At 42.7% G+C, this 288358-nt stretch overlaps 2 protein-coding genes across 2 annotated transcripts; both read left to right on the top strand.

Annotated features, from left to right (window-relative positions):
• Positions 1–200822: 200822 nt before the first annotated feature.
• On the top strand, positions 200823–209389 carry NT5C1B (5'-nucleotidase, cytosolic IB). Its single transcript, XM_063125194.1, has 6 exons — positions 200823–201047; positions 201476–201643; positions 203543–203672; positions 205422–205544; positions 206552–206736; positions 208139–209389. The coding sequence occupies exons 1-6, from the start codon at positions 200859–200861 to the stop codon at positions 208499–208501; spliced, it is 1158 nt and encodes a 385-aa protein (XP_062981264.1). The 5' UTR covers positions 200823–200858; the 3' UTR covers positions 208502–209389.
• A 1855-nt stretch (positions 209390–211244) lies between these two features.
• On the top strand, positions 211245–217276 carry RDH14 (retinol dehydrogenase 14). The gene is made up of 3 exons (XM_063125195.1): positions 211245–211631; positions 214529–216762; positions 216896–217276. The coding sequence occupies exons 1-2, from the start codon at positions 211245–211247 to the stop codon at positions 215144–215146; spliced, it is 1005 nt and encodes a 334-aa protein (XP_062981265.1). The 3' UTR covers positions 215147–216762; positions 216896–217276.
• Positions 217277–288358: the final 71082 nt, after the last annotated feature.

Raw genomic sequence — 288358 nt, 5'->3', positions numbered from 1 at the left:
TAGTAGTTCTTGGCTCAAAAACTGTGTTGACAACTGTGCAGATTAGGGAAATATGCATATAAACATTTTGCACAAAAATGTGTATATTAGGGGAAATTAGGCACAGGGCATCTGCTAGAGGAAATTGCATATGAAAATAAATGCATATTTGTGTGTGTGTGTGTGTGTGTGTGTGTGTGTGTGTGTGTGTGTGTTTAATTGCATACTGATGTTGAAATTGGATCAAATGGATTTACAACTGAATACATGTAGAACTGGCACAGACAGAAAGAGAGAGAGAGAGAGAGAGAGAATTGGCCATCCTTCACAGAGTTTTAGGCTACATCCTGTTTGTGAGTATTTTACCGCCTAATTATGTATCTTTTATTTGTTAATGTAAATGAGTAATTGCCTAGAAGCAGTCATCTCTTGCCCACTTGAAAGATGATTTAGGGGCACAATCCTATGGTTCCTAGAGACCCACAATCCTAGGAACCATAGGTTCTTTTTTTTTGGGGGGGGGGTTCCCCTCTTGAAGACATAGACACTGCTACAACTTTAGGAGGAAGACTCCAAGATCTGATCTCTCCCTGCCCCATACCCTTTGCAGCTATCATAGAAAGAACCATGGCACCTGTTTTCCAAGTTTGCAATAGTGGCTTCAGACGACCATGTAAATATCAAAAGGGGGTGTTCCAGTGGGCAGGGAGGAGAGAGGCTGGGATATGAAAAATCCTATGATCTCCCCAGCCCAGCAGCGCGACTCCTGTAGATGGGCTCAGAGGCCTGTCCATAGGGGGATGGAGAGGGGGAAACTCTCACCCATTATGTCTCCTGCCCTGGTAGCAGCAGAGCATTTGGAGACCTGGAAGCCTCTGAGATCAGAGGCTTCCTTCTAAGAGGTGGCAACCTGATGGTGTTGCACCTTAAGTCAAAAGGGTGGACGCAAATATGCCCTCAAGAAAGTGAAGAGAGTTTTATGTCCACCTTTGAATAAAACAACATGTAATCATTCTAATAACATTTCATTTTACTCTTCATAAAGCTCTGTAACTTGACTCTTCAACTCACACATTGGATATTTTGATTTGCAGCAAGACACTGCTCAACTGTACAGAAGGAAGGAAAAGAAAGAGAGAAGAAAAGAACACGTCCACTTATTTAATTTTTAGGGATCATAGGAATCCACCTTAAATTGAATGGGGCGATTAATCCATCTAGCACAGTATTGTCTACACCAGCCTTTCCCCACCTGGAGCCCTCTGGACATTTTGGACTGCAACTCCCACCATGCTTGAGACCCTTGGCCACACCGGCTGATGTTGAGTGGAGTTGGTCCAATATCTCTGGAGAGCACCAAGTTATGGAAGGCTGGTCTACAATGACTGAAGGCTCTCCAGGGTTTTTGATCAGGGCTTTTCTCAGTCCTACCTGGAGATGCTGACGATTGAACCTGGACCCTTCTTTATGGATGTGCTCTCTCAGATGGTAGTGACTTCAAAACATCCAGCAACTACAAAGAGGCTATGTAGATTACTGTCTGAGAGAAGGACAAATGGTCTCTTTCCCCTCCCCTGGATTAAATATCCAGAACTTGTAAAGCTTAGCGAAGAAATTAAATCAACAACTCTTGCACATGTCTTTTAATTCTCTCACTGTTTACCAATTGAGCAATCCAGCTGCACTGAATTGTGGCTATTCCACTGGAGTCTCAACGTTCATTATGTTGTATATCATGGTCTTCAGGGCTTTGGTTGGGAACAGCTGTACTTCTGAAATAAAGGCTATTTGCTTAGGGATGATGATGAGCTATTTCCCCCACTCCGCGATCTTCTTCTTCCCTTTGTTCACTCTTCCCTGTAGATTACTCCTTCTGGATTAACTATGAAAGCTTCTAAAATTAATTCTGGAATTGGAGCATGCACAGTTTGCTACAGTGCTCAGTTCCTTCAGTTTACTGGCATCACCACCACCACCTCTTATTACAAGATGCAACAAACACAGATGCATTCACAGGCTTGGTTCCAGAATTCTCATTCTGCCAGCAGAAGGATACCGCTTGCAGGATGGGACATCCGTGTATTTTCCTCCCCACATGTGCCCTGCAAATCTAGTCCCTGGGTGGGTGGGAGGAACCCTGTGGAGATTTGGAGGTTGTGCAGGAGGCTACAGGAGGGACACAGACATCCCATTCCACAACCAGTCTTCCTCTACTGACAGAATGAGGATTCCAGGTCCAACCCTTCAACATGTACTAACAGGGATATGTATTTGCACCCTGAACAGACATCTGAGAACAGCACAACTTTTGCCTCAAGTTTGACATTTGTTTAATTTTATTCATAGTTTACCCACTGGACAAGGGTTCTGCCTGCTTCATAAAGTGAATCACATTATGCACACTTACCTGGGGAAAATCCTACAGTGGACTTGCTTCTGAGAAAAGGTGCCTAGGATTATACCTGAGTATGTGTCCCCTGGGACCCCACAGGTAAATAAATACCATGCAGTCCAAGGAGAATGAGGGTGTAGTTTACTTTATTTTCTTGAGGAGCGGGACCTTTTCATTTAACTAATCCAGTTTCCCTGGTCATTGATCTGCTTTGTAGCCAACGGGATATGCAGCCCAGAAAACCACAGCACTGGGCCGGATCTACACTAGTCTTATAACGTTGCTAGTGTCCCTTTCTAACGTGGTTCTCTGTATCACGGGGCACACTAGTGTTACTTACGTTTAGCTGCAACGGTACTTCAGGGCACATTGTTCAATCCTTTCCGTTCTTCCTCTTCTCTGAGAGTAAGCAGAGCTGCTCGGTTTGCTCCGCCCATTTCCTGCCTCGTTCCTAGCCAGCAATAGTCATAAGCACACACAAACTCCCTCCCAAAACTTCTTAATACAAGTGCTAGGAAATAGCCTGAATGCATAGGAACCAGCCACTTTGCTGAAGCTAAGATGGGCTGGGTCTGGCCAGGGTTTGGATGGGTGACCAAATTGAAAAGTTTTAGCAGCAGCCCCAGCTGTTGAGATTATTTCAAACACACCATTTAAGCCCCACTGGTCATGAGTTTTGGACTGGGAGCAGAGACCCTTGTTAATTTTCCTGCACAGAGCTACAGCGCTCCTTTGAGCGCTCCTCAGCTCCTTTGCAAAGAAGGGGGAAATATTAAAAAAAATCATAAAAAATCAACCGATGACCCAATTCGATTCAAATTTGGTATTTGAATTACTGTGCCAATTTTGGTGTCTTTATCTATAAAGCTTACGCAGATGTAAGCATTTGTTTTAAATCCTGCTCCTGTGCCCACAGCAGCAGCTGGGGCGAATCTTTTGCAAAAGGAGCACAATTAAGGCAGGATGCATGGGAGTACTTCACAATAAAAGCAGATTCTAAGGTGGAAAACTTCTGAGTCCTTTGCATGCAATTGTCAGTGATTGCACAGTATAATGCTAGTGTGATTTATCTGCTGTATCAGATAAGATAGCAAACGGGGCGAAGGAAGGAGAACAGGAAGCGGGCGGAGCAAACCCAGCAGCTCTGAGAAAGGGAGAGGAAAATTACCGGTAGAACGAGGCACATAAATCTGTAGCTGCGGTGGATCTAAGAAATAGAACCAGTAAGTACAACTTATTTACAACGTTGGAGACCCAGGGTCACGTGACGCTGTGCGTCACAGTAACCCATTCAAAACGTTAGAATAACATCAGTGTAGATTCCCACCATGTGGCATGGGATATGCAGCCCGGAAAACCACAGCACTGGTGGCCATTCAGCTCATCAAGGCCACCCCCTGCCCTCTGTTCCTGCACTATTTGGATCTGCCCACTGCAGTGCCCACTGCTCAACCCGAATTGCCACCGCTGCCAGATGGAGAAACAATATGCTGACCTCAGAAGAACTAAAACAAATCATGGTAAACCACACCATGAAAAAGCGCCATTTCAGGGGCAAAAGCCCGATGTGGCTGCGAGTTAGTGACTTTGTCATATAAACAATGCAGTGTCACTGCACAGCCATGACAGGATAACTGAGCCATATAGACATCCCCCTGGATTATGAGTATTATTTGAAATTGGAGTGAGGTTTGGACATTTCGAAGGTCAAATTCCAATGTGATGGGGTCCACTTTGTCAAGTCAAGGAGACCAGCCCTGTTCCTGACAATGTTATGCCTGCTTATTCACTGTGGTGTGAGCTGGCAAGATAGCTTGAGGATTGGCGTGAAGGAAATGTTAGTAAATCAAATCTTCAAAGTTATGCGATGACACATTCTTCCAACCTGGATTTCCACACTTTTCTTTCCCTATTTCCTTGCTACTGAGAATCAGATGTTACCTTGCTCCCTTCCTAAATGGGAAAATAAGTCTTCCTGGTCCACATTAGATATCAGCCCACTGGCTGCAACATAGGGGAGGTTTTCGATGTGAAACCCATCTCTAAGCTTCTTTCTTTCAGTTCATATTTATGACTCAACAGGTACAGCAAAGGGACTAGAGTGTCAGTTTCGAAAGTAATACACTCTAAATACTTATTTTTTCCAGGAGTTTTCTCCAATGACTTATTATCCCCATGAATCACAGGCTTGGTAAAGCTGGAACGGTAGCTACTGGTCAGGCATCTAGTCTATGGCTCTGCATCGTGGCAGGATAGATTACATCTGATTACTAAATCATTCCTATTCCTAAACAGTTGGGTGGCCTAGCCTTGAACGTCACGAGCAGTGGAAATTCTCAGGCTCTTTTGGCAACCTGTTCCTCAGCCTGGCTCGCCGTCTGTCTATCAAGTCCTTATATAATATGTAATCTGTGTTTCCCCAGCTGCACTTCAAACTTATCGCTGTGTTTTTCCATTTCCATTGGCCTGATGGGAATAATCGGCCTTCATCCGTCGTGTCAAGCATCCTTTCACATACTTGCGATGTTTTCTTTATGAAATGTTTGCAGGTTCATTCTTAGAAGGTTCACTAAAGTTCAGTTCTTGCAGAAAGGTCCAGCCTGGATGGTGTTGTGAAGCCAAGTGATAGTATCAAACTGTACTGGGTATTCCTGATGTTGCATTTTATAGTCCATGGTCCACCAGTGTGCTCCTGTTTGAGCGGGTTCCATCAAACAGCATGCAAGCAGACTTCTGTTCCAATGACATTACTTCCTAGGGTGACCATGTGCCCTCTTTTACAGAGGGCAGTTCTCTATTTGAAGGGTTGCCAGAGGACTGTTCCCTATTTTGAAGGCCCTGTCCTATTTGATAGGCTATTTGGTCCAAGTCCAGTTTAAAGATAAAGAACCGTCAAAAGGAAGAGCTGGGCCTTGAAGTTGCCCATCAACAGCACCTGGACAGCAGACTGAACAAGGGACACTTGGGTCACCTAGTCACAGTCTTCCACACCATGGTGAGATGTACTCTATTTCTATTTAAATTACTATAATGATTTCTAAATTTGCATCTATACATATGAATTAGCATATGCACATTTTATGCATATCAGTATCCTCATTTGGCCTCTGTTTTGGTGATGTCCATCCTCTCTTTTTTACAATTCACAATGGTCCACCCTATTATTTCCCCTTCCCCAACTTCCTCCTGCATCTCTGTATGCCCCCACAATCTGCTTGGGGGGGGGGTAACCTTACAGAGCAGGTCTGGAAGCATGTGTGGGAGGATTCAGGGGACAGAGTAATTTATTCCACCGGCGTGTTACGGACATCATTCAATACCATCACCCAATACTGCAACTGAAATAACAGAGGAGCTCTCCTTCTCCTTCTTCTTCTTCTTCTTCTTCTTCTTCTTCTTCTTCTTCTTCTTCTTCTTCTGAATTAAATCTTGACTTACATCTCAATTCCTTCCACATTCCAGTGCAGCTGTACAGAATGCGTATGATGAAAGGAAAGGGGGAGTGTTTTGCTCTGAATAGTCTCCAATATGTGGAGCAATGCTAGCGAAATACTATGGCCTTGTTCATATATTAAGTTTAGGAATGTGGTGAAATATAACCATGAGGGAGTAGCATGAGCACTATCCCTCCACCATGTAGATTCACCCTTGCTGGGAGTGGGTGGCTTTTTTCTCCCCAAAGCATTTGGTTTGGGGGGGCTGCAGCTTTTCTTTCCCTGCACGCAAGTCAGCTCAGACAAAATCTCTACTAATTTACATAATTTACATGTTTTCCAAACTGCTGAATCAGGGTCCAAGTGAGGGTTGTCACTGCATGCCTCCAATGTATATACATTCATGTATGTATCTGAGAGCATATATATACATATGATACTTTCAGTTCCTTCTAGTAGGCTGACCATAGGAAAAGGAGGACAGGGCTCCTGTATCTTTAAAAGTTGTATTGAAAAGGGAATTTCAGCAGGTGTCATTCCTGCAGCTTTAACAACAGTTAAAGCTGCAGGAACCCTGCCCTCTTTTCTAAAGTGACCAGATACAAAAGAGGGTAGGGCTCATGCAGCTTTAACTGTTGTAAAGAGGGAATTTTACCAGGTGTTGCATGCATACAAATGGCACCTGCTGAAATTCCCTTTTCTAGACAACTGTTAAAGATACAGGAGCCCTGTCCTCCTTTTCATATGGTCACCCTACTCTCACTGAAATTTGGGGGCAGGGGGAGAAGAGTACAAATGAAGCACATGGAAGTACCATCTGTCTTAAAATAGTTCTGAGAATAACTCTAAAAACAGAAAAACATGCAGCTCCTTCATCTTAAACTGTTCTACCAACCTGTCCTGCCAGTCTGATAAAAAAAGTTACCCAAGCCTGAAAGAGCTTTCTAACCCCTGTAGCAATATTTCAAAGTAACAGTTTATTCAATTAGAGATAGAACAGTTCAAAACAGACAATATTTTCAAAGTATCATAGCAACAGGTGATTGAAACATTGCCCGGAACTTGGAGAAAAGGATTTGCCAAATAGGCTGAATTTCTAGCGATATCTTTCGTATAGCAAATGAATAAATCTAATATTGCTTTGGACACACTACACTGGCTTACATCATGACATGAAATTCTTTATGCATTTTTTAACCATAGGTGATGCACACGCAGGAGAAATAAATATAATCAGTCTTTTCCAGTTGTAGTCTGCTAGGAAGTTGAGATTTCTAGCTCAATATACATAGATGCTGTACATCTCTGAAGGAAAGAGATCTGCAAAGAGCTGCTGGGTTTCATCCTGCAGTAAACACTGATTCTGTGCTAAGTACTCCCAATGCAGATCAACGGAGTAAAATCAAGGAAGTGCTACTGGAGGCCTAGTTATACTGAAAAGGACTGAGCAAGGCTAAAGGATCTAAGGAGAATATGCCTGGGGAACATCTAGACCAGTGGTTCTCAACCTTCCTAATGCCGCGACCCTTTAATACAGTTCCTCATGTTGTGGTGACCCCCAACCATAAAATTATTTTCGTTCTTCTCTACACGATCCATTGTCATGGGATGGTTTTCTAATGAAAATAATACATAACAATAGCTTTAATAATACAAAAGATGATACATGACATAGTTCAGTCAATACAGTTTCCTAAACCATCGGAAATATGTGTTTTCCAATGGTCTTAGGCGACCCCTGTGAAAGGGTCATTCGACCCCCAAAGGGGTCCCGACCCACAGGTTGAGAACCACTGATCTAGACAAAGGGATAAACTTCACCTGCATAGGGTGACTAGCTGTCAGGATTTCCCTGGATTTGTCCTGTTTTTGTTCTATTCTGGTTGTCAGGGGGATTCTCTGTAATTTTCTATAATGTCCTAGAATGACACACTTTCCCCTTTAAGAATGCCATTAGAGTGCCGGGGGGGGGGGATGATGCGCTTTCCGGAAGCCCCTATTGGAACAGGGGGGGTGGCAGAATGGCATGCTTTCCCCTCCTCCTCTCCAATTGGGTCCCTTAAGGCCCTGATTGGAGTGAGAGGGGAAAGCGCACTTTCTGGTGTTTCTGGAACGCATGACATTTACAATTGCCACACTGATGGCAGCTTCCAATAGCGTGGCAGGGGGGAATGACGCGTTTTCTGGAAGCCCTGGAAAGTGTGCTTTCCTGCCCCACCCCTCCAAACACACACACACACACACACTGGGTGTCCTCTTTTTCGGTTTCCCAAATATGGTCAACCTATTTAATCCTCCTGCCTCCCATACATACACAATGCTCCTTTCCTTTTTTGAAGGGTTTGGTCCATACTGCTATAAAGTTGAAAGCTTCAAACACTTCATTTAATTAGTTTGGGCAGGTGTAAGTTTTTAATGTACAATTTTGAAATCTTTCAAAGTGCCTCTGGGCCTACAACATTGGTTTCGGCCTAGTCACACTGTTTTTTCTCATATGTTTTAGAAACAGTTAAACTGTAGTGTATTTTGCTTAGCGTACACATGTATTTTCTTTCTAATCAGGCAAAACCTTTTTTTTTTCCAGCAGGCCTTTGGCAAATAATCTGGACCCTTACCTTAGACTTTAAATTGTTATATATTTTAAAAGTTTTAAATGTTTTAATATTGAAATGTATTTAATTATGCTTTAAACTTTTGTATATTTCTATTTATAGGCTTTAGCTGTATATGTTTTCATTTTGTAAGGCCTATTGAGGCCCAGCAGAAGGCAAAAGGCAGAATATAATAATAATAATAATAATAATAATAATAATAATAATAATAATATTGTTTCACATTTCACTTCTGTATCTGATGTTCTTTTGCATTTACTTTTCTGTATAAACCATTCATATCTTAACACTTCTTGTGTGGCAAGTTTTCATTGGTTTAAAAAGTCAAAAGGGGTATTCACTGTTTTCCTGCTTATGTTATAAACTCTATTTTCAACAGGCCTAGTAACTTCCCCTGGGTTTAATTTACTAGCCTCCCATGGCTGGGCCTTGCAGGAAACTATAGGGACAGCAAGAGCAGGCATTCATAGCTCACATAGAGCACTGAGACTGGCAAATCTAAAAGCAAGTATGTTGCTTTTCAAGAACTAAGGAAATTCAATGGGTTTTACTTTGAGTAAATATTTAGGGATGGAAATGCAGCCTGTGCAAGAATTGAGCGATGCTGTGTTGGAAACAGATCAGTTCATGCCTTGATTTTTAGGATTTGCTTTTTCAGTTTGACTCTGCTAGCGGCTCGTCTGCTAGTGGTTCATCTGCTAGCATCTGCTAGTGTCTGCTAGCAGCTCGTTAGAGGACACCAGGTTGGGGAAGGGCTGCTCTAAACAAAAAAAGAGAAGTAGGTGCTCTACTGCTCTTAGCAAAAAAAGAGCTACTAGCAGATGAGCTAGCTGCTAGCAGACGATGATGGAAGTTGTAGTCCAACACCTTTGGAGGGCATGAGGTTGGAAAAGGGCTGCTCTAAACAAAAACAGAGAAGTATGTGGCCCTAAGTTGTTCATCATCGGTTTTCCACAACCCCACAGTCACATCTGCATATCATATTCTCCATCCTGTCCTGATGGTTCATCTGCTTTGGGAGAATGAGAATTTCACTTGCACTTTCTGCCTCCTTAGGGAAGATGTGGCATTAAGGCTTGTGAAGTCTTAACTCCCAATTTCCCTACTTTTTGGTGCTTTGTTGAAAACTGTAGAGCCTTAACGTTGTTTTGTAAACCATAGGTTTTTTGTTTAATGAATGGATGACGATGACCATACTTGGAATATTGTATACACTTCTGGTCACCATGCCTATAAAAAAATATTGTAGAGCTTGAAAAAAATGCAGAAAAGAGAAGGTTACATCAGCTGGGATTGTTTAGCTTGGAAAAAAGAAGGTGAAGTCCTGACAGAGGTGTACAAAATTATGCACAGTGTAGAGAATGTGGATAAGGATCCCTCTCTCATAATCCTAGAACCTGGGGTCAACCCATGAAGCTATGTGGTGGGAGATTAAGGACAAATAAAAGAAAAATCTTTTTTACACAGTGCATAGTTAAAATATGAAATTTGCTACCACAAGATGTAGTGATGGACACCAATTTGGATGGCTTAAAAAAGGGGTTTAGATAAATTCCTGCAGGAGAAGGCTGTCAACGGTTATTGGCTATGAGTTACATCCATTATCAGAGGCAGTAAGCCTGTGTACAACAGTTGCTGGGGAACATGGGCAAGAGGGTGGTGTTGCACTCATACCCTGCTTGTGGGTTCCTGGTCAACAGCTGGTTGACCACTGTGTGTACAGAATGCTAGATTAGATGGACCCTCAGTCTGATTCAGCAGGGCTCTTCTTATGTCCTTAGTTTCTTATCTGTTTCCTCTTTTTTGGTGATACATAACAACTGGCCACTCTATTTCTGCTTCTTACTATCCCCTCACACTTCAGCACCTATCTCTGTGTGCATCTCTGATCCCAGACAATGCTGCAACTTAATCACAATTCATGAATTTAAGGATGATGACTGTTTTACGATTTCTGCACCAGAAGAAGTACATTTTCCTCCAGAGAGTGTACTGACTTTTCATTGGCTAAGACAGCCTAAATCTTTGTTCCACTATCAGACATTAGTCCAATATGTAAGGTATCAACTTACTTCCTGATGTTCTTCAATCATAATAAGAACACTTTGTCTGCACGGATCCAAAGGTCATTATTTTGTCTCTCCAAGCCACCCCCAAATGTATCTCAATTATGATGATAGACACAGACCCAAAAAATAATGTTTTCTGTTCTGATGCCTGATACTGGGCTGACGTCTAGGCACAAGTTCCTGGTGATTTCATTTTCTATTGACGTCAAGAGGCTTTATGTCAGGTCTTCAGTGACCGCCTTCCTTTTCTAAAATCAGACTGGTAATTGTATTAATGCATCTCCTGTGAGTTACTTGCCTTATTTCCATCTCATGCAATCAGTTTGTGTTACTCAGGGAAATCAAGACAGCTATATGGAGAATAGGTCACAGGGATTTTTCAGTGCCAAAGAATTCCTGTAATGTCATTTATATTTCATGCTGGTTGGTGGTTGTGTGTGTGTGTGTGTTTGTGTGTGTGTGTGTGTGTGTGTGTGTGTGTTAATGCTTGTTAGAACAAGTTCATGTCCGGAACAACAACAAAAAGAAATTATATATCCTTTACAATTAAAACAACGGCATATGGCAGTTGACTGCCAGATTTTTGTCATCCTTTTTTAATTCTGCCTTTTAGTTACATGATATCTCTAAAGGGATATATTCAACTTCTGATGTTGAAAAGGAACTTATAAATGATATTCGTACCATCTGTACTATTCAAGGCACAGCTCAATGTTGGAGCAAATGCCTTTTCTCCAGAAGAAAACAACAAAGGATTTTTGTGGCACCTTAAAGAGTAACAGATTGATTGTGGCATAAGCTTTTTTACCAACTGCATTGGATGCATTGATAAACTGGATGCTAGTAAACACCACCACTAGAGATAACTTTTCAAAATGAACAAAAAACAAGATGTTCATTAACAACAGCAACAACAACAAAATATTTTCAAAAGTGTCACTCTTCAAATAATAGGTTGAGATTGATTGAAGGTTCTTAAATTAAATGTAGTTGCTTACCAATCTTAAAACAGGTCTTTCCCAACTAAATACAATCTTAATAGCTTTTCCTTCAAACCAGATTTCCCTAAACTTCATCCCACAGATAAGAACTGGTTTAGGAATTTGCCTAAATTTCCTTACAAACAGGAACAGATGATTTACACCAGTCTTCCTCTGTCTCCAGTTCTTCCTGCTTCTTCTAGCTTTAGGGATGATTCAGCAGTTTCAGGGACTACTTACCAAAGTTCCCTGTGGTCAGATTTAAAACAAGAACCTGAACTGTGTTGTGTATAACTTGCTTTGCTCATACAATCATTGTATTTGGTAAATTAAATTTAAAAGTATAGTTTATTCATATAAGAATTACAAATTTACTAAGAGCGCAATCCTGTGCCCCCCCTGCAGACAGTGGGGGGGGACATCCTCTTCCTCATCTGTAGGCAGAACTATGAGCAGGCAGGAGGAGTAAATCTGATTGTGGATCCTCCGTCCTCTTAGAAGGCTTCTGTTACAAGGATACAACCGTGACCTTGTAAGAGAATTCAGAGAGGGGTCTTGTCTAGTATCGAGATTGTCCCTACTATGCCACATGACATTCACCTACTCCTGCAGTGATCTAGGGACCACCCCTCAGATATTCAGGAATATCACTGAGTGCTTTTGTCGCTACAGCTCTCTCACTACAATCCCAAAGTCCACAGCAGGTGTGCCCCCCTTCCTGAACCTGTTGCTGTTTAGTATGAGCTCCCAGCTCATCCAACCCACTGTCAGGGGCTTGTCCAGTGTTTTCAGACGTGTGCAGAAGTGGGCGTCTGCCATTTTCAGCATAGCTTTTGATTGGTTATCATGTATTTTGGCGCCAACTGTGTCTATATGTTTTAACATAAACATATCAATGCACAGGAGCTCATCTTCAACACAGTACCTACCCCACCCTGCATTTGTGTGTATTTACGCAGGTACGCATCTCGGAGGAGTTATTAAAAAAAATCCATGCCCCATACTCATCTGTCCACTCCCACCCGCTTCTGCTGATGCATTGGGCAGTGCCAACATGGGATGTCCTCCGCAACAGCTCTCCTTTACTTGCAGGAAACTTCCCCTGCCTGTGGCCCATGAGGGATGATCGTGGAAGCGGGAAACCTCACAATTTTCCCTCCTCCATTGCAAAAGGGCAGTAGGTGTAGATTAGGCCAGGGAGAAAAGGAGGCATGCTGTGGGGGAGGGACAGGCTACTAGTCCTGATGGCAATGTGCTACCTCCCGTATCAGAGTCAGTAAGCCTATATACACCAGTTGCTGGGGAACATGGGTGGGAGGGTTCCTGTTGCACTCATATTCTGCTTGTGGGTTCCTGGTCAGCAGCTGGTTGGCCACTGTGGGAACAGAGTGCTGGACTAGATAGACCCTTGGTCTGATCCAGCAGGGCTCTTCTTAGGTTCTTGTGAAGAAGAGGAGAGGCCTGGTTGGGCAGCATCCTATGGTCTCTCTACTTCCCTCCCTGCTCACTGAAAAGTAAATCAGTTAGATAGCCTCAGAGGCCTGTCTAGCTGCTTTTTGCAGTTTAAGCAAGGGAATGAGACAAAATCACCACTGTCCTCTCACCTTTCATAGCTCTTGCTGGCAGGATGCTGGTGGAGGGCTCCAAATTTAGAGCCTTCTATCAATCAGGGCTGGAATCTGTAGTGATGCATATTAACTGAGTTTCCTTTTTTTCCATTTGAATGATAATTTTATGAGCAAACCAAGTTCTGCATTGTTTTGGACTACAATGCCCAGTATTCCTTACCATTGGCCATGCCACCTGGGGCTGTTGGGAACTGAAGTCCAAAATATCTGGAGGGCACCAGGTTGGGGAAGGCTGTTCTAAAGCAACAAAGTGACTTTAGATCTATAAAGAGCTCTAAAAAGATAAGCAAATGTCAATTGTTTTCTGGGTGAAAAAACTAACAGGGGGGGAAAGGTTTTCCATGGCTTCAAAATTTCTGGAAATTTTACATCTCTAGAATGGACAGCACTTCAAATAGAGGACTGCCCTCCACAAAGTAGGACATATGGCCACCCTATCAGGGCAGTGAGAACAGAGTTGTGTGTGGCAGACAGCCTGCCCTGCATCCCCTATGCTATCCTGCTTCACTCAAATGTGGTGGAGGATGTTGTCCCATCATCCGTATGGAAATCAGATTCATCTTCCTTTGGGGGGCATTTCTTTACATGGAATGGAGGTGAGGGGTGGCCACCATCTTGATCCCTTGTTTCAAGTAATTAAATCTCTTAGACTGGCCCTGGCTCTAGTTCGCAAAAACTTATACCACAATCAGTGTGTTAGTCTTTAAGATGCTACCCTTATACAATTGATATCCCCCCCAAAGCCCCCAAAGCCTTGATTATCTGAATTGATTCATGGATATGGACCTAATCCCCTTCTCCATGATTAACCACACTCAGTGACATCATAGTCAAAAGTGAACCAAGAAATATTGGAGGAGAATCAATGAACTGTTCTCAGTGCTGACATCAGTGTATTGTCCCTAAGGTCACTCTGTCACAGGGAAAGGTGGAATCGCTCCCCCCCACCTCGATGATTGTGTGTGTGATGTTCTGTGTTTCCAAGTGTACACAGAAAAACGGGGTTTCCCAGGATCAAGCTACACTTTCTTGAAACACCTCACAGGGTTTGTATGAGCCACAATCCATGGCAGATGCACATGGAGAAGAGAGGCAGAATAAAGGAGAAGGTGACAGTGAGCAAAAGCAGATGTTGGCTGAAATGTTTCAAGAACCAAGAAAATAAGACTGTTTTGTTCTTTGAAGCCCTTTGGCCAGGGATGAGCCCCAATTTTATTTTATTTTTTTGATGAAAATATGGCTATAAATCAGAGATATACCAAATAGACAATAACGGCGTTGTTTATCAGGCAAGCCTTTTGTGGGTGAAGGATGGAGAAATTACATGGACCTCTATAATTTATTAAATGGGAAAGTAGCATGAGAGAGAGAGAAAGAGAGGAGGAGGAGGAGGAGGAGAAGAAGAAGAAGAAGAAGAAGAAGAAGAAGAAGAAGAAGAAGAAGAAGAAGAAGAAGAAGAAGAAGATGTAAAGATCTGCCTTGTGCTGAATCAGAGTGCTGTGAGCTGCTCAGCTGGGTGTCTATGACAACTGTGCAGTCGGATGGGACCTACCAGATGCTGAGAAAGCCAGGGCAAAGTGGTGCAATGTCACAGGGGCTGGGATGTGGATATCACCCGAACACCATCCTAGGAAGGATAGAAATTGGATGGACATTTGTCCTCTTTTAGAGAGGACAGTCCTCTGTTCCAAGGGCTTTCCAGTCTAATTCTGGCTTAAAGATAAAGAGCCAGACAGTTGTCCATCAACAGTTTGTACCTGAACATCAGATCCAACAGGCAATCTTCTGTATTATGACAAGATGTCCTGGAATTCTATTTAAATTATATATATTTCTAAACTTGCATCAATATGCTTAAATCACCATATGAAGTTTTATGCAATTCACTGTCCCCTTTTGTCCTCTTCTTTCATGACCCATTTCCTCAGAAGTGGCCTCTCTAGATGGGTGGGTGGGAGTAGCAGACTCCAAAAGCAACTAGAGGGTATAATTCTGTGCAATCAATGCCCAGAGAGGCAGTTAAAAATGGCCAGTAATTGAAGCAGGGCTTGCTGAAACCAAGGCAGACAGCCTACTACTCCCATGAATACAAGAAGCATTGAGTGCTGGTAGACAAGCCTGGAGTAGAACCTGAACAGACATGTAGCCAAGGCCCCTTCCTTATTGTTTCTGTGTGAAGGATTGGAGGATGGGTTGACTGAGGAAAGCCCTAAGCATGGCTTCAACTGATGTCTCCAGTTCATGTCACAGCCCAATATTGATTGCTTTGATGTAGTGAGTTGCAGAATACTTTGTGGCAGTTTTCCATGAGAAATTAGAAATGAACTGGGTAATGAATGCTCCTGTTCTCCACAGCGGACGTCTTTTCCAGTCTGGCTCACAGACTTCTTCAAGTGAAACTGTATGAATCAAACCCGGGATCTAGGAGAGCAAAACATAAGCTTTTAAAAATGCGCTATGTGTGTCCCATGATTTCCACTTTTACTCTTCTCAAGTATGTGGTGAACTGACCATTACACCTGTGGCAGCACATCAAACTGCATGCACTGCTATTAGGGATGTGTATAAGATTTGGGTGAAGTCTGAAGCCTAAGCAGAATCCACCCACTTTGGACCATTTGTGGTGCTTCATGAGGCAAAGGTGGTTTCCTTCTGGAGCCTCCTCTTCAAATATCATATATTTTGGTTCCATTTCTCCAAAACGCTGGTGAGCAGAGGAGCGAGGGAATGCAGTGGAGCGACTGAAAGCCCCACCATCTAATGCTAGGGTGAACCAGAAGGCCAAACTGAACAGTTGAAGAAACTGAAAATGCCAAGTGAGAAGGCAACATTTTAAACAGTAATCGTGTCAGGTTTGTTAATGTATGCCCAAAATGGGGATTTGGAGCTTTGGGAGGGGGTGGGAGGGAATACTGTTTTTAAGAAGCATGGACTCTTTTTCAACTAGATGACAATGGAATATTCTGTTGGATGTTTTACTTTATTACGGTAATGTTTCTCTTCCAATAGAATGTTAGAATAGCCAGCCAATCATACAGGCCAGTTGGCTGTACATTTCAGTTGTTTAAAAAGAAAGGGGGAAATGGGCATTTCGCTATATTCACCTCTAAAAAAAAGTATTGTCTAATAAAACAAATATTTGAAATGAGTTGTGCTCGATGTTACCCGAATGATCATTTTTCCTAGGCCGACAAAGATTCACCTCTATTCTATTCCTTGCCATGAATGCCAAGAAAAAAATATGTCCATATATTTTAGGAGGGTGAAAAACAGCTCTTTTCCAAAGAGTCTGGTAAAAACTGAAAACCGAATCAGATTTAACATGGCCGAAGCCTTCATGGATATCATCAAATACATGAAGTTTTACACTAAATTGGTAGGTGACCATGAGCATAGAGAAGACTTCCCCAACCTGGTGCTCTTGAGATGCTTTGGACTTCAACTCCCATCCACTCCTGCCACCATAGGGATTTGTAGTCCAAAAACTTCTGGAGGGCACCAGGTTGGGGAAGACAGTCATAGAGGGAGGATGTTGTGAATACTAGGGGCCAAACGGCCATGAAGTGAAAGAAGTACCTTCTGGCCAGATCTCCCCCTTGTGTCAAAACATTGCGATCCCATTTTGGGATTTACACTTTGTAGGGCACACAATGACATTTAATGAGGTATTTTGGATAATGTGGAATAAAAAGCAGGAAAGAACACTATGAAAGCAGTATATGGAAGGTGCAATGTGCCCCAACGGTTATCAGGAAATTTCAATACCACCATAAAGCAGTAGTGTTGATCTAGCTTCTGTGACAATTTCAGCTAAAGCTTATTTTTTAACGGATTAAGGCATTCCTCGGATGCTTAAGTGTGCACAAGATAAGCACAGCGATGGTCCACAATTACTGCTCTTGTGACTGTGCTTATTCTACATGCGCTAGTGTAAAGCCCATGTTGCCATGGGCATTGGTAGTCTGCTTCTTTCCCGCTCAGTCCCCTCACCACAGAGGGGCACATGAATAATGGAAATGTAGTTTATGCATAGTGAATCCCCACTCAGCAATTCGTAGGCAGCACAGCCCTGCCCCCTCCCTCACGCATCCTGATTGGCCTCCTCCTTCACTTTTACCCTCCCCATTGGCGGCAATAGCCTAACCACATGGCTGTGCCTGGGGGTTTACCTTCGTGCCACACTGATTGGCTGAGCAGGGCTGTCCGTCATCCTGGTGGTGGAGGGGCTGCCCTGCCTTTTTGATGTGGATGAAATTAATTGCTATTAAAGCTTGAGCTTTGAACATTTTAGGAATTTCAAAATTTTCTACACATCTGCACAGGTCAATCTTCAGTATAAAACAAAAATGAGCATAATTGTTCTAGTAAATTTGTAGTCATAAGCCTTACACTATTGTATTCCTATGTAAGATTAATGATTGATGAAGCTTTACATATAATTTCCACAGGCTGGATTTCTCACATTTCATGGCCATTTAGCATCTTCCAGTTCATGTCCTTATCACATTGTGTGTGTTTTTGTTGTTGCTGTTTGCACAAATATACATGCATATTATTATTTTTTTGAAATGTATGCATCAGCTATGCACATTTCTGAATGGCACACATTTCTCTCCCATTAATTACATCACATTTATGCACAAAAGCATATATCATAGTAAATGATAAGGCTTTAAGTTTCGTTTTTGTTGAAATGGACTAACATAGCTGTCCCCCTGGAAGCTCCTTTGCAGCATTCCAGAAAGTGGATTGCCTGTCAAAGCCAAGCAAACAGAGACACAGCCCATGCCATTAAATAATGGATATCAACAGCTAGGGATGTATGAGACATTTGTTTCAGTTTATTTTTTGATGAGGATTTACCCAGTTTACACCTTTCAATCTAAGCACAGATTCAGATGCAATCTGCAGTCAAAGTCCATACATTTCTGTGCAGGGTGAGTGAGCTGGGCAATCATCCAGGGCGCTGAGCATGGTGGCTGTATTTATTTATTTATTTTAGTGTACTGACTACAGTGAGCTAAGGTGGCAAAAAAAAAGTATCTAACTTTTTTCACAGTCCTACAAGTTGTCTGGGTGACCAAATGGCTGGTTTCCCCCAAAATCTCTGGGTTTTCATGCCCTCAGGGTGGCTCCGGGGGGAATTTTGAATTTAAAAAAACCTCTGGGAAAGCTGGGTGCAGGACACGTGTTTCCAGGCCTCAGGAAAGTGAACAGGTCGCCTTCGCCATTAGCCTGTCCAGGGAATATTTGCACAAGCGCAGATATCCTCCCAGCCAAGCAAATGGCGTGGGTGGTCTATGCATTTTCCAGAGGCCAGAAAATGCACGACCTCCACCCCCCCTTGCATTTCTGGACTGGGCTTGGGGAATTTGCGCTTCCCCCACCCAGGCCAGGCTACCAGGCTGTCTCCCTGCCCAATGCACCATCAGCTGCTGCCACACCCGGCTGGCTGGCTGCTGGCTCACCTGTCCCAGAATTCTAGCGAGACTTCTGGAATGATGCCCCAGAAGTTCACGCTGCCCCCGCCCATGCAGCCATGCCTCTGCTACCGCCGCCCATGTGGCCACTGCCACCTCACCTGTCCCAAAATTCTCTAGCCTTGCAAGACTTCAGAGAAGTTCCCGGAAGTCTCGCGAGACTAGAGAATTTGGGGACAGAGGCCCGGCCGGCCAGCTGTGGTGGTGGTGCAAGCAGTGGTAGCCGTGGCCATGAAAGCAGCTGCAGTGGTGACCACACAGGAGGCAGATGCAACACTTGGTATCAGCTGGCTGGGCAGATGGAGGTGGGCAGCCTGGCCTGGCCTGGCCCTGGCTGAATCCATGGCCCGGTGCTTTGGGTGGGCAAGTTGGCCATCAGGCAGGCAGGCCGGGTAGCAGCGGGCATCCTGGCCTGGAGCCCTGGCCTGCCTGGCCTTAGAACCACAGTGCCCTGGCTACGTGGAGCCCCAACCCGGCATGCTCCAGAGATGCAGCAGCAGAGCCCTGTGGACCCCTGTCTGTTCGTGGAGCGGTGGCCACACTGGCAGCAGCAATGGCTCAGACAGCTGCAGAGGGTAAGTCATCTTTCCTCTTCTTCTTTACCTGCTCTTTGCATGGGAGTAAAAAGCCTGCATCCCCTGGGAGTAAGTTCCATTTAACGTAATAGAACTTACATCTGAGTAGACATATAGGGCTGCACTGAAAGTGTTGCTAAAACTAATTGACTGTGTTTACACTTGTTCTGTGCCTGGTGGCTCAAATAAAAATGTATACACTTTTTTTTTTAAAAAAAATGCTTGATAATAAACTGAAGGCTTTTTTTAGTTGAGTGAAACATTCTGCCTTTTTACTGGTTATATATATTTGTACATTGTCGAAACCTCACTGTAAGCGATTTTTTGAGATATTGAAAGAAGCATGAAAAAATGTTAAAAAGCAACCATCTGTTGGACAGAAAGGCCATTTCTTGTTTATTACAACAACACACACCAGAAGCAAGAGATTTTTTTTTTTAAAGCTATCCCTTAATTACACTGATTAAAATTTGTTACCAGGTGGGAATCTACAATGGTGTTATTCTAACATTTTGAATGGGTTACTGTGACGCACAGCATCACGTGAACCTGGGTCTCCAACGTTGCAAATGAGTTGTAATTACAGGTTCTATTTCTTAGTTCCAGCGTGGCTACAGATTCATGTGCCTCGTCCTACTGGTAATTTTCGTCTCCCTTTCTCAGAGCTGCTGGGTTTGCTCCGCCCACTTCCTGTTCTCCTTCCTTCGCCCCGTTTGCTATCTTATCTGCTACAGCAGATAAATCACACCAGTGTTATACTGTGCAATCACTGACAATTGCATGCAAAGGACTCAGAAGTTTTCCACCTTAGAATCTCCTTTGATTGTGAAGTAGTCCCATGCATCCAGCGTTAATTGTGCTCCTTTTGCAAAAGATTAGCCCCAGCCGCTGCTGTGGGTGCAGGAGCAGGATTTTAAACAAATGCTTACATCTGCGTAAGCTTTATAGATAAAGACACCAAAATTGGCACAGTAATTCAAATACCAAATTTGAATCAAATTGGGTCATCGGTTGATTTTTTATGATTTTTTTTTAACATTTTCCCCCTCTTTGCAAAGGAGCTGAGGAGCGCTCAAAGGATCGCTGTAGCAGCAGTTTCTGCAGCTGAAACTCTCCCCACGGCCTGAGTTCGATCCCAGCGGAAGCTGGTTTCAGGCAGCCGGCTCGGGTCGACTCAGCCTTCCATCCTCCCGAGGTCGGTAAAATGAGTACCCAGTTAGCTGGGGGAAAGGTAATAAGGGCTGGGAAAGGCAATGGCAAACCACCCCACTCTAAGGCCTGCCAAGAAAACGTCAGCGAAAGCTGGCGTCCCTCCAAGAGTCAGTAATGACTCAGTGCTTGCACGAGAGGTTCCTTTCCTTTCCTTCCAAAGTCCAAAACTCATGACCAGCAGGGCTTAAATGGGGCTGCTGCACAAAACTTTTCAATTTGGTCTCCCGTCCAAACTCTAACCAGACCCAGCCCTGCTTAGCTTCAGCAAAGTGGCTAGCTCCTATGCATTCAGGCAATTCCCTGGGACTTGTGTTAAGATGTTTTGGGAGGAGGTTTGTGTGTGCTTATGACTATTGCCCTGCTCTGCCCTGCTCTGCTCTGCTCTGCTGGCTAGGAATGAGGCAGGCAGTGGGCGGAGCAAACCCAGCAGCTCTCACAGAAGAGGGAGAACAACGGAAGGATTGAACCATGTGCCCTGAAGTTCCGTTGCAGCGAAACGTAAGTCACGCTAGTGTGTCCCGTGATACAGAGAACCAATACAGAGAACCATGTTAGAAAGGGACACTAGCAACATTATAAGACTAGTGTAGATCCGGCCCAGGATTAATCAATTACATTAGTTGATTAGTTGATTTACTGATTAAGACTACAATCCAGTGGTTGCTCAGTAACCATGAGTAGATTAGCTCTTGCAGTGTAACTCGCAGACACACACACACACACCCAAAAATGCATACAACAGCAAAATGCCCATGAAAAATGAGCACTTCTGGAAAACGTGCACAAATGCACTTTATTCAATGGGAGAAGAATGCATACATGTCAAAGATGCACAGAACTGATGTGTACAATTGGGGAAATATGCATAAAAATTCAGGTGGGTTTTCATTTAAAAAGAAGAAAAACAAAGCTTACAATCTCACACGGACTCACGTTGGAGCATGCTTCAAGATGGTATCTGGAGAGCTGTGGTGAGCTTGGCCTTTGCTGATTTGCACATCCATATCAACAGTGCCGGTTCATGAAGCAGTAAAGGCCCTCTGCATTTGGTAGGAATTACTTCCCACCACGTGTGCATATAATTGCATCTCAGGTCAGCTTAATCCTTATCATGTATTTGTTTTTTTTTAAGCCAGGACAAATATAAGAGCATTATGCAAGAGGAAAAGACTGCTATTAACAGACAGTCTGTTCAATCTTCCAGTGCAAGTAAACATTTACATTGTGCAATGCGTGTTTAGGGCACACATTCAAATACTAATTCTTTTGAATGTTATAATTTACAATCATTTGTACTTCCAATCCAGATAAGGGAGACCGTGCAGGCAGCACTTGATATGGTGATAGATAATCATTATCTGTACCAAAGGGAGGCTCAGAACGCATTTCTCACATCAGGTGGTGGGAGTTTTCCATGCACAATGGAGCTCACTGCAATAAGACAGAACCAGAAATCATAACGGGTTAAAATCAAAAGTGGGGAACCGTTTTTCTCTTGAGGATCACATTCCTATGGGGGTAAACTGTTAGGGGGTGCAGTGGTGGGCTGGGCCAGATCAAAAGTGGGTGGGGGCATCCTTTTCTCTTTCTGCCACCCCTGCTCTCTCTCCACCCCAATCAGGCTTTCAGAAGAGAGACAGAAGTCTGAACTGATTGTTGCTAGAAGTTTAAACTGGTTGGCCTAGTTCAGACAACACGCTAAACCATGCTGCTTAACCACAAAATGGCTAATAGAATGCATTAAGGTCAATGCATTCTGTTAACCATTTTGTGGTTAAGCAGCATGGTTTAGTGTGTTGTCTGAATCAGGCCATTGTTTGTAGTAGACTTTTAACATTTGGCTGTGGGTCACAAGTAAGGATGGGGGACACATTTGTTCAGTTCTCATTTTAAGGTAAACTTCTCTATTTTTGCACCAATGTGCAAACCAACATTCCAGTTATTCTTTGGAATTCACACTTCTCCGAATTTTGCAATCAAAGCATGCACACACAAAACATGTTGATCAGTGAAAATGACATTAAAATGCATAGTATTAGGAAAGCTGCTGACAAAAAACTGTACAATGGACAACATTGCATGAAAAATGTATGTATTTGAAAAATGCACACAAAGTTCCATAATTTTCATGCAAACTATATATATTAACACCTGTAGCATTCTGTATATTGGCAGGGTATAATTTGAATGAATAAATAAATAAACTAATTATATAAACACACAGACACACAAAGTTCAGGATGAACCGAACTTGAGATTAGAATAATGAGAAAGTGAGAGAAACCAAAACCGACAGATTCCTCCCTCCCTAGCTGCATGTGGCATGAGTTTGCCCACCCCTGGGTTAAATTTGCATCCAAAACTGACCTAACAAAAATATATTTTATGTTTCTCCTCAAATTATTATCTTAGAAGATTTCCCATTTAAAACATAAAAACGAAGAATGATAGATGAATTAACAATGCATTAAATTGCTATTTGACCCCAAAACAAAAAGGAATAGTCATAGGGTGACCCTATGGAAAGAAGGACAGGGCTCCTGTATCTTTAATAGTTGCATTGAAAGGGGAATTTAAGCAGGTGTCATTTGTATGCATGCAGCACCTGCTGAAATTTCCCCTTCATCACAGCAGTTAAAGCTGCAGGAGCTATACTACAGTGACCAGATATAGACGAGGACAGGGCTCCTGAAGCTTTAACTGTGGTGATGAAGAGGGATTTTCACCAGGTGCTGCATGCACACAAATGATACCTGCTGAAATTCCCTTTTCTATACAACTGTTAAAGATACAGAAGCCCTGCCCTCCTTTTCATATGTTCACCCTAAATAGTCATGTATAATTAACAGAAGAAATTCAGTACTCAGCCATTGGTTATTTATTTATTTATTTATTTATTTATTTATTACACTTATATACCGCCCCCATAGCCAGGGCTCTCTGGGCAGTTTACAGAAATTCTAAAATTAAGATAAAAACGAGTATACAAAATTTAAAATTCTAAAACACACAACATACACACATAAAGCACTAAAAACCGTTAAAAAACTATGGGTTTTTTATGATCCACGGTTATGATCCATTCCCCGGCGTGTGGCTGTTTCACTGGCAGACTCTTCAGATTTTTGCCACATCCCCTTGTATTTTAGCAATACCTGGATTTTGTGTCATGTGAAACATATTATCTTTCAAATGAAATCCTTTTGAGATGGCAGGAGGATACATCAAGATAACTACTCTTCAAACATTGTTCAAGCAACCCAGCTACAGACATAGTTTAATCTGAGACCTTCTAATTAACTGTGAGGGTAGAGAAAATACTCTGACTTTTTTACAAAACAAAAGCAAAACAAAAAACATATTAGAGCTAAAATGCCCAGAACAAAATGTTTTCCCCTGTACAAAACTGTCTGTTGCAATTGTCCAAGGATATGTCTGCAAATATTGCAAACACATTTTAAGTAGGGAGAGAAAAAATCAAGTTGGGGGAGTTGAAATGTGACTTTTCTATACTAAAACCTGGGCTCCTGAGCTCTGGAAGCATAATAGGCTATCACAATTTATTCAAACACAAACTTTCTTTTGTTTGGAAATATATAATTGTTGGTTTTCATCATTGGAGAAATATTTTACAGGATTCATTTTCATAACAGCCATTTGCACTTCAAAATCTAGATGAGATGAACAGTACAGGTGTCACCTGATTCAGTGATATTGAGAATTGCCATCTGTACAAGCAATATCCTAAACAAAACAAAACCAAAATCCAAGGGAGGCTTCAGAATCCATTGATCACATCACAGTCTGTGTAGCTTTGCAAGCGTGGTTGGGATCACCACACTGGCAAAAAGAAAAGAAAACACAGACTGTCCCTAATGAGTTAAATGCACATCATTCATCCTGTTTGACGATATCTAATTTAACTGGTTTTCTTGCATTCACATCAATTTTAATTAGGAGATGATCACAAAATGAGCCTGAAGAAATGAAATTACGTCCGTGGCCAAGCACGGTGGCTCCCAACCCTATAATGCAGTACATGTCACCAATACCTACTTTGTTCTTCTCACTTTGGACCTCACAGACCGATAAGAAAGGAGTAGTGTTCTAACCCAGAAGTGAAACTGTTGCATGATTATAACCCTGACAACCTCCCCCTAATGAGCTGCCCTGCAGATAGAGGGGAAGAAAGCGCTTTGATCTGTCAGAGCGAGGAAGCCGAATCAACCACAGTTTTATGGAAAGGCATCTGATTAGGGCTGCTCTCACAAGCTACCATTTGAACCATTTGCGAAATTCAGATAAGATTAGGCACTTGTCTGATAAGCCATTTCATTCAGTGGAAGCTAATTTTATCTGGAAACTAGGAAGAGTGACACAGCAATTAAAAAAGGGCCATTTTTGTCGTGCATTGAGAGCTTAAAACCAATTTTTAAATGCAAGATGCTGAATGAAGCCAGCCAACTTAAATGCTAAAGCTGGGTCTTTTTGCATAGTAGTGCTTTTTGGGTAGGGTGACCATATGAAAAGGAGGACAGGGCTCCTGTATCTTTAACAGTTGTATTGAAAAGGGAATTTCAGCAGGTGTCATTTGTATATATGAAGAACCTGGTGAAATTTCCTCTTCATCACAACAGTTAAAGCTGCAAGTGCCCTGCCCTCTTTTAAATCTGGTCACAGTATAGCTACAGTATAGCTCCTGCAGCTTTAACTGTTGGGATGAAGAGGAAATTTCACCAGGTGCAACATGCATACAAATGACACCTGCTGAAATTCCCTTTTCTATGCAACTGTTAAAGATACAGAAGCCCTGACCTCCTTTTCATATGGTCACCCTATTTTGGGGCTCTAATCACCAGTAGCGCATCTCTGCTGAGATTATCAATATCAAGCACAGAAGGAAGGATATTCACAACACAATCCTATACACAGTTACTCAGAATTATGTCCTACTCTGATTATTCAGCTTCCTCTCAAGTAAGTTAGTTTAGGATTTGCAGCCCCATTCTCTCTGCTAAGATGCACCCTGAAAAGCCTAGATGTTTCACCTCAGAAGACAGTTGTCAGTCAGTATGTCAACGAAGCTTCTGCCTGCTGAACGTCATAGCCCCCAATTTCACATATTCAGCCACATTCTGCCATGGAGAACGAGAAGCATACTGACGGTTTCGTAGGGATGTAGAAGCATTTCCTTAGATCTGAGTTTTTGTACAAACTCCAGCAGATCCTCACAATATGCCAACACAATATTGGTACTGTGCTATTGGTAACCAAATATACTTTAGCTAGGGATGCATGGATTTTTTTAAAATCCATGCCATCTATGTCTAACAGATTGTCAGGTGTTTTTTCATTCTTTGAATTAGATTACACACACACACAGACAGAATTTTGTTCTACTTGCGCTAATTCTAATCAGCATTAATGAGCACTGATGCAAATGTGTTACTGGCCTGGTTCAGACAACTCGCTAAACCATGCTGCTTAACCACACAATGGTTAAGGGAATGCATTAACCTTAATGCAATGCATTCTCTTAACCATTTTCTGGTTAAGCAGCAAGGTTTAGCATGTTGTCTGAACCAGGCCACTGTGACTTAGCACTAATTCACATAACGAATGTGCAAATATGCATTTGCAGAAATCCTCCCCAAAAGTGAAAAGTGGTCCTCAAGTCCGTGGAATCTGCACAACTTGGAAAAACCCGGTCCACTGCGGACTCTGCTGGTCAGATTCATAGAAATCTGAACTTGCTTGAATCCATCCAGATTTCTCTGACATCCCTAACATTAACACTACCCACAATAGTACTTTTTGAGTTAACTCCAGGGACATTTTCCATACGGGACAGCAAATTGTGTGGTGCCACATGTACCCTAATTAGGGATGGACGGATCTCCAGTTTTCCATTCGGTCTGGGTTTTGCCATTTCCAAGTTAAATTCCGTTCCTTTTCTATAATGTAGATGGTTATGCGCTCTCCATCTATGCATTCATGAAATGCCTTATAATAAGACATAGTTATACATACGACATTTATTAAACCTTGTCCTATAATTAACACTCGGGAGGGCAAATCTGTCAAGCTTGATTTAATTCAGATTCGACTTTTTCCAGTGGATTTACATTCCATCCTGATTCCACATCAGATTGCTATTTGTTTTTAGTACGTACAAAAAAATTGTACCCATTTTCACACCATTTTTAAAAATAAAGATTTTAACTTTTTTTTTCAAATGTTTGCATTTTTGTGTGCACCTTCTCATATTTCAAGTGTCCCCCCCCACGAACGATGCATTTTGTATGCATCATTTTCCAAATATGTGCATTTTGTATGCATTAGTAAGTTTGCTGTTTATTTTGTTGTCTTGTTTTGTGTTTTTTGGTGTTGCTGAGAATTGCATCACAAACTTTGTGAATGGATTTTGAAGGCAAAATGTTCCAGTTCGTGGTTAAGTTCATGAAGTATGAATTTGATAAATTCACATTAAAGTGTGATCCTAACGAATTTCTTTATAAGTACATATGTTCATGTTTTCTGCACCCTGGTTTCTTCTCCTAACAAAATATGACATCCTCTTTGCCTAACTTACTTCTGCCTTTCTACTTACTGCTTTGGCATCAGCTTTAACTTCCATGAATAATGTTTTGCCTCCTTCACTTCTCTTCCTTCCTGTCTGGCAAGCCAGAGCACCTGCTTTCTCTATGGTTGTAACCCATGTGTTGCCTGTCTGACTTAAGTGATGTAAATATACCTTCACTGCATATCCATGAACACATAACGTGCACAAATAATTACAGTTATTATTGTTATGCTGTTATGTGTATCTTCAGTTTGATCACTGATATTAGGAAATTGTATCTTCTGATTTGTAGCAGTGAATGGGGCAGTGGGGGGACCATTTGATCATTCTATATAGTGCAGGATAATAATATCTGAAAGGAATGTTGTGCTGTGAAGATTCCTCAAGCATCCCTAATCCTAAATAACCATTAGTGGCATGCTATAACAACACTGTTGAATATCCTTAACAGGTAATCATTTTCCTAGACCTGTTGGTATGTAAACAAACACATTCTTCCCTGGAAATTGCTTTACTTAACATTAAAATCGAGGAGCTGAATTTTACCTCAGTAGACCCATATGTCGAAGCCAGATTATGCCACATTCCGCTATAGAGAGAACCTGCATAAAGCTAGTTTCAGTGGCATGTAAGCGTGCTTATCTTCTGCACATTTGCTCTCCAGTTGTTCAGATAGCTTTAGCTATTGGTGGGTATAGAAATGTAAGAAATACATAAATAATGTATATATACAGAGAGAGAGATGTTGAGGGACAAAACTATCCTGCTCCATTTGTTTCTTGAAAGCATCTTACCTCCTTTACAACAATAGGCCAGTCAAGAATGAGTAGAGAAATGAGTCTCGTCCTGTTAGGTAGTCGAGTTAGCCTCACTTAAAAATATGTGTTTTCATTAAGAGAGTGCAAGGATTCTGTGAAAAGAACTGCATATCAGAAGCTATCATCCCTAGAAGTAAGCTGTCTCCCAACATTCCCTCCCATTCATATTCAGTCAAACTCTGGTGTGACCAAGAAACAGAAGAACCTCATAGAAGGACCTATAAGGGTGGACTAAATGATAGAGCATGTGTTTTACATGCCAAAAGATTCAGGTTCAATCCTTGGCATCTTCAAATAGATTTTGGAAAGACTCCTGACTGGAAACCTGGAGTGATGTTGCCACAGTGCAGACAATACTCAACTACACAGGCCAATGGTCTGACTTGGTATAAGCCAGCATCAGACATTCCATATAATCCAAAATGGGGCCATACAGATTGCTTACTTGATTATAAATGGCTAATACAATTAGGGGCAGACAACAGGTGTAACACCCATCCTGGTGAAGTCCCGAAGTGACTTCTTCTTATAAAAGTGAGTAGTGGAGTTCATTTGGGGGGAGTAAATTGTTACACTTGGGGGAAAGTGTAAACCCTGCCGTTCATCCCTAGACTGACAGGGATTTAGTACAGGAGTTCAATCTTCCTCTTTGTAGGAAGTGCACAGAAATATATTATGCCTCCTGAGAGCTTGGCAACACACACTCATGAGGATGGATATCAGTAATAATAGGGAGTTGTATGTGTCACAAATTCTGGCCAAAATCAGAACTGCCCAAGGTTTTAATGGAGACAAATATGTATTGTGGAAGAATGGTGAATAGGTGAAGAAGTTTGTGTTACAAAAAGCAAGGAAGAACCTGACCGACCAACCACTGCAGTTCACATCTTGTTAAATCCTTGAGTGAAGCTCTAAAGAAAGCCAACATTCATGGCTCACTCCCCATCCCGCCCTTGCAGCATCCATCTCCAACTTGGTGCCATCAAGACTTTGGGGATTTCAACTTCCATCAACCCCAGCCAGCAAGGCCAGGAATGTTGGGGTTGTAGTCAAAAACCTTCAAGGAGAACCAGACTGGAGGAAGTTGCTTTGAAACATCAACTATCTCCTATCACTCCTTCTCCCCAATTTCTCTTGATCCCTGTTTTGGACTCTTCCATGCAAGAATTACCTGCTAGATTTCACCCCTCCTGGATAACATCTGGTAAGCAAGTCAAGGCTGATTCTGCAGCTGAGCAGCTCGACAAGGGAGGGGAAGAACAGCCTCCAGGTGTTTGGCTGAACTCCTGAAATCCATTCCACCTCCCGTGTCTTCTCAAGGCCTTTTCTCATGGTAAACTTACCAGTTAGCAAATATATCATCACCTTAATATAGGGGTGGGCTGAAAGAGATCTCGAGATGTTTTAGACTTCAACCCCCAGCATTCCTGACCATTGGCCATGCTGGCAGGGTCTTCTGAGAACTGAAATCCAAAACATATGGAGAACTAGCTTCTGCCCATCCCTCCGTAACAGATAAACCATAAAAACCAGGTGTGCATAGAAGGCATTTTTGGTTTTCCTGAATATTAGACAGAATTTCCAAAAAATATAGGGTGGCAAATTAATGTACTTCAGGCTTTTCGGATGTGCTCTCCAGGTGTGTTGCTCTACTACGCCCATCATGCTGGCTGTGGATTTTGGGAGTTGTTGTTCTACACCTCTGGAAGGCACCAGGGGGAAGGCTAGCAGACTCACTTTCAAAACAAAGGCTGGAGAGGTCTATTATCATCAATGCAAAAAAAAAAAAAGCCCACCCAATTCTTCTCTGCCTAGTAAGTTCACTCATTTGTGATATCGGCTGGGGAAGCCAGGAGACAAAACAATGAGATTCCATTTATAATGAAGATGCACAAAAAAGTAGTAAAGCATCTTTCCCCCACCGCACCCACCTCCCCATCCCTTGACATTTTCATAAAACACATGAAACAGATTTGTCGAGGTGGGGAGATCAAATGGCTTATTTTAAAGCTGTCACTAATATTTGCACTCAACTGGAAGCAACTGATAAGAGTATTAGCCACTAACAAAAAGGAAAGCAGGAAGGGGAGAGACTGAGAAGATACAGTTTTGCTTGTTATAAATGAGTTGCCTCCTGCAAAATGTAACCTTGAGAATTTAATTAAACAGCAGACTAAATGACGGCATTTAAGAGTGTTAGCCACCTTGATGATAGTCTATTAAACAAATGGTATTATGCAATTGTAGATTGTTTTGCTTGATTGAACACTGTGCTGGATTTATTTTCCCCCTAGCATGGATCTTCAAAACATCTGAATATGTTCTTTTAGAATGTGGGATAGTACCAAACACAGACTCTTATCTTCTGATAAGCTGTTCAGCTTGAAACATTTGCAACCAAAAAACAGAAACAAAATATTTCACACCACATAAAATGCTCAGGCTCCACTGGGAATTATTTATCTGTTGTTTGCAATGTGTCTGTATGCGTGTCTGTGTGTACATGCATAGGTTATTCATATATACATACAATCAGTAGTTTGTTAATTGAAGAAGTGTATAATGGCCAAAAGCTCTAATAAATTTGACTTCTGCCCTTCATTACGCATGCTTGGTTTCTGAAGGAGACTGAGCATGAGTGACAGTGAGGTTTGCATTGGGCAACAGTAGAAGAAGAATGAACAGAAATTGATAGGTGAACATCCTTGAGAGCTATATGTGGCGTTACACCCCACAAGTCAGTTCCCAAATGTATGTCTGCAGTTTGTAAGTCTGTGGTTTTTAGAATGTTGGCCTGAGTGGGCGGAGTTAGAATGTCTGAGGTGGGGGGAGGAGTGATATATAAGGGAATGACTGAAGGGATTGTGGGGGGACTTTTTAGGTACTCTTAGAGTCTTTATTGCTCTCTGTGTTTAGAGTACTTAAGTTCTGGGAAATTTGAGGGTCAGTGTAAAGAGTAGTGTCTTTAGAGTGTGGTGTGCATGTAGTTGATGTATATTAATCAATACTGATAATAAAGAAAGTTCAAGATTGATTGTGTGAGAAAAAGGAAAGCGCGAATGTGAGTGAGTGAAAGGATTGTATGATAGGTTTCAAAAAGATTTTTAAATGGTTTATTTGAAACAAAGCTTGTGTACTTTTGAAAATAAATTTTGATTGTTTTGTTTTTAAACTACCACAAAAATCCCACGTGTCTGTTTGGCATTTATCATTTGAAGTTTACACATTTAGCACCCACTCTGACAACCATTCACCTCAGCACATATAACTCACAGTGTTTTATTTTATATATTAAAATCCTTCTCCATTTTAACCCCTTTCTCCACATAGTTTAGAGGAAGGTGGTTTTTATCCCTTCCTTCAGGCGTATCAAGCGGTGGTGCTTGGCTTGAGCAGGGAGTAGCTGCGGCCAGGTCTGGTGTTCAGATCCTGTGTCGTGGCACTATCCCATAATAATTGGAACATAATAAAGTGAAAATTGAAAGGGCTAATCTAACAGCAAAGTGATCCCTTCCACATGTTTTGGACAACACCTCCCATTAGCTCCATCCAGCATGCCCAATGGTCAGGGCTTATGGGAGTTGTAGTCCAAATCATCTAGAAGGCACTGGGGTTGCCCACCCATGGTATAGATTAAACCTTGTAACTTGGTACCGCAGAAGGACAAAGTAATTGCCTTGTATTAACCATCACTGGTTAACAATCATCATTTGAACATATTCATTGTATGGAAAATAACATGTTTATAAAGAGAATTACTACTGAAAGGTCATGGATTTGATGAGTAGGCCCTACAATATGAAATGTTCTCCCCATCCTCCTAAATCAAGCATTCACAACCTGTGAATCATCAAGTTGAATGTAGTCCAGTGGTTATGTATTCTGGTCTTCCAGGTGTTTAGTAGGGATGTCCATCATCTGAAAATCTAGCCCTTTGGGGGCCTGTCCAGCTTGGCTTGAATTCATGAGCAGAGCCACAGGCTTTCCCCAAAATCTGGGAACCTTTTTCACTGTATTCCACCCACCCACCCATTAAAAGAAAGTTGTGCAAATTGCAGCTGCAAATTGCATAATTGATGCAAATTTTGGTCATAATTAGCCAAATTGCAGCTGCAACTTGTGCAACTTCTTATTGATAAGAAAAACAGCTACCGGAACATCTGTGAGTTGCCATGACTCAGTGCAGATCAAGTTGAGCCAGATTGTGGGGAAATGAGCCTTAGCCTGAGCGGGGCGAGGAGCTGAGGTGCTGAAAGCTCAGCAAACTCCCCTGCCAGGACAGATTCCTCGAATACCCCTACTGTTAGTCAACCCCTTTGTTTTGCAGTCCCAGTAAAGCACCAAATACTGAGGTGTGTCAACTGTCTATGAGCTGACATCTCCAGCTGGTGGGCTGTGTTCAGCTTTCTGGTTGCAAGATGCGAAGACCTGCCCTAAGTTAAATGTGCTCTGTTCACTAGAGATGGACAAGGATTTTGTTTAGATTCATTCTTGATCAGGATTTGCCCCACTGGCACCCCAAATGTGAAGTCTTCCACATTTTTAAACAAAGCTTATATATTCTTGAGCTTGCCGTTGCATTTGCAAAATGCATTCAACATAAAATGTAACTTTAAACTGCTCTTTTTTAAAAAAACAAAAAAAAAAACATTTTTACACTTTAGTCAAGGGGAGGCTGCACTTTTAGAAAATGCACACCTGAATGCTCACCTTTCCTGTTCATCAGGGGGCAGGAGGAACCAAGCCTGGTCGCATTCAGAACCGGAATGAGATGTACTAAACTTCAAAGTGGAAAGCAGAGAAGCTTCACAAGCTTGAACCTCACTGATGCTTCCATCCCTGCTGTTCACTGTTGTCCCCTTGTAACCATTTATTCTACAGTCTCATGAGTAAATTGAGATTGAAGAGACTGAAACCCATCAAGTTGGAGCAATACCATCTCCAGGATTGGGGGCCCTCAGGTAAGGCATTCTCTGTGGGCTCCTGTAACCGGGAAAGGGCATGACATACAAACCAAGAACCCCTTGACCTTTTGGGGTGCTCCCCACAAAGTAAGAATGGCTGCACTTTGGGGGCAGTGGACCCCAGCAAAAGGGGTATTTTTGACAATAACATGCACTTTTATTTGTCTAGAGATACTTCCAAAAGATCCAGATAGTACAAATGGACAATTAGAAATGAAATCAGAAAATCAAACAATAAAATCTAAAGACATATTCTAATTCTAATTTGAGAGTCATCACCAAAGACCTTTTATGGTTGTGTTTGCCATTTTGGTTTGTTTTTACTTTTAGAGAACTTGAATTATTCACTTGTGTTCTTGGCCAGTAATATATGATTTTTTTTTGAGTTATGTAAAAAGAAATGGGCATTGTCTCCTACAAGTTAGGATATGTACAGCCTGATCCTAAAACAATCGACTCAGAAGTTAATTCCTACAGATCTTAACAGCATTTACTACATGGTAAATATATTTTAAACCCCATGTTCTTTTAATTCTTTCATATTCCTGATGATTCCTGTTGAAGTCAAATGCTCCTTCTTGGTGTTTTTTTAATCAATATGGATTGAAACCAAAATTAATAGCATTTAACAACGCTAACTTTGTTTTTAACGGACCCCAGAACTGTTGTTTTTAAATGGATAATGTTGTTTTTATATTGCTGTCTATATGTTTCTGATGGGTTTTTTAAAAAAAATTGTATACTTTTTTAATCTTTACTGTTTTTAACTGTTGTAAACCGCCCAGAGAGCTTCGGCTGTGAGGCGGTATATTAATGAAATAAATAAATAGAGTTGAATTCTGTCAATCAAATTAGAGCTGGGTCCCTGCCAGAGCAATTTAACTAAATCAGCAAAAAATTGCTTGACAACATTACATGGGCCTTTATCATATTAACTGGACGGGTGGGACCCAAAAGTAAAGGTGGATATATATTCTCAAGAGTAAATACATGCAGAAACTAATGAATGCCATTCATTTTATCCTCATGATTTATTAAAATTTGTTATCTTGAACCATAGTGCAGTTCTCTCAGAATACAAAACCAGTGCAAGAAAGAACTGATTTCTATTTAACAAAACATGGATTATCTAAGCCTCTGCATATTGCCCGATTTCCCCCTTTGCCAGAGCATGCCACCATTGGGCACGTTCACACAAGTATTCTTTTACCACTTGTGTGGTAAAATCTGAAGGGTCAAGATAGTATTTGGCCAGTGGCAGCCTCTTAGTCATTTAAACAGAAAATGTCAGGGTGACTTCAAAAGCAAGAAGCCTTTCCTTAAGGCTGATATATACGGGGTAGGGAATTTTCCCTCAGGAAAACTCAGTTGAGGGCCACATACTAGTGGTGGATGAGGCCAGAGCTGAAGTGTAGCCAGTAATATTCTTTCTGCCTCTCCCTTCTCTCCGTCTCTCTCTGTCTGTCTGTCTGTCTCTGTCCGTGTCTCTTGTCTCTCTCTGCCACCCCTTCTCTTTCTCCTTCCCCTTTTCTCTCCCTGCCCAGCAGCCAGAGGAAAGACAGAGGTCTGAACAGATGATTTGCACAGGGTTTCCCCCCTTTCCTCCATCATTACATCCATTTTGGCTTTCACTCCTCATTATTTCCCCTCATATCCTCCTCGTCTCCTTCTGGGCTCTCCCACAAATACGTGCATGAAATTTGGCCACAGGTTGCTGAATCATTTATTTTATTATTTATTTAAAATATTTATATCCCGCCCTATATCACTAAGATCTCAGGGCGGCGTACAGATAAAAACATACAGTATAAAACAATAAATATACACAGTTATATGGTATATTGGTATAGATACTTTTCTGGGAATAAGTCCTGTTTAGTTTAGTGACAGTTACAGTGTAGGATAGCTATGGACCAAACTCTGAAGCATCTTAGCAGTTATTACCATTCCAAAGGTGAAAAGGCTGAGTATGTTGTCATTGCAACATCCTTTGCTCAAGCAGCAAAACGTGAGCTTGAATTAGTAGATTGAGTTGCTTCACCTCGAGAAGTCATGTTTTGCTGAGGCAGAGAAGAATGTTGAGGTGAAAAGGTTATCAGCAGCAGCAGCAGAAATCCTGATATCACCCATCTTCCACAATCAGGAGTTTGATGGAAATATAGGCTGAAAAGAGACATCTTACATCTTTCCAAAGCTAATGAAGCTATTTTAAAACAATACCATACCATGTAATTTCTCCCAATTTCCACGAAACTGCTGGGAAAAAGCCATTCTTATCTTACCATTTTTAATCACACATTTTACCTCCCTTACTCAAATCATCCTAGCTATGAAAGAGGTGGGTCCCTACCCGAACCCACTAAGAACTACTGACACTCTTGGCTTGAATGTTTGTGAAATTAATAGAGGTGTGCTCCGCTCCGATTAGAATCGAAGAATCAGAAGCGAATTGGCCTGCTCCGCCTTGCCCAGAGGCGGAGTAGAAGCAGACCGCGGACCCTTAGAAGCACGGCGAAGAGAAGCGGCCATAGGCGGAGTGCTTCTCTTTTCGCGGAGCGCTCCGATCGCCATTTTGGAAAATTTTGCCCATAGGATTGCATTGCAGAAAAGAATAGGGGATAACTGTGTTGTTTTTTAAGCTATCTTTCTGAAACTTCTTGTGCTTAGAGAGTCGTGGCTGGGGGTCATTTTGAGCCTACTCTCAGCTCTCTGCGTGGTGCGGATCGCTTGCTATATTTTTTGGAAAAATTGGATAAAAAAAGCGGGAGAGGTACCTTTTTGAAGTGCTGAGAGGCAGAGTCATGATCACATGATCCCAAAGTTGGAGGAGGGGATAGGCAGAGATGCGGCAGCAGAGCCCTGTGGAGCCCTGTCTGTTCCTGGAGCGGTGGCCACACTGGCAGCAGCAATGGCTCAGACAGCTGCAGAGGGTAAGTCATCTTTCCTCTTCTTCTTTACCTGCTCTTTGCATGGGAGTAAAAAGTAGAGATGTGCTCCCCTCCGATTAGAATCAGAGAATCAGAAGCGAATTGGCCTGCTCCACCTTGCCCAGAGGTGGAATAGAAGCGGACCACAGACCCTTAGAAGCAAGGCGAAGAGAAGTGCCCATAGACGGAGCGCTTCTCTTTTCACGGAGCGCTCCGATCGCCATTTTGACAAATTTCGCCCATAGGATTGCATTGCGGAAAAGAATAGAGGATAACTGTTGTTTTTTAAGCTATCTTTCTGAAATTTCTTGTGCTTAGAGAGTCGTGGGTGGGGGTCATTTTGAGCCTACTCTCAGCACTCTGCGTGGTGGTTTGCTTGCTATAATTTTTTAAAAAATCGGGTAAAAAAAAGCGGGAGAGGTGCCTTTTTGAAGTGCTGAGAGGCAGATTCATGATCACATGATCCCAAAGTTGGAGGAGGGGATAGGCAAAACGGGACTTGGGATACTGGGAAACTTCTCTTTCTTAGTCTGTGAACGGACTTTTCCAAGCATTTTTTAAAACAGTAGCCGCACCAAATGCAAAAACACAACCTGAAATTATATACTCAGCAAATAAATAACAGATAGGAAACACAGCACTGCTACCCACCCTAACTTTGGTGAACAACTGAATAGATGTGGTGCAAGGGGATGAGGTCACCTTGGGCATGTGGACGTGCCCAGTGCACACACACTCCCACCCTGGAGGGTCATCAGAGTCCTCCAAAGGTTAACCAGTGGAGACTAATGCCTATCATGAGTTGAAGTGTTAGTTTGCTTCTTAAAGACTGGTCCCTAGACAGGGCCAGTCAAAATTGGCATAATTCCCCCTTCCCCTGGGCACGTTCACTTCCCTCTTACTGGTAAAAGACAGATATAGCCTTTTTTAAAAAAAATTCTTCCTGTTGTTTATTTAGCAACACTGCTGCTTTTAATTCTACCCCTCCTTTGTTTGTTTATTTATTTATTTATTTATTTATTCCATTTTATATTTACACCCCATAGCCCAAGCTCTCCTGGCTTTTCCTCTTCAGTGAAGTCAGGCAGGCTTTCATTGTGGTTCAACTCCTTATTGTTGTTGTTGTTGTTGCTCTTAATATTAATTAGTACTGCTATTAACATTATTATTTTGTTGTTTAGTGATGGCTGTGATCACAGTGCAGTCAATCAACTCTGAAGCAAGGATCACAAAGCTTTACTCTTATCCTCCTAGTTATGGGATGCAAAAGAAAAGGCATCTCTCTGTGCTGCTCCCACCTCACAGGGATGGTTTGCATTACTGGCTTTGAAACTATCCTTGGCTCACTTCCTTGTGCCCCCAGAAATGTCTGCTGCCTGCCTGCCTTCCCTCCCTCCTCCCCTGCCCACCTCACAGGGATGGTTTGTGTGTGTCTTGCTTTGACTCAGGGGATAAGTCCTTTCTGCTCTCACTTAGACTTTTGGAAGTTCCAAATCAATTTTTCAAGTGTGGAAGAAGGTTTATCTCTACTCCCCAATTCATGGCATGTTGGGATTTCCTTTGAAATGGCCCCATTGAGCTGTCTGCAGCTTTAAATCCCTGAGATACTAGGGTGTCTGATTTTCAAAAATTCACCAAAAATCAGGGGATGATGGGATTGGCTTGAGTCTGGGCAGGCATGTGTATACATACATGAGGTGTCATGGTGCCGAGTTTGAGGTTTCTAATATGAAAATTGACGTAGTTCTAGCATGGGACTTGATTTGGGTGAGTTAAAAGGTTAAAGCCCCGCCAAAAATCAGGGGATGATGGGATTTGCTTGAAACTTGGCATGAATGTGGCATCTGTGGGGGTGCCCACTTCAATATTTTTTATCTGTCAAAATGTCAGAGAACAGTCCATGTCTTAAAATGGGGTGTCCGATATTAATAAATTCCCCAAAAATCAAGGGATGATGGGATTGGCTTGAGTCTTGGCATGCATGTGTATCCATGGATAAGCTATCATGGTTCTGAGTTTGAAGTTTCTAACATGAAAATTGACAGAGATATCAAAAGGGGTGTGAATTGGGGTTATGGGTGGTGCGTTAGAGGTTAAAACCCCGCCAAAAATCAGAGGATGATGGGATTTGCTTGAAACCTGGCATGAATGTGGATCTAGATGGCATCTGTGAGGGTGTCCACTTCAAAAAAAATTATCTGTCAAAATGTCGGAGAACAGTCCATGTCTGAAAATGGGGTGTCCAGTTTTCAAAAATTCCTCAAAAATCAGGGGACGCTTGGATTGGCTTGAGGCTTGGCAAGCATGTGTATATGTCCATGAGGTGTCATGGTGCCAAACTTGAGGTTTCTAACTTTAACAGAAAAAAGTTGTAGACTTTTTTGGATTTCAATGCAAGCCTATAGCGGGAAAAAGCGGAGCTCCGATCCGGATCCGGAGCTCCGCAGCGGAGCGGAGCAGACTATAGGCGGAGCGGGGTGGAGCGAAGCGCCCCGATCCACAAATTGCAGATCTGGAAGAGAAGCGGATCGGGGGGTCCATGCACACCCCTAGAAATTAACAGTCTGGTACTTGTAAATCCTGCAGTAGTATACTTCCTAGCCAGTATTTCTTCCCTCTTTCATGCTCTCTCTCATTTTCTCCATCCATAGGTATAGGACAGTCTTCCTTATCCTAGACTATATTTCCCATCAGCCCCAGCCAATGGCCAGGGATTATGGGAGTTGTAGTCCAAAACATCTAGAATGCCCCATGATGGAGAAGGTTGGTGTATACTATGATTGTTCACTGAAATAGTTACCCTGATTTCCTCAGGTCTGCTGCTCTTCAAGTGCCCTAGGCACAATCTGTCAGGGTCAGGTCAAATACTGTGACCTGCTCCTTTCTAAACAGTAGTAGATCTCAACTTTATGAGGGAGTGTCTTAAGAAGTCATTTTCTCCCCTCCATTGTTGCACCTTATATTAAGTATATCACTATATTCTGCCACTGCTAAGATCCTTTCCTTCTGTGAGCATAGCAAGGAAAAACTCTGGGATATTGCAACGAGAAGGCTATGTGGCTTCTGAGAATTCCAGTATGATCCTAGGCAAATCTTCTAATCTCTGTGAGTGCAATATAGAGATATCTAAATTTGTAGAGAGGGAGTATGAAAGGGTAAAATCCATGACTGAAACCTGGACCATTTCACCATTACACATTTCTGGCAGTATGACACAAAACATTTACCGGCACTGTCCATTTTTTTTGTTTTGTTTTTGTTTTTCAAGGGCATCACATTTTGAATGTGCAGGAACAATTCTGTGAATTTCATGCCAGTTTTCTCCAGACTAAGAGATTTACATATCCAGCCATCATTAAAAATGGGACTGGGAGGACAGCTTGTTGTATCCATCATTTGTCATATGAGCACCCAAGCGCATGTGTGGGTGGAAGAGTAAATTTATTTATTTATTTGGAACTGGAGTGTTGTGCCTCAGGGCTGCAAGCCAAATCTGCCCCCTTTAGGTTTAAATTACATATGTTTGGTCTTTGGATATTTCGCCCGTGACTCTTGTGCCTTCCTCCCTGCCCATCACTGAGAGCTTTTTGGAAATTGAACTTGGCCCTTGAGCTGAACAAAACATTCTCAATGTGGTTCACCTAGCAAAAAGGTGGCTTGCCAACATGTTTCATTAAAGTCATTTACATTCTCAGCAGGATTAAAGTCATTAAAGTCATTTACATTCTCAGATCCCCCACCCCCGTTGATAATAAAGAAAGACTCCAGTGCATCATCAGACAATATCGCTGGCTTTCAGGCTCAGCCTCTGGCTGTCTCAGTATGTAATCCATCAGTTGGGGAATTAGGGCTACAGCTGGGTGGGGACCACCCAGAAAGCAGCAGGTGATGGAGGAGTGACAAACAGGCTCCAATGGGCCAAGGTGTCAGCACCTTGGCTCATTGGGGTGATGGGTCTCCCCACAGCACCTCTTTTTTCTTCTTAATTTTAAATTATCAGGGAATGACGAGCCAGGTGTGTACATAAGAGCATATGAAGAGCCATGCTGCATCAGACCAAGGGCCAATCTAGTCCAGTCTTCTGTTCACACAGTGGCCAACCATCTGCCCACAGGAAACCCACAAGCAGGATATAATTCCAACAGTACCTCCCCCACCTGCCCATGTTCCCCAGCAACTGGTGTACTTCTAGCCCTGATATTGGAGCCATCAGGGCTAAAAGCCATTGATAGCCTACATGGTCACAGCTACTCATTTCATTGTTTTTTCCTGTTTAAAAAAATATGATCCTTTTCTGCCACAAAATCATGCTAATTCACAAGTAAATACATTTAGCATCAGGACAGCAGACACAAATGCCATTTTGTTCCTGTGATTATGATGGCGTCATGACTTAAGTAACTTTAAAATGTGAAACTGCACATGCTTAAGAGTATTTTTGTAAAGCAGGTGTTTGGTTTTTGCTCTAACGTATCCGGAACGTAGAAGCAGTTGTAAAGCATAGAATGGCAGGGGAGGGAGAAACAGAGAGAAATGTTAGTTGTATGCTTCACAACTTAAGTAATACACATGGCTGTCTAAAGGGAGGCCCCCATAAAACCGATAAAGTCCAGGGTCTAAAATTACAAAGTTGCACTACTGAGTCAGAAGCTTCATCTTCCCATTAGACATACTGCTGCATCACTGTTGCCACCCCTGTGTTCTTCTGGAGAAGAGTGGAGCAAATTCACCCTGATGAAGCTAAATTAAACAAGTGCCAAAATTAGCACACATCAAATGATTTTGAGCTTTTCTACATGAGGCTCTCTGCTATATTCACTTCTAGTTTCATCACAGAATTGGAATTCGAGCTTTACACACAGAGTTCTCCCTTTCCTCCTTTCCTGCTACATAACCTCTAGGTGGTGCTGTGCTATAGTGAAATAATGAAACTGCACAAGTAGAAAAAACTGCTTTCTTTCGCAAATAACACTCCATTTTCCCTTGCTCTAAAAAGAAGTGAAAGTGCTCTTTAAAAGCAGAAGTAAAACTAGAAGGTCATGATGTCATCTCAAGAACCAGTAAACAACAGTGAGTCAGGGATGATGAACACAGAATAGATGCCTCATGTAGAAAAGCTGTTTGATAAACAGCTGAGAGATCTTGAATGATACTAATTGTTCTACAGTTGTTTATATTGTTGTCTATGTGTGCAGTCAAAGAGTTGGATCCAGGATCTGTCTTCTGCAAGAAGGGCTCTGCTTGTGGGATCTTCTTCCAGAAGACCCCCCCTGTCCAATTTTGGGGGATCCTCCCATTCATCAGGGTATTCTGATTGTGTGTAGCATTTTCCGGGGTCTGGAAATGGTACAACAGACTATGGAGAAGGTGTATCAGCCTCCCCCACTCCTCTCTCCCACCCTGCCTAGCTCTTGTTGGCCAGGCTTTGGATAAATGCCTGGTTTTAAGAGCCCAATCCCAAAGGTCTGATGCTGAATAGACAGAGAGCTCAGAGCCCTCTGTCTATTCAGCATAAGATCTTTGGGATTGGGCTCTTAAAACCATCAATGGCCTGGGATCAGAGTCTTTTCAGAATCATTTCTCCCCATATAAACCTTCCCAAGAACTTCCTTGTACTTTCGAGGCCTTTTCTCTCGATCTCCAGGACATGGGAGACATTTGGAATAGCCTCTTCTGAGAGAAATGTCTGCCCCCACTATTTCCTACTTTTAAATGTGCTGCAAAGACAGCAGGCTTTTTCAGCAGGCTTTCACACAAACCTTTTGAACTTTGGAGAGATTATTGGTTTTAGTGTTAATCCATTTTAATTTCAGTGTCGTTTATTTGTAAACTGCATAGATATATATTTTTCTCAGAAAGGCAAAATAGCAGGATAAGATTAGGCTGCAAATTAGTTTGTTTTTCTTTTAAAAAATACAATAAAGTATTTAGAGAATAAGAGAAAAGTTTTAAATTGCTTTTTGTATTAAACATGGTATATGAATGATGTCTATGGATTAATTGTTATCATCATAACTGAACAGTATTTTATAACTTGAGCAGAAGTCAGATTCAGATGTTGGGGGATGGAGTGTTGTTTAATTTTCAACATCTGGCATGTAAATAAATGTGTGCGCGTTTGGCTACTTAGAATAGCAGACACTCGTGGCCTTCCCCTGAATGTGTTAGCAACCTAACCCACGTAAGAGCTGTGAAAAACTGTTGTCATACATCAGGGAGAAGAGGGCGGGGAAGTGCTGCATAGCCAATACACTGTTGTTGTTTTTCCTTACTCCCTAATGCATGTCAACAGCTCATCAAACCTATGGCTTGGATTGTGTTGTTCTTATATTGAGGGGATGTCTGTGTGAACAGCAGATCAGCATCTGTTTCCGAAACGATGCATAAAACCACAACTCTGTTTATTTGACACGAGGCTGCATAATGTTGGATGGATTCATAGGTGAGTTTAATGCACAAACGTGAACACTGGTTGCATGCATGCATGTCTTATGTCACATCTGAAGGGAAGTAGTCAGTAATAGAGAGCCAATGCGGTGTAGTGGCTAAAGTGTTGGACTGGGAGTCGGGAGATCCAGGTTCTAGTCCCCGCTCAGCTATGGAAACCCACTCGGCGACTTTGGGCCAGTCACACACTCTCAGCCCAACCTACCTCACAGGGATATTGTTGTGAGGATAAAATGGAGCAGAGGGGGAGGATAATGAATGCCACCTTGGGTTCCTTAGAGGAAAAAAGGCGGGATATAAATGCAATAAAATAAATAAATAAAATGCCTTGGTGTAGCAGGCACACCATGGGATCCCTGTGCATCAAAAGCATTATTATTATTATTATTATTATTATTATTATTATTACATTGATTCATTATTATATTTATATTCAGCTCTATTTTTTCTCTTGCAAGAAACACAAGGCAGCTCATACAATCCTCATCCTCTCCATGTTGTCCTCACAACAACCCCTGTGAGGTAGGTTACGTGTGAATGATTGACTGGCCCAAAGTCACCCAGTGAGCTTCCTGACTAGAGACTAGAACCTCAATTTCCTGAGTCCTAGCCCAACACTCTAGCTACTACACCACATTGGCTCTCTATGAACAAAAGGAACATACATGCAAAGGCACGGACTTCAGTTTCTTGAAGGTCTGGGTGAATAATCCGCTCTGTCTCTTTGGAAAGATGGCCTCTCTTTGAATCTCCCGAGGGTGGAACAGCTTTCAAAGTTATCTGTGGAGTAACCACAGCTCTTAAAACACAAGACAGCTAGGAAGTTCAGGTCTGCAAAATGTATACATTAAACAGCTAACTATACATGATGGTAAACATGTCACTTGGCCTTGTATGAATCTTTTAAGATCTGTAAATAGCAGCCAGCTGGGAGGGGGGCAGAGGAGGGGGCAGGATCATGTTGTGGTCTTGATGAAAATCTGTCCCCCACACATACACACATGCACACGTGCACACACACACACACACACACACAGACAGACACACTTCCTTTTTGATATGGATTGTAGGTTTAAAATGGAGCCAATGGGAGGTTCCTTCCTAGTGAAGGTTGGTGACTCCAATGACAGTGAGGCCATATATCCACTTCAGGTTTCAGTCAGAAACAGTCAGAACTCCAAAGGAGCTATCCAATGTGCAAAGCATGCCAAATAAGTCACTTCATGGGTAGTGGTGGAAAGGGATATATTAGAATTAGGGATGGGGATAAATGTGTTTCATTTCCATCTTAATGTGAACATACCTAATTCACAAGCTGAACCTATGCACAAACTGAAATTCAGGTATGGTTCGAAATTTATTTATTTATTTATTTATTACATTTTTATACCGCCCAATAGCCGAAGCTCTCTGGGCGGTTCACATTTCTCCAAACTTTGTGATGGAGTTCTCCATTATGCGTTTGTGTGTGTGTCTGAGTGTGCAAAAACACATATATTAGGTCAAGGTCCACATATTTATTAGTGAAAACAACATTCAAAACTGTAGAGAATACTGCATGCAAAAATGTGTATTATGTTTGTGTTTTTGTGGATTTTTTTGGTGGGGGGGGAATCATCTCAAACTGGTATGGAAATAGGGCAGAATGTATTTAGGACTGGAAAAATAAGAAACCAAGAGAAACCAAAATTGACAGGTTTGTCCATTGCTGGATTGTATGCAATATGTAATACCATCCTTTACATCAGGACAAATAAAAGGAAGTACTTCTTCACACAGCGCAAAGTTAAATTATGGAAATCACTACCACAAGAAGTAGTGATGGCCACCAATTTGGATGGCTTTAAAAGGGGGTTTAATTGTTTATTTATTTAATTACATTTATATACTGCCCCACAGCCGAAGCGCTCTGGGTGGTTCACAAAAGCTAAAAACAGTAAACATTAAAAGTATACAAAATTTAAAAACCATCAGAGACATAAAAACAACAGTATAAAAACAGCAGCATCCATTTAAATTGGATATATTCCTGAAGGAGATGGCTATCAATGGCTACTAGCCCTGATGGTTATGTGCTACCTCCAGAATCCAAGGTAGTAAGCCTGTGTGCATCAGTTGCTGGGGAACGTGGGTGGGAGGGTGCTGTTGCACCATGTCCTGCTTTGTTGGTCCCTGACCAACAGCTGGTTGGCCACTGTGTGAACAGAGTGCTGGACTAGATGGGCCCTTGGTCTGATCCAGCATGGAACTTATGTTCTTAGCGATGACATGACAAATCACCGTTGTAATTTTCATGATATCCAAGAGCAAATTATTAAATAAAGTATAGCCTTCCCAATTCACAGGATGTTATGTGATCAGTGTTTTATCTAATGTATATCTGAAGCATCATACACTAATAATGAGCATACTTTTCTGAGCCTGCAGATAAGACAGGATACCAAATATATGAAATATGTTCACAGAAATGTTTGTCTGGGGTTTATCTGTGACCTAATGGGGTGGTTTCTTCGTTTTACACTCCATTTATACTGCAACCCCATGCCCATTTACACCAGAGTAAATCCCATTGAACACAGTGGAACTTACTTCTGGCCCTTTGTGAACCGCCCAGAGAGCTCCGGCTATTGGGAGGTATAGAAATGTAATAAATAAATAAATAAGGTGGGCATTTATGCATAATCAAAAATGAGAAAATTCATCATCGAAAAACAGAGAGAGAAGAAGAGAACACAGAGTTGCATAGAATGCATATGTTTGGAAGCAATTTAGAAATACAATAATTTTAATTGAAAAACAATACATTCCCCATGGTTTGAAAGACCAGTTGACCCATGTGCCTGCTGTTCAGTCTGCTGTCCTCGTGATGTTGATGGACAACTTCAAGGCACCTTCCTGCTCTCATTTCTGATTATTCTTTATCTTTAAACTGGACCTGGACTGGACAGCCCTTCAAATAGAGGACTGTAAAAATAGGACACATGGCCACTCTACTGAATAAACATGTATAGGATTTACATTTATATCCCACCCTTCCTCCAAAGAGCTCAAGCTCTGGTTTCTCCCTGGCTTCTCATTTCATCCTCACAACAGGTAGGTGAAGCTGGGAGTCTCTAGCCCAAGTGAGTTTCATGGCTGAGTGGAGATTTGAGCTCATATTTCCACAGTCCCAACACTCTGTACCATACTGGCTCTCATAAATATTCCCTACTGCCCTTGGCTATACAAGACAGGGGGGAACGATGGGGATGTCAGAGAAAACCACAATCAAATGAATTTGAATTTCTATGAATCCAACCTGCAGTTTCCGCAGTTCAGGTTTTTCTGAGTCTTATGGATTCTGCAGACTTGTGGACCATTTTCCCCCCAGGATTTTACACAAGTTTAATCATAGACAAATATCCAAAATAAAAAACACTAGCCAAAAATGTCTATTTCCCCCATAGGCTAATGTGTACCTTTTTTTCCACTGGACATCAAGAACTCATCATGTCTCTCTGATGTGTACCTTCACCCCCATGATTCTATAAATCTAATGTAACCTGACAGACAAAGCAGTCACCTGATACAGGGCCAACTCAAGACATTTTGCTGCCTGAGATGGAGCAGCAAAGGGCACCCCTGCCCCTCCCAAGTCAAGGCCCATAGTACCCAAAGCCATACAAGTTTTTTTGTCGCTTGAAGCAGAACAATCTCCCAAGTACCTCTCCCCATTCCTAATGGGTGAAAATAACAACAAATTTATTTATTTATTTATTTATTTATTACATGTCTATACCGCCCAATAGCTGAAGCTGTCTGGGCGGTTCACAAAAATTAAAACCATGAAGAGCATAAAAACAACCAACAAATTTAAAACACACATACAAAACACAATATAAATAGCACAACCAGAATAAAACTATCTGCTTCCCTTTCATGACACCCAAAATCTGCTGCCCGAGACCGCTGCTCCATTCTACCTAATAATAGAGCTGGCCCTATCACAATAGCAAAATGCTATGACTGGATGCTTTAAAAATGGACCACTATTTAACTGAGCAACATCAATTAAAGAGCACAAAACCTGGTGCTATGTTGTGAACAAATGACAGCAAAAGGCATGCCAAAAGGACAGACTCAAATGAGGTGGAAATGTGTTCAGAGCGCTTGCCATGGAGTACGTTCTACTGCCAATAAAGTTTCCATGCTGATTTCCAGCGCAGTCAGAGAGAAGCAAAAGCTCTCCCACAGTTATTTCTCTCTAACATAGGGTGGCTCTCAGACACTGCCCCCGAAAAGGAGGAAATTCGTCACCAAAAAGGAAGGCAAAAAAGGACACAGGTTTGTAAGAAATGTGCATAGGCTAAATTGTATGTATAGATGCAAAATTGAAAACAATTGCTATAATTGAAATAGAAATACAATACATTTCACCATCGTGGGGAAGACAGTGACCTTGCTAAGCCTGCTGTCCAGGTGCTAACTCTTGATGGGCAACTTCAAGGGTGCAGCTTTCTAGTCTTTTTAATTCCAAACTTCAACTGGTGAGCCCTTTCAATACAGGTTTCTTCCAAATAGATGACTATCCTTTGACGGTCTTTCCAACAGAGGGCTGTTATTTTCAAAGTAACACACATGGCCATGCTACAAGACCTTGAAAGGAGTTTTGCACCTGTTACGAATTTCATAGATGGGATAACCAAACCATGTACGCCTCTAGTATTCCCACTTATCCAATTTATCTCTCTTTTCCATCAGGTGCAGCGGAGGTACTGGATGTCCTGAATCAGTGCCTGGGTGCAGTAACAGATTGGCTGAGGGCCAATAAAGGTTAGCTCAATCCAGTACGGGGTATCTCTATTTTTACAGCATCTAAACAAAGCGCAATGTTTTAACCACACCTTGAATGTGGGGAGAAGATAAGAGAACTAAGATAAAAATAAATTATTTCTTCATCAGCCTGAAAAAAAAAAGCTAAGGGAAAATGCTAGTAGGAGTTAAGTAAAATAATGGGGGGGAATTCCTGAGTCAGAAGCAAAGTATCTACTTCAGATTTGCCAATAATAATAATAATAATAATAATAATAATAATAATAATAATAATAATAATATTGCTAGAAAGGCTTATTCCTGCAAAGGAGAACAGTTGTGCATGGAACAGGGTTTGTTGAGGAAACATCTCTTGTATGCATGTTATTGGCAAACTACATTTAACACATATCTAGGTTCTCATGTTCAAAATTTTAGGCTTTTGACACTGGTTTGTGATGAATCAGGAAGGTATGGTTTATATCTAATGTTAGTCTAACTTAAGTCCCCATTCATTACAATGGATCTGCTCTAAGCAGGACTAACATTGGATACAACCTTATGTCTTTCTACCAGTAACATTTGTGCACTGATATGTAATTATCTGAAATACAAGGCTGTTAGGAAAGATTATTACTCACTAAAATATTTAATTAAAGCAGGATTCAAGGGGAAAACAACAGCTGGAATGCACAATAGTCAATCCCACAGCCTCTGACAGTATGGTATGGATCTCTCAGAATATTTCAGTTCTATGAGAAATTTAAACCAGTTAGTTTTTCAGTTATGTTCCAATTGGGTTAAGTTATGACTTTTTAAAAGTTTAATTTAGAATGATTTTATTAATGAAAAGGATAACACAGGTAAGCACTGTAAAAAAAACAGAGAAGAAAGATAATTACAGCAAAAGTCTTTCTACATTTATAAGTCATCAGTGTTGCTTGTGTCCAGTTGTGAAAAGAGAAAAAAATGTATTCTCAGATATAAAATGGGTTTGGCTAGAGTGACCCTACGGAAAGGAGGACAGGACTCCTGTATCTTTAACAGTTGTATAGAAAAGAGAATTTCAGCAGGTGCCTTTTGTATGCATACAGCACCTGGTAAAATTCCCTCCATCACAACAGTTAAAGCTGCAGGAGCCCTACCCTTTTGACCAGATGCAGAAGACTGCAGGTTTCCTGCAGCTTTAACCGTTGTGATGAAGAGGGAATACAGTAGGTTGTTTGAATTACCACTTACCCAGTATAGTTTGCCACCTGCCATGGATTAGTGTGAGGTGTGAACCCAGCCACAGATAATCTAAGGCAGACTGGAAAGTCTGTCCTTACTGGTAATCATTGGGTAATGACAATGAAGGCCTCTAAAGTCAGTTTGCTGTTGCTATCTGGCAGCTCCCAGCATGGGCATTCAACTGCATCAGGGACTGTTAACCAATTTTCTTTATTTATTTATTTATTTATTTTATATACCATCCCTTCCTCCCCAGGGAAGCCAGGGTACACAACATACACAACATAATAGAAAAGAAACACCTCACTTAGACATAATTAAAAACATCAACCATAAAGCTAAACTAAGATCATAACATAACACACACATTTAAATCAGGATGGGCCCAGATCCAAGTTATATATCAAAAGCCCAGGTGAACAAATATGTTTTTTGCTGTTGTCTAAAACTGAATAATTTGAGGGCCAAACCCACCTCTCCCAGGGAGTGAATTCCATAATCAGGGTGCTGCCACTGAGAAGGCCCTATCTCAAATTACCACACTATGGGCCATGCCCACTGGTGGGATTATGAGCAGGGTCTCGCTGGCCAATCTTTAAGCATTGGGTTGGTCAGTGGGGCGGGGAGACACTCTTTTAAGTCACTAGATCGTTAGGGCCCTGTAAACAAGTAGCAACGATTTGAATTGGGCCTTGTAGCTAACCGGGAGCAAGAACAGTGCTTTATGGGTTGATGTCACTTGATCCCACTTAGTTGCCTCCACTTAATAATCTGGCAGCCATATTCTGCACCAATTTCAGCTTCCAGACCATCTTCAAAGACCACCATGTGTATGTACAATGCTGATAGAGATTGCCCTGCATCAGCTGTCATTGCCAGTCAGGACAGGCTTACATCACTCCGTTGATTATCCTTCCAGCAAACCACCTTATCACTACTACCTTTAAGACTCCATTTCATGATGTTTCTGCTCCCTTTGGAGTGAAAGAAAAAATGTGTGCATTGACCAGCATCTACATCATTATTATTCCTTGGCAAATCTTTCAACTCGGTGGGGTGGTCTGTTGAAGTCACTCATCTTCATGTAGATCTGTTGATGATGATCCTGGCAGCTTCTACAGCTGGTGCTCATAGCGACTGCTTGTTTCAGCATATGCCTATGGCTTATTAAACCTTTGGAACCAGTAAGTGAACATACTGTAAATTGTTCTACACAGGAATTACAGAATGGATCACAAAGAGAACAAACAGCATGTTTCATACCTCTGAAATTAATAAGAGCCCACATGAGGTTCTCAGCTGTGCTGTTGAGAAGCTGCTCTATGTTCCATGCTGCTCTCAGCCTTTTTCTTCTCCAGGGAACGTTGTTTGACACCAAGGAAGCCATTTAAATGACGAACCACTCAGTTTCAATCCGGAAATCAGACTTAAATCAGAAATATGTATTCCGGCTGATGTTCTTTTCAGAGCACAAGTTGTGCTGAACAGAATGTGACTTACAACCATTAACTAAAGGTTGAACCAAACTCTTGAAACCTTGTGTTCTTTTGAAGCATGGTGTGCATCTAAAACAGCATTTTCAGATTTCTGCCCAACAAGGGTTAGCAACATTTCGTTCCAATAAATCACATATCATTATCCTTCCCATTATCATCTTACTGGAAATTGGATTTTGTGCCTGATTAGATAAGTTTTTTCTGAGAGATACTGTAAAACATTTTCAACAGCACATTAAATGGAAGCCTAGTTATATTCCATTATTCATCTTGAAGAAGGGGGGAGAGAAATTCTCAACATTAGTTTCCAGTGCATTTGTTTCCAGCGTTGAATAATACTTTGGTATTTTATTATTATTATTTTTGAAAAAAAGAAATAAACAAGAATACAACTAAATGAATACCAGTTTTCCAGGGACCATCGGGCAGAGCACCAGTTGAATAAAATGGCTACATTCCAGATTGGAAATTATGCCCTTGAAGAAAATTCCATGGTGGAGAAAAGTAACTCTGACAGCAGACTGTTGCCAACTTTGGAATTTAACATTCCACTTTGCACTTAACCATAAAAAAGAAGAGATCCATGTTCAATGTAGTAAAACATTAGATTAATTTTATAGCCTATGCACTACAGGTCATGCGTGTCTAAAGTTTCCCTTCACAGAGAGAAACTCCAGCAAAATCAATGGAAACTTTTAGGCAAAAGTAGAATAAATACACCTCCTCCTCAACACATATTTATATTTATATGTCTGCATGCATCTACAAATATAGTCATAAACCTATTTTCCAAAATGCCTTGCTACTGGTCTTGCTAATCCCCTATGGCATTCCTATGTACCAGAGGGGAATTTCATAAGAGTATTTGCAGCTGGTTGCAAATATTTTCCATCATATGGAGCAGAAACTTGTGCACTTTCTCCTTACCCATGAGTGTGTCAACACTATGAGCTAGTTTGCACATGATGCTAAAATCTTTCTAGGACCACACCTAAACACACTACAAATGCCTGAACAAATAGAAGTATCTTCAACCTTTGTTTGAACAATTGTGGAACCATGGGAAGGAGTTCCATAAACTGGGCACAACCACAAGAAATACCCTATCTCATGTAATCAGTCCATCCTAGCCTCTGCTATTGCTGGGAATGATCAAAGCATCTCCTTCCAGTCGTAAGGCACAGGTCAGTTGCATACTCTCTTCCCTCCCCTTCTCCAGCACATCTGCTTTAGATTAACCAATTTCAGCACCTTGTCTGAATCCTAAACTGTGATTAATCTTAGCTATGTTTAGCGGATGGAAGCAAACCAGCTTTGTAAATCATGGTTTGAAGACGGCTTGTTTCTACTAAGCATAGTTAAGATCAACTACAGTTTGTTGAGTTTGAATGATGTAACAAGCAACATGATTGATCAAAAAAGAAAGTGAAAGCTTCCAAATGCCTCCTTACACTACCCCCACCCCAAGGAGGAAGGGACTTAGGCTCATTTAGAGCTGTTTTACACAAGGCTGTTATATCTACTTTAATTTTTGATCAGAGCACTATACAAAGAGTGTTCCCTTTCCTGTTTTTCAGCTACATAAACTCTAGGTCACACTGTGATGTAGCAAAATGGTATAATAACAGAAATGGAAGAAGTGTTTTCTTTTGCTTTCATGAATAATATTGAATTTCCCTCCTCGAAAAAAAGTCTTGCTGAAAGGGCTGTTTAAAAACAGAAGCAAAACAGAGTTCTGTGCCTAGAATAAGTTGTACTAAAGATTTAAACAAAAATGTGTGTGAAGATTTGTTCAAAACTGGAAAGGTAGAAGAGAATGAAAGAAGAAAAGGAATGATGCTGAGGCAGGAAGCTATAACTCTGAGTGTTTTTTTAATGTTTTTTTAATTACGAGTTTCAACAAAACAAAACAAAACACAAGTGTAACTCCATATTTTAAAGGCCTCCATTTCAAATATTACAACAATCTTTTAAAAAGGGGGGGAGGAGTAAATTAAACTTAAATTTCAGTAAAGACAGACCAAATATCAAAATATAAGTCCATTTGTGAATGGTGCCTATATACCACTCTTTAAAAGCAGCACATCTTAATCACCCACATGTTTAGGGTTTTTTTTTACGGTTTTTAATGCTTTATGTGTGTGTATTCTGTGTTTTAGAATTTTAAATTTTGTATACTCGTTTTTATCTTAATTTTAGAATTTCTGTAAACCGCCCAGAGAGCGGCTATGGGAGCAGTATATAAGTGCAATAAATAAATAAATAAAATGTTGTCTTCAATCCATTGCATTATAGGTGGTGAACTTCTGTCTTTCCAATATTGTAGTATCAGTCTTTTAGCAGTCAAGAGGGCATGAAAAATCCATTTATGCTGACTATGTGTTATATTCCAAGAAGCAGATACATAATTTAAGAGAACATGTACATCAGAAAATATTAAAGAGCTTTCCAATACAAAGTTTATCTATCTGATGACTTCCTCCCAAAAAGAAGCAACTATTGGGAATTTCCAAAACACATGAATAAAAGAAGCATTAACTGTATGATACCTCCAACAATTAGCTGAGTTACACAAACCTTTGTTAAAGAGACATTGTGGCATCCAGTAGACCCGAAACAAAAGTTTTTGCTGAATAAGACGTAACCGGAGGTCCATAGACATATCTGATACTGATGCCAAAACAGCAGTCCATTGATTAGACAAAATAGGACATTCCAATTCTCTGTTGCATTCCTGCAGAAGACCCCGTGTATCATAATTATTCACTGATAATAAATATGTATAAACATTAATCGTCAGTCAATATACAAGGTCAGCTTTAATAAGTGTTTCCAATAGCAAAGGACACTATTGCGATTGAGGCAGTAAAAGCCACGGGGTTAAATCTAGATTCTAACAGATGTTGCAATTGCAAGTACTACCATTCATCTGTAGCAAGCAATTCAAATTTATCTCACAAAGCTGAAAATAATAATTCATAATAAACACCTAATAATTGATCCAGTGTAAACATTATTCTAATTGTCCAGATCCACCATCGTGGTCTCCATGACAACCATGGGACTGTCCCAGTATTCCATCGGACCGACGCATGTAGCAGGGCATACTCTAGACTTGGTTTTTGCAACTGGACAGGGAGATGGCGATCTGAAAGTGGGGGACTTTACATCAGTCCCCGTGTCATGGTCAGATCACAGCTTGCTGAGGTTTAGACTTACAGTGGCTTTTCCCCTCTGCAAGGGTGGGGGACCCATTAAGATAGTCCACCACCGGAGACTAATGGATCCGATTGGTTTCCAAAGGGCTCTGGGGAGTTTTCCGGCTGATAGGGCTGGCTCTCCTGTCGAAACCCTGGTTGACCTGTGGAATGCAGAAATGACCCTGGCGGTTGACAGGATTGCTCCCGAGCGCCCTCTCCTGAGTAGAGCTCGTACGGCTCCGTGGTATACCTCAGAGCTGAGAGAGATGAAACAAAATAGGAGACAGCTAGAGGACAGATGGAGGCGAGCTCCAGATGGATGTAATCAACTCCTGGTAAGTGCATATAATACAACATATTCAAAGGCAGTAAGGGCAGCAAAAAACCAGTATTTTGCGGCCACTATTACTTCATCAATCTGCCGCCCAGTGGAACTTTTCAGAGTTGTTCGGGGCTATTAGATGCTGGCCCCAAGGACATTGGAGAACTCTCTGAGGACCGCTGTAATAAATTTGCCAGGCACTTCCAGGACAAAATCTCTGACATCCGTCAGGTCTTAGACTCCAGTGTTATAGCAGTTGAATCTAGTGAGGTGTCCAGAGCGCAGGCTTGTCCTGTTATCTTGGATGAGTTTCAGTTGGTACAGCTCGAGGATGTGGACAAGGTGCTTGGACAGGTCCGCGCGACCACCTCTGTACTGGATCCTTGCCTCTCTTGGCTAATAAAAGCTAGTAGGGATGGAACAGCCGGCTGGGCCAAGGAGGTGATTAATGCCTCTCTACGAGAGGGAGTGGTCCCAGACCGTCTGAAAGAGGCGGTAGTGAGACCACTCCTGAAGAAATCTTCCTTGGACCCAGAAAATCTTAGTAACTACAGGCCGGTAGCAAATGTTCCATTCCTGGGCAAGGTCCTTGAGCGGGTAGTTGCGGGCCAGCTCCAGACACTCTTGGATGAGACTGATTATCTGGATCCATTTCAGTCGGGCTTCAGGCCTGGTTTTGGCACAGAAACAGCCTTGGTCGCCCTGTATGATGACCTATGTCGGGAGAAAGACAGGAGAGGGAGTGTGACTCTGTTGATTCTCCTCGACCTCTCAGCGGCTTTCGATACCAATGACCATGGTATCCTTCTGGGACGACTCGCTGAGCTGGGAGTGGGAGGTACTGCTCTGCAGTGGTCGGGTCGATTACAGAAGGTGGTGCTTGGGGAACATTACTCGGCCCCGTGGACTCTCAAGTATGGGGTCCCACAGGGGTCAGTTTTGTCCCCCATGTTGTTTAACATTTACATGAAGCCGCTGGGTGCGGTCATCCGGAGCTTTGGAGTGTGCTGTCATCAGTATGCTGACGACACGCAGCTCTATTTCTCCTTTTCATCTTCAGCAGGAGAGGCTGTGGATGTGTTGAACCGGTGCCTGGCTGCGACAATGGACTGGATGAGGGCTAATAAACTGAGACTCAATCCAGACAAGACTGAGATGCTGCTAGTAGGTGATTCCACTGACAGGATGGGGGGTGTTCTACTGGTTCTGGATGGGATTGCACTCACCCTGAAGGAGCAGGTTCGTAGCTTGGGGGTTCTTTTAGATCCATCATTGTCACTTGAGGCTCAGGTGACCTCAGTGGCACGGAGTGCCTTCTACAAACTCCAGTTGGTGGCCCAGCTACGCCCCTATCAAGACAGGGATAACCTGGCTTCAGTTGTCCATGCTCTAGTAACCTCCAAGTTAGATTACTGCAATGCGCTCTATGTAGGGCTGCCTTTGAAGACGGTTCGGAAGCTGCAGCTCGTGCAAAATGCAGCGGCCAGATTGATTTCGGGAACCAGAATGTTCGACCATATAACACCTGCTCTGGTCCGCTTGCACTGGCTGCCTGTATGTTTCTGAGCCCAATTCAAGGTGCTGGTTTTGACCTATAAAGCCTTACATGGCTTGAGACCACAATACCTGACGGAACGCCTCTCCTGACGTGAATATACCCGGTCACTACATTCAACATCTAAGGTCCTCCTCCGGGTGCCTACTCCGAGAGAGGCTCGGAGTGTGGCAACAAAGGATAGGGCCTTTTCGGTGGTGGCCCCCAGACTGTGGAATGATCTCCCTGATGAGGCTCGCCTGGCGCCAACACTGCTATCCTTTCGGCACCAGGTTAAGACTTTCCTCTTTGCCCAGGCATACGGCGGCACATCCTAATCACCCACATGTTTAGTTTTTAATCGGTTTTTTAATGCTTTATGTGTGTATGTTCTGTGTTTTAGAGTTTTAAATATTGTATACTTGTTTTTACCTCAATTTTAGAATTTTTGTAAACCGCCCAGAGAGCCCTGGCTATGGGAGCGGTATATAAGTTTAATAAATAAATAAATAAATAAATAAAAGCATTTCCTTTCAATCTTTTAAATCTGAATTTCCCCATAAAGTAAATTATGTATGGGAAAAATGGGTCAAACTGCAATTGGTGTAACATTATACACCACACATCTTTGACTGCCAAGATTGTGGGAGGAGTTCTGTCCACCTTAATAGGCTGAGAACCTAATGCCTAATGTCTGAACCTAATGTCTGGAGCCTCCATTTAGAGAGAGGCTCCAGACAGGAAGATTCCAAAACTGATCAAAGTGGAAAATCAAATATAAGTGGAAAAGATCAAAATTTGGTGCAGGTCACAGATAAGCCCAATGATGAATAGCAAGATCCAGAAAGCCAAACCCACCTTCTTTCATTGGAAGTTGCATCCTTTTCAGAGATATTCTTGGTGGAGAGGAACCCCCTCCCAAAATTTGCAAAACAAAGCATGACTTTTTGAATTTTTTTGGCTAGGTGTAAGTAAGGGGATCCCACATATGACATAACATTTCAAGGTCTAATATTCATCTTGAGTGTATTAACCTTACCCATAAAATCAACTTTAAAAATGCCCTTTTGGTTAAAAGGAAATTGTGACTCCTTAACCATAGCTCTGCTTCCTGCTTCTCTTCCACATTTGAAACAAGCTGATTTACATGGGAAGAGAGCAGCAGCCACGTGGCTTATGATTTAAAACCTCCCAGCTCATAGAGTTCAATGGGACACCACCATCTAGTGGGCATTTTGGTTGCAGTGGAGTTGCCTTTCTTAGGAGAGGCACTGTGAGCTGCTGTGTCTGAGCCAGAGTGGAAGAAGGAGCAGCAACACTCCTGAGGCAATCCAAGTTAACACTGGAGAAGCTCAAGGAGGACCTTGAATCCAGCATTGAGACCTTGAGACAGCAGCTCGAAGAGGTCATTAAGGCAATCCTAAACAACCTGGAAATCTCCCAAATATATCTGATGCAGCTTCTGGGGTCTCAGTGCAATGAGCTAAGAGCCTGCTGGAAGGAGTCAGGGCTGAGCCAGCAGCCCAGCTGCAGAGACAGTTGTGAAGGTGGACGTGCAGCTCAGAGGTCCTGGACCATGAGGGTCGGTCTTCTTCAGGAACAGAGAGGCAGGAGAGTGTGTCTGCCCAGGAGCCTGCCAGCAGTGGTGAGAGCTGGAGGAAAAGCCCCAAGAATCTCAAAGTGGCTGGGAAAAGGATGTGCAGAAGTTGAAGCAGGAGAAAGTGAGTGCCAAGGAGAAAGCCCACCAATGGTCTGGCAGTGAGGAACTGCTGATAGATTTTTCCACCCCATTGGAGAAGGAGTGCAGAAGGAGAAGCTAGCAGTATGTGTGCCTAAAAACCAAGCCACTGCTTGGAGACTTGGGTGAGATTTTTAATATATATTTTTAAACTTACTGGTTTTCCCCAATCACAGGTACCCTACGAAGGCACTAATAAGTAGTATCAGAGCCAGACAGTTGGCACACCCCAGAGGCAAGCAAGAAAGTTGTGAAGTTGGGGGAGCAAAAAACAGCTGAGAAAGTTACCTGCTGTCTGTTTGGGCACATGATTTATCAGTTAGATTGTGGTGGTATAGTGGAACAAGGGTTCACAGCGTTGAAACACCCGGACTTTCTGATTAACAGGGACTTCTGCCACCCCACTCAGGATTTCTTGTTCCCTCTGAGTTTAGCTGCAATCCTCAGCTAAAGGATTGCAGCTAAACTCGGTGGAATTATTCCAGCCGCAATATATCCCGTAATGTAAGACAAAGTATTTGGGGTGGCATGTTCTTGAATGGGCAATGAAGATCTATTAGCTTTACAAAAGACTTAACAAAGACATATCATACACAGAGGGAGGGACGGACGGAGAGAGAGAGGGAGGGAGAAAGAAAGAAAGAGAAAGAGAGAAATGGATCAACACAACTGCCTATATTTTTGGACTTTCCTGGGGAATAAGTAGCTATGGGGACAGTCACAAGCATGTGCACTTTAGAATTTACCACTACACCACTGGTGGGCAGAGTGTGGCATTTCTTCTTGCCAGCATGAGGGTCACCTGATCCAAAAGGAAGTTTCCCCAGATAAAAGTGGTGCCTGGATTTAGATACGCAGTTTAGATCAGGTTGTGGATTGGACCGGCTGGAGAACCTGTTTCAGAACAGCAAGAGGGACAAAGAGGGATCTCATCTCCTACTTGCCATAGAGAGACAAAATGGGTTGGATCCAGACATTTGAGTAGATATACTGAAATCCATGGGGTTTAACTTTAGTCCCATTGATTTCAATGAGTCTACCCTTATGCTTAAGGGATGGGTAGATATGTCAGTCGTGGTCGCAGCAATCGTGTTTTTTGAGGTTAATTTTGTTCTGTCTTGTTTCTGCATTTTTTTTAATCCATATGTACATTGTACTTTTTAATGTGCACATTTTTTGAAAACTATGCATTTTTGCCTATAAAGCTCTCAAAAGTTCTGATTTTGGTATGCAAACCAGTCTCTGTGCTGAAAGACTGTGGAGGCGCATATTCAGTAAATCCATTTTTTAAAAAAAATAATAATCAACAGAGCAAATTTAATTTCTCCACCATCTCTAGTATGACTATGTCTGTAGGATCCAACCCAAAGACTGGACATTTCATTTGATCTTGAGTTGTGTCTTGAAACTCTCTGCCAAGCCTCAGAAGTCACTGTGGGCCTTGAAGCCAAGGGCAACAAGCCTAATAACGGAGTCATTCCCACCCCCTAATCAAAATAGCTCTGCTCAACAACCTGAGAAGAGTCATCGAAGAAACAGGAGTGCACCACAAAGGCTAGTTCTCTGTTTCAACTAGAAAACATTGGCGTTTGGAATGTTTGTATTTCTGTTATTTGTTTCTTTTCTCTAATGGTAGCGGGAACTAGTTTTTTAAGATTTAAAATTTAGGATACCCAGGGGGGATTCCACACGTCGTACTGAGGGCGCTTCCATGCGGCCCCAGTGCGCCCCCCCAAGCGATCGTGTAGCTTGCCTGGAGAAGAGACGAGGAAGAGGCGTCCTTGCTGCCGCCGCCGCCGCCACCCACCTACCTTCTTGCCGGCCGGGTCGGAGAGCGAGCTCTCCGACCCGGCCGGCGAGGAGGTAGGTGGGTGGCGGCGGGTGGCGGCAGCAAGGACGCCTCTTCCTCGTCTCTTCTCCAGGCAAGCTACATGATCGCTTGGGGGGCGCATGGAAGCGCCCTCAGTACGACGTGTGGAACCCCCCCCAGTCAAATTTATAGATGTCCAGTCAACCCCTAAGAACTTCTCAAAAGGCCATCCCATAGCCAAATGGAATGCCAGCAGGGAGCAGACTTATCAGTGATGGTACCCATCCTTTGGAACACTCTTTCACGTTTGGTTCAAGAGGCAGAAATGGTGGCAAGTTTTAAATGCCTCTTGGAAATACAGCTGTTCATACAGGCTTTTCCCTGACCTATGGGGGACTCTGTTCCCACACTGTTTTTTTATTATTATTATGATTATAGTGTGTTAATGTTTCTTTGTTTTAAAATATATATTTTAACTATTTATTATTTTAACTTGTTTCTATAGTGTGATATTGTATTCAAATATGAATTGACAATGGTATTATATAAAACCTGAAAGAGCTCAGAGAAATAAACTGTGCAACTGGAAAGCAAAAGACAAACAAACCCAAATTTACCTCTTCCCCGCCACCCAAAGAAGGTGTTACTGAATAGAAGCCTTTCTACAAATTCTGGGCTTCAACAAAAATAATTACACGATTCTTCCTTGTAGTAAAGGCTTGGCCAGGAGCAGCCTAAGCTAAACAAACTATTAGCCATGGGCTTAAGAATGGCAGCTCTGGTCGAGGTCATTTATCTGCAGGTCTGCTTATAGACGTAAGGTGAAAAGTGCAGCCGGGACTCTTCGCCAAACAGATTGTCGAAACAGGCATGAAAAGGGGATTGTTGGATCTCATTGTTGAAACTTATTTGCGCTCTTGAAAAACCAATAATGTGGTTTGCACCACAATGAGCAGCCTGTGCAAACACTCGGACAAAAGCAGCCGGCGTGGAGCCCGTAGTCAGGCAACCCCGTTGCAGAGACACCGATTATTCATTCAGTAGTCTATATAACTTCACCCGTCTAGGAAGAGGTGTTGATGTAGAAGAGGTAAATAAAAGCAGCAGCCCGCTTCTGTAATCAATCCCCCTTTAATCCTCCTCGGCTGATGACAGAAAGCCATTGGAGGACTCTTTGTGTGAAGTTGAGCCCTTCAAATAGACCAAAAAAAAACCCCACCAAGGCAGGACTTTAAACAAAGTGCTACATTCCAACTAAGCAAACATGCTGAACAAAAAAGAGTGACAAGCCGTAGTTAATGTCATTCAAGCCTCTTTCTTTTGAGCCATGTTCATTTGAGACTCATAGGCAGCACATCCCATTAGGGTGTGCACCAGGGATTTCTTTTTTAAGATGAAGATTGATTGGCAATCATAACGGCATTGTTTTTATTCATTTATTTATTAAACACTGTAGACACTGATGCTCTACTCCATGTTCGGCTTGCCTGACCATGGGAACTGCAGTTGCGGGGAGGGGATGAGGAGACCCTCCCCAAGCCCCAGCATTGGTGGGGCTTTGTGGTGACACTGGCTGGAAGAGGGACTCAGGAGGTGATATTAGCCTTCAGGACTCTCCTCCTGGCCTCTTTGAAGCGAGGATCCCAGCAGAACGATTCCTTTTCGTTCCTGCTGCAGGCAGCAATGGCGCTCTCTCGAAGGCAGCGGTTCTTCAACGCGGTGGCAGTACAGCCAGAGGGCACCCAGAGGACCGTTCCACTGGATCTGGATTCCCCTCTGGATCCCTACTCAAAGCTCTCCTCAGTCCGGCACTTATTGCTTGAGACATTAGGGTATGCCTGGGCACACCCCTTGTGCACGCCTATGATGAGACTACAGGTTTCTACCCAGCCGATGCAACCGAGACAATTTGGACTGAATGGGAGTTTTGCTCCTGGGTGCTTCTGAACTTCCCTACACCCCAATCTCCAGAAATATCCTGGCAGCACAATCCTATACATGTCTGCTCAGTAAGTCCCATTGAGTTGAATGGGCAAGATCCAACGAGGCACAATCACTAACACAAATGTAAATCGGCACACCACCGTGCTGCGCTGGAGTAATTTACGCTCACACAATGTAATTTATGCAGTGGTTGCACCCCATTGGAGACACTGCTGGCAGCAGTTCCCAGTGTTCAGATCGTAGACTTTCCCTGCCCTACCTGGAGATGAAGCTGTGAACAGTACACACTCTATGACTGAGCTACAGCCCTTCTCCTAAATTTATATTTAAAAACCATTTTATAAATAAATTATCAAACATCAAATAACCATCATTCGTATTTAAATATTTTCTAAATATCTGACTATTAGAAGCAGGTAAGAAAAAAAAAAGTTAAACTCCTCTATGCCCCACCCCACTGTCAGTTTTTTTGCAATGTGGTTGTATTTCTTTCAAGTTATCCCCCCCTCCCCAGTGAATTATTTCAGCTATTCCGAGGCCAACAGTCAATCTTGTACTGTGGTATGGCTCTTGTGTTGCAAACCCAGCAGGGGAATATTTTACTTGTTAAAAAACAAGTCCCATTGGGAGTTTAATAAACATCATGAAACCATTTGAGGCTCAAGATTGCAAATGCTCCCCCCCCCCAGCCGCCCCATTTTTCCCCCTTCTTCTTTCAGTAAGAGAAAATGTGGAGCCTAATTTGACCTGACAGTGCCCCTTTCAAGTCTGGAAGTGATGTACAGTAACTAAGTTTGACATCATGTTTGGCAATAAGTTTCATTCTTTTCGGTGTGTCCTTCACATTGGTGTTAATGCTAACTACCACACACATCCCATTTTCCCCCGGCCATTTGCAGAGTGTCATGCTGATATACTAATCTAATTTGGAAACACCGCAAGCAACCATTCTTCTGTGTTGTTCGATACTTGGCCTTGGCATGCTAATCTGAAAAACAACTGGGGGGAAACATTTTGAAGTGGGGGAGGGAATTCTATACAAATATCTCTTCACACTTTCTGCCTTGAACCAGTGCCCCTTCTGTGCACAGATGTATGGCTTCCTGGTGCGTTGCTTTCTACAATGGGGGTGTCAGCTCTGCACAAACAAAGCACGGTGTGCTTAAAACTGCCCCTTCCACTGAAATGAACTGTGAAAATCTTGAATCCATGGAAATGAATGGGGCTGCTCCCCTATACCAACTTGTAGGCTGCCAGCCCCGCAAAATGATTACTTGACTACACCATCATCCCTCCTTGATGGGCTTTCGGAAGCAGGCAAAAACTTTTTTGTTCCAGCAGGCCTTTGGAGAATAATCTGGCCCTCCATCTATGTTAATGTCTTATAATTTTGTTGTGTATTTTAAACGTTAATGGTTTTGTTCCCCCTCCTCCAATGTATGTTTTAAACTTTGTAAGGCTGCCTTGAGGCCCAGCATTGGGCAAAAGGCGGGATACAAATAAATATAATAATAATAATAATATTAATAATAATAAGTATGCATCGCCAACAAAGGAAAAATGCATCACCAGAAAGAAAAAGAGGGCACTGATGTGCACAAACGTTCCATACACTCAAGTGTATGTATAGATGCAAATGTAGAAATAATTAGTATAATATAAATAGAAATATAATACATCCCACCGCAATGGGGAAGACTGGGACCAGGGGGCTGTCTATACACTCTGGAATTCCCAGGGTGGTTTTGAATCCACACTGCATCAGTTATATAACACAGCCACTGATTCAGGGCCTTGCTGCTAGACCAGGCGTTAGCGAAAAGAAACTAAAGAGTTGATATCGAGTTTGCTGACTGCAGCACGATTGATGGTAGCTAGGAACTGGAAGATTCAAGGGGAATACTCTATTGAAGAATGGTATAAAGAAGTATGGGATATAGCTATTAATGATAAACTGACTTGTAATATTAAGTGGAGAAAAGGTATAACTAAAATAAATGAGTTTGAAGGAATCTGGAAACAGTTCCTAATATTTGTGTTTATTAAGGGAAGTGGGAAACCGCCAGCAGAAGAAACGATAAGATTTTGGAATCAGGAATAGATCCCGAGGTGGGGGGAGCACTATTATGTCAAGAATGATTATGTTATGGTATAATATTTTATAGTTAATATCTATTCAATACATATGTACTCAACATTTACTCAACATGTATGTAGTATGTAATAGTTGTTTTGATGTTTTCTTTATTGTAATGTTGTATGTTTAATTAATGTGGAAAAGCAATAAAAAAAAAATTAAAAAAGACCAGGCGTTAGTGCGGTGTGAGGCCCGGTTTCCCTCCTGTGCATCCAGATGACGCACAGGGGAATCCGGGGTCAGGCTTTTCCACAGCCTCGGCCTGAGGCCAGGGCTGCGGAACGTCTAGCAGGGTCCGTGGCTTTTTGCGGCTGCTCGCTTACTCGCGAGTAGCCGGGAAAAGCCACGGACTGGGCACAGCACTCATACGAAAAAAAAGCAACTATATTTGATGTGGCTTTTAATCCCATAAGCAATCCCATAAGTAACCTACATTGCCATTAATTAGTATCATAGTTTAATAACTGTTTAAGCAAAGGAATTTCTTGGCAATGAGCTCTTCTCTTCTGAAAAAGAAAAGAGGCACCAGTAAAGCAAACTTATGTTGCCTTCTCTTGATATATTAAGCAGGCATGAGGGTGCCATGGGGAAGTTTCACTTATTTCTATAGGAGAAATTTATGACCCTGTTCAGATGATACACTAAGTCACAGTATTTAAGCATTTTGAGCTGAACATTATGACTTAGTACGTCATGTGAACCATTCCTACCCATGGTGGCTACATAACCATGGTTTAAACATGCCCTCTAACTATTCTCTCAAAAGGGTTAGCAGCCTAACCATAGCTTAGTGTGTTGTTTGAACAGGCCCTGTGTCTAAGAGGCACGAATGCCTATTTTGCATTTTCCTGCTATAAATTTTCTATGGTCTTACGTATTTTTTGTATTTTATTAACGATAAATGATGAAAAATTACAGATACTTTTTTTTCAGCTAGAGTTCTAATTGCTGGCATCATATGACGATATGAATATCTAAGCAAAATCTAGAAAACAAAGGATTCAGACCAAGAAACAGAACTCAAGAAATGAACCCATGGTGAGAAAAACCAATAGTGGAGCAATCTTAAGTTGAGCTGGGGTAGACACCCCATTTCCAGAGCCCTACCAGCTCACCCTGCTGAGGGCAGGGTAGAGGGAGGGGCAGTTTTTTTTAATTATTATTATTAATAATAATAATAATAATAATAATAATAATAATTTATTTATTTATTTATATAGCACCATCAATGTACATGGTGCTGTACAGAGTAGAACAGTAAATAGCAAGACCCTGCCGCATAGGCTTACATTCTAATAAAATCATAATAAAACAATAAGGAGGGGAAGAGAATGCAAACAGGCACAGGGTAGGGTAAACAGGCACTGGGTAGGGTAAAACTAACAGTATAAAGTCAGAACAAAATCAAGTTTTAAAAGCTTTAGGAAAAAGAAAAGTTTTTAGCTGAGCTTTAAAAGCTGTGGTTGAACTTGTAGTTCTCAAATGTTCTGGAAGAGCGTTCCAGGCATAAGGGGCAGCAGAAGAAAATGGACGAAGCCGAGCAAGGGAAGTAGAGACCCTTGGGCAGGTGAGAAACATGGCATCAGAGGAGTGAAGCGCACGAGCGGGGCAATAGTGTGAGATGAGAGAGGAGAGATAGGAAGGAGCTAGACAGTGAAAAGCTTTGTAGGTCAACAGGAGAAGTTTATATTGGATTCTGAAGTGAATTGGAAGCCAATGAAGAGATTTCAGCAGTGGAGTAACATGGTCAGAGCGGCGAGCCAAGAAGATGATCTTTGCGGCAGAGTGGTGAACAGAAACCAACGGACTGATGTGAGAAGAAGGAAGGCCAGAGAGAAGAAGGTTGCAGTAGTCCAACCGTGAAATAACCAGTGCATGAACAAGCGTCTTGGCAGAAGAGACAGACAAAAATGATCGAATCCTGGCAATATTATACAGGAAAAAACGACAGGATTTAGCTACTGCCTCAATATGAGGAATAAAGGAGAGCGAGGAATCAAATATAAAGCCAAGACTACGAGCTTCCTTGACTGGAGTAAGTGTAACATCATTGACAGTAAGAGAGAATGAGAGATGAGGAGAAGGTTTAGGAGGAAAAACAAGCAATTCAGTCTTTGCCATATTAAGTTTCAAACGACGATGAAGCAACCAAGCTGAGATATCTGAAAGACATGCCGAGATACGATCGTGAACATCAGGAGAAAGATCCCCACACCTTTTTCTGGAAAGTATCCACAAAAAGTCTGTAGCTGGCATAGGTGGTTGAGTGTCTGATCTTAGAGTGTGTGGCTGGTTTGGCGGGGTGAGGGGTCAAGGAAGCTTTGAATCCAGTGGATCCAAGCCACACTGAACATGCTCATGGGATGAGACCACCACAGACATTTCCTTGGTTGTACCGGGGGGCTCCGGGGGGCCTGCTAGTGGGTTCCTCTCCACAGCGCTTCTACTACTCCATCCTAACCCGCCTCTGGGCCAATCTAAATGTTCTGTTTGGCACACATGGTAGAGCTGCATGTGCCAGTTTTATTTACCTCCTTGTAAGCACATGTTGCCTCCATTCAGATCCCTCTGGGAGAGGGAGTTAAAACTTTCCCCCACCCATTTTTTCCACAAAACTCTGCATCAGCAGAATTATATAATGACGATGAAGTATGAGCTTTGATTACTTGAATTTGAGTTTATATGTTTTACGTTTTTTTAAAAAAAAATGTACGAATGGTCATGTCATCAATATTTCAAATTTGCAGGACACTTAGGGTGGCCACTTGTGAATTGCCAAAAAAGAGGGAATGCATCATGAAAAAAGTGCAAAAGTGGACAGCAATTTGCATAAAATGTGCATACGTCCATTTATATGTATAGATACAAATTTATACAAATTTATTTGTATAGATACAAATAAATTAAATTTATTTTAATTTAAATAAAATGTACAGTATATCTCACCATAGTGTGGATGACCGTGACCAAGTAACCTGCGTGTTCCGTCAGCTGTATAGATGCTAACTATTGATGGACAACGGTTCTTACGGTTCTTTAAACTAGAATTAGAGAGGATAGAGGATGGTCTTCTGACATTCCTTCATCAGAGGACACATGTGCGCCCTTTTTTCTTCTTCTTTTAAAGAAAAGACAAAAAGAAACAGAATCAGGATAGGGACAGATGAAAAGGTGGAAAGACATAATTCCTATCCTATCCTGTTAGGAGTGGGCCTAAATATTAACTGGCAACCTTAGGCTCAGGAAGCAGGTGAAACATCCATCCCAGTCTGGACTCCAGCAAGAGAAAAGAAAAGGGGAAGGGGGAGACCTGCAATGCCCCCCAGGAACCTCCTGCTAAGGAGGGTTCATTCAGCAGCACCTTTTTCAGAATGCTTGCTAAAACAATTCCTATCTGCCTTTGCTTATTTTAGGGTGTCGAACCCCCTTTTTTCAAGCCATTCTTTAAGTAAACATGTTATGTGTGTATCTTGTGTCACTTTAAAACAGAGCTGCAGCACAATCCTATGTACGTCTACTCAGAAGTAAGCCCCACTGAGATCAATCAAGCTTAGTCTGAGGTAAATGTGCATAGGATGCAGCCTGAAAACAAAGAGAGGATGAAAAAAAGACAGGAGAAAAAGAACTGTAGAAACAGAATAGCAAGGTAACTGTGGGATATTTAACCATATTTAAAGACAATAAGTACAGTAAAATTAGTGCTCCTCTACTTCAGTCCCAATCAAATAATTACAACAGTGCAGTACAGATTATTTGTTAATTTAAAAAAAAAATACAGTTTACTTCTGTTTTTGTATATTTCGTTTGTTTGATGAATGAAAAAAAAGTCCTTTATTACTGTATATTATTCAATCAATGTTTACCTTTAAAAAAAATCCCTGGCCGAACCACCTAATGAAATGTGCTGCGCACGCCTATGGGTGAGGAGGAATCAGGACTTTCCCTATAGCACTGCAACTTGCGCTAGCCTGATCTATTGACCGCAACTGGATACCCTCCCCTCACAGGAAAGAGGTGTGTGAGTGAGTGGCCAGATCTACACCAAGCAGAATATGACACTTTGAAAACAGTTTGAAAACTGTCTATGGAGTATGTCCTGGGCCCCAACAGTTTTCACTTCTGTTATGAACCATTTTAAAGCAGTAGTGTAGATCCCAGTGTGTGGAGGGGTAGTATTGTGAGGGTGGGATAGACTAGCTGCATGTGAATAGTGGTGCCAACCATCTCTCATTGCAAGTAAACAAGCTAGGAGCATGTTTCGACTTATACAAGGATGTGGATTGGAATGCACATTTGGATGCACATCAGAATGTGCCTTCCATTCAAAGCAATGCAGTGTGCATAGGCTGCATTATCACTTGGATGAGCTTTTCAGATATGTTCATGGTTGCCAATCTAACAAATCAAGTAGAGAGCATGTTGAAAAAGAAATCAGAGGAGACGTACACTCCAGTACTGCACACACATCCATCAAAGTACTGTCTAAAAAACTCAGGTGAGTGTAGCTGAGGACTTACTGGTATTCCCTCCTTGTTCCAAGGGCTAGAAGCAGACAAGCACTTCTGCATCTGGATGACACAACTGGAGCATAGTCAGTTTCTAAGGAGAAATTTACTAACAACCATTAAACTCACAAAACCATACAGGCTTGGCAGGAGGGGACATCGCTGGGGTCAAAGTGGTTTTCTGTACAACTACATTCCACACATGGCAACTGAAAAAGCAGTAGGCGGGCTAGCTGCGGAAACAATTACATCTTCTAACTAACAAGGTAGCAGCTGGATTCTCAGCAACTAATTAGTAATAACTGTGCATCTAAATAAGTCATCTTGCACACACATACTCAAAACCATCACCAGGAAGTGTCCTTATGGCTGCTTCTGTAAATGGAAAATACAACCAGTTCTGAGAAGGCGCTTTACAGCTGCGATGAATATGGCACATGTTCTGAACTCCCATGGAGTCCTTTTAGGAGGGATGGAATTCAGTTCCATAGAGTTCTATGGGGTTTGGTAGCCGACATATTAATGTTGTGCTGTATTTTCAGCTGCAAACATTTCAGGGCAAAAAGCACATACCCATATTTAGAGGGTACAAACTGTTCTCCCCCAAATTATCAGTGCTCCCCAACCACAAATTACCATGGCAGCTTGTTACGGTTTACCGATCTGATTGGTAATTCCTTTGGTGCTATATTTCATTTCAAATTGGCCTTCTTCCGGGAAATAGTAATGTCATCATGTAGTTGATCCAATTTGATTACATGACCATGTCAGTGTGGAAAGGAACAAGAAAGCCAAATAGGTATTTTTAAATCCTGCTATTAAATATTGGTAGTAATCCAAAGGATTGAGGCTGCAAGCAAGTTCATCCAGGTCTGGAGTATCATCATAATGCTATGTACCAGGGAGGGCAGCATTGAAGACAGGCCCATCATCACCACCTGGCATCGCCATGGGTATACATTTCTCCTAATACATGTTTTTTTTTTGGTACAAATATTTGCGTAACACGTACATTTTTGAATAGATTTATTTGATTGGAGAACTCCATCACAAAATGCAGAGAAGTGCAAATTTTGAAGGGATGACTGAGTTTTGGTTCAGGCATTGGTGCAAAAGTGTGAAATTAGGGCAGTCCGCATTAAAATGCAAACCAAATTAATTTCTCCCCCATTCTTAACTTTGCCCTCTATCTGGGAAACAGAGTATTAGGGCCTTATATAACACCCACATAGTGGCTTCCAAGGAGATCTGTTGGACTCTACTTCTCTACATGCCTTTCAGAATTCACACCCATCACAGAGTTTATGCATGATACAAAGGAAGACTTGGCTAGAAAATCTGCTTTTCTCCCACAGCTCAACAGAGACAGCCTGGCTTAGGTTTCACAAATGCTTCTTCCATTCTGAACATGCTACCCGGTAATTACATGCTACCCGGTAATTACAAATGTTGATTACATTTCCAGTGCATGCCAAGTCTTGTCATTTCCATTGTAATTAATTTAAAGAAAATATTTGTGTCTGAAAACAAGACACAGTGTGGCTCTTGTCCTTATTACACACACACACACATAACAACACACATACATTTTATTACAATTAACTGAGAAAACATGACCTAAGCAAAGTTATCAAAGGAGACCAATTATGGGAGCATGTGGCATATTATTTCAATTAGGTAAGTGCTCACAGTGGTTTTGCTCAGGAACAGCACAAAACTACTGTTCAGCCTACGATTCCCACTGTTAACATTGATAAATTATTCCAACATTGCCTTTTCATTCGGCAGGTTTATTTCTGGACAAGGGCCAGACACAACAGACTCAAAAGATTTATAAGCACCACAGTGGAAAGGCAAAGAAGAGCTGGAGGCCTGACCCGTCATTTGTTTAAATTGGGAATAGAACAGAGGAGGGGAAAATACAATCCTAGCAGGCCAGATCCAAGAGTCTTAAGAAATTTAAAGCTTTGCTCAAGCCGTATCTTTTTGGAATCAATGAAACTATTTTCGAGGCAGGGTTACCAAGCACAATTATTTCAATCCTACTGAAATCAAGGGAACTTATTTCCAAGTAAATAGGTTTAGAATTGGGGTTCAACACTAGAGTGCAAGGGAAACAAGTAAGAAAGCAATAGCCGTAGCCATTCCTTGACTAAGGCTAATGACAATCACAAGGTTGTTGCAAGGGTGGCTGAGGTAAGGATTTGCAGGGATGTTTTGCAGGATTACAACACTGCTTGAATAAATAGATGCTCCGGCTGGTTAGCCAGAGCCACTACTGCAGGTTATTTATCCAATTGGGGGTAGGAAAGTAATGTCAGTATGTGTGTAGAAACTGGTGGCAAAGCTCAAAGATTTGAGGAATATCTTTGAGACTTAGGCCACAGCTAGACCTAAGGTTTATCCTGGGATCATCCCTGCCTGAGCACTGGATCCCCTGTGTGTCACCTAGGTCATAGCTAGACCTAAGGTTTATCCCTGGATCGTCCAAGGGTCAAAGCTGTTCATCTAGGTGACACACAGGGGATCCAGTGCTCAGGCAGGGGCGAACCCTGGATGATCCCAGGATAAACCTTAGGTCTAGCTGTGGCCCTAGATGAACAGGTTTGACCCCTGGACGATCCAGGGATAAACCTTAGGTCTAGCTATGGCCTAAACTGCCAGAAAGCAGGGTATTTTAAGAACCAGTATTTTTAAGGTTGGGATACTGAGCATACTTACTTTGGTCCGGCGCCTTATTTCCAAGTAAAACTGTTTAGAATTGGGGTACAATACTAGAGTCCAAAGAATATTTATTTATTTATTTATTTATTTTAATGCATTTCTATACCACCCAATAGCCGAAGCTCTCTGGGCAGTTCACAAAATTAAGACAATTCAAATCAAAACAACAGTATAAAACCATAATATAAAATACAATATAAAAGAAAGCAACTAATAGAGCAATCCTGTGCATGTCTACTCTGAAGTAAGCCTCATTCAGTTCAATGAGACTTACTCCCAAGATACAGAATTGCAACCTTAGGTTAGAAATAAGTTTTACTGACCACACAATCCTACAAATGTCTACTCAAAAGTAAGTCCTATTGAATTCAATGGTGCTTACTCCCAAGTACATTAGCCTAGGATTGTGGCCTTGAACAACAAGGATTTACATGCAAGGAAATGTTTGATCGGGGAGGAGGGCAGAGAAGAATGTGCATGTGTGTATAATTTAGTTTCAACATTTCTATCCCACATTTTTATAAAAAAAAATATTTCAGGTGGCAAGAAGGTGACAAGAAATTCTAGCAATATATCAAACTTTATAAGATCGATAAATTACGCAATAAAAATCTGGATTTAGAAACAGCAGCAGTCAGAAAAATTATTTTAGAAAGCAGCACCTGAAAAAGCTCACTGGATGACGCACATATTAACTACTTCTTGAATGGCAAGCAGCGATACATCCAGGTGGACTTCCTCTGGAAGGGTGTTTATTTATGTTGGCACTACCATTGAAATGGCTCACCTGTGGAACTTGGGGGCAGCTCTTCACGACCTCAGTGGTTAGGCAAATTCATATGGGTGGAAGCAATTTTAAAAGTTCTCTATATTTGGAACAAAAAGTCCTTGAGATTTATTTATTTTTTAAATGAATGTGGGAAGAAACAAAACTCAGGGACTCATCCATTCAAGCTCAGGGCTTTCGGTGCTCCGAATCCCTGCGAATTCTGCCATGTTATTGCGGAATTACAGTTGCCACCTATTTTTCCCCCTCACAGGTTTCTTTATCCTTAACAGCTGTATGGCAAGCAAGTACATCATGGTCTACATGGGATATAGCTGTACCTACTGAATTTGAATGGTGCAGATGGTTGAAGATTTCATTTCAGTTCATTTTTTATAAGAATTTACAAAAATGTACGATGTTCTTCATATTCTGGAGAGGAATTACTTGAGATTTTTAAAATTCAAAAACAGTAAGAAGCAAAACTGACAGGTTCACCTGTCCCTACATCTAACTAGCAGGTTTTTGAAATGAAAATTATATCAGCAGGGAGGGGTAGGCTGATAATTTCAGAGCAGGAATGGAGAGAAGATGTAACCCTTTCCTAACCTGGTACAGTCTTGAGGAAAATCTCTCTTCTGAAGCTGATATGGGCTTGTACACTCATAAGAGGAATATTTCCTCTGGACTAGAACAAGGGAGGAAATATTGTTATTCTCTCTTCATGCCTGCTCTGGACCTGTTAATTGTTGTCAGCAGCCTCCAACTGAAGCAATCTGTTGTTGTTGTTATTATTCAAATACCACACTCGCACATTAAATGCAAAGATGTGTTTAGCATCCTGTCTAGTTTCACCCTTACAGTGAGCTTTCATTTCAAATGGGGATGAAGAAGAAAGGCTGGGGATGAAGAAGAAAGGCACAGGCTTTTCAAAAAAAGTCAGGCTTTCCCATTGAGAAGCATTGGAACAGAAAAGCTGGAACAAATGAGAAATGGTAACTGGCTGTGTATGTCGTCTAGTTTAGACAGTATGCTTCCTATGCAGGGTTTAATTCACATCTAAAGCTTGTAGAGGGGCTGGTACACTATTGGTCCAAATCATATGTTCAATAGCAATAGTTGCTGTGCAGCAACCTGCATACAGATACACACCCTGTTCAGATGACACACTCAGCCACGGTGGTTAAGCATTTTGAGATAAATATTATGGCTTTGCATATCATTAGAACTGTGACTTAGTATGTCGTATGAACCATTCCCAGCTTCATTATCATGGTTTAAACATGCTCACTAACCATTTGCTGCAAAAGGGTTAGCAACCTACTAGGGAGGTTCACATGAAATCCCAGATGCATTGAAAAAATGTCTGTATGTTGGGTGGGGGTTTCACAAGGCTGTCTTGGCACTGATGCCTGTTTCGAAAACACTTCCCCCCTATCAATACGTTGAGACTGCATGAGAAAGGGTTCTATGCATATACTGATCTTCATGAGCAGAGCTCCTTTCTTGGATGAGGGACTAGTTTGACCAGGAGCCTCCTCACATGGAAGAGCTCTGTGTGCGTAGAACTCTTTTCCACAACAGCCAAATGTATGGGCAGTGGGGAAGCACGTCTGCCGTGAGTGGCATAGCCATGGCGTGCTTCAACAGAGGAGGGTGGAATGGCCTCTTCCCATGTTATTTCAACAAGTGGGGGAAGGGTCATGTAGACCTCCCTCTTGCTTTTGTTAATGAGTACCCATATGATGCACTGATGTAAGGGAAGTATTCTGACCCAACAGACATGGTCCTAAGTAAACGGTAAGAAGTAATGTTAGGGGGGGGTGTATGCAGAAATTTGTGTCAAAGTTGAAAGATTTATGGGATATCTGAGATTAAATTGTCAGAAAGCAGGGCATTTTAAGAACATTGTTGGGGAAACTTTTTGTTACTTTATAATAATCAACAGAGGTGTAGATGCTCCTGAGACAGTAGTGAGGGCTAGTTTGAAAAATAAACTTTATTTTCCTTACTTATTTATTTATTTATTTATTTATTTATTTATTACATTTTTATACCGCCCAATAGCCGAAGCTCTCTGGGCGGTATAAGTCTACATCCTAAGACTTATTCTCTCTTTTCCATTGGGTTCTCTAGTTTGCTCTGACCCCACCCTCTTCAGTGAGTCTACCTGTTCATCACAATTGTCATCAAAAACAGACTGTACATGCTCAGAATATCACAATCGGTTCCAGACTCAATAGCAACTTCATAAAACGCCGGTCTAGGCTTGTTAAAAAGGTGAACATTACAAATGGGTGAAATTTGACCAGTGAGTCATCTAATGTGATTCAGTACTCATCACTGCTAACACTTGCTTGTTTGACAGGCAGAGAGCCAGTGAGCAAGTAGGTCTCATCACCACCATTGTCTGGGCCAGATTGAGAGGCAGGTGAACACGAACGCTGCAATGGTGAAATCCAGGGGTTCTCATCATTGAGCAGGTGCCCAACCATGCCCACGCTTGTCCTGAGGAATAATCACATGTGATCTGAAACGTAGGGGGGGGGGGGGGAGAGAGACAGAGGCAGAAAGAGAAGATTCCATGCCTTCTCTAAATGGTGCCCTGAGGTGGTGGTGAGCCACAACAAAAGCCTAATGGCAGCAGGCGGTTAATACCTTTCTAGAATTTTCTTTATGGTAAATTGATATTTTCACCACTGGGGGGGGGGAGTCTGGATTGCTCCCCTTAAAATCCAAATTTCTGTTTAGAAAGAGTTCCTGAAGTGGTGAACTGAGCAATTTTTTACCATAAAGAAGATTCCAGAATGGTATTACCTGCCTGCTCCCGCTAGATGTAATAACATAACATCATGACTTCAGCTGCTGATATCTTTGGAAGAATGCAGTCTGGGGGGAAGAAGTAAAGGGAATCGGATAGGAAATCGGTCCTATAATGGAGACATGATCTTACAATTAAAGATATTTACCAGAGAAATGTGAACCCCATTATATTCTGGCTTAGGCTGTGCAAGGAAGAACTGTTTTACATCATCCAAGACAAAAAACAGGTCTATAGGTAAGCTTTAAGAATAATAAACATCCTGCATTCAAGAAAAAAGCCTGTCAAGTGAAGGAATATTGATTTTGGAACAAGGAATATTATGTCAAACAACATTAGTTTAATTGAACTGAATTTAGTTTAAGTATTAAAAGCATTTATATACAAACAGCAAATGAAAATTAACTACAGCTGAGTCCCTGGGTTCTCTGCTATACAGTCTACGCAAGTTCTTACAAGTTCTCATAGGATTCCTAATACAGCAGTCTGGGTTCTATTCCCATAGCATGACTCAATAGAAAAGCAATATGCTTTCTCTCAGAGAATAAGAAATTTTAAAGCGATGTTTTGACTTTTCAAAATACACAAAAGTTTTACTTTCTGCAGAAGAATTTATAACCAAGGGGAGGAAATGGAGGTAATGCTAGAACCAGCGGCTCAGCACACAGCCTTTGTTAAGATCGCTGCTGCGGCTGAAAGGGCCATCCAGGAGCAGTGTGCAATTTCAAATTAAAGTTAAAATCTATTTGCCTTTCAGCTCCTGTTTACAATACTTCACAGGCCTCCCCATTCCAGGGTATGAACTCATGTGAAAAACAAGACAGCAAAGTAGACTAATTTAGCTTATGCAAAGCCTTCTACATTCTGGTTTTAAGTGAGGCCTAGTCCTCACTGAGATAGGAAACCAGTGTCTGGGCTGTACCACTTCAGACCCAAAAGTAGCGGGCTGGGGAGAGTTCACAAGACTTCTTCATACAAAACTAAAATAATAATCACTGCATAGAGAAAACTAGTATATCAGAGAGAAGAGGTCTAGGCTAGTGTTGTCCCTGATGTGCTAGTATTTCTATTTACTGGAATTTTAATTGAACTCGTTTTATATAGAGGCTCCCACATCAGCAGTCTGATGTCGTACAGCCCAGGCAATGGTTATTCCTCAGTGTCAACTAGGCCACATAGAATAGAGCTGGTTGTGACACATGTAAACATCACTTGGTTTCTCATCACCTGATTACTAAGTACCTGATGATTCACAGCTTCCCAGTGTTGAGTGAAACTAAGCCTGCATCCAACCCATTGTGTCTGAGGTGATGGAAAATTCTGTCTTTGATGAGTGTGCCCAATCCGCTGTTATGCTCCAATAATTGATTTGTGACAAGGAAACAAAGGGGAGTGAAATAATAAAGCCTTCTAGCAAATGCACCCAAGTAGCTGGTTGGCGAAAACAGCTTCTCCTTACCAAGGAGAGGGAGCAGGGCCTGAAGAGGAAGCTGCTGAGTGATTCAGTCCTTCTTACTTCTGAGGCTTGCCTTGCTTACTTGTGAGGAGACATGCAAAGACTATGGCAGGATCTACACTACTGCTTTATAACAGTTTTTATAAGTGTTCAGGCCCAGAACACATTACATATTCCATTTTCAATCCATTTGGAAAGTGTTATATCTTGATTTTTGTAGATCTGGCCTTGGTATTTGCAATGCTATTGTAAAGTGCCAGTGAATGATCCATTCTTGCTTACTTCTGAGTAGGCTTACAATCCATCAGAATCACATTTTGGCCCTACCCACTCTACCTTTGGCGCCACTCATAGATGGTATGTGGGCCCCAAGACCATTCACGGATTAGAATTTCTCCATGGTCTAGAACTGTGATTTCACCTACTTTGTGCAATGTTTTGCCAACAGAGTTTGTTCAGGCCCTGACTGTATGTTAAAATTTGGCTCTTTAAGAATGCATTGTGTTAAATTTTAATAACGTTGGGCGTTGGGGGTTGGTACTTATGGTTACCTGCTATTCTGCCATTGTTTTTGTTTACTAATCACAGTTTTTAAAGTTGTTGTATGAGTAAAGGGTTGAAAGGAATTATTTTAAGTATTGCTCATTTTGTCTTTTCACCACCTTGAGGCCCTTCTCTGGGAATTATTATTATTATTATTATTATTATTATTTGCATTTTTATACCACCCAATAGCTGAAGCTCCCTGTGCAGTTCACAAAAATACCCAGGATATTGGCTTTAAAACAAACAAGGTATCATAAGCATTTTCAAACTTGGCTGAGAAAGAAAAGCATGTTTATTTAGCTATCCAGCCCATGCCTTGATACAACTTAGCAATAAATACTTAGGTTTTTGTTAACTTTTAATGAAAGCCAATTACATGCTTTTGTAAGACACTAATGAGTCATCCTGTCAATTCCTTGAACCGTTCTTCATTGGGGCAGTTAACCATTTTCTCTAATCGCTCCCACTTGGTATCCTTCTTAATTCAAATGGCTTTCTTTATGAACTTAGCCGGCACTGGTTAAACCACAGGCTGAAGGATTATAGATTAGTCATAAGGGAACTCTGGAATGGTTGTGCAGAGCAGGATGGCCTAAAGATCATAGAGGTCAGAAGGGGCAAGAAATGCAGGCAAAACCCACAATGGGCTGTGGTAAGGGTCAATAGGCCCAACAAGCAACGAGAGGAAAGACATTTGGAAGCCCTACTTCTTGCCACGTGAATCCCCAAGGCACTCTATAAAACAGGGGGGGAAACAAGTTTACATGGATGGGGCAGGGAGGGAATTGAAGGACTGAGTGGGAAGAAAATAGTAGCAATTCCAGGAAGAATCTGCATAGTATAACTATCCCAAATAGAGCTGACACATGCCTAATATGAGGAGGCAGAGAAGGAGGAGATGATTTTGGTGTAGAAAAGTAGGATTAAAATAATTTAAATAAAGACAGTAATACATACACTAGAGAGACAGAGAGAGCAGGGGAGGCATTACAGTGTTCACAATTTTATTAATGGTTTCATATTGCAGATACGAGGCAGAGATTGGGAATAATTAAATGAGATAATATTTTATCACAAAGCCAGCCCACAATTTCAGCAGAATTTTCAGCCTATGGTGAAACTGTAAGGCCACAATCCTATGGCCATTAGACACTGCCTAGGCAGCAATAGCATTGTTCAGTTCCCAGAAACCACGCTCCCTGCCTCATCCCTCACTCCCTCATAACCTGAATGGTTTTCGCTGCACTGGTTATGTCTCCACACTTGGGACCGGAGTGCAGAGAAGGCAAAAGGGGGTTCCTGGGGCAGGGCAGAGCGGTGAGGGGAGGAGACCGCGAAAGCCTCTTCACACAGCTTCCTGATAGGTCTGCAGGGCCCTTCTCTTGCCTTTCCTGAAGCCACGCCTGGACAGGTGAAATCGCACATCTAGGCAAAAATGTAGGGCAACAGGAGCACGGAGAAGATCTCCTCTGTGCACCAGCTGCCCTGAATAGGATATTCAGCAACCTCTGATTTTGGAGGCTGGTGACTATCTGGATGGGATTGTGCCTTAAATGGATTATATTACATCACTAAATCATTAGCTCTGGCTTCCTTCAAAAATAAAAATAGTTTGCCACATCCTGTCTTAACACCAAACTCAAGGCACTTTCAGTAAAGTTAAATACAAAAGATTTTTAAGAAGTATAAAACAATGTAAAAGCAGCAAATAAAAAAAAAAACAGCAGTTAAGTCCAGATCAAATAGGCAGCAAAAAGAGAGTGTAAAAAGTTCTGAGAAATTTTAAAAGTCACTAAAGGCATAAGAGAACAGGGCTCAATAGCACAAACCAAAACTAGTCCAATCGAGTGCTTCTGGAGCAAGACCAGTTGGTGGAGCGTGTGGAAGGGACATTGTTCTTTGTGGTAATTTTAAACTTACCCACATGGATACTACTTAGCAGATGGAACTAGTAATTGTCCCCATGCTGCTGCAAACTGCAAGGAAGTGTAAGTCCTAAACAGAAATGGCGTACAGCTGGATTTAATGCAGCCACAATTCAGTTGCCACAACCGTTCCATGAAACATGTTTATTGCATGGTGACTAGAACAATGTGGGTAATTTGCATGTGTGAATGAGCCATCACACATGCGCTTGAGGCACTCCTGCATGACATCAACTAAGATCAAGAGTACAGACTCTGCTCTTGGCCCCACCGCTACATGAGATTAGACAGCTACGCATGCAAAACACGGTCTTTTCAGTGGTGATACCAAGACCTTAGAATTGTAGAGGTCTGTAGAGATCTGCCAGGCCCATTCTCTTCAACTCTTCAGATGATTACTGAGGACACTTTTATTTCAGCATGCTTTTAGCGTCAGATCTTAGTTTCTGGTTTGTTGTATCTGCTTTTTAATCTGGCTGCTGTTTTTAAACATCCTGTGTTTATTATTGCTTTATGAATATTTTGCTCTGTATATGTGTTTTGTTTCATTGCATAGTTTAAACTTTGTAAGCTGCTTTACATATTTTTCAGTAGAAAATGATCCTGTTCAGATGACACACTAAGCCACAGGAGTTTAAGCATTTTGAGCTAAATATCATGGCTTAGCGTGTCATGTGAACCATGACTTAGTGTGTCATGTGAACCATTCCTAACCATGGTGGCTACATAATCACAGTTTAAACACACTCAATAGCCATTTTCTGCAAAAAGGTTAGTGGCCTAACCATGGGTCTGAACAGGCCCAGTGCGGGATAATATAAAAAACATCATCATTGAGTTAATAATTCTAACATTCACGGGACCAGCCCTACTATTGGGCAGACTGAAGTAGAAACCTCAGGCGACATACAGTATGCTGGGAGGAAAAGCAAAGTTTTGTGTGCCATGCAGCCTGCTCTCTACTGCCTAGATTCACCTGTTACCTTCAGGTGCAGGGGAGGATGCTGTCCAATTATCAATTTGGAAGACAGATGTAGCTACCAGTCTAGTCAGTTTTCATACATGGAATGGGAAGAGGTGCCATCTTGTTCTTTGCTTAAGGCAGCAAAATTTCTTGGGCCAGCCCTGTTAATTCCACTGCCAATCAAGAGCAGAATAATTAACTCATATGTGGCACAGTCCTGTTTTGAAAGAAGAAGAAAAAAGCCCTTGGTAATCCAAACCACAATCCACGGTGGTTCCTTTTTCACCCTTAGAAAGATTCATTTCATAGCGCTACTCATTTAAGCTGTTCAAATACAGGCTTTACGTTCTGAAATCTCAACTCATGGACACGAACACAGATAATCTGACAGTCTTAAGAAGGCAAAGCAGTGTAGTGTCTGGGGTTTCTCTGTCTTTCCTAAGTTTCCTCCAACAATACTTGGCCAGAGTTCAGCTAGCTACAAAGCTCCTAAACCTCCTCCTCATAAATATCTGTCTTGTCTCTCAGGGTAAGAGAAGCTTATTTCTGGCTCTCTGTCAAGCTCCCTACAACATCCTTTTACCACACAACAATATTGAAGAAAGGAATGCATACTTTTGCTTTGATTTCCACAGAGAGTAATAACTCTTCCCATATTTTCCCCCTATTAGGTGACAGACGATTCACAAGAAGTCACCCATCGATATATTTTGACCTCCTTTTCACCCTCTCTTTCCCCATTCCTCCTGCTAATATTCTATCCTGTTCCAGTATGGGTAATTATTGTCTCTACATCATCATCATCATCATCATCATCATCATCATTATTATTATTATTATTATTATTATTATTATATTCCACCTTGTTTCCTCTTACAAGGAACCAAAGGCAGCTTACATGGTCCTGGTCCTCCTCCTCCTCCTCACAACAACCCTGTGAGGTAGGTTAGGCTGAGAGTCAGTGACTGGTTCAGTTGGAACTAGAACCTGGATCAACCACGTCCCAGTCCAACACTCTAACCTCTGTACCACATTGGCTCGCTTACAATTGGTAAAATTCACCTTGTTGTTCAAACATAATACAGTTCTTTTCACCTGTCATCCTAAAAGTTGGTTTGGTGCTAGTTAAGGGAACATGGGGAGCTGCCGAGTCAGACTATTGGCCTGTCAATGTCTACATCAGGGATGGGCAGAAGGAAGATCTCCAGATGTTTGGGACCAGCTTCCAGAAGCTCCTACTAGCTCCATCCATAGTCAGGAATGCTAGGATGTCCCAAACATCTGGATATCTACTTTCTGCCCACCCCTAGTCTATAACTGACTGGCAAAGACCCTCCAGGGTTTCAAACCATAGTCTTTCCCATCCAAACCTTAAGTTGGTGGTAACTGAATCTGAGCTGAACTGAAGTTTCTTAGATGTTCTTCTGAGAAAATGCCTTGACAGTTTTCTTTTTCTCACTCCCACTCCACTCCACCCCCAAAAGGCCACTTTGTAGAATTGTCTCTAAATATTCTCCACTAGTTTTTAGTGGTAGCCACCATTCCCCACCTCTCATAAACAATGCCTTTTGCAGGAACAGTAGGGATTGCGGGAAGCCAGGCTGCCGACAGAGTAGCTGCCATTGTAACCACTTGATGCAACGAAAGAAGATGACACCGGGGGAGGGGCGATGGCGGTGGTGGGAGGAGCTGTGCTACTGCTTATGGTGATTCCCACACTTGAAAAACTGTTGTGGAATTTCTCCTTCCCCTGGAGAAATTCAGTGAAATATCTCCTCAGCCCCATTCCTGTGCCTACAAATAGGGTGAAGAATTTCAAGAGGCCATTTTGCACAGCATTCTAAATTTAACATGGGGCCTTTTCCATGGAAAGCACGTGCTTTACCTTTGAGGGTCTAACTTCACATTAAAATGTATCAATGCGCCACTTGCAGTGAAATCAAGATGTTAAAAAATAAATTAAATAAGACTAAGCATGGGGAGAAGAATTGCCCATTAAAATCCAGGTGACAATCCTGTGCCCTAGCGCAACAAACCATGATTGGGGTGGGGGGTTGAGGGATGCTTTCATTGTATTTTCTACACAATACTGTCTGCATTTTGCACACCAGAAACACCATTATTTGAATCTTATTTATCCAAATTCCTTTTTTACAAGGTGACTGCACATTATCTATGGAAAAAGTCATATAATGTAAATGAAGTCTTGTGTGTTTGGGCTTTTCGCCTGTTCCACACATCATTTGCTCACTTTGTGGTGAGAGATAAATATTTCCACTGGACTGGATTAGGAAACAGTTATTTTGGCAAAGAGATTTTCAAATTCTAGAGCAATTAATTAGTTTGGGTGCTAAAGTCAAATCTTAGGTGAGATGTAGCTTTTGGATAGGGATATCAAGGCTGAAAGCTAATAAAGGGATTCTCACTTTCTCTTACACCAGAGCGGTGATCCAGGGGCTCATTACTGCACACCCTGCTGGGGCTTTCACATTAGTTGTTTTAAGTGACCCACTGCATGCCGAGAATATGAAGGGGGTTCTGGGTTGCACCCCCTGCACCAATCTCTGTGTGTTCACAAGAAGTTCTGAATGCAGTGTGCATATTCTGTACCATGCCATATGTCACAAATCATGATGTATATATCATGTTGAGTCTATTTTGTTTAAAATAGACCCCTTTTGCCTCAGCTCCGTTGCCAATTTTCAGCAGCAAACCGCCACATCTTACTTTTAAAGGGGGCTATTGTTTTTCCTGCTACCATACCACTGAATTTCAATGGTGGGGCTGCAAAGAAGGCCAGGAGGAGCACATGTGGCCTCCATGTTGCCCTCACCTGATATAGACAAAGCCTATATATGTAGCTTATTTGTGGGTGGGCCAGTTATGAGCTCTTTCTACACCTAAGGATTATCCAAGGAAAATGGAGGGATCATCCCTGCCTGCTCTCGGGATTCCCTGTGTGTCATTTGGATGCATAGGGATGATCCCAGGACAATCCCGGGGAAAAAGGCAGGTGTAGAAACGACAATGGTGAACATGCAGAAGCTGGTGCTATGGGCACGATCCTGAGCTCCTTCCATGTGTTTGTTCTATGAAAAATAAGGTCTGAATAGGGCTAGTGTTGGTTATGGAACCGCTCATGGGTCCATGGCTTCCCCAGCCAAGAATGCCATCAGGGTGTGTGCTGGAGTGTTTGCTTTATTCAGAGGGAAGAAAAAATACCCTTCTTTAAATATATATATAGGAGGCATGCACTTCCCGGGAGAAGACAAACACAGAAATCTAGAATTTTGAAAAGCTTTTCAGGAGATCCTGGACTAGTTGGAAACATTATCAATCCATTTTGTGGGTAAGAGATCAGGCAAGGAGAATTTAATCATGTTAATTATTGAGAATTTAATCATGTTAATTATTGAGAATTTAATCATGTTCATTTGTTTTGGAATGGGGTGCTTGTAACAACACTTTTTCAGTGTGTTTCTTCTGTGGTCCCCAGACTGTGGAATGGCATGCCGGAGATTCGTCGACTAAATACTCTTTCCAAGTTTAAGATAGAGACTAGTCTCTTCCGGCAGGCCTACCCAGATGAATTTTAAACCTAGGAATTTCAAGATGCCCTGATTGTTATTTTATTGGTTTTATATGCTCTTTTAATTAGTTTTATGCATTTGATTTATATTGTATTGCTGTATTAATGTTCCCCTCCTCGATCCAAAGGGAGAGGTGAGTAATTAATAATAATAATAATAATAATAATAATAATAATAATAATAATAATGCTTAGTACAAAGGTGTTCTGGTGCATGGTTCAGCTACTGACTGTTCTTTAGTTACCTCCTACGGCATGCCAGCCAAGTGATGTACACAACATAGCACAGCACCTGTTGAGTGAGATTGCAGTTTAACACTCATAGCACACATTGCATTATCTAGCACATTACATTGTTACTTCTCCAGATGGGCTGCAGGCCCTTGCATTTAACAGTTACATGAATGACTTTGTAAGGAGAATTTCAGGAAATGTGGCTGTTAAAATATCCTGGTTTTGCTCAGAAGAATGACTACACATTGTTATTCATTTATTTGAAGAGGGGTGGGCAACTTGTGGTGTCCTCCAGGTGTTTTGGCCTACAACTCCCATCAACCTTAGCCAGCATAGCCAATTGTTGAGGGAACATGGGAACTGTAAGCTAAAACATTTGAGCAGCTACAAGTTGCCCACCTCTTCTGATTTAACTAGTTTTATCCCACTCTTTAGCCAAAAGGGCTCCCAGTATAGCTTTCAAATATCACTCAAAAGAAAGTTTCTGCCCTCAGGCTTGCAATCTAAAAAAATGACACACAAGGACAAAGGAATGAAGTGGGAGAAGGGAAAAAAACACAAGCTCAGATACCAGACGTTAAAGTTACAGTTCTTATCGCTAAGAAGATAAGAGAGCTTCGGCTATTGGGTGGTATAGAAATGCAATAAATAAATAAAATAAATAAATTATCGCAACCAACTGGAAAGCAAGCAGCTCAGGTAACTTGACGAAATGGCTGCCAGTCCGTGACAATTGAGGGAGGTCCAGGACAGCTGATCTCCCAGCTGAGGTGATGGAATACCCTTGCTCCTCTTTTCCTCCTCTGCTTTTCAAGCTGATGGGAATAGTAATTTGATGATAAGCCCTAATATTCGGTGTTCAGAATAATTCCTTTGGACCCAGGGCAAACATTTAACACAGGCCCCTTCCACCCCCACCTCAATAAAAAGACGTGATTGGTGTCTTTTCAGTTCTTTTTAGTTCCCTTGTTTTAAGTTGCTTCTGTTTCTAGCTGCCAGTCCTGTATCCATAGGCAAACATGACAGTATAGTATGTATGTAATTGTGCACTGACAAAATCTCCCTAGACACTGTCCCTTATCCTTGGAACCCACTATCGGTAGGTTCCTACTATCTACATCTTCTGGAGAGCAGGGAAGGGTGAATCTGGCTATTTCTGGTCCAGGTCACTTTCGCATGTTTTCAACCATAATTCTGTTCCATTCCATTTCTGTGCTCATTTGCAAATTCTTTTGCTGTTTCAAGGGACTATTTGAATGTATTATGCCTACTGAAACTAGGTGCCAATTCACCCTTCAGAAAACTAGCAAAGATACTATTTAACAACATCAAAGAAGCAGTTTCCAGTCCTCCTCCTCAAACTCCTTAGTGGAAGGAATTAGTTAAGATCAGTTCAAAGAACAATCAAAGGGATGATGGAACTTGCACCAGGTGCGATTTACAACATGTGGTAATCGGAAATCCAGCAGTAGGCATATCCTGGTTTAAAAAGACAAGAAGCAAAGCTGATTCAAAGCTTCAGCGTAATCTGAAGTGAAGGTGGATAAAGATATGTTGTTAAAGAATGTGGAGGAGATGCCTACACGGAAAAAGAGTTGACTTAATTCATCTTGACTCAGGGTAACACAGACTGGACACTGTGGCTATACTTGAAATGCAAACTAACTCCCTAATCTACAACATGAAGTGCTCTGAAAACAAATCCTAAGAAATGGTTTTTGCTGCAGTATAGAAGTTCTATTGGAAGCATGTCTGCCTATTGCTAAAGGTAGATTTTAGTACAAAACTATGAGCAGGATACATTAAACAAAACAGGAGATAAAATTCTTAACCAGCACCCAACACTAATATCTATCACTGACAAACAATTCAAGGGCTTCCACCTATACTCTGAAATCTGATTCAGAATGCAATTTGCATGAATTTACTGGTGTCCACATTCATTCATTCATGGAGCAAGCCTGTGGCCCCTTGACATTGTCTGACGGGCCATAGGATACTGGGGACCCCCCTCTCTGATTTTCCAGTGTTCCTGATCACATGGAGAACCTCCATAGATACAGGAGGCTCTCCTTTTCAGAACATCAGCCTCCACATGTGGTGAGTGACAGAAACGCATGAGCAGGGAGGCTGGCGTAGCATACTCCCCTTCCTTATGACTTTAGTCTACCCCAGGGATGGGCAGTTTGTGGTCCTCCATGTTTTGGCCTACAACTCCCATCATCCCTCTCCATTGGCTATGCTGGCTAGGGCTGGTAGGAGTTGCAGGCCAAAACATCTAGAAGGCCACAAGTTGCCCATCCATGGCCTATCTGGATAAGGAATGCCTGAATAGGGCTTTAAAAGAAGCCCACATGATGGTATATGATGCAAACCAGGATGAATAAGATCTATCATACAAGTAGGTTTGGATGTTGGAAATATCCGATAAGGTGGTTCAGTTTTGTTTTGGGTTGTTGTTGTTGTTTTCTCCTGTACTGGGTGTGTTAGACTAAGGGCCTTGCTAGACCAGGCCTTAGCGCGCCTTCCAACCCGGTTTCCCTGCTGTGCGTCCAGATGACGCACAGGGGAATCCGGCGGCAGGCCGCAGTGAGGCCTGGTCTAGCACGCCATAAGCTAAGACTCGCAAGGAGCCGTGAAAAGCCGCGGACCTGGCACAGCGCTCATAGGAGCGCTGTGCCCATCGGCGGGGGGGAAGAGAGGGGAGGGCGAAGGATGGGAGGGTGGGTGGCACGGGGGGAGGGCGGGTGCGATCGCACCGCTCGCCGCCCGAGCAAGCAGCCGAGCGGTGCTTGCCCGGGCAATGCCGCCCCATCCCAGGCATTGCCCGGGCAAGCGCCGCTCGGCTGTTTGCTTGGGCGGCGGTGGCGCGATTGCACCTGCCTTCCCCCCGTGCCACCCACCCTCCCATCCTTCCCCCCCCCATTTTAAAAAACAAAATAAAACAGCCACTTACCTTCCCGGAGTCTTTGGGCCACCCGCGGCCCCTTTAAAAAAAAAAAAAAAAATGGTGGACGCCGCACGGCTTGCGTCCTCCCTGCGGCTCCGCCGTCTGGAAGTGTGGGGGAGGCGCGCTAACGTTACTGCGCCTCGGCCCCGCATCCCTGCCGGCGTAAGCCGGCAGGTCTAGGAAGGCCCTATATCACTGGAATTGTTACAAATCTGAAACCTTGCAAGTCTTGTTAAACAATTTAGCTAAACAACTTCACCTCTCCCATTGCCTCATTTTGAATGTGTTAGCACCTGCAAATATCATATATGCTACACACTTTAAGAAGCTTTCTGCACCACTGGTAAAGGAATGGCTTATTAAAACATTAGGGATTACTGAGATGGATAAATTAACGGCTTATGTTCAAAGGAGTACTGAAAATATCCTCCAATTCTTTTAATTTGAAAAAAAATTGAAGCTTTTCATGATACTTTTTGGAATACACATTGTCATTATATCTTGTGAGATATTTTTTTTCTGTAATATGTTCTTTTTCTTGAATCTTTCTGTATCTGTTTTCCATTAAAAAAAACTAATAACTTTGTAGAAGACAGGATCCAGAAAAGCAGCTATGTTATTATTGATATTTATTTATTTATTGTATTTTATACCGCCCAATAGCCAAAGCTCTCTCTTTCACACACTTTTAATTCTGGAGGTGGAACTGAACTGGAAATAGCATGTGCAAAATGAGACAGGACTATCCATGTGCTGCCATCTGTAAGATATAATGTGAGATAAATATAATGTCTTATATCACACTAAACTGCATGAGCTGGATCCAGAGATGCCCTTTCATGAGTGGAAGGTCTGTTCTGCAAAGAGAGGTTATTTTTCTGAGTTAGTACAAGGGCCCTTGAGCCAAAAGAGAGAGATGAAATCCAGAAGTTGCTTCCATTTGTCTAAGGCATTACACAATCTCTTGCACACCTCAAGATGTGTGAAAGCTCTTGTAGAACAAAGACACAAAAGGCTTCCACTAGCTCTTACACAACAGCTGCTGGAACAAGCGCCATAATTTCTTCCAAAAGCCCATCCATGGAACCAACACCATTTGCCGCGGCACACAGGCCCAATATCCTATCATGCACATGATATATCCAGAATTGAAAACATTGCTAGTCATTAGTGTCTAAAGAATGGCTGCTAATGACTAACTGGCACATTGAATTATGAGGTTTTCTAACCCACAGCCTATTTATGTGATGCATTACATGGAGAAGGCAATGGCATATACGCACAGGCACAATGGCATATATACAGTTGAGAACTAAACATATTAATGCTAATTCAAAAAATATTGCTGAAGTATTAAACATAGATACGATACAAGACATAACATGCTAGCATGAGATGAGTGTCTACATACACAAAGGAAATTTATATTCATGGTTGAAAAATACATATTAATTATACTAACATTGAGTGGTCATTTCTCCTAGCAGAAAGAAAACCAGTATATAGATAAAGTACTCTATAGACATTTATATCAAGTTTATACTATATTTTCACTGTCATCAGAAGCTGGGTGCAGGGAGGAATTGTAAATATTAGTTTCCATTGACTCTCTGTTGAAATTTTGAAACAATAAACTCTTATATCTTAATATTTATGATTTTAATAAACTACCACAATATTAAAATGTAAGATAAAAACCTGAAAGTCAAAAGCTACAATTTGTTGTCAAGACAAAACAATTTTGAATAATAACCCACGATTGAAATCTAAGATCACTTCTTTTATTTAATAAGTTATCCCCTTGGTGATATATCCCGGATATTAAAGTCAGTTTAACTCACTTGGACCAGCTGTTTTAAATTGATACACAGCAACCTGCCAAATGATAGCAGAAAATATGCATGAAATAACTGTTTGTGTTCTGATTTTCAGCTTTAGTTGACTGTCTCAAACTGATCCCATTTTGGATAATATGGAATTAATGAATAGGTGGAGCAATTTCTCCTAACTGCAAATGACAAAAATACAGGTAATAGTGCATTTACTGCAGCGTCTCAGAAACGATGTGGAACACTATGATTTATACAAGAATTAGGTAGCCTTCTTTCAAGCCCTTCATGTTTCAGTCTTTTTCCAGTCCTGGATAGCAGGACTGGAAAAAGCCTGAAACATGATACACTTCCATTATGTTGCATAGCCTACAAATTAAATGTTTCAAACCATAAACGGTGTTGAACACACAACAAAGAGTCCTGCGGAACCTTAAAGATCAAGAAATGTATTATGGCATAAGCTTTCATGGGCAAAAATCCACCATCAGATGCAAAACCTCAGTTGAACACATTAGTTTTGTGTGTGCGTGTGTCTGTGTGTTTTAATCAATAAAACTTAGGCATGGAATGACATTTTGGTAAAAGCAACAATGGGACTTTTATCAAGCCCAACCGTAGATGGCAGGCCCATAGCAATAGCTAAAAGTAGGACAAATGGCCTTTAGAGTGGGGCTGTCCTAAAAGACCATTTTCTTCCATTACAAAAGAGGCATGTCCCATCTCCTAACAACATAAGCCAACAAAAATATTCCTCAACAATATCTCTGGTCCCCACCTTCTTTGTGCACCTAACATAGTTCTTTCTCCCTTTGCCCTTTCGATCCCTTCACCATTTTACAATTAAGGCTTGCAATCCTATGCACATTTACCTGGGACTAATACATCTAATGGAACTCAGTGGGATTTACTTCTGAGTAGTTATTTATAGGATTGTGCTGTTAAGGTGCGTTAACAGTCACGTCAAAAGCATCGGGCAGAAGGAGCTAGGGATGTGAGAATCGGCAAAACTTGAGCTTGTCAAAGTTCTCCAAATGCGAGTCCATCTCCAAACTCCATCTTGAAACACAAGTTGAATTGTCAAATTGTTTATGCCGATTGCCTGGAAGAAGGGGGGGAGGAGGAGGACACATTTTTCCCCAATGAAAGACTTGTTGCGCCTTCAGTGCTCTCACCATCACAGTTCCCATAGATATCAGTGGAGAGTTGCCCAAGCAAGGACTATCTTGTTGAATTCCCATACTTCCTTTCCTTACAACCCCCGCCACCCCATCCTTTAAGAGGCTTCAGGGAATCACCATTTTTAGCTGACATCAGCTATTTCATTTTGACATCGTTTTTCCTGTTCTAGCCCCCTATTCTTTAAAGAAGTCATTATCGCTTGGTTGCTCACCAACTTAAATTGAAAGGAAAAATAGCAATCGAAAAATGTTTCGGTGGTGATTTAAAAGCATCTAATGCACACAGTGCTGGGAGAAAACTTTCTCATTAAACACTTGTTAGGGATTTTTAAATTTATTTTTGTTATGGAGCTTTGGAAAGGGGGGGGAATAAAAAAGGGGGTAACCCAACCTTAAAAACATTTATAGCACAGTATACTATTTTAGACATTTAATTCACTTGTTTGGTCAAATAATTAGATAAATGGTAGTGACCCAGGCAACTGGGTGGTTAATCACAATGGAGAATTCTCATAAAGAACACAAAATTTTAAAAGGCAGCTTCCTTTAAAGAGGGGGTAAAAACAGACTTGTCTAAGACACTTTTGACAAATTGTCAGAAGTGAATGCTTACTGCTTTTTTCCCCCTGCAGGTGAAGTCCTGATTAGAAAAACGTCTTTCCCAATAGAACATGTTATCTAGAAAAAGAATTACATTTTAATCACTTTTTTAAAAAATGTCATCTGAAAATAAATTATAGGCACTTAATAACATATTTCTTCTCAGGCAAAAATTTAAAGACTTATAGGAAGGTTGTTGCATTGGGGGGGGGGGTCCTTAAAGAAAATAACCAATTACCTTGTTGGATCAACATAAAGGCCCATCTAGACCTGCATTCTGTCTTTTAACAGTGGCTGGTCAGATGCCTGTGCAACCTCACAAACAGGGCATTAATGAGACATTCATTCCCTGCTGTTTCTTCCCAGCATCTGGTACTGAGGTACGCTGTTTCTAAACCTGGAGGTTCCACTGTTAGCTACCAAAATTGAGAGGAGTTGATACATTCTTTGTCAAATCTTGTCTAATCTGGGCCGGTGGCATCACCAAATCCTGTTGCAATGCATTGCAGAAGTCGCATGAAGAAATACTTCCTTTTCTTTGTCATGTGCTGGAAGACAGAGAGAATACTAGCATTCTCTAATGTAAGAGTAGGCAGTGTGGTACCCACAGACACTAATGAACCCCCAGGTGCCTTTTGAGGTACCCACCAAGGTTCCTTATCCCTCCCGCTTTTGAAAAATAAAGTAATATTTTCTTTCCAACAGCTGGGATTGCTTTAAAGCAAAGTGAGGGCTTCCAGCCGCTGCCATCTTCATTTCCCATGAATGTTCCTAGTCTATATAAATAAAAGAAAGTGTTTGTTCGTGTGTCCTCAGTGGACTCTAAAAAACCATACATCTGATTGTTATGAAATTTTTAGGCTTTTGTTCTACCTCTATCTGCGATGGATTTAGGCACAGTGAAAATTTCAACTGCCATCTTGAACCAAAGGCAACAAATCAAAATACTGCTTCAGTACCATTTGATCAATTTCAACCACACTTCACACCATGATTCAGCACTGCAGAGAGCAGATTTTAACCATACAACATTCATGTTTTTTAGACATTAAAAAAAACAAGACCCTAATATTGGGTGGCTGGGGGAAACCATGTTAAAGTTTGAATAAAAGAGAAAACACAGCTTGAAGCCCGGGAAGATTAGCAGGCTGAGTTATAGGCCTACCCCCTCCCCTCTGTCTAATGGTAGGGTCGGTCCTGGGAGAATGAATTGGCTTGCAGAGTGAAAGGGGAGAAGAAAAGTTTGCATTCTGGGAAGTAGGTTTCTGTTGGCACAGAAATACTTCCTTTTCTTTGTCATGTGCTGTAAGAGGGAGAGATTCAAAGGAGCCATTTTGGACAGATTACTTGTCCTTTCCAACTACCCACATGTCCCATAGCAGCCATTTTGTGATGGTCCCCCAGGACAGTTTAACAAAATGGCCAAATGTGTCCATGCCCCCCCCCCCCAAAGTTGAAGACCTCACGCAATTTAGAAGCTATTCTTCCCTTAATATATCCCAAAATAGCATTTGCTTTTTTGGGAGCCACATTTCTGTTGTTTGGTTTTGTTTTGTTTTTCTCCCTTCTTTTTTCTTTCTTTCTATTTTCCCCTTTTTTTGTGAGGGAAGGCACAGGGAGCTGCAGTGTGAGGAAGGGGATGGGAAATCCCCATTGCGCAAGCTTAGATCCAAGCCATAAATTAAGAAGCCAAGAAATAAACAAACATTTACTTCCGCTTTCCATTAGCCATAGTTTGATGGAGTGACCTGAAGGAAGGTATTTTAATGGCCAGACTTAGGAGGACATTTAAACTATGTTTTGGGGTGGGGGTGGGGACAACAACAGCAACAGCAAATAAATGGTTTCCACTGGAAACAGAAAAAGAACAGTTCCTTCGAAAGAAAAAGAAAAGCTCTTGTCAAAAGCCAGTCCAGATATGAAAACCAGGGCTTCTTGTTCTATTTCATCACAGCTGTATTGCCCCAATCTCCATCTACCCAACTGCAAATAAAGCATAGAATCATAGAATAGTAGAGTTGGAAGTGGCTTATAAAGCCATTGGGTCTTAAAATTAAAAACTCTGGATGAACATGCATTATTCTTCTGTGTGCACGAAAGCTGCTTCACTGGATTTCAGTGCAGAGATATTAGGCTGGAATTTATTGTCAAAGTACATGTCATATACCTGTCACTAAAACTTGAATCTGAATGCTCTTTGATTCCAGGAAAATTCAACTCAGGTAAGGATGGGTTAAAGTGGTGGGACAGATGCTTGACTTCATTCCCCACCACATCTTCAGTCCAAATGGTGTCATTTTGTAGTTTATTTATTTATTTATCACATTTTTATACCGCCCAATAGCTGAAGTTCTCTGGGCGGTTCTCAAAAGTTGATTCACAACTAACACAAGGATGATTCCCAGGGCAGGCATGGGCAGGCACCTGTTGTGATGACAAGAGCCTCCTAAAGTTGCTCTTCCTCTTCACCATTGCAAGCTGCTTGTTCACCTGCTTCTTGCTATGGCCCAGACAACCGTGGTGGTAAGAAGGAGGCACAGGAGATGCCCCACTGCCTCCTTGCTCCCTGGCACTCCGCCTGACAAGCAAGCAAGTGGTATCAATGATGGGGGGAAAGGAGAAGGAGCAATAGCTGCTGATGACACTGGCAGTGAGAAAGCAGAGTCACTAAGGGGAGAGTATTATGGTTTTTTTGCTCAAGAGCACTCAAAAACTAGAACCTGCACTGCCCTCAGGGCTCTAACCACTACTATATTAGAGCAGTTTTCTCCAACCCAGTTCCCTCTAGATGTTTTGGGCTTTAACTCCCATCAGCCCCAGTCAATATGGCCAATGGTCTGGGATTATGGGAATTGTAGGCCAAAATATCTTTATGCACTGGATTTGCCTACCCCATTTTTTTAGATATTACAGGGATAAAGGGAAGTATTCACCTCAGAATCCAATATAAGCTTCTCTTGTTGACTTTCAAAGCTTGTCACAGTCTAGCTCCTTCCCCTCTTCCTTCTCTCATCTCACATTATTGCCCCACTCGTGCTCTTCGCTCATCGAACGCCATGTTTCTTACCCACCCAAGGGTCTCTACTTCTCTTCCTCTGTTTCGTCCATTTTCTCTCGCTGCCCCCTATGCCTAGAATTCTCTTCCAGAGCATTTGCGGATCACGAGCTCAGTTACTGTTTTTAAAGCTCAATTGAAAACTTTCCTTTTTTTTCTACAGCTTTTAGAACTTGACTTTGTTCTTACTTTCACACTGTTAGTTTTATTGTCCCCAGTGCCTATTTTGTGCATTCTCTTCCCTTATTGTTTTATTATGATTTTATTAGAATGTAAGCCTATGTGGCAGGGTGTTGCTGTTTTATTCTTTTACTATGTGCAGCACCATGTACATTGATGGTGCTATATATTAGGGGTGTGCATGGACCCCCCCTGATCCACTTCTCTTCCAGATCTGCAACTTCTGGATTGGGTCCGCTCTGCTCCGCTCCGCCTATAGTCCCCTCTGGTTCGCTGTGAAGCTCCGGATCCGGATCGGAGCTCCGCTTTCCCCACCCTCCATAGGCTTGCATTGAAATCCAAAAAAGCCTACAACTTTTTTCTGTTAAGGTTAGAAACCTCAAATTTGGCACCATGACACCTCATGGACGTATACACACGCATGCCAAGACTCAAGCCAATCCAAGCCTCCCCTGATTTGGGGGGAATTTTTGAAAATCGGACACCCCATTTTCAGACTTGGACTGTTCTCTGACATTTTGAAAGATAAAAACTTGGAAGCAGGCACATCCGCATTCATGGCAAGTTTTAAGCAAATTCCATCATCCCCTGATTTTGTGGGGGGGGGGCTTTAACCTCTAACGCAGCACCCCTAACCCCAATTCACATACCCCTTTCTATATCTCTGTCAATTTTCATGTTAGAAACCTCAAGTTCAGCACCATGACACCTCATGGACGTATACACATGCATGCCAAGACTCAAGCCAATCCAAGCCTCCCCTGATTTTGGGGGAATTTTTGAAAATCAGACACCCCAGTATCTCAGGGATTTAAAGCTGCAGACAGCTCAATGGGCCATTTCAAAGGAAATCCAAACATGCCATGAATTGGGGAGTAGATAACCCTAAATATGAATCTTCTTCCACACTTGAAAAATTGATTTGGAACTTCAAAAAGTCTAAGTGAGCGCAGGAAGGACTTGTCCCCTGAGACAAAGCAAGACACACACAAACCATCCCTGCGAGGCGGTCACAGAGGAGGAGGACAGGCGGGCAGAGAGCCAGGCAGAGATACACCATAGATCTAGTATGGGGGAGTCAGTCCCGGCTGATGCCCCACCACAGCAGCACCATGGGGGGAAGGCAGGCAGGCAGAAGGCATTTCTGGGGGCATAAGGAAGTGAGGCAAGGATGGTTTGTTTCAAAGCCAGCAGTAAGTCATGCATTGCAAACCATCCCTGCGAGGCGGTCACAGAGGAGGAGGACAGGGGGGCAGAGAGCCAGGCAGAGATAAATCTAGTATGGGGGAGTCAGTCCCAGCAGATGCCCCACCACGGACTTGCCCATTTGATTTTCACAGCAGGAGAGGCGGCCTGCTTACTGGTGCCAGCCTGAGCCTTCCCTTGACCACCACTGCTTTCAGCACGCATAGCCACAGACGTGCACCTGCTCCCTCTTCTCATGATGATAATAATATAATACTACTACTAATACTACTAATAATATATATTGGGGAAAATGGGACAAGTGTTTATGCTTTGCCCAAACTGGATTTGAAATGCTCAAACTGTATTGGCTTTTTTTGCACTTCACAAGCAGTGCACACAGCACACTCACACAATAACACACAGTCACACACACAATCCAAGTAACACAGAGAGAGAGAGAGAGAGAGAGAGAGAGAGAGAGAGAGAGAGAGAGAGAGAAGAAATAGAGAATAATAATTATTTTTTTGGGTTTTTTTTATATAGAAGAAAGAAGGAAGATGAAACACAGTCAGGCTTTAAGAGGGGGAAGGGGGGGGAACCAAACAAACAAACAAACAAACACTCCAAAAATTAAAAATAAAGTTTATATAAAATCAAAGTAAGGGAAAAACACAGAGCAAACTAAGCAAACAGTCAAACAAACACACACACAACCCAAGCTAAATCCTAATCTAATCTCCTCCAACTCTAAACACAGCAGCAGCACCTATAACTAACTCCTCTCTCCACGAATGCCAACCCACAAAGAGACACAAAGCAGAAAGCTCTCAGGGTGGCTCTGCCTTAGTCCCCCCTCCAACGCTGCGATTGGAGGATGCTTCATGAGGTCATCACTTCTCATCAGGATTGGGAGTTGAATCTGCCTCTCAGCACTTCAAAAAGGTACCTCTCCCACTTTTTTTACCCTATTTTTAAAAAAATTATAGCAAGAGAACCGCACCATGCAGAGTGCTGAGAGTAGGTTCAAAATGACCCCCAGCCATGACTCTCTAAGCACACAAAATTTCAGAAAGATAGCTTTAAAAACAACACAGTTATCCCCATATCTTTTCCGCAATGCAATCCTATGGGCAAAATTATCCAAAATGGTGGGCGGATCGCTCCGCGAAAAGAGAAGCGCTTCTCCTATGGCCGCTTCTCTTCGCCATGCTTCTCCAGGACCCCAGTTTGCTTCTACTCCACCTCTGGGCAAGGCGGATCAGGCCAATTCGCTTCTGATTCTCCGATTCTAAGTGGAGCGGAGTACATCCCTTCTCTCTCTCTCTCTCTCTCTCTCTCTCTCTCTCTCTCTCTCTCTCTCTCTCTATATATATATATATATATATAAATAGGAGGAGAGAATTGTGTTGTGTTTCAAATGCAGTGCACGGTGACTGAACAAGAGCAGCGACATCACATGTTGAGACATGGCCCATGCCATTCCCCCATACATGTCTCACAACACAAAACAACCAAGTCTTTGATCAGGAACTCATACTTCTGTTGTTGTTCTATGCCATTTCCAGAGATGAGCTAAAGGCTCGCTGAAATTTGCCAGGCCATCTCTTCTACAATTATAGCATTTGTTTTTTTCTGTCCTTTATCCCATTTGGTCACTGCGAAAGCAAAGCTCCGTGTTGCTTTTTTCCAATGCAGCCGTGTGGTCCACTTGCTTTCAAGTACAATGTTTACATAGATGAAATTTTTTAAGGCAAACAATCTGGACTGTAGCAAGCTAATTTCTCTTTTAATATATACAGATGAAACACAATGGAAGGCAATGGAGCGGTGCCAATTTACACCAGTAGGGATTTTGGCCTACAAAATCGCAAAAGAAAATGAGATCCTTCATTTTATTACACAGTATAACCTTGGTTTATATCTAAGTGACACCTCATTTCCTTTTGGCAGCTTATTTAATTTGGCAATTGTTTACTCAGTTTCATATATATGTTTTGCAGGCCTCACTTCAAGCCTGTTCATCCCTTCACAAAGCAGAAGGGACAATGCACAGCACTCCCCTTAGGTTCCTAGTGAAGCTGCATTTGAGGGTTTTTTAACCACTGGAAAGAAACACCTTAGGATATAATCGTTTGAAGCTCCCCTCCATTTGGCTAAGTTTACTGCAGTTATGTATACTTCCTTTTTACAGCCAGAATTCAGCCTCTGGAGGAACTGACAATTCAGCTACACTTTAATAATGTTTATGGCCACTGTTTATTGGTGTTTAAATAGACAACTCTGTTTGTCATCAGGGTGGGTGGTGCAATTCAGCAGACAACAAAAAAGAAACTACCTTAAATTCAATTATGTTTTCTGTGTCATTTTTCCATTGTGTTTCAAAGCCCAGTAATATGTTTCATTGCAATTCTGGAAATGGTGAGTGAAAGTGATACTTTAGCAGTATTTTAGCTGGACATCACTGGATCCAATTTATGTTTCTGGTATGAAACAGAAGGGTATGAAACAGCCAAATATCAGCCTTGCAGGAGAATTCCCTACAGTCTCTCAGAGGTCATTGTCAAACCACCTCCTCTTATGAGTAGTTGGTTTTCCCAGAAATCTTTCCCTGGAAAACAAATTGAAATCTTTACTTATCGCATTTTGATTACGACTGGTCCTCAGAGATTATGTTTGGATAGCATTTTTTGAAATATGATTTGAGCTGCACTGAATGTTCACCTAGGAAAATTGCGAGGGTGGGGGAGGGCAGGGTTTGAAAGAAGGACAAAAAGTCCCCCCCCCCCAAAAAAAGTCCTCATACATCTTTTGAATGCTAGTCACTGCCTGTTCAGAACTGCTTCTTTCCCCCCAAACTGCAGTTTCAACAGTAAAAAGAAAGAAGGGGGGAAGTATTCTTGAGGTAATGCCAGGTAAATAAAGGATTGTGTAGGCAAGTTGATGAGCAACTTTGCCCACTATGGAGTTTCTTCACCAAACAGATGGATGTGCGACAGATGAAACCCCTGTTTGGCTAAATAACTAAAGCCCTGTTCCGGCATTAACCTGAATGCATCAGGCCTTAAAATGGGTAGAGGTGTCTTGCCCACTATGAGCGTCATCACTCAGGGGAAAATCACGTTTGCTTACCGTCGCATCTCCACCTGCGCGTTTGTCCCTCATTACTTCCTCTTTTGAAAGAGGAAGTAAACAACTTGCACGTGGCCGATTCAGTGGGCTGTTTTCATAGAGCTGCTTCTCCTACACACAGCAGGAGATAGCAGCAACTTCCGTCTCAAAAAATAAGTCGGACTTACTGGGGTGGTTTTTGTCACGTGAAGAAGGGGCAGGAGGTGCGCAGGAGGCAGACAATGTCGTGAGAGGGACCCGTCAAAATCCGTGAGAGCCCAGTAACGAACATGCAATAAAACACCGGTCTGATGGAGCTCTATGTCTCTGGGCCTACTGACCCTGCCCCCTCAGTTCAGACCTTGCCATACTCGTGTTCGCTTGAAGGCAAGTAGTACTCTGTGCATGGTCAGTTAGGAACCCTAATAAGGCTTTCTATGCAGAGCCAGGGCCAGTGTGAATAGCCCCAATTCTCTACACACTTCAATCTCTCACACATTCTGGCAAATGCTGAACATGGCTTAAATCAAATTTAGCTCACAAATAATTAAGTCAAATCTGAGTAAAGTGCTGAATCTGGAGGTGCTCCTTGATCCAACAGTTGCCACTAAAGATCCAAGAGGCCTTGGTGGCTCCGTGCCTTTTACCAGCCTAAGCTGGTTCACCAGCAGCAGTCTTTCCTGAGGGAGATAGCCTAGCCAAAGTAATCTCTTGACTGTATTATTCTAATACACTCTGCATTAGGCTGCCCTTTAAAACAGGTTGTGAGCTTCAGCTGGTTCAGACTTCAGCTGCGAAGATTCTGACTAGTTTACCTAGAGGAAGGCCCATATTTCACCCACTCTAAAAGATTTGCAAGCCAAATATTTCCCTTTCTCCCTGTAATGGCTAAAACAAGGGTAAGCAATCCCTATTCACCAGGGGAAGTGCGTAAAATACAACACAAGGCCTACTTAGAGTAGACCCATTGAAATGAATGGGATTTAAATTAATCACATCAAATTTCAGTCACATTGATTTCAATTGGATTGCTCTAAGTAGGGCTTATGTTGGGTATTACCCTATACATCTACAAGAAAGAGGGGCTTCTCTGTGGTGGTGCCCCAACTTTGGAATACCCACCTGAGGAAGATACAACAACAATAACAATAACAATAATTTATTTGTTACCCGCCTCTCTACTTAGATCGAGGTGGGGAACAACATGTGGCCATGCAAGGTTGGATGCATTCAAGGTTGTGATGCATGACTAGCTGATACCTCACACAAAATGAAAACTCGTTGCCCTAGAAACATTCAAGGGTTTCAAGGCAGATGCATAAGTTCATTGGTAGACAAAACCATTCTTTTATGGTGAGGTGGTTTGGAAATCACTGGCTTACACCATTATCTTTACCTTTTCTTCTCATATCACCTCACACTTTCCTCATGTGGTATAAGTAACGGCAGGTGCCAACATTTGTTGCTGCTTTTGACAAAATCAAGTCCATTAGAAGTTGACGGACTGCCATTCTGCTCTGATTAGGTTATGATGAAAGGCTTTTATTAACACTTTTCTGTTCTGGTGACAGAGTTTTATAGGGAAGCTTTAAAGAAAGCCTCCTGGGATGACAGGTTTGGCAAAGGCCAGCCGCTATTATACAGAAAAGGCTGAGCAGGATGCACAAAGAAAACACCAATTTAATTATTTATAATTTTTGCCATTGGCTCCCATAGAGGTTAAAAAAAGAATACTTAATACTTATGCATTTTTGTCAACCGAAAGCCGAAGCAGAATATAATACATGAGATCAAACAAACAAACAAAAAGGCATGATTAGAGGAGAGCTAAATACGAGAGGGCATAGCCACATATTGCACAAATATTTTGTCAAGACTTCAGTGAATTTTGCAAAGCTTGGCAAGTGTCAAACACTGTTTGAAGTGATTCAGTTTTTCACATCGGGTCACGAATGGCAAGAGAAAGAAGCTTCTCTTGGCCTAATATAAAATTGTCATTACAAATTCAATCTCTGTGGCCAATAAAAAGGGACAAATAGGAAAAACATGTGAGTACTTACTGCTTCTGCATCCTATTGAGCTCTTAAATTAAAAAATGCTGAAGGACTCCAGACCAGTCTGCTGGAATCCATTCATTTTTAAAACAACGACCAACAAAAAACCCTAGTGTAAAGCTCTACTAAAATTGCCTCTTGTCTGCTTAAGTCTCACTTTCATATTTTGTCAATAAGATTAGTCAAAATTCCCTTCCCCTCCCCGACAATGGGCCTTTGCAAACAAAATGGCTGCCATTGGGAGACCACTTCCAATTCATGCTCATAACCATGGTATTCACATTGGCAAGCTGTGTGCAATGGTTCACCATGTGGAACAAGAGCTTTCTCCACATGATAACAAACTTGAGACAGACTCCATAAAGAAGAGTAAAAAACAGTCTTCAAACTAACTGAGCTAATGCATTTTCTCTCCCCCCCACCTAAAATTTTAACAGTTCAGTTCTATACTTTGTACACATGGTGTCTGTCAAGCAACCAAGTGGTACAATGACGAGGAAGAAAATGAGGTGCAATAGCAGCTGGTGACAATGGTGGTGAGATGGTATACTCAGTGAGGGAAGCCCTCCCCCATTGAGGGCATCTTGCCCTAGATCTGGCATTACTTAGAGCAAGAAATCTAAAACATCAGCAGGCACAGTTTTATACATTAAAGCACCTGGAAAACAGAAACATTTTAAACTGGCATCTAAAAATATACAAAGAGGCAGTTTGTGGGGGGCCTATTTTGCGAAGGGCATGACCATGACACCACCACAAAGGTGCTTTCTCTTCTTCCTTGTCTCTCATTCCTTGTTCTCTTAATCCTTCTGCTCTTCGCATGCTGATGTACTATTTTCATATCTATGCTACCCACCATGCTGTTCTCTAGGCTTGGAATAGTTATCTATTCTGGTGTTTATGAAGTAAGACTGAGCTGAGCATGCACACTTTACATTTTCAGAGTGAAGTAGTGCTTGGTGAGGATATTTTCCTCATTATTTATATAAATGTTTACTTGTTTGGTGTTCTTATTTCTTTTCTATTTCTGTTCTTGAAATTATTAGATCCTCATCTTCCTCATTTACTCAGATTGGTGATTCCAATCAATTGGAAGTCATGTATAGAGTGGGATAATGTTTTTATGCTATTCAACCAATCAGATTTGGTTGGAGGACAATGCCACTGAGAGCCAACAAATCCAGCTGAGAGTGAGGGCAACTTTCAGCACCCGTAAGAAGGATTACCCTAGTTCATTGGAAATTGTATAGTGAATTTGATGATGTACTCCTAATACATAGGCAATCAGGTTTCTTTATGTGCTTTCATTACTTATGAGAAATTAAGCAAATTCCAAAAGGATTGCTTTCATTCCCAATGGAAAAACTTTTTACCCTTTTCAAAGCACCCCAAATTATACAAAAGAGTGATTTTAATAAAGCTTTAGTAAACTTTTTTTTTAACAGTCCTAATCTCATCCTAATCTTTCTCCTCAAATATTATTCATTGTCAGTCTGTGACCTTTCCCCACATCCCTAGTCCCAAAAATGTAAATTTTAAGCTCTCTTCACAGGCAAGATATCACTTCTACTATTCCTCATCACATGATCGACACTAATAATTGACACTAATGAACTGTGGTTCCACTACCAGTACTAAATGTTTGTGATCTTCCCCTCAACAAAGCAAGACTATATTCAGGCATTTGGAGGTTCACTAGACAACTTTCTGAATTGTACCTGTAATTTATTATCCTTTATTCATCCAGATGGGCAACACAAAAGATAGCCCCTCTCCCCTGACCCTTCCAAGCCTATTTATCCTGGCTATCAAGTTGACAATTCAAACACTTTTCAACTACAAGTTAATATCTATGAGTCAACTCTGTTGAACCTTAACGTACGTACGTGTGTGTGAGAGAGAGAGAGGGAGAGAGAGAGAGAGAGAGAGAATGATTTCTTGTTTTATTGATTTAATGGAATCACTAGCACTTTTAAAGTGCATGGGCGATAATATGCATACAATATCCAAAAAGTCTTAAACACAAACAGTCCATTACTCTAGCATCTAATGTGTTTCAATGTGTTTTCTCCCAAGTAAGCAACTTTCAGCTCATCGTATGGCACTTAACCACATTTACTGGGTCCATGTGTGCAAATCAATGGAAATTACAAAGATTCAAAGTTTAGTTTAGAGAAGTGTTCTGTGCAGAAAGGCTGGTGCATTGCCTGCAAGTTTAAGAGATGGAGGCTGTGAAATCCCAGGTCATTTGTAAACTGATCATTCCCCAACCACTCCTCCCTGTGCTTTTAAGTGTTCTCAGTCTGGTAAATTGAAACCTGAAGAAACACAGAACTATGATCTCTAGGACCTTTGTAGCAAACCTGGACTTTGGCTGATTTGTGCTAGGAAGTAACTGCTTACTTACCCCATAATTAACACCACAAAGCTGATTCTCAGAAGATAAAGTATGGGAGGTCAGACATGGGATCAAGAAGAGAAGCATTTCATTCAAATAGCCACATTTAAGACTCCACATGCTCAAATCAGATGTTTTGTCAATGGCACCCTTCTTATGTAAAACGTCTGCCATTAAAAAATGCTTTCTCCTTTTTTAGATACTATGTCATACTTTTCAATTTATATATATACACACACCCTACAACTCACAATATGCCGTAGGCGTTGTGGGGTGGGTATGAAGCCACCCCTACTATGCACCGCTGGGTTCAGATGACACAGCAACCCCCGCTGCAGCATGGGTAATTATGTAAACAACAGGCATGTGCATGGGGCCACAATAGCTTCTTTTACCCCACCATTTATTTTTTTATTTATTTATTGCATTTCTATACCACCCAAAAGCCGAAGCTCTCCGGGCGGTTCACAAAATTAAGACAATTCAAGTATAAAACAACAGTATTATACAACATCATTGTGCAAACTCTCTCACAGGGTTCTAGCTCTCACCACATTCTGCAAACCCAATTTTGTAAACAGTTTCGAAAAGGGAATCAGATCTAAAATAGGCATCAGCCAAAGGCATGTCTTCATTAAAGTCATGTGTACCAAACCTCAATGGGCATCTTTTTAGTGCTTTAGAGCAAAGGCATTTTAGAAAGGACACTGAAAGAGCTGGGCCTGGAGAATCCATCTCTAGCACTCATGAACTGAAATCCCACTGAAATCAAGATTGAACTCCACTGAAATATATGTACACTTAACTTTGCCTTTGGTGGACTGGTGGTGTCAATGAGATTACATGTTTTAAACTAATCCATTCCTCCATGAGAACCTGGGACTTGAAATCTGAAGAAAATTTAGGGAAAGTTTTTCTCTTTCAGTTAAGAAAAGCAAATGAATATGGGGAATACCTTTAGCTGTACCTATTTCTAATTATCATCATGATTTACATTTACGTCTGGGAGGTGTGGATCTGGAAGGAACAACTCAGTTTAACAATAAGATTGACAGCACACTCCTATGTTTATTCAGAAGTAAGCCCCACTGAGTACAATGGGGGTCTCTTCCAGGTAAGTGAGTATAGAATTGCATTGTTTTCTATTAGAACTGACAGATACTCCTTATTTTATACCATATATTTATTTGAAGCCATGTCATTTCTCAGACCCTGACACTTTTATAAAATAGAATTCCCAATATTTGAATTTTCTATTGATAATACTATCCCACCTTTCTTCCATCATGGAACTCAAGTTGGCTACATGGGGTTCCAGGTGGTCTCGCCTCCAAGCATTGACCAGCCCCAAACCTGCTTAGCTTCAGCAAGGTGAGCTGCCTCATGTGCCTTTAGAATATGATATAGCTTTATTAGTGAGCATCTTCTACATTGTCAATGAGGGACAATAGAAATAGTTGAACTAAAGCAGAAATGGTTGAACTAAAGCAGGATAGTACCCCAGTTGTTGTTGACTACAACTCCCATCATTCCTGACTACTGGCCACACTAGCTGAGGCTGATGGGAGTTGGATTCCAATAACAGCTAGAGGGCCATAGATTCCCCACCCCTGATCTAAAGTAATATTTCTGCAACGTTCTCCTGAAATTCTATACTATCCAATTTTCAATTGAGTTGTAATAAAAATGGCATCCACACAAGCAGCCTGCATAGTCTGCATGAATCTTTTGTTGTATCACACTTTTTTTTAGCCAGGGGGAAGGAATCATAGCTCCAAAATTGTGGTAAGAGCCCCCAAATTGAGCTCTCTCTCTAGGATCGTGTCTAGCCACCGGAACCAAATAACAAATAGACACGGGGTAAGATCAAAGCCTTGGCTTTATTTCCGCAGCGAAAAGACTGTTTCAAATACAGAAGCAGCAGTCCTGAATGCTTCTCATCCAGGACTATTATACTGTGTGGCAAACAAGTTACATATTTGGTCCTACAGTGTCATGCTTGGGTATATTTCCACAAGAAGCTCATAGACAACATTGCAACTACTACCCTTAGCAGAAACTCATTGTATATTGTCTGTTGACTAAGCAAGCTGGGCCTTTCCAGATAACGCGCTTACCTCTTGACCCCAACTGTGTACGTGGTCTCTTCGCTTAGGCTGCATGTTTGCCTTACCGCTTGTCTTGTGATAGAGAACAGCTAACTGTTAGTTAACTATTATTTATATCAAAAGAGAGGAAAGAAAATATTAAGAACTGCAATCAAAGGATGATAGTGAAACATACCTTAAGTATCTTGCCAAGAATATTCTTTGGATTTTTGTCACAAACCTTGTTTTTTGAGGGCCATGCTGCCTGATGGTTCAGATCAAAGCCACTTTCAATTATATAGTGAGGTGACTTCAGGATTAAGTTCTGATTCTTACCTTATCTTTGCAACATGGATGCCATTTCCATTTGGTCAGGGCTAAGTTACACTTGTTGTAATGTTTGAAACAGAAACTCATGTGGGAGAGGGGTAGATGTGATATTTCCCATTCCAGTGCCACAACTTCCTGGGGGCGCTGAGCCACCAAAATCACCAAGGGGCGATAGACAAGTCATTAGTGAACTGCCCAGTGAATCTTTGTGAACTGCCCAGAGAGCTTTGGCTATGGGGCGGTATAGAAATGTAATAAATGAATAATAGTGCTCAGCCCTGCATATCTTACGGAGTTGTCACAAGAATAAAATAGAATAACCCAATTTACAGTGCTTGGAACTCCTCTATGGAAAGGTGAGATGCAAAAATGTTCAACAACACTGATAAAATACTCCCTATTTACAATGTTTCCTTATTACACAAGAGAACAAATTAGATGGAAGTGTTACCCATACTAAAAGGTAATGTAACAATTGTCTCTGGTGGTTAATGGGTTGAAGGGCCCATCTGCTGGCTGAAGTGGTGTTCTAAAACTTAAAAGAAAACCCAAAAAACACAGATATCAATTCCCATTAAAAGGAGAGTTGTAGAAACAGCATTGCAGGGAAGGGTGTGTGATTCAAATACTTTTTAAATGTTTGAAGTGTTAATACCTAGAATGGTGAGACCTTGCTAGTTTGGCCTGTTGGGATATTAAAAGAGTAAAGAGAGGAAATTAAAAAATGGAAAACTTAATCTGAGTATTACCATGCAGAGCATTTGCTCACTCAAAATCAATTTGGACAAAGCTCTGGCACCCCACCATGCCTTCAGGCATAAATCCTGTATTGAAGGGATAAACAGTTAAGGTGGGTTGTGGGGAAGGGCTTTCATCTCAAGCATTGTATCCTGTAGAAAATCCATGGCAGAAGCAAGCTTTTGGAACTGACGAAGCGATCTTTTGGATTTTTCAAGGCGATTCTGTACCTGCATTTCTAGCATATGCTAAAAACTCTTCAGTGCAAAAATAGTTGTGACTTTTCTGTCTTGAAAAGTTGCTATCCAAAGGACATTTTATTTTATTTTTTGTTTTCCTAAGGTAGCTTGCACTAAAGAGGATAAATGCAAACTGAAGCCAACATTGTCTGTGTGACATAGGTATACCTCTGTTTTGAATACTGGGCAAAGGAGTTTCCTTCACTATGCAGACAATAGGGTATAAGAATGGGGAGAGGAAACCCAGGGCCCTCCAGATATTTTGGACTATTGGCTCCATAAACCCAAGCTAGCATGGTCAATTCTCAAGTAGTATAGAAGCTGTAGTCCAAAACATCTGGAGGGCATCAGGTTGGGGAAGGCTGTACTACAGCTGTATCCCCAGCACAGTTATTCTACTTGGATCAAGACAACTGCATGGGGTCAGGATATTGTGGATTGGAATGAACACAAAAACAGAGGAGGAGGATGCTTTTCCATCAGAAGATGGAAAAGGAAGGCCAATTCAATAACACAATAGCAGCGAGATCAGTATGTTTATTACAATAGGGTGATGAACATACAAGCCTAGCAAAATGTAGTACAGCTATTTTTAAGCCCAAAGAACTTCTTCTTGTGTTCGATATCCTTGCATTCACCTTTTCATGACTGTCATCGTTTTACAATATAGCCCAGTTCTATAGAGACTCTTACATTTAATTCAGTGGGGTTTACTCCCAGGTAAGTTGGTATACCTAGGAGTAAACCCCATTGAACTCCATAGCACTTACCTCTGAATAGACAAGTATAGGATTGCACTATAAATCTTCTATTCCAGCCAATATTTTTCTAGAGAAGCAAAATGACTCTTTTATAGCTATATTCATGAATGATTCCAGTCCTTGCTGACTAAGAAAACAACTTTTCTGCTTTTCCTTGGCCTCTAGACCCTTGACTAGGACGGTCGCATTACCTTCCAAATACTTTTGTTAAGATGCTTCTTAACTAGGGTGACCATATGGAAAGGAGGACAGAGCTCCTGTATCTTTAACAATTGTAGAGAAAAGGGAATTTCAGCAGGTGTCATTTGTATGCATGCAGCACCTGCTGAAATTTCCCCTTCATCACAGCAGTTAAAGCTGCAGGAGCTATACTACAGTGACCAGACACAGAAGAGGACAGGGCTCCTGCAGCTTTAATTGTAGTGATGAAGAGGGATTTACACCAGGTGTTACATGCACACAAATGATACCTGCTGAAATTCCCTTTTCTATACAACTGTTAAAGATACAGAAGCCCTGCCCTCCCTTTCATATGGTCACCCTAACTGCTTAACATTGCTGGGTATAAAGACAATTATAAAAGGGCCACTTCCCAGAATCTTTATGCATTCTATGGGCCTTGCTAGACGAGGCCTTAGCGCGCTTTGAGACCCGGTTTCCCTGCTGTGCGTCCAGATGACGCACAGGGGAATCCGGGCACAGGCCGCACTGAAGCCTCCTCTAACGCGCCATAAGCGAAGTCGCTTATGGCGCGCCTTTTCTGCAGCCCCGGCCTGAGGCCGGGGCTGCAGAACGTCTAGCAAGGGCCGTGTTTTTTGCGGCTACTCACTTGCGAGTAGCCGCAAAAAGTCATGGACTGGGCACAGCGCTCAGCGCTGTGCCCATCAGGCCGGGGGTATCCCGGGGGGGAGAGGGAGGATGGGCAACACGGGACACACGGAGGGAGAGGGAGGACGGGCGACACGGGACACACGGAGGGAGAGGGAGGGAGGGGAAAGAGTGGGCAGGAGGCATGGGAAGGGATCAGGACCGGGGGGGGGGTTAAGTAAAAAAACCGGCTTACCTTCTCCGGAGTCTTCGGGCCACACGTGGCCCCTTTAACAACCAAAAAAAATGGCCGACGCTGCAGGGCTTCCGCAGTCCCTGCGCGTCGGCCGTCTAGGAGGCGGGGCGGCGCGCACAAAGCTGACCATGAACTTAGTGCAGCAAGAGCTATAGGATGGCTGATTGCAGTCTGGTGTTACACATATTTTTACTCAGAAGTAAGTCCCAATCATTTTAATAGGACTCCCAAATAAATGTGCAAAGGATTGCAACCTAAAATCTCTTACCTGGGAGTAAGTTCCATTGCCCCACCCACCCCCACTTTTAAATGTTTTATTATTTTCTAAAACACAAACAAAACAAACAAATAACCATTAGAAAAAACAAAATCAAACATCAACATAAAAACATACAAAACATTATTTATTTATTATTATTTATTTTTTAATTACATTTCTATACCGCCCAATAGCCAGAGCTCTCTGGGCGGTTCACAAAAATTAAAAACATTCAAAGTATAAAACAACAGTATAAAACCATAATATAAAATACAATATAAAAGCTCAACCAGATAAAAACAGCAGCAATGCAAAATTACAAATTTAAAACACCAAGTTAAAATTTATTTATAAACTGTTAAAATGCTGGGAGAATAAAAAGGTCTTCACCTAGCGTCTAACAGCATATAATGTACACATGTACACAATAGTGTACACATACACAATAGTGTACACATACACAATTAAGATGGCTTTCTGATTCCCTTCCCAGCAAAAAATATGTAACAATAGTTTCTCTTACTCTATAATTTTAAAGAAGTGTGTTTCCCTCTGTCTTTCATTTTAACAAATTCTTCTCATTCATTGAATCCACAGATAAACACATTGTTTTTTTCTAGTCCCTGCAAAAAGTCTATGAAAGATTTACATTCAGTTATAAATCTAGATGTTGACTTCTCTCTGATTATTGACGTAAGTTTTGCCATCTCCAGCACCTTCAGCAGCCATTCATCTGTAGTAGGTAATATTGAGCATTTCCATTTTTGTGCATTATATAAGTCTCGCTGTCCTAGTCATATACAGAAACAAAGTCACCTGGGAGTAAGTTCCATTGAAAGTAATGGGACTTACTTCTGAGTAGACATGCAAGAAATTGTACTGCAAAACTATGACTACCAACTGTTTCTTTTTTATCAGAATAATAGATTTCTTACTGATAGTTAACAAAGGATGATGGCTTATTAGATTTCAGTTGGCATACACACATGACCTCGAAAACTATTGCTCATCCAAATAGACACGTTTTGTTATCAGAAAGCTCCCTAGTTCAATAACTCTGTTAACTTGAACTAGAGTTGACCTTGTCTAAAGAAGAAGTATGTAATCTCACAGGTGCCATTGGAACTATGTTGCAATCAGTGCTTTGAGTACTTGAAAACCCGATGTGCTTAAGAACTTCACATTATGCATATAAGATCCTCCTTAAAATGGACTTAAATCAAGCAGAAGTATATTTAGACAATCAGGAATTTTCCAAAACTGAAAAACGAAGGGGGAAAAGATCAGAGAATGTAAGCCAGATCAACTATGAAGGAAGAAGCAATTGGTGTGAGATTTTTTAGAACAAGATGGAGCACAAACCCAGAAAAGATCAGATCAGTAGTAAATCTGTTTTGGAAATACACCGAGTTAGATAACATGTCAGATCAAATCAGTCTTAAAACTCCACATTTCTGCACTTACAGGAGAACACAGAGGGCAGCATCTTTTTAAGGACAGCTAAAATAGGAGTGCAGATTGGATCTGTTACTTGATTTGAACCTTTCTGTTAACAAAACTCTCCACTGTCAAAAAGCTGTCAAGGGAGTTCCTGTATTCAAACAGACAGCAATTTAAACATATCAGTAACCAGGGAACTTAGAAATATTAAAACAAGGAATATTTTAAAGTCTATTTAGCTACTTGGGGGTGGTAAGTGTCTGCTCTTATTAAAATCTTACCACTGTTTCTCCAAACTGTCAAAATTGGAAATCTGTTGACTGATGCAGCCGAGATAACCATGGCAAACAAAATGCCTATGCTAGAGGTGAGAGGCATCTTACAGTTGACACTCTTGGTGGCCTTTCCCTGCTTTAAAGAAAAAGTTCTAAATATATTATATTGTATTATATATTATATTGTATTAGCATTAGCAATATTAACATGACATAGAATCATAGAATAGCAGAGTTGGAAGGAGCCTACAAGGCCATCGAGTCCAACCCCCTGCTCAATGCAGGAATCCACCCTAAAGCATCCCTGACAGAGGCAGCTGGACAACCATCTGTCAGGGATGCTTTAGGGTGGATTCCTGCATTGAGCAGGGGGTTGGACTCGATGGCCTTGTAGGCCCCTTCCAACTCTGCTATTCTATGATTCTATGATTCTACGTCATGTTAATATTGTGGTCTTTATGGAGTCCTTGGTAGAAAATTAGTTAATGTGCATAGGATATGTTTACTTGGAAGTAAGTCCCATTGAGCTCAATGGGCTTACTAAAAGGAAAGTGTACAGAGGATCTCAGTGCTAGCCAGGTTGTTACAATCTATTGCAATATTTTAATATCTAGCCAATATAATGAGGAAGCAGATTTCTTCAGATGTGTTAAACTGCAATTTCCATCATTTCCAGCCAGCATGGCCAATGGTCAGGGATTATGGGAGTTGTATTCCAAAACATCAAGAGGGCAACACCCAAGAGGGCTCATATCACAGGGTGGTCAGATGGAGCCAAAATTCCATAAAAATCCCAAAGCTTTTGAACTCTCTAGAACTCTTTATCGGGCTAGATGGGGGAAAAGGGAAGAATCTACCACCAAATCATAGATTTTCTATGACCTGAAGAAAGACTTTGCCCTGAGGGTTCCATTTCTTCCAACTACTAGGTAATACTCATAATACCCTGGTCAACAGCTGTTTGGCCACTGTGTAATCAGACTGCTGGACTTGATGGACCCTTGGTGTGATCTAGCTTGGCTCTTCTTATCTTCATATAATTTACCTTCAATCAACTTGCTTTACCTAGTGCACCACTTAAAACTAATCTCTTGCTTTGTTAATATAAAAGTCTCATGTTTGCCTGTCATTCTGATCTTTGCTAACTCAAAAGGCAGATCTGAGTTATAGCTGGCTCAGAAATGGAGAGCCGCCATTGCTTCTCTTTCCCAGAATGCATTGCTTGGTATAATCTGATAGCTGTGATAACTATCCAGGAATAATTAATTCAGTCTGCAGAGCTCCATTTTGACACTGGGTCTGAAACTGCAGACCTCATGGCCACCATACCTGCCCATGCTTTTGGACTTTACTATAACTTTCCCCCGTCCCCACCATTCCATACGTTTTGAATTACGTAGGCTGATGACAAGTTCTGGAGAATTTAAAACCTTGCACACTTTTGTGAAATTTTGGTCAGTCCTAATAAATGTATTGACAATCTATGGATTTTGTAGCTCCCCCCCCCCCCCCATGGACTAGCATGGCTCTCTAGATTTTTCTGATTTTTCTTTGTATTCCTTCATGAGAATGTGTCCTAAGGAGCCGTGCTAGACTTCAGTATTTGAAGGGAACACACTTAAACTACATCTAGTTGTTATTTAAGGCGATTTCCATCAAATTTATGCAAGCCCCCTGAAGATTTTATTGGCAAAGCACCCTTAACTGCTGCACATTTCATTTAAGTAGGCAACCCTTTGAAACAACAGTGTCTCACGACACTACACATGCAAAGGCAAGTTGACCCTGGAGACACATTAAACCGTTTCCATTTACCTCACGGCTGTCTTTCTACACATTTGTTCTATCAGGCAGTGCTTCGGCAGTGCTTTATTTGTTTGTGTTTACAGTACACGGGGCAGCAGATAAACAAAGAAAGATTGGACTCCCTCGCTGTCTCAGCTAAACCTTAGTTAAACATCAGAGAACAGAAGTGTGGTACGTTCTTTTATTTATTTGTGGTTCTTTTAAGTGATGTCCAGAGACCTACATTTCATGGTTGTTTGAAAGTTTATATAACAGTGGGAAGCTGTTAAACAGCAGTTTACCTTCACTTAAAAAAAACATGTAAAAGGTTTAGAGTTAGCACTTATTTTGCCTTATTATTTCAGGTACTACTTAACATTTCACAGTTTTAATTGTTGCTTTTTTCCTCCACACATGCAGATATTATGTTTCATATGAGTAGGTAGAAAGAACCAACATTTAACTACATTTAATGCTGTTCTTAACCATTCCAGTTCAATTTAGCTCTACCCAAAATTAAATAAATAAAAACTAGTGGAGAGGGGGAGATCAGTGATTTAGGCTGCAACCCGAAACACACTTTTGGGAGAGTAAATCGCATTGAACTCTGTGGGACTTACCTTTGAGTAAATATGCTGAAGATTAAGTTAGTCTTCTCACAGCATTTAAAGTATACACTTCTGCCCCCTACTCTTATACATTTACCAAACATTTTTTGTCATAATTCTAAGATGTCATGCCTTACATGAATAACTCATGCTGGATGACTTTGTTTTTAGAAAGTGTTTTCAATTATAAACCAAAACAATTTTCAAATCTTTGCTATTTATTAGCACACAAAAACGTTCCCGCTCATATCTTAAAAGTTTTGCAATTCCAAAGCACCTCTGGCTGCTCTCCAATGATAGTATGCTTTATCCCCACTCTGTGCAACTAACGAAGACAGGAGCATTAAACTTTTTTAAAGAAGGAATCGGTCCAATAAAAGGTTTTCATGTCACCCCTCTCATGGTTTCATAATCGAGATCTCACATTTTATAGGGTTTCATGTTAAGTCTTCTATATTATTTTGACAATAATAGAATCAACACTTTCTTTTTTGCTATAGACTTCTATATATTATTTTCAGAATGGAATGTCTCTCTGAGATTAAACTCTTAAAAGCCAAATATCTCTTCCTAGCAGGATTTAAAGTTCATCAGGTCAGTTTTTATTCTGTAATGGTTTGATAAGGGGATTTGGTTCAGCATTTCCTATAGGCCTCTGGCTAATAAAGAAATATGAACAAAGATTAAGCACTGGCCTGAATGTAAGATTCTTTTTCAATATATAAGTTAGTGCCCAAATCTTACCTTCTCATTCAAGTTATGAATGCCTTTAGTCCATGTTATCAAACATAAAACAGTATTTTATAGTCATAAAAATATGACAGTTTTTCCAACTAAAAATCAAAACTGATAGGTAAAACAAGTGATTTTGTTCAATGAGGAATAAGAGATAATGTTAACATATATCTTTAGTTTTTGCTAATTAAGAGTGCAAACCTATATCCCCTTACCTAGGAGTAAGTCCCATTGAACATAATGTGACTTACTTCTGAGTAGACATGCATAGGATTGCCCATAAGACTGTAATCCTAGGCTGTTTCTACACCTGCCTTTTCCCCCCAGGATCATCCCTGGATCGTTCCTGTGCATCCAAATGCCACACAGAGGTTCCCGTGAGCAGGCAGGGATGATCCCTCCATTTTCCTGGGATGACCCTTAGGTAGGGTGATCATATGAAAAGGAGGACAGAGCTCCTTTATCTTTAACAGTTGTATTGAAAAGGAAATTCAGCAGGTGTCATTCGTATATATGGGGAACCTGATGAAGTTCCCTCTTCATCACAACAGTTAAAGCTGCAGGTGCCCTGCCCTCTTTTAAATCTGGCCACTCTAGTATAGCTCCTGCAACTTTAATTGTTGTGATGAAGAGGGAATTTCACCATTTATACAGATGACACCTGCTGAAATTTCCTTTTCTATGCAACTGTTAAAGATACAGGAGCCCTGTCCTCCTTTTCATATGGTCACCCTGCCCTTAGGTGTAGAAAGGGCCCTATACTCACTTATCGGGGAGTAAGCATCTTTGAACTCAATGGAATTTACTTTGAGTAGACATTCATAAGATTGCACTGTAAAACAAAGATTAACAATTGGTAAGACAAAAAAGCAAACAAATCCTGGTGGTTCACAATTTGTATCTCATTATACACATTCAGGAGTTGAAGACTCACTGAAAGTGAGGTTTTATTTCAATCTTTAAAATAAAACTAAAAATGATTCAGGGCAGGGTGTAACTTCGACAACATCAAGAATTTGTCTTTTAATTTGTCTAAAAAGTGACCTGAATGAATGTGACAGCCATTACTTCATAGTACAGTATTTTCTTTAGTACAACTTGTCAAAGCAATGCCATGATAAATGTGTAACTCTGAAATAATTTTCCTCATTTTAAGTTCACTGTTATATTTTTCTTCAATACTGGTTGGTACTAGAAATCTTGGGCCCCTTTTTCTCTATGCTTAAAATGGCTGGTAGAAATGTCACATTTAAAAATATGGAATACATACACACAAGGTTAGTAATTGCTAGTCAGAATTTCCAACTAACCTTAATCCACTTTTAAAAAAATTTCACTAGCCTTTAAACAACAACAGCAATGCCTCCTGGTGAATTATCTCTGTTTAAATCTCATGAAACACTCTTGATGAAATTCAAACTCAGAGAGCATTTCAGTACTTTTCTGAATGAACAGATACTATCCAGTGTTGCAACCTCTGCGTCTAGGCTTCATAAGGAAACAACTGAATTGGTTCAAAAGGGATCTTGTTGAATGTTCTTGTCATTTTGGGTGAGCAGCATCTCTGATAATATTCTCCTCTTTAACCACAAATGAACAATGAGAAGAATTTCATTCAATGGGCACATCCTGCAAAACCAGAAATGTGCTAGTGTCAAACTGTTTCTTTCTTTTTGTTAGGACTGCTGTCATAAAAAGAGCAGGCGAATGTTAATGAGAAGGGTAGCCACATCGATGGGTTGAAGTCAACCATTTATCAAGCAGAGACAGTAAATATTTCCTTCCATGTTCCCGGATTCCATTGTAGTGTTACGAATCTACTATGTGTATTACTATGAGGTCTAATCCTGTTTGAATAAGTCATGCAAAAATAATGTAACTTTTCCAATCTGATTAGTTGATATGGAATATGTTTGAAATGTGAATCTTAAAGTTAAAGGTATTACGGAATTGCTTTCAGTTGAGAATCCCAGCTGACCCAAAGTATACACTTTAAGCAAAGGGGATATTATTCTTTCTCTCATGGAGAGAAGGAATTCCAATACCTTCATTGCCTATCATTTCTTTTGGGAACTGTCTGATTAGTTAAAAATAAAAAACCCTGACAATTCAATTTACTTTTTTGATTCCTGTTTGACCATTAAATTCTAAGATATATTGCAATGGCCTGGAGCTCCCCCTTTAGATCATTTGAAAACTTGGTGGGGGTGTATTACATTGTATTAAAAAAATTCCTACTAATTTGACATCTAAAACTAATACTATAGGTGCTAAACAGTCACAAGAGTTCTTATATGGTTAAGCTTCCAAAAAAGAGCTTGAATATATATACAAACACTTAATATTATTTCCATGACAGTTGTAAGTTAATTTATCTTCATAGCACTAAATATGCAGCTAACACAAAATGCTGTGTATAAAAAAATAACTACTGTTCTGTGAAATTCAAGGCAAGCTCCTATAAGGTTTATCAGTTCTTATGTATGACAAAACAAGTGACACAACAATGAGTGAACAGAATTGGTTTTCTGGTGTTTCTAAGAAAATCTCATTTTAATCATACTTGGGGGTATTTCAGTGTACTCTCTAGATCACAACATAGTAATTAAAATATTCCCTTAATGCAGTGAACCCCAAAGAATAAGATGTGTGATGGGCTCATGTGTGATGCCATGAGAAAGTGAGCCAAAACCTTGGACGCATCCACCATTTTACATGCCTTGGAGCAATACAGGAATGTCCCATCTCTCTTGCCAAGCCAAAACTGGTCTGGAAGTCTCTCAAACCTACCTGCTTTTTCCCAGTCTGCAATCCTACATCCCTATTCCCAAACTCATACTAAACTTTTCATCTTTTTGCAGGTTATAAGAGTGAAGTGTAACACACACGCACATGCACACACACACACATACACACACTGCATCTTGCATGTCAGAAGGTTAGGGAATGCTGCAATAATGTTTTGCTTACTCACTAACAATGCAATCCTATACATGTGTTTACTCAAAAATAAGTTCCATTATGGGTCTTACTTTCTAGTAAGTATGTTTAGGATTTCAGGCTTAGCTACATAGTTAAAGAAAGTATCAGTTTCCATAACTATAAGTCACACCTATCTTGAAGTGTAAGATTTGTTTTGTTTTTTTGTTGAATCTTGTGAAAAGCCTCAGGGGACAGAGAGGAGATAGATTAACATTCAAAAATAAGGAAACAAATAATGACAAAGGTCCCGTTTTTCTCAGAAATTAACAGTAAGATCAAAGTATTTATTTATTTATTTATTACATTTCTATACCGCCCAATAGCCGGAGCTCTCTGGGCGGTTCACAAAATTTCATGCATTTCAGCATCTTCTTTACATTTCTGCAATGGATACATAAATATCTTCTAATTCATCTATGAGCTTTATCACACCAGCGTTTTACTGCATATCACTGCATATTGGATGCAAAGTTTTCCAGCTTATAATCTGCTTTTATTGTGAAGTACTCCCATGCATCCTGCTTTAATTGTGCTATAAAAGCAAAAGACTCACCGTATTTTGATACTAGTTTTCGAGCGTATCATCCGAGCGGCCACTGGGGCGCAGGAGCAGGATTTGAAGAAAAATTTGAAGAAAAGATGTAAATGCTTACATCTGCGTAAGCTTTACGATAGACATCAAAACTGGTACAGTAATAGTCATTAAGGAGAGCTTTAAGCATACCAAATTTGAATCGGATTGGGTCATCCGTTGATTTTTTAATGTTTTTTTTTTACATTTTCCCCTTTAAACCCACTTCCTGGTATGCAAAGGATCTTGCCACCCAGTAGCAACAATAACAACAATGCCAACAGCTTAGCGCTGTAGGGATAATTCAAGGGAAACAGGTATGTGGGATGAAGCTATATATGTCCAGGGGGGCATCTTCACAGGAAGAAAATACTCTTCTCCTGGGCAAGGCAGCGTGGGGCGTTCCCATTCTGCTCACCAGCTCACCCCCTCCCTCTGCCTGGGTGGAAGGTGACCAATTACGGGTCACCATCTGCCGGGAATGCCTCTGGAGCAGCGAAAGAGCTGGGCTGCCCTTGCTCTGGCTGGAAAAGTCGGGGTAAGTCCCTGAGTTCTTTGCCCCGGAGTGGCTTCGAATCTGTGGCTGCGTCATCGAACCGATGCCGTGCAGATTTGGAGCCACCTTGGGGCAAAGCAGACGTCAAGACAGCCACCAGAATAACTGGGTACATTTCCTTCTGCCTTTAAAACATCAGCAGATGAGCCATTGAAACACAGACCATTAATTTCATTGTCATTTATCTTTTGGAGTTTATCCTAAAAGAGATTCTACATCCACATTTTAACATTTGATGCTGCAGAATTTGTCACAGTTAAAAAAGTTTTCCGAGGAGGGTGGGAATGCTCTCCGACTCTTCTCTCTAGTAGGGTGTGCTTGTTTACTTCACGTGCTATCAAATGGCGCCTCCTACCTGCCCAATGGGAAAAGCAAAGTTAAAATGATCCAGAATTCCTGCAGTTATCACAGACAAAAGTTCCTTATGTTCAACATACTACTTTACTACCAATTTTGTGCTTGGGGTTGTAGTACACTCAGAATAACCTTTCCTTTTCATTGAGGTAAGAATAATCAGGTGACCTATTTCTACCAATTTCATTGGAGAACATTGCAAGTGTACACGTGCCACCTTTTCCTCAGTCCAGAGCCTTGCACAAAGAAAGGTACATATGGATCTTCAGCTGATGATGATGTGGAGCTTCCCTTTCATGTGAACAGTGAAGGGAGATGAGCTGCATATACAAAAAAGGACACATGTTGGATCTTCAGTCTCCGGTGATATGAGGCTCCCCTTCAGCATGGGAGCTCCATACACTTATCTGGACACCAGCATTTGTCAGAATTGCTGAAATGGGGAATAGAGCTGGTTGAAATTGCAGGGGAAATGTTTTCTAATTTTTATAGTGAGAATTTATTCATTGATTTAATTTATCTACTGGGTTTCCTGGTTTCATTTTTATGTGGTGAGGTGTAAGAAATAGATTAAAATCTAAATCAAATTACTTTTACCTTTGTATATATGTATTTGTTACATTTTGGTCCTCTCTTCCCCTCCAGAAGTTCAAAGCAGCACAAGTGGTTCTCTGCCCCTGACTATATCCTCACAACAACCCTGTGAGGTAGATTAGGCTGAGAGATGCTAAGTGGCCCAAAGTCACCCTGTGAGCTTCATGGCTGAATGGGGATTTGAACCTGGATCTCTACAGTTCTAGTCCAACTCTCTAACTGCCCCAGAATTGCACCCATGCTGCCCTGAGAATACATAATATCTTCTACCAACATGAGTGTCTCTGACACTTTAGGGTTGTATCCAATGTTAGTCCTGCTTAAAGCAGACACATGACTAACTTAAGTCCCATTCATTTCAGTGGGTCTACTCCAAGTAGGATTAACATTGGATGCTGTCCTTAGTTACCAACTACACAAGTGCTGTGTTGCTTGTCTGGTTGCTGACCAGGACATCGGTTTCAACACCGGGACGGGGACGGCAAGGCTTTACACATTCCTCGGTCCATGCAGGAGCGGCTGTGGAGTCAGCAAGTGCCACATCAGCAAAAGAATATGTAAATGTGTCTGACAGACAAGAATTCTACTGAGATCTAAATGGAGGGGGCAACTGGACAGTTCCTCGCTGTGGATCTGTCAGTTTCGCTTTCTCCCACATTTGTTTGTTTTTTTAAAAAAAATCCCACATTCTTCCTCTCCTGAATATGAAGAAATGTGTGCATTTTGGTAAATACTTATCAAAAACAAACTGAAATAAAAATTCTCACCCATCTGCACCAGTCAAATTCAATAGATAAAGCTATTATTATCTCTCTCTTTTCTTGTGCGTGGCGCTTTTTCTAGATGAACGTGACGGGCTTTGCCAAGTCATGCTGTCTTTTACTGATTCAGAAATTTCCTGGCTATTGAACATGTATTATTCTTATTATTATCTATACCAAAGCTCTATGAGCGGCTCACAAAAATTGCAACTAAAAAAATGCAACAGAACCAAAACTTTATTTATTTATTTATTTATTGCATTTATATTCCGCCTTTTTTCCACCAAGGAACCCAAGGCGGCGCACATAATCCTCCTCCTCTGCTCCATTTTATCTTCACAACAACCACCCTGTGAGGTAGGTTGGACTGAGAGTCTGTGACTGGCCCAAAGTCACCCAGTGAGCTTTCATGGCCGAGCGGGGACTAGAACCTGGACCTCCCGACTTGCAGTCCGACACTTTTGCCACTACACTACACTGGCTTAAATGTAAAAACTTTAATGTAAAAACTTAAAAACAATGTAAAATAGCTATGAACAGAGAGACAGCTGGCAGCAGCAAGAAGCGAAAGTTGGGCCGTGGCCGTAGCAATAAAACCTCCTTCCAGGTTTTCCAGCTGCTATGGCTGGTCTTACAGCAGCAACATGCTCCAACCACCAGGAGGCTGATTTCAGTGGCAGCTGTTCTAACTGGATTGTGGAATACGTGAAAGTTCAGGGGATCAACTGGATTACCAACCCCAAAATCCGACACTGATCGGAGCAGCGGTGGCATGTCTCACATGAGAACTATGACTCCTCCCAGTTTTGTGTCTTGTTTTCATTGCTAGCTCCATCAGCTGGCCCACAACTATTTTTGTCCAAATCTTCTACTATTTAGTTGTTAGTGATTATTCATGCCCTAATTACATGTGGGGCTGCTGTTAAAGATAGCCTGAAAAGTTAAAAACACAGCTTCTGAGATTTTAATTGTAGAGCTCATCTTATACCATCTTTCCAGGGTAAATATAAGGGGCTGATATTAATTTTTAAAACTATTAGCAGCCCACGTTACCTTTATGCTTTATGATCTGCACAGGGTACCTGTCCATTATGGGGCCAATGGAAAGCGCTGGTATTAACCAACCACACCCTAAACAACTTGGGGTCTATTTACCTGAAGGATCATCTCTTTACGTATATACCTGCCTGGACCCTAAGATCATTCTAAGAGCCATTCCCTGGGTACCCCCCAATAAATGATGATGACTAAGGAGAGGGCATTTTTAATGGTGGCACTCTGGTTGTGGAATGAGCTTCCCCGAGAGACTTGCCTGGCACCCGATGAAGATCTTTTTATTTTCCCAGGTTTGCACCGCAGCTGGCTTTTACCCTGTTTTTTCACTTTGTTGTTATACTTTTTAAAATAATGTGTGTGTGTGTGTGTGTGTAATGTATTACTACGTTGTGGTATTTTATTATTTTAAGTTTTGTTTTGTGAACCATTCAGAGAGCTCCAGCTATTGCTTGGCATAGCAATATAACAAACAAATCAATTAAAATAAAATACCTTAAAGCCCACCTTCTCCCACGGAAGGTGGCCCAAACTTTAAGATCTGACTGAGAAAATGAAGGGAGGATGCAGGGGGGCACAACTCCAGGACTCTTTTCAGAGTACAAACCTGATGGAGTGCCAGGGCAATTGACAAATCCTCCTTGTTCTGGCAAGCGAATGAGGTGATAACAAGGCTTTTGAATTGTTCTAGTGTTTTTGTGGCAGATTAGCATAGAAGAATAAGGAACATAATCAAGGAGAAGCAGCATATTACTGTCCTCTCCTGTTCCTGCTAGCAGTTAAAACGGTAGTGCTTCTTTGCAAGATGGACTGCATTTTTTAATTAAAAGTTAATGGTTGAGTTTCCATTGGCCAAACATCTCAGTGGGTTTTACAAGTTGCAGTCAGAAGTAAGCACCACTGAGTTCAATGGAGTTTCAATAATTACGCCCAAGTAATGATTCATGCAATTGTACTCATGCCCCATAAACTTAACGTTGAGATTTTATTAGTGGTTTGTTGGTTTGTTTGTTTTGGATGCTTTATTTTATTACAGAGTTTTTAACCAGACCATTACCATCTTCAGTAGAAATAACAGAAAAGCAAGTGACCAATCTATCTCCCTAAGAGCAGGACTATGGATCCTCCTAGGGGGTCATACCTTTGGGGCTGTTATGATGAGCTCCTGCACTTTAACATTTATGACTGAAAACACTGCCTAAGAGGTATTACTCCCTGTTCTATCAACAGTGGAAGTTCATTGGGTGGACAACCTTCTTGGTGATGGCATGTTCAATGTGGAATTCCCTCTCATAGAATAGTAGAGTTGGAAGGGGCCTATAAGGCCAACAAGGCCAAACCCCTGCTCAATGCAGGAATCCACCTTAAAGCATATCTGACAGATGGATGTCCAGCTGCCTCTTTAATGCCTCTAGTGTGGGAGAGCCCTCAACCTCCCTAGGTAACTGGTTCCATTGCCATACAGCTCTAACAGTGAGGAAGTTTTTCCTGATGTCCAGCCGGAATCTGGCTTCCTGTAACTTTAGCCCATTATTCCATGTCCTGCACTCTAGGATGATCGAGAGGAGATCCTGGCCCTCTCCTGGGTGGCTTGCCAGACTCTTCCTCTATTTGCTTTTATTCATTCAGTCATCGGCATGTGCAGCACATTTCATTAGGGTGTGCACCCAGGGAATCTTTTTTTAAAGGTGAACATTTATTGAATACTCAGTCTTAAAGGACTTTTTTAAATTCATTTATTTATTAAACACTGTAGACACTGATGCCTTACTACGCATTCAGCTTGTCTGACTGTGGGAGGGCCATTGCAGGTGAGGGAAGGATTGAGGAGATGCTTATGCTTGAGACATTAGGGTGTACTCAGCACACTCCTTGAGCACAGCTATGCATGCAACTTAAGCTTATTTGTTCAATCAAGACTTTTCATTTAGGGACCAACCAAACTCTAAAACTGTCTAGCAGTTACATCTTTTTTCATCTTTACTCTTTAGTAGGCACAGAAGGGTCGATCTGGATCTTAAAAGACCCTACTCCAGAGTAAAAAAATAAAATAAAAAATAAAAAAGTCGCAGCTGCTAGAAACAGTTAAAGTAATGTCTGTTTTGGCCCTTACACTACTAATCTGCAATCTCACTGCTGTCTATTCTTGAATCAGATCGTGACATTTTATGATTTTTCTCAATTACATTTAAATTTAGAAGGATATAATTGATAGCCATATCAGTACAGCTGATCAATGAATAAAAATAACTTCAGATGACAAGCTTGCCATATATGTACATAGTGCTTCTGCTGTGCATTTCTTTCACATCAGATGGCTGGCGATTTTAATGTTTTTTACTGTCTTTTTCACTTCACATAATCATATACTTCATGGATAGTGTGGGGCAAAATGGAGAGGGCCTACTTGGTTCTGGTATGTAGGCTTGGGAATGCAGTCCACACAGAACTGCCTTTAAAAACAGCTTGGAAATGTCAACTGGAGCACAATGCTTTTCTTTGGCAGTAGCACCCAGTAAATAGAGTATATTATGTTTGTCTTTGCCATTTTAAACCCTAAATAGTTCAGGGCTGACTTACCTCAAGGTCAGTATGGTCCCATATTTTATTTATTTGTTATTTATTATTGCATTTATATCCCACCTTTTTTCCTCCAAGGAACCCAAGGCGGCATACATAATCCTCCTCCTCCTCCTCCTCCTCTCCATTTTATCCTCACAACAATCACCCTGTGAGGTGGGTTGGGCTGAGAATGTGTGACTGGCCCAAAGTCACCCAGTGGGTTTCCATGGCTGAGTGGGGATTAGAACCCGGATCTCCCGACTCCCAGTCCAACACTTTAGCCAGTACACCACACTTGCTCACATATCGTGGCTCAGCTCACATATCAACCCATATCAATGTGCTCAGAGTTTAAGAATCACCCCATAGGCTCTGCTTTCTGTGCCATCATCACAAGTGCTCAAGTGACTGAGCATGAGACACAGGGCCTCCTTGATGGTGGCACAGAGACTTTGAATGCCTTCCCTGTAGAGATTCACCTGACTCCTGTTCTGTTGCCTTTCAGACAGAAATTGAAACATTTTTATTCCAACCAGCTTTTAATAACTGCTTTAAATTATTTTAACTGGTATGGCTTCATTCAGGGTTAGGCAACTCGTGGCCCTCCAGGTGTTTGGCCCCATCATCCCTCATCCTTGTTGGGGGGGCTGTTAGGAGTTAAAACATCTGGAGGGCCACAAGTTGCCCATCCCTGTTTATTCCTTTGTTGGGTCCTTTTTCCTTCCCACTAAGCCAGTCTGGTTACTTATTGCTAGAAAAAAGGGATAATAGCAACAACATTAACAGCGGCAACATCTATCTGGTGTCAACTAGGGTGACCATATGGAAAGGAGGACCGGGCTCCTGTATCTTTAACACTTGTAGAAAAAAGTTAGAGCTGCAGGAGCTAGGCAGGGCTCCTGCAGCTTTAACTGTTGTGATAAAGAGGGAATTTCAGCAGGTGCTGCATGCATACAAATGATACCTGCTGAAATTCCCTTTTCTCTACAATTGTTAAAGATACAGGAGCCCCGTCCTCCTTTCCATATGGTCACTCTATCTAAGAGTACCTTTTGATAGGTACTCCTATTAATTTAGTTTGGGAGGGTAACTTAGCCAAAAAAAAAAAAAGCCTTCTCCTGTGCTGCATGGCCCTCTGTCTCTACTAGTAGCTAATGCGGTTGTTGCCTGTAGTATACTACTGATTGTAAGGATGAATGGAAAGAGAGCATTTTGTTCACATCTATGCTCAGAATTCAACTGTGCTCACATTCCCTAAACGTGTGTCAAAACCTCTTTGTTTTATAGATGGAAAAAAACAAAGATCCGGAAAGGTTCAGTACAAAAATCTTGCCTTTTCTTTTTGTAGCTATATTGAAGAACTCTGGATTATTACAGACATCTGAAGTTGCACATATCACAGAGTCAGGCAAGGCTCTGTCTATTTCATTTAAGTGCCTGATAAATATTGTCAGTGCCTGATAGATATCGGTATTAGCAATAATCATGTTGATATTTTTCTTTATTTTGAAACTAGACGAAGAACACAGTTGCTGTTTTTAATCATGAAGGAATTGGGATCACATTTAGGTAGGTAGTCTAACTGGAGTTTTAGATCCTCTTCCTCTAAAGGTGTGGGGGGCGGGTTTGGTTATGATGGTAATGAAAGGGAGCAGGCTCAATGGCTGTCTCCGTTTCATTCTCAGCTGCACTCTCCACATGTTCCCTTTTATTCATTTCTGGACCAGCTCTCTTGTCACCTGCTGGAAGAAACCAATCAGGCTGTCTCAGTACTGACAAGTAATTTTCTTTGAAGCTGTTTGAATTGCAGCTTCTTACCTCAGGACTGCGCCAGCTACACATTCAAACCAGTCGGGCAGGCATCAGTAGCTGGCTTTTCTAGACTCCAAAGCTTCAAATTAAATTGCTGTTGAGGCTCCATGACATAAATTAAGAACAGAAAAACCAGTTTTATGCTCACAGCTCTGAAGGAATCAGCAAACGGGTTCTGTCTTTTGGCAGCCTCCTGTTTGCAACCTAGGAGGAAGGGGTGGGGAAGACGGAGCAATACAAACCACACATCCACCTTGTGTTTTATAGACCCCATGCAGACTCAGCCATCTTGTAGGCACATGCTTGATTGTTGTTATTATTTTTAGTGGCTCAGCTCCCACAACTGTGGCAGAGCCCTCGAACACCAGCTGTCCCAAGGGGCTGCTTGAGAAGTAGCAAGAGATGTCAGCTAATGGAATTTTGACTGAAGCTAATAATACCTGGACTTCACGTTTGCCGGCAGACCTGCCAAGGTGCAAATGAAGTCAGCTCTGGCAACATGATGGCTCCGCGATTACCGTCTTTGGGGCTCAGGGAGAGCGGCATGCATTTTCATCTCCACTCCTCCGGCATTATCTGAAAGGCAGAGCAGCTGCTGACTGGCGTGACAGAGTTTTGCAACGTGTCCATGTGGGAGACAAAATTTTCTTGTCTCGTTCCAAGCAGGCACTGGGACGTATCCAGAGAACCTATAACTGACATGCCCCATTAGTCAAAGAACATCCCACTAAAATTAGCAGCAGCTTTTATCCGCCTAGGCCTTGTGGCTTGATCCATGTGCACAACACACACATGCAAAATACCCCCCTCCTCCTCCTTCTTCTTCTTCTTGGCATCTAACCTCCTTTTTCCGGTGCTTTGGTTCCAAACCATCATGAGCCCTGCAGGTGGCTTTTGTTGCTCTGCAGCTCATATTCTTGACAGTTACTGCATTTACACTAGATTCAAACATTCACCAAAACGTTGCCAGCATTAGTTAATAAATAGAATAGCATTTAATAACAATTTGGCTTCTTGAAGGAACACTGTGTTGCTCAGTTTGTACTATATCAGCAGGGCCTCAAAAAGCCAGCTACTAGGCTGTTTATGTATATCATCTTTCCCCTACCTCTCCCCCCGCCCGGTTTTGAACTGTATTTGATTTAGCTTATTTGGGTGGTGTAAGATGTGGGAATTTGAACTTCCTCAGGAAGAGACAGTCAAAGCAAAAAGCAAGCTAAATGGGAGGAAGAATAGTTGCTTGGAACAACTGTTTACAAAAGTAGGCAGTGCCCAGTAGAGCTATGGAAGAAGAAGAAGAAGAAGAAGAAGAAGAAGAAGAAGAAGAAGAAGAAGAAGAAGAAGAAGAAGAAGAAGAAGAAGAAGAAGAAGAAGAAGAAGAGATGATGGAGGAGGAGGAGGAGGAGGAGGAAATCAGTTTAGATTCAGTACTGTTGCTTTATGGACATCTGTTGCTTGATTTCATGTCTACGTCATAAGCCCACTTCTGGGGTGGCCACACATACATCAACAAAAAAGAGGACAAAAGTGCCAATTTGCATAACGGTTGTATATGCTAATTTATATGTGTGGATGAAAATTTAGAAATACTTATTCTAACTTAAACAGAGATACAGTACATCTCACCAGACTGTGGAAGAGCTGTGACCAGGCTACTTGTGTGTCTTGCTGTCCAAGTTCTGTTGGTGGACAACTTCAAGGCCCAGGTCTCCCTTTTCATTTTCTTATGTATGTCGCCCTGAGTGCTTTTGCTATAAGGGGACTCAGAACTTGAATAAATTAATACAATATTCAGCCAGACTTGGACTCGACAGCCTTTCAAATAAAGGACTGTCCTCTGTAAAGTAAGCCACATGGCCACCATAAATCCACCGAATTTCATAAATAAATCTTTGTTTGTGATTCCCGCTGTTAGAAATAATCACAATAGGCCTAAAATTTTTACCTTTTTAAATTTGCAGGGATGGTGGCCACATTTGAGGGGACAAGATTTGTCAAATTTCAGAGAAATAGGTCTAGAACTGTTTGTGCCAGGCACATTTAAAATTGGAGCTTGTTGTTGTTGTTTTAAAGCTATATATTGCATGAAACTCACTGGGAATGAAGAGGTTCCCTTTGCTAAAATCCCCCCCCCCAAAATTACTTGGATATGTGCAGAGATTCAGGAGTTATCCAATATCCATCAAAAACAGTGTTTGAGGTTTCATTTAATATATTTATGCTCAGTTGGCATAAAGTCACAGAAGATACAGAACTGAGGCTAGGCGAATGCCTTGCAAAATCGCTGCAGGGGCTCCTAGGAAATTTAGCCCTTATGGAAACCTACACTGTCAGTTCTACTGCTGGCTTGATCTCAGCCACTCCTTCACCACCAGTCTCCTGGTATCATTCTTATAAGAAAGAACAGTTTGGTTGGAAATCACTAAAAAAATTAGACAAAAAAAAATCCAAAAAACAAAAAACACCAAACCCACCCAGCTTCTAAAACATAAAGGAAGCTTAGTTTTCCAAGCACTTTTGTTCCAGCCATTTAATCTCTGCGTTGTGCCTCCCATTTCATTGTAAAGCATGGATGAAACATCCCTGATTCACTTCAGATCCAGAAACTATACACTTCATTAAATGAGTAGCAGTAGCTCACTCTATTTTGTTTTTTAACTTTAGTGTAAACCCCCAAACTATGTCAGGACTAACATATATGGGTAAAAGATGTTAAAACTTCCCACCTACTCACTTGAACTTCTAAATTTGCCACCCTGCAAAGAAAACACACACACACACACTTCAATTGGCACCAAAGGAGTTTCCCCACCTCTTTAGCTTCCACACACATGGAGAGTGATGTAATATGGGGGGAAGCAGCTAGGTAGGAAGGTTTAGCCTGGCCCCCTACACATGGTAGCCCCAATCTGTATCGGGGGTGCATTTACCCTAAACTAAATCACGTTAAGATCAGCTACATACTATGCATTTAAAGTAGTATGTAGTTTAGCCCTAATTCAATACACAAAGACATTTTTAATTCTTAAGCTCCAACCCTGAGACTCTCATTTGAGGTTTGCATGTTGCTCTTTATTGTTTGCTTGCTTAGTTTATATCTCCAAGGAGCCCAAGGTGGCATACGTGATGGTCCTCTCCATTTTATCCTCACAATAACACTGTGAGATAGGTTAGACTGAGAATAAAGTGACTTTGACTGGGTGACTTTGGGCTCACTGGGTGGCCCAAAGTCACCCAGTGAGCATCATAGCTAAGTGGGGACTAGAATCCAGATCTCCTAACATTATAATCCCTACACCACACTGACTCTCCCGTGAAGGAGCTCAAGCAGCCATATCCAGAATGCTGCAGCCAGACTGTTGACTGACGCCAATTACAGGGAGCATGTGACTCTCTCTTGTTACAACACCTTCACTGGCTACTGGTCTGTTTCTGGGCAGAATTCAAAGTGCTCATAATAATAATAATAATTTCTTACCCGCCTCTCCATCCTAATCGAGGCGGAGAACAACAGTAAGTATAAAATACATAAAATACTGATTAAAAACATAGTATACGGCCTGCTGGAAGAGATCAGTCTTTATAGCTTTCTTAAATGCTTAAAGACTGTTAAGTTGACGAATCTCCTCCAGCAGGCCATTCCACAGTCTGGGAGCAGCAGAAGAGAAGGTCCTCTGGGTAATACTTGTCAGCCTAACTTTGCCTGACTGAAGTAGATTCTTCCCAGAGGACCTGTGGGGGGGGCAGATTGTACAGGAGAACGCGATCCCGTAGGTAGCCTGGACCCAAACCATGTAGGGCTTTAAAGGTGATAACCAACACTTTATACTTTGCCCGGAAACTAATTGGCAGCCAGTGAAGAGATTTTAAAACTGGTGTAATGTGGTCACCCCTAGGTGTACCGGTGACCAGCCTGGCTACCGTATTTTGAACTAGTTGAAGTTTCTGGACTAGGCACAAAGGTAGCCCTATGTAGAGCATATTGGAGAAGTTGAGCCTCAAAGTTTCCAGCACGTGCACTACCGTCTTTAGGTATTCTGACTCTAGGAAGGGGCGCAGCTGGTGTATAAGCTGAAGCTGATAGTAGACACTCCTGGCCGTCACATCTATCTGGGCTGTCATTTGGAGCCCAGATCCAGAAGCACTCCCAAGCTGCGAACACAGTCTTTCAGGGGGAGTGTAACCCCATCCATGACCTATAAAGCCCTCTATGGCTTGTGACCAGGCTACCCAAAAGACCACCTTCTCCCATATGAGCCTGCCCGGGTCTTAATATCCTCAGGAGAGACTCTTCTTCCATGACCACCACCTTCAGAGGAGTGTTTGGTCCTGCTGTGAGAAAGGGCCTTCTCAGTGACTTCTTCCTGGCTATGGAACTCCCTGCCAAGGGAGGCTATCTTAACTTCCCCTTTGTTTTCAATCAGCCAGCAGACAAAACCTGCTTTATTCAAGCAGGCCTTTGGCGTGTAAGCAGTTCTGTTGGGTTCTTTTTCTTCTGTTATTATTGTGTTTTTGTGTTTTAATGCATTTGTTTTATTATTGTTTTCATCAAATTTTATTTATGATTGTAACCTGCCTTGAGTGCCATTTTTCTTGGTAGAAAGGTAAAAATCAAACAAATAAACAAACAAATTGTGGGTTTGCTATGTTGCTGTCCAGATATTAACTGCTGAATGGCAACTTCATGACTTTCCATTCACTCTTCCTTCTTTTTATGGTTATTCAGTTTTAAACCAGGCTTGGACTGGACAGCACTTCAAACAGAGGACTGTCCTCCGTAAAGCTGAACATATGGCCACCCTAGCCATTTTGTGTAGGAGCATATGCATGAAATGCTGCCTATATGTTTTCATAAACTTTAGCCATGTGAACTAATCAAGGGATTTGCTATGCTGGTTACAATCAGCTGAGCCGTTGCCTTTATTTCAAACTAAGTGTTGAACATGTAATCATATGCTGCTTAAACATCAGAATTATTATCAGGGTCTCCTAAACTAGCTCCTGAACCAATCTTGCTCTGACATTCCTGTATGATACTGGCTCCACAAGCTGAAGATAGCAGATGTTTACAAGCATATTGTAGGTTTAAAGTAACGCAATATCTAGAAAATTCATAGGAATCAGTTCATCGTTATCTGATATGTACAGAGGGCTTCTGGGCTTCTCTAAATGAGCTATTTATAGCATGCTCATTTCTAGCCACTCACGGAAGTTTCCGGGTCAATTAAATGACACTGTAAACAAATAGGACATCTCCTGTGATTTCCACCCCTTATTCCATTCTAAAACAGATCAGAGAAAAGCTGGAATAAATCCTTAATGGCGCGAAATCGGTAGCATGTAAAGCTGGCATAGTGCTATGAAGTTGCTGCGGAAGGGAGGAAGGACTGTAAACAGAAGGAGAATAGGGTAAAATACCTCCCTCCAACAAAGGGAGGCAGATCCAATCCCCATGTAAGTGTGCTGGGGGTTGCAGACTTACAGCACAATCTTACTTCTACTCCGAAGTAAGTCCTGGCTTTCCTGGGGGCTGTGAGAAAACAGACAAAAACAAGACTCCCACACCCTCAGTCCCTTTGCACACATGCCAGGGAGGGAAACGCTCCCTTGATTCACCGTGTCTGCCATTTAAAGGGGGAAGCACCCCTCTCCTCCCATGTAATCCAACTCATATCAATTGTGCTAAAGACCAGGAAGCACAACAGTGCCAGGTAAACAATGGGATTTCCCTTAATGTAGAGATGCACTCAGTGTAAGTTTTGCAGATATCATACTATCAAAGTGATATTTATTTATTTTATTACATTTTTATACCACGCAATAGCAGAAGCGCTCTGGGAAGTTCACAAAAATTAAAACCACAAGGTACAGCAGCATAAAATATATAACATGGAAGCTTAAAACCACAATATAAAAGTACAATCAGAATGAAACCGAGCAGCAATGCAGGGATTTTAAATACAGATTTAAAGTACAGATTTAAAACAGCAGAGCTAAAAGACTAGGATATGGGGGTTAATAGGGGTTTTGGTAGTAAAGCAACCATCATTTGCAATCAAGGTCAGTCAAGGCTAAGCTGATTTTAACCATTACAAACCATGAGTATCATCAGACAAGTGTTTAACGCACACTTGTTACTGGCCACTCAACAGTATTTGTGGGTCCTTTCGATGGCAATGTCCACTGCCTGTGCATCTCCCACTCCATCTGGTCTTTTTTCCATGACAAAATAAGCCCCTGGTAAATCCATGGGTGGTTTTTTTTTTGGGGGGGGGGGTTGGAAAGGAAACGTGCCACCATTTCCTGCTGTGTGCATGAAAAGCAGTGTGAAACACCCACTGAATGAGCCATGTGGTCATTGTTTACTTCCTCTTTCTTCCCTTAGGAAGAAAGAGGCAGTATTGTGGGACAGAAGCAGAGGGGGAAAGCGTCAGTAGGGAAACACGATTTCCCCCCTGTCTGATACTGCTTTATGTGTAGGTGGCAAAGAATTTCCATCACCCTGGAAACACGCACTTCAAACAGCATCTGTCTTTGGAACTACCTACTGCCATGAGCAGATCTTCTCAAACCCAAGAATCACCTTTGTGACAGATTAACAGATAGAATAGAAAGATAGTTGTGAGTATCAGTGGATATTCCAAAGCTTGCCAAAGAAAAGAGACCATAACTGGAAGACACATCAAAACTGGAGGACAGGGGTCACTCAAAGGGGAGGAGAAGGCCACATCCAGCAGAGGACTACTGTGTACTTAAAACTAGTAAGAATCTCACTTTGGCACTGTCCAATTTGCCTATCACTGGAAGGCAAGCCCCCGAGAACATTTGGTTTAAGAATCACAAAGATGGCGCTGAAAGGAGACATCCCAAACGCAGTGTTGTGTTTTAGTCAGTGTCTAAGGGCAACTTCTCTTATGTATATTTTAAAAATGAAGAAAGTGCTTGCCAGCCATGTGATATTAAACTTTGGCTTCAGCACACTGTTATCTATTGGACACATGAATTCTACCCAACGTTTAAAGTTGTCGGGCCATTTGAAATTCAAAGGGAAAACGTCCACTGTTAATCATGGGCAGAAACAATTCCCATATTAATTTGTTGTAATCTTGGCTTTGGGATATGATAATTTACAGTCGTGTGTCTGGCAGGGACAAAGTATATATTCATACACACATTAGGGAGGGCCAGCAGGAAGGAGAAGAAAGACATGTGAAGAGCAGTCCCCAAAATAAACACATTCCAGTGTTTGAATCCGGCTCTGTCAAATTGGCCATCCAATGATGAGTACGCAGAGACAGAGCACTCTGGATCCATCCTACAGCTGTCTGAAGTCAAGTCCCATGAATAACTTATGCTTTCATAGTGCTGGCTCAGTGCGAAATGAATTGATTTCCCCCCTTTCAGATCAGCATTTAAAAGGGCATGGCTTTTTAGAAGATAGTGGCAAAGTATGATATACTTAGCAAAATTCTGATGACCATGCAGTAACCCTTCTTCAAGCCTATCTCTGGATATCAAAAGCCATTTCCTGATTTCTTTATTGTGGTCTCCTTGTGGATATTCTTTGTGTTCTTTGTAAGGGAGAGTACAGCAATTAAGGCTGCGATCCTATACTCACTTACCTGGGAGTAAGCCTCATTGAACTCAATGAGACTTATTTCTGAGTAGGCATGGGTAAGACCACACTCTAAGTGTGTGAAACTGTGAGCAGGGAAGACTCCAGGTTTGAATCAAAGTGAAAGTGGGTCAAGGGGGGAAATGTGACACTCATATAATACTAGAAGTCAGTGTCACCCATATGAAGTTGATTGACGAACGTTCCGGACAGTGAAAAGGAGCTACTTCTTCACACAACAGACAATGAACTAATGGAACTTGCCATTACTTAGTTGAAGACTACATGCTTTAGGTCAATTAGGGAGGGGCAAACCCTCCAACGACCAGTCTTGTGGGGGTCCCCTGTGGGGAAATCTGGGCCACTTGGGATGCTGTGCATTTCCCCCAGAGCCCTGATGCATTCGCCGGAGTTCACAGTGTGGCTCTTCAGCTTTCAAAAAGACACAACAGGCTATCTTCCAGTGGTCCATTTCAGAAAACTTACAGCCATAAATGGCATATTTTATGCCATTTGTGTCCATAAAGCACTTACTTTTGCATAAATTGCAGCCATTTACGGCTGTAATTTCCACACAACATGCTAGTGGCAGCTGCCATTAGCTTTCTGCGTCTTTTCAAGAGTTGGAGAGATGCCCCACAGGAACTCTTGTGAATGCGGAGGTGAGTGTTGCGATTCCAGAGATTCTGTTGCGATTCCAGAGATAATGTTCTTTGAAATCAGGTCTCATTTGAGTCTGCAGTGAATTTCTCCAGCATCCCTGGGTTCGACACCAGGATCTCCAAGTAGGGTTGGGAAAGACTCCTGTTTGAAACTCTGAAGAGCCACTGCCAGTCAATGTAGAGAATACTGGGTGAGATGGACCAGTACTATGACTCAGTGTAGGGCAGCTTCCTAACATACATCAGAAAATAAAGACGGCCACTAGCTTTGATAGCAAAAACAAGAAGAAAATTTGCTGAAATTCATGGAGATTCCTCCATGTTCCAAAACTGTATATCTCTGTGTACCATATCCATGAATCGAGCAGTATCCAACTGTCTCATTCTGTTAGCGCAAATGATGTTACTTCACTGGAAACTAGATTCTAAACTCTGTGCAAGAGAAGAATCCAACTATAGTTATATTTGCAAAAAGACTGTTGCCAGTGGTTGTGCATGATGCTTACCCAACCTGTGTGCAACCAGTTATGCATAACTCCTGCGTAACCGCTTGTGCAACTGCGTAACCAGTTGCACAAACATAATGGGCGAGCGCTTGCACAACAGAAAGATTCAGTGGTGCTCCACTAGTGCTATTTGAGTTTGCAGAATGACACTGTTGGATACTACCCTTTGTGAGCTTTCCAAAAGCATTTGTTGGAAATAGAAAGTTGGAGCACTGGGGTTCTTTTGCCTGAGCTCAAGTCAGTTCTTTCCCTTTTAATCTTGCCTCCACCACCATCTCTTGGCAGTTCTCCCACAGATGCAGAATGGGATAGTAATACCAGCACACACAACAGCAAGGGCGTGCAGAGGTTTTCAGATTCCAGCCTCCTTACCCTCAGTAAGGCAACGTGATTTCCATTTATAGCTTCATCCCAAGTACCCTTTTACCTTGAATTATCTCCATAGCATAAAGCTGTCGTTGTTGTTGTTAGCTAAATCACACCCTGGGCGGTGGCACTCCTAAGATCCTTTGCATACCAGGAAAAGGGTTTAAGTGGGAGAAATGTAAAAAAATCATTAAAAAATCAACAGATGACCCAATCCGATTCAAATTTGGTATGCTCAAAGCCCTCCTCAATATCTATTACTGTGCCAATTTTGATGTCTTTATCTTTAAAACTTACGCAGATGTAAGCATTTGTTCAATTTTTGTGAACCACCCAGAGAGCTTCGGCTATTGGGCAGTATAAAAATGAAAAAATAAATAAATAAATAAATTTAGTTTAAACGTATCAAATCATCCTCCTGGCCGCTCGGAGAACAACAAAAGATTTGCACTTAACGGGGTAATAAAATAGGACGGTTCTTTTAGCTAAGAAGCACAATTAAAGCAGGATGTGTGCGAGTACTTCACAGTCAAAGCAAATTATAAGCTGGAAAACTTCGGAGTCCTTTGCATGCAATTCGCAGTTATTGCGCAGTATAACGCTGGTGTGATGAAGCTATTAATCTAAAGAAGCGCTACAGCTCCCAGGACTCCTGACCATTGGCCAAGCTGACCAGGACTGATTGGAGTTCAAGTCCAAAACATCTGAAAAGCACCAGGTAGTGGAAGGTTGTTCTAAAGCAACACATTCACGCTAAACATGTTATTCTTTCTATACAACTCCCAGAAGCAAGAATCCAATGGTTGAACAAGCGTTCAGGAAAATGTACTGCTCTGAACATCCGCCAGAAAAACATGGCTTGGGTGTCCTCCTCCAATAACAGCAAGTAAAAGTGTCCAGCTTTTCTGTCTGAGACAGTCTCCATTACTGACAGGCTCACCTGGCACAATTTCCTCCTTTTATTCTCAAACGATTAGTACTTAGTTCAGCCACCTCACTCAAATTAATCTCATTCAGCCGGATATCTCATCGGTATTTCACTCCATTTTCGGCTCTAAAATAATCCAGGACATTTTTGTTTTGTTTTTGCTGGACAAGCACCATTTTTCACATGATTCATTATCAGCCTGAAGCTCTAATTAATGTTCCTCTCAAAGATATTAAGTTGTCCTTCTGAGGAATTTCTCTCAGTTTCTGAATTATCTTTATTACCTCGCATTTGTGTGGGTCGCTCCTCCAAACCCCTCACCCTGCAGCCCCCACCACCAGTACAGCCCCCCAGGGAATCAAGGCTGTTTCGATGTTTCTAGCACCTTCTTCTGGGAATTGAAAGAATTCCACTGATTTCAGTAGACTTCGGATCAGAGACTACGAGCAATCGCACTTCATATAAACATATCCCATGCTGCCATATTTCAGTCATGGGATTACTCATGCTCAGACTTTCCAGTCCTCATCCAGAAACTCCCAGACAGCTCCCACTGGTTGAGTTTCCAGCCAAGGCTTTGAGAGTAAGTGCTGGCATTTAAAAATAGGATAATGACATATGGTCTTAAGGAGAGCCAAAGCTGCACACTGATTGTTTGTTTGTTAGTTTAACTTGCCCGCTGTACTACATCCCATATCAGGTGTCATGTTTCTCAGAGTTGCATGAGACCAGGGGTCCAGAACCTGAGGCCTGGTGGCTAAATGCAGCCCTCCTGGAGTTTCAAAATGGCCCACCAGGGTTACCAAGATGGCCATGTACCCTTTCCCTGGCCCCCACCTTCTTTCCTCCAACCACCTATAAGTGTTTTTTTTTCCCATCCCTACTTGGAGATGGCTGGGATTGAACCTGGCATGTTCTGCATGCCAAGCAGGTGCTTTATTATTATTATTATTATTATTATTATTATTATTATTATTATTTATATAGCACCATCAATGTACATGGTGCTGTACAGATAACACAGTAAATAGCAAGACCCTGCCGCATAGGCTTACAATCTAATAAGTTGTAGTAAACAATAAAGAGGGAAAGGAGAATGCAAACAGGCACAGGGAAGTGTAAACAGGCACCGGGTAGGGAGAAGCTAACAGTATAGAGTCAGAGCAAACTCAATATTTGAAGGCTATAGGGAAAAGAAAAGTTTTTAGCTGAGTTTTAAAAGCAGTGATTGAGTTTGTAGTTCTCAAGTGTTCTGGAAGAGCGTTCCAGGCGTAAGGGGCAGCAGAAGAAAAAGGACGAAGCCAAGTAAGGGAAGTGGAGGTCCTAGGGCAGGCGAGAAGCATGGCATCAGAGGAGCGGAGAGCATGAGCGGGGCGATAGTGTGAGATGAGAGAGGAGAGATAGGCTCTACCACTGAGTCCTTCCGAGAACGGAACCTCCTTTTGCTTGTGCAGCAAAAATGCTAGAATACAACCCAGGCGTTCATCAAGCCCATAATGGACCACCATGCATAGCTGATAAGCCAGGTTTGGCCTGAAGAGGAGCAATTTCTGCAGGCTGTAATTTCAACATGTAATTTCAAGCACCTGTGGGTGTATTCTGAGGGAACAGAATAATTTACCTGCTTAGAAGTTTCATTATTATGTTGACCCTGTTCAGATGACATGCTAAGCCACCGTGATTACGCATTTTGAGCTCAACTTCATGGCTTAGCATGCCGTGTGAACCATGACTTAGCTACATAAGCATGGCTACATAACCATGCTTTAAACATACTAACCATTTGCTGCAAAAGGGTTAGCGGGCTAACCATGACTTACCATGTCATCTGAACAGGCCTGTTATTTTTAAATTACTGGCTTATAAGGTTAAGGAGAAACATTGGCTGAAATGGAGGAAGAAGACAACTTGTTATAAAGAAGATTTTGAATGAAATTCCTGAGTAGTAATAGACGGCTTTGACCTCTGTAGTCAGATTTCACTCTGTGGGGTCCCTGGCATATTTGGCTCTTCCAAAGGGAGTCTCCCTTGGAAGCGTTGCCCAGAAAGTATTTGCCTTTGAACTTTCCTTTTGATCTCTTGCAGATTACTTTTCTTATGCATCCAGCCAATTTAAAACACACACACACACACCAGCAAAAGTCCCATATGTTTGATATGTATTCAAATCAGATTGAAAGCTGACAAAACAGTACCAACTACTGATACAAGCAGAAGGAATGGAGGAGTCTGATTGAAACCCAGCTGTCCCAGATTAAAAATTGGTTACTGACCTGGCTGTTTTCAAGGGCTACAGTGCCATCTGTGCATTTTTCTGCTTCCTTTCAGCAACTGCAGTATCACAACATCACCCCACGAACTGCAAGATGCTCTCATCAGCACAGGGCTGGGCTCTGTCATAATGACCCCTTTCACGTGTGTTTGTGGCATCGCCACTGTACCAGTGAAATCTCCTTTCATTTGTTTGCTCTCCCTCTCCACTCCGCCCCTTCTCCTTCCCCCTCCAGTTCATTGGTTCTTGTCATTGACGGACATTGTGATGGACGGGTGTCTCCCCCCGCCCCTCGCTCTGGCTTTGTTGTCTAGTGTTTTACCGTTTTAACGTTTCATCGGCTGGGTGCAGGCAATGAGAGTGGGGTTGGAGCAACAAAAGTCCATTTGACTGAGTCAGCACAAGCCCATTCATTTGATACGGTGTGCTGGAGGAGGAGAACTGCCCCACCCTCCTCCTTCATCAGCAAGACCTTCCTTCAAAGCACATGCCCCCCAACAACATAGCAATACATGGAAGGGCACTTTCCCACATGGAGGAAATAAACTGGACTTTCCCTGCTCTAGGAAATGGAGGGGAAGAGGCGGGGTAACTGCAGGACACGCACAACGTCATGTGAGTACCGCACTGCAAAACGGCAAACCAGGCATGACGAGAGTGCGATAAAACGCTGGTGTGATGGAGCCCATAGTGGAATGACGAACAGCACAAATGTGATAACAGACAAGCTTCCTATATTTGATATTGGTAGACAATGGTCTGGATTTAGCCATTTGCAAGGGAAACGTGGATTCTTGGATGTCAAAGTGCAGATTTCTCATGGAGGAAAAGACTGCATCCTCTCATATGGGCCTGCCCAGGTTTTAAGATCTTCCAGCGAGTTCCTTCTCTCAATCCCACCACCGTTGGAGGCACATTTGGTGGGACATGAAAGAAGGCCTTCTTGGTGGTTGCTCCTAGGCCCTGGAACTCCTTGCTGAGGGAAGCTAGGGTGGCTCCCACTTTGTTGTCCCTTCTGAAGGCAGGCAAATTTGTTTTGATTCAGATAGGCCTTTTGCATATAAGATGGACTATTGCTGAAGGGGGTTGTATTGGATGGCTGCTATTTATTTCTTTTAATGAACTTTCAATGCATTTGGGGTTTTTAAATGATGGTTTCAGTTATGTTTTTGTGTTAATCTTGGTTGTATCATTGTTAGCTGCCATTTGGTGGAAAGGTAGGATATAAATAAAAAATACCTCCCCCTCATCCAGATTTTTTTGGGTAAATAAAATTAGAGAAATAAAATTAATCTGGGGTGAAACTTGAGCTTTAATGGGCTTTGGGGGAATCAACCCTATCTATCATATCATATCATTTCTTAATGTTATGTTTAAACATTTGGGTTTGCAATTTTAGAATAAAATGTTGTGTATGGGCTGTGCATGGACCCCCCACACCGCTCCGCACCCCATCTGCAAATTGCGGATCAGGCCCGCTCCGCCCCACTTCGATCCACCTATGGTCTGCTCTGCTCTGCTGAGGGGCTCCGGATCCGAATCGGAGCTCCGCAGCGGCAGGGGCGGAGACGGCAGATAATGCCCCCTCCCTCCTTACCTGCATCCGTCACGTTCCAGCAGTGGCTTCACGTGAAGCCAAGGCTCAAAGAGGAAGGGCAGGCTGCGATTGCGGCTTAGTCTTCCGGTTTGAGCCTCAGTTGAAGGCGCCACCAGACCGCGAGAGAGACAGGTAAGCCCCCCTCCCCTCTGCCCCCTTACCTGGCTCTGCTGCTGTTGCCACACGGACTGCAACTGTGCCAGGTAAGCCGCCAAGTGCGGCTGCACTTACCTTTATTTCAGAGCTCCGGATCAAGGCGAAGGATCCACCTTCATCTCTATCCGCTTCATGACGCTCCACTGCCCCGATCCTCTTCGCCTCCGCCTTAAGGGGAGGCAAAGCACCCCGATCCGCTTCTGCTTCTCCGATCTGAAGCAAAGCAGAGCACAGCGCTAGTGTGTATATATATATATTCACACTAAAGTATCAATGGGACAGGAAGCTGTATCTCAATGGCAGAGTACACACTGCATGTAGAAGGTTCTAGGTTCATTTGCTGGTATCTCCAGGGCCATCAACCTTCTTTCTGATAGAGCCCATAGCTCAATAGTAGAGCATGCAGAATACCCCAAGTAACCTGTTTCTCATCACTGCTACCTGTTGTTTGCTTGACCGGCAGATGGCCATTGAGCGAGTAGAGAGTGGCCTCTGATGATGCTCCTTCTTTCCCCCAGTGCTGTCTGCACCAGAATGAGAGGCAGGTGAACAAAGAGGTTGTAATGGTGACAAGGAGGAGCATACGTGGCGCTTGTGAGTGGACCCTTCACAGATGCCCAAACATACCTACCCTTGATGCTGACCCTGTCTGGGGAGCAGCAGCTTGGCAAAAGCTGAATTACACAATACCGGCCTAGATGGATCAATAGTCTGATTCAGTATAAGGCAGCTTATGAGTACAACCCTCCACATGTCTATTCGGAATAAAGCCACATTAAATTCAATGGAACTTCGTCCCAAGCCAGTGTGGATAGGATTACAGCCTCAATAGATGTATACATGTGCTGCATCCTTCAGGTCACTGTTCTGCCTTGTAACGAGTCTCTTTTGCTTCTTTCCTATCCAACTTCACAGAGTGCACACAACAATCCTCAAATCACTATGCTCCCAACTTCATGTCCTTCAGATGTGTTTGTTGATGCATGAAAGACTGAAACTGCTACCAATCGAGCCTCTTCTAGAGCCTAAACATTTGAGCTTGGCAGCTCATAAAAATATGGAAACCAACACTCAATATTCCCCACTCGCACTCGGTTTGTTGCTCAGGGACAGGCTTTTTGTATCGAGCACAAACTTACAGATTGTGGCAAGTTATCAAAACCATAATGAAATCTCATCTACGTGGTGTAATGAGAGAGGGCTATTTGTCAAGGACAGATTGTACCGAAAAATGAGAGTCCCACTGTGGAAACAGGAGTCCTTGGTCTGGCTAAAAGTATAGCAAAATTGAAATCAGGCTTTTTTAAAGAATAAATAAATAAATTACAAATCACACACATACACACCAACAACTCTAATCAAGCTTCTCATTACGAAAACCAAAACTTTGCCTAATCATTAATGCCAAAGAGAAAAACTGTTGGTTCGTGAAAGAGGATTTGTGATTTATATAGAAATAAAATTTAAAGCAAAGTGTTGTTCCAATACACTTTGTTAGGATGTCAGTGAAATTTTCAGATCATAGCAAGGGTCATATTTCTACTCTTACTAGTTTAATGCTGACTTTGCTCTTGTAAGAGGCTGAAATTTTTGTGAAAGCATTGTGGGAAATTGGGAATATGCAGGCCAGACATTATTTAGAGAACACATGTAATCATTTTAGTCCATCCGCCCAGCCTTTGGTAGGGCTGTGCCCTGGAGCTGGGTTCAGGTTTGGGTCGGTGGGAGATGGATGTCCACTGTCGCCCCCTGCCTCCAATTACTGCTGTTGTTGCCATTTTGAATCTGAAGCATATGCATATTAAGTATAAAATGCATATTAAGTATAAAATTAAGTATAAAACAGCAGTGAATACCCTTGGTAGCTTCTGCAACAGACAACGTGGATTCCTCCTCCTCCAACATACACACACTTATGCGTGAGCATGGTTTTTTAAACCTCATATGGTAGGTATACGGACATACCAGTTACCATACAAAATATATATGGTCTTATATCATGCCAGACCATTGGTCTGTGTAGCATGGTATTGCCTTTTCTGACTGGCACTGGCTTGTCAGGATCTCAGGTAGAGGACTTTCCACATTCAGTTCCTCTTAACTTTAAGTAGAGATGCCAAGGACTGAAGCTGAGACCTTCAGTATGCATTCAGCTACTGAACTTATGCCCTTTCCTACTTTGGTAGGGCTGTCAGGGATCTGGCAAAGTAGCTGGCCCATAGTCAATGGGCCAGCCCTAGTTTAGCTAGGGTGGTATAAGTGTTGGACTGGGATTCCGGAGTTCCGGGTTCTAGTCCCTACTTAACCATGAAGCTCACTGGGTGATATTGGATCAGTCACTGATATTCAGCCTAACCTACTTCACAGGGTTGTTATGAGGATAACATGGAGAGGAGGAGAACAATGTAAGTCACTTTGTGTTCCTTGCAAGAGGGGAAAGGTGGGGAATAAATATAATAATAATAATAATAATAATAATAATAATAATAATAATAATAATAAATTAATAGACTAGCTACAGTCCTACCAGGGTAGCAATTTTATTTATTTATTTACAATATTTTATATACTGCTCCCCATTCAAGAATTTTGGAAAGGTGAACAAATAGAATAAAAGAATAAAAGCACATTAAATACATTTTTAAACTTAGGCATTGCTATAAGGAGAAGAGAGGACACAGCTCTTTAAAATAGAGGTCTGTAAAATAGGATATCTGACCACCGTGAAGCATGGCCATCACTGGGGCACAAGCTCAGAAGGATGAGAATGACTGGATGGGGTGGTTGCTGCCACCCTCTGCATCTTCCGCCTGAGGTGGCCACCTCACTCTTCCTGATGATAGGGCTGTCCCTCATAGGAGAACTCAAACCCACTGACTACCACACAGTGACATAGGTCACACATTCCCAAGAGCCTTGACTTCTGTTGTGTGACTACTAAACATGAAGAAGAAGAAGAAGGAGGAGGAGGAGGAGGAGGAGGAGGAGGAGGAGGAGGTATATGATAGTAGTTGCCATATATGTTTTCTCAATTTACAGTTCAATCATATATATATATATATATATATATATATATATATATATATACACACACACACACACACACACACAAATAAGCTGCATTGAGTTCAATGAGGCTTACTCCCAGGCAAGTGGCTTTAGGATTGCAGCCTTAATTTCATTTTAAGATGTTTTTTAGCTGCCTGCTCTATCCCAGGGGTCCCAGGATAAAAGCCACCAACTGGGTTCGGGCAACCCAATAACCAATGGTGTTTTAAATAGTCGACGGTTGGTTATTTAACACACTATCAGTTATCATGTTGTGTGGAAGGAGTTTTTTAACCAACGGTTTGGCTATTTGGCCAAAATAACCAATGCAAAAAACCAACACTGTGCAGAGTTGGCTATTTGAACCACCATTGGTTATCGTGTTGTGTGGAGGCTACCACTGGTTATTCCCTCAGCCACCATTGGTTATTTTGTCAATTGCAGAGTCGCAAGGCAAAAGCGGTCAAAGCAGTGGCTGCCACTCTACTCCAGCTAGCAGAATAGATTTTCAGCAGCAATGGCTGATGGGATCCTAGCAGGAGCACCACATACATATGCTACATATACTAAATCATCATCATCATTTTGTATACAATAGAAGTTGCTAACAATTTTCAGTTCAATTATATAATGGAATTTCAGGATGAAAATAGGAGAGGGGGAGTTTAAATCCCACCCTTCCTGGAGTGCCACAGTCCTGATCCAAATTGGGGCCATGTGCACTTACACTAAAATAATTGGATGAAAGTTTCGTTTGACTAGAGGGTTTGACTCGCTGGGCTGATTTCTAACTCCCTGCATGGACCGCTCTGGGCCTCTGCCTACTCAGTCTCTCCTTTCCTTAACTTTGTTATTAAAACCACAGGTCTAGTTTTATGCATAGCACATGGTTCAGTTCAGCACACAGTGGCCAGAAGGGACATGTTTTGTTTTAGCCACTCTCAGAGGGTGTCAAGCAATTGTGTGCACCTGCCACCAATCCACTGGACTGGAAGGCCACAGTTTCCCCACCTCTGAACTAGGCCAAGAGTTTAAGATTTTAATGCAGAGCTTTGAGTTGTGTTTCGAAGCAGACTGGGAAGCAGTGCAACTGTTTCACCAGAGGTGTAATGTGCTCCCAACAGCTTGGCATCAGAGGCATTGCATTTTGAACCAATTTACGTTTCTGGATGGTCTTCAAAGGCAGCCCAAAGAAAGCATTTTACAGTAATTTATCCTAGAGGCTTCCAAGGTATGTAGCACAGAGGCAACATCCAGGAGCAACTGCAGATGTCATACCCACAGAAAGGGATAAAAAATACTCCTTTCTGCATGTGCCACCTAAGATTCCAGGAGAAACACCCAAGAATCTGAGATAATGCAATTGCAAGAACTGGTATTTGTATTTCCTTCCTTTCTTCTTCCCTCATCACTTTGCGGGGAGGGATGTATCACGTCTATTTGATTGAAAGGCTGTGAATAGGTCTTCTGTACAGCACTCAAAACATTTTAGGCATGTGATGAAGATGATGATGATGATGATGATGATGATGATGATGATGATGATACCCACTCTGCATTCCTCCTGCTGCTACTTCCTCTTCCTCCCCAAGGAAAAGAAAACTCACTTTAGGAAGGAAGAATGGTGACACCCAGAAGGTAGCTCCAGTAATAATGGAAGAGGCTTATTGGGGCCATGGCTAGACCAGGCCTATATCCCGGGATCATCCCAGTTAGGGTGACCAACTGTCAGGATTTCCCCGGATTTGTCCTGGTTTTTGTTCTTTCCATGGTGTCAGGGGGGATTTTCTATAATTTTCAATAATGTCCTGGAATGACACACCATCCCCTTTAAGGCTGCCATTAGCATGGCAGGAGGGAATGACATGCTTTCTTGAGGCACATCATTCTCCCACCCCGAGCTCCAATTGAGGTCTTAAAGGGGAAAGTGGGTCATTCGTGGACATTATAGAAAAGGCCCCAATTGGAGTGGATGGTGGTGGTGCAGAATGAAATCCTTTCCCCTCCTCCACTCCAATCGGGTTCTTTAAGGTGGCGGGGGAATAAAGTACTTTCTGCAGGACTCAGAAAGCTGCTTCCCCCCACACACACACACTAGGTGTCCTCTTTTTTGGTTTCCCAAATATGGTCACCCTAATCCCAGTACACCCCTCCATTTGCCTGGGATAATCCTTAGGTCTAGCTAAGGCCTGGGTCTCTAAATGGCGGGAAATGATGCTCTGAGTAAAGAGGTTCACATGCTCCCCATGGCAGTCCCCAGCCCACCCCACTGCCTTCTCCCTCGGCCTAATTCTCAGAAGTAGCAGATAGGGAGGAACTGCTTCCTCCACTCTACTCACGGCTGCTTTTCCTGGCTGGATTGGGTGCTCCTCTCCAGCCACAAGAGTCATCAGAATCAATCTTGTGAGGAAGAGCAGCAGGACTATCTGCTCTGGTGTATATCTGGCTCCTTGAGTCCTTACCTACATTGGTAGAAGTGACAACAAGCTGCTGGCAGATGCCAACTAGGCCCCCAAAGGCTGAGGCCTACCCCCACATTGTAAAACCAATAACTTCCTGTTGCGCTACAGCCATTTCAAGGAAGTTCAATTCACCAGGTTATTTCTTGAAGGCCCCCTGCGTCCTGTTTTTGAACAGTGAGCAGCCCATTTCTATCACAGCACAGCGGGTCATGTAAAGAACCGTATAACATTACAAAATGATGCCTGCATTTTCATTTATTCCTTTCCCCTCCCCAACTGGCTTTCCTTTCGTGCCAAGTCTTTTGCAGAGTCTGTCTTGTTTGCAAGCCACTCTGGGAACCTTTCTGGCTGAAGAGCAGGGGATAAACACTTTAAATACATACATATATACATACTATATGTAGGGTGACCATATTTTGGAAACCAAAAAGGAGGACAATATGGTCGCCATGTTAAAATTATTTTTAAAAAATAATTTTAAAACCTCAAACTTTTTTAAAAATCCTAAAACTCAATTGATGGACAGATCTGTTTCAAACTTGGCATAGCTAAAGTCCTTGTTAAGAGCAATCATGGTGCCAAGTTTCATCTCTTTATCTTTAAAAATAACATATATATTTTTTAAAAAAATTAAATCCTCAAATTTTAAAAAATTCCTAAAAATCAATGGATGAACAGAACTGTTTCAAATTTGGTATGGCTAAAGCTCTACCTAAAAGCTATCATGGTGCCAACTTTCATCTCTTTATCTTTAAAAATGACAATTTTAAAAATAATAATTTTAAAACCTCAATTTTTAAAAAATTCCTAAAAATCAATGGATGAACGGATCTGATTCAAATTTGGTATGACTAAAGCCCTTCCTAAGAGCTACCACCGTGCCAAGTTTCATGTCTTTATCTTAAAAAATGACAGAGTTATTTTAGTTAATTCCCATTAGAGCTGCTCTTTGGGGGGGAATCCGGATTTCCCCTCCCCCCTCCCGGATTTGTCTCCAAAAACCCCGGGCAAATCTGGGCAAATCCGGTCATATGGTCACCCTAACTATATGAGAACACCCAGTTGGGCACAGCAAGGGTGTTCAGAATCAAGAACCACGTGTTTGCTGCTTTATTACTAGCAACTGACTTGGCATTGCACAGCAACAGCCCTCTAGTTCGATTTCCAATATTCCCAGGCGGAAAGCAAGTCTAGAAGGAAAGAAGCTAGTCTTATGCTTTTCCCCCTTTCTTGGCCCATCACCCACCCAAAGCCACACCACCACCTCCTCCAGACACTAGCCTGCTCGGCCCCTCCTCATGGAGAATATACTCTATATAACTCATGTCACTAGCTGCTCATAAAGAGCTACCAGTTTAAAAAACAAACAAACACAGTGCCATAAATCATCACCTGAAATGTAACAGACAAGCTGCTATAAACACCCAGCTGATAATATACTGCACTGAAAGACACACTACACTAATCCCTAAGAAACTAGTGCTCCCCAATAGAAAAATAATATATTCCCTGCATGTAGAAAACTAAAGGGCATTCCTGTACATGAGTACTCAGAAGTAAGGACTGCAGCCCAACTGTCAGGAAGAAGTATAGCAGCTGAACTTTTCCCCAGCGTTTCCGCCCGCATTGGTCACCATTACATCTAGTGGTGAGCATACTACCCCAACGTTAAAATCACTCCACTGGCTGCCAATTAGTTTCCGGGCGAAGTACAAAGTGTTGGTCATTACCTTTAAAGCCCTGCATGGTTTGGGTCCAGGTTACCTGCGGGATCGCCTTCTCCCATACAGTCCGCCCCGCACACTCAGGTCCTCTGGGAAGAATTTATGTCAGTCAGCCAAAACTAGGCTGACAACCATTACCCAGAGGACCTTCTCTTCTGCCGCTCTCAGACTGTGGAATGGCCTGCCAGGAGAGATTCGGCAACTTAACAGTCTTTCTGAATTTAAAAAAGCTATAAAGACTTATCTCTTCTGGCAGGCCTACCCAGACGAATTTTAAGAAGTCTGCCGGTTATTTTAATAATGTATTAGTTTTATATGTTTTTAATCAGTTTTATGTATTTTATAGTATTTTTGTATTCAATGTTGTTCCCCGCCTCGATCCAGAGGGAGAGGCGGGTAAGAAATTATTATTATTATTATTATTATTATTATTATTATTATTATTATTATTATTAATTACCCATTGGTACAGTCCAGACATAGGGTTACCACCAGATTTGATCTTTGTGCCACCAAATTGTCTTCTCGGCCACCACTACTGACCCCTTTTTGATTTCTGGACTGGCAACTGGGGCACCACTTTGTTGTTCTTATTGGGCCAGATTGGGCCCCAATGTCTCCAGGAAAATTGCTCATCTAAAGAAATTGTGTTTTTTATATGGCACTTTTCAATATATATATTTCCAGGACAGCGTATAGATTAGGGTTATTTTAAAAATACAAAAGACATCACCAATTTTAATCTGAGCAGCAGGCAAACATAAAGCAGAACAATAAAAGTTGTTGTTGTTGTTTTAAAAAACCTGGGGAACTAAAAGGGTCTTTGCTAAGCACTGCAAAGAAAACAGAGTAGGGGCCAGGTGAGCCCACCCTGGTGAAGACATTCTACATGTGTGTTGCCACCACCAAGAAGTCTGCTCCCAAGTTGATACCTGCCTCACATCAAATTGTAGAGGCATCCAGAAGATTTTCAATGATAACTTCTATATGGGTAGATTCATGTTAGAGAAGGGGATCTTTGAGGTACAAAGTCATTTAGAGTTTTAAAGGCCAGCACCAGCACTTTGAATTGTGCCCTGAAATAGCAATGGAAACAGCACAGTTGTTTAAGCACTGGGGAAATACATTCTCAATAGCCTGGCTCAGACAACACGCTAAACCATGCTGCTTAACCACAAAATGGTTAATGGAATGCATTAAGGCAGTGGTTCTCAACCTTTTTTGCTCCATTCCCCCCTTTCACCATTGTTCAGAATATAATTCCCCCATTCCCAAGACAGTCTAACTCAAAAGGTGCATTCCAAATAATATGCCTATAATATTGAAAATCTTTAATTTTTATTAGTCCCATTTAAAGGGGCAACGCAAAGCATGGCCCCTTTTACATTCTCAGCTCAAACTTCTAGGATTGCGAGGGAGGGAGGGAAAAGAGAGCAAAGGCCTGGCTTTTGCAGATGACATGACACTTTTCTGGGACATTTTTAAACCATGTGTAGGAAGACATAATCTACAGGACATCGTACTTTGCTGAATAGTGGTCCCAATTCCCCCCCGGAACCCTAAAATCCCCCCCCCCCCGTTGAGAACCCATGCATTAAGGTCAATGCATTCCGTTAACCATTTTGTGGTTACGCAACATGGTTTAGCTTGTTTTCTGAACCAGGCCAGTGCCTGATCCCATCCCAGTTATATAAAGTTAGTGTCTGTGGACTGAACTGCAATTTCCGAACAGTCTTCAAAGCAGCTCCACATACAATGCTGTATAGTAGTCTAATTTCAGAACATAGATAACAGTGGCCAAGCTACCCCTGTCCAGGAGGGATTGCAGTTGTCACATCAGACTCAGCTATGGAAGGTGCCCCATGCCACAGACACTATTTGGGCCAACAAAGACAATGCTGGATCTAGGAGGACCTTCAAACTGCAAACCTGCTCCCTCAGGAGGAATGTAGCCCTATCCAGAACAGGTTGAACCACAGCTCCATAGGCATACTGTATATATTTTTCAGAGTACTCCAGAGTGTAGTTTAATGGATCCAAAGCATGATCAAGACATGCAGGTTCTAACTACAGTGAATTTAATTCTCATGCAAACCCCCATGTGCCTCTTATCGTCCTGTGCATCTCTACCAAAAAGTACACTGATAAAAATGTATCCTAACCAAAAGTTCCCCTGAAAAAGATACAAATTTTCTCTCCACAAATAATTGAATTATCTCCCCCATGAGTGTCATGTTCTGCATAATATGACACATCAATCTGGAATTATTATTTCCTTTAATAATTCCCCCCTCTTAGCGTTTCATTGATCTCTTTCTTGTGCCTGCATCACTCTGAAACATCTGTGTTTTCCTTCAACTCACCATCAACTCTTGTTTGAAAAGTCTGTAAATTTTGTGCTTCTTCAAAATATATAGATAATTGATTCCAGGAGTGAGCGCCCACAACAAATCATATAGCTGTAGTTCCTCTTGATTTAATGATGTACAGTGCTTTCTTAGGCAGAGATCAAAGACTATTGTATTATTAACATTTATATGCCAGGTTTTTTAGGGGGGGAGGGGGGAAGATAGAATGATTTGTAGTTTGGATGGGGGGATGTTTCTTTTGGAATGTAAAATGAAATGGGATGAAAACTAAAAATCTTCAGGTGGATAAATATACTGAAATGTTTCCAAACCAGCATTTTCACTGAACGATATATTCAGACACCTCCCCTGTTCAGAAGGACAGAAAATGAAGAACTTGCTATGGATGTAATGGAATGCTTGTTCATACATGATGGGGAGGTTATTTTACTAGTAGCTAACTTCATCTGCTAAATTGTAAAGACTAGAGCATTTGGACTTAAAATAGAATCATAGAATCATTGAATAGTAGAGTTGGAAGGGCCCTATAAGGCCATCGAGTCCAACCCCCTGCTTAATGCAGGAATCCACCCTAAAGCATATAGGCTTAGTAATTACAAGTAAACAAGTGCGGCACCACAATCAGGAATAGATTAACTTGCAAATCAGTCTCTTTGATTTCAATTTCAAAGAGTTTGGAGTTCATGACTATGTTAGTAGTTTCATTTTATGCCTTCCTAATGAGTATGTGGCTCAGTATCTCATAAATTCTAAAAATTGGTTAGGCTTAGAGACAATGAGCTACATACAAACATAGTAATAATCACAGTAGATCCATTAAAATCAATAAGGATTAAATTAGTAGAAACACCTAACTTTTATGTCATTGTATGATTACAATGGGTCTACTCTAAGTATGACTATGCCTGGATCGAACCCAATGCTCAAGGTCAACTTCATGGCTGAGTGGGGATATGAACCTGAGCCTCCCCAGTCACAGTCCAACACTAACCACTATGCCATGCAGATTTTCTATATTAGCAAGGACCCTTTGGATGGTGCAGTAACTCTATGCATGATACAGTACACACACACACACACACACACACCACCACCACCAATGTCCCTTCAATGGGTAGATGGGCCACCCTATGTTAGGGATGGAAGACGGATGTCGAACTCACCACAACAGTGTTTCTAAGACCTGCGCTTTACTTCTGTATAGGAATGATTGTCATCAGCCAATCACTTATATGGGAGAAAGTGGAAAAAATACACTAGGGAACCCCCTGCCAGCATGATCAATAATTAGGAATGCTGGATGTCCAAAACATCTGGAGATCTACTTTCTGCTTACCCCTGCATTAGAGGACATAATGGTATTGAGAGCTACAACTACTTCCAGCCTCTACTGTCCTCAACTCTTGTGAACCAAGCCTACTGATAGCCCTGCCCAGAATACTCTTTTCGGTTACTCTACATCAGGAGTAAGCAACTTATGGTCCTCCAGATGTTTACAATTTCCATCATCCCTCATTGTTAGCAACGCTACGCTGGCTAGAACTGTACGGAGTTGCAGGAGGACCACAAGTTGCCCACTCCTGCTCTAAAGTGTGATAGGGTATTGAGAGAATGAGACCAAATGTTGGGAACTGGCATATATAGATGATGCAGATCCATTCAGCCCTCATCACTGAAATGTAATATGCCTTCCAAAGCTCCATTAAAATGGTTCTTCAACTGGCAGAATTGTATGCCTGTCTATTCCCAAGTAATCAAGTATAGGAGTCCAGGCTTAATCTATGCAAATTTCAAACACAGCTCCAAGGAAGTCAAGTAGTAACTTGATGACATTTATTCTGCCTCTTGTAATCTTATGCTTCTGTGACTGGCTCCTAACAGCCCATGTAAGCAACTGCAATGGCTAAAGGTCATTTTGCAATTCGTGAATCTCTATCAGTTGGCTGGAAAATGACACTTGATCAATCTGTGGACAAACATAAATGTTTCAAAACTCCGAGTACACAACTACGTAACATAAGGTATCCCCCTCCCTTTCCACTGCCCCCTGGGCGCACTTTGAAAGTACTATCTACTGTACATGGAAACATGTACTATTGTCCACAGAATAACTTTGGCAACAGGGTACTCATGATTCTTGGAGTTTTGCCTAGAATAAATATTTCTAACTCTACTTCACATAGGCATTTTTGGCTTAGATATAAAGGCTCTCGGAGAGCAATATATCCAGCTTCAATTTTGCTTATACATCCTGCAGACATCAATCTTTTATTTGAACTCTGTATCTAAAAACCTCATGTAGCAATTTGATGTTTTGCGAATATGTTCCTCCCCATATTTTACTCTCGTTATAAGAATTCACCACTAGAATTCTTAATTTTTTTTTTAAAAAAAAAACCCTGTCATACAAAGTGCTGTCATATAAAGTAGTTCTTTCCTGTTAAGAAAAGTATGTGCATAATTTTAAATATGCGCACATTCCTCAGAGTATTTAGTATCTGACACTTCAAGGTATTTGGCATCTGATGCCTTTGTAAAAATATTGCTAATCTTCACAAAAACTTTCTATAACAGGAATAGGGAACCTTTTTGGGCCCGGGGCCACATTTGGCAATTTGAGACCATGTCCTGGGCACCACCACAAAATGGCTGCCAAGGGAGGCATGACAAATGGCAAGTAAGCTGCCCAAAAGACTGAATACAAGGCAAAGGTGGAGTCTGAGTCCCAACACACTAAACAACTCATTTGAACCCACCACTTTCAGCACCAAAAGAAACCAATTTCAAAATGATCCAAGCTACCAGTAAGAAAAGGGGCTTCTCTATATTAAGAAAAAATCCTGCAGCTTTACCGGGGTTTCATCTTCCAGAATCTTTGCAGTTTTACGATAGGCACACTTCTCCCCCAGCCCTCTTGTTTTTTCCAGTTCCTTTGTGGGCACATTCAATGTGTTTCATTTATACAGCCAGTAGATGGCACTGCAGGATTTCTAAAACAAGGCACAATTCTGGAATTACACACCTCTTTGATGGCAGCTTTTGTCAGTTTTTATTTGTTACTGCATTTTCAGCCATTTTTAAAATGGTAGAATAAAGCTTAAAAATGACAAGAGAGGCACTGGAGGTTGATGATGTCATGAAAAGGACTCACAAACTTCTGTGAATGAACAATCACGAGCGCACGATAAATGCTTGTTTGCTAAGTGGGAGAGGTAGGCTACCTTGCAGAGTGTACCATATGCCTGTTGTTGTAATGTACGGTAGATGCTGTTAAGTGTAACATAGGTAAGATAGGGTTAATAAGTATGCTATGCTAGAGAGCGAGTGAAAGGTGGGAGGGGCTTGTGTGTGAGAGGATTATAAGGTTTTATAAAGGGACAGTTAGTCAGAGGGACAGGGCTCGGGGATTGAAGAACCAACATCTGGCTAGTGGGGGTTTTGTATAGGATTTTAGAAGTTGGTAGGGAATTTAGGACTAAGCATTAATTAATATTAATTATATATAGCTCTTCAAATTTTAAATAAATCATTGAGTTTGTTTGTTTTTTAAAAAAATACAAACTCCCACATGTTGACTGACGTATGGTACCATTATTAATCTGTTTCCTTGTTACTTCTCCTGTAATGGGTTGAAGGAACCAATAAGGCATATTGAATGTCTCTGGAACCCAGAAAGAGACAGAAAGGATGAAGTTTGGGTGTCATTGGGGTCAACTGACCCAAGGAAAGCAGGTATTCCTGAGGGCTCTACTTCTTGGTTTCTGAGGTAGAAACTGGAGAAGGGTGGAACCTGAGCAGGAACATCACACCGAGCACCAAGAAAAGTGTCTGGACTGCATTGGTGTCCACGGACACCTCGTTGCCTCCCTTTGTTCTATAGCATTATTATACCCATCCCATGGAACAACAAACTGATTTACCTAAGCTACACGACCACTCGTCCCAAAAGCGATTACAGGCAGCTTTGTTTCCAGACTCCTTCCCCCTTCCATTCTGGGCCTCACCCCATGCTTTAGGCATGGAGAAAGTGAACATTGATGGATCAAGACCTTGGAGTTTTCTCCATTTTTCTAATCATAAAAAAAAAAAAAAAAATCCATGAAAATTCATAAGCATTGTTGGGCACATTTCTCTAGTATCTGCATTTTTAATGTAATTTTTGCCTAATATGCATGTTTTGTTTGGAGAAGTCCCTTGCAAAATGCAGAAAAGTGCACATTTCGGAGGCTAACTGAGTTTTGATTTGCATAGTGGTTTGAAAGTGCGAAACTAGGTAAGTTTGGATCAGCATGTGAACTGAAAAGAATTCTTCCCCATCCCTACCGCTGTCACATTCTCATAGCAATATACAGTGACTCTCTGTTTCCTTGTAAGAGGAGGAACAAGGAAATTAAGCTAGGGCAGGAGATGACGAGGAGGTATAGGAAGACAGATTCTGACAAAGAGTAATCTGTAGCTGATTTGGGTCTCATGACCACTGCCGCAGCCGGGAAGTTGTTGTTTTATGTGATGCCTTCTTAAGAGGCAAATGTGTGAACCAGAGCTAACAGTAAACCTCAGAATGACCAAATGCCCCCACACCATCTCTTCAAGGACAGGACAAAATGCATAAAGGCAGAGTGGCAGACCTCCTAACCCTAGTTTAGTCTTTTTTTCCCCCCCTTCTGCCGTTTTAACAGTTTGCCTATCGGCATCATTGTTTGCTTTTGTTCTGCTCAGTTGCCTTAAAAGTGCTCCAGATGGTTTATCTCAACTGTGTTTGGGATACCTCCCAACTGCTTTGACTAAATTAGGCTTCACGGGAAATTGTTGGGGGTGGGTAGATGGGGTCCCAGGGTTCTTCCCAGCCCAACGTTTCCCCTCTTATCTTTTACAGACTTTGGATGTGAGCCAGAGAAAGGCCAAGTCATTTGGCCAAAGCCATGTGGGAAGTCTGTGGTAGAGAACGAAATTGAACCCAGGTTTCTGGCAACCTAACTAGCAAACTTGTGGCTTCCCTCCTTTTCTTGGGTGGCTAAAGTTTGCCAGAAGTATGTAAAATACGTGACGGGTCCCATCACTCTGCCAGGTTAACTGTTAACATTCTGGAAGTGAATCTTTAGCCATTTGAGGCTTCTTCATAAGCATGCGTTGACCTGAAAGGTCCCTCATATGGTGAAGAAGATTTTCTGCCCTCCTCAGTGGACTCCTTTTCAATTTGTTGCTCCTCCAAACAAAATTACTGTTACCTATTGATTAGGTTATTGTCTTGGTGTGTATCCTTTCTTGCCAGCCCCTATGACAATGATGAGAAACTTTGGGAGTCCAGGAACCATTTTCACTCCCAGCCCCTCCCCCCACCAGCCCTACTCTGCAGGACTCCACACATTCCCCAGAGTGTGTGTGTCCCCCCAAAAAAAAAGAAGAAGAAAGGGAGCAACTTTCAGTATCACCACTCCATAGCACTGCAAAGCTCTACAACAGTTAAATGTAGTTTGCTTCTAAGCTAAATTTAACCTTCTTGGCGCTCCACAGCACCTACAGAGAGCCAAAAGGGCCAAATTTACAACCTCAGCGGGAGTCAAAGGGTTATAGCCCCCTATCTCCAACACCAATACCAGAAGGTTAAATAAAACCTTTCCCTAGCTATGAGGGAAACAGGTTTAATATAGGATCTCTCAAATTATACTGTGGGAATACTCTGGTGTGGGTGTTTAATACCTGTAAGGCAGATAATTAATGCCAAGCTGACACGTGGTATTTGGTAGCTAACAAAATAATAATAAGTTTATTGTTATTTAAAAGCTTTACATCAATATATAATACTTTCAGTCCTGCCTAATCGAAACTCTCCACGCACCAACCATCTCACTGTCTTCGCACCAATCCTAAATCCCTAGAATCCAAACACCTCAGTAAACAACTCTCTCTCACTCACTCCTCAAACTCACACACCCCTCACAAACTCCCAACACACTCCTTTTATACTCCTTTCCCCCCACCTTTTACATCATAAACCACACCCACTCAGTTCTAACATTCCTTACCTTCCAGACGTACTAATCTAGAGATATATAAAATACTAAATTGTGGGGTAACGCCACAGCGCCCCACCAAGGGACGGCATGATCAGCGGCTCCCCAGCTGCACTTCCTGGGACAGGATTATTTCCCCTGCCTATAGAGTCCTGCTGGGCAAGAGCAACAGGGGTTTCTGCCATTCTTGCCTTGCGACTCTGTAGGCATGGGAAATAATCAGCAGAGCCCGCCACACAACACAATAATCAACAGTTGTGCAGATAATCAACTCTGCACACTGTTGATTATTTGTGTTGTTTTTTCAGGGAAATAACCAAGCGTGGCGTGTTTTTCCCCCAAAAGACAACACAATAGTCAACAGTCTACTGTGGACTAATTATTCAACTGTTGACTATTGTGTTGTCCGAGCCCAATCAATATGGTACCCAAGTCCCCTCACTCCCTTTTCTCTGCTGTTTTCTGTTCAACTTTATGAAGCAACAGTGTTCCTGTGTATATGCCTGTGGCCCAAATCCATCTTCTTCCCCCTTTAAATTTGCAAGCTATGTCTCAGTCCTGCCAATCCAACCCTGTCCTGCCATCATCTTCGTTAATCTGGCAAAGGCTCAAAATCAGTACGAATACATTTACTCTAAAAACTTAGATCCCTTGGAAAATAGGATTATTTATGAATGTATTTATTTATCTTTAAACTTTTAGCTCATCACATCTCTCAGCAGACTTCTTTGAGTGACTTTCAAAATAACATGAAAAACATAGCATAAAACAATATAATGGAGCCAATTAAAAGGGAGACAAATAAAATGGTGTCCGAGGGCTCTTCCAAACCCAACACTTCCCCTCTTATCTTTTACTGACTTTGGATGTGAGCCACAAAAAGACTCAATAACTTGGCTCTAAAGCCATGTGGGAAATTGATGGTAGAGAATGAAATTCAACCCAGGTTTCTGGCAAACTAACTACCAAATGACTGCCTTCTCCATGTGTGATATGTGATGTTCGGATGTATGGAGAATCACCCTGAGAATTTTTTGCTAGTCCTATCAAAACTTCTTTTGCTCCTCTCAAAACACGTTGGATGTTTTTTCCTGAGAAAGAATCCCCCAAACCGACTTTGATTTTTGCTGCAGATTTATGTGGCAACCTGACTGGAAAACCAATTCACCTTGGCTTGTTCTAATCTCAGCTGCTCCATCTGATAAGGTATGAGTTTCCAGACATAGATTGAGCTTATTCCCTATCCACATTTTATCTGCACTTTCAGAGATTTGCTCTCTTAGGCCTTTGCTAGACCTAACTGAAAATCCAGGGGAGAGGAGGGGAGACCTCGCGTTGTGAATAATGCAAGATATCGCCCTCATTTACACGTAAGGCGCGACGACCTCAAGAAGAGAGGTGTCGCGCCCGCCATTTTTTAATTTTTTAAAGGGCCGGCTGCGCACAAGCATTCGAGTGACTAAAGGTAGGGTTTTTTTAAAAAAAAATCATTTCCCCGCTCCCCCCCCCCAGCCCTGATGGGTGCAGCTCTCCTGAGGAGTGCTGCGCCCCGTGCGCAGCTCCCGGCTCCACACAAGTAATCGTGCAGAGCCGGGAAAAGCCACAGAAACGGGCCACACACTCACAGTCTCGGGCTCAGCCTGAGACTGTGGGAAAAACCGGGCCCAAAGTGTAGGGCTGCATCCCGGGACCAGGGAGAGATGATTCCTCCCTGATCCCGGGATCCCCTGTATGTCATCTGGACGCACAGGGGCGATCCCAGGTATCAGCCCGGGATAACCGCTGGTGTAGCTAAGGCCTTAGAGAGGAAAGTTCACCCTAGTTGATTAATGTTCATCATTTTAAGACAAAATAAATTGAAACTGCTCACAGATGAACCAGGACACAGTGGACACATGTTAATGAATACAGCGCAAGATCTGCTGCATTTGTAATGTGTTCAAGTCTCACACACCAGTGCATAGAGTTTTAAATTGTGGTAGGAATTTGAAAGGTCACATGAGTGGAGTTGTGTCATTTTTTTTAATGGAAATATGTGCCACTTGTCACTTTGTAGTGCTTGCATTGCACTAGATGTGGGAGGGGCAGTTGTAACATGGACCCTGATGCCTCAGGGCTTTTGTTTGTTTGTTTGTTTTTATGTTGTGTAAGCCCTCCTTACCCAGGAGTAAACACCACTGGAGTCAATGTGACTCACTTCTGAGTAGACATTGGGTTGTTGGCTAGTAGTGTTGTGCACCAAAGAAAAGAAAAGAGGGGGTAATTGGAAAGGCTTGGAAAGACGTTCCAAACTTCTTCTTTTTTTAAAGGGGGGGTGATTGCAGAGAAGTAGCATTGATATCACTCTCTAGCAAAGCAGAGAAAGAGAGACAGTAAAAGAGAAAGGAGGAGTAGGGAATCCTTTCATGGGAAGAGAGAATGGAAAACTTCTCCTTCTCCAAGCGATATATAATGGCTGACGCTGCACCTTTACAGTATTTTTCAATGTGCACCCACCAAGCTCCATATCTATGCAGGACCATTTTAATGGGGGGAAATATGTTATTTGCAGATGCAAAGCTCTGTAGGTATGCATTGGCAAATACTGCACACAAAAACATTAAATGGCTGATGATGCTCTGCCATCAACAACAGTCAGCAAAAAGACAGGACCCTATTTCCTCCCTGTAGATCGTCTCCCACACACACACACACCTCCCCTCTGCCCCTCATTGAAGGTGGAAGGTGAAAAGAAAGTTTGCTGAACTGGTTCTCTATAGGGTGACCATATGAAAAGGAGGACAGGGCTTCTGTATCTTTAACAGTTGTATAGAAAAAGGAATTTCAGCAGGTGTCACTCTAGCTATACTAGGGTGACCAGATACAAAAGAGGGCAGAGCTCCTGCAGCTTTAACTGTTGTGTTGAAGAGGGAATTTCACCAGGGGGTGCGTGCATACAAATGACACCTGCTGAAATTCTCTTTTCTATACAACTGTTAAAGATACAGGAGTCCAGTCCTCCTTCCCATGTGGTCACCCTAGTTCTGTAGGCTGAAGGCACTCCTACTAGGATAACTTACACTGCCGTGAGGTTAGCATACACCAAAATTTATAAATGCATGGAAATAGCAAGGCAGGGGGAAAGCATGATAAAAGCAATCTGAAGAAATCCAGGATGCAATTTCTTACAGGAGAACAGTTTGGGTGGTGTTGTGTGCCGCACAAGTGAGCCAGCATTACAATGGTTGGGGACGGGGTGTAGGAGACCCTCATGCAGTTTAGCTTCTAGGAGCAGGACAACAATGGCAAATGCTATTCAGGCAAAATTAAGTCTTTAGAAAAACACACAGCTAATGCCACAGACCAAACTAGATAAATAAAAGAGAAATGTTGCATAAAAGAAAATGCATCTAATATGAAAATATAGTAGCAGAATGGAAAAAAATCAATTGTTCCTTTTTTCTTTTTAAATCTGGCATTTGGCTACACATATTACTCCATGGGTTGTAAAATGTCAAATCAATGGTCCGGACCTGTCACACCTGCTTCAAAGAGCAAATTGCCCATGTGCGCACACCGTACAGACTAATCTATGTCTAGGAGGTGATCTTATTTATTTTTATCTCATTGTAATATTTTATTGCTTGCCTTTTTAATGGAGGGAGCAAAATCTATTTTGTCCACTTTTAATATCACCCCTATAAAACAGTGTGGAAATTGCAGCGCCAGAGAAAAGACGTTCAAATCCTCCATTTCCACAGTTGTAACAACAGTCAGGTTGAGATACGTAAGATAGCAGAATAGATTTGTATCAGTTGGTGTGTGTGGATTTTATTTTATTTTTTTAAAAAAAACCTATAATATTAAGTTCTCCATTGGAAAGCAATTAAAAATGCTCCATTCAAGATTGTAAAACTACCCACTTCTGATTTCAGTCTGACATTTTTATTGGGGATCTGAGTTATACCATGTTCAGGTTCATTCCTCAGTGATTGGCTGCTGAGCCTGCTTGCCAGCGCTTTATAGCTTTATGGGAAAGTACAGTGTTTAAAACGCCTTTAAATCTACAGGCTACTCTGGCTTCTGAATTAAAATAAAATAAAATAAAGGTTCCTCTTGACTTCTCAAAAATGCATAACAAGAGCCCATGTTTACTTAAAAACATCTGCTCCAACCTTTTTGGTCTGACATAAAAAAGAGGGCTGATGTTTTCCATACTTTCCCTCTGCTCTTGTGTCAAACAATAAGAGAGTATAATTACTTTGGGTGAAACTCTGGCCGTTGGCCAAGAATCACCGGTGCAGTTCAGTCCCACGGCTGGAAGAAAGGCCTGGAGGGGCCTGGTCAGACTGCCCTCCATTCTGAGGCAGAGGGAGGGCTTTGCACAAGTTTCCAACAATGCAGCATCTGGAAGACCTATTATTGTGCACTTTTGTGCACTCATTAACAACAATGGGATGGGAAAGGGATAGAAAAGGCAACTTATCCGTCATCTGTAGAAGACAAGGATAGGGCTTACTTTTTAGCCCTAGGAGTGATTTATTTATGCAATAGATTTATATACCGCTTGCTGTATTCGAACAAAATATCTGCAAGTGGATTACAAAGAAGTATGAAATACATTAAAATACATCATGATAAATACCATTCAAACCAAGTACTCACAACCACATGCTTAACAAATGATCTGTGCAGTATAACCAATCAGGAAAGGCCTGGGTAAAGTGATGGGGCTTTAACTGCCAAGTCAGAGTTGACACCTCCCAGACACCAGGGGGGCAGGGCCGGAGCCAGACTATATTGCACCCTAGACAGGCGCGTTTTGAAGCCGCCGCCCCCGCTCGCTCACTCACCGCCCCCTCACTTGCCTGCCCACCCGCTCGCTCACTCACTGCTCCCACCCGCCCGCTTGCCCGCCCTCCCGCCCGCCACCCCCGCCCGCCGCTCCAGCTCCCCCCTCGCTCACACGCTCTGGCTCCCCCCATCGCTCGCCCGCCACCCCCGCTCGCTCACTCACCACTACGGCTCCCCCCTTGTTCGCCCACTCACCGCCCGCTCCCTCCCACTCCCAGCTTTGAAGCCAGGATGCTGGGGTTGGGGGCGGGGCAGAGGCTTTGAAGGGGCGCGCCTGGAAGTGGCTTCCTGGCGCGCCGTACTGAAGCCTCCGCCTCCAACCCCAGCATCCTGGCTTCGAAGGAGCCAGGACGCTGGGGTTGGGCGGAGGCTGGGGTGGCAGCTTTGGAACAGCACACCCGGAAGCCGCTTTAGGAGAGCAGCTTCCGGGTACGCTGTTCGGCGCCCTTGTTTGCTTGGCGCTCTAGGCGGCCACCTGAGTTGCCTCTATGGCAGCACCGGGCCTGCAGGGGTGACGGCATTCTGTATGGTGGGTGCCACCACAGAGAAGGTGTGGACGAGGTTGCTGCAAAATGGCAATCTGCAGGTCATGGTATGACCAGCAAAGCCTCCTCCAATTATCTTAATGATCACACAGGTTAATATCAGGCAAGACAATCTACCAGGTAACCTGGTCCCAAGTAATTCAGGGCTTCATATGCCAACAGCAAGAGCTTGAACATGGCTCGGTAGCTAATAAGTAGCCAATACAGATATATTTTTAATCTATAATTACACACACACATACCATCACCTACTCCAATATGAGTTTGCCCCTACTACTTTTCCGATAATCTCCAGATCCCTTCCTCCAGGAATCTCTGGCATTTGAAATCAGGTGAAGGGGAATTGGGGAGAGAGGGTCTTCTCAGTTGTGTCCCCCTATTAGTGGATTTTTCCCCCCAGAGAGACTCACCCGGCACCTTCACTGTTGTGGTGTTGATGCCATGTAAATACCCTTTCTTTTCTCCCAGGCTTTTAATCTGTGATAGATGTGGATTTTATTTATTGCTACCATTTCATTTTGGCCTCTTTATTATTGTTTTATTATTCTTGGATTTTTGTTTTGTTTGTTTTAGATTTACCTTGTACGCACCCTAGGGATGTTTTTACATTGGAGGGTGGCATATAAACTGTTTACACAAACAAACAAATAAATAAATTACTATGGGAGATGCCAATCCACCTGTGTAAGCACACAGATGAAACCCAAATACAGAGAAGCTATGATATCCACCTAGAAAGAAAATGACCAGGGGCATCTTTTTTCTTTAGAGTAACACACCAACAATGCTGCAGTATGTCACATTTCTAAAGGCACAAAAAATACTAACATTTGTAAATGTCCTCATGGACAGGGTCATGGTGGAACAACTGCAGGCACTCTTGGACTAGACCCATTTCAATCTGGGTTTCAACCTGGATATGGGACTGGATCACCCTTGGTCACCCTGATGACCTTGAGAGAGAGAGAGAGGAGTGCAACCCTGTTAATTCCACTTGATCTCTCATCAGCTTTTGATATCGTTGACCATGGTATCCTCCTTGACTGACTCTGTGGGATGGGCATTGGAGGCACTGGTAGTTGTGGTCCTACTTGCAGGGTCAATTTCAGAGAGTAACATTGGGTGATCATTTCTCGCCCCCATGGCAATTCAGCTATGGGGTACCACAGGGCACCACCTTGTTCCCAATGTTGTTTAACATCTATATGAAGCCTTTGAGGTCGTCATTAGGGGATCTGGAGCAAAATGCCATCAGCTCACTGATGACACACAGCTCTATCTCCCTGTGACATCTGAATTAAGAGAGGCTCTGCAAAACCTAGATCAGTGCCTAAACTCAGTGATTTCTTCCCACTGATCTGTTTCCTTCAATTTTCCCTTGTATAATAAATTGGACTATGGTGAAGTTTTCTCCTCAGATAATATGACCAATTGTAATCTTCTTTTGATGGCATTTATTAATTTTGTTCGCTTGCTTATCCTATGTAATACATCCTCATTTGTTACTCGGTCAGTCCACGGTATCTTCAGCATAGGTCGGTGTATCCACATTTCTAAAGATTCGATTTTCATCAAATTGTTCTTCTTAAGTGTCCAAGCCCCCACTACACTTCTTCTATTGACTCTGCCAACAATGGTGGTGTCCCTCACAGCAGGAAGCAGCACAAAACAGCCTAGGGCAGGGCCTGAGAGATGGTAAGTGGAGCTCACCTGCGTGTATGATGTTCTGGAATCATTGTCCAGAATAGGCTAGAGATCCTTGATATACATTGCAGTTGTTTTATCTGGGAGCTATACCTGGCAACAACTGGTTGTCATTTTCTCTCCTAGCTCTGTTCTGTAGTAGATTATTATCTGACCTTGTTGGTCCGTTTTTTCACACCATTGGATGGGTATTATAGTCTCATTTAAATGTCTTATGTAAATCCTTAAAATGTGAGTTTCTGAGTGCTTCGAGGTAAGGCTTTTATGATGTCATTGCCCTGCCTCATCCACAGAATTTTATGAGGGCGGGGGTTTAAATGTGTTATCTTCCACTCATCATCTTCCTCCCATGTTTTCCCATCACTTCTTCCATCTTTTTCTTTTACCCAGGAAATCCATTAAGGAAGAAAAAATACAGCAACTGCATAATGCCTTCTGGTTATTAGAGCTAGGAGCTCTCTGCCTGGAAGTATCTTCTGTCTGGCAAAACAGAACAGATGCAGTTGTATCAAGGGCCTGCTGTAGATCTGTGATCAAGACGTTTATCAACACTACTTTGGGAATGGTCATTATAATTATTTTACCTACATACATACGTACATCTAAGCTTTAGCATAAGTATTTCAGTCCCCTCTGAACTCATTCCTATTTATTTCTCCTGGGATGGCCAAACTTCCTGCCCCCATCGGCCACATGCTGACATTAGGTGTGGCCAGAGCCAGTGGTGGTAAGGCCTGGATTCCCCACCCCCTGCTCCCTCCCTTTCTCTCACACATACATACTGCCCCTTACCTCCCCCTATGGCAGGTTCGACATGAGGCACTTGGAAGGGGGAAGTAAGAGTAAATTCCCTCACACCGTTATGCTCCTTCTCCCTAGGTGAGAGAGGAGAGATGGCTACTCTAGCCTATCTTACTCTATGGTTTCTCTCAAGAATAATATTCTTGAGAGAGAAACTACAAGGGGCTACATCATATTTCATTGCTCTAGTGGGCTGTAGACCATGGTTTCTCTCTCAAGCATGTTATGGGGAGAGAATCCACAGCATATGGCATGATAGAACAATAATTTTAGGCCTCAGTGGGCCAGATGTATAGGTATAAAGGTGCAGCAGCAACAGAAGTGGGGGGTGAGGACACACACAGAATTTGGGGAACAGTTAGGACACTGACAGGCCACAAGAGAGACTCCCGAGGGACACACGTGGCTCTCTGGTTGCCCACCTGTGCCCTATCCTGATGTGTATATATATTCACCAGTTTAGGGTGGCATTCTTTGCATCTGATGTAGTAGTTTCTGGTCCATGAAAACATATGTCATACTAAATATATGTTAGCCTTTAAGGTGCCAGAAGACTCTGTTGTTTCTGCAGAGCAGATTTAACAGGGCTACCCCTCTGGAATATATAGTCAGGCTGAGAAAGGGGGACATTGGTGCCATAATGCTTCCAACATGGTTTTCACTGTTGAAGAGTGGTGGCATAGTGTCACAAGAATCCATCACATGTGGCTCGGCCCCTTCAGACCATTCAGTTCCGTATACCTCCAACCACATGTTAAGAAAAAGAAATCAGGTGGAAAAGGAAGGACTCAATATAACCCACCTTCAGTTTTGGGATCTGACATGATTTTGTCTCTGGACTTCAATAAATACAATCCCATCAGCCAAATCAGTGTGACCACACCAGCCTTCCACAACGTGGTGCCCTTCAGTTATTTTGGACTACAATTCCCTTTTTTCTTGACCATTGGCCATACTGGTTGGGGTTGATGGGAATTGAACTCCCAAACATCTGGATGGCACCTGGTTGGAGAGGACTGGCCAGCACAATTACATCATCAAGGGCAACTGGATAATTTTTTTTTTAAAAAAAAAGCAAACATTTTTGCAGGGAGGGCTGAAAAACTGCTGAACAGAGACAGGAAGTTTTGGCATTGCAAAAACGTTCTCCCCCCAAAAAGGAGGAAGTAGTTTTATCTCTGCCATGAGATTGCTATCCATGGTTCTCTCTGTAAAGTCATGGAGCTTTCCCTGTTAGCTGTGGCAGATGGAGCTCTTCACACACATACGCACACACTGGGTTCCTTTATCACCACTAAAAGTGGAAAAACCTACCTCATGGGATGGCAGCCTAAGTATTATTTTGTTTCTCTAATCCTTATTCACAGACCTGACTAATTTTTGCGGTACTTGTGCTTAGATATAAACCCTTTAAGCAGCTGCTATACGAGACAAGCTTCCATTCATGCACCCACGTCAATATTAAACCTAACCTCCAAAGCTGTTCCTCTGCCACATAAATATGAGTTTGGTTTTATGGCACTTGCTAAGAAAGCAAAGAGTTTCACATTCAATCAACCTTTCCCAGACTTCACACTACACTTACTGCAGGATCAATGCAAAGTTATATGAAAGTACAACAGTATGAAGCTGTTTATACCCTTTAATATTATAAGTCAGCTTTTGTCATAAATCTTCTGTCCGGATCGCACATAGCTGTAGCGTGAGCTCATGCCCCCCCCCTTTCCTGATTTCCCTCTTTCTTATTATGCTTTGCAAACTGAGTGATGTGTGAGTTCCTGTCATAGTGCTGACTCTATTACAAAGTGCAAAGGTAATTTACATCCCTGTATTGGCCAAACCGCTTATAGTAGCATTCTATTGAGTCAGTGTTCTTAAAGATTTTTTTTAAAGGAAGAAAACTCTAAACTAAATGTCATTACTATTGTCATTGCCACATTCTTAAGGGAGGCATGAGAATTTACCTCCCCTGTGATACTGGATCCATAGTAAAACAACTCAATGCCTGATAGTCCCGATTCCCGCTGTCATCCCCTTTCACATACTTAATTTTCAGACAATGAGGAGCAATTGATTGCTGGGTAATGATATGAAAATGTTGCTCAAACCTGAAGCTTTGTGGGCCTTTCTGCATAGACTTCAGTATTGTACCACATGACATCCTGATCAGCAAACTAGTTAAAAGTGGGCTGGATGGAACAACTATTAGATGGATCCACAGTTGGCTACAGAATCAGACTCAAAGAGTGCTAATCAAGGGTACCTTCTCAAACTGGGGGGAGGTAATGAGTGGGGTACCGCAGGGCTCAGTGCTGGGCCCAGTGTTCTTCAACATTTTTATTAATGAATTGGATGAGGAGGTTCAGGGAACGCTTATCAAATTTACAGATGACACAAAATTGGGTGGGATAGCTAATACCCTGGAAGACAGAAGCAAACTCCAAAGTGATCTTGATAGGCTGGAGTGCTGGGCTGAAAACAACAAAATGAAATTTAATAGAGCTAAATTTAATAGAGCTAAAACTGTTAAAGCTGCAGGTGTCCTGCCCTCTTTTAAATCTGGTCACAGTATAGCTCCAACTGTTAACTGTTGTGATGAAGAGGGAATTTCACCAGGTGCGACATGCATACAAATGACACCTGCCGAAATTCCCTTTTCTATGCAACTGTTAAAGATACAGGAGCCCTGTCCTCCTTTTCATATGGTCACCCGAAGTTAGAGGAAGCCAGGTTCCAGCGGGATATCAGGAAAAATTTTCTGACTGTAAGAGCAGTACAACAATGGAACCAATTACCTAGGGAGGTCATGGGCTCTCCCACGCTAGAGGCCTTCAAGAGGCAACTGGACAGCTGTCTGTCAGGAATGCCTTAAGGTTCCTGACAGACAGGCATTGAGCAGGAGGTTGGACTCAATGGCCTTATAGGCCCCTTCCAATATGCATTGCACGACATGATCTCTAATCCTGGGGAACTTCTTTTATCTCTCATACTCTCTGTGGACATTTGGTCTCTTTGCCACTGCGAGTTGTGGTCTGTATCTAAACCACAGGCCTTACCAGGCCTTTATGCCAGCCATGCCTCAGTCATGCAGGGCTGGCCCTACCACCAGGCTGAGTGAGGCAGTTACCTCAGGCAGTTAATTTTGTGTGTCATGAGAGAGCAGCAAAGTGTTAGCTATTTATTATTGTATTTTTACTCCAACGGAGGAAGAGTGGCTATTGTGGTGGCTGCCATAATGACTTTGCTGGCCTTGGAGGCTCTGCAACTTGACTTGGGGAGCAGCCACCATTCACCGTTCCACCTCAGGCAGCGAAATGTCTTTCCGAGGGAGCTGCCAGTTGGGTACAGTCAGCCCTGCTTTGGTTGGAAAGTTCATTTTTGTAATGGGGCTTAGAGAAGGAGGGATGAAAAGACTGTTAATTTTCCAGGTTGTAATCTGTTCTATTTAGCAAAGAAAAGCCAGTCAGACAGGTAGGCAGGCTGAGTCCAGCTAACGGTTTGGATGAGCAGAATTGGTATAATCACGTCTCTTCCTTTTACATGCACCAGAGCAACTCCAAACAGTAAGCTGTTGTGGCTGTCAGCATTTCTAACACCTACTGTATAAAAGAAAATACAGACTTTTTACCCTGCTCTCATATACATATATATATATATATATATATATATATATATATATATATATGTATATATATTAGATAGTAAAGTGATTTATTTATTTTGGTAGCATGCCAGACAGAAATATTTAAATCCTACTTTTGGAAGCAAGAATTATCTAATCACTCACTAGCTTTTATAGTAAAACATTTATCATGGAACATTAATCCATTAGTGCTTATTTTCCATCCCTTCCTTTCACTAGCACCTAGCTTTGAACATGGCCAAATTTGGCTGCAATTCCCCTCCCCCTTATCATATATCATAGTCACCCGATAGGTCGCACCGACATTGAATCCAAAGAGGGGGGGGATAATAATAATAATAATAATAATGACACTGCACTTTGCTTGAACTTGGCACCTAGATGTACCGCTTGTGCTTCCACCACTAGGGAAAATAGTGCACGTGTGAGTTCTGAAATTTGTCTTTCATCATTAGGCCTGTGGAAATAGCACAGAATAATTATCCATAAAAGAAAGGAAAAGGTGTGTGCTCGGGTGGGTGGGAGAGAAAAACTCAGGCAGCTTTAATTTGCATAGCATGTCAAACCTTTCAGCTATATTTTTAATTCACATACCACATCACCAAACTGCCAGTGGGGGAGCGTTTCTTGGCATTCAAGGCAAAAGGAACACAAGAGAGGAGAGGAAGGAAGGCTCTCTTGTGCTTTGCCAAATCGGAGATTCAAAAGGTGGCACTGAAAAAGAATTATGATACGAACTTCATGCTGAGTGCAGCCCAGAATTTCAAAGGCTTGATCTCATCTCACCATGTGTTCCCTGGTTCTTATTTTCAGCGACTTCTTGAAAGCTAGGTATAGGTGAGTCAAGGACAAGCAAAAATAAATAAATAAATAAATAAATAAATAGGGGGGAAGCATCATGTTCCTGTAAGCCTTCAGGCTTCACCATTTTTTGAGTGGTGATAACATTGTTGATGGGGGTGCGGTTATGTCATTATTAAATCCTATCACATACATTTCCAGAATGGATATATTGTGCTCCCTTATGCTGCTCAAACCATTGACCCAAGGTTGTCTGCTCCAGCCTTCCCCAATCTGATGCTCTACAGATGTTTTAGGGTGTCATCACCCAGCATTCCTGATCATTGACCCTGATGGCTGGGACTAGTGGAAGCTGAACTCCGAAACATCTGGATGGCACTGAGTTGGGGAAGCTGCCTCACCAGGATATCAGGCAGCAAAGCCTTTCCCAATCTGAAATCCTTTTCTTGAGGTTGCTATGGATTGGATGTTTGCATGGCAGCTGAGCCCATCTGCATGCAATGAATGTGCTCCACCAGTGAATTATGCCTCCTGCCCTAATCAGGCATTGGCCTGGTTCAGACAACACGCTAAACCATGCTGCTTAACCAAAAAATGGTTAAGGGAATGCAATAACTGAAGCAGTTATTGGTATTGAAAATGGCTGCTATGGTACACATAAGAATTTTTTTTCATGGGTAATGATACTCCCACATCACACTACTGGGCTACATGTACAGCACCCACATTAAACATGTGTAACTGAGCAGTGCACAAGCACCATGCTGCTCCCTATATACAAAAATGGCCCATGTTCTTAGAGGTTCATAATAATGATGTTAAATTTAAAGGGACTGCCAAATACTGCAATGCAGATAGCGTCTCACTATTGCCATTACTGGAGGTTGGCAGTGGGGCAAGCCACCAGGAAGAACTAAATGTGGTCAAGGTATTTAACATCACAGAAATCAGTATTTCACCTGTCGTGCCAACAGTACTGAAGCAAGAGAAAGGCAAAGTTCTCAGGCTAACAGAAGTATACAACAAAACTACTTTGAAGGGCTGGGGGGAAAATATGCAGTAGAAAGTATGGAAACCATTTTTCCACCACAGAAATAAAGTCACAGTTGTCCCGAGGCTGCCAAAATTATGCAATAATTCCAAAAATTATACCGACCAAAATTCTAGAAGCACCGCATGTGGGTTATATTGGCACAGTCAGAATGAGGCCAGAGGCCAGGAGATATGTATGGTGGCCAGGAATCAATGGGAATAGATTGAACAATTAATCCAAAATGTTTCGGTCTGTTAGTGAAGAGAAAACATGGGTGGTTTTTGCTCAGCTTTGACTAGGGAACTGGCCAACAGTTCCTAGTTTCAACAGGCCCATTCTTAGGTATAACTTTCATAGGGTGGCTATGTGTCCTTGTTTACAGAAGACAGTCCTCTATTTGAAAGGATACCAGGGGGTTGTTCTCTCTTTTGAGGGCATCCTCTATTTGAAGGGCTGCCAAGTTGAGGTCTGGTTTGGAGATAAAGAACCCACACACCTGGCAGCAGACTGAACAAGGCACAAAGGTCACCTGGTCACTGTCTTCCACACTCTGATTAGATGTACTATATATTTAAATTATAAGTATTGTTTCTAAATTTACATCCATATGCACAAATTAGCATATGCATTTTTATGCAAATATGTGTTCTTTGGTGGGGTGATGCGTTTTCTCTTTTTTAGAAAATTCTGGCATGAAGTATTCAGTACATTTACAGTTAATACAAGGTGGTCAAGGGCTCAATTCCCCCCCCCTTTTTTTTAAAAAAAAAAAAAGTTTGTTAAATGTAAGATCTATCACATTGCTGGGGGTGGGAGTGAAGAATATGGCTGAAGCCGTACATATCCTCCTCCCCACAGAATGCACTGAGAACAGTGCTGCATCATCAGCTATCCATTTGGAGCGGCTCTTATCTTTAATGTTTTGTTTTGCTTTAAAGGAAGAAATTGGAAAAAAATTCATGGATCACTTCATACAAACTACATATATTAAGGATTGCTGTTTTATTGCTGTTTTATTTGTATATTCTGTACAGCACCAAGTACATTGTTGGTGCTATATAAATAATAATAATAATAATAATAATAATAATAATAATAATAATGATAAGGAGGAGGAGGAGGCGCGCGCACACACACACACGCACACACGCACACACTGTCCCCAAATTTCTCAACTCAACCTTCAATTGGAAAAAGAATTCAGTGGGGAGTGGGGGAACACTTCGTTGAACCCTAAAATATTCTGTATATCTTCTGCAACTGCAGTGAGCACCATACAAGCTCTTTGAAGCCCTTTTTCTTGAACAGGTTGGCCTGTATAAACTATAATGGAAAATGATCCTCGGTTTGTATTAGCAGAATTCCAAATCTTCATGGTTTCCAACATATGACATCTGCACCACATCAGCCAGTCACAAATGGTTTGGCAGAATGCATTATCCAAACCATGGAACATGCCTTGAGAGCTGTAGAGAAGCAGCCAGGATCCTTATCTGTTAAGCTTGCAAATGTTCCATTGGCATATAAGAATATGATATGTACATGTGTCAACCAAAGGAATGCCAGCTAGTTTGGGGTTTGTTGCCTGAGTGTGGTCTGGTCTCAAAATTTAATTGGATTTGCTAAAACCTAGCCTGTGGAGGGATGCGATTTACAGACGAGTCAAGAAAAGATGCATGTTGGTACGAGGACAGAGGGTTGCAGCCCTACTTAGAGTAGACCCCTTGAAATGAATGAGGCTTGTTAGGCCAGCATTCCCAACCTTTTGGGGATCAATGGGCAGATCTGGAAGTTTGAGAGAGTGTATTTATTTTATTTTATTTCTTTATTTATTAATTACATTTCTATACCGCCCAATAGCTGGAGCTCTCTGGACGGCTCACAAAAATTAAAAACATTCAAAGTGTAAAACAACAGTATAAAACCATAATATAAAATACAATATAAAAGCTCAACCAGATAAAAACAGCAGCAATGCAAAATTACAAATTTAAAACACCAAGTTAAAATTTATTTATAGACTGTTAAAATGCTGGGAGAATAAAAAGGTCTTCACCTGGCATCTAAAGGCATATAATGTAGGTGCCAAGCGAACCTCCTTAGGGAGCTCATTCCACAGCAGAGAAGGCCCTCCTCCTGGTAGCCACCTGCCTCACTTCCTTTGGCAGGGGCTCGCGGAGAAGGACCCCTGAGGATGACCTTACGGTCCGGGCAGGTTGTACTTACTGCTGTTCCCCACCTCGATCAAAATGGAGAGGCAGGTAAGAAATACTGTAAAATTATTATTATTATTATTATTATTATTATTATTATTATTATTATTATTATTATTGGCATTATCGCACTGCCCTCTTTTAAATCTGGTCACTCTAGTATAGCTCCTGCACCTTTAACTGTTGTGATGAAGAGGGAATTTCACCAGGTTCTCCATATATACAAATGACACCTGCTGAATTTTCCTTTTCTGTGCAACTGTTAAAGATACAGGAGCCCTGTCCTCCTTTTCATATGGTCACCCTACCTGACAGGCCTTCGAATAGAAAACACCTTCAAAAGAGAGGACAGTCCTCTGGCAGCCCTTCAAACAGAGGATTGGCTTCTTTAAAAGAGGACACCTGGCCACTCTATCCTCCTTTGTTTACGTGCATGGATGCTAGCATTGCCGATCCGTTTGCCGCAGTGGAGTTGAGATCCCTGGTGGGTATTTGAGATTAGGGCTCTGATGAATCTGAGAAGGCAAATGTTATTCCTCCATCTTCCAGACTAAGCTCCACTTCTCCCCAGCCTCTTCCCCTAGCTCTGCCTAGATTTTCTCCTTGCACAAGTCAGTTCCCAAAGGCAGAAGGGTTCTACCAATGGTAGGTATCATCACTGCAATGGTGTGGCTACCCCAATATAGATTCCCTGTGCTGTTGTATCTTTGAGCTCTTCCTGTGCAGGCTTTTTAAATGAATGTCTGTATCCCTGCAGCAAGTCTAAGACAATTAATCTATTAAGGGAACTAATTAAAGCTTGAAGCCCTACTAAAAAGCACTTGTGCTCTTCCTTCGGGACCAAAAAAGGAGTGTGCACTCAGGTTTTGGAAAATTAAAATCATTTCAATGCAATTGATTCATTAAATTATCACACAGTTCTACACATGTATATTTGCATCATGCCTTAAGGTTTTTCCAAGTATGTCTTTTGTAATAAAAAAATGAGGAAGTAAGGTCTATGATCTAACTAGGATCCCTCTTAGAAAGGAACTTGTCTAACAAGATGATGTAATACCTCAGCAAATATGTTTATCCCTGCATTTTTTGATATATCTCGAAATAAACATCTACACAGGAGTAAATTCCACTGAATTAAATGGGGCTTACTTCCAGGCAATTGGGTACAGGATCCCTGCTACAATTAGTTATGAAACGTTAAAAGCAGCAAGCCTCACATGGGCAGTGCCACGGTATGTGGACACCAACTAACACAAGGGCAAGGACCTCTGGGTCAGGACCTACACGTGCAATCGGGCTGAATATATGTCCATCCGTAGTAATATGGCCTTTTCTTTTCTTTCCTTGGTTAAAGTTGTATTTACCTTGCACTTGGTTTTGTTATTATTTTATTTTAGCTCAGCATTTGTAACTCATACTCTAAGATTTGCCACATTGTTTGACATAAGGGGACGTTTCCAGATAGTGAAATTTCAGTTGCCAGGTGCCAGAGGCAATTCATCAGACGCTCATAAAATAAAGATCAAAAAGCCTATCGTCTCCTGCTGCATCTGGGTTCCAGGAAGGAACACTTAGGGACTCCTATCCTTTAAACAGCTCTCACTTAAAGGGCTCACTGTTTATAATAACAAGAGAAGTGGAAAGGGGTCAGGTCAAAAGCAGCAGAACAGCAGGTGGTGTTGTAAAGTTTTTGCTTTTTCTTACCGCAGTTAAAAGCGAGGTGAAATACTAGATGAAATGGCTTCATCATAGAACGCGCCTCTGCTTCTTGCCCTGTTATTGGTGGGACCTTGTGTTGTTTGTTTGTTTCCATGTATATCAAAAACTGTAGGTGATAAATATATTTGCTGGGGTATTACACCAAGTTGTTAAATAACAACAACCAGAATGAAGGATTTCCTTTCCAAGAGAACACTATTTCGATCGTAGATCTTGCTTCCTCATCTTATATTACAAAAGACATGCTGGGGAAAATCATAAATTATGATACAAATATACAGTGTTCAAGTCAGCTCAGCTCAGTGTTGGTTGGTTTGCATTTCTGTACTGCCCAGTTTTGTTAGTGGTTCCCAAAACAAAGTTATAAAGATAAAATTGATTAAAAATGATAAAATAATGTAAATTTTAATTAAAAGCACCCATATTATAAAATCAAAGTAAAACCAAAAGCAGAGAGCAGCAGCAGTGCTAGGATCTAGAAAGCACACCAACACTTTAAAAAAAATCTGTTAATGGTCTTGCTGCCATCTTTTGAAATCCTTATCATGCATGTGCAACAAACAGGCCTCTTCAGGTAATGGCGTCCTCTAAAGGACCTTTCCTGCAAATCTCAATACTCAGGCAGGTTCATAATGAGGCTGTTCACACAACGTACTAACCCACACTCAGTGGTTGAGTGTGGGTTGTTTTGCACTGTGGGTTGTTCGTTGAACCATGGGTTAGCATGTCGTCTGAATGCAGCCAGAGTGGCTTGTTAACTATGCAGTGTGGCTTACTTTTTCTCAACAAGCCACCTTGAGAATCCATGGTTTGTTGCTGGGATGTTCAGGGTGGTTAACAAGCCACCCTGCACAGTGAACAAGCCACCCTGGTTCTGTCCAGACAACACGAAAACCACCCTGCAGAAAATGTGCTGCATTCAGACCACTGTTCAACAAACAAGCCATGCTTCAAAATAACCCACACTCAGCCACTGAGTGTGGGTTAGCGTGTTGTGTGAACAGCCCCAGTCTCTCTGCACCCAAGCGAATGGCTATGGAGGGCTCATTTCTATCAAACCAATACAGCGCTCTCCTAGCCAAGAGCTACAGAGGAAGTATCAAGGCCTGCAGGCCGCCTTTAGTTTGATGTTTTCTTTTGTATGGTTTCTTTTTGCGGGAAACTGGCAAATGCACTGTTTTCCTCCAAATCGCTGCACTCAGTGCTTTCATTTGATACCTCATTCATCTCTCTGCACTGTTAGCAAGTGTCCTAAAATATTATCCCAAGTCAGTTTTGACTCTGCAAATAGATTTTGCTTTATTTATTGCGCTTTAATCCTGCCCCTTAGCCCTCAGTGACGTCTGCCTATTGACATACAGATAACGGAAAGCAAACTTGGAGTGCTGCTGGAATCAGGGCATGAAGAAACGGACCCTTTGAATTGTGGTGAACAATAAGGGATAAACATTGCTCGTACGTATATAACGATACATACACATTATTTGGGGTTAGTGATGATACCGTGGTGTTATCCTTTTCTTGACACGTCATTTGTTTGGTGAACACTGAATAGCCATGATAACGTTCTCCAGTTTTGTTTTGTTTCAAATGAACTATAGCCAAGAGCTATGATCATCATTTACAGCTAAAGCAGTACTTGTCAGCAGTTCCCACACTATGGTGTGGCCAGTGTAAAGGAATTAACTGTGGTTATCTTCAAAACCGTAATGGTTGGCGAGAGTCTGCTCTTTCGTGGTGACCACAGTGTTTTTATGAGGCGCACAAGGCTGGGTGGGCGTTTCATAAATGCTTTGAATGTGCCATCTGTCTCCCCAGAGCCGTCTGACCCAAAGGCTCTGCTTTCACCTTCCAGAATGACCTGGACCCTCCTAGCCACTTCCCCAACACTGGGGGGGGGGGGGAGGGAATATTCTGTGGGACATCAAGTACAGCTGCAGCCTGCAGATTGTTTTGAAATGCAGCGATATGGATGGCGTTATCTCAACATTATAACTTTTGACCCCGTTGAGTTCTCTCTTTGTTGCATTTCTTCCAGCGTTCATTTCTCAGGCCTAGCCCCCTGCCGCCCCCGATCCCTGCAAGCTTTTCAAATGTAACAAAGTGCCATGATTTAAGTTCTATTCACTTCCACAGGCCTGTTGCCTGATGAGAACAGGACTGTGTTTTCTTTAAGAGCGAGGCCAGATTGCAATCAAGTGGGTTGTCTCGTGAGTATCCTCACAAATTTATCACCCTCCTTCTTAGCCTGAGATAATGCTAAGATCTGGCAAAAAACAAACAACCCCCTCCCCCCAAAACCCAACCCTCTCACTTTTTCCAAGCTTTCGGAAAAGCTTATTTATTATTTTCGCACAACATTGGCAATAAGAAGGCCATTGGAGCGCTCTGCTCTCCTTATTTGCTAGACATATTAAAAGTTGTAGGACTGATATGTATTTGGATTACTTTATGGGGTCATGCTATGCTTCAGCATTTAATTAAACTGCACAGACAATTCTCTGTGTTGTGGTACACACAGGAGGTCGAAATGCTCCAGACCACACAACTGACAAATCTAGACATCCAGGTCCATGGGGAAAAAGAAGAGCTGGGATTGCATTTCAGAACCCCACCTGCCAGCTGACCCCAAATATAAACTCTCCTAGACACAACAGCAGCAATGTCTTCCCACCCCTCCCATGTCTCCCAAGATCAGGGCAGCTTTCCCGAGACCCTAAAGGGTAAGAACTGTGATAGGCATAAGAAGCATCCAACACACAAGAAAGTGAATAAGGCACTAGGAATGAGGGGTGTGGGAAAAATTGGCCCTTTGGGGGCTTGGTGGATTTCCCCCAAGCCCCTGGCTCAGCTTGCGCTAGCGAAGAATTATAAAGAAAACTTCTAAAAAGCTTACTGACTCCACATATATTTCGGTCTATAAAGCAAAGCGAAAAATTTGAATAGAGGTTAATTAATTATACCACTCTCTGTCAATAATTTGATTTACATTCAATGTACTTCTTTTTATTTACTTTTTTATTTTTCGTTCTTTTGGTTGGGTTTTTTTTGGGGGGGGGGAATTAATAAAATTATTTTAAAAAGGGAAAGAAAACCTGCTCTTTTGGGGGTCAATGGACTTTTCCTGAGCTGCCGGATTGGCTTGTGCTAGCAAGCTGATTTCTGGGCTCCACACCGAAACTCACAGGCACTGGGTGCAAATGGCTCCTTTTCCATGCTGGGATCTGAGAGAGAAAAGGAGCTGTTTAGGGACCCCACCACCGCTGCGCAGGCACTGTGACCAAGTGTCTCCTTCACCCTTCTGGGGAGGCAGAAGGAGACACTTGCTGACAGCACAGCAATGGCGGAAGTCTACCGACCTCCACCCCCCAAATGGATTCCTCCAACAGTCCTTCTAAGAATGTATGAGAATTTTGTTTCAGTTCACAAATCATCCATATTTGCCCAGTTCGCAACCCAAAACATGAATGCAAACGGGAGAGCGTTTTTTGAAAATGTTTGCACATTCCCAAACTTGTGATCTTTTTTTTTAAAAGGAAAATGCACATTTTCCCAAAGGGGAGAAAGTGAGAATGTTTGAAAAAGCAAACAGAAATGCCCAATCCTTCCATTTGAACAAACTGAAGAACATGTCACAAGCAAAAACAGAAGTCAGCCGAATGGAGTGTGGAAGTGAAGTTTGGAGAATTTCAGTGAGCTCAAATATTCGAGGTTCTCCTTTTCCTCTCATGCAGCTGTGGTTAAAAAAAAAGAATACGAAAAAAGTCCCAACACAGTTGTAAGCTCTATTATCAGAAACATCATTTCCATGTCTTAGAAATCTATAGTGGTACAAGTGAAACACTAAAGTTCACTTGTACATGATACTGGTAAGATGCCCTCTGGTGTACACTCTGAGCTTTGGACTTCATATTTTAGAAAAATGAAAAGGACTAGAAAGTTCAGCGAATAGGACAATGGAGAGAAGCTTCACATTTGATTTGAATAAAGGCTAAAAGTGTTGTGGTAAGCCTAGAGAGATTAGGGAATAAGCTTGTGATGCCAGGGAACAGGAGCAATTAACTTATTTCGATGAAAGAACCACTGTTGCTCCATTTAGGGAACCACTTAATATTTTTTTAACCACATATTTGCATGGTGGTTCTACTGTTGCCGCAACTCACCTTGGGTCAGGGTGTGACTCAGCAGTGGCTCCCAACCCACCAGTTGGAGACCGATGCATTAGAGGACATAAATGTCCATAAAGCATATCCCAACTCAGCCACAAAGCTCACTGGGTGACCATAGAACAATCGTTCATTTTCAACCAACCTTCCTTATGGGGATGTTGTATGGATAAATTAGGGGTGCAAAGCTCATGAGTGTTCCTGAATATTTGGGGAGAAGTGCAGGATCCAACTGGCATCTAGAACTTGCACTTTTTTGTGGGTAGAGTACAAAATAATGTTGTCACCTCCCACACTGTTCCAAAGAGTTCCTCTAACCTCTTGTAGGGATGAACAAGAATGTAGTTTTGTGTTTTTGTTATTTTTAATCAGATTTGCATCATTCACACCCCTGAACGCAAACACAAACACAGGTGAATATTTTGGGTGAAAGTTTGTATGTTCCCAAAGTTGCATTCATGTTCAGAAAATGCACACTTCTTTAAAAAATGCACATTTTTAAAATGCACATTTAAATGCTTTGGTCTATGGGAGGAAGTGTACATGTGGCTGCACACTTTCAAAAATGCATACTTCTCCTGCTTGAAATATGCACTTTTCCTGTTCGAACAAAAAGAAAAACAGATCACAATTGAACACAGGAGCAGAATGATCTGAGCTTCAAAGTGGAGTCTGGGAGAATCTCAGCAATCTTCTTTCTCTATCCAATTTGGAGGTGTGGGGAGCTGCAGAGGGAAGTGGGAAATTGGCTAAATATGTCTCTTCCCCCCACCACCTTTCCATTCATGGAAACCTGCTGGTTTACTGAAACTTTTATCAGCTGAAGGGAGAAAAAACTGGATACAATCCTAATTGTATTACAATTGTGAAAAAAGAGCACCTTTTTTAAAAAAAACCAAAAACATTATTTTCAATCCAGTTCAAGAACAGTCTTGGTTTGGAAAGCAAGAGGTACGATTTCAGTTTCAGCAAACAATCTTTACTGTTATATGCTTCACAAAGTGTTCTCATAAATCTGAACAAGTTTCAGCCCCTATTATTCACTATTCTTTTACTGTTCAATTCAAATCCAACTTATGAAGACTGCCAATAATGGATTCTTCGTGCAATAGTGTATTTCTGGTTTTTTTAAACATTAATAAATCCATCAGTCGATTTGTGGTTCAGGTCCTACCCACCCGCAATTATTTGTCGAACATATTGGACTCCTGAGAAATATTAGCAGACTGACTCTCACGCAACACATCTTCTAGAACGTTTACATTTCTCCTGGGATATCCTAATTGTAATGTTTAGGAGTTCCCAAAATGTGCATAGTTCAGGAACAACATTTTCTTAAATTGAATTGGAATTCATCCTAAACACTTTTGGCACTGAGATTTCCATATGATAGGTTACTTGACAAGTATTGCTCATAAACTAGGCACCAACAAAACACTGGATTTTGAAGATGTTTATGCTACTGACAGTGATTAGATGACATTTCTGTTAGGGATGATCCAAATGCCCGAGCCAGCTGAATTTCCCAACCTTCGGGTGGGTCGTAAGGGGGCTGAAAACCCAGGCCAAGATCGGGAGAGGAAGTCAGATGTTTGGTTCATGTGGGAGACAGTTCAAGATGGGTGGGCTAATGAGGAATACAGGATGCTGTTTTATACAGTCAGATGATTGCTCCATCTAGCCCAGTACTGTCGACACTGTCTGGCAGCAGCTCCCCAGGGTTTCAGGCACAATTCTTTCCTACCTGTACCTGGAGTTGCTGGTGACTGAATCTGGGACCTTCTGCATGCAAAACATGTGCTCTACCACTGAGCCACAATTACACACACACCTTGACTATACCAACTGGGTGGCCTCTCTCTCTCTCTCTCTCTCTCTCTCTCTCTCTTACTGTTAAATAAAGATAAGCCATTGCATTCAGCAGCTGGCTGCCAGACACAGACACACACACACACACACACACAGACACACACACACACACACACACACACATATATATATATATATATATAAAAGAGTGGCAATGGAAATGCCATTACACAGCAATATTTCCTGAGCCATTCTCAATAAGCAACCAGCAGCCAGCTGCTAAGGGCTCTCCTTTGCATAATACTTTTTTAAATGGAAAAATCACTTGCCTGCCTCATGAGATTGTAAACAGCAGTCAGCGTAAGTAGAAATGGTATGCTGCAATTTTCATAGGAATCCTATAGGGATGTATGGATTTGGTTCCCTCCATTTCATCCATGTCTTGTGGATTGCCGGACAATTTTCATTCCATTCTCCACTCATTAATGGAATCGGCGTTTGTTTGTTTTTTTAGGTATGAATGAGAATTTTGTTCTACTTGCGCTAATGTGCAGTAGTGCAAGTGTGAATTTACACAAATCCCCCCAAATAGTAAAAACAAAAAAAATTGTCCTCATATCCGCGGAATCCCTGTGACTTGGGAAAAGCCAGTCTGCCGTGGAACCTGCAGGTTGGTTTCATAGAAATCTGAACTCATATTAATCTGTTGTGAATTTCTCTGACATACCTAGAATCCTACAAAGTCCGCAAAAGTTTTTTTGCACCTTTGCTGAATGGTGAAGGTGGGAAGGCCTTAATTCCTATTTCACATATATTTTAGAATCAAACCCTAACCAGTAGTGTAACGGAGCCAGGCCTTGCAAGATTGAAGCACTGCAATTTTGGGGTTAGCAGGAAGGATGCCATCCTCTGTCACCCCCTCAGGTCTTTCTCTGTTCCCTCTGAACTTAGCTGCAAGTCTCACAGTGGCTTTGAGGGTGAAATGGAATTTCTCAGCAACAATATATAGTTGTAAACTATCTAGAGATGTGCGATAATTTTGTTTCTATTCACAAATCATGCAAACATGTCCTTTTCTTAATGCTGAATGCAAGCAGGAGCACATTTTTTTCAGGAAATGTTCCCAAATTCCCAATCATGTTGAAAAACGTATATTTAAATACACATTTTGAAATGTGCATTTTCACACTTTGGTCAATGGGGGAAAGTGTGTACTTTTAGAAAAATACACACAGAAATGTACACTTTACGGGTTCAAAATGTAAAATTCTCCCATTTGAACATATATATATATAATGAAAATGAATGTATGGCCAAATGAGCTTTTTGGAGGATTTAGGTGAGCTCAAAATTCACTGGCTTTGCCATACCAAAACCTATCCCTGCTGTAATGCAAAATATTTTGGGGTGGCCTAGTGTTGAACAAGCAATTAAGACTGCTAGAACTGGTTTGTTGATACCTACACACACACACACACACACACTCAGTGGGTGTTTTTATAGCACCACTTCTCCTGCACACAGCAGGAGATTGCGACAAGTTCCATCTCTAAAAATAATTCCAACTTACCTGGGTCTTTTTTTACCATGGGAAGAAGGCTAGAAGAGGTGGGAGAAGCACAGCACACAGACGATGTTGTGAATAGGACCCTTGAAAATCCATGAGTGCCCACTAACGAGCATGCAATAAAATGCTTGTCTGATGACGCTCTTTGTGTGCAACCAGTCAAAGAGCCAAACCACATGTTACACTACTTGTGCAGCATGTAGCTGAAGGTTAGCTTTTTATTTAGTATGTGCTAACAATTATACATGTGACTTTTTTTTCCCTTGGAGTCAACTTTGGGGGGGAATTTTTCTTTTTTAAGTGGGGGGAAATTAAAAAAAACATTAAATTTCATTTAAATTTTTGTTTGTTTGCTGTATGCATATATTATTGATTCCTCTATGTCAAAAAAAAAAAAAGAGCAAACAAAAATGGATATTAAGATAGGAATGTATGAGAAATTCCTTTCAGTTCATTTTTTATCAGGATTTACCAAATTGGCACCTTCTGGACCAAACACGAACTGGGACACAATCTAGAGCCAAATTCCATACCTTTCCAAGCTTGCAATGTGATTCACGGACCTAAAATAGTGCATTTGACAGCATACGTACATTTGAAAAATGTGCATTAAAAAATGCATATTTTTGAGAAATGCAAATGAATGCGCTTTAATCAATGGGAGAAGAATGTGCATTTCAAGGATGTTCACAATTGATATGTACATTTGGAAAAATACACCTGAAAGTACACCCGGATTTTAATGTGAAAACAAACAAAGCTTGCAATCTTATTCAGAGTCAAGACAGAGTGAGCTTTGAGATGGAGCCTGGAGAACTTTGGTGGCGTCAGGTTTTGCTGATTTGCACATCCCTACAGTAAGAAACAAAAGGTAAAGATTCCTGCATTTAGGCCAAGCTAATCTTCACTTTGAGCAAACTGCTAGATTGCCCCGTTTTCATCTAACGCAGCTTTCTTATACCCCTGTGGCTAATAAGGATTGCAGGATAATAAATCACATCATCACTTCAGAATATATGTACATTTTAATGTGTGTGTGGGCGTTTTAAAGTGACATGAGTGCTATTGGTGACCTGCCAAGGTTGAAAGAAGTCACAGAGGTTGTGTCCAGTATCAAAGAACAACAAGTATGCAGGAAAGTGGCATTTTGTAGGAATGAACAGGAAAAGGGGAACCAAAATTAATGAATAAGCAGGCACTAGGAGGCCCTTTTTTGTCCAGTGATATTTAACAGGCTGACCATGTCTTCTGCATGATTAATTAGCTGACTCCCACATTATGACCCTCATTATGTTTCTGACATGGTGGATGATTAAATCCTATTTTCTTTCTTTGGGTGTGTTAACAACTTTGCGCATACACAAAAATTAAAATTGCTGTTGTCAAATTATACATGTATATTTTAGTTGGCTATTAATGCATTTGGGGCAAGGTTCTGTGGAAAGCAATCGGGGTAGTGGGATTGACTAGGCTTTTCGGCTTGGCTGCAGCATACTAGGAGATGAGGAAGAGAGAGTCACAAAGGATGTACAGTGTTGATCCACTTGGTAATACATTGGCAAGGCTTAAAAGATGAAGCAGTTATTGGTGATTTGTTCTCAGCGTGTATTTCATCCCTTCAACCTTCTGTATGCATAGGTGGGTGGAAGCAAGGCAGTGCAGCGCAAGCTGGAACATAGGAAGCTGCCTTATATTGAGTCAGACCATTGGTCCATCTAGCCCAGTATTGGTGACACTGACTGGCAGCATCTCTCCTGGGTTTCAGGCAGGATATTTTCCTCACCCTATCTGGGTTCTTTTATTTTGTGACTGCATTAAGGTCCTCCTATGGATCAGTAACTGGTTAATGAACAAGAAGCAGATTAGGAACAAATTTAGTTTTCCCAATGTAGGGATGAAAGAAATGGAATCTCTCAAGAATCTGTATTGGATTGATACTTTTTCACTTGTTCATAAATGAACAGGAATTAGCAATGGACAATGAGGTGTCCAAGTTTGTTGAAGACCCTGAATTATTCAGGTTGGTAAAAACAAAAAGGGTTTTTACTACCACAAAGAATTTACTACCACAAAGAGCTCCGAAAAGATCTCTCCAAACCTGGTAAATAGGACTTAAAATAGCTAAATCACTTCAATGTAAGTAAGAGCAAAGTGATACACAGTGAGACAACAAAAATTCCTAACTTCACATTCACTCATACATGCTAATGGGGCCTGAGCGGAAACTGACTGACCAGGAAAGGGGTTTTGAGGTTAGGTTGGATAGCTGAATGGAAATGTCAAACCAATGTGTGGCAACTGCATTCCATGTTAGGGGTCATTAGAAAGGGGAACCGGAATAAAACTGCCAATATAATAATGCCTTGATACAAATCTATGGTACAACTACCATTGGAATACTATGTACACTTATTTATTTATTTATTTATTTAGAGTATTTTTATCCCGCACCTCAGCCAAAAGGCTCTCGGAGCGGCTTACAATGTATCAGTAAAGAAGACAGTCCCTACCCTCAGGCTTACATTCTAAAAAATGACACTTCTGGTCACCGTATCTCAACAAGGATACTGTAGAACTGGAAAAGGTGTTGAAAAGCTCGACCAAAATGATATGGGGGCTGGGAAAATTCAACTATGAAGAAACGTTATAACATCTGGGCTATTTAGCTTTTGCTGTTGTTTTAAAAGGCGAATAAAAGGGGACATGACAGAGATGTATAAAATTATACATGGTGTAGATAAATTGGATAGAGAGGTTTTTTCTCTCTCCGTCTCTCATACTACTAGAATCTGGGGTCATCTAATGAAGATGAATGGTGGGAGATTCAGGACAGTGAAAAGGAAATATTTTTCCCCAAGGCATATCAGCTATAGAATTTACTACCACAAGCTGTGGGGGTGGCCACCAATTTACATCATTTTAAAAGGGGATTAGACAATTCATAGAGATGAAGGTTAATGGCTACTACTCATGCCACCTCCAGGATTAGAGGCAAAGTGCCACTGGATACTAGCTGCTGGGGAACAACAGCAGGAGAGGATTCCCAAGTGGCCTCGTGGGTTCCCAAGCGACATCTGGTTGGCCACTGTGGGAAACAGGATGCTAGATTAGATAGTGCTCTGGTCTGATCAAGCCGGGCTCTACTTATGTTAAACTAAGTATGTGCGAACCAGGATTAAGAGCTATAGAATGGTTAAAAAGCTGTGTACACACGCACGCACGCACGCACGCACACACACACACCATGCTAAGGCTGCGATCCTGTGTCCATTTTACCTGACGGTATTGAATACAGTGAGGTTTAACTCTGAGATTATAAAGAATTAAATAAGTTGTTTGTAACACATCTCATATCACCATTTAACCATAGACTTGAAATAGACGCTCTAGAAAATGTGCAGAGTGGTGGGGCAGGGAAGGAGGAGCAACCCTAGATGGAATTCCTAACATTAGGAAAAGTAAAGCATCGACTGGCACATCTGTCATCCACATCTGTTTCCTCCCCTATGGGGATGAGGCGCAAAAACTCATAGGTCTTAGCTGTACTACGGAATGAGCTCCCCACAGAGGCCCGCCTGGTGTTGACACTGTCATCTTTTTGGCGCCAGGTATAGATCACCCTCTACTCCCAAACATTTAATGATATATGAGGTCATTAGAGGGCATGCTCTTGGTGGTTCCACATGGACCTAGTGCCCAATTGGAGTCTACCAGGATCCTTATCTTTGGAACTCCCTGCCCTTGGAGGTCAGGCAGGCGCCAGCACTACGCTGCTTCTGGTGCCTCCTGAAAACAATTCTTTTCCAGGCAGCAAACCTCAAGACCAGCCACTGTTTTTATTGATATTCTGTTTTAAATGAATGTTCAAACTATCAGACGGTGGCACTTATTTCACATGCCAGCAAGGTAATGCTCAAGATCCTGCAAGGTAGACTCCAGCAATTCATGGAGCGAGAATTGCCAGATGTACAAGCTGGGTTTAGAAAAGGCAGAGGAACTAGAGACCAAATTGCCAATATCCGCTGGATAATGGAGAAAGCCAGGGAGTTCCAGAAAAACATCTATTTCTGTTTTATCGACTATTCTAAAGCCTTTGACTGTGTGGATCATAACAAACTGTGGCAAGTTCTTGGTGGTATGGGGATACCAAGTCATCTTGTCGGCCTCCTGAGGAACCTGTATAACGAACAAGTAGCAACGGTAAGAACAGACCACGGAACAACGGACTCGTTTAAGATTGGGAAAGGAGTACGGCAGGGTTGTATACTCTCACCTTACCTATTCAACTTGTATGCAGAACACATCATGCGACGTGCTGGGCTTGACGAATCCAAGGCTGGAGTTAAAATTGCAAGAAGAAACATTAACAATCTCAGATATGCAGATGACACCACTTTGATGGCTGAAAGCGAGGAGGAGCTGAGGAGCCTTATGACGAAGGTGAAAAAAGAAAGTGCAAAAGCTGGGTTGCAGTTAAACCTCAAAAAAACCAAGATTATGGCAACCAGCTTGATTGATAACTGGCAAATAGAGGGAGAAAACGTGGAGGCAGTGACAGACTTTGTATTTCTGGGCGCAAAGATTACTGCAGACGCTGACTGCAGCCAGGAAATCAGAAGACGTTTACTTCTTGGGAGGAGAGCAATGACAAATCTTGATAAAATAGTTAAGAGCAGAGACACCACACTGACAACAAAGGTCCGCATAGTTAAAGCAATGGTATTCCCCGTAGTAACCTATGGCTGCGAGAGCTGGACCATAAGGAAAGCTGAGTGAAGGAAGATAGATGCTTTTGAACTGTGGTGTTGGAGGAAAATGCTCAGAGTGCCTTGGACTGCAAGAAGATCAAACCAGTCCATACTCCAGGAAATAAAGCCAGACTGCTCACTTGAGGGAATGGTATTAAAGGCAAAACTGAAGTACTTTGGCCACATAATGAGAAGACAGGATACCCTGGAGAAGAGGCTGATGCTAGGGAAAGTGGAAGGCAAAAGGAAGGGGGGCCGACCAAGGGCAAGATGGAGGGATGATATTCTGGAGGTGACAGACTTGACCTTGGGGGAGCTGGGGGTGGCGACAGCCGACAGAAAGCTCTGGCGTGGGCTGATCCATGAAGTCACGAAGAGTCAGAAACGACTGAACGAATAAACAACAACAAAAGATAATGGAGAAGTGGCAAGGGCTATCAAAATGAGGAAATACTTCCAACCCCTTCTCTGATCCTGAGGTGATGGAAGTTTGCTATATCTTTATTATTATTAATCTCACTCACAAACTGCTTCTGTATTTGTACAAATGGGCTTCCAAAATAACTAGAGAGCATTATGGAAGCTCCATAGATTTCACTGCTGCTAGGTTGATGCAGGGTAAACCCAATGGCTTGGATACGGAGTAAATTAGCTACAGTTAGATCCCATTAAAATGAATGTGAAAAGTTAGTCATGACTAAGAGAGCAGTCTGAGCCCCTAGATCTGTTGGCTGGAAGGGAGTGGGGAATGGGGCAGAAGTGCCCCTCTGACAGCAGAGAGGAGCCCCAGCAATTTTGTGAACTACCCAGAGAGCTTCGGCTATTGGGCGGTATAGAAATGCAATGAATGAATGAATGAATGAATGACTACATAAATAAATGGTGGGGGCACATCCACCCTGGAGGGACCCAGTACACTCATGAACAGCTCTGCAGCTATTGCCAGCATTGTTTGTTCGTGACATTTTGGGAAGGGTTCCAGGTTTAAGAACATAAGAAGAGCCATGCTGGATCAAACCAACGGTCCATCTAGTCCATCATTCTGTTCATGCAGTGGCCAATCAGCTGTCAACCAGGAACACACAAGCAGGATATGAGTGGAACAGCACCCATCCACCCATGTTCTTTAGCAACTGATGTATATAGGCTTACTGCCTCTGATATTGGACTAGAGGCACTCTTGGATCTGTTGGACCCATAGCCCATCTATTCTCCCATGAGGTCCCAGGATGGAGCTCATTACACATACCCACCTGGAGTTGGCATAGGTAATTTCTATCCTATTGGAACCAATGCGGGGGGAGAACTTGGTGGGGAGTATCACCAGAGAACTCTCTGGCAAAACCCGCTATGCCTCACCATGGGTGGCATTAGCCAAGGGGCTTTAGAAGTGATTATCTTCTTCCTCTTCGCTCCCCCCTCATGCCACATTGGATTGCTCTGTAACTGAAGTCTCATCGATTTCAGCTAATCATACCTGGATGCAACCCCTTGTCTGAAAAATGGTTACATTCACTTGACTTAGTTTCTTCTTCATTTGTCAGCAATGACATCTGAGTCACCATAAATGACCGAGAAAAGCATCAGAACATCTTTTAAAATGAATTCTAACCTTGTTTCATTCATACTGCCACCGCTTACTCTGGGTGATGCGTTACCCTCACTTACTGAGAGGATTTTTTTTTTTTTTTGGTAAACTTCGGAGAAAGCTCCCCATTTTGTTCGTGCAAAGCACTTGATAATTTGCAATGCATTTAGCCATTAATCATTCTAAAGAGCTTTTAAATGAGCACAGAGTCCTTTGAGCCCTTTTTGTATGTCCAGGCATTGGATCAGGGACCTTATTACAAATTGCTTTTGTCTGGCCTTCTAATGCAAAATCAACTTGAGAATGGGAGAAATATATCACTGCTGAGTTTTATTACGAGACAGAACTATTACAAACACATCATGGGAAATATTTTTGAGCTGTTCTATTAATAACAGCGGGGCTTGATTCCTTGGTTTAAACTCCCCCCCTTTTCACATTTTCTGTGATATTTTCCAGATATAAACTGTTATGATGAAGAGTCACTCAAAAGAGGGGGAAAGCTGCAATTACGCTCTCTTCCCCCACCCCACCCCCCAAACTCCAAAAGAGGGGAGAACGAAAGATTGTTTTACATTCATCAGTGAAGGACGTACTAATAAAGATTGGTCTGGAACATTTCTTTTTATGACGATTGACTTATCAGCAATAGCCATTGTAGCAAATCTGGAAATTACATAATTGCCAGAAACTGTAGATATTTAACTTGGCAAAGTCTCGAGGTGTCTCTGATTTATTATTGTAAGAATTTGGCTTTCCAGAGATGAAAACATGTTTAATGAAAGAGCAGTAGAATACATATGATACAAGCAGAGGCCCTGGTTTCAAAGGTGCTCTTTCATGACATTGTCACTATCGTAGTAATACAAATAAACTAACATTAAATTGTTTAAGACAGCAAAGCAGGGTCAAAAAAAAAATCTCCATCAGATGAAAACAGTGACATCAACAACTATACAGATTTTCTTCCACTAATTGTTTTTTTTAAAAAAAAAAAACACTGAGTAGACTGGCCTTGAAATGGTGTGTGCATTATGCTATGTTTGTTGACTATTTTTTCTTTTTTTAAAAAAATAGCTGATTAATCATCTGCCTTTTAACAGACTATATTAAAATAAACTTGCCAAAGATGTGGAAATCTCATCATAGATGCCTTTTTGACAGTGCAAAGGGAAGCAAATTATAACTAATGCTGTAATAAAGAAAAGTCAATATCCATTATTAGAAGGTAAACTCCCTTTCATATTTTTTTTTCATTCCCTATTGGAATAACACACTAGAATACTCCAAATACTCCCCCCAAAAATGCATGCGTGACTAAGGCCACCATCCAATACTGCCACTGTGCTCCCATTGTTTCTGCTGCTCCAGTGAGAGCTGCCGCTTGCACAATAGGAACTAGCAGCTCCAACAAGAAGTCCGGAAACAAGTGGAAATGCTCATTTCCAGAACAGGAAAGCCCAGTACAGATTTCTTCTTCAAACTCTGCTGACCTGCCCAGTTCCGGGAACAAGCATTTCACTCGTTCCTGTTGCCGCAGGATCTGCTAGCTTCTTGTTGCACTGGCCTGCATCCCCATCAATTGAAAAATTCAATTCAGTGAGTTCCACTGACTTCTTCCAGTGGAGGCTGGTGTCTCTGATTTCGATGGGGCTGCGATTGCATTATGGGTTTCAGTCAGAGCCAGGCAAGACTCTAAAGATGTTTTGGGGTTAGAGTTCAGCACCTTGGACAGTTTCTTTAGAGTTGTAGCTGCTTCTGGCTAAAACCCAGAATGGAGACACAGCACCACCAAAATCAGAGCCATCAGCCTTCACTGCTTCCTTCCCATTAATCATCTAAAGCAGTGGTTCCCAAACTTTTTCAGGTCACCACCCCCTTGGTTCCACAAACTCATGCCCAGCGCCCCCTACCCTACACTATAAAAATCATTATTCAGAATAGCGGCTTTCAATGACCCACTAAGGAAGATAATAACAATAAAATTCAAAAAAGTAGCAACTAATTGAATATTTCTTCAAAATCCAATTACATTTTTTTAGTTTATTCAATTAAACATAATTGATGAACTTGATCCAGTGATATCATCTTGTCAAAGTCTGATAGTCATTTAGCAAGAATGTTAGATATCCCATTTAGTAACTAGGGTAGAGGACCTCACTATTCTGTAAATTCTTAATGTGATGAAGGGATACCAGTTTCCCAATGTCTGGTTTAAAGTCGCTTCACATGAGTCTTAAATCACCACGTTTAGTGATCTGGAGTCGATTTCTTTGCTTGGAGAGAAGTAGGCAGACCACACTAAAACCACATTCCACCAAATATGACGTTGGAAATGCAACCAGGAGCTTCTGAACCACTCTCCATAGCGCAGGATAGCGATCAGAAATTTGCTTCTGTAACCCAAACTCCTGGTACGGAAAAGACCACCATGAGCGCCCCCCCCTGCCGCCCCTTTGCCTCTTAACGCCCCCTATGCAATCCCACCACCCTCAAGGGGGCAGAACCGCCCACTTTGGGAACCACTGATGTAAAGCATTATTGAATTAGTAAAAGCCATTAGGACTGTAATCCTGTGGACAATTCCCTGACAGTAACAGTGAAATTTCTCAAGCATAAATCCCACTTGTGTTCAATGGGACTTTCTCCAAAGTAAGGAGGATTGCAGCTCAGTGATCTCCCCAACAAGGCCCACCTGGCTCCAACATTGTTCACTTTTCAGCACCAGGTCAATACTTTTCTCTTCTCTCAGGCATTTAACAGCATATGTTGAGTTTTTAATTGACTCCAGATCTATCTTTAGGTCTGGCTGAGAGTTCAAAGTTGTTTTTAAATGGATATTGTCTTTGTACGTTGTTTTGTATGTCGATTTCTAATGTCTAATGTTTTAATCTTTTGTGAACCACCCAAGGACCTTCAGCTATGGGGCGGTATAGAAATGTAAATAACAACAACAACGTAAGCCTATATATTTCTATTCAGAGGTAAATAACATTGATGTTGATGAAGCTCACATCCATGTAAGTGGGTACAGGGTTGCCGCCTTAATCTCATTGAATTCTATGGTATTTACTTCTGAGTAAACATGCATATATGATTGGACTTTAAGCAGGCGTGAGCAACTTGTGGCTCTCTAGGTGTTTTGGCCTTCAACTCGCATCAGTCTTAGCCAGCACAGCCAATGGTGAGAGATGATGGGGCTTGTAGGCCAGAAGATCTGGAGGTCCACCAGTTGCCCACCCCTGCTCTGCAGCTTGCAGTCCTTGTTGCCACACCATAAAACAATAAAGTAGAAGCTGGGACGTTATTAACAGCCGAACAAATTGGGGCTAGAATTCCTTTCGTAGAAGAACAGCAATTTGCCGGTGGTTTCTGTGTGTTCTTTGTGAGGCAAAGCATTCTCTCAAAGTGGCAAAAAGAAAGCAGAGGGGGTTAAAAGGTTACAATTCAGAACTATTTAGATGACTTAACATGTGAGCATGACAGCATCAGCAGACTGGGAATATTATATAGACTCATGTTTGACATGGGCCATATGAAACCCATAGAATCTTATAAAGATGCCTGGAGTATTATATGAGCTGAACTGTTGGTTTTGACATATTTAAAGTGCCAGGTTGTCAAAGAACAAATTGAAGGGAATGCCTGTGTGATTCATTTTCATCAAAGACATTTACTTTGGCAAATTGTTCAGGAGAAGGTTTTCCCTCCTGATAAAGTGTTCTCTTTGGCTCTCGTCTGGATAGAATTTCCTGAAAATATAGGTATTATCTTCTTGTTAATACCTCCTTACATTTCCCATGCTTATCAGTTTAGGAGGTCAACTGGACTCAGCAGTTAGAATCAATGCAGCTGCTACCTCCCACGGAAGCTGCCAGTAGCCAATGAAGAGGGAAGATGCAAAGACGGGAGAATCAAATGGGACTAGAATTTGTTGGCACACGCCACGGTCACTGGGTCAGAAATAGGAACGTAAGAAGAGCCATGCTGGATCTGACAAGGGTCCATCTAATCCAGCACTCTGTTCACACAATGGCCAACCAGATGTCAACCATCAACCCACAAGCAGGACATGGTGCAATGGCACTGTCCCACCCATGTTCCTCAGCAACTGGTGTATACAGGCTTACTGCCTCTGGTATTGGATAACCTAACACAGTGACAGGTTAGGGCATCCTTCCCCATGGGTGCCCTCCAAATGTTTTGGACTCCAACACACATCAGTCTCAGCCAACAAAGCCAATGGTCATGGATGATGGGAGTCATATTCCAAAACATCTGGAGGGCACCAGGTTGAGGAAGGCTGGATTAGGGGCCCTCTGATATCTCAATAGAAACATCTCAATACACCAGAGCCCTAATCAACTTTTACATTAAGCAAGAAGCAGAACAAAATCACCAGATCAAAACACTGCACAAGAAGCAGGCTTCAAAGAGCAAGCCTATGCATGCTTTCTTGGAAGTAAGTCCCACTATGCTTAATAGGACTTACTTCGTTTAGGATTGCAGCCTCAATAGGGTTTCAGTAGGTATTCATTTATTTATTTAAAGCATTTTTATAGCGCCGCCTCACCATTTCTGGCATCGAGGCGCTTTACAATAACATATAAAAAAATTCCATTAAAACCCTCAACCTGCATTAAGACAATTCCATTAAAACCAGTGGTGGCTGGTATTACCAGAGTGGTGATGCTCAATGCTCCACTCCAAGCCAGAACCCACTCCAACTTCTCTCGCTGTCCCCCACACTTATAGCTTAACCAGCCCCACATGCTGCAACATCCCTCCATCAACACCCCCTCTGCCAAGAATCCCTCCCTGTATGGAAACTATATTTAAAGGGGGGAAACTTGCCTTTCATATTGTATAGGATTTTCAATTAAGAGGAGGCTTGCAAATTGGTACACAAAATCTACCAGACTGCATAACATTTTACTAGGCTCCATCTAAACATATCTAAAAGTGCAATCCTAAATATGTCTACTCAAATGTAAGCCTTATTGGGTTCAATGGGAATTACTCCAAAGTAAGTGGGCACAGGACTGCAGCCTCGATGACTTAAGCAGGAAGGGAGACAAGGCTGCCAAACAACTCACTTATAAGGAATTGTGTACTCCCAAAGAGACCCAGTGAGTGGTTATCTAAAAGAGTTGTTCAAAGTGTGACAAGAGGTAACTAATCTATATTAAGTGATCTTGAGTAGTAAGTGACTTTCAGAATATTAATGTCCCACACGCATTAGAAAAGAATTTCAGCATAGATTAAATGCAGTTAGAACAGTAATAAATTCACATTTTTGTACTTACTGAAAGCAATCCCTGTTTTTTCAGTAAAGCACTGAAAATGGCCACACATTTTTATATTTATTAGCATAACATCTTCCCTCTTCTATTTCATAAAGTGTAGATATTATTCTGGCTGTCAACTATTTACTCCTCAAAACAAATTGTCACAGGCACACGATCCTAATCATTTTATTTGGCTGATGTCACTTACTAACAATTATCTATGTTTATATTGGACAGTAAATGTCACATCTGTACGTGCTATAATTTCATACAGGATATTTAGGTATGTGGTGCAATCCAGCATCAGTGGCGAGTTGGGATATGCAGTTCACAGTACTCACTTGAAACCACCATGTTGAAAGTTAGTAAATGTTGAGAATACACACTAGGAATTAAAAAGAGTAGGGTGACCATATAGAAAAGAGGACAGGGCTCCCTCTTGACCAGATACAAAAGAGGGCACGGCTCCTGCAATTTTAACTGTTGTGATGAAGAGGGAATTTCACCAGGTGTTGCACGCACACAAATCACACCTGCTGAAATTCCCTTTTCTATGCAACTGTTAAAGATACAGGAGCCCGGTCCTCCTTTCTAAATGGTCACCCTAAAAAAGAGTAACAATTAAATTAGAACAGACACAAGCTTCCACTCTCTCCCCCTTCCCTCCCCCTTTTCGCATGTGGCAAGAGGATATTTGGAAGCCTCCATATGGAATGGCATTAAAGCAAAATTGGGAGAAGAGGACTTGAACACCATGGCCCACAGACACCATCAAGGGCTCATCATGGTAGTGACAGGCAAATATGGTAAGGGATAAGCCAAAGAGAAGAACAGAGCTGCCTGATAACAACTCGGGCACATTGTTCAAGTGCAACGAACTACAAAGCAGGCAACACCCGTGGTGGAGAGGGATGTGTGAGAATTTAGGTTCAATTCGCAAATCATTCAAACTCCCCCCGAACAATCAAGCAGGAGCATTTAAAAAATAAAATAAAAATTAAAAAATAAAATAAAAATAAAATTCTGGAAGTTGCATTGCTGATGGAAAAATGCATATTCTAAAAAAAAACTTAAAATTTGTGAGTTTTGCACTTCTTCCACTCGAATGGAAAGAAAAACAGGTCACTGGTGAGAATGGGAGCAAGACAAACTGAGCTACAAAGTGGAGATCTGAGGATGTCTGCAAACCTCAGCATGCCTGCTTCTCCCTTCCCTAGTGCTGGACCATGCCAAAAAATTGAGAACCAAACTCATGAAAGAATGTGGCCTGCAAGAGAGATAGAAAGAAAGTTTCCCCATCCTTGCATTAAAGAACAAGAAATTGTTGATTATTTAGTTTGTTATATTTTTAAAAAATCACTAACGGACGCCATTTGGATTTTCTGATTCAGGTACACAAAGATCTTGAGCCATCTGTAGTGATAAGGCATGACAATAGGGTGACCATATGAAAAGGAGGACAGGGCTCCTGTATCTTTAACAGTTGTATTGAAAAGGGAATTTCAGCAGGTGTCATTGGTATGCATGCAGAACCTGGTGAAATTCCCTCTTCATCACAATGGTTGAAGCTGCAGGAGCCCTGCCCTCTTTTGTATCTGTTTAAGAGGGCAGAGCTCCTGAAGCTTTAACTGCTGTGTTGAAAAGGGAATCTCACCAGGTGCTGCATGCATACCAATGACACCTGCTGAAATTCCCTTTTCTATATAACTGTTAAAGATATAGGAGCCCTGTCTTCCTTTCCATATGGTCACCCTACATGTGAAGGGAAATCCAAATCTCGCCACCCTGTTTAGACCATTAATATTCTCAGCCAAGGAAAGCAAATAAACCTCATATCTATGTCAGTGACACTCACTGGGTCCTAAATGCCCTGTGAGAAGTACTGCTTAGGAAACACACCAGAAATATTTGTCTTAGATATTAAAAATAAATATTTTCATACTCTTTCACAAATGGGAATTTTCATAGGAACTGGCATGCATCACTGTGTTAGCTGGATTTGCCAAAAATGTTGAATTCAGTGATAATATGAGAAACTTGATACGGTGTCGAAGGTTGTAAATAAAATTTCTCCATTTCAGTGTGGGATTGGTTCCAACATAAAAGCACAACCTTCTGCGTGTTTACTTGGATGTAAGTCCCACGGTGTTCAATGGGGGCTTTTCAGTTCACTCTTTGGTCAAATACCAATTCATTGCTCCTCCAAACCTAGATCTGCATTTGAAAGAAGTTTCGCCACATATTAAAGGATCACAACATCACCTGAAACGTGATATAAATTTTTCAGAAGCTAAGATTATGGTATATTAATGTTTTTTTTTAAAAAAAATCCCTTTTTCTAGGGTTACCCTGGAAGAAGACAGGAGTGAGTCAGAAATTAATGAGCAGGACACACAGGTAGATAAATGAGAAGATACAAGTTAGGTTTTAGATTATTTGACAAAAGAAGCTGGTTTTAAACAAATCTCTTACAGGCAATTGGCCATTTTGGTTTGCCTTAGGAGTTCATCATTAGTCTAGCATAATCTTTTGTAAACTGCCCAGAGGTCTTTGGCTATGGGGCAGTATAGAAATATTAATAATGATAACAATAACAACAACAACTCTCTGAACCTTTGGAACATGAGATACATTAGCTTTGCTGAGGCCAACTGCCGCCTGGCTCCTCCCCTCACAGAACTGCCTCCATTGGACGCCATTCTAACCCGGGAACTCTGTACCTTCATTATGTAACAGTTTGAAAGGGTCAGTATCTTAATTTGCTTTCCTCCCCCTTATGCCTCTTAGATTGCAGGTTGTTATTATAGACGGCAAACTGCTTGGAATAAATGTATACTGGCTAGTGAAAAATCACCAGTCAGTATTGTTTCAAAGATAGGTTTGTTGCAAATGAGGAATGCAGTATTATATAAAAATAAAACTTTTATTGCCTCAAACAAACATAGCTTCTAACTGACTTCTCTCCAGCCCTGACTGACTCCTGAGAGTGCTGAGTCACTGCCTGCTGTGTCACCTCCTGACTGGGCGAGTATTCCTTCAATCAAAGTCTGTGCCCCTGACTTCCTCTTCCATCTAACTTCCTGTGTGTCTCACTTAGTTCTACCTATTGATACAAGTATGATCTATGGCCTGTTCTTAAGATTAGTTCCTGTTCTTCGTAGGTAGGGTGGCCTTCTTTACAACCTGTTAAACCTGTTCTGGATGGGGTTGCACTCCCCCTGAAGGAGCAGGTTCGTAGCTTAGGGGTTCTCCTAGAACCATCTCTGTCACTTGAGGCCCAGGTGGCCTCAGTGGCACGGAGTGCTTTCTACCAACTCCATTTGGTGGCCCAGCTACGCCCCTATCTGGACAGGGATAACCTAGCTTCAGTCGTCCATGCGCTGGTAACCTCCAAATTAGATTACTGCAATGCCCTCTACGTGGGGCAGCCTTTGAAGATGGTTCGGAAGCTGCAGCTTGTGCAAAATGCAGTGGCCAGATTGATAACTGGAACCAGAAGGTTCAAACATATAACATCGATTCTGGCCCATTTGCATTGGCTGCCTATACATTTCCGAGCCCAATTCAAGGTGCTGGTTTTAACCTATAAAGCCGCCTTACACGGCTTGGGACCACAATACCTGACGCAACGCCTCTCCCGACATGAACCTACCCGTACACTGCGCTCAACATCTAAGATCCTCCTCCGAGTGCCTACTCCGAGGGAAGCTTGGAGGATGGCACCAAGGGAGAGGGCCTTTTCAGTGGTGGCCCCCCAATTATGGAATGATCTCCCCGATGAGGCTCACCTGGTGCCAACATTGTTATCTTTTTGGCGCCAGATCAAGACTTTTCTCTTCTCCCAGACATTTAACAGCATTTAACATATGCTAAAGTTTTTTTTTTTTTAATGGACCCCAGAACTATTGTTGTTTAAATGGATACTGTTGTTTTATACTGTTGTTTTTATATTTTTGGTGGTTTTAAATTTTGTAAACTTTTTTAATGTTCACTGTTTTTAACTTTTGTAAACTGCCCAGAGAGCTTCAACTATGGGGCGGTATATAAATTTAATAAATAAATAAATAAGGCAGTCCTCTATTTGAAGGGCTGTCAGAGGACACCCTATTCAAAGACATCCTCTACTTTAAGAGCTGCCCAATCCAAGCCCAGTTTAAAAGGAAAGAACCATAATAAGGGAAAGTAAGGAAGGGCCCTTGAAGGTGCACATCTGGACAACAGACCGAGCAGGCAGGCACACAGATCACCTGGTCACAGCCTTCCCCACTATGGGAAGATGCATTATATTGCTATTTAAATTATAGTAATCACTTCTGGATCTATACATACAAATTAGCATGTGCAGTTTTTATGCAAACGTGCCCTGTTTTGTCCCATTTGTGTATGATGTATTTCTTTTTTGATGACGCATGAGTGGGCCACCCCATTTCTGACCCTTCTGCTAATTTTATTTTTCTAGCAGAGAAAGTTCTACATTCTTCTGTTTTGAATCCTCTAAATGGTTTGGCTGGTGCAGCTGTAGTCAGTTCCTTTCACTGGGTCAGAGAAATTAGATTCTACGAGGTTGTTGTAATCATAAAATGAAATTACCCTATTTCTTCGATTCTAAGACACACTTTTTTTTCATATAAACATCTCTAAAAATGGGGTGCGTCTTAGAATCGCGGGTGTGTCTTGGGGGGGGGTTCTGTTGACGGTACTGAAATTAGTGTGCGTCTTACAATCGAAGAAATATGGTATTATGTCTTGACACCTAACCTGAATCCTTAGAATATAGAAGTAAAATATCAAAGTAAATAGAAAAATAACAACTCACCCCTAAGTTTTCTCCTTCAACTATGAGCTTCTTCAGACTGGGGAAAATCACGTTTCCCTACTGTCTAGTACTGTTGCTCTGCTCCCTGCTTCACTTTATTATTATTATTATTATTATTTATTTATATAGCACCATCAATGTACATGGTGCTGTACAGATAACACAGTACATAGCAAGACCCTGCCGCATAGGCTTACAATCTAATAAGTTGTAGTTAACAATAAAGAGGGAAGGAGAATGCAAACAGGCACAGGGAAGTGTAAACAGGCACCGGGTAGGGTAAAGCTAATAGTATAGAGTCAGAACAAACTCAATATTTGAAGGCTATAGGGAAAAGAAAAGTTTTTAGCTGAGTTTTAAAAGCAGTGATTGAGTTTGTAGTTCTCAAGTGTTCTGGAAGAGCGTTCCAGGCGTAAGGGGCAGCAGAAGAAAAAGGACGAAGCCGAGTAAGGGAAGTGGAGGTCCTTGGGCAGGCGAGAAGCATGGCATCAGAGGAGCGGAGAGCCCGGGCGGGGCGATAGTGTGAGATGAGAGAGGAGAGATAGGGAGGAGCTAGACCGTGAAGAGCCTTGAAGGTCAGCAGGAGAAGTTTATATTGGATTCTGGAGTGAATCGGAAGCCAATGAAGAGATTTCAGAAGTGGGGTGACATGGTCAGAGCGGCGGGCCAGGAAGATGATCTTAGCGGCAGAGTGGTGGACAGAGACCAGCGGACTGATGTGAGACGAAGGAAGGCCAGAGAGAATGAGCTCCAATTACACGGGGTAGTGTGCAGAGACCATGTGGCCCCTACAGAACAATGGGAACAGAGCCCTTTACAGCGCAAATCCCGACTTATTTTTTAAAGTCAGGTTTTCTGAGGCTTATTTCAAAACGGGAAAACTGGCCAATGGAGCAGGAGACACACAGCAGGATCGTTGCGTCGTCAAAATGTCCCATGAAGAACCGTGGGTGGCCAGTCGCGGGCCTGCGATAAAACGCTTATCTGATGACACTGTATGTGAACTTGGAAGCTGTTCTGGAACGAACCTGGGGAGACATAAGTCACAATGCAACATAGAGGGAAGCATGCTTGAGCCCATCAATTGGCGGAGGGAGGAATCTATGGCCACTACAGTATGGTCTAGAGGTCCATAGGATTCTTTGGTTTCTGGGAACCAAGGTCAGAATCAGGGTCCCGATCTTGGAGCCCAGAACCCACTCTCCCTGCCTCAGCCCCTGCCTCCTCATAGCCGGTGTGGTTCTTGTCGCACCAGCTATGTCTTCCCACTTGGAGTGTGGAAAGGGCGATCCCGGAGGTTGGGAGGGGAGGAGACCCATGGAAGCTGTTTTACACAGCTTCTTATCGGCTTTCCAGGCCATTTCCCTCCCCAACTCCGAAGCCACGCCTAGGCAGATGGAATCAAAAAATCCAGAGCAGTTGTGCACAGAGGAGAGGGTCCCCTCCGTGCTCCAAGCGCTCTGCATAGGAGTCGGCAGCCTTTAATTTCAGAAGCTGGCGACTATCTGGATAGGATTACACCCTTAATCAAATGGTATTCTGTCATTGGTTGTAACTATGGACTAACAGTACTTGTGGTATTTACCATCTATATATAATATTTCTAGGATGCTATTTTTTTTAGTTCTTTCATTTAATAGTTTCATGTTAGTTCAAAGTATCTTCAGTAATTCATTTCTGCAAATGTAGAACATGTTATTGTGGAATCTGAAATAAATGTTACAAAAAGTCTAAACTTTAAAATAATAATAATTAAAAAACAAACACCCAAACCTATTGAGCTAACACAAATGTAGCATGATAAAACATCATTGAAAACTTGGAGCTTGGATACACATACCAATGAAATTGCAGAATTGCTTCACTGCATGGCCCAACATGGCTAATTTTGCTTTCTTTTTGTCCAAGAGACATTTCAGATTACTTTCCAGATTGTATGCATCAGTCCATACCTGGAAGCATATTCAGCCGAAATGATTAGGATTCCAGGCCAATTCATATGACCATATTTGGCAGAGTAAGTGTGTGGACTGCATGGATCCAGAGAAATGTCACCACATGGTAAGTGGTCACTTAATTATTTCACCACATTCCCCGCTTGCAACTCAATCCATATTTACTTCCCAATCTTTGTGGATTGAGTGATACACTAGTCATTTAGTGAAGATATTCTATGGCTGCTGGACCACATACAACATTCAGTCCAGATTTGCTGAATCCATTGGTTCACCTCTCCTATCTGACTATGTGAACAGGACTTCCAAATAAAGGGATGTAAGATTGTGGTGACAATGCACCTTCAGATGATCACACCGTTTTTCTGTGACATATCCTTACCATGTTCATTTCCAGAGACACTTCCAAACCACTTAGGTCTTCTAGACTTGTGTTTAGCCTTTCCCAAACTTGGGTCCCCAGATGTTGTTCGCCTACAAGTTCCATTACCCTGATAATTTGCTATGCTGGGGATGATAGAATTTGTAGTTCAACACCATTTGGGGACCCGAGGCTGAGAATGGCTGGTTTAGCACAGATGGGCATATTCCCTGGTATTAATTTATTCAAATAAATATTGGATAAGACATCACCAATTATATTAGCTTAGAACCAGCCAAAAGCTTTTCTCCAAGGAAAAAGACAGAATATGACTTGGTTCTGTTTGGCTTTGGGCCACCTTACAACTGCAGTAATTGCAGTAATAGTACTTGCCTCTAATATCTTCTACGTAATTATTTCCAGCGCGGTTTAACTGTCACTCATGAAACAAAATAAAAACCATAGTAATCAATAAATCAGTTGAAACAGTAGAAGGCAGTACTAAAAACATCACAGGAGAAATAAAAATACATCAGATTTTAAAAGCCTGGGAAAATTAAAAGGGGCCTAACTGTGCAATCCTATACATATTGCCTCATAAGTAAATCTCACTGAGTTCAATGGGGCTTTCTCTCAGGTAAGTGTATATGTTTTAAACTTTGTAATACCGCCTTGAGGCCTATTATTGGGCAAAAGGCGGGATACAAATAAATATAATAAACAAATAATAATAATAATAATATTGGATTGCAGTGTAAAAGACATGAACAGAGGGGCCTTACAAGCCTCCCTGGGAGTTCCGAAAACGGGGTGCCACAACTGAAAAGGCCCTGTCCTCCATTGCCACCCACCTCACTTCAGATGGTGGCTGCATCTGGAGGAGAGCCTCTGAGTTAGATTGTATGGTGAAATTATGCTAGGGTGACCAACAGTCAGGATTTCCCCGGATTTGTCCTGGTTTTTGTTCTTTCCATGGTGTCAGGGGGGATTTTCTATAATTTTCAATAATGTCCTGGAATGATACACCTTCCTCTTTAAGGCTGCCACTAGCATGGCAGGAGGAATGACATGCTTTCTTGAGGCACATCATTCCCCCACCCCGAGCTCCAATTGAGGTCTTAAAGGGGAAAGTGGGTCATTCGTGGACATTATAGAAAAGGCCCCAATTGGAGTGGATGGTGGTGGTGCAGAATGAAATCCTTTCCCCTCCTCCACTCCAATCGGGTTCTTTAAGGTGGCGGGGGAATAACGTACTTTCTGCAGGACTCAGAAAACTGCTTCCACACACACACACTAGGTGTCCTCTTTTTTGGTTTCCCAAATATGGTCACCCTAAATTATGCATGACATTAGTCATGCAGCACTGCCCTTAATTGCAGGGTTGTTGTTTGATTAATAGCCAGTGTGGAGGCAAGTAATCTGAATCAGTACTCTAGCATGCAGGTTAGAGGTCTTTAACCCTTTGCTCCCTTCTGTGGGTCCACTCTAGATCAGGTCCCCACATCAGCAATTCACTTTGTAATAATAATAATAATAATAATAATAATAATAATAATAATAATGTCCAATTTATGCCAATGGTACCTTTTTTGAAATGCAAATTGAAGGCATAAAGAGCTCAAGCTGGATTGGGACCTCAGTGGAGGACAAAGTGTTAAAGGCCACTTATCGCCCACACTACGGGTCTGACCTGAATTTACAAGGATTCTGATACAAATGTTTACGTTATAAAACATTTACATCACATTAAGTGTGCTTTAATTTCGCCCCTCAAAAATTTCAGGTAAAATAACTGTGATGTATTGGGACAAAAAAACTCGGGATACGCTTTTTTAACTTTGTTATTTACTAATAGGGTGACCATATGACAGGAAAAACCTGGCTTTGTCAAGATTTTTGGCAACAAATCTGGGAAGGGGGGGGAATTATGAAATTTGAAGAAAAATCTGGATTTTTTCCATCCTCCCCAGACAAAGGGCTCTACTTTAATGGGAATTAACGAAAATGCTTATATCTCCATCATTTTTAAAGATAAAACTTCGCATGATATAGCTTTTAGGTAGTTCTTTAGCCATACCAAATTTGAAACAGATCTGTTCATCCATTGATCTCTAGGAATTTTTTAAAATTTGAGATTTTAAAATTATTATTTTTAAAATCATCACTTTTAAAGATAAAGAGATGAAACTTGGCACCATGATTGCTCTTAAGGAGGATTTTAGCCATGCCAAGTTTGAATCAGATCCGTTCATCTGTTGATTTTTAGGATTATTTTTTTAAAGTTCAAGGTTTTAAAATTATTGTTTTTAAAAACCGCTGGAGCCATATCTTTCAAACTCAAGTTGTCAAACTTCCTCTTTGGGGACTTGCACCTTGAGCAGTTTCAACAGGGAGCTACTGTTTCTCAGGATTTCATGGCAGGCATTCATCACAAAAGCCAATGTGTTTACAATAAGTGGCACTTGCTTCCCATGCATAAGATTGTACTAGAAATGTCTTTTACTACATGTACGTAGCAGGCACACTTTTACACAGCAAGCATGTAAAGCCTACTTGTAAAAGTGTGAATCAATTTTTAGCACCAGTCACCCTCAGGGGTGACTGGTTCTGTGAGCACTAATTGTTCTGTGAGCACTAATAGCTCAATTCATAAATGCATTAAGCCAGCTTATATTGATTCACAGCACAGTCCTATGCATGTCTATTCAAATGTAAGCCCCATTGAGTTCAATGGGACTTACTCCAAAGTAAGTCCCATAGGAGTCCAGCCTTGGAACATTATGCCCCATGATTTTTTTTGTTTCCTTTCAGTTTCTGTTGTTTTCAATCTGTTACAGTAGTTTAAATCTTTGCACTGTTGCTTGGTTTTATTTTAATTTTTACTTCTATTTTATACTTTCAAATGTTTAAATGGTCTCTTATGTTGTATTTTATGGTTTTAATTGTTGTGAACTGTCCAGAGAGCTTTAGTGATTGGGTGATATAGAAATGTAATAAACAAATTAATGAATCACTTAAACAATACTTAACCATAACATAATCCAAGCACCCATCCTAATTGGATTGCAGTTTGGCTGACCTGTCTTTACTGAACACTAGAACATTTTCCATAATTATGATAGATGGCATACGTGTAGGGGGTGGACGGACCTAAATTTTGCAAGGACTGTTGGGAGATGTAATGTGGCATATGGAAGTGGGAGGGAGGACCAAAATACAGTCTTAGGAGTAGAGGGCCAGATGTGTGTGGTGGCTAGAGTGTTGAATTCAGGAGATCTGGATTCTAGTCCTTTCATGGCCATGAAACTCACTGGGTGATTATGGGCCAGTCATTGACTCTCAGCCTAACCTACCTCTCATGGTTGTTGTAAGATAAAATGGACAGGCGGAGGAGGACCATTTAAGCCATGCTGGGTTTCTATGAAAAAGGAGGGATATAACTGTAATAATAAATAATTCTCCTATACTGGAAATCCTAAACATTTTAAACTCAATGAGACATATTTCTGACGAAGCCCGCATATGATTGCATTGTCAAACCTCAAGGGTAGCATTTTCATTTAAACTGGTATAAAATTAAGGGTTGCCCTCAGGGACACCACTGCCCTTGTGCCTAATTAAGCTTCCTTGTTGCTACCAACAATTTTCATAGGTTGGGTAATCTTTGGACACTTAAGTCTAGCGTAAACATTGTAGATCTGCTCCTCCTATTTAAACTCACACACAGGTCCAGAGTACGAAAGAAAATTGCCTCGTGCAGAATTTCATTTTTTGAAGCACTGTTTACTCATGACACGTTTACTACATCTGAAGTCCACAAAAGGTTACACCACAATAAATGTTTTAGGGCACAATCCTATGCATGTTTAGGCAGAAACAAGTCTTACAACTCCCCAGCCAGCCATGCTTAGGATTGCACCCTAAGTCTTTAAGGTGCCACAAGACTCTTCGGTGTTTTTTACAGTCCCAGTTAGATTGGAAACTGGATTAGTCTTTTTTATTTGTTACTTTTTGGAGTGCGCATTGGTGGCATAACAAAGAGATGGCGGCAGTAATCCTCCCTATACTTGGGAGACATGGATCAGCCTGGGAGATAATAACCCGAAAGATAAAGAGCAAGGGAGAAGGGCAGGATTCGAGGTCAGAGGCCATGGCCTCCAGACAAGCTTGTGCCCTCAAGGCTGCAACCCTATACCCATTTACCTGGGGTTAAGATTCATTGAACTCAATGTGACTTCTGAGTAGACATGTATGGGATTGTGCAGCGTAGCTTTTCTTTCTCTTTTTTTTAAAAAAGACATTTCTAGCTTGATCCTATTTGTGTGGGGTAAGGTGCCACTTACACAGCCCTAAGCATTAGAACAAGGGTGCACAACCCTTTTAGCCCCAAGGGCCTTGTGTGACACTGGCTTGGGGTGAGGGGCTGCACATACGTGCACATACGTGTGTGTACACACACACACACACACACACACGGAATTCCAGGAGAGGGAAAGAGGCAGGCAAAGAAGAGCATACCCAAACTGAACTCCCCACTCCACCCCTCACAGAGACCTTAAGCATCAACTGTCCTGTGGGAAGGATTCCAGGAGGGAGAGGAGAATAAAGCCAGACACTTGTTCCTCTTTCAGCTGGATTCTCCCTGCCACCAGAGCCATGGTTACATGGGAAGCTGCCCTATACAGTCAGACCATAGGTCCATCTTGCCCACACTCTGGCAGAGGCTCCCCAGGGTTTCAGGCCGGAATCTCCCAGCCCTACCTAGAGAAGCCCAGGATTGAACCGGGGACCTTCTGCCTGCAAAGCAGGGGCTCTATCACTAAGCTGCAGATCTTCCACCAGCAGCCCTGTGGGAAGGAGCCTTCCGATTTATTGATTTGTTTATCTTTAATATTGTTTACTGTGATGTTCTTATTTTTATGCATGTAAGCAGACTTGGATTTGTATCCTGAAAGGCGACATGGGGAGCTACAGTAGAGGCCTTGATGGGTCAGATACGGTGCCCAGAGGCCGCTGGTTGTGCACCCCTGCTTTAGGACAACCTTCCCCTCCCACCTAGAGATGATGGGAGTTGTAGTCCAACACACCGCTCTAGATTTAAGCGAGCGGAAGAAGGGCTTCGAAATCAAGCGGAGGCGCGCTTCACTCCGTCCAGGATTGCTGCACCCCTGCTTTAGGGCAACCTTCCCCTCCCGGCTAGGGATAATGGGAGTTGTAGTCCAACACACCGCTCTAGATTTAGGCGAGCGGAAGAAGGGCTTCGAAATCAAGGGGAGGCGCGCCTCACTCCGTCCAGGATTGCTGCCCGACCTGATCAACCCGGTCTACTCGCAGGGCGAAGGCCCCAGGGCCGCAGCCTAGCGCGGGTGAGGCGTAGCCAGCAGTGCTGCCACCCCCGCCTTCCGCCCCGCCTGAAGGCAAAGGGTGTGGCGGAGGGAAGCATCACCGGCAGCGCCGAGCCAAAGAGGAACGGAGGCGCCCGAGGCCGGACCGGGCAGATCACTTCCCCCCGTCTGGAGCTGGAGCCCGGCGCTTAGCCTCCCTGCTCTTGGGGTGCCCTTTGGCCGGCCTGCGCCGCAGAGCTCCGGCTTCCCCGCCTGGCCCCGAGCATGAGCGGCTCCAGCCCGGACCAAGGCGAGCCCAAGAAGAACAAGCCCGCCTCCTCTTCCTCCTCCTCCTCCTCCTCCGGCCGCGGCAAAATGGACCTGTTCCCAGAGGATGTCGACGGAGCGGAGCAGGACTGGGAAGCGGCGAAGGCTGCCTACGAGAGCCTCACCACGACCAAGAGACCCCGGCCCGTGAGTAGGCGGGGGCGGGCTTTCTCACGAGGGGCTTGCTCGCGAGGAAGTGCGCTGAGCAAGCGTTGCCCGAGTTCCTCCCCGCCATGCCCTAAATGGCTGCGCCTTTCTCCTCTTCGGCACTCCTCCTCCTCCCCGCCTCCAAGTTCCCTTTGCGCCGACTGCGCCCCTCGCGATCTTCCCCCCACGCGTAAAAGCTGCCACCTCTCTTGCACAGACTCCTCTACTGTCATTTCCTAGCCCCTCTTATTTATTTATTTATTTATTTATTTATTTATTTATTACATTTCTATACTGCCCAATAGCCGAAGCTCTCTGGGCGGTTCACAAAAAATTAATCCTCATCCTCTTTCACCTTCTTTCCTCGCCTGCCAGCATCATCGCTATTTAACATTAACCGTCTCTCTCTTACTCACTCACACGCGCAGCCCAAACCCCAAAATGCCATCACCGTTGCTGTCTCCTCCCGGGCCCTCTTTGATATGGTGGAAGAGAGGAAGATCTATGAAGAGCAAGGTGTGGAGAAGTATGTGGAGTATCAACAGGCAAATGAGAACGTCACCCTGAAGCCTGGACCGGCGTTTTCTTTGGTGAAGGTAAACTCGCTTCCTCTTAAGAAGATCACTTCGGTGGGGCTTTTCACCATGCCTTTGCCTGCTTTGGCCTCCACCCAAGGCAGCTGGTAAATAATTCAACTGTACGTTACATAATCTCACTGTCAGATGCACACATACTCAATGCATTAAAGATAGTTTCTGGGATTCTCTGCTGAGTGGAGAGCTTTCCTGAAAGCAACATCTCTAGAGAGGACACTGAGTGCTCCAGGCCACATTAAGTGAGGAGGCAGAACGTTAAATGAATACCCTGCGAGATGGTTTCTGCTACACTGCTACAGCGAATACTTTTTAAATCGCTAGGTTCGGCATCTTGATTTTCATGTTCAAACAAGCTAGGGTTACAAAGGGGTAATAATTGTTAGGCGAACTTCAAGTAATAATTTGGAGAGGCATTAATTCCTATGATGTACACACACAGAGTGCTTTTGTCCCACCATGACCTTTGGTTTAACAGGGCTTGCAGGCTTTTTGAAACTATGTCCAAACCAGCAAACTTGGGTCACCTGAATTGAAAATGGGACGACTGTATGCACATAAGCAGTTGCTTTCAACTCTGGAGTGGGGGAAAACTATTCTCTTTCAACCTACAAGAACTAGACTCCTCTTTCTGAGCTGAATTAGTATAGATTTAAAAACCATGTACAGGATCAAACACTATAAAACTATCATATGACCTAGATCAGGGTCTCATGGATTTCAACAGAACTTAAATAAAGGGGAACCAATGCACAGTGTAGCAATTAAAGCATTGGACTAAAACTTGGAAGATTGAGGTTCAAATACTCACTCAGCTATGAAGTCCACTATGAGACTTTAGCCCAGTTGCTGTATCTACCTCACAGGATTGTTGTGATGATGAAAAGGGAGGGGAGAACCTTGTAAGCTACACTGAGCTCCTTGGAGGAGCTGTGGAATATAAATGAAATAAAGAAATAAATTCAAATAGGTCAGCATCTGCGAGTAACACCCTATATCAGCCTTCCTCAGCCTGGTGCCTTCTATATGTGTTGGACTATAACTCTCACAAAAATCCTGCCAGCATTGCCAGTCCCGCACTACCCACATTCCTGCTGTAATATTCAATCTGAGATTGGAGGTGATAGTTTGGATTCCTCTAGGGGGGTTTGGATGGAAGCCCCACTCCTGGAGGAATCCCTGACTCCATGGACCAAATTGGGGAGCCATGTGGGCCGGACGTTCTGCACCCCTGGTTTAGGCAGTAATGAGCTAGATGGACTTGATATAAGGTAGCTCCCTATGTTCCTCTCTTCTGAAAGGAAGATTGAAAGCTGTTTAAGTTCTCTGCTTCCCCCACCTGGTGTCCTCTAGGTGTTTTAAACTACAATTCCCACCAGCATCAGCCAGCATAGCCAGTTGCTGGGATAATGGGAGTTGTAGGCCAAAGCATCTGCAGGGTACCAGGTTGGGGAAGACTTGTCTAAACATTTCTATTTTGTTCATTTCTTCAAAATGTACATGCAGTGGTGTTTACTGTGTGCTTGCTCGGAAGGACCCCCACCCCCACCCCAGAAATAATAGTTGCTCATCGGAGGAACATTTGGTGTGCTGGTAAGGCATTACTAAGGCCATGCTTACAATGCATATCCAATCTTACACATTTTAGTTGAAAGACTGAACTGTAGAATGCACATTCTATAGTTATTAGAAGGTGAATTTTGTGCCTGTTTCTTACGCAACAAGCCCTGGCGGTCCCCTTTGAGAGGTCAAGACATGGAATCAGTAGAACACGTTCTGCAAGTCAGGCTGGCAAGTGCATTCTTCTTCTAGGCAGAGCCCCACATGTCCTGATCAGATCTCCTGATGAAAACAGATAATGGAGCTAATGCACGCACTCACTCGTATGTTTGCTACCCAAAGGCACTGGAGCAGGTCAATGCTCGGCTTCGTGAGCTGTATCCCAATGACGAAGACCTGTTTGATATAGTCCTCATGACTAATAACCATGCCCAAGTAGGGGTGAGACTTATCAACAGCATCAATCATTATGGTGAGTGTGAGGTACACATTTCTGTACATTTGACACTGCTGCTGCTACATCCCCCCACCCTCTCTCTTTATATTTTATTGATTTATACCCACTTTTTTTTAACAAAGGCAACACAAGGTGGCTTAGATAGCTCCTTTAGTGCAAGGGTGGGCAGCTTGTGGACCTCCAGATGTTTTGGCCTTCAGCTCCCATCAGCTCTAGCCAGCAGAGCTTGGAGTGAGGGCTGATGGGAATTCCAGGCCAAAGCATCTGGCAGGTCACAAGTTCCCCTCTCTTGCTTAGAGTTTTAAAAATACATTTAAGGGGAGAGAATTTCCTTGCACCAGATTCGCTTGGTATAATGGACAAACTTAGTTTAGCATTTAATGTCTAACATGTTCTCTTTCTTCATATAGTTCTTTGGGGTTAAATTTATTCACTGCTTCAAAGTAGAAGTAGGCCAGCAAGTTGTGCCATGAACAAGGTTTGGTTTCCAGATACAGGATGCTGCCATAACTGGAGTGGCAGAGGTCTGTAAGGCAGGGATGGGCAGAAGGTAGATCTCTAGCAGTTTGGGACTCCAAGGTCCAGCATTCCTGACCATTGGTCATGCTGGCAATGGCTTCTGGGAGTAGAAGTCCTAGTCATCTGGAGACCTACCTTCTGCCCACCCCTGCTGTAAGGTACTGAAGTTTATTGTTGTGAAACGTCTGGTGCTCTGGCTAAAATACAGGCAAAGTGCCACGCTCCAGTGAAAACATTATTTCCAAGAATGCCTCTGACCCGGACATTCTTAGAAAATTAAAATGGTGGGCGGCTGAAGCCAGCACTTCATTTTGAAGTGTACCCAGCCACCCAGAAAAAAGAAAAAGATAAGCTGGAAGGGAGTTAGGAAGCATCCAGGTGGCTTTGCCCGTGTTCTGTGTTCGTGTTTTGCCTGGTGCATGTTCATTTCTCTGAGCATTGCCAGTTTGCTGTATGTAAAATTGTGCTTTCTGGGGGTAAATATGTGATTTGGTATTTGGGACACCTCTGCCTTGTACTCAGTTTCTTGGCCAAGTTATTTGTTTCCGAGCGTCATCAGTTTGCCTCCTGTGAAATGGGTGTTAGTGCACTAAACTGTGGGTTCAAAAGAGTGGGTTTGTGTTTGGGAGTTCAGCCCCAATCTCAGCCTTGTACTTAGGTTCTTGGGCAAGTTACTTTTCTTTTCATCTCACCAGTGTGCCCTTTGGAAAATGGGTGTTTTGTGACAGAATGTGGCAGCCATTTTGGGAGCTGTTTTGTGAGAGCACCCACAACTTACTCTCAATATTCTGATGTGCCCACCGACCGAAAAGAGTTGTGGACTCCTGATCTAGAGGGAGATTAGGTTAGTTAGAGGGGGAAAAGAGGAGACTTTCGGGAAGGGGTTAAACACCAGGGTAGAATGCAGCATGGTGGTACAGGTTCCTATACAAGAATCCTTCGCAAGGAAGAGCCATTGTCATGATGTAGCTGTCTTTGCCCAAATGTATAATTTGGATGGAAGTTGAATTTAACAAATGGGTTTTGTGGCTTTCCTGAGACAGAAACTATTATTGGCTCTACCTCAGTAGTTTTATCAAGCTCTGAGATTGTCCATGCAAAGCCAGAACTGTGATGTCACACACCTGTATGGTGCGTGGAAGGTGTCCCCATTGAACTGACACAGCGACCGCATAAGTGTATTGCACGAAACTGTGTGTGTCTGTGCATCAGCTGGGTCTGAGAATTTTTCTTATCCAATGCCAGGTTTGTTAATTGAACGGTTCTGTATGACTGGAGGAAAGAGTCCTATCGGCTACCTGAAAGCATACCTGACCAATTTGTACCTCTCTGCTGACTCTGAAAAGGTTCAGGAAGCCATCGAAGCAGGTTTGGATTGGGGGTTTCCCTTATTTCAATCATAGAGTGCTAACCAAAGTACTGATTAACTACATGTATAATCTACAGTGTATATATAGGTCAGCTGTAAGTATCCAAAGTGCTCCAAAGCATTCTCTGGCTTCATTGAGGTTGTTGATAACAGGCTGATCCTAAATACATTTAAGGTGCAATCCTATGCATGTTTAGACAGACAAAAGCCCTACGGCTGCTTGGAGCATGCTGGAAGTTCTAGGACTTTTTTCTATCTAAACATACATAGGATTGCACCCTTATTTGGAAGTGAGTTTCATTCATTCCACTGAATCTTCCAAGTATTGTTAGGGTTCTGGTGTTGTTCAAAAGTGCGTAAGAGGGGCCCTTCTTAGTTCTATCAGAACTCCAAATCTTGGAAACAGAATAATTATGCACAAAATGTAGAGATATGGAAAACTTTCCATTTGCATAACTTATTCTTGATTGCAAAACTTAGAATGGGAAATGAGGATGGCAGAATATGTCTAAACTGGAGAACAGCCTGCAGTCAGGACTTACGTAAGGAGGTCTGCTACCTCAGAATCAAAGCAAGGAGAAGACTTGAAGGGCCAAGAAGCCAAAATGGAGTTACATTCAGAGGGCTGGGGCTAAAAAACCCAACCTAGAAAGGTGAAATAAAATGTATATATTTCGATTATTTCTATCTTGTTTCAAGCATGTTCAAGGCAGAAAGATCAATATTCCTAGAGGCTGGAACTGGAGCTGGAACACAATTTATACAAAATACAGATAATAGGGAGCATCCTATGCTGCTGATGTGCCAGCAGGATCACAGCTAGCACAATGGTTGGGTGGTGGTTGTTAAAGCAACCCCAAACAAACAGAAAGTAGTGCGTCTGCTCATTCCCAGGGTTGATTAATGAAGCGCCAACACTCTACTGCAGCGCAATCAGCATCCTATGCATGCTGGCCCTTCTCTTACATAGGATACAAGATTAATAGTTGCTCCTATATTTTTGCAGGAATTGCTGCTGCTACATTGTTTTCAGGGAATAAAAATGTTCCGTATGATGATAAACAGCTCCGAGTGGCCTTTGACGGGGATGCTGTTCTGTTTTCTGATGAGTCCGAAATAATTGTGAAGGAACATGGCCTGGATACATTTTTTGAGCATGAGCGGATAAACGAGAATAAGCCTCTGGCACAGGTATGGTGGCCAACTTTTGTGTTTTTCGTTGCTCCCATGATGAATGTTGTCATGCTCAACAAAAATATAATGTTGCTTGATCAGTTTTCAGAAGCGCTGAAGAAGAGTTGAAACACCTGTGGAACAATCGTAGCATCTTAAAACAGAAACCACTGGGGGGTGTTGGAGGTTGAAGCCCAACTTCATACCATGATACCCTCCCTGCTAGATGACTGTCCACATTTTCAGTCCCCAGGGAGGAAACAAGAAAGGTCTTATAATTAGCAGGCTTTCTTTTCTCTGATGTTTAATGTAAACCTACCTGTCACATAATATAAACCCATGGCTCCTTGCTCTTTACTTCTTGCCCTGTACTCTGCAGACTAATGATCTGGATACAGAGGTGGTCCAGTATTCAGAGAGAGCTCCTGCATTCTCTCTTCATTTCATCGGAAGAAATAATTAATTATGAATCCTTTGCAGGCCACAGAAACCCATTGGTGTATTGGAGTCCTTATGCATACAATAGATCAGGTGTTAGATCAGTGGTAAACAGTTGTTCTGCCTCTTTCTGTAAACATCAGGGGTGAAACTCATGTTTAATTTTGTATTTCAGAAGTGCATTGACTTAGAAGTATAATAACATGCTTTTGTTGTTGTTTTTAAATGTTGCATTCCACCCCAAAATGTTGAAACAAGACTGGGCGAAAAGGTAAAGAAATTAAAGGTGCAATCCTGTGCACGTTTAGACAGAGTTGCTGGCAGTTGTAAGGCCTTGAGCATGCTGGGAGTAGTAGGACTTTTTTCTGTCCATACATGCATAGGATTGCACCATAATCCTATTAAGTGTGAGAACACTTTCAGAATCCCTATCTGCTGTTGTAGAACAGGAATGGGCAGACATCAGGCTAGAGAGATCTACTTTGTTTGACGGGGGTGGGTTACTAGAGATTTGAGGCCCATCAGTCAGAGCCATTGGCAAAATACTGGTTCAGGTGGGTGGATGTACAATCAGAATTGAGGGCCTCTGAGAACACGCTTAGCTAAGGAATTTGTGATCAATGCCAGAATCAAGCTCACAATTCCTTTCATACAGAAATTCAGCCCTGTCCCATCCCCATCCCTAGCATTCCTTTTCGTCAATGAAATTTAGATTAGTGGGGGTGGGCTTCTTTTTAATTGATTTTATCCCCTGACAGTTGGGAGTCAAAAGCCCTTGCTGATCTACTGCAAATCACCCAGAGATATACAAGTAGATCCTTATCTACTTTCTGCCCTCCCCTGGTGTAAACAGCAAGATGGACCTTTCCTCTGGTTAAGTTTCCTTCTCTCTTATTTTAGGCTTTTAAACAACCCTCATAGTTCTCTTCTGACTCACCAGCCTCCATATGCTCAATGTGTTTCTGATATTTTGTGTTTTTAGGGTCCTTTGAAAGGTTTCCTGGAAGATCTTGGAAGGCTCCAGAAGAAGTTCTATGTAAAGAACGAACGACTGGATTCGCCAATCAGGACTTATCTGGTGACAGCCAGAAGTGCTGCCAGTTCTGGAGCCAGAGTGCTGAAGACTCTGCGCAGCTGGGGAGTGCAGATTGATGAAGCCCTCTTCCTCGCTGGGGCACCCAAGGGGCCAGTCTTGGCCAAGATCAGACCTCACATCTTCTTTGATGATCAGATGTTTCACATAGAGGGAGCACGGCAGCTGGGTACAATTGCTGCACATGTGCCATATGGCATTGGGCAGAAGTACCACAAATCCAAACTGAAAGACAGCCCTGCCAAAAATTAGTTCCTTTTGACTCAGCCTTGAATGTGCAGTTAAGTCTGACATTTCCATACTTGGACTTGTATCAAGATTATATTTTAAGTGTGACCCCACCCCCACCAGGTTTTTGATCTATTTTTAGAGGGGATATTTTTTTATTACGCACACATTTTTGGAATATATAGAGGTATATATTCTCCTAAACATATTTATTCTTTGTTAACCTTTCTAACTTGGGCTTTTTAAAATGTTAGAAAACATTAGCATCTGCTACTAAAATCGTTCTCTGTGTTCTATAGTAGGGGTGCGCAGAAGATACATCTTCAGACGTTTTGGACTTCAACTCCCAGAAGCCCCTGCCAGCATGATGAATGGTCAGAAATGCTGGGAGTTGAAGTCCAAAACAGCTGGAGTTCTGCTTCCTGCCCACCCTTGCTTTATAGCACCATGGGAATACCACAATACAGGGTATATACTGTTGTGTTGGTAGAAAAAGGGTGCCTAGTGCAGAAATTGCAGACAATCTTTAAGCTTTTGTGTGTATCCAATAATGCAGTCTGTTGTCTCCTGTGCATACCCAGTAGGACTGCAGGAAAGGTCAATAGAATACAATCCAGAATAAAATCAATAATGTTTTTATTGCTTGAAATGGGATGTAGATGGTCCTTCTTTCATTTTGTAGGTCTGACTATATTCCCAGTGCATTATTTAGAACTAGGTCTGTATACTTTAATATCAAACCTGAAAGACAACAAAGGTGTATTTTACTTAACTTACTGATGGTCAGTAGATTGGGCCTTACAGTCTCTTAGGTGTGCTATATGATTTATGCTGTGTGATAGTGATGTAAATGACAGGGTTTATCGATCTTATTGTTTATAGGGACATCTCTTTTTAAAGTACTTTAATAAAAGCTGGTATTAGAGACTATCAACATTTTCCCTACTTATTTAAGAACCTTTTTTCAAAAAAAAATTTATTTATTACATTTTTATACCGCCCAATAGCTGAAGCTCTCTGGGCGGTTCACAAAAATTAAAACCATGAAGAACATAATAACCCAACAACAAACAGGGGCAATTGTTGGGTTAATTCTGGGTTGTTGAACCCATGAAACAAACCAGTTTATGGATTCAGATGTCACAACTGTTCCTCCCCTCCTCCAGAAAGGACTGATAATCGAAAATGGAAATTACTCACTCTCCACTCCTCCCCAGGAACTCCTAGATTATACAACCCAGGAATTGCTGCTGTGACATGCAAACCAGGTCCGTGTGAAGAATAGCTTAGAGTGCAACCCTAAGCATTTTTACTCAGACGTACACCTTCTCTAGTATATTTAGAATTGGAGATAGAGACTCTTTTTCTTACAGAAAGTCTATCAAATGATTGAAAAGGTAGCTCTCAAACCTACTCTGTTGTTGGCACACCAGCACCAAACTGGGAGCAGAATTGAGGGCTAGGAAGGAACACGAATATTCATATTTTTATTTTAAGACAACAATGGTATGAAAATGAATTTGAGAAGCAGTTCCCTGCAGCCACACTCTGAAGGAGTGCACCTCATGGCCACAACACCAGTCTGCTTCACTCCCACTTTGCCTTTCCTGATAAGCCTGCTTTCATGGTCCCCTGCTAGGAAGCAGAGTGCTAGGAAGGGGTGTGTGAATGGTGTGTCTGTCGAAGTGGGGTGAATGTGTGTGGGAGAGAGAGTTGGGGTACACATTGGGAGTTCCAGCTCCATCTAGAGCCGGTGTGGTATAGTGGTTAGGGTATTGGACTGGGACTTGGGAGATCCAGGTTCTAGTCCCCACTCAACCATGAAGCTCACGGAATGACTTCGGCCCAGTCAATGACTCTCATCCTAACCTACCTCACAGGGTTGTTGTGAGGATAAAAGGGCAAGGAGGAGGACCATATAAGCCGCCTTGGGTTCCTTGCAAGAGGAAAAAATGTGGAATATAAATGTAATATTAAGTAGTTGTCATTTGACCAACATACACTGAATGTTCAGTGTGCTTATTTGGGCTTGAGAACAACCCCAAAATACCCTATACAAAATGCAGTTCAGGTTACAGCAAAAGTAAATCTACTTTATTTGCCCTTCCCTATCCTCAAAGCCAGTGCTCAGTTGAATGCAGTAACCTGGTATTGGTTCCCTCCTTTTTAGCAGCATAAAATGGAGATCCCAAATCAAACAGGAAATTAAAAGGAGTGGGCTAATGTAACCTTTCTATTTCTGTACCCCGAAAAGGAAAAAATAATCTTGTGGCATCTTAAAGACTAAAATGTTATTCTACAGAGAGCATCAGATGCATTAAGTTTTACTTGGGTGACTAGGGATATATAGAGAGAGAGAGAAAGTGAGAGTGAGCTCAGGCGGAAATAAAATGCAAAAAAGCAATGTGTGACAATCACGTTAAAACTAAAAGGTATGTAAAACAAGCACACTGAGCATTCACAGTAGCAGTCATCGACGAAATCAGGAACATCCTAGCTAAATTAATTAACACCTGGAATGGAATAAAACTCGTGACCTCGATTCAATCCAGAGGCGACAGAATTGAAGAATGGCAGAAGACACCCCTTCAACTACAACCTCCACAATACCCAGCGTCAAAAGCCGGCCAAGCAGCACGTTTCCCTAGGCAACGAGGGCGAGTCAGCGCTTCTCGCCCCGCCTTCCGCAACGGCGCGGTGTCACTGGGTCGTAACTCCGGGTTACCTCTCGGTCGGCCCCGCTCGCTCTCGCCGGGATCCCTGGGCGATGGCCGCCACCGCGGTCGTCCTGGCCGCGGCTCTGGGTGGGGGGCTGCTCCTTATCGCCCGGCGCTTTTGGGCGGCGGCCGGAAAGGCGAAGCGGAGCGTGGCCGCCGCCGCCGCCGCCGGCCAGATGGAGGGCAAGACAGTGATCATCACCGGGGCCAACAGCGGCCTCGGGCGGGCCGCGGCGGCCGAGCTGCTACGGCAACACGCGAGGGTCATCATGGCGTGCCGGGACCGCGGCCGCGCCGAGGAGGCCGCGCGCGAGCTCCGCGCCGAGCTGGGCCTATGCTCGCGGGGCGGCGGCGAGTGCCGCGGGGAGCTGCTGGTGCGCGAGCTCGACCTGGCCTCGCTCCGCTCCGTGCGCAGCTTCTGCCAGCAGGTGCTGCAGGTAAACACGGGCGGGGACGGAGCGCCTCCTCTACGCCAGCAACTCCCAACTTGGCGCCCGGCAGCTGTGCTGAATTACACCCCCACACCGTGGGGGAGTTATAGTCTGGCACACCTGGGGGGCGCCAGGTTGGGCAAGGCTAGGGTGACCATCTGAAAAGGAGGACAGGGCTCCTGTCTCTTTAACAGTTGCATAGAAAAGAGAATTTCAGCAGGTGTCCTTTGGATGCATGTTGCACCTGGTGAAATTCCCTCTTCATGACAACAGCTAAAGCTGCAGGAGCTATACTAGAGTGACCAGATTTAAAAGAGGGCAGCTTTAATTGTTGTGATGAAGAGGGAATTTCACCAGGTTCCCCATATATACAAATGACACCTGCTGAAATTTCCTTTTCAATACAACTGTTAAAGATACAGGAGCCCTGTCCTCCTTTTCATATGGTCACTCTAGGCAAGGCTGTTCTATGCTCTGGCGAGTGAGGAGGCTGGTGGGTTCGAGATTGCAGGAGACGCCTGATCATGGAGTCGGGAAGACATAAAAAACAAATAAAATAAATCGTGGTTCAAGAGCAGCTGGCAGACTAGGAGAGGGGCTTCCCCACCATGGGTGGATTTGAAATAAATGGCTGTCTCTGAAATACTGCGTGATACACATCCACCTTCCCCAACCTGGTGCTCTCCAGGCGTTTTTGAGTACAACTCCCATCATCCCCACCCAGCATGGCACAGCTCCCATCATCCCAACCCATGCTGGTAGCCTAAAATGGTGTTGTAGTTCAACATGTCAGCTGGGTACAGAAGGTGGATGCAGCAGAAGATGACACTGGGTTGGATCCAGATCAGCTGGGCTGATGGAAGTGGACTTTCCCACCCCCTCCTGGGCACAGTGGTTCTGAATCCTAAGTAAACCCAGGCTATAACATTTCCTTCCCAGACAATGATAAATATCAGAATCTGCGCTGCACCCAACTCTGAATGAGAAAGATTGGGAGTAGAAAGAAGTCCTTCTGCCACTCTTTAACTTGCTGCAACTAGGAAGAAAAAAATGGAGAAGGCCCATATTCATCTCTAGCATCTTCAGTTAAAAAGGGATCAGGTGATGGCAAAACCCCTTTTCTGCCAGCATCCCTGGAGAACGGCAGCCTGAATAGACAATACCGGGCTAGCTGAATGAATAATCTGATCCAGTTTAAGACTGGTTGAAAGGACCAACTCGTTGGTGTAGATTAGTTCTGGTTATGCACTTCCAAAGATGCTTTTTTCACAATCCGGGCTGTATTAGACAGTTCTTCCAGAGAAACTGCTTCTGGTTGCGGGAATTCGCATGTATAATAACATGTATTGCATTGTGTGTCCATATGCTGGTCAACTAAAATTGGCTGTGATTATTCCTGAGTGTATCAAGCAATTTAATTCTTTTAGATGTTGCCAAAAGAACGAAAACACCCTAAAGCCCTTCTTTATTTAGCAAAGGGACAAGCGTCATTGATTTTACATTCTGATAACTTGAGACAAAGTCTAATTTGACGGCTCTTCCAAAAGAGCACTTGGGGCACCAAACGTCTCACCAGTACCCCACAGATTTGGTCTGTACATTCCTGCACTATAATAGGATCTGTGGATGTCATCGTTTAATGTAGCTGCTAAGTCCAGAAACAGCATGGCACCAAATGCTTTCCTTTTTGCAGCATTTGTATTAGCAGTGAGGAGTGATCTTGGCCCATTGCGAATGGGGAGGATTTATTTATTACATTTATATCCTACCTTTTTTTTCCTTTTGCAAGGAACCCAAGGCAGCTTGCATGCTCCTCCTCTCCTTTTTATCCTCACAACAACCCTGTGAGGTAGGTTAGGCTGAGAGTCATTGACTGGCTCAGAATCACCCAGCATGGTCGTGCAGGGGCTAAAACCCAGATCTCCCAAGTCCCAGTCCAACACTCTCACCACTACACCACTGGGTCTAGATGCGGGTGGAACCTGCAATGCAAATTAGCCAGTGTGCTTACCTTGAAATAATGTGTTATGTGCTGAATGAGCTCTCACGCCATGCATCACTTTGATATTACAAAATTAGGACAGTTGCATCCTGGTTCTGTTGATTTAAAGACAAGCAACACTGGGTGGATAGAGCAGAGGCATTTGTCATTCTAGTTTGCTTTGCCACTTCCGTGTTTGATACAGCTTCTTTTGGGAGATGCAGAATCCCCTCAAACTCCAAGAAAATTGGGAGTAGTAAATAGCAATTACAAAAATAAAGAAAAACAATTAATTTTAGGTAAAATTATTGTCCCAATCAGCACCAGATTGGTGGGAATCTGTGCAGAACGCTTTCATGGTGAGGTGGGGACATGTTCCCTTTTGTCACGGAGCATAGCTTTTGCTAGGCACACCCCCATGGGTGTCTCTCATAAACTCTATATCGGGCTTAGACAGGCCTTAGCAAATGGAGCAAATAGAAAATGAAAACGACAAAAAGTCTTGTGGCATCTTAATGACAAACAAATTCATTATGGCATAAGGCTTCCTGGGCACTGTCCACAAGTGTTCACAAACATTTATGGCATAACAAAGTTGTCAGTCTTTAAGGTGCCACAAGACCTTAAAGACTGACAACAGACTAACACGATTTCTGGGAAATGAGAATGTTGCAAGTGAAATGTTTTAATTTTTGTAAACCCAGAGAGCTTTGGCTATTGGGCAGTATAAAAATGCAATCAATCAAAATAAATAAAATAAATAAAATAAATAAGTGTTGGAAGGGGCCAGATGAAAAGGGCTTAAGCTTTTGCTGCTTCTGCTTTAGAAGACTGGATTTTTTTAACCCTTTATTTTTTTTAAAAAAAGTGAATAATTGTAATATTAAATATCTGTTTTTCTCCTCTTTTTTCTGTTGTAAAGGAAGAGCCTAGGTTGGATGTCCTGATCAACAACGCTGGGATATTCCAGTGTCCTTATATGAAGACAGAAGATGGTTTTGAGATGCAGTTTGGTGTCAACCACTTAGGTCACTTCCTGCTCACAAACCTCCTCCTTGGACTTCTGAAAAGCTCCGCGCCCAGCAGGATTGTAGTGGTGTCTTCCAAACTTTACAAATACGGAGAGATCAACTTTGATGACTTGAACAGTGAGCTAAGTTACAACAAAAGCTTTGCTTATAGTCGAAGCAAATTGGCTAACATACTGTTCACCAGGGAGTTAGCCCGACGTTTAGAGAGCACAGGGGTCACAATTAATGTGCTACATCCTGGAATTGTCCGGACAAACCTAGGTAGGCACATACATATTCCTTTACTAGCCAGACCCCTTTTTACTTTGGTATCTTGGGCTTTCTTCAAGTCTCCATTGGAAGGAGCTCAGACGTCTATTTATCTGGCGTCCTCTCCTGAAGTAGAGGGTGTATCTGGGAAATATTTTGGGGACTGCAAAGAGGAGCAGCTATTGCCCAAAGGTACCGATGACTTGGTTGCTAGGAAACTATGGGATATCAGTGAAGTGATGGTCGGGCTATTAAAATAAATTCCAAGGGGAATCACTGTGTGGAAGTAGTGTAAAGCGATATTTTTTAAGACTTCACAATTTCCTGCATCTGTTATTTTTATTCCATCGAGGCAGAGGAAACCCAACTTATTTTGTGGCTCTTCTTGGGATTCATAGTGCAGGATTTAGATTTTATTCCCTTTTTAAATGAAATATTCTCACTAGAAATGTAATATTTAAGGAAAAGAGTACAGTTTAAGACAATTTTAGTATGTTTCAGGATTGAGAGACATATGTTCTACACGCACACGCACACGCACACACACGGATGATGCCTGCTGTCTAATGTATGTACTGATCGTTCAGTGCTTCATATCAGAATTAGCTGTGTGTAGTACTATATTTGAAACACATGGCAGCTTTGTTTTTTTTCTTCTAAAAAGAATACCATGAATATTAAGGAGAGAAACCTCTTGTGAATGTTTCAATTAGTGTGTATATTTCAGCTTTGGGGAGGAATATAATAACAACATTGTACGCTGGCTCTCTAGTTCAAATGCGGGATACAATTGATTATTTTTAACTCCTACATGTTTTGCCAACAATGGATTGAATCTTTAATGTTACATCTTGCTTAACAATGATTCCATCTATTACAGGGCCTGCTCAGAAGACACCTTAAACCAGCCTTCCTCAACCTGGGGCGCTCCAGATGTGTTGGACTACAACTGCTGTGGCATTCTGGGAGATGCAGTCCAACACATCTGGAGCGCCCCAGGTTGAGGAAGGCTGCCTTAAACCTTGCTGGTTAAGGGTTTTGGTTAAGCAGCAAGGTTTAAGGTGTCTTATGTGATGCATTTTGCTAAGCCCTGCTCACTCACTAACCACAGTCGGACTGTCTGCAGCAGGGTTAGCGGCTCTAACCTTGGCTTAAAGTGTTGTGTGCCACAGCATGGCTTGTGGTTAGTGCTAACCCCACAGAACCACAGTTTTGCTAACCACAGAAGTGTCATCTGAATAGGCCCATTGACTCATTGCCTGCCACCACCCTAGCCTCATGGCTTATCAGTTAGCCACTTTTTGGCTAGGCAGCACCTCACAGAACATATTTGGCAAAAGCTTTAGATGGATTGTACAGCAATCAACTGGTTGCTTTGGAAATGCTCGCTTAGTCCCAATTCATAACAGCCTTTCTGTTCATTGCCAAGTTTGCACATGTAAAGTAGGTGTGTCGATTTTTCCAGAATCACATGACCCCAACATGCCTACACCTAAAGCATTGTTACATGTAAGTTTCACTGAAATCTATGGAACTTGCTACTTATTTATGTAAGTCCAGGGTACTAATGACTTCAGGGTAATTTTGTGTGAAGAATATTAATGAAATATGAATGGAGGTATCATAATACACTGGAAACTAAAACCTCAGTCCAAATGCACTTAATCACAAGATGTCAGTGACACATCCTTATGCATAAACTACAAATCTATAAGCCATCTAAGTGCCACCTGTAATGTATTAACATTAAAGTCCATTAAAGTAGCTGGAGTAAGTGGGCTGTGGATTGTGGCCTAAGATGTCATGTTTCCATTTAATAGTTCAGTCCTGTTAAATGCTATGGGACCCAAAACACTGATCTTGAGCATGTTCCATAGTCTTAGGCCTTAGCTAGACCTAAGGTTTATCCCGGGGTCGTCCCTGCCTGCTCCCGGAATATCCTGTGTGTCATTTACATGAACAGGGATAACCCCGGGACGATCCCGGGATAAACCTTAGGTCTAGCTAAGGCTTTAAATAGCATAAATGTGTGTCAGATTGGGGTTTAAGTTGGCTTGAGTGATTTCTAGGTCCAAGGCCTAGGATGCAGCCTCTGTCTTCCTTAGTCACTGAACTTGATAAACTGTTACCTATGTCTGTGTGTTTATGCAGTAGCACCAACTGACACGAATTATATATGCACAGACAGGTGGGCACGCACTCTTCAGAATGTATCTAATTTTACTCTTCAGTGGCACCAGCTAGAAAGTCTTGATATAGAACCTCTGCCGTGCAGAGCTGTTAATGTTTTACAGTATTTAGTTTTGGCTTAAGTGTCATAAATGTGCCTCATTTTGTTCTTCATAAATAAAGCTATATCCTAAAATATTAAAAGTTACATGTGAACATCATCTCTGTGTTTCCTTATCTTAAGTTGTGAACATTTTAAATCTGCAGCAGTGTGTGTAACTAGGAAGTCGGAATAACCGAGAGCAATCTTGTTACAAGAAAGGAAGGATGGTTTGAGAGGGTTAGAAAACCCTATGCATCTTTAAAAATCATACAATTCCCAGCATTCCCCAGCCAGCCATACTGGTTGGGGGATGCTGAGAGTTGTGTGACTTTTTTTTTCTGTCTGTCTAAACAGGCCCTTAGTGTATCAGTGTGCTGTGTGGACCAATTTGTGTGCCAGACTGCAAACAGTTCAGATAGCATCTATATCAAACTTTTATATCCCCCAGCTTTCCCCCGCTGCAGTTACTGCATCAAATCTTTCCTAAAAGATATCTGAGATGCAGGTGTTCTGGATGGTGTGTATTTTTAGTCAGATAAAAATACAATAAAATACCAATAAAATAGTCACGTTTCTCACTCCTTCACTCACCCCTCAGAAGCCACCTAGGATGCATCAGCAATTCAGAAAGCTCTAGTTTAAATTTCCCAACCTGGTGCCCTCCAGATAAGTTGGACTGCAACTCTGATCCCACTGATGGCCATTCTGGTTGGGGCTAATGAGAGACTTACAGTCCATCTGAATGGCACTGGGTTGTGTGCTGTCTCCAGTATTCGAGGCAGTAAGCCTGTGTGCACCAGTTGCTGGGCAACATGGGTGGGAGGGTGCTGTTGCACCATGTCCTGCCTTGTTTAGTCCCTGGCCGATGGCTGGTTGGCCACTGCATGAACAGAGTGTTGGACTAGATGGACCCTTGGTCTGGTCCAGCATGGCAATTCTTAAGTTCTTAAGACTGCTAGGCTGGCTTGGATTTTCCAGTGTTGCACCACTGCCAGCTATAGGTCTGTTCTTTGGGAAGGAGATTACCTCTCAGGCATAATCAATAGAAGGCCTAGTGTTGGGGCTGGGCAGATGGTTTGAATGGCTATTTCTGAGCCCTGAATGAGAATCTGCCAGAACGTTTGTACGAACGGCCATCCCCACCACACACGGAAAGAAGGTATTTTTGTTTTGGACCCCTCCAACAATACTGGAATGAAGATTTGTTAATGCCGTGCAGCTGTCCTGGAGTGTAATGCCATCAGTGTGATTTGGGATGGAGGTAGTTGTAATGGGTTGCTTAGACCACACAGTATCCCAGCTAACTTCCTCAGTAGAAATTGCCATGTAGACTTAGTCCATGAGTAGTTTCAGATATAAACCGCTTATAGATGCTCCTGCCTGTGGAATGTAGGACACTGCCTTATACCAAGTCTGACTGCTGGTCCATCTAGCTAAGTATTGTCTGTATGAGCCTTCCCCAACCTGGTGCCCTTCAGATGTTTCTGACTTCAAACCCCATCAGCCCCAGACAATATGGCTGGTGGTCACGAATGCTGGGAGGGCACCAGGCTGGAGAAGACTGAGCTATGTTGACTAGTACTGGGGTGCACAACCTGGTGTCCTCCAAATGTTTTGGACTACAACTCCCATAAACCCTAGCCAGCCTGGCTAATGGTCAGGGATTGTGAGAACCGTAGTCCAAAACTTCTGGAGGGCACCAGGGTTTCAGATAGGCGTCTTTCCCAGCCCTACTGAGAGTTGCTAGGGCTTGAACCTGTGGCCTTTCGCATGCCAGGTAAGTGCTCTGCCGCTCAACTGTGACCTTCCCTAAGAGTTCAATGGGGGTGAGGGCAAGACGCTTGGGCTGACATCCTGTGTACCAACTTAGCTGGGAGTAAGCCCCACTGAACTCCGTGGATGTACATTTGAAGAGAGATGTCCAGGATTTTGCTATGATATTCCAAACTTAAAACACACTGGGGAGTAACACTGCAGTCCTATACACACTAACCTGGGAGCAAGCCTCATTCAACATAATGGGACTTGTTTCTGAGTAGACATGGTTAGGATTGTAGGAGACAAAAAGGCGTGCAAACGCACTGAAACAAAATGGACAAATAACCAACTAATATATAACATACAGCTTATAAATACAAATATATATATATATATATATATATATATATATATATATATATATACTTTTTTACTTATATTCCAATATATGTCATGGGATTGGTAGTTGGTACAATTTCAAGGAATACCAAAGCACAATGTAAACACTACATAGGGTCAAGTGCACAGTATATAATTACATGTGAGCTCAACAGGAACCTAGAAGTATATTCTCTGGAGCCACTGAGATTCTTCAAATTAATGAAGACAGTGGTACAAAATTCAATGTAGGACAAAGGTTCATCAGTGTATGCAAACTGTCACTGTACAAATTTTAAACTCTGCACCATTACTTTATTGTACAAATATTAACCATAAATGATTTCTTTTTACATATAGACATTGAACATGTAGTGCATATAAATTAGACGTTGTACAGAAATTTTTAGCCACTAATATCTTCAGTGTAAAGTTGTTCAACATTCATTCTACATTAAACCCATTGATAAGATTAAATGTATAAGTTATTAAACATTCATTAGCTTAACAGGCGACCGGTTACATTAATCGTGTTTTGGTAATGCTTCCTCAAAAGAAACGCTTTTTCAGGGCAAAAAGCCGTGGGTGTATAGACTGTCGTATCCTCCAAATCAAGTAATCTGCAACAAAATGTAGTTGTAAATTGTAAATAATCGTAGTAAATCTTACATATAGGTAGTCAAAATGCTCTAAAGCAGCTTACCACTTTGTACTCCTGGCATATACTGTGCATTTGACCATGTGTAGTGTTTACATTGTGCTTTGGTATTACTTGAAATTGTACGAACTACCAATCCCATGAAATACATGTGAATTTAAGTAAAAAAGTTAAAAAAAAAATGTATAAGCTGTATATGTTATATATTAGTTGGTTATTTGTCCATTTGGTGGTTCAGTGTGTTTGCACTCCTTTTGGTCTCCTGTTATTTCAGCCACCACCTCCTATTATATTGTATTATGGTTAGGATTGTGCCATAAATCCTACTGAGCTGGGATTTATTTCTGAAGAAACACGCTTACTATTGCACTGTTCATATACTTAAATGCTGGTTCCCAAATGGATTTATTTGGACGTAACTCCTGCTGGCTCCACTGAAATTTGTGTCCTAGGACTGCACAAAGATGATGCAACGTAGCTTGTCTGGAACATAGGTATACACATGTGGAAATCCTTCCAATGTTTATTTTACTTGCAGGAGTACCCCTACTCCTTTGTATTCCTTCATGTTGCTTTTATTTGCAGGAGTACACCTACTCCTTTAAGTGAGACCTGTAAGGTGATAGATCAGTGTGACCCTAAGGTGGTCACTGGCTAGGGTGACCATATGAAAAGGAGGACAGGGCTCCTGTATCTTTAACAGTTGCATAGAAAAGAGAATTTCAGCAGGCGTCATTTGTATATATGGAGAACCTGGGGAAATTCCCTCTTCATCACAACAGTTAAAGGTGCAAGAGCTACTAGAGTGACCAGATTTAAAAGAGGGCAGGGCACCTGCAGCTTTAACTGGTGTGATGAAGAGGAAATTTCACCAGGTTCTCCATATATATAAATGACGCCTGCTGAAATTTCCTTTTCAATACAACTGTTAAAGATACAAGAGCCCTGTCTTCCTTTTCATATGGTCACCCTATCACTGGCCCTTTTTCAAATCTAAAATCCCATGCTCCAAAAGAGCAAAACGTTTTGTAGGAAACTGTTCTGGCAGCTTAAAAGAGCGATGCCGTTGAGTGGTAAGGGTGACAGGAGACCATGTAATTGGCAATTTAAAAAAGAATAAACACCTTTTTTAAAAAAAAAAAAAGTATATGCCTGGATGCTATAAGGTATTGAATGACACCCTGATGGTGCAATTTGGAGCAGTTTTCAGCCTTTTGATGAAAACTGGGCAGGGATGCTTGGTTGTTTCTATATGTGTTTTCCACTCATAAGGTTATTCTATGAGAATAAGTGTTGAAATAATGGGGCTTGTTTCTAAGTAATAGGCTTAGAACCAGGGTGTCAGGAAATGAGTAGATTTCCCAGTTGGACTCCCTTGATTCCTTTCCATTTAAGGTGATGGGGGGAAATTAAATTCTGAAAGTATTTCAAATAACTTTAAATCATAATCTTACTCTGTTCTCTGCTTTTCATGTAGTTTTCTTTTTGGGCTAATCTTACAAGCGTTCTTCACCTGGCAAAACAGTCCAAGGGATCTAGACAGCAGAATATTATTTTTGAGAATGGAGCCGTTGTTTTCTATAGCAGAAAATGGCCTCATTCCATCCTCTCTCCCAGCAACCACCAGCACCTTCATGTCTGCTGTGACTGGCCTCACATCTAAGAACTTGTGTGAATATTGAACAAATTCCAAATATCTTAAGCAGCACCCAGAAAAGGGGGGGGGGGTGGAATCCTGTTATACTGATCATTCTTCAGAAGGTAAGCACGGTAGTTGTTTTTCTAAGGTCAGCAAGTGTTCTGTTCCTGTTCGGCATGATCACCTCTACAATATTTGGAAGTAATATAAAGCCAGGGGAGCATATTGGTTACAGTGTTGGACTATGACTTCAGAACATAAGAGGAGCCTTGCTGGATCAAACTAAAGTCCTATATAGTCCAGCATTCAGTTCTGGCCTCCCAGCTGCCTGTGGGAAGCCCACAAGTAGAACATTAGTGCAGTAGGACCCTGATGCTCATGTCCACAGAACATGACCCCGAATATTATGCTATTTTGGGCTGCATTAATAGAAGTATAGCTTCCAAATCACGTGAGGTACTGGTTCCTCTCTATTCGGCCCTGGTTAAGCCTCATCTAGAGTATTGCGTCCAGTTCTGGGCTCCACAATTCAAGAAGGACGCAGACAAGCTGGAGCGTGTTCAGAAGAGGGCAACCAGGATGATCAGAGGTCTAGAAACAAAGCCCTATGAAGAGAGACTGAAAGAACTGGGCATGTTTAGCCTGGAGAAGAGAAGATTGAGGGGAGACATGATAGCAGTCTTCAAATACTTAAAAGGTTGTCACACAGAGGAGGGCCAGGATCTCTTCTCGATCCTCCCAGAGTGCAGGACACGGAATAACGGGCTCAAGTTAAAGGAAGCCAGATTCCGGCTGGACATCAGGAAAAACTTCCTGACTGTTAGAGCAGTGCGACAATGGAATCAGCTACCTAGGGAGGTTGTGGGCTCTCCCACACTAGAGGCCTTCAAGAGGCAGCTGGACAACCATCTGTCAGGGATGCTTTAGGGTGGATTCCTGCATTGAGCAGGGGGTTGGACTCGATGGCCTTGTAGGCCCCTTCCAACTCTGCTATTCTATGATTCTATGATTCTATGATTCTATTATGACAGAGGGAGAAAACCTGTCCCCTTTCTCCGCACAATGCATGACTAAGTCTCTTGTCATGTTCCCTCCCCGCTCTTCGCCTTTTTTTAAAGTTATAAAGCCTCAAACATTCCTTACAGGAGAGCTGAAAGCCCTTTGATCATATGGGTTCCCCCCTTTTGCACTTTTTCCAGAACTACAATACCCTTTTTGAGCTGTGGCGACCAGAACCGTACACAGCATTCCAAGTGTGGTTGCACCATAGGTTTGTATAAGGGCATAGTGATCTTGGCAGTTTTATTTTTGATTCTTTTCCTAATGATCCCTAACATGGAATTTGCCTTTTCCACAGCAGGCACACACTGGGTCAGTGTTTTCATTGCGCTCTAGTCTCCAAAACAACTCCAAGGATGCCTTTCCTGGTCAATCACTGCTAGCTCAGAACTCATCCGTGTATATGTGAAGTGGGGAGGGGTGTCTCAATGTGCATCATTTTACCCTTGCTTACACTGAAATTGCATTTGCCATTTTAATGTCCACTGGAATTTGAAAACCTGCGTTCAAATTCTCATTCAGCCATGAAGCTTACCTGGTGACCTTCGGCCAGTCACCATCTTTCAGCCTAACCTACCTCACAAGGTTGTTGTGAAGGTAGGGAAGAACAATGGTAGGGAAGAACAATGTGTGTCGCCTCGAGCTTCTTGGAGGAAAGGCGAGATATCAATAAATAAGGCTGTACAATGGTAATACATGGATACTCAGAAGGAAGCCCCTTGAGTTCAATGAAACATCTATTAAAGTGATAATGCAGCATTTTTGCTTCCACTAAAACGCAGCGATTGTAACTGGAGTGGGGGAAAGGGGAATATGCATCCTGCATGTTACCCAGCCCTGGTGTACAGAATTGCAGCCTTGAAGTGTGACGTTGGAGAGAATGAAGAAAATGCATGAATCAGACAAGCAGAAGGTTAGTTTGATCCTGCACTTGGGCCGACCTTTCATATTCAACATTTCTACAGACAAACCCAGAGTTTGTCAGATGCACTGAAATTCAAGGTGCTTCTGCAGTCCATATCTTCCACTGCAGCGGATGATTCATCTCTCTCTTGCAAGGCAAGCCATCACAAACACGTCAAGGTTACAAGGGGTTCATAACTGTAATTCTAGCTTTGAGAGCTCTCCATAAGGTCTTCCCCAGCCATCCTGTTACTAATATGTTCATCTGTCAAGAACCACTACTATTAGCACCCAGCAGCAACTGGCGTTTTCTTATTCAGCTCTTCCTGCTCACCCCCAAAGGATCGGGAATAACATTCCTTTCTAGCCTTTCAGGGTGGAGTTTTTGTCGTATTCAGGTATCTACCAAAAAGTAGCGAAAATGCATCAAATGGGCATCCCCATGATATATTTGTCATTTATAGTTCGACTGGCAGCTGGACCTCTCTTGTGAGTCACACTGGCCAGATCTACACCAAGCAAGATACAACACTTTAAAAACGGTTTGAAAACGGTATAAGTAATGTGTCCTGGGCCTGAACAGTTGTCCAAACCATTATAAACCGTTATAAGCAGTAGTGTAGATCCTGCCACTGTAACGTTACCCAAAACATAGCTTGGGTAATACTTGTCTACAAACCATGAATGTAATCCATACAACAGGTCACCTGTTGACAGGAGAAAAGCTATGACATGGGCTTCCATGGGGTGTGTTCCAAAGTACTTGGCAAAAGAAGCTGTTCCAATTACCCAGTTGGCTGAAAAATGGCCGGGCGTTTTCTAGCTGGCACAAGCAGGGTTGAGGCTGATATGATCTGCTGTGTGCTTACTTCTGTATCCTTATACTCATTTGTAGCCCTGTAAACAAATAGGAGCTTATAAAATACTATAAGTCTCCAGCATGGGGGGTGTGGGGGTTTCACTTTTCAAGCTTGTTTGAAATCTTAATGCAAAGCAAGGGCTATTTATTAAAAAACTACCCCCTCCCAAATTGATAACCACAGGTTGAGATCCTGCCGCCCAGAAAGCTTCAACTACAGGGCGATATATAAATGTAATAAATAAATAAATAAATAAATAAATAAATAAATAAATACTGCATAGAGATACTCCAGACTGACCTCTAGCTGGAGCCCCTGAAATGAGTGCCATGCCATAGGAAGAACTTATTAAGACTCAAAACACCTCTGTCAGAATTCAGAGTTGCTCTTGCAATTATCTGGGCATAGTTTCTTTTTGAAGAAATCCCCAAACCAAGCAGTCCCTTTTTTGTAAAAGCATAGACGCATCCGATCCTTTTTTAAAAAAAATATGAGGAAGCACTGCGATCATAGCACACAAAAATAAAACAAAGGAGTACTGATGTTCTACAGATGTGTTAAATTACAACTCCCGTTATGGGAGTTGTAGTCCAGGACATCTGGAAGGTACTAAGTGGGGGAAGGTTGGTTTCTACTTTGCTGCCTTAAGTTGAAGAAAGTCAGTGAGGCAACTGAAGCTTACAGTTATGTTGCCGGCTTCTTGTTTGGGGGGCATCTTAAGGATCCATAGACAGAAGATGCTACATTGGGCTTTCCCCATTTGTCCCACCTTGACCCAGCTGAAGACCCTTCCTGTGCAGAGATTAGATCACATCCTGACCAATTTAAAAAAGCAAAACCCTTCCGCACACACTGGTCCCACCTCTTAAACATCAGACATCTCACCTGGATGACAGACCAAAGTGGTACTGAGTCAGACCTCTGGTCTATCTAGCCCAGTAATGCCAACACTGACTGGTAGCAGCTGTCTAAGATTTCAGGCAGGCATTTTTCCAGGCCTACCCGGAGATGCTAGGGATTGAACCTGAGACCTAATGCCCTAACTTTCTGCATGCAAAGGAGGCACTTTGCCACTCAGCTACACCCATTATACATCAGACAAGGAAGAGTGAGAGGAATGGATTTGAATGTTAGAGAGAAACAGTTGCTCTTCACCAAAGACCCAAGCCTGTTCCTGAAGGAACCAGAGGTCTGTGCTGCATGTCAGGCCTGACTAAAGATGAAGGAGTGTCTTGGGGATGGGGTGGGGGGAGAGATGTTTTCTGAAGTGACACCTCCAAAGGTGGGTGAAGGAAGGAAGGACAGCCTGTAACAAACTAACTGTGGTATAAGTATTACTGTTTTGTTGAAGCTATTTATTTTACTACTGGAAGCACTTGTTTATTCTGGCATCATCGTGATATGTATTGACCTCCTCTTCTTTATTATCTAAATTCTGTACTTACTCGTTCCTCGTGTCCCTCTTGCCTTGTTGTTCAGATCTAATTTTATTTCTAGAAACCCGTGGTGCGCTGCAGGTACCTCGCGTCCAGCCTTCTCCTCCCAAAGAGAAGTGACCCAATAAATGCTCCCTTGCGCTGGGGAGCGCAGCCCACCCCTCTCCCATTGACATCATCGGGACCTGCTTCCAAGACCATGTGCTTAGGACCAGGTCACGTTAGTGAGTCATCTGTGAAGGAGAATGCTTGTCCAGCCAGCTGGTGTCCCAGAGCGCCCTGCCTCTGAGCATCCTTTGTGCTTCGCAGAAAAGGGCCGCTTTCTTGTCATTTGCATCACAGGTTTGTTTGGAATCCAGAAGAGCAGAGCCCTGGCTTTTATTAAACCGATTAACTTTAAACACAACACTTCCATCACACGTTTGGACCTTTCAGCAACTTAAAACAGCTTGCCAGTTTCCTGGAATGAGTGAGCAAATTGACTGTCTCATGTAAAGCATGTTGTTTGTTTTAAAACTGCACTGGGGCATGGCTATATGTTTGCGCATGGGCTTAACGGGTAGCTCTGCTTTATGTCCATGAATTACAACATTGTTTCTTGTTAACTTCTAATTCGCCAATCTTGGGTCCTCCTCGTTTTTCTTTTTGTGCTTGCGTTTGATTTCATTTGATTTCTGACTAGGGAGGGTCATAATTGTTTACCATCTCAAACTCTCACTTGTGTCCGCTTAACTCCTGGACAATGCCAATTAGCATCCCCCCTCCCAGCTTTTAACGGGGCAATTCAAGTAAGAACAAGATTAGGTTGTGTTCCTTTATTTATTTCTATGCCTTGGTTCTGCTTTGTCCTTCATTCTTCTTGACAGTGGTAATTCAGAGATGGAGAACTCCAGTGGGTTATAGCTCCAGGGTATAAATGGCTTCAGATGTGTGCAAATGGCCTCTCAAAATTCCCTATGCTTTTTTGTGGGCAGAGGAATTGGGGGTACAATTTCACTAACTGTCTCACAGGGGAGGAGAAATTCTCAAGAATTTCTCACAGGTAGGACTCACCAATGTCAGGGGTAGTATTACAGCTTCTTTCTTTTTTCATAGGGGATTTTTGTTTTGGTTTTTGTGCTGCTACTTCAAGTGGCAACGACACAAACCATGTTGGCAGGCTGGCCCCCATTTTGCATCCACCACAATGCAGGTATGAGGGGGGGGCAGTGTTGTTGGTGTCCAGCTCAAGGAAAGTGGTGGAGCTAGTGCTGTGCCAACATTTGTCTTCAGAAAGCCAAGAAGGCTACAGTTTGCTGGAGAGATCTCTGCACAAGGAAGACAGGACACTTGTGCATGCTCCTTGGCTACCTCCTCAGTAAGGCAGAAAGAGCTGTTAATCCTGAAGACCCATGGCTTCCCAGCATTTCCCATGGCCAACCTCAGCTAGCCTCCTTTTACTTCTCCCCAATGTCAGAGAACCAATGTTAGAAAGGAACCTCCATAGAAATTTAGAGGTTGGGGGAAGGAAATTTAGAGGTTGGGGGAAGGATCTCCCCCTCTGAGGATGTATCTCTCTCACCACCCTTGGAGACGAAGATCCAATGAATCCTATGACACCTGGGACCCCCACACAGAGACCATAGGACTACAGTCTTAAATATATATATTTTAACAGCACTTCAGTCAAAGGCCCCCAGAACCCTGATGCAACACAAGGTGGGGAGGGAAGAGGCAATAGAAGAAGCAAACTTAGGCACTGATTCTTAGAATTAAAATAGTTGTACCATCAGGAGCGGTGCTACTGGACATGGACTTGTTCCTGGTCGCATGCTGCGTTTCACCACTTTTTATTAATATATGAATAGGTCATGGGTGTTCTGTTTTTCAGCTCTCTGCTTCATAGTTCTTGTAATAAGTAAACAACCTCAGTATGTTCTCCAATAAATTCTATGAAAATTAGGCTTCACACTTTGATTCCTATTTTCTCTCTCTCTCTCTCTCTCTCTCTCTCTCTCTCTCTCTCTCTCTCACACACACACACACACACACACACACACACACACACACACACACTTTTTAAGGGCATTGAACTTTTTAAAAAAACACCCCCCATTTTTCCAGTCCTTCTTAGGTATCACAAAGTTAACCCCGAAAACTCCTTGAGAGATCACCTTTAAGCCTTGTGGAAAACCCCATCGGCACAAAGCAATCAAATTGATGGGGACCAGATACGTGAAGGAGACACTCTATTAGGTTGTTATTCCCATCAGGCTAAACTAACTATTATTAATTCAGTGCCTGAACTATTACAAATGTGCCCCATTAGCGCAATCCACCATCTGGCTAGACTCACCGTGTAGGACGCCAACCCATTCCAACGATTCAGACCCGGTTTACTCTTTTAAAAGTACTGGCAGAAGCTGCTGGCATAATTCTTCCTCCCCCCCCCCCTCCAAATAAAAACGGAACTATCAGTAATCATCAGAGTTACAGCACTGGAACGCATCTAAGTCAGCATATGAGGCAAGGCTCAGGGTGCAACCAGATGTGACGGTGAGAGAATCCTACCAATTTCATATCAAGTGGTGGGGTTTAAACAGCAGCAGGGGTAGGAGGAGAAGGTTCCGTGCTCCTCTTTCCCATGTTTTCCCACCCCGAATTAGTTTTCTTGTAGCTATTTTTTTGGGGGAAGGGGGGCATTCTCACAAAGGGTTACTTCCCATCACAGAATGGTCTGAAATTTTTTCCCATTGGCCAAAAAACAGCCTTTAAAAAAAGAGAGAGAAGGAAGGGAACATCCAGCTCTTTCTCCTGTCTGCCTGCGCTATGCCTTTAAATTGCCTACCCTACCACCAAGACAAAATGTCACCCACCCACCCCTCACCATCGTGTGGACTAAGAGCTGCTACCAGATTTGAGGAGGCTCTGGGCAAGGTGTCCTCTGCTCCCACCACCATGCCACCCTGGCCACTCTCCCAACACCACCTGGTGTACTGCACCCACCACCCTAAATATGTCTTAATAAAAGAGAAGGAATGTTGTGATAGGCCTCAGCATCAGTGTGCCCTCCTGGGGCCTATGGGCCTTGGCATTTGCCTGACCGTGCCAGGTCCTGATGCCAGGCCTGCATGGGCTAATAACATGCACGGTGAATAAGAAGGACAATGCAGCAAGAACTTTTGGGGTTTTGTGATTAATTAATATTACATACGGAGTTGCACATGGTTTGGTTCCATCAAGTAGAATTTTATAACACCAGCAAAATGCCTACCGTTACAGCTTAGCTCTCTCACTAAGGTGGAAAAACCTGCTTCTGGGCTGGCTGTACCATTTCAGGTGGAGGTGGAAGCTCAAGGGGTTTAATGCTTCTCTGTTCCCCAAACCCGTCCCTGCAAACAGAAAACCAGCTTGTTAGAGAGAAGGCTAGCCAAGCACCCTTCTAACTTAGGGTGACCAACTGTCAGGATTTCCCCGGATTTGTCCTGGTTTTTGTTCTTTCCATGGTGTCAGGGGGGATTTTCTATAATTTTCAATAATGTCCTGGAATGACACACCTTCCTCTTTAAGGCTGCCATTAGCATGGCAGGAGGGAATGACATGCTTTCTTGAGGCACATCATTCCCCCACCCCGAGCTCCAATTGAGGTCTTAAAGGGGAAAGTGGGTCATTCGTGGACATTATAGAAAAGGCCCCAATTGGAGTGGATGGTGGTGGTGCAGAATGAAATCCTTTCCCCTCCTCCACTCCAATCGGGTTCTTTAAGGTGGCGGGGGAATAACGTACTTTCTGCAGGACTCAGAAAGCTGCTTCCCCACACACACTCTAGGTATCCTCTTTTTTGGTTTCCCAAATATGGTCACCCTATTCTAACTGTTATACTTTGTAGGGACAAATATATGATTTCACATTTGCAGCTCACCCCCCACTTCTGCTTTGTATGGCCAGTTTAGTTTAGTCTCACCAGTTTGCCTTCTGGGTGCTATGCCCACCATGGCAGCCATTTTGTGAATGGGCAAGCCCTCCTATGACAGCCATTTTGTGAGACTGTCCACAAAACACTCTAAAAGTTCCAAACGTGCCCACTGAACCCCTTAAGATTGGGGAGCCCTGCTCTAACATGCCAGTTTTCTATGTGGAGGTAATGTTTTGTATGAAGGAGCATTCAGTCACATGACTTCCCAGTTACAGCTAGTGCAACCCAGAGTCATGTTTACTACCTCAGTGAGAACTAGGCCTGTGGTAGGTGTGTGCATCAGTGAGTGTATGTGTATGTGGAGGGGGAGGGAGCAAACATGCAGGCTTGTATATTGCAAGGACCCATTGGGATACAATAGATATCAACTGCCTAGGGCATGGCTAGATGGGGCGATATCCTGGGGATTGTCCCAGGACCGTCCCTGTGCATTCACATGACGCACAGGGGATCCAGGGAGCCGGAAGGGATGACTTGCCTCGGGATATCGCACTACACATTTTTTTGCTTTTTCCCGTGGTCCTGGGATGATCCCGAGACCGTGGGACATGTGGGCAGCCATCCCAGTATAGTCCCAGCTCCTCGAGAGTAAACGCGAGGAGCCGGGAACTGGGCACAGTGCATGGAGCTCTGCAAGAGCTCTGTGCCCATTGGGGTTGGGGGGAGTGGGGTTGGGTTTTTTTAAAACAACAACAACACCCACTTATGTTTGTGCTGGTGGGCTCCAGCTCCAGTTTCTTTTTTAAAAAATGGCAGCTATGACATCCTCTTCCTCCTGGGATGTCACGCGCCACGTGTGGACTGAGGGGGACAATCTCACGATCATAAAATTGCAAGATCATCCCCCTCAACTCCCCTCGTCCAGCCATGCCCTCAGAAAGCTTGGGCTACTGAGTAGCATACATATGCAATAAATAAACAGAAATAAATATTGATGTCTTCTACACGCACAGACACATTACACCCTCTGTAAGATTCCCTTTTGGCAAGAGCTGCACCACCCAAGAGGGCCAATTTTGCTGTCATTGACGGTGGCACCAAGTAATATATTTTCCCATAAAAGTGAATGGCAGCCATGCAATTATATAGGATAAAAGGGGTCCACTCAGGGTCACCACTGTGGTGAAGAATTAAACCTATTCTCTGATTCAAGCCCCTGAGAATGAAGCCTACATCTTTCTGCAGAACCTCCCATCCTGGATTCTGTTTCTCGGTCACACTAGAGTGTGACAGAATGTTTCAAGAACATGACAGATGACAGGAAACCGATGTGGATGCTGTGACCATTGCTTTAAATTGGGCATTGTTATACAACATAATTAAAATATGTCATTTATACATAATTTAAAACATCAACCATAAAACTAAACTAAGAACACAACTAAGAACAACATACAGTCTTAAAGCAATAAAGTCCCAGAGCCAAGTCACATCACAAAAGCCTGGTTGAACAAATATGCCTGCATAAACAACATAGGAAACAGTACCCTTGACATTAAAGTATAGCAGACAGAGGCCACTACGCCCCTTCAGTATCACCATGGAATGTATTCCAATGATAGATCTGGAATTGGAATTTTAAAAAAATTATTTGTTTGGTGGAAGGGGGGGGGAGTTGAGTTCCTGTGACATTCCACCTTAAAAAACAAAACAAAGGCCTTGCTAGACCTACCTGCTATCCCGCGCTGGAGGAGGGAAGATCTTGTGTTGTGTTTAATGCGAGATCCCTCCTCTGTTTACACGTGACACATGACGACCTCAGAAGGAGAGGCGTCACGCCTGCCATTTTTTAATTTTTAAAGGGCAAGCAGCGCACAAATGCTTGTACACAAAAGGTAAGTCCTTTTTTAAATTTAACTTACTTTCCCCGCTCCCCCCCACCCTACCCCTGATGGGCACAGTGCTCGGATCCTCACGAGGAATCGCACAGAGCCGGGTCAACCCGCGGCAGCCGGCCACATGTTCTGCGGTCTTGGGCTCAGCCGGGGACCATGGAAAAACCAGGGCCAAAGTGGAGGGCTATATCCTGGGGCAAGGGAGGGATCATCCCTCCCTGATCCCGGGATCCCCTGTGCGTCATGTGGACGCACAGGGACGATCCCGGGGTTCGCCCCGGGATAAAGCCCCGTCTAGCTATGGCCAAAATGAATACTTTGAAAATGCCAAAACACAGACTGAGCATGCTTCAAAGAAATGTCAGCTCAACTTCTTTAGAAACTGCAAAGATGGGCATCTGATTTGGGACTCTCCAGTTATGCAGCTCCTTTGGATTGGCAGCTGCAAACCTCTACTTTCAAGCCCCACCCCCTGTCCTTCTTTCTGCAACAACGACTAGTGCTGAAGTGTCCCTCCATCCGTTTTTTCCCTGTCTTATTTTCCAGACTAATTTGAGACTCAGAACCTGCAAGTCCTAAACGATTGTGTTGGTTTCGAGCACCACGTAACATAGACCAGTGCCCAGATAAAGCCTTCTGGATCAAGGTCAGAATGACATCATTTGTCATTGGTGCCGGAGAAACAGCATGCAAACGAGGATGATCTCTGAGCTATGTCACAATACTGGGATCAAAAGGAACATGTTACAAATATTGTAATAAGCTCAGCAATTTCTTTTGAAAGGGAACAATTTGAAGTCGCAAACATCTGCTTGAGAGTCCAAGGAGATTAGAAATGTCCAGTTATGAAAACATTCCAGTTAAAGCCTTGGAATGCTTAGAATACTTTTCTAGCAATGTAAGTTGGCGCAACCGATAACATAACTTGACATGTTTCACGTTATTTCAACTCCTTTTATTTGAACAAGGAATAGATAAACAAAAAGTACCTTTTTAATTTCAAAACTATGAACCCCATCAGAGGTTTGTTAGTGTACAGTTCATACAGTTTGACTAGCAGACCTTTGTATGACATTTTTAAAACAATTCTGAAAATATTTTGTTAACTAAATTGCAAGGCAAAGAAGTAATGTGATTGTTTAAACAATAACCAGCAACACTGTAGAACTGAAAAAAACAGCAACTCAACGTTATTCTTATTAAAAAAACAAAAACAAAACCTCTATTCCAATGATTGACAAATTTAACTGAGCTTTAGTGAAGTCAAACCTATTGCTGAATTTCTGTAAATCCTGTAAAAGATAATGCAGATCAAAAGGAATGTATGATAAATTCTTATACAACAGTGCTATTTTTGTCTTTTTATAAATATTTTCTTTTGTGTTTTATTGGATGTGTTTTTAATTGATGAGTTCTAATGTTTTAATTATTACCTTGTCATTTTTTCCTGTATTTTATTGTTGAGTGCTATCTTGGTGGAAAAGCAGGAAATAAATAAAACAAACAAATAAAATTTTAGAAACTGATATAGTTGCTCTTCTCATCTGCATGGAAACTAGGGGTGTGATCCGCTCCGATTAGGAGCATAGAAGCAGTAGCGGATTGGCCTGCTCCGCCTTACCCAGAGGTGGAGTAGGAGCGGACCGCGGACCCCTAGAAGCAAGGTGAAGAGAAGCGACCATTTTCGGAGCGCTTCTCTTTCCGCGGAGAGCTCCGATCGCCATCTTGAAAACATTTCGCCATAGGATTGCATTGCGGCAAATAATCGCGGATAACTACGTTCTTTTTGAAGCTATCGTTCTGGAAATTCTTGTGCTCAGAGAGTCGTGGATGGGGGTCATTTTGAGACCACTCTCACCTCTCTGCGTCGTCCGGGTCGTGTGCTATATTTTTTTGAAAATCGGGTCAACCGCGCGGCTCAAACAGCGTTTTCGGCTTTTCGCCCATAGGATTGCATTGCGGAAAAGACTCGGGCATAACTGGGTTGGTTTTTAAGCTATCGTTCTGAAAATTCTTGTGCACAGAGAGTCGTGGATGGGGGTCATTTTGAGACTACTCTCACCTCTCTGCGTCGTGCGGGTCTCGCGCTAGAATTTTTTTAAAAAACGGCAGGAAAAATACCTTTTTCAAAGGGCTGAGGGGCAGAGTCAGCTCCCGGTCATGATCACATGATCCCAAAGTTAGAGGAGGGCATAGGCAAAACGGGTAATTGGGATTCTGGGAAACTTCTCTTTCTTCATCTGAACGGACTTTTCCCAGTGTTTTTTAACACAGTAGCCCCACCAAATGCACAAACACAACCTGAAATCATATACTAAGCCAAGAATAAGAGATAGAAACACAGCACTGCTACCCACCCTAACTTTGGGGAACAACTGAAAAGATGTGGTGCAAGGGGATGAGCTCCCCTAGGGCATCTCATCGTGGACGTGCCCCCACTCTCTCCTGCACTGGAAGGCCATTAGAGCCTTCCAAAGAGAGTAAAACGGTGGAGCAATGCCTATCATGAGTCGAAGTGAGCGTTTACTTCTTAGTGGTGGAGCGATGCCTATTATGAGTTGAAGTGAGCGTTTACTTCTCAATCTCAGAGCTGTTGGTGAAGCAATGGCTGTCTTGAGTTGAACTGGCAGCTACTTCCCCCTCTCCCGGGCACGTCCCCCTATTGCTGGTAAAAGACAGATATACCCTTTTTTAAAAAATTCTTCTTGCTGTTTATTGAGCAACACTGCTGCTTTTAATTCCATCCCTCCTTCGTTTATTTATTTATTTATTCCATTTTATATGCATTACTGGCTTATCCTTGGCTCACTTCCTTATGCCACCAGAAATGCCAGCTGCATGCCTGCCTGCCTTCCCTCCCTCCTCCCCTGCCCACCTCGCAGGGATGTTGTGTGTGTGTGGCTTTGACTCAGGGGAGAAGTCCTTCCTGCGCTCACTTGGAGTTTTGGAAGTTCCAAATTTTGCAGGTTTAAGCCCCGCCAAAAAACAGGGGATGATGGGACTGCCTTGAGTCTTGGCGTGCGGCGTATGTATCCCTGGATAAGCTGTCATGGTGGTGAGTTTGAGGGGTTTTTTTAACGTGCAAAATTGACGGAGCTATGGAAAGGGGTGTTGGATTTTCATAAATTCCCCAAAAATCAGGGGATGATGGGACTGCCTTGAGTCTCGGCGTGCGTATGTATCCCTGGATAAGCTTTTATGGTGGCGTGTTTGAGGTTTCTAACGTGCAAATTGACGGAGCTATGGAAAGGGGTGTGAATGGGGTGCCCGATTTTCAAAAATTCCTCAAAAATCAGGGGATGATGGGATTGCTTTGAAACTTGGCGTGCGTGTGTATACCCCCATGAGGTGTCATGGTGCCAAACGTGAGGTTTCTAACTTTCACAGAAAAAAAGTTGTATAATTTTTTAGCTTTCAATGCAAGCCTATGGGGGGGGGGAAACGGAGCTCCGATCCGGATCCGGAGCTCGGAGCGGAGCAGAAGTGGGCGGAGCGGGGGCGGGGCGGAGCGGCCCGATCCAAAAAATGGCGGATCTGCAAGTGAAGCGGAGCGGGGGGTCCGTGCACACCCCTAATGGAAACATCCAATAGTCCCTGACTCAGAAATGTTGTAGCAAGCTCCATCCAGAAACTCTTCCGAAAAGCCTAACTTCACCACTAGAGATGAGACAACCCCCCTTTCAAGAATGATTGTTCATCATTTTCTCGAAGAGGGCACCAAGATTCACTAAAGAACACGTTAAACCAAGGTTGTCAAACTTCTTTTAGCCCGAACGCTGAATTTAATTTTGGGGAGGCTCTTATGGACCACGGTCCAGTGGTAGGCGGTGCTAAAGGCAAAAGCCCAGAAACCACCAACTGATTGGCAGTGGGCGGAAAGGAGGTGCAGCTATCTGCAGAACCTCAGAGGGCTGCGTTGAGATCCTGACTGTATCGGATTTGGCCCACAGGCCTGAGGTTCAGCAACCCTGTTTAAAAACTTCATTTTAGAAGGATTCCACGCAAAGCAGCACGCAAGGTGTGTGCACCCATTTTAGAAGAACTACATGAGAAACATCCATATCATGAGTCTTCATGAGCACAGAGGGAAAGGGGGAAGCATCACATGGCTCCTATGCGTGGGCCTCATTTATTTTTGAACTTGGAAGGCATCCAGTCGATAGAGAAGCCCGAAGAACAAAAGTAAGTGCTAAGCTTGCCTGCTCTTATCCTGCACATTTTTATCTACCAAGTTAAAGAGCTGTTTCACAAAGGAGAGGTTATCTTTGCTTAAGTGGTGAAAATAAAGCACATGGATTTGTCCAAAGCCATGCATGGGACACTGTCCTCATGCACTCTGGAGAAAGGAAGACTGAGGGGAGACATGCTAGCCGTGTTCAGGTACATAAAAAGATGTCACAGGGAAGATGGTCAAGAACTATTCCATGGCCACAGAAATTAGGAGCTGAAATAATGGGTATAGAATCATAGAATAGCAGAGTTGGAAGGGGCCTACAAGGCCATCGAGTCCAACCCCCTGCTCAATGCAGGAATCCACCCTAAAGTGGATATAAATTACAGCAACCTAGATTTTGATTAAATATAAGGAAAAACTTCCTGTTGGTAAGATCTGTGCAACAGTGGAACAATCTACCTATGGAGGTTGTGGGTTTTTAAGAAGAGGCTGGACAGCCACCTCTCATGGATGGTTTAATTGGTTTCCCTGCACATTGCAGAGGGTTGGACTAGATTATCCTTGTAGTCCCTTCCAATTCCACAATTCTATGATTCTATACCAGCTATGCTAATGTGAGCTAGTTGAGGGATTTTGGATGAACATGAACACATGAAGCCATCACTCAACCAAGGCTCCTTTCCCAGTTCAGTCCAGCCCTGTTACCTGACACTCTTGTAACTGTGGAGGAAGGGGATGGAACTTGGAACCTTCTGCCTACCAAACATGTTTGCTGCCACTGAGCTATGGACCCTCTCCGTGGTGGTTAGCACTGAAAGGCAGCAATGTGAACGGTTCACCACCAGCACATTTCTGCCCCTGCCCTTTGCCCAGCCACTGTGATCACAGATAGTTCTACCAGCCAGTAACGAATTGCCCAGTAGGGATGCATAAATCTGTCAATTTCACTTTCTACAGGATTTGGATTTTTCAAATCTCAGATTTCCCCCTCTTAACTATGAAGAACTTTGTGATTTTTTTGTAGATTCTGGTCAAAAACAAACTGAAATGAAATTGTCCTCCATCAGCATCAGCCAGGTTAAATAGTTACAGTTCTTCCCAGCATGGAGAGGGCCATGTTTTGCCAGGCTGCCATAGAGCTGTTAAAGAGGATGAGCTCTTATGAGAAAAGAGGTGGCAACCCCAGTTCAGCACTGACATGGTCGAATATTCAAACCCAGACACTTAAGAGAAAAGCACTCTGGGCCTGGATGGATGAATCTGTTAGTTTTGGATTCTCCCACATCCACTTAATAAATAAATAAATCTCAAGTACTTTTTGCCCCCGAATATGCATAACTTTGCAAATTTTGGTAAATTCTTATCAAAATCAACCTGAAATGCACTTCTCACCCATCCTGATAGTTACTAAACCCACTTTGGGGGTGGGTGGGTAGGGTTCAGCACCTTCAATAGCTCCTTTAGAGTTCTGGCTGATTTTGGCTGAAACCTAGAGTGGAATCATAGCCCCACCAAAATCAGAGCCACCAGCCTCCACCGAGTCCATGGGAAAAGAGGAAAGAGCAAGTTTGGAGCAAAGGTGCTGAACCTCTTTCAGCCCAAGGTCTGAATTTTATTTTGCAGAAGCTCTCTGGAGCGGTGGGGCGGGCGGGTGGGGGGGGGGGGGCTGCATGCCAGAGGTGGGCAAGGCCTAAGGCAAAAAAGACAGGGCCAAACATACAAAAAATGCCAGCCGAATTTAGCTTAAAGCTCTTACTGCCAACAACTAAGTCTTAAGAGAGACATTTTCATCTACCAGAATAGATGCGGGGGAGGGGGAAAACTGCACAAAACCCAGAAACCACCAAATAATGGTCCTGTTCAGTCAACACACTAAACCATGGTTAGGCCGCTAACCCTTTTGCAGCAAATGGTTAGTGAGCGTGTTTAAACCGTGGTTATGTAGCCACCAGGGTTAGGAATGGTTCATACGACACACTAAATCATAATGACAGGCTAAGCCATAATGTTTAGCTCAAAATGCTGAAACACTGTGGGTTTAGCATGTTGTCTGAACACAGTCATAGTGCAGTCAGGGAAAGGGGTGGGGCCAGGGAAAGGGATGTGGCAGTCTAAGGAACCCCAGAGGGCTGGATTTCATCCCCAGGCCTGTGGTTCTGCACCGCTGGAAACTGGGTTTTGGTTTTGTTTGTTTTAAAAGCAGACAGTGCAGATTTAATTGGCTGTGGTTGAATAGAACACAGGGGCTGGGTGCAGCTGAAGCTGAGAGTGAGCAACTTGCCCAGACTTCCCCAACTTGTGGTGCCCTGCAGATCTGTTTGACTACAAGCCCCATCATCCCGACAACCACTGTGCCTGGGGCTGATGAGGGTTGTAGTCCAACACATTGGGAGTCCCCAGGTTGAGGAAGGCTGCATTATCCAGTCTTTGGCATTAAGCCTGATGCTAAGGCTCACCCAACAGTTTTGGTTTGCAACAGCGGCAGGCTGGGTTCCCTAAACAGGATTACTTGGAAGTGCATTGCACTGGAACCCATAAATCATACTTCCTTCCAAATAATTGTGTTTGGGATTGGAGTAGCACTGTATGCCTGCCCTTATTTCATAGGTATGTTTTGCCTCTCACATCCCACAAATTAAAATCCCTATTATTTAAATACCAATAGCATTATGGGAAATATATATATGGGGGAATTGCTTCTGTTTATATTTCACAGTATCCTGTGAGCAATTTGCATCCTGAGTACAGGCTTGTTAAGTGAAATGGAACTGCTCCATCCTAATTGGATCACAACTGAAACAACTTATAATAGGTGAGCAATAGAAAAACCCACAAGTAATAGGTTACAGTTTATCAGGCACTGAAGTAATACATAAAATGTTCGTTTCATTAAAGTTAGAGTGCAATATCTCCTTCTCCCTTCTCTGTTTGAAGAGGAAAGTTTAAATAAATGGTAGGAAGAAAAAGTGTAGACAGCGTAAGCAGTCTGATTGGCTGCCTGGAACAAATCACTTAATAAGGAGATCAAAATATCACATGCCAAACAGCTGCAGAGGCTAATTCCTGCTTCCTTGGAAGATACGGGGGAAATATAAAGACAAAATCCATGCCAAAACCACGGCACAGTGCAGGCAGACATTTTTTGCTCTGTCCCTATTAATCACTGTCACATCTGATAAACTGCCAGAGGACCAACATCTTGACACATAGGAATGCAGTGAAGACCCGAGGATGCTAAACAGCCACAGAAGACAAGGCTGTGCTGAACATGAGCACAGGGAAGCATACAGAGGGAAAAGCCAATGCCAATGGAACATCACCAGGCACTATGACTTGAGGCAGCTGATGTGTAGCTTGTTCTCTGTAATACCTCCACCTGCTATCACCATACATGAAACCTCTTGGGAAGGGTAATTTGGAAAATTCACAAGAAGGCTACATAAAATGTTCCAAGGATATCTCAGGCCTGAAATACCTCCTCTAACACTTACGTTTTACAGGGCAGGTGTTAAAAAAAAAAAAGGTAACATAATTTAAATAGTGTGGAAAGTTTCTGGACTTAATATGAAATAATTTGATCTTTTCTCAGTTTTTCCAAATGCATGAATCCAGCCAAAGGGAAACAATGCAAACTCCCATTAATTTCAGTACTGAAGTACATGCTCAACCCTCTTCATTGAAATCACTGGGATTTGAGCTGGATTGGATCCATAGGTTTAACTCACATAATTGGCGAGGAAACCATAGGATTGAGAGGAAAGATGATCCAGATGCTCTGGAAGCCCAATGCTTTACTCAGGCCTTTCCTTTGGAAGAGTCCCGGGTAAAACTTTCTTAAGGAAGATGAACAGAGGCAACAAATGACCAGATGCCCTGGACTGAAGAGTGATAGTAGGATTCTTCCTCCTGTGGACATTTGCTTTTCTTAGCCCAAGGGACACCTCCAGCTTGTCTAGAAAACCAAACACCCACAACCCAGCAGCAAAGGTGCTCCTTTAAGAACATAGGAAGCTGCCTTGTACTGAGTCAGACCCTTGGTCCATGTAGCTCAGTATTGCCAACTAGGGGTGTGCGCTCCACACCGAAAATTGGGGGGTGGGTGTTTCAATGGACTTCTGACAGACCTTTGAACTCGTGGTGTGGTTAGGTGGTGATTCAAAAACCACCAGAAACCTGCCACGTGGGTAGAAGATTGTTTGGAGCCCTGAAGAGATCCGTATCCAAAGGGTTTTTTAGGCTATGTGAGGGCTTGTTTCATGTTGATGATGGACAACTAACTGAACACTACCATATTAGGAAGACACTGAGGGGTGAGGGAGGGGTAGTTTTGAGATTGACATCTGTGGCTAACCAATAGACACAGTCTCCTCCCTGTCCCCCCTCTAATCCCTTTGCATAGGGGGAGGGATTGCGAATGATATGAACAGAAAGAGCCCGTAGCGCTCTTTCACAATGCGGCTGAGGCTGACTGAACATCATGGAAATGGAAAAGTTCCATCAGCTTTCCCATCTGGGGACACGTTCCTATCTGGGGACATTTTGAAGCCCCTTCTGCCCATGCCCCGCTGGTCCAGTGTAGCCTGCCTATGAACAGGGCGGTGGGAGCATTGCCCACAGCACTGCCACTGCTGCTGCCAATCTGAGACTGTCCACGGGCTTGAAGGCGGTGCAGCCTGTTAAGCTCTAGCATACCTGGGATCCCCCTCTACCAAAGAAAAATGATCCCTGGCACTAGGCTTGCGTTTTGCAGGAGATGGGGCGGGTGGAGCTTCAAGACCACCCACACCCAACTTCTCCTGAACTTCAGAAGGACCAGCAGCAGCAGAGAAAAGGGTATGCCTAATTTTGGGTGGGGGGAACTACAAGAAACAACTCTCCCTCTCCAAACACAGCCAGATCCAGCTTTCTTTGCTGGGTTTCTCTTTTCTCTCCATTTGTTTCTTTCCTTTAGTACCACCCCATGCGTGTGTGTGTGTGTTCTTGTTCCACACATGGAGATAGGGGACTGTGGCTTTTGTAGGCGTTTTCCAGTTTCTGAAACTTCTGCAAGCTCTCTTGAGAAAAGATGAAGTGCATCTGAAGTGTGTGTCTGTGTTGGAGAGAGAATGGTTGGGAGGGTGTGTGTGTTTTTTTAAAAAATCCCTAAAACTCAAGGGATGAAGTGATCAGCTTCAAACTTGGCAAAGCTAAAGCCCTAGTTAACAGCTACCAAGGTGCCAAGTTTCATCTCTTTACATTTAAAAATGACGGAGTGTTATACCTTCCTCTCTCTCAACTTCTCATGGTCACCATCCTCCTTCTGACATTTTGAAGCAGGTGCTTCTCAGCACATGAACGTACGTACGTACGTACGTACGTACGTGTGTGTGTGTGTGTGTGTTTAATTTTTTTAAGTGTACCTTCAGTGCAGGGTGAGGGGATTAAAACTTACTTCTGAGGAAACGTGGTTATGATGTGAAGTAAATCTTTATTTATTTTTTCTGGTATGTTTCACAATCCAGCCACTTCTCAACTGGGCTAGGAAACATGGCTGCTAAGTTTCTTTAGTCAATTTCAAATGCGTCCCTTGGTTTTTCTGGTCAGCTTCACAACCGCACTAAAAAATTGCAGGACTTCTTTATATCCTCAACAGCATCCCTCACCACAACCACCTCCAATATTTGAAGGGACTGTATTGTTTCCGAAGACTGTTTCTTCAAATGGAGAAGGGATTGCAGCAGTTGAAACTGACAAACTGTGTGTCATGTTTGTATCCCTGTCTCCTCTAAAAAATAAAATAAAAAGGTAGCTGTTGTGCAATTTCTTAGTGCCCATAATCCAGCATAGTGAAACTTTGATTTTTCTTTTGAAATTGGAAAAAAGTATTGACTGAGCACCAGCATGAGGATCGCTGGCTTAAAGCCAGACCCTACAGATCCCTGTTGTGTTCAGTGGGATTTCTCCCTGCTTTATAAGCCTTGGAAGAGGAGAAAGGTCTTGTTTTCCAGGACGGGAAAGAAAGGAAGGGCATCCCCATTTGCCATACACCCTCACCAGGGACAACTCTTCTCATCCTGCCTCAAAATTCACATGTTCCTGTCCGTAGGGGCAGACAAATCTGTCAGTTGTGGTCTCTCTATTTTCCAATCTTCAATTTAGTTCATCCCAAACTTTGAAAATGTTTGTCATGAAAGTTTGTACACATTTGCGTGTGCAGTGCACCAAATCCATGCACTTCTGTACACAATTTTGCCCAATATACACATTTTTATAAGCAGTTTTCCTAATAGAATGCATTTTTTTCACTTTTTTCCCCCTAATCGATGCATTTTTGTATGCCGTTTCCCCTAATTGATGCATTTTTGGACATATTTTGGACTGTAGAACTCCTCTGCCAAAGTTGTACGAGTGTGAATTTTGAAAACTAACTGAGGTTGTGTTCACATATGAATTTGAAAGTGCAAAATTAGGTAAGTTTGCATTAAAATGTGAACCAAATGAATTTCTCACTCATCTTTAGCTGTCCACACTTGATGAAAATGTGCACTGCTCCTCTGCTCTTCTCCTCCTTACCTTCCCCCCTCCTTTTTCTTATCTAGATTGCCTGTAGCAATGGGAAAACAAGGGCTGATTACAAATGGAGATAATGATGCTGTCTGGACCCTCCGTAAAATCCTGTGAATGAGGCAGGAAGATTACACAATAAAAGCCTTGAGGTAAGGCACGATTCTAAGTCTCTGTAATGGGATAGAGTGCAGAGAGACAAATTTGACCTATACGGTACAATCCTTCAGGATGTTCTTCATTACAAACCCCACTGACACAAATAAGAGTTGCATTAAGGCATGGTAAGGGTTGAGGAAGCCTCCACGAAAAAGGCTTTTGTATAATTTTTTGTATATTTTTTTTGTATATTTGTTACTGTTTTTAACTTTTGTAAACTGCCCAGAGAGCTTCGGCTATGGGGCGGTATATAAATGTAATAAATAAATGTGGGGCCCGGGCCCATAGGGCACAAATCTGCACATATAGATTTATATCTGTATTTGAAAATGTAGAAACATTTACTAGGGTTTATTTAAGTTCCACAGGAGGCAAAGTCAGCCATTAATTTCTCATCCAAATCATCTCAAATAAAATACAAATTACAATTAATTTTTACCCTGCCCCAGATCATCCCATATCACTGGGATTCTCCCCCCCCCCCATGCTTAATTGCCATGCAGGAAGAAATTGGGGAGGTGGGTGTTTTAGCATGTGGCAAGGGGTTAACCTTTCCCTCCCCAGATACAATGCCCCTTGAAAATCCGTCTGCTGCATGGCAATTAAGCTTAGCCAAAAACCAGTCTATTGGCACCAGCGGACACTCAAGTAGGGCCCTAGGAAATAGATTTGAGGCTGAGTCCCCATGAGCCTAACCCTAGCAGTGCACCTAGGGAGGGCCATTTGGATTTTGCACCTCAGGTACTCACATGCCTTGGGCTACTCTTACTTCTCCTTGGTCATTTATGTTCCGGAGTGCTACCAGTACTGGTACCACTAGAGTTGCACATTAGGGATGTATAACAGTCCTGTAACTAACTTTCATTCCATGAGAAGTATGCCCTCTCCATCGTTCCTCTGAAGTAGAATCCACTTTTTCCTATTAATTTCAGTCAGTTTGGGATCAAGTTGACTTTTTCTCTGTTTCCTCTTGTTCTGGTTGTGGGGTTGACCGCGCTCCCACGATCTTTGCATTCTAAGCATCTAAAGCACAGAAGAACAATGGGTAGGGATTTTGGAGAAAACTCAGAAAACGATGGCAGATAAAGCACTGGAGCTTTAGCAAATTCCATTTTCTAATCCCAACTAAATTCTCTTGGAAACCAGCCCTCCTGGGTAAACTTGATTTCAGAGATAATAGAGCCATTTGGAATCGCTCATAAGTTTTAAGTGATTATAAACATGTGTTCTAGGAACATAGGAAAACTGAAACATTTGGTAGGGGGGTGAGCAATTATTAATAAACTGAAGAGTTAGTAGGGGGCAGGAGTGGTTTTGAAAACCTGTATATACGACTTACCAATACTACTGAAACCAAATGGATTCCTGTTAACTCTCTAAATAATGACTGCAGCTTGAAACCTCCAATGCAGTGGGGCGGGGGATGACGACTATTAATTGGCTTCAGCAGATCACATCTTTATGGCCACCTTTGAACAAGAATGGTTATGGAGGTCAAGACCCAGGATTCTAAAAATCTGGGTTGATTCCCAGGTTAAACCACAGATTTCCGATGTGTCTTTGAACAACAAGAAGAGCAAACACTTTACAGAGGAATTGTAAGCATGGCCTGATATTGTACCTTCTTTTGCTTGTAGCTTAGGCTGCTTCCAGAAGAGGCTTTTACTGGGAAATCACACTGATTCATTCACAACATTTTACGGTGGGCTGCAGGTGATGACCATGAAGCCCTACCATGTTTTTCCCCTACAGCTTCTGTCTATTTTCTTACACACACATACACACACACACACATACACACACATGACCAAACAGCCAAGTAAATGGAGTAGAATGATACGGGCAGTTTATTAAGCCTGCAGTACCATGCTCATAACTCTGGATTTATTTTTTTTAAAGAAATAAGCTGCAAACATCCCCACAAAAGTAAGTTGGGATTGAATCCTATGTTCCTGGAGAACAACATTGAATATTTTAGGACTTACTTCTGAATAGACATTCTTAGGATTGTGTGTGCGCAGTATTTATCTCCCCCTACCCTCCCAACTATTTTTATTAAAACTCATCCTATTACTGGATAATGGCAACTAACAAAATAACCCCAGATTTCATCCTCTGTAACCCACTTTTCTCAGAGTTGAGTGACAAGGACAAAACCGCTTGACTGTATATCCTATATAGCAGGGGTGCAGAACCTCAGGCCTGGGGGCCAGATCTGGCCCTCAGGGGTTTCCCATCCAGCCCTCGGCGGGTTCCACCAAGATCACACACCCTTGCCCTGGCCCCACCCCTTATTCCCCTATCCACCAATCATTGAGTGGCTTCCCAACATTTGTGCAGTTGTCTCACCATTCCAAAGGGTCAAAATGCCTCTCCTAAGAGCTCCTGACAGTAAGAGCTTTCAGCTTCCATTGCCCTGTCCCTTTTGCCTTGCAGAAGGTCCCAGTTTCAATCCCTGGCTTCTCCACTCCTCCCTGAAATGCTGAAGACTTAGGGTGACCATATGAAAAGGAGGACAGGGCTCCTGTATCTTTAACAGTTGTACTGAAAAGAGAATTTCAGCAGGTGTCATTTGTATATATAGAGAACCTGGTGAAATTCCCTCTTCATCACAACAGTTAAAGCTGCAGGTGCCCTGCCCTCTTTTAAATCTGGTCACAGTATAGCTGCAGTATAGCTCCAGCAGCTTTAAGTGTTGTGATGAAGAGGAAATTTCACCAGGTGCGACATGCATACAAATGACACCTGCTGAAATTCCCTTTTCAGTACAACTGTTAAAGATATAGGAGCCCTATCCTCCTTTTCATATGGTCACCCTAGAAAAGCCTCTGCCAGTCAGTGTTGACAGTACTGGGCTAAATTTACCAAGGGACTGACTCAGTTATAAGGCAGCTTCCTATGTCTTTTGTCCTCTGAAACCGTCTCCAAAATGGAATTTGGCCCTTGGGCTGAAAGATGATCTGCACCCAGGATGTATGGAAATCTTGAATGCAGCCTTCCCTAATCTGATGTACTACACAGCTGGCTGAAGGATTCTGGGAGTTGCAGCCCAATATATATAGCGGGCACCTGGTTGGGGAAGGCTTTAATGGGTCAGCATTTGCATGAGTGACCCACTTTGATCCAAGAAATCTGAGTGTCATTCCAGATTTCAGTGGATAGGGTGGGGGCGAGCAAAATTACTGCATGGCTGAAATGTGAAAGAGCTTTTGTGGCAATTATTTTCTCTTTTCATACCTCATAATATCTAGAATAAATAACATATCAACGCAGGGAAAACATATCTCTCTCTCTCATTTTTGTAGCAAAGGAATTTGCCCCTTTGACATGTGTACCTAGTAGTACCCAGGCCCATTTAATTTATTGCAAGGGCCGCTAAGGGTCAAACTTCCATCACCAGAAAAACTTCATTGGGTTTCTGACACCAGAAAGACTTATCCAGGAGTCAGTAGCACTAGCTTAGGGATGTTGGAGGAATCCGTCCAGGGGTCAAGATCACCAGGCTGTCAGTAGCTTGGCCCCCAGACTCTGGCTCTGACTCGATGTTGAGTTGGGCCAGCTCATGGATTTATTTTTTTTGTGGGAGGAGGAGGTTTCTCGTAACTTGTGAGCTTTTTACAAGAGAAAGAAAGACACAAAAGTTCTCAGAATTCGAGAAGATGCCCCTGGCTCGGCTTCCAAATGCAAGCCGATCTGGGGGGCTCCATGAAACCCAGCAAGGCAAAATGAGGGGCCGGATGTCCCCACATCGGCCACCCTTACACCAAGTACATTCTCAGTGGCAGAGTTCTGATCATTTGTTCGGGGATGAACAGGGAAAGAATTCAGTGTTTCATCCATTCCCCGGAGCAGATGAGTGGCGAGGCCCCTCTCAGACATCCATGTGCCATGAGTGTGCATCAGGCAAGTGGCATTGTGGCAACAGGAGCCATCACCTGCTGCAATCAAGTTCCATCACACACAATCAATGTACTGATGCAGATGTGCAACGGAATGCCAGGGTTGCTGTGATGCCTGCCTTCCCTCCCCATATTCAGTGAACACATGAAGACAGACAGACAGACAGACAGACAGACAGACAGACAGACAGACAGACAGACAGACAGACACACACACACACACACACACACACACACACACACCCCTACCTGTCAGGGGCTACTAACAACACTGGTGCTCCTAGCTGCTGGATGGGTCTGTGCTGCATGCGTCTGTGTGCTGCAGCGCATGCATTGTATCAGGACCAATGAATTGAGGACTGTGGGCTCCAGTGTGGTGCCCATGAGTACCAGTCTACTGGCAGACACCTTTCTTGGTGCCCCCCAGCTCCCTGCCCACCCTCCTGGTTATTTTTAAAAATTAACTGGGGGGCTGGCATGCTGCAGAGTGAAAGGCTGCCCTCCAGAACTTTCTTTATTGAGGTTCAAAGTAGGGGCTTTGTGTTTGGAGCCCAGACCCCTTCTCTGTCTTGTACTTAATATGTTAGACAAGTTCCTTTCATTCAGCACAGAAACATAGTTTGCCTTCTGAATGTTTTGCGAATGGCCATGTCTACCATGGCAGTCACTTTATGAATGGGCAAGCCCCCCCCCAGGCACTTCCCCACAATGGCAGCCATGTTGTGAAAGTGCCCACAACACTCAAAATTCCAGATGTGCCCACCAATACAAAAGAGTTTGGGACCCCTGATTTAGGGGATCATTCATGTCCTTGGATTTCTTTTTCAATGAAATTTATCCGCTGATTTCTGGTCAGCTTAGGTGTAATGAGGCAACTGAGGAGCCACCACCTCAGCACTCCATAGCGCAGAATCTTTAAGAACTGTTTACATGCTAAATTGGGATCTGGATCTCTGGCCAGCGGGGCTGTGCATGCGCTCTGGGCTTTAGCCAGAAGCAGCCAGAACTCTAAAGGAGCTGTCCAAGGTGCTGAACCCAGTCCCCCAAATACATTCAGCACCTTGGAGAGCTCCTTAGAGTTCTTCCTGGTTCTGGCTGAAACCCAGAATAGATTCCCAGTCCCATTGACATTGGAGCCACCAGCCCCCCACTGCCTCTGGCAGAATGCTCACCTGGCCCCTTTGCCATCTTACCTACAAACTAGGCTGACCAATGTCTGACTAGTAGACATGGATTAAAAAGTTTAACTTTGAGCCCTTTTAAGAACGCAAATCATTTTGCGGTCCTTGAAGGCTTATAAAGGTATAATACGCCTTCCCCAACCTGCTGTCCTCCAGATGTTTTGGACGACAGCATTCCTGACCATTGGCCACACTGGCTGGGGCTGATGGGAGTTGTAGTCCAAAACAACTGGAGGGCATTACTTTTACTGGTGGCTTGGGGATGGCTGGTATGCAACCTGCAGGCTTATCCAGAAGCAAGCCCCACTTGGTTCAATGGGATGTACCTCTGCATAAGCGCGGCCTTTGAACAGCAGACTGAGCTTTGTAACAGGGTGAATGTGAATGAGAATTGGGTCGTCATTTGTTTTTCCTAGCTTGCTTCCTCTGCTAAAAGTGGTTTGATCAATGCAGTTTTGGAACACTGACAAACAAACACAAGAAATCTGCAGTCAAGCAAACAGATTATAAAAACTTAAGACATGAACTTAACTTACATAGTGTTGGGAATGGGAACTTTTCCCATTTCTTTTTTTTAAAAAAAACTTAGCTAGTACACTGGCAGTTTGCATGCTGCATACCTTATAATGGCACTCAAAGTAAGAGAGCCCCAAGCATTTTCCACTGACACAACCATCTGGAAAATATATACATACAGATATACGCCATTATTATGTGTAGGAACGATTAATTTTGTGTGCCTTAGGTGCCCCCTAGTGGGCGGGAAAACTTTGAACTATAGCTGCTAAAAACTGCATCCAAGGTCATCTCTGTAAAGAGAAGTTTCAAAATCTAGACTCCAATACCTTTATGAAGAACAGCCGAAATGGCACAAGATAGTGGGAAAGCGTTCAAGTTCCCCAGATGACTTCATCAAGCTGGATGTTAAGAAAAATTGGGCAGGAGGGGCGAAGGAAGCCGGCTTGATGTTGTAGCAAGTCTGTTGCTCCGTAGGACTAGAACCAGCGGGCGGAAATCGCAGGGAAGCAGATTTCAACTAAAGCCAGGGATGGCCTCCGATGTCAGTGGGGTGGTGAATCTGCTCTGGGGTTCAGTCAGAACTCTAAAGGAGCTAGCCAAGATGCTTCCTTTAGAGTTCTGACTGAAACTCGGAGCAGATTCACTGCCCCACTGACATCGGAGCCACCATCTTCCACTGGCTAAACGCCTAACAGTGAGAGCTGTTCAGCAGTGGAACAGACTGACTCAGGAGGTGATGGGTTCTCCTTTGCTGGAGGTATTTAAGCAGAAGTTGGATGGTGGTCTGTCAGGGCTGCTGTAGCTGCATCCTGCTTTGCTGAGTCTTCACTGAGCAGGAGCTTGGGCACTCCCTTCCAAAACTACAAAGCCAAGATTTTGGGGGAGTGTCCAGACAAGGCATTTATCATGCCATCGTCCTGTCCTCATCCATGGAATTGTATGGGAGTCCAGATGACAACAATGTCTTTCACTTCGAACCCACCCATGCTGTCCCATGATTTCTTCCACCTTTTTTCTTCCCATTAAAGAGAAAAAGATGGAAGAGCTGCACAATATTTTCTCGCTGGTCGTGCAGAGAGCCCTCTCTATAGAAGCACCCTTGGTCACAGTCTTAAGATGGACCCGTGTTGGCTTTGGGTTGTGCGTTTCTTTTTTCTGCAGCTCTAGCTGCAACCTGAGACCTGCACAGCACCTAGCTGAGCCTAAACCAATCAACGCTGCAAATCAATACCTCTCTTCTCAGAAGTAAGCCCTACTCTGCGTTCTGCTGGGCATGTTGCCAGGGAAATGTGTTTAGGATTGCAGTTAAGTCTGCTGTTTCTTCTTTCACTCCATCTTAAGATTGTGACCACATGCAAACTTTGACCTGGTTTGGAGGATCATACCTTGGCTTAATAAGCCAAGATATAAATGAGACTTTTGCCTATGTCCTCTTTCTGAGTGCTTCTCCTTCCTTCGTGGCTTTAAGATCCTGGCTTTTTCCAGATCTGGCAACCAGATCTCCCCATGAAAGACAAAATGGGAAACTATGGATAACTGAAGACTTCCAGGATTTCAAAGTGCTGAGAATGGAAGAGGCTGCACGCATGGGTGCAAGGCTTGTTTCACCCATGCAATCCATAATTGAAACTACAACAGCAAGTCACCTTCTCCCCCACCTTTCCCTACAACTTTGCTTAATGTCCAGCCCAATGACAATTTCTAGAGAACGCAAAAGATTTTGCAGCATTTCGTCACATTTCGATTGGTCCTTTACATGAGGCATTGATCATGCACTTGTGATTGGTCACTCACAGGAGTCCTATACATGATGTCGTCCTCCTCCAGGGAATCTCCTGCTCTTTGCAAGCTTTATCGCGCTGTTTTTTGTGATGACAAAAGTCCAACATTTTTCTTCCTCCCGTAATGAACTGCTTTAACTCTACAGTGTAATGACATCATGGTGGATTATCGCAAATAATACAATGGTGCCATCTAGTGGCTTTATATAGACCTTGCTAAGGAAAAAGAAAAAGAAGGGGAAAAACACAGGGAAATGACCCGATCTAATTCCACAAAGAATCTGGAAGCAGAAGCCCCAGTAAAGTTACATGATTTTTGCCTGGTGTAGAAATGTTCCATGGCAGCCAGGAGAGGGAGGGAGGTGCGTGTGAATGGAATCAGAGATCCATGCTTATTTAAAGCCGTATATTATTCCTTTTGCAAGTCTTTCCCAACCTGGCTCCTTCCAGGTGCTTTGTACAACTCCCTTCAGCCTCAGCCAGCATGACCAATGGATAAGAATCCCAGGAGCTGTAGTCCAAAACATCTGGAGGACACCAGATTGGGGAAGGATGACTTATATATTCAGGGAAGAAATGAATCCTGGCCTATAAGCACCTCAGGGTTGTTTTTTTAGTGTGCAGTTGTACACAAAATGTGCAGTTGGAAATCTGATAATGTGCAGTTGAAAAATTGTTAAAAAAAATAAGACACGTGTTATGTGTATGTGTTTATTAAGAACTTAACAATAGACAAAGTCAGGGATGGCACATAACACAAATTATATAAGGATGCAGGTGAAAGAGACCTTGATGGTGTGACTGATGTTGATGGGTCCTGTGACAGTGTTGCCTGAATAGATGTGGGGGCAGAATCTAGTCTTTCTGTATATGACTCTATCCTGTGTACTATTGTTGGTTAGCATCTGCTCCAGGTTGGGAGGTTGTCTGGAGGCCAGGACTGGTCTGCCTCCCAAGGCCTGTGAGAGAGAATTGTCTGTGTTGATGATGGGTTGGAGTTCACTGATGATCCATTGCAGTGGTTTCAATTGGGGGCTGTAGGTGACAAGCAGTGCTGTACTTCTCTTGGTCTGTCGTCCTTCCTGGGTATCCATATGGCCCTGTCAATCTGTCTTTAAGTTTAAGGTACTACTAGTGTTGGTGATCATATGTCCAGTCATGAAAGAGAAATAATGTGTTTGGCTTGGGTGGGGGGGGGGCAGTGGGGGTGGGTGTCTGACAGGGCATTTGTGCAGTTGGAAAATTTGCTTTAAAAAACCCCTGAAGGACCTGGAGTCATTTAAAATGGTAGCTTGAAACACATTGTTTGTATAGTTTCTATCTTTTGCCAAGACTCTCGTTCACGCACTGGTTATCTCTCGGCTGGACTACTGCAACCTTCTTCTCTCTGGCCTTCCTTCATCTCACATCAGTCCGCTGGTCTCTGTCCACCACTCTGCCGCTAAGATCATCTTCCTGGCCCGCCGCTCTGACCATGTCACTCCACTTCTGAAATCTCTTCATTGGCTTCCAATTCACTCCAGAATCCAATATAAACTTCTCCTGCTGACCTTCAAAGCTCTTCACGGTCTAGCTCCTGCCTATCTCTCCTCTCTCATCTCACACTATCGCCCCGCTCGGGCTCTCCGCTCCTCTGATGCCATGCTTCTTGCCTGCCCAAGGACCTCCACTTCCCTTACTCGGCTTCGTCCTTTTTCTTCTGTTGCCCCTTACGCCTGGAACGCTCTTCCAGAACACTTGAGAACTACAAACTCAATCACTGCTTTTAAAACTAAGCTAAAAACTTTTCTTTTCCCTATAGCCTTCAAATATTGAGTTTGTTCTGACTCTATACTGTTAGCTTCACCCTACCCAGTGCCTGTTTGCATTCTCCTTCCCTCTTTATTGTTTACTACAACTTATTAGATTGTAAGCCTATGCGGCAGGGTCTTGCTATTTACTGTGTTATCTGTACAGCACCATGTACATTGATGGTGCTATATAAATAATAATAATAATAATAATAATATAGTATGACGTGGCCCTCCCAGGGCATGTGTCTGAAGCTTCCTAGTGCAACGAACTTGCTAAAGTGCTAAGCAGGTTTGGGATGGGTTAGTGGCTGGATGAGAGACCTCCTGGAAATCCACTTTGTATGCCCACTAGAGTGCCATGGAAGGAAAGGAGAAAAACAGGCAAAGGGCTAGCCAAAAGTGACTCTTAAGTAAGCAAAGCAGAGATAGAAGGGGGGGTGGAAAGCGGCACAGCAGCAAAGCAACAGGAAGGCTCTGGATCTACTATGGTTGCAGTCAGTCTTAAGTGAAATATATAAGAAAGATGGAAAGACTAACAACATTTAAAAATAACAGCACATTTAACAGCATAGCTACTGACCAGGACAGAAGCCAAAATGTTTAGCTCAAAATATATATTTAAAAATACTCTGCTGTTCGTCTTTCTATCTTTTTCATATATACACTCATGCGCACGTGTGCACACACATGTTTATTCAGACTGTGTAGCACAACCCTATACATGTTTATTCAGATGCAGCCATAAAAATGGGAGAATCTGACAGTTTTGCTTTCTACTGCATTCAGATTTTTAAAATCTCTAATTCTTTCTCTCCTGAATATAAAGAACTTGAGGAGGAGGAGGAGGAGGAGGAGGAGGAGGATTTGTATCCCACCTTTTGCCCAATACTTGGCCTCAAAGTGGTGTTATAAAATTAAAACATATACACTTAAAACCTCTAAATAGAAATATACAAAAGTTAAAATATATTAAGTACGTTCCAATATTAAAACATCTAAACTTTTAAAATACATGGCAATTTTAAAAGTCCTAGGCATAGACAGAGGTCCAGATTATTCGCCAAAGGCCCACCAGAAAAAGAAAGTTTTTGCCTGCCTCCAAAGACACATCAAGGAGGGATGTGGTAAATTCTTATCAAAAGTGAATTGAAACCAATTCTTCATGCATGTGCACCAGCCGTAATTCAGTAACTACAACTATGCCCAGCAAGGAGAGGACTGTGATGAACCTGCCTGCCATAGAACTGTTAAAGATGAGAAGCCTGTCAGAAAAAAAAAGTGACAAGCTTAATTCAGTACTATCATGGATGAATACACAGGGATTCAAACTCCGCCTTTGAGGAGCGAAGTGCTCAAAGCCCTGGGTCTGCATCGACAAATCTGCCAGTTTTCGTTTCTCAAGTTCTTCTTATCCTGACCTTGGAGAACTTTGTGAATTTTAGTAAATTCAGGTGAAATGGAATTCTGACCTATCCCCAGATGCAGGTCCCATTGCAATTAATGGGCCTTACTCCCCAAGTAACTGTGCATAGGATTGCAGCCTCAGGCACTTCAGCAAAACAAGAAACTCTCCCTTGCATCCAGTCTTTCCAGCCTTTGGTTAGGAGGTTTAGCAGAATATGCAATACCTTGTTAACAAAGTATGTAACTGACAGCCTTGGCTAATGTTGCATCTTCCGCCTAGATTGCTTCAATATGTCATAGCCCTAACCCACCAGTTTGTCCACCTTTCCAGTGCCAATTTTTATTTTTGGTCTGCTCCAACCTTTGCATCTGGAAGTAATGATCTTAATATTCTGGTTCTTCCCCCAATAAAAGCAATGTCACAAAGAAAGTAGCAAACCTGTAAACTGTGCTATCCCCATGAGACAAATTTGAGATTGACATCGCCTCACTAAGTTTGACTCAGATTCATGTAAAAACAAATTTTCCACTGTAGCCCCAGCGGACACACGGAACCGTGGAGGAAGCCGAGTGTGATTTAACAACCGTGCAAGCTTATATCAGTTTCTTGACTTTGAAAGGCAGCCGGCTTAGGCAGAATAATGACAAAATATGATGTGCTTCTCTTGGGCGGGACACAGAGCATGAAAAGATTTGCTCTTGTAAGATGCCTTTCACACACACACCCCACACACACACTTCCCCCCTCTATTTTTCCCTTTGGTGGTTCCTGCAAAATAGAGAACAGATGTTTATCGCAAACAGCAGCATTCTGTTTGGAGACAGGTCTGCTTATCTTAACATGGGCATGCAGAGGAGCTGATGGAAGCAGTTCCTCAGGGGAGGAGACATTCAGGAACACAGGTTCACACACAGGTATCTTCATCATGAGAACTCTGGCCCCAAGCAGTAACATGCATATGTGCATGAACCATTGCAGGCCACACAGCAGAGGTATTAAACCTCGGGTTCTATGGACCACATCTGGCCTGCCAAGGGTCCCACCTCAGCCTTCTGGGGTTTTCCAGATGACTACAGCCACTTCCCCAGGTCCTCACCCCCTTTCCCTGACAACCAATCACATGGCGGTTTCCCCGCTTTTGCACAGGTGTTTCCCCATTCTAAAAGGTTGAAAGGCCTCCCCTAAGGCATAGTTACAGCAGGAAGAGTTTTCAGCCAATGAATGCTGGCTTTGGGGGGTTTTTTTGCCCCCACCCACCACTGGAATGCAGCCTCCAAGAGCTTCACTGAAATGGAATTCAGCCCTTGGGCTGAAAAAGGTTCAACACCCCTGCTGTAATCAGAACTTTCACAGGACACCAAATCCCTTCTAAGTTCTTTTGTATTTTAAAGAGCCTGTTCAGACGACATGCTAAGCCTTTTGGAGCAAATGGTTAGTGAGATTTTTAAAACTGTGGTTATGTAAGAATGATTGACATGACATGCTAAGCCATAAGGTAGGGTGACCATATGAAAAGGAGGACAGGGCTCCTGTATCTTTAACAGTTGCATAGAAAAGGGGATTTCAGCAGGTGTCATTTGTATATATGGAGAACCTGGTGAAATTCCCTCTTCATCACAACAGTTAAAGTGCAGGAGCTATACTAGAGTAAGCAGATTTAAAAGAGGGCAGGGCACCTGCAGCTTTAACTGTTGTGATGAAGAGGGAATTTCACCAGGTTCCCCGTATATACAAATGATACCTGCTGAAATTCCCTTTTCAATACAACTGTTAAAGATACAGGAGCCCTGTCCTCCTTTTCATATGGTCACCCTACATAATGTTTAGCCCAAAATGCTTAACCACCATGGCTTAGTGTGTTGTCTGAATAGGGTCATAGAAAAGCATAGAGTATATAAGCGTATTCTCTTACTGGGGCTTCCCAGAAGAATCTAACTGACTCCTATGGAAAGCAGGATTAGGGCTGGCATCAAGGGTTGGCATCGTTGGGCTCCACTCAAGGCCTACAATTCCACAGGGGGCAGCCTGCCAAACCCCAGAAGCTCCTGGGCCCACTCCTCTTCCTCCTCCACCTCACCTTTGCTGCTGGTTCACCTGCTCTCTCTGCGCACATAAGCAGCAGCATGAGTGAAGAGATGGTGATGGATTCTCCATTGGCCTTGCATTGTCCCTCTGGGTTGGTTGTGCAGATTTGACCAGGAAGGAGAAGGCAACCAAATGAGCACTGTTGACACTGGCAAGGAAGTGGGCCCACTTAGACATCTTGCTAAAGGGCTCTCCAAAACCTAGAGATACCACTTTCAACTAGAACATAAGAGGAACCCTGCTGGATCAGCATTCTGGTCCCACATTGGCCACATTGGGTGTCTACAGGAAGCCCACAGACAGGGCATGAGTGCTTCTTGCTCATGTTCCCCAGCAACTGGTAATATTAGAGACAACATGACTGGTAGCCCATGGAAGTCTTCTTTTCCATGTATTGGTATGATCCCTTTAAAGCTGCCCAAGTTAGTTGCTCCATCTTGAGGTAGCAAATTCCATTGTTTAACTATGCGCTGTGTGAAGAAGTGCTTCCTTTTGATCTGATTTGAGTGGCTCCTATATGGCTCTAAAGAAGGACATGCATCACACACACACACACACACACACAGGTCAGCAATGTGCATATGCTAATTTATGTGCATGTGCTAAAAAATGTGCATATGCTAAAATTAGAAATGGTTCTTATAATTTAAATAGAAAGACTGTACATCTCACCATAGTGGGGAAGACTGTTTCCAAGGTGATCTTTGTGCCTTGCTCAGTTTGCTTTCAAGTGCTACTGATGGACGACTACAAGGCCCAGCTCTCTGTTCTTATGTTTTGTTTTAATCTCTAACTAAGGACTAGACAGACCTTCAAATAGGGGATTGTCCTCTGTAAAGCAAGAGAGATGTCAGTTTACAGATCTCACCCAGCCAGGCTCTTCTTACGCTCTTACACACACCTGGTTATAGTGCGGAGTACAACTCCCTGCATAATGAGTGTCAATTTCTCTGTCATTGGCGGTCCTGGCACTGCATTTGAAGTCTCCTCCTCCGAACACTGGGAGTTGAGATGGCCACTTCTTACCTCGCTTCGCTCCCCCACCCCAGCCACCCACCCCATGTCTTTTTTTTCCCTTTTTAAAGTTGCAAAAATTAAGCCTGCGATCTGAGGGGCTCTAATTTGGAAATGCATCCCATTGAACTCAATGGGATTTGTTTACTGAGTAAGCATGCAAAAGAGTTGACTGCAGTCTTGCGCAACATTCCGCTTTGGTGTTCAGTAACAACAGCAGCAAATCCCAATCCCTCTTGTCAGAGGGGGAATTGTCCCCACTCTTCAAACAACCAATAAACGGTAGGAGAAGGTACAAAGAAGATCGGGGGGGGGTAACGACACGTGTGAGTGAACCTCAATGGATCTCCACAATGTGCCACAGCAGAGGTGTAAGTTTACAAGTTTTCATATGCTATATAAGCACTATATAAGCACTATAAAACCAATATGAGTTAATTCAAGGGTAAAACAGAACAAAAGTGTACGTGGGATGAACCTCTCACCAGCCATGCCATAGGCCTTGATGCACACAGTGAGTGGTGTGAAGCAATATAGCTGGGGGGGACGGGGACTGACTTGGTACTGGGATGCCTTGTTCCATAGTAACTGCAATTCACAGAGCGGGTCTCAAACACAGATCTGTTAAGGGCTTTCCACTTCCCAAGAAGGAAGCGATTCCAGGGGCTGTGTTACTTGAGTTTCGGTTTCCTCTGGAGGCGAGACAACAGGAGACTTGTGACATCTTGTAATACTCTGATTATTTACAAATATATGTATCTTTCCTAGGAAGCCTTTCAATATCGCTTTTACCAGGAGCTGAAGAGCTTGCCTTTGTCCCCTACTTTTTTGTTAAGTTTTTAAGCCTTTTTCCTTATTTTAAAAAAAGCCTCTCTGGCATGCTGTGGCTGATAATTATTATTTTACTCCTACATAATGCACTGTTCGATTCTTTCTCTCCACCACCACCTCCCGCTTCGTTAAGCAGGTTTTATAGAATATTAGGAGTTGCTTACATTTTCTGTTGTGATTTAGGTGCCTTTGTGAATGGCCTTGACAGTACACCTTAGGAATATAAGACCAAAAAACACACACACTTGCAGCACAATCCTAGGCATGTTTACTCAAACATTAGCCCCATTAACTGCAATAAGACTTACTCTCAGGTAAATATTATAGGATTGCAGCCTTAATGAATGAATCTCTCTCTCTCTCTCTCTCTCTCTCTCTCTCTCTCTCACACACACACACACACACACACACACACACACACACACACACTGTTGGCTGGCAACATCAGAAGGTAAATGTGACACTCGGGGGAAAAATATGCTATGAATAACTGAAAAGTCTCTTCTTAATTACAGTTCCTTTGTGTGTGAACATGTGTGTGTGCGCCTGTGTGCAGAGATCGGTGTGTTTACTGCATTATCATTATCCAAGTTGAGTTGGTAGCAGCACAGACATTATAGATTTCCTGAAAGATGCTAATCTAAATGCAGCCTAGTGAGCTTATATATCAGTCCTGACCTTTTTTTAACCTGTGTTCTTGGCACTAAACAGAGAATTTGACAATGCTGAATCCGAAAGTCCAAACATCCCAAGACATCAGATGGAACCACCAATTTATTTAAACCACAAGGGCTTTAAAAATAATAATAATACTGGGTTTGAGAGGCTTAGATCTGACACAGCTTGGACTGTAGATTTGCAAGCCTGAAAAACTTGTCTCTGAAACGATGTCTCTGTGCACTGCGGTTAACCTCTTTCTGGCAAATTAGTTTGTGACCTGAGAATCGTTAAATAAAACTGTGAAGATATCATGAAAAGGTTATGTTGAGTCCCCAACTCCCACCCTTGTTTTATATAGCATAAGTTCCCTGATATATTTACAGGAGAACCTGTCATATGCCTGCTACCTTACTGGTTGCATTTAACTCTGACTTGTCCTTTTTAAAATCATAAAATGAATCTCTCTATAAATTGTTTGTGCAAGAAAAGTATTATCAGTCAGTTTTAGGCTGCATTCCTTTATGCCCATATCTGAGAGTAAATCCCACTGAATTCAGAGGAGATTATAAGTAGGTACGTACCAGATTCCATTGTTAAAGTCAGAATCGGTACATGGTTTCTCAGATGTTAAGTCCCACCAAATTCAATGGGACTTCCCACCCCCACCCCTAATAACAGCACAATCCCCATGCGTGTCCCACCATTGAAAAGAATGGGACATATGTCCCATTCTTTTCAATGGTGCTCACCATGAAGTGCATGCGCATCCAATTGCTGCCAAACATCCTATGCATGTTTACGCAGGTGTTGGCTGCAGAGTGGATGGGTTTTGCTCATGCTCAGGAATTAGGGTGACCATATGACCGGATTTGCCCGGATTTGTCTGGGTTTTTGATGACAAATCCCGGAGGGGGAGGGGAAATCAGGATTTTTTTTCAAAGAACAGCTCTAATGGGAATTAACAAAAATGCTTATAATTCCATCATTTTTTTAAGATAAAGACATGAAACTTGGCATGATGGTAGGTCTTAGGAAGGGCTTTAGTCGTACCAAATTTGAAACAGATCCGTTCATCCATTGATTTTTCAGGATTTTTTTTAAAAAATTGAAGTTTTAAAATTATTATTTTTAAAATCGTCATTTTTAAAGATAAAGAGATGAAACTTCGCACCATGATAGGATTTAGGTAGAGCTTTAGCCACACCAAATTTGAAACAGATCTGTTCATCCATTGATTTTTTAATGATTTTTTTAAAAAATCAGGCAGGCTGATATGGGAGAAGGCGGTCTTTCATGTAGCCTGGTTCCATGCCATAAAGGGCTTTATAAGCTATAACCAGCACTTTTAATTCCACCCAGAAACAGACCGATAGCCAGTGAAGATGTTGTAACAAGGGAGTCATGTGCAGTGCTCTCTAAATCCAGGCTTAGTCAACAGTTTGGCTGCACATTCTGGACCAGCTAAAGTTTTCAAAGGCAGCCTCATGTAAAGAACATTACAGTAGCCCAGATGGGATGTGACTAAGGCATGTGTGACCATGAGCAGATCAGACATCTCTAAGAACAGGTGCAGTCGGTGCACTAGCCTCCAATGCACAAACATATTCCTGGCCACAACTGAAACCTGGATTTCCAAATCTAGGGCTGAATCCAGGAGTACAACTAAACTGTGAGCTTGTGTCTACAAGAGAGTGTAACACTACACAACACAGGCTGAATTCCTATTCTCTGATCTACCTTTCTCTGATCTGCCTTTCAACAGACCAAGAGGAGTTCTGTCTTGTTTGGATTAAGCTTCAGTTTGTTTGCCTTCATCCCGTCCATTACAGACATCAGGTAATGATTTAGAACAAGAATAGCCTCTTTAGATTTAGATGGAGAGATAAAGTTGGGTGTCATCAATGTAATGGTGGCACCAAACCCCCAAACTACAGAAATCTCTCCCAGCAGTTTCATATTCATATATATATATATATATATATATATATATATATATATATTAGCATGGGGGATAAGATAGAACCCTGAAGGACACCACATGCCAACAGCAGAGCATAAAGCAGGAATCCCCCAATGCCACCTCCTGCGATCATCCCTCCAAGAAGGACAGGAAACTTTTGGAAGTCCAAGTGAACAATGCCTTCCAGATCTTCCCCATCCACATGCTGCTGGTGGGTTTGAACAGGGGGTGAACTAAAAGGCTACTGGTCACTTTTTAACTTCATAGCTTCCAATTCTCCCTCTTTCATTTTGTTTTTTTATACCAATTAAAGAAATTGTTTGGAGTGGTTGTTTTTGTTAAAAAGACTTCAGTTGAGTTTCACTTTGGCCACAGCTAGACTGGGTGATATCCTGGGGATCGCCCTGGGATCATCCCTGTGTGTCCACATGACGCACAGGCGATCCGGGGGGCATAGCAGGGAGGGATGATCCCTCCCTTGCCCTGGAATAACAGGCACCACTTCTATCCCGACTTTTCCTGTGGTGTCAGGATGATCCTGAGACCGCGGGAGTTGTGGGTTGCCATCCCGTTTTCATTCCGGCTCCTCACGAGTAACTGCAAGGATCAAAGGTTCCATCGGGGGTGAGGTAGGGGGAGCGGGAGAGTTTCATTTTATTTTTAAAACACAGTTTGCGCTCGTGCACTCTTTTCCGATAAAAAAAACAAAAAACAAAATGGCAGGTGTGACATCCTCTTCCTACAGGGATGTTGTACGCCATGTGTAGACTGAGGGGGAGGATCTCACAATCACCATATTGCGAGATCCTCCCCCCTCCAGGCCCTGGTCTAGCCATGCCCTTAGTTTTACATCCAGTTCATGGACAAGAAAATTAGGATGGGCACAAACACACACACACACATGTGTGTGTGCATTTGTGCATGTCTTCTTCAGATGACATTTCCCTTTTTATGAGATTAGCTACATTCATCATAGCTGTAACTATGGTGCCTCCACAAAGGAGCTGGGATGTCAACAGAAGACTTCTATAAAGGATGACAGCAGCATCCTCTCACAAAGAGAGCCTTTTAAGTTAACACTAAAGATAGCCCACTCATGCTTCATGGAAGTAGCACTACTGAAATATAAACAAAACTCCCTCCACCCCAGACATTTTTGGTTATGTTTACAGATTAAATCTCAGGATGTGTATATTAGATGTTCTTGTTTCAGGATATTAATGGCAAAATGAACCTGTTTTTGATGTTTAAGTCACATTAATGTCTGATGGACTGTTAAAATGTTAAAGGGTACATCAGCCTTACTGTAGTGTGTGACATATGTTAGTCATACCATACTAGCTTAGGAATTTAGGATTGTTTATAATGAGCATAAGTTGACTGAATTTAAACCCCCAACAGTTTAATCATGTTAAGTTCCACTTCCTCCAAAAGACAGCTTAAAAAAATTAAATGAAACATGAAAAGCAGTTGCATTCTCATTTTAACAGTAGTATAAAACTAGTTATTGTTCCATCAAGATACACACAGAGACACACACAGCTGAGTCAAAATTTCTCAGAACACTTTTTTTAAAAAGATTTCTGAGAATAATAATAATATATTTATTTATTTGTTACCCGCCTCTCTCTCTGGATCAAGGTGGGGTACAACACAAATACAAACACAATGAAATACATACAACCATTGGGGGGTGGGGGGAGAGAATCTGTGCTATTGATCCAGGGACTAAAGCAGCCTTCCCCAACCTGGTACCCTCCAGATGTTTTGGACTTCAACTCTCATCAGCCCCAGCCATCATGGCTAATGGTCAGGAATGCTGGGAGTTATAGTCTAAAGTATCTGAAAGACACCAGGCTGGGCCACAGTATCTTTTCTATGTGGAAAGGTTACAACATTATGGTTGGGGCTTTTTCACAAAGAAAAAAGGCAAGTAAGAGGGACGTAGCAGAGGTGTTTAAAATTATGCATGGTGTGGGAAAAGTGGATAGGAAGAAGGTTCTCATCCTCTCTCATAATATTAGAGCTCAAGGTCAGGCAACGAAACTGAATGTTTGAAATTTCTAGGAAATTCAGGACAGACAAAGGAAGTACTTATTCACACAGCACGTTGATAAATTTTGGGATGCGTTACCACAAGATGGAGTGATGGTTGGCTTTAAAAAGGGCTTAGACAACTTCAGCTAGATCTACACTACTGCTTATAGTGGTGTTGAAGTGCACTGATAACTGTCGGGGCACAAACCACATATTGCTTGCATGCCTCCCACATTGTATTACTGCTTATTCCATCTTGTTTCTTACCAAAATAATTTTGTTAAGGAAGGTAAGATGGAACAGCTCCCCAATGTCTTTTGATGGTTAGTGCTAGGGAGATGTCCATCTAGAAGTCCATTGAAAATACACCCCTAAAGAGAAAAACAAAAAGGAGCCCAAAATCCTATAACCAGAAATACATATTGAGCTCCAGCAGATGAGTGTTTTATTGCACACTTGTTACTGGGCACTCAGGGATTTTTGCGGGTGCCTCTCACACCATCATCTGCCTCCCGCCCCTTCTGGCCTTCCTTACGCCACACAAAAGTACCCAGAAAGTCTGATATATTTTTTAAAACAGAAGTTGCTGCTATCTCCTCCTGCGTGCAGGAGAAGCAGCACAATCACAACAGCCCACGTTCATATTGTTTACTTCCTCTTTTGAAAGTGGAAGTATCAAGCAACGAAAGTGGAGGTGGAGAAGCGAGGGTAGGGGAGCGTGATTTCCCCCCCCCCATCTGATGGAGCTCATTATTTGTATGCATACACATTCACACTCATGCTCGCACATGCATGCAGTTACAGAAATGTAATATAAGCAAAGAAAGTTTTAAGAGAGAGGAAGAGACAAAGAAGCCCTGAGAATTCTGTTCTTTAAACCATACGTGCTATTAATTACCCTCCCAATTAAGTAACAAATATATATATATATATATATATATATATATATATATATATATATAATCAGCAGACATTAATAACGGCATGCAAAGTAACAGATTTGAAATGCTTTTCTAAATATGTTTTTCTCAGACTAAATGTGTACTAACAGGCTTTGCCATTTATTTTTAAAAGTATATGGTATCAATTAAAGCAATCAGTTCTCGAGCCCATGGAAAGAATGTTAATAGTAATTTGTCCAGTAATGTCAAGAGCACTTTGGTTGACCCCTGCAAGGCAAACATGAAAACTTCATCAGACAAGTGCAGGTCCTGGGAGATTTGGATGCCATATTGCAACGTGGCAAGCGTTTCAATGAAGCCACGGGTTAGAATTCCCCTCGTCCATCAGGACAGCCTCTGCGCTTTTGATTTAAAATACACATGAAGGCTTGAAGCCATCAAATACAACTTCTCCACAGAAATCATCGAAGCAAGTGGGGAGAAATATGGGGAGAATATTTGGTAGTTGGCGTCCCCTTCCCAGCAGAAATCTGACACTCATCCTTACATGTTTTATTCACAAGAATGACAGTTATTTGGGGGCACAGGGGGAATCTTGAGAGAGTACAGATAGTTTGGAGGTGGGAAGAGGTTAGAAAAGTGTGAGGATACAAATATTGTAAGAATTCATAATGCTTATTCATGAAAGCATGCATCGAAAAGCATTGCATATTTCAGAAGCTTTTTTTCGTGAGGCATTTATTGTGTGCTTATCATGCCCTGCTTATGGTTGTTTATCACTTCTTTAGACCATGGGCTTGTCTAGACGGGCGCTTTTCCCCGCGATAGCTTCGGAGTGGTGGCAGGTGATCCATGTGATGCAGCCGCCACTCTGAAGTGATCCAGGGGCAAAGCCCCAAAGCTCCACTCTAAAAAAGTTGGGTACTCACCCCGACTTTTTTAGCTTGGAGCGAGGCGACGACGGCATGCTGTAAGGCGTGTCACAGCCTATGTCGACCACTGGTTGGTCACCATTGTCTGGGCAGGGAAGGGGGTGAACCAGCAAGCTGAAAGGTTGCTAGACCACCTCAGTGCCTCTGCAGACCCTTGATCAAAAATAATAATAATGGGGGTGGCGGCCCACGATCCTTAGGAGGCATATCTTTGGATATGCCTCCTGGAGATACAGAGAGCTCAGCTTCTGAAGCAGAAAGAAACATTGGACTACCAAGTAGCCTCCAAGAGCACCAAGAGCTTAAGATCCATGATAGGACAGTGGCCAGGCAAAGGAATGCTCACTTGCTGAAAAGAGCTGCTTACGCATCAGGCTCTTGTCATGAGGAGGACATCTGACAAGCCTCTAACATGATGCAGCTGAGCACTGGGTGGGGCTCTAGTAGCTCTTGCTATTTCAGCTCTCACTTGTAACTACTTTGTAACAAAGCCTGAACTTCAGCTCTAGTCTCTGTATCTTGGTCGTTCTCTGACCTTGCTGTGTGTTTGGACCTGTGTTGTTAACAACCTTCAGAGCAGGATGATCCTATTACAAGTTTAACATGATTTCAGGGTCAAATATATTTGTAAGGGGATTAGCATAACCAAATGGGTGGAGGTTTGGAGGATTAGGTCCTAGTCTGGGAGTGGCATGTTAAAGTTGTTGTAACCATATAAGCTAAGGAGACTGGTGCCCAGGCAAGCCCATCAGAAAACAGCCACTGATAGGAAAAGTTGCATGATCAATGGAAGGGCTGCACATTCTTTTCTGGCTCCCCTAAGCATCTGGGAAACATGACCAGACTTGTTGGCTGTGCGATACTTGACTTCTTTCTTTTTATGGCGCAATAATATGGAGCAATAATTCAGTAAGAGGTGTGAAGCCAGGGATGTACTACATGATCTTCATTAAGATCATGTAGTCATTAAGAGAGCTCCGGCTATTGGGCGGTATAGAAATGTAAAAAAATGTAATAATAATAAATAAGGACCACATGAAGAAACAGTGCATGAATGCTGAGGCACATTTTTTTTAGTAATATCCCCTCCCCACCTATTAAATGCCCCTTTAAGAAGTCTATTAGCCCAAATAAGATGAAGGATAACTCATTCATTATTATTTCAACCTTTAAGACTAACCCCATGGCTGAGCCTGGTCAAAATGTACAGAAATTGCAGCAACAGAGATAACATGTGTGTGTCAGGCCCAAATCCAAGTCATGAATCAAATGCCTTCTCACCACTGGACCATTGAAATCTAACTTCTTAGTTATCATTTATCATTTCCCCAGCATTTTTCCTCTTGCAAAAAGCCTAGGGTGGCTTACATGGTCCTCCTCCTCTCCCTTTTATCCTCACAACAACCCTGTGAGGTAGGTTGGACTGAGAGTCTGTGACATGGCTGACTGGGGACTAGAACCCAGATCTCTTGACTACCAGTCCAACAGTTTGACCACTACACCACAACTTCCTGCATCCAAACAAGGTTTACCAGTCCCACCCATCTACACCAGATTAATGCTAATACAGCCAAGTGTAGAGACAAGAATTTATACTGGATTGTAAACTACAGCAGGGATAGGCAGACTTCAGGCTTGCAGGATCTACTTTGGTTTTGGCTAAAAGCCTGAGATCCACCATCTGGGATCTGGTGCACTTAGAAATGAGCCCAGGAATGTGTTTTTGAGTGCCAAAACTAAGCAGAATTCACAGTCCACTACAAAAATGCACTCCTGGTTAAGCTTTCTTAACTTCAACAGGTGAGGCAGTGATATATATTTTTTACTTTTTGCTGCTATTAAGCTAATAATAATAATTAATAATAATAATAATAATAATAATAATAATGATAATATCTAGCCCCTTTTCCTCAAAGGAACCCAAGGCATCAGATATAATCCTCCTCCTCACAACCCTGTGAGGTAGGTTGGGCTGAGAGTCTGTGACTGGCCCAAAGTCACCCAGTAAACTTCCATAGCTGAGTGGGGACTAGAACCTGGATCTCCCAACTCCCAGTACAACATTCTAGCCACTATACCACACTGGCTATTAAGCAATTGGTTGCCAGAATTTCCTGCTGACTGGTGGTCTACCACAAATCACCCAGAGATCTAACAGTATTATTAGATCCAGATATGCCTTCTCTCACTCCCCTGAGCTAGAGACATCAGAGTACACCTAGCAGCACAGATGTGTTGAATGCAGGTGCTAGATTGACTCACATCTGGACTCAAACCAGCACAGAGGTTAACAGTGCCTCTGCCTTCCTATCATAGATCAGTAACAATCAGTCCTATTCTGCACTTAATCACATTTCTAGCACACCTAGTAATACCTAGTTTGAACATTGGTGGTGACATATCATCTCTGGTATAAATGGCTTGTGAACTCTGTCTGCAATCATCCACTGCAGCCTTTGCATTATTGACCAATACAAAACCTTTTGGTTCTTTTGCATCAACTCAATAGTAAACAGGATGGAATTTCATGGTCATCCAGCAATGCTGTAAAAGCGTAGTTCCATCGTGGAAATTTCTGGGCTTTTTGTTAACACAACCCAGAAGAGCTCACATCTTTGGACTTGCAGGCGTGGCATTAAGAACAACACACAACTTGGGAGTTTGGATATGTGAGATGTGCGCGATCCCTTAGGGGGGAAAGGCTAGAACTGGTGGAAGCACAACACGTAATGTTTTCCAGAGCTTGAAAAGCCGCATCCAACTGCAAGACTCAAAACCTTTCAACAAGATTCCTGGTTAGGTGAGCCAAGCCTGGTGTGCTGTTGTGGGCAGCTCTGAAAAATAAATAAATTTCTACATGTTTCAACAAAAAAGTCTACAATCCAGAGGGTTGAGTCACATGAGCTCTTTCAGCCTGAAGCTGCCGTACCCTGAGTCTTGGTCCTGTAGCGCATTCTGAGGGTATATGTGTGTACATTGTATGTTTCTCCCCAGCGTGCATCGAGCACAACATGGATAGGTTGCAATTACTTGAGGTTACGATGATGGGCAAACAGCCTGTTCAAGGTGGCCTTCCTGGTAGCCATCACACAAAGGTGTTCAGCTCAGATTCCCTGTAATTCAGTGAGGGCTGAGTATTTTTCTGCGGCAGTTGTCCACTTGTGAATCACTCAAAAAAGAGGGGTGTGCATCACCAAAGTGAAGACAGATGAGGACACCCATCTGCATAAAATTTGCATATGGTAATCTAGATATAGAGATGCAAATTTAGAAACTATTATGATTAAAATAGCAATACAGCACATATCACCATTGCTTTAAAACGCTTTGTAACAGTTTTATAGCACTTTAAAGCAGTTAAAGCGCTTTATAACTGTTATAAAGCGCTTTAAAGCAGTAGTGTAAATCCGGCCCAGCTCTTCCTTCTGAGGGTTTGCTGTCAACCTGACTTAGACTGGACACTCCTGTGTGAGTCATTACAACCATGACTGATGTCAGTCATATAATATTTTGACAAGAATACAGTTTACAGATCCACCCTGAAGCACTGATATGTCTTGCCATGCATGTTTCAGAGTTATAGTTCTTTGTGTATCTGTCTCTATTCAGGTTCTTTGCTTTCCACATGTGTTCAAGTAGACACATCCACACAGTCAGATGTTCGGCCATGAAGTTACATTGTTGGGCTGCAATGCGTATTTCTTGGATAACGTTTGCTGGAGGTATAAACTAGCCAAGAGGAGCAACATCTGATAAAAGGAAATATGTCTGTGTTGTGTTTTCAGAGTTGAGAATATGACTGGGTTGTTGTCAAAGGTAATGGATGAAACCAGTGAAGAGTCTTGTGGTACCAAAAGACTAAGACATTTATTCTGGTACAAGCTTTTGTGGACTATAGCTCACTTCATCAGTTGCATGGAATATTATGGAGAGTTTCAGGTTTATTCACAGAACATACAGTGATGGGGAAGAATTGCAAACAGGAAGATTAGAAGGAAATTAAATACAGAAAGTATTGATGGTGGCAATCACATTATTATCAGTGGTCCTTCACAGTGCAGTTGCTGCTAATAGCACAAGCGCTCTGGCATGGTTGGCACCTGGAAATTAGAACTAGATAGGCACTCATGGATGCTTCCACTGGGTTGTAAAGTCTAGGCAAAGATAACACCTTCTTTCGTTGCAGGTCTATTATCCGAGGGAATGCCTCCCCCTACCACAATTGTCCTCTATTTCTACGGAACCACCTAGTATACACAATGAGCACCTAAGGAATCACCTCAGCACTGACCTCAAAGTTCCTCCACTGCCTGCTAACCTGAGCCCTGTTTGCCTGTTCAAAGCTCCTATGCAACCAGAATCCCACGAGAGAGAACAGGGACATGTGCACTAGGTCCAAGAAGGAGCATCTTCACCCATCCACCCCATCCATCACATCCTCCTAACCCTGAAATTCAACCTGAAATTCAGGATTAGGGGTTTACATGAGTAGGAGTGGTTCCTTGCTGTAGAAAACCACCTTCTAATACAGGGGCATTGAACCCTTTTCAGCCCAAGGTGGGCAGGGCCAAACAGGGCAGGGTAAAAATACTAGGGGTGTGCACGGACCCCCCGCTCCGCTTCTCTTCCAGATCCGCGATTTGCGGATCGGCCCACTCCGCCCCCGCTCCGCCTATGGCCGCTCCGCTCCGCTCGGAGCTCCGGATCCGGATCGGAGCTCCGTTTTTCCCCCCCCATAGGCTTGCATTAAGCTAAAAAAGTATACAACTTTTTTTCTGTGAAAGTTAGAAACATCAAGTTTGGCACTATGACACCTCATGGGGGTATACACAGGCACGCCAAGTTTCAAGGCAATCCCATCATCCCCTGATTTTGGGGGAATTTATGAAAATCGGGCACCCCATTCACACCCCTTTCCATAGCTCCGTCAATTTGCACGTTAGAAACCTCAAACTCACCACCATGAAAGCTTATCCAGGGATACATATGCACGGTGAGACTCAAGGCAGTCCCATCATCCCCTGATTTTTGGCGGGGCTTAAACCTGCAGACATCTCAATGGGGCCATTTCAAAGGAAATCCCAACATGCCATGAATTGGGGAGTATGAATCTTCTTCCACACTTGAAAAATGGATTTGGAACTTCCAAAACTCTAAGTGAGCGCAGGAAGGACTTCTCCCCTGAGTCAAAGCCAGACACACACAACATCGCTGCAAGGTGGGCAGGGAGGAGGGAGGGAAGGCAGGCAGGCAGCAGACATTTCTGGGGGCATAAGGAAGTGAGCCAAGGATAAGCCAGTAATGCATATAAAATGGAATAAATAAATAAATAAACAAAGGAGGGGTAGAATCAAAAGCAGCAGTGTTGCTCAATAAACAATAAGAACTTTTTTAAAAAGGCTATATCTGTCTTTTACCAGCAATAGGGGGACGTGCCCAGGGGAGGGGGAAGCAGCTGCCAGTTCAATTCATGAAAGCCATTGCTTCACCAACAGCTCTGAGGAGTAAACGCTCACTTCAACTCATGATAGGCATTGCTCCACCACTAAGAGAAGTAGACCGCTCACTTCAACTCATGATAGGCATTGCTCCACCGGGTTACTCTCTTTGGAAGGCTCTGATGGCCTTCCAAGTACAGGAGAGAGTGGGGGCACGTCCACATGGGATGCCCTAGGGGAGCTCATCCCCTTGCACCACATCTTTTCAGTTGTTCCCCAAAGTTAGGGTGGGTAGCAGTGCTCTCTTATTATTGGCTTAGTATATGATTTCAGGTTGTGTTTGTGCATTTGGTGGGGCTACTGTTTTAAAAAACACTGGGAAAAGTCCGTTCAGATTAAGAAAGAGAAGTTTTCCAGAATCCCAAGTTACCCGTTTTGCCTATCCCCTCCTCCAACTTTGGGATCATGTGATCATGACCGGGAGTTGACTCTGCCCCTCAGCCCTTCGAAAAAGGTATTTTTCCTGCCGGTTTTTTAAAAACTTCTAGTGCGCGACCCGCACCACGCAGAGAGGTGAGAATAGTCTCAAAATGACCCCCATCCACGACTCTCTGAGCACAAGAATTTTCAGAACGATAGCTTCAAAAACAACCCAGTTATCCATGATTCTTTTCCGCAATGCAATCCTATGGGCGAAATGTTTCAAGATGGCGATCGGAGCGGTCCGCCTGAAAGAGGAGCTCCGAAAAATGGTCGCTTCTCTTCGCCTTGCTTCTAGGGGTCCGCGGTCCGCTTCTACTCCGCCTCTGGGCAAGGTGGAGCAGGCCAATTCGCTCCTGCTTCTGCGCTTCTAATCGGAGCGGAGCACATGCTTAAAAAATACCAAAACGTACTGGAATATTTAGCTTGAAGCTCTTACTGCCGGTAACTAAGCCTTAAAAGAGGCATTTTGGAATGGAGGGGGGAAACCTGCACAAGCGCTGAAAAACCACCAAATGATTAGTGGTCAGAGAAAAGGAAACCACTAGTGGGCTGGATTGGGACCCCAATATCTCTGAGGATCTGCCATTGCATCATTCCAGAGGGATGCCCTGGAGGAGGGTTTAAAACGGGGGGGTACCAGCAACTGTGTTTGCTGGCTAGACCAGCTTTTGCTTTTGCTGCACACACCCCTGCCACCACCAAGAGCTTGTCTATACGGCTTGTTTACCCTGACCTAAAAGTGCATATTCGTGTTTCAGGACACATGACACAGCCGTCCATTCACCGTAGCGATGGGGTTTTTTACGCAATAATGTATATATTTGCATTTGCTATTTACCATGACTTTTGATCAATGTTCGAGTTTCCACCACATCATAGTTATGTGTCCTTGGGGGAGTTAAGTTGTATTTTGACATGTGGCTGTAACTCTGAGGGCAGGACAAAGTGATTGGCTGATTTCCCGCCTTCCCACCTATCACGTCCCCTGGCTGCCTTGTTCCTTCCCGCCCTTTTAATGTTGAATTAAGATGGAGCTCATCAAATGAAAACAAAGAGGTGGGAACCGGCAGTGAGAGAGAGGAGACCTGTCAACCCCCTGCTCGCATTCTCCTCTGCTGCCTCATTCCTTTCCCCACTCGCATTTCCTCTTCTATGAATCTGCAGAATTCCTCAGATAAAATTTATAGCTTGCCTTGTCTATAATCCATAGACTCATATGTGTGAATGTGTGTATGTGCACATATGTGCATTAATAACTGCACAACAAAAAATTCAGCAGATGAATCGCTGTTATTGCTGCAGTGTGACGCTCATTGGCTAGATTCAAATCAACTAAAATTCAGGTTAAAATTAAATGAGAAGCAATCCCACTGTCGAATAGACGGGGGCCAAGATAAGATAAGGCAGGGGTGGAGAACCAGTTCGGGACCAGAGTCTGGGTTGTCCTCATTGACTTCCCAGCCCCCAGGGGACAGATGATGTCAGGGAGAACATAGTATAGGGCCCTATTGGTGATATCAAGGGCAGGGCCCCACTCTTGATATCATCGGGTCCCTCTCCAGAATCCAAACGATTATTTGAAGATTTGTTGGGGACAATTCTTTTCTTTCTGGTATATTCACACAGTCTACATCCATAAGGTGTCACTTATTCTAAGAACTATCATCATCATCATCATCGTCCCTGTACTGTGCCCCAACGTGTGCAGCTTCTTGAGGAATTATTTCTTTACCTGACTCACTCAAACAACCTATATCCACACCTTGTTAGTCACAAAGATTTACTCATGAGAATGGCCCCACCAGGAGTGAAAAAATCCATTGGAGGGTTTTTTCAGTGGTGAGTGAGCTGCTGCACGAGCTCAGTCACAGTGGTTATATGAAAAAGGCAGCTGACAATGGCATCTCCACTCCAACAGGTTCACGGCTAAATCAAGGGCAGACTCCATGCAAAAATTTGGACCGTCTCACGCGCGGGATCATTTATATCCCTGGTGTTGCTCTGCTAGCAGCTCTAACACTGCACATCTCTTTCTCTGATCTTTAGCAAGTTCCCATAAACACCCATAGACATTTATAAACTACCCTGCACCGCAGCAGCTAATATTTTACATGTCAAGAAAATCTTACACTTCTTCTCCCTCCCTCCCTCCCTCCCTCCCTCCCTCCCTCCCTCTCCTCTCCCCACCCCACCCCACCCCTCTCTCTTTCTTTCTGGTATACTTGGTGACAAAACCCAGCTGAGGAGAAAAAGGAAAACATGAGGACATTGCCAAGAATGTACTAAGCCTCCACAAAAAGTGTCTTTTAATCACAGATTGGCTCTGCAACAAATGAAGGAGCTTCTCTTTCCCTTCTAAATGTTTCTTTTGTTTAAATTTCCCTGTGGATACATTCGGAGAGGATCATTTACTCTTCTGCACTATAGTTCACAGTGGAATATATATATATATATATATATATATATATATATATATATATGTAAAACCAGCCAACATTAACTGTATGTGCTGTAAACGGATACTCCTACATGACAATTAAAAAAACAAAAACAGAAAAAATCCCCTCTTTACCCCCTAAAAAGCTTTCTCTTACTTAAATTTCTTTCTAGAGTGGTAAACAAAACCTCCCTCCCCTGACTGACTCTCTTTCCCTTTGGCAAGTGCTGATCACTCTGCGTTTCCCATAGCGTCCATGCCAATTGGATCTATTTTGTTTATTTCCTTCCTTTGGGGCTTGAATCATCATTAACTATGCCAATCTCTCTTCTTCCATCCACATCCACCATCTCATCGTCACCCAGAGGGACTTTGCACAAATGGGCTTCATCATCTTCTCAAAACTTTTCCTAACGTTCAAGCACACACAACAACGACAACTACAACAACTAAAAATACCACACCACTAATTATTACCACCCTTTGCATCTTTGGCCTCACTGGCATTTTTCACAGAGGGAGTCTGAAAGCTCCATCACACTGGGGATTAACACGCTTTCTACCTTCGTGTTTTCGTTCCTCAGTTACTTCCTCTTTTCAAAAGAGGAAGTACACAACAAGCACGAGGCCCATTGAGTCCACTGTTCTAATGGCGCTGCTTCTCCTGCACACAGCTGGAGAGAGCAGCAATTCCAAGTTTAAAAAAACATTGGACATCGGCCTTATCTAGACTTACCTTATAATCCAGGACAGAGGAGGGAAGATCTTGCATTGCATTTAATGCGAGATCCCTCCTCCATTTACATGTGAGACGGACAACCTCAGGAAGAGAGGCGTTGCGCCCGCCATTTTTTTTTAAATTAGAAGCAGCGCACGAATACTCATGCGCTGAAGGTAAGTGTTTAAATTAAACACAATTAAATTAAAACTAATTTAATTTAGTTTCCCTGCTTCCCCCACCCTAACCCTGATGGGCGCAGCTCCCGGCTCTGTGCGAGGAATCGTGCGGAGCCGGGTCAAACCATGGCAACAGGCCACATGTTCCGTGGTCTCGGGCTGAGACCGAGACTGGGGAAAAACTGGCCCCAAAGGGGAGGGGCTTTATCCCAGGGCAAGAGAGGGATGATCCCTCCCTGATCCCGGGATCCCCTGTGCATCATGTGGATGCACAGGGACAATCCTGGGGTTCGCCCCATGATAAAGCCTGGTCTAGCTAAGGCCATCATGAGGGGGGTTTTGTCACGCAAGGGGCAGAAGACACGTGAAAGGCAGATGATGTCATGTGAGGGACCTGAGCAAACTCTTGAGTGCCCAATAAAGAGCATGCAATAAAACGCTTGTTGGATGGAGCTCTGAATGTCCAGATGGCAGAATGTCCAATGAGAAGTGATGGTGCTATATAAATAAAAATTAATAATAATAAGGTTGTAACAGCCCAAGCACTGATTTAGCTCCTCTTCCAATACCTGGCACTGCTATCCAAGCTATGAGCTGCTATTAGTCTGTCTGCAGTGCAGCAGGTGGCTCATGTCATGTTGACATCTGATGCACGGTTGCGCTTCTCTGATGTGCAGCAAAGCTGAAGATTGGTGCCAGGGCAGCCTTAAATCCCATTAAGTGTTTGGCTGCCTCCAAACTGCAGCTGTCCGTGAGCCTGGAGTCCGTTCAGTGGCAATGGTGAGCCAAACTATACGTTAGGCTCAGCACGTAGCATTTAGATTAAGGTTTGTATTTACTTTTGTGTAAGCATGCATGGGCCCAATTTGGACCAGGACCACCTGGAGGGGAAGATTAAAACTTCCTGCCACTGTTTCCCAGCAGAATTTATTCCCCCTTCATTCACACCTGTAGGGCCTGTTCAGAAGACACTTTAAACCCTGCTGGTTAAGGCTTTTGGTTAAGCAGCAGGGTTTAAGGTGTCTTGTGTGGTGCAGTTTGCTAAACCCTGTTCACTCACTAACCACAGTCGGACTGTCTACAGCAGGATTAGCTTAAAGTGTTGTGTGCGACAGCATGGCTTGTGGTTAGTGCTAACCCCAGAGAACCAGTTTCACTAACCACAGTCCCTGAAGTGTCATCTGAACCAGCCCACAGAGACATTTTTTTCCTTCTGCTGGGTGAGATTTTCGGAAGCTTTAATCCTTCCCTTCCAGTGTGCAATGGTTCTAACCCGAATCGAGGCTGCACACACTTAAAACCCCATCACATCTTGGTCGAAACGCACGGCTCCCGTCCCTTCTCTGTCGTCACTCTGGCGTTGCTTCCTGAAAACAGGAAGTAATTAGGCCCTTTTAGTCTGGTAGGAGAGAGCAGCAACCGGACTTTTTCTGGGGTTGTTTGCAGCGCAATGAAGGCCAGAAGGGGCAGAAGACGCATGAGAGGCAGACGAGATCATGCGAGCAATCCGTGAGTGCCCAGTAAGGAGCGTGCAGTAAAATGCTCATCAGATGGAGCTTTTACACACTCTAAAGTAACAAACAAACCCTCAGCTGCGTGATGAGCATCATGTGTCATTTGATTCTATGCAAGACATTCCTGGAGAAAGCTGTGCTATGAACAGAGAGATACATTTCTGCTGGCTCTATAGCAGAGAGTTGAACAAAGGGTGGGTGCTACAGGGTGGCAATGTGTCCTACTTTTCAGAGGACAGTCCTCTGTTTGAAGATGTCCTCTATTAGAAGGGCTGACCATCCAAGTCTGGTTTAAAGATAAAGAACAGTCAGGAGGGAGTGCAGGAGCCTTGAGTGTGCCAATCAACACTTAGCAGCACCTGGACAGCTAACAGGTCACATAATAATTTAAGTGATAGTAATTATTTCAAAAATTGCATCTATACATATAAATTAGTATAATTAGTTTGTCTGACTTTTTTGTTGATTTGTAAGCAGCCACCCTAGTGAGTAGGTGAGTGAGTAAGAAAAAAGCATTGTTCTAATTATGGGGAGTCCGCCCTCTTATAAAAGACCAGCATTTGGCTCCTGTAACACTTGTAAGTTTCTTGCCTCCAAAAGTTTGCCTACACAAGTTATTTATTGTGCACTCGTCATTCCTCACTCATGGTTGTTTTACAGTCTTTAGACAATGTCATGAACCTCCAGTTCCACGCTTCTTTTTTAAGAGCAGTATTACTTCTGAAAGCGAAACAAAACATGTCCCCACTTGCATAATTACTTTATTCCTCTATACCACAGCACCACCTAGAGGTTATGTATCAGAAAAGCAGGAAAGGAAAAGTTCTTTCTGTGGAGCTCAGATGTCAATTCTGCAGTGAAACCAAAAGTAGATATAGCGGATTTACAGCCTCGCGTAGAAAAGCGCCAAGGCTCCAATGTTCAAAGCTATGCAAGCTGCATTTCCCTACTCAAAAAAAGGGGGCCCACGCTAGGTTTGTGCTGACAGAGTTGTGTCCAAGAGGCTCAGACTCTGCCTCCTGGCTGCTGAAGGGAGTTCAGTACAGCATTCCTGAGGAGGAGGCCCACAACCCCAGTGACCCTGACTCAAGATGGTGTGGGTGATACCTTCTGACTTTTTGTTCAGTGATCTGGTTGAGAGCAAATTTCATCTCTTTTCCTTTAAATCAGGGCTGGCCCTGAGGACCAAATTCAGTTTCAGGGGTTGTATTCCAGTGGTGGGTGAGGCCAAAAGCAAAAGCGGACAGGGCCAAGATTACAAAAAACAAAACAAAATGAGGGGGAAAACCCTAGCATATGTCATCTTAAAGCTCTTACTGTCCATAATGAAGATGTAGGAGATGCATTTCAGCCTTTAAGAATGGGGCTGGGGCAGAGAGGAAGTGCGTTAAAGTCAGGGAACCATCAAACTACTAGGCCAGGGATATGAAATTGAACCCACAGTTTCCAGCACCACGAACAACAAAACACCCAGGGATTTTGCTCCAGTGCTGAGCAGAATGCTGGGCCCAGGTGGCCGTAGGCGGCATTCGGGGCTGGCGGCAATATAGACGGAGGCTCCTCCTGAAGCGTCAGATGACTGGCAATTGCCTGATAACGCTGGCACACCCATTCTATCGTCTTCGAAGATGCACAAAATGAAACACGAATGCAGAACTTGGAACTGACAGATCATTATTCTTATTATTATTATTATTATTATTATTATTATTATTTATTTATTTATATAGCACCATCAATGTACATGGTGCTGTACAGAGTAAAACAGTAAATAGCAAGACTCTGCCGCATAGGCTTACAATCTAATAAAATCCTAGTAAAACAATAAGGAGGGGAAGAGAATGCAAACAGGCACAGGGTAGGGTAAGCAGGCACAGGGTAGGGTAAAACTAACAGTATAAAGTCTGCACAACATCAAGTTTTAAAAGCTTTAGGGAAAAAGAAAAGTTTTTAGTTGAGCTTTAAAAGCTGCGATTGAACTTGTAGTTCTCAAATGTTCTGGAAGAGCGTTCCAGGCGTAAGGGGCAGCAGAAGAAAATGGATGGAGCCGAGCAAGGGAAGTAGAGGCCCTTGGGCAGGCGAGAAACATGGCATCAGAGGAGCGAAGAGCACGAGCGGGGCAATAGTGTGAGATGAGAGAGGAGAGATAGGAAGGAGCTAGACCGTGAAAAGCTTTGAAGGTTAACAGGAGAAGTTTATATTGGATTCTGAAGTGAATTGGAAGCCAATGAAGAGATTTCAGATTCTGATTCCAGTCCTCGTCAGGTTTACATGTGTCCGTTCGTAAGCCTATTCCAATTCATTTCCAGGTCAATCTGCAAATTAAACACACACACGCGCGCACACACACACACACACACACACACACACAGATTTGCAATACTTTAAAGAGGTCCTTTTTCAACAACATATGCATTTTTAATTCTATCCTAAAGTACATTATTTTCCCATGCATTTTAACTGAAAGTTTACATTCATATTTACATTTTTGAGCTGTACTGCAAAATCCAGAGACGTGCAAAACCCAATGAACAACTGCCAAACCGTGTATGAGTCCATGAAGTAAAAAGAAAAGAAAAAAGACAAAGTCCCCAATAAAGATATCAATATAAACACTCTTAGTGTAAGAGACCTACAAAATAGCACTGGGCCAATTAGTTGTCAAATTGATAATAGAAATGCTCACAAGTACAATTGGGCAATTGGTTTGCATACGCACACAACCCGTCAGAGTTTCAAAACAATTGTATCAGTTATGCTGAGTCCACAAAGTGCCAATCAGATCAGTTTGCTTTAAAATGCAGACCGAACAAAATCCCTAAAATAACTGTATGCCATTCTTCCTTTAAAATAAAGTTATTTTAGTTTAATATGCATCTCCTGTTCTTCCTGTAAAGCTGACTATGAATAGTAAAGGGACCAGCAGAGTAAGAGTTGGGTGACTTTTTACCCTTTTTTAATGTGCACCAAGAAAAAAGAAACACAGTTTAACAAGCCCATGTGAGTTCCATGCCCGTTCCCTAAACCTATTTTATCAGAAAGCCAAAACCACAACTTAAATTACACTGCTACTGTACTGGGGCTTGTTGGGAGCAATAGCCTGTGTGAACAGCTGCCTGCAGCTGTATCAAGAAGCCACGTGTCCAACTTTGCCATGAATTGCTTCAGAACTGCAATACACAATCAGAGCCAGTAAGAAAAGAAAAGAAAAGAAAAAGTTGCTATATGACAGCTTCTCTCTCATTTCATCTGCTCCTGTTAGGCCCACCTTCACTTTAGAGGTGCAGTGGCTAAGAATGTGTGCTGTAATGTCCTACTACAAACTCACAAAGAGACATTTGGCAAACCACTCTAAGAGAATCTCTATGTAAAGGGGAAATCACATTGCTTATCCAGGGCTTTGTGCTTCCTGGTTCTTTTGCGTGATTGTTGTGGGCTGCATTACATGGGTGGAGAGGGGCGACCACGTGCTTTGAAATGAATACTTCCCTTCCCTTCTATTCAGACAGCGCCATCTAGCCACAGAAGATCCCGCTTTTTCCCAGATAGTACCATATTAATGGTCATTGAAGATGTCATGTAAAGGACCCCAACACTTCTGTGAATGGTCAATCACAAGCGTGCAATAAATCGCTCGTTTAAAGGAGTCCTAAGCCTTAGTGCTCCCCCTCATCGGCGGTATAGAAATCTTACTGACCTACCTTGTAGTGCTTTTTCAAGGATTACTGAGATAATGCATATGAACAGTAGCCACTTCTGAATTGCCCTCAAAAGAGGAAATTCATCACCCAAAGATGAGGATACTGATTTGCATAAAATTTGCATATGCTAATGTATGTGTAAAGGTGGAAATTAAAAATTATTATAATTTAAATAAAAACACAACACATCTCACCATAGTGCGGATCAGGTGATCTATGTGCCTGCCTGCTCAGTCAGCTGTTCAGCTGCTCAATATGGATGGGCAATGCTTCATATGGTTCTTTATTTTTAAACCAGAATTGGACAGGGCAGATTTCAAATATCAAGTCCCCAGCGGGCTGCCATACAAGAGTAGTGGGCTGTATTTGGCTCAGGCTTTACACCCCTATAGGACAAGGGGTGTAAAGAAAGAGAATGAGCTTCTTTACATGAGCAATTTACTGCACACTCATGATTGGCCACTCATAGAAGTTTGTGGGTGATTTACATGAAGTTGTAAATGAACAGGAATCTCCCGTGGTATCCTTTAACAATTCTGCCATGAAAAGAACTTCTTTTAAAGTGGCAATAGCTGGGGGGAAATGGGTTCTTAAGAACATAAGAAGAGCCATGCTGGATCAGACCAAGGGTCCATCTAGTCCAGCACTCTGTTCATGCAGTGGCCAACCAGCCATCGGCCAGGGACCAACAAGGCAGGACATGATGCAACAGAACCCTCCCGCCCATGTTCCCCAGCAACTGGTGCACCCAGGCTTACTACCTCGAATACTGGAGATAGCACACAACCTGGTGCCATTCAGATGGACTGTAAGTCTCTCATTAGCCCCAACCAGCATGGCCATCAGTGGGATCAGAGTTGCAGTCCAACTTATCTGGAGGGCACCAGGTTGGGAAATCTAACCTAGAGCTTTCTGAATTGCTGATGCATCCTAGGTGGCTTCTGAGGGGTGAGTGAAGGAGTGAGAAACGTGACTATTTTATTGTCACAACCATCAGGGCAAGTAGCCATTGATAGCCTTCGCTTCCAGGAATTTATCCAACCCCCTTTTAAAGCCATCCAAATTGGTGGCCATCACTACATCTTGTGGTAGTGAGTTCCATAATTTAACTATGTGCTGTGTGAAGAAGTACTTCCTCTTATTTGTCCTGGATCTCCCACCCATCAGCTTCATGGGATGAACCCGGGTTCTAGTATTTTGAGGTGGGGGGGAAAATGTCTCTCTATCCACATTCTCCATACCATGAATAATTTTGTACACCTCTATCATGTCTCCCCCTTAGCTTCCTTTTTCTTCCACTAGATGGCGCTGTCTCAATGGAAGTGAACAGAGTAGAAGTATTCAGTTCAAACCACATGGTCGCCCCCTCCATCCATGTAATGCAGCCCATAACAATTGCGCCAAAAAGCAGGAAGCACAGCCACCAACTTAATGCAATTTCCTTTTAATGTAAAGACACTCAGGGCGTTGCTAGACGTACCGGGTGTTCCGTCGTTGAGGAGCGGTGAAAGCGGCTTTTCCCGTTCAGCCGTGACGCCTCATCATCCACACCTGCCTTCGATTTGTGGCGGAAGTTTGCGCCGGTTGTGCTGCTGCCGCCGCGAGCACGGTTGCGCAGCCACACCGGCCTGATTGCCGCGGCTTTTTTTTTCGCTCGCTGCACGGTTTGCGCACGTCCGAAAGACCGCAAACTTGCGCAGCCGTCAGCGATGCCGCCGCCGGCCCTGGCGGCGGCAGCGGCGGCAGTGCCAGTGCCAGCCGAAGTGCTGCTGGTGCTGTTGAGGGTCAACATTGATGCGCTCACTTCCTGATGGGGGTCGTGGCGGGTGTCATATGACCCGAGGTCAATCGTCTGCATGGCCACTCTGTGCCTACATCTCCCATCATGCCTCTGAGGTGTCGGCGGCGATGATCGCCTCTGTGCCCTCTGCCCCATCCCAAGGAGCCAACCCACATCTGGCCGTAGCCATGGCAGCAGCCCACAAACAGCTCTGCCCTCTGCCAGCCTGGTACCCACACTAACAGGCAGCGTACAGCACCGCCATTATGCGGCCACGGTAGCTGCCCACCGCAAGGAGTCACCAGCCACTTTTCCGGTCCTCCGTTCCTGCGCAAACTGTCACTGGGGAAATAAAAAAAAAAAGCCGCTCCGCCGCGCTGCCCCAGCTGCCGGACTGCGCGCAAATGGCGGAGGCGGCTTGACCGAAGCCGCTGACCACTCCCCCTTAGCACGCCTTTTCCTGCCCAGTGCGGACCGCAGTGACCTCACATCCTCCCACACGTACTCCGAATTACCGCGGGACAGCAGGAAAAGGCGTCCTAAAACTCACTTTTTTAAAGTCGGGAGAAAGAGGCTTCACCGCGGGATAACGGCGGATCCTCGTGAACGTCATCTGGAAGCCTCGACGTGACTGCGGAAGGTAACGCGCGCTAGAGCCTCGTCTAGTAACGCCCTCAATGTCTGTGGTTGTAAATAGTGACACACACAGTGATGAATTACAGTTCAGAAGGGCACTCATCACTGGAAGGCTGACCTATCCTTCTCTTTCTTCGGGTAAAAATCAACGGCTTCAGTTAGTCATCTTGGCAAGCTCATATTTAAAGGGAAAGAAACCAGGGTTCTTCTTAGCCCTTTCTTCAGACCATGTAGTGGAGAAAATACCAGTTCTTTCTTCTTCTTTTCTCAGCTGAACATGCTCAACAACTGGCAGCTCTTAAATTTAGACAGCCTTGGGGTAAATGTGAGAATAAGCTGCAAATTAAGCATCCCTTGACAGATGGAAGTTTGCAAAGTGAGAAAGACCAGACCCAAGCCTTAGCACTGTGCTGACAAGTGAAGGATTACACCATCTTTGGGAGTGTGAACCACATGCTCTAAGTACCTCATCACAGGGGAAGAGCCCATGAGCTCCAGTCATGCTCAACTCCCCTCCCCCACAGTGGCAATTTATCACCAGCGACGCTCACTCCAGTCAAAATATTGAACGCATCTAAAACCTCAAAGAGCTTAAGGCAGGCCTTGTCTTTATGAAGGAAGTGGCTATCTTTTTATCCCCACACAAGTGCTATTGATGCCACATTTGTGAGGTATATCTACGCATTTAGAACAGTGGTGTGTTCAGGGCACAACTTGGGGGCCTACAATCAGCAGAATGAGCTGAAGGCCCCTCACATATACAGCATGCCACATTTTGAAGTCAGTGAAATAATATATACCGGGCCTGTTCAGAAGACACCTTAGACCCTGCTGGTTAAGGCTTTGGGTTAAGCAGCAGAGTTTAAGGTGTCTTATGCTATGTGTTTTGCTAAACCCTGCTTACTCACTAACCACAGTTGGACCATCTGCAGCAGGGTTAGCAGCTCTAACCGTGGCTTAAAGTGTTGTGTGTGACAGCACGGCATGTGGTTAGTGCTAACCCCAGAGAACCACAGTTTTGCTAACCACAGTCCCTGAAGTGTTGTCTGAATAGGCCCACTGCAACCCAAAGAGTGGGACTTCATCAGACCATTTCCAGAGTCTATAATTACCTAACTGTACCACAGATTTAGGGCCTTGCTAGACCTGCCGGCTTACGCCGGCAGGGAGGCAGGGCCGAGGCGCGCTACCGTTAGCGCACCTCCCCCAGGCTTCCAGACGGCGGAGACGCAAGGAGGACGGAAGCCCTGCGTCGTCTGCCATTTTTGTTTGTTTGTTTGTTTAAAGGGGCCGCGTTTGGCCCGAAGACTCCGGAGACGGTAAGTGGCTTTTTGACTTTTTTTTTTAAAAGGGGGGGCGAAGGATGGGAGGGTGGGTGGCACGGGGGGAGGGTGGGTGTGATCGCGCTGGCGCCGCCCAAGCAAGCAGGCGAGCGGCGCTTGCCCGGGCAATGCCTGGGATGGGGCGGCATTGCCCGGGCAAGCGCTGCTTGCCTGCTTGCTCGGGCGGTGGCGGCGCGATCGCACCCACCCTCCCCCCGTGCCACCCACCCTCCCATCCTTGCCCCTGCCATCCTTCCCCCCCCCCCCGCCGATGGGCACAGCGCTCCTATGAGCGCTGTGCCAGGCCAGTCCGTGGCTTTTCGCGGCTCCTCGCGAGTAAGCAAGGAGCCGCGAAAAGCCGCGGAAGTCTCCACACTTTCCCCAGCCCCGGCCTGAGGCCGGAGCTGGGGAAAAAGCACGCCATAAGCGCATTGGCTTATGGCGCGTAAGACCAGGCCTCAGCGCGGCCTGTCTCCGGATTCCCCTGTGCGTCATCTGGACGCACAGCAGGGAAACCGGGTCGGAAGGCGCGCTAAGGCCTGGTCTAGGAAGGCCCTTAGTGGACAATCCCCTGTTTGAAGGAAGCCAAAGGACTGTCCTCTATTTTGAAGGCGTCCTCTATTTGAAAGGCTGTCCAATTCAAGTCCAGTTTAGTGATACAGAAGCATGAGAAGGGAAACCTGGGCCTTAAAGTTGTCCATCAACAGCACCTGGACAGCAGACTGAGTTAGACACACAGGGATCACCTAGCCCCCATCTATACAACAGCGGGATTGCTTCTCATTTAATTTTAACCCGAATTTTAGTTGATTCAAATCTAGGTAAAGAGTGTCACAATGCAGCAGAAACAGCGATTTATCTCCTGAATTTTTTATAGTGCTGTTATTAATGCGCATATGCACACATACGCACATTCGAGGCTATGGATTATAGATGAGGCAAGCTATAAATTTTATCTGCAGAGCTCCACAGATTCATAGAAGAGGAAAACAGAGTGGGGAAAGGAACGAGGCAGCAGAGGAGGATGCGAGCAGGGGACTGAACAGGCCTCCTCTCTCTCGTTGCCCGTTCACCCCTCCTTGTTTTCATTTTAAAATCTCCATCTTAATTCAACATGAAAACGGCAGGAAAGAACGAGGCAGCCAGAGGACGCGATAAGTGGGAAGGCAGGGGATCAGCCAATCACTTTGTCCTACCCTCAAAACTCCGCCCACATGTCAAAATGTGATTTAACTCCCCCAACAACACATAACTGTATCTGCAGACTCGGACATGATCCAAAAGTCACGGTAAATCGCAAATGCAAATATGAGCATTATCGCGTTAAAAACCTGTTGCTACGGTGAATGGACGGCTGCGTCATGTGTCCTGAAATGCGAATATGTGCATTTAGGTCAGGGTAAACAAGTCATATAGACAAGCCCCTGGTCACAGTCTTCTGCATGATAGTGAGATGTAGTCATTCCTATTTAAATTATAATAATTATTTCTTAATTTGCATCTACCTATATAAATTAGCACATGCCATTTGATGCAAATCAATATCTTCTTTTGTCCTTTTGGGGGTGGTGAATGTTTGTCTTTTAGCACAAATCATGTTTGTTTGTTTTTTGCTGCTAACCCCTGTTTGTCTGCTTGTGCTATTGTAGGGGCAGGAGGCACATGCTTGCAGAGGCAAATCAGCAACTAAGGGACTGTCTATATGCCTGCAATGCCCTGCGGTGGCTGTGAATTGGTGCTGCATCGATTATCTGACACAGCCGCCGATTCACAGGCACTGCGGGGCTTTTCCCTGAAGCTGCGGAGTAAACAAGTTGGGGATTAACCCCAACTTTTTCCTTGGAAGTGAAGTCACCATGGCTCTTTTGGCATGTGACCTTGCTCTGGGGGCAATCTGGGGGCTTTCCAGAATGGATGGCCACCCTGATTGGTTGCCAGACACCAGGAAGTGCACAGGGGGTGGGCTCCAGTACCCGGAAACCACACGCTCCCTGCTGCTGTGGGTGAAGAAGGGGCCGCTGCTGCTGCACGGTCAGGATTAGCCGCCACCACCCCGCAGCAGCAGAAGCACAGGGTTTTCTTAGAAGTGGCAGCAACCCGGCACCGTGAAGGCAGCCTCCGGGATGGAGGTGGCTGCTTGCTGATACTCCTTCCCGCCCCGCAACAGCCATTCTCACCTACACTCTAGTTCCAAGATTGGAAAGAAGCCCTTGAAAAAGGGTTTCTGGGGAGCTTAAGAAAGCTTAAGCACCCCTCTTTCTCATGGGTCCTGCAAATCCACAGACACACCTAGGAACAAGCCTGTGCTTGCCAGTGTAAACACCCCTTTAGGCATAAAACAAAGTAGTACTTAAAGGAAAATCTTGCCTTGAACGTTTAATCTCCCAAGGCAATCACATCACACAACATGAAGCCAAGCCCTTCCCAGGTTCGTCTCATTATAAAAACCTGGGGTGGACACTCCAGCAATTACTCTGCATTTAGTGGATCGGGCAAGGCAAGGGATCCATCACAAACACTCAGCCCTATTAGCTTTGGGATGATGAGGGAGACGGCCTGCTGCTGCCAGAAGCTGGGCGGTTACAGAAGCATCGGCTTGTGTCTTGAAAAACACAGTCAGGCCAGTTGCGGCTCAATGTCATTTTATCATTCCAAGAAGCAACTCACTAGCAACCCTATTTCAGTCTGTAAATGATCTCTCTGTCTCTGTCTCTGTCTCTCTCTCTCTCTCCATTGCTCCGACTTTCACACAGGCCTTGAGATCCCAGCACTTAGTGGGCCGTTAACTCCACAGGATATCATGCAGTGGCACACGGTCATCAGGAGCAGCAGGCCTTTGAGATCTGAAGTCAATAATGCCATCATGGCAAGCAGTAACGTGTACTAAAAAGCGACACCCAACTCTCACTTCATACACACACCCTCCTCGCTAATTCTCAGCAAGTAGGCCTGCCACAAAACCGTACACCCTTCCCCATTTCCACCACCCTTGTCTCACATACCTACACAGTTTGTATCTTTTCATCCAAGTGTGTTCAAATGCTCTGGCTGTACACAGCTGACAAGTCAGATTAGCAGGGGTGATTTTTTTTTCCTGCCACGGCGATGAGACATTCCATTCTTGTTTTAGAACTGTCCCTCTAACCCCGGCATTTTCTGCAATGAGAGCTCTGGGTGTGGTGTCGTTACATGTTTATGGGGCTGTGAAGTTCTGGGCTCCCCTTTCTAGTGTTGTCAGGAGAAATTGGAAACAGAAGTCTTGGGTTGAATGCTCAATTTTATGAATCTCTGCCTGAATTTATAGATGCATGTGTGTGTAATGTTAAAAAAAAAACCCATCTCCTTCCTTTTCCACTCTTCTACACAAGTGAGATCAATTCGTCTTGTTATACTGAGGATTGTATCAGGCCAAGAATCTGGGCTAAATTATGCTGCGCTTTATAGAAGCCAGTTAATTGGGGTGGGGTTAACATTGACTGCATTCTGCGGCCATCTCTACCCCACGGTATGTTGGCATTGCACCCATATTAATGAGCTCACCTTGCTACCAGTCAGCCTCCTCACTGTGGATGTTTCATTAGCATAGTAAAAGGCAGAAGTAGCTTTCTATCACAAGTGCTTTGTTAGCTGTAGCTGGTCCCCCACCCCCAGGTTCTGGTGAGGTGAAGAGGTTCTGTTCACAAGCGCTGCCCATAGCCAGACCCACAGTCTCACAGTCTTTCATCACAATCAAGCAGTCTATACCAGGGGTGTGGAACCTAAGCTGGTCAAATCCGGCCCCCAATATGGCCCTCCAGGGTACCCCAGGTGGACATGTCCTCTTCCCTTAGCCCCACACCTTCCTCCCAAATACTGATCTTTGGGTGGTTTCCTGCATTCCTTGTTGATCCTTGTTCCACCCAAAGACAGCCTAGAGATTGTCATAAGTAACAATCCACCTTCAGTTTAGGTCATTTTGGAAGGAACCCTGCTTTGCCTTGGGAAGCTCCAGAAATAGACCAAAAGGGGCCGAATTTGGCTCACGTTTCAGTCAAATCTGATACATATCCCTACTGCTAATACAACTGCCAATTTATAACACACACATTAAACCAGCTGAATGGTTAAAAAAAATACCAGTTGCAACCTACACATTAAAAAGTGCTACAAATAAAACATAAATTGCGATGTAACCAACCACTCTTGGTTGCAACTAAGCTTCAAAAGGAAGGGGGTTGCAGTTTCCTCACCAATTCATCAAACCCGGGGAAACCAATTTTTTTATTAATAATACTTCATCACAATTAGAGATGGAGGATTCTGGCAAGTTCGGATTCTCTCAGTTACTCATTTTTCAAATCTTAAACTGGAAGGGCGAGGGCTTAGCCCTGAGAAACTGTTAAGGAATTTCTCCTCTCCCTGGAAACATTCAATCAATTAGTCCTCCCATTTTTTTCTGCCCATAAATACTATGGAGAATTTTAGAGGCTATTTGCGCATAGTGTAGCACGTTGGGCATCAAGAAATGGCAATGGATGCTGGTCCAGACAATAATTTACAAAGATCTTTGAGTTCAAGCAATAACACCTAACATGAAAACATAAAACATAACAGACCACCAAAGCATGCAGAAACTCCATGGTATTATGTCTAAACCTATGGCAAACAGCCTTATGGAACAAAACATCCTTATACAGACACAGAGACTGGGTTCACACAAAACACAAAGCCATGATAGTTTATTTTCCAGAACAAGCTATGAAGGGTTAGCATGTTGTTGCTGGGATGTCCTCCCACCCACTGTGGGCTATTTCCCCCAAATAAACCACCCTGACAACCCATGGTCTGCAGTAAGGGTTATTTTACCTATGATGGGTTAGTAACTTGTCTTTCACGCAGCATGGGCTACAGAGATTACCTACAGAGCTGCTTTGCAAGAGCGGCCAAAATACTGCAGCCACTCTGCTCCTCTCAAGCAATCTCTTTTCCTGCCTCAAAGGAAGTTGGGATACCTGGCTGGCTGGGCGGGAGGACTGCAGGAAGAGGCGGGGCAAGGGGGTGAAATAAACTACTCTGTGTAGCTTGTTTGCCTGATTGTCTGACAGGAGCACAGTAGTTGTTATTGTTTTTGCATAACCACCTACCCTATGGGTTAGTGTGATGTGTGAACCCACCCAGAGACCACTTACACACATGTGAATGCCCCCAAAAGAATCCTGCACATCACCACCAACTAGAAATAGAACATGGGTCAACTACAATAGTCCCAAAGAGTTAAAGGGGGGGGAGTGTCATGTAATAGATTGGAGTTTATAATTTATATATTCAGGCACTGAAAAGTAGTAGTTTGTATACATTTAGACACCAGGTTAATACCATCCTCTTGCAGCAGACTTTAATCTTTAATCTGTTGCTCTGAATGCTTTTACTGCTGCCTCTTTAATGTTTGCAATATTTTTACGTGGTTCATCAGAAAAGTGTTTTATCACACGCTCACTACTGCCCACTAACGGATATGCACACGTCCTTTAGATGACGAAGACCGCCTCCCACTCGTTTTTCTGTAGCAAAATAGATCCCTTTTATTCCGACTTTTTAAAAACAACAACAATGGAATGTGCCATGATCTCCTGCTGTGTGGAAGAAAAGTGGTGCAATTAAAACGGCCCCTTAATGGGCCACATGGTCTTTGTTTACAGGGCAGAATGAGGAAGTAATGAGGGACAAAAGTGGGGATGGAGAAGTGACGGTAAGGAAGCACAATTTCCCCCCGCGTAATGACACTCTGTCTTTAATGTATAATATTGTATTATTTTGATATTTTTATTGTTGTTTTGTTTTTACAATTGTAAATTGCCCCCAAACGTTTGCCAGTTGGATGGCATATAAATTTAACAAACAAATAAATAGTAGATCTGTTGTCCCAGATCCTTCAGTTTCATTGTGATATATGTAAGCCCTCAAAAAACCTTTGGGCTGGAAGCAATAAGTGATGGTAAGGAATAGATGTAGAATATAGTCCCAATTGTATCAAAGAATAGTATATCAGTGGCCATTCTCTTTTTTACTAGCCGCTTTTGACAAGAATTCACTATGGAAAATCTACTTTCCCAAATTAACCATTATGAGTCTTGACCTCTTATGAACTCGAGTGATGTGACCATAAAATATGTTACAACTTAATAGATCCTTGTAGGATTCCAAAGAGCAGGGCGACACGGTCAACCACCAAAAAGAAATTGGTGCTGCCTGCCCCATTTATAGACAAAATATGGACAACATATATGACCAAGTAACTACATCTCGTACTATTTCAGATTGTTAAGCACTCTGTATTCTCTCCAGGAAATTAATAAGTTTATGAAGCAGCTGTTCCATCTACTGGGTTTAAAAAATAATACTGCTGTTGTAAACTACAGATTACTGTTTTTGAGGGGTATAATCCCCTTAAAATTGGCCTTTCCCATTTTTTAATGAGAGTCTGTCATTTCATGTTGGTGCGTCTGAGAATCGAGGCTTAACAATATGTTCAATTTTGGACCACAGAAAGACATGTGAAATTGATAATTGTTTATGCCGTCACGTCGTTCATTATTGAAACATGCTGGGTTGGGAAACACAGAGCTGATGGCAGCCTCTGTCATGCACACTCAGCAC

The sequence above is a fragment of the Elgaria multicarinata genome, chromosome 4, assembly GCF_023053635.1.
Source record: "Elgaria multicarinata webbii isolate HBS135686 ecotype San Diego chromosome 4, rElgMul1.1.pri, whole genome shotgun sequence".
In the NCBI taxonomy this organism is placed as follows: Eukaryota; Metazoa; Chordata; class Lepidosauria; order Squamata; family Anguidae; genus Elgaria; species Elgaria multicarinata.
The sequence above is the reverse complement of the archived record's forward strand: the minus strand, read 5'-3'. Positions and strand labels throughout refer to the sequence as shown.

What these genes read in the sequence shown, in the direction of transcription:
- NT5C1B (XM_063125194.1), top strand. Translation starts at nt 200,859, where the DNA reads ATGAGCGGCTCCAGCCCGGACCAAGGCGAGCCCAAGAAGAACAAGCCC. An exon ending in CAACAGCATCAATCATTATG is followed by an intron (nt 203,673 to 205,421) that starts GTGAGTGTGAGG and finishes ATCCAATGCCAG; the next exon opens with GTTTGTTAATTGAACGGTTC. An exon ending in AGAATAAGCCTCTGGCACAG is followed by an intron (nt 206,737 to 208,138) that starts GTATGGTGGCCA and finishes TTGTGTTTTTAG; the next exon opens with GGTCCTTTGAAAGGTTTCCT.
- RDH14 (XM_063125195.1), top strand. Translation starts at nt 211,245, where the DNA reads ATGGCCGCCACCGCGGTCGTCCTGGCCGCGGCTCTGGGTGGGGGGCTG. An exon ending in TCTGCCAGCAGGTGCTGCAG is followed by an intron (nt 211,632 to 214,528) that starts GTAAACACGGGC and finishes TCTGTTGTAAAG; the next exon opens with GAAGAGCCTAGGTTGGATGT.